Genomic DNA, 288,358 nt, shown 5'->3' with positions numbered 1-288,358 from the left:
TACAAATATCACGAAGATGCATATTGAATATTCTAAGGACGTTGAATTAAATCGTGGTCCTGTTGGAATGAAATACTTAGATAGTTGATGAGATGCATGATTTTCGAGCGTCAGTCTCTAAACAACTAAATGACGTTCATAGGAAATGCTCTCATTTAGAGATGACTGTAGACTCAATTAAGAAAAATATATGGAACAAAGCAAAAACATATGTACTCGGATGTTGATGCATTTTGGAAATGTTGAGTCAGAGGGACAACACAGTGTTTCACGGTGTTCCAGAACCAGAGAGTGAAACTCATGAAGAATGTGAAGGTACCCTACTTACTCTCCTCAACACACGTGTCGAACGAATTATGAAAAACCGGGATAAAGTTATGGCAGACCAAATAGGATCGAAAGGAACTGGGATTGGTAGCAAACTGCGCCCCCCAAATCGTTTGCATGTTTTGAAAACAAGATTTGGACACTCAGTCAACGCCGGTTTCGTAAAGGGAACATTGGCATCTCAGGCGATCTGACAATTAATCAGACTATTGCAGAAATGCGAAGTCATGTGGTTTTTTTTCCATGTACCAGAAGTATCAATGACGCTCATGAGGTTATGGCCCAAAGAACCCTCGTACACAAATCTTTAACAATTCCTTATTAGATGAGCATGAACTTACACATTATATTAAAGTTTTAACCTAGAATAGTAATGGTATTTTATCTAAATTCGATGACATTGGTTTTCTAAAATATCTCTCTGAGTTTGACACATGGTGTTTACTGTGAACATTTTGTCACTTCTGTCAGCTTTTTTCATATTCACTGTAAACGAGCAAAGCACCAAACACATATATTATACAATATGTATATTATGCATACAAAAGGGATATGATGTTGTAAACTCCATGTAATTTATTTCGCATTGTACTAGTGACATTGGATTTCTTATATATTGGACAAAGGCATTCATGCAAATAAACTATTATTTTTTTTATATTTTGACTTTGACAGGTTAAGGTTAAAGTACCCTTTACAATCTAAGTTGTAATTCCACTTCAGCTAGGCATTATTTCAAATGAGGAGATTGAGACTACCGTCTTTACTTTTTCGTTACCTAAGACGGAAATAATTGTCAGGTGTACACACAGTTTCAGCAAGATCTACCAGTGATTCAATTAAAACATACCCGAAAATATAAGTCAAAATGATACATATTCCAATGGTATGCTATTTCAGTTGTAGCTTTTACTATAACTTAAAGTGATACGTTATAACCATACGTGTGAAACAGTTTAACAAGTGAGACTTGCAACAAACGACAAGTGAGACATTTATGATATAATATGTACCATTCTCTGTAACCTTAAAGTACGTTTCAAGACGCCTATTGCAATAACCTGACAATGGTTACTGTAAATAACGATGATGTAGGCCCACTGTAGATACCCCTTATTTATATGTTTGAAATTAAAATAATAGGTATCTCCTCTACAGTGGGACTACATCAAATTTCAAAACATAGTATCTCTTTAATGAGCTGTCGTGGCCATCTCTTCTAATTTAAGTTGATGTAATTCAAACTATGAAATTAATAATTCACTCATGATATTATGGAACAAAACAGGTAGTATCACTATTAAATGATAAATCTTTGCAGATAAAGATAATGACCTCGACATTTAGAAAGATATCCTCTGTTATGATTAATTCATATATATTATTTGAATTCGAATAGTTTTCCAAGTTTTAGTCATGGATTAACCATTAAATATATAATGATAATCCGAAGTCCTTAAACAAACTGTATTTTAGAAGAATATATAATGTACTTGTTGATGAGTCCTGTGTATCAGATATTTGTATTTGTATTAGTTATAAAAGGCAGGTCTTACATTGTAGTTCTCACTATTTGTTGATAATTCCAAAAAATAGAAACACTTTTCTATCTTGATGCTTAAACAGAGTATACAATAATTACAATTGGTTAATGAGAGGTTTCAACTCAAAATAACATATAACCCAGAAAATAGACGAGTTGAATGCTGGTAATGCTTTAATCTCTGTATTGACAATTCCAAAAGATTATCCCTTCAACACGCCACTGTGCCCTTGTTCTGTTCTGCCAACAGTCCAAAGCCGAGACTCATCAACATATCTGATTGCACTGGCCCAGGCTGGCCGGGAAGTACCGTGTGAGTGTCGCATGGAAAAACTGACTTGCAATGAGAATCCTTTTGCATACAAAATGTATATTTTCCGACTATCCAAAGAGAATATTTGACTTGTAAAACTAAAGAGAGAAACATGAATCATAACTCATGTAACACAAGTACAGTATAACCTTACATGGAACCAATTCAATGATGGGTCCTCTTTCTCCTTGTTGAATTGCTTGTAAAAATCTGATATTTTACCTCCAGTGTGGTAAATATATACTTTCTGCTGCACACAGAGGAAGTGAGATGTTTCGCAGGACGTATTGAAGAGAATTGCAGTTGAATCTCAGCCTACTAAAGTGTGCGGAGACCTTGTATGACGTGTTTGAGTTCATCTAAAACATTTGAAATTATCTTGTATTTGTGAATATTCAAAAGTCGATTTTGTACCATGCAATGTGTATGACATGACACGTCAGATTTACCCTAATATCCACATTTGACCTCGAAATTAAGTTTGGTATTCTATCTAACGTTTGGATAATATAAGCTATTGAAATGGTTCATAATTAACCATGGCGCTGTGGTTAGCTGACTAAAAAATATGAAATTATACTCAGTTAAAATGTATCTTTCGGAGATATGATTATTGGAATCAGTTTGCACAATTTTAAATGGGTTCCTGATCCGAAACGCATCTCATCCTCAAAAACGTAAACTTTACACATTTTCTGTTCCCTTTGTTGTTTACCTCTTTATATTTGAAAATGTCAGGATATTTTAGATGACAATGTGTACCTTTCTATCAGGTATTAATATTGTTTCAAATGTCCCTAGTTTAATGAAGCACCGGTCGTTTGAAATCCCCCATCGTAATTACAGTCCTTGATCCTAAATCCAGCAGGTTGGGCTAAGAATGAGTGAGTTGGGTTTCACGCTGCTTTTCACAGTTTTCCAGTTATATCACGGCGCGTCAGCTTAATGTGGGAGAAAAGGCCGAAGTGATGGATGTTTTAGACGTGTACCACTTCGGTGAAACCTACGAGCACGGGTATGGTGCTGACAAACCTAGAAACAAAATCGGGGCTAACTAGGATTCGAGCCCACAGTCATAGGTTTCTGGAGTGCCCAAATGAATATGTTCAGTCAGTTCAGTATTTTCATCTACATTTTCTTGGGTTTTAGGCCCTCGAGCTAGTGCAACAAATTACCTTTTTGTGTCATGTTGGGTAATCTTGGATTTCTTCCTGGTTGTGTGAACATTTTGCCTTTCCTTTGTAAGTTGTCTTGTAGGTCTTGAAAGAAAATAAGAGTACAAACTAAAAACAACGCATGAAGGAGCTGGCTACCATTGTAAAAAGAAACCTTAACACTACGACTGTCGTTAGTCTTTGTTAAGGTATGGGAGTTACGATCACATAAGCGCCAAGATCGCATTGTCCAAGGGCACCCAGAACAAGTTTTATCATTGTTAAATAAAGCATTTGTGGCAAGTAAGGTTCGTTTTACTGTACATAAAAATATCCTCCTAATGTGCACCTTATCGTGATGTACTCATAAAGTTCCTTAAAAAAACGATGCTCATGATATTAATCACTGGATTGTCTGGTCCAGACTCGATTATTTAAAGATCTCCGTCATATAGCTGGAATATTGCTGAGTGCGGCGTTAAACAACAAAACAACTAAGCAACTTAAAAATCACACACCAAATAGCCTTGGCTTGCTGACCCCTTAGTATAGATTCTTAATATAATACATTCTCTGAGAGAAACTCCCGAACTGGCTACCAGTTTGTACGGCAGCTTGATATTTAGATTTTGTCAGCTTATATTAGGCCAGTGCTGACAGATTATTGTCAGGGCTGCTAACTTGTGTATTATTCGTGACCAACTCGTACTATTCCGGGACAAGCCAAATCTAGATGTCTTTTTTGGTGTGAAACAGTATATCTTCAGATGCATGGCATATGTAAAATCAAAAAGTTATTCTTCAGGGATTCTTTGACCGAAGTACTCCAGTTATACGCGCATTGATTGGTTTGACGTCTTTTCGCAAATAATATTCATCGATAGGGGACGAGTCTTCTTGTAGGTTACGGAAAGGGGCGAATGGTGACAGATGATGTATATTCGCCTGTTAGACATAATCACACTGTGAGTGTCCAGCTGTTAATTGTTAATGTTTTAGCTTAGTTATTGCTTAGTGTTAAAAGATCGCCAGTCTATTAGCTGGTTTATCATTGTTTGTCTTAATGCAATCGGTCTGTCTATTAATATTTTTTTCGTATTTACGTGCGTATTCACCCCCGCTTTGAAAAAACTTTTGACATTTACAAGTCCGATCAGCTGTGGGTGCACTGTTACTCTAACGTAGGAGGGGTAATCATCTCATCATCCAAGCACTGTGATAGATTGGAATACACACCATAATGGACACACTTCGTTTCACCACTTCGAGACTTAATGCAGGTGCTTCCTTGCTGACAATCGGAATAGGGAATCTGTGAAATGAAAGAAGTTTGCTATAACGTCCGCTCAAAGTAACATTGATATTGTCTCAACTGTTAGATATATGTGGATGGAATGCTCAAAGTGATGTAGGTCGGATATGTTCCCAACAATAGTGAAAGCGACGAGCACGGTATGGTGCAAGCAGACCAAGGATCAAACCCGCAACAACCTGATCCTTGCACCAAAGGGGACGCAATTCTGCGAAGCGAGTTGTGACCCGTAGTCCACGTGACCAGTGAAAATTGAACAACCCATCTCCGTGTCAATGGCACAAATAGCCGGACAGTTAGATATAAAGGGAAAGTTGACAAATGCATAATTGGATTTATAACAAGTAAGTCTTTTAGATTTTTTGTCACCATAATAACCACATACATATTTTCTGAGATCTTTAAATACTATTCCGAGGGATGTAGGGTACCAATTTTCCCCCTTTTCAAGTGGCTCAGATTACAATAATGAATCCATTTTAAGTTTATCTCAGGTTAAAACTAATAAATTTATGCCCTTACCAAACTTGTTTTCTTCCAACAAATCCACTCTTCGTCACTCAGTGAATTCTTGGGTTTACCAGGCGGCACATTCTTTGATGTCCTGCTGGGCCGGCAAATCAGCGCCTTGGAGTGGAATCTTACATGACTACAACTAGCAAGCTGTAGACATTTAGTTAAGCACATCAAAATCCCATATGGCTTCAATTCATCAAGAGGAGCGTCACGTGTACATTCCTGTTCTCGAGTATATTTTCCGAATACACTCATATCATTCATCTCATCTGCCTTGTACATTGACACCCATGTCAAGGTAAAACAGAGCCAATATACTTGAGGTATCATTGTTGAACAACAACGCATCAACAGCTTGAACGCTTTGATACTGACACTGTTAGTAGTAGACTGTAAAACGTTATTATTGCCTAATCTTCTCGGAAACTATATATCCTTGCACTGAATGTAATGCGCGACTTTTGTCAAGGGGTTAGCGTTAAATGAAACAACCATCTGATCTGACAAGTGAATACGCGGATCATCCGTGCAGTCGATAACAATAGCAGGGGTGGAAGGTTTGCTGGTTGATCAGTGATGTGAACAACTTAAGTAAACGTATGGCTCGTTTATCCATCATTATCGTTAAAACCTCCTCATCGTTGATGAAGGCAAATAGGGTGTAAATTTCATGTGCCCTGTCTCAATGTCTTTGTCATCACCATTGCTCCACACACCACCATAGTTACCATTTCAGTGAAAGTGGATTCAGTCAATGATCGCATCGACGATTTAAAAGGTTGAGTTTATTGAAAAGTAACTTTAATATGCACACTGAAAGCAAATTTACATTGAATGGTAAATGATCCCTTTTATTACTTATCAGAAAGCCAATTGTGTTCCAGTGAGAGATTGTGTGGTGTTGTCTACTCACCGTGATATTGATCATGACTGACATCAGTTGATGTCACAACAAGCACCATGTTCATCCATGTCTTAATTTATAGATTAAGCATATTAGGTAAATGAAACTAAACAGACAATTAACCATGACAAAGATAGCTTTAACTGAGTCTTTGACATATACATGTCTTAAGTAAGTGAGTGTTGAAATGATATTAATATGTGAAATAACAATTACGTTTGTCCCGCGTAATTGAATATTCACATTCACAATTACAATGCATAAATTAACGACAACAAGTGCGTTGGGGCGAGGGACAGTCCCTGTGTGTTAGATAAGCAGCATTTATGAGGGACACATGATATTTCACTCGACACATGAAACACCTCTATATCTGACATAAGACGAAACATTAGAATCAAACATTAATAACAGAGACAGTCTGATGCACGTGTAAGAAAAATGAACGCTAGGACCAAACATTAATATCGAGACATAGTGGTATATATGAGATAGACTTGAAAAATAAGACCAAACAGAGACGGGACACGGGTGGCTCAGTCGTCTAAGGCTTGCTGTGCAGAGTTGCGTTGGCAGCCCGTTTGCCGTGGGTTACGTCCTGTGTAGGCGGAGGACGGGAGTCTGGCAGTTGAGGGCACTGGTTCTTGGAACTGTGTTCCTTTGCAAAATACACTACTTTGACCCGTACTTCGCCTAGACGGGTGGTAGGAAGGGCCCGGTCTTATCAATCGGCTGGTCATGCCAAGCCCTGTGTGTAATATTCTGTATGAACACCTGTGTCATATTTTAATGTGTATTTTGGTCTTGGTCATGCATTACTTGTATGAATTCATAATTTTGGAATCAATAAATTGTCTAGAGTCTTATGCCAGAAGGCGGTGGCTCATGGGACAATCTGGTGATGTTGACCTCTGTATGTCTCCACTTTCTTGTCATGGACTGAGCCATCCTGACACTACATCTGGTAGACAAATATAGCTATTCACGTCATATTTGCTGGAGTATAACATCCCTGTATCCCTTGTGTTTGCATGCTTGGAATCCGATGCGCTACAACCCTGTCGTTGTTGACGATCCATGGTGGGTGGGGAGCAGGTATGCTGAAACTCTTTTCTTTCACCATGTCAACCCAACAACCTGGTTCAGTTCGCAAGGACAAAAAACGACGTCTTGAAGATCATGATTTTGGGAACATTCCTAACAAATATGATTCATGGACCCGATTCCTGGTAATCGAGGCTGCTGACAAACAACCTTTAAAATTGAATCCGTTTGCTATTTTAAAAGCTACTAACGGACATGTGGAGAAGTGAATAATGTCACTCGTCTCCGTAGTGGTTCTATTCTTGCGAAGTGGGTGAAAAAACAGCAATCTCTAAATCTCTTGTCGATCAGTCAGTTTGCCAAAGTCGAGGCATTGTTCGTGACAGAGCTCGATGACTTTCTGACATGTCCGAACAAGAAATTGTTTCAGAATTGAAGGATGAAGCAGCTGTGAAACGTTTCACCAAAAAGGTCGATTGTCTTATCACTCTCTCTTCACATTTGATCGACCAAATATTCCTCTTTCAATTAAAGCTGGTTATGTTAACACAGGACCAAGGAGCGTCCATTCCAATTTGGAATGAACGTTGGATGCTTTGGAAAGATCGCTCATTCCAAACTTTCCAAAGCTTGGAAGGATCGATCTTTCCAGAAAACCCAAAATTGGATTGGCAACATTTCCAAACATATTTCCAACACAGGAAATGTTTGGAATGACTTGGAATGGTTTGGAATTGTTTGGAAATATGGTTAGAAGGAACAAGTTAAAATATGTTTGATTAGTAATTTGAGCAATAAAAATATTATGAGTTATTTATTGAGTTTAAACTGTATATAATAAATATTAAATTTATCTCAAACATTCACTACTTGTCTGTCTAGCGAGGGGCTTTCACAGTCGCATTCTCCCTAAGGTGAAGGAGAGACCCGCACTTGACTCGAAAAGACAGTAATAGGTCTCAAGATTAAGTATTCGGCTGGATGGCAGCTGCCATTTAATTACAAAACAGGCAGTCGTCTAGACGGCTCACATGTAAGTGCGCCGACATGTGCCTAAGATCATAAAATGGACAATCTTTGGTAACATCTCATTTATTGTTGTCTCACGCCAGAGCTGTGAATAATTCTGTAATTGAACAATTGGAATTCAGGAAGTTATCAATAATTGTTTTACTTAACATAAGATAAGATTAGTTGTTTTCAACATAATATTATGATGTCAGGCCGTACTACAGTCAAAACCATATATTTTATAATCATTTTAATGACAGACTATGATTTCCAAGTCCCGATTATCAAATCAATGAGGTATCAGTTTCACCACATGTGCACAGACCGCTTTTACTTATACATGTATATATATTTTTCATAACTTTTCTCCAGTAAAAGTCCTATCCTCTTATCAAAACATCTGTGTAAGTGATCATCATTAACGAAACTCATTCTCTTCAAAGAATACAGAACAAATGAAGAATCAGTTGCATACATTTATTGCCATGCTTAATTCATTACGAAGAAGATTTACATACATTTGTGAATAGCACTTAAACTGTGATAATGAATTTTACCATTGTCCATATTATATTATAAATATTAACCATAATATGGATTTCCGAATATATAAATGACTCCAAAGGACAATCAAATCAAGCCAAAAACACGAAAAATACATATATATGGTTAGCGACTTTATTATACAGCGAGGGGGGAAATTCGTCTGCTATAACTGCCTTCACAAAAACATTTGAGCCCTTAAATACCGAGGCAGCTGTGACGTAGTAGCATTACATTCGCTGCGTTTGCAGCATATAAGATGTGTAATCTGTGGAGTGACTATATTACGGCTGAAATCTTACTTGCATGGTTGTTTCAATAGAAAACTTACGGTTTAAAAACACAATTGTTCTTATATAATGTTTTTAGGTTTGGTTTATAAATACTAGAGAAGATGTTTTATACATATAAAACTGGTCGAAAATTAAGCTGAACAATAGAAAAATCGAAATAGGAGTTTTTTTATAGTGACAAATTTTAATTACATCACTGTGTCAATAATTATTGATTGATTCCGTCAAACAACTGTCAAACCATTTATTGCCATGTACGTACATGTACACAGGAAGTCGGCGCTGTCGGAGGCTCCAGATAAATAAACATCGTGGTTTTATGACGGGAGATCAGACGACCCGTAACCAGGGGCTTGCGACGTAATAACACCTAAAGGTGGTAGAACCAGGGTATTGTATCTTGGACTGGCTAATTGACCGTACGTATAATTGGTAACCATATTGGTTTTGACACCCGTGTTTCATGCGCATCCTGGCTCATAAGCAGAATACAGACAAATGAGGCCCCGTGGTCAGCGGAGCGTGAACAGCATGGATGCCGCCTTTCGGCCGTACCGAACAGTCAAGCTGCGATCTCGGAACTGCTCACCCGATTGAATCCAATTGCAAGCGGATACAAGATTACTTCCCTCTCCCAAACATGATCGTTGCTCAGAAATGTTCAAATCTATCTTCAGTAAATCATGAAATTAATGCGAGCATGACATTTATGCGAAAAATGCGATCCTCAGTCCCTCTGATTATTTTAATATGTTTCATTTCATCATGATAAAAAAGTTAGTCACTTCTAAGGTTACCACGTTGAAAATGGAAACGATCGTTAACAAAAACAACAAAATGTATTCTGCAAATTAAACAATCAAGTATGCTAAAGTATTACACATGGTGGGTGAAGGACCAGGGGCACTTTGAGTTTGACAGGTGATTATAGACAAGGAAGATAAGAAATTAAATATAAAGAGTAGCCACTTTAAATAACAGAAATTCTTTTAGTTAAATTTGCTCATGATTTGGTCTTTTCGTGGTAAATAGTGCCAAAATACTCTTAATTATTTACCTTCATGTCATCACATAAGGTCAAAAGTTGTACAACGGTTAACAGATATGATTATGACATGTTGTATCCAAACATTTCCAAACAAATCAAAACAAATAAAAAAAACTCGAAACAAATCCAAGTTTTGAAATATGACCTTGACAAATTTTGGAATGGTCATATTTCCATTTGAAATGGTGGTATTTCCAAGTTTCGGACTGTTTGGAATGGATGATATTTTGTCCAGTGTAATATCGGAGTGGAGGTGTATGTAAGCAATCCACTCCAATGTTATACTTCCCAAAAGTTTGGCCATGGTTCCAAATCCTGTGATCGACCTAAGGTTTACCAGCATTGTGTAGGTAAACATGACAGCAATGAATGTAGGGAAGACGTCAAGTGTGCAAACTGTAATGGCCAACATGAAGCCTGATCAAAGCCATGTCCTCTATTGGAAACTGAATCCCAGATGTTAAATCTGAAACATCACAACAATATTTCATATCTGGAAGCCAAACATCAAGTAGCTAATCAGCTGCAGTGTCTTGTTCTGTTGTCACTTCATCAATAGTATGTCAGACTGAGTTGACATGGGTCCCTCTGTTCCACCAGTTGAAACAACATCTGTCATTCATCCAAACAAATCAGATTGTCAGCCCAGTACATCATCTTCTGAATCACAGACTGATTCAAAATCTTTACCAATTATTGAAAAACCAGGAAACGTTCACATGACAAAGACAGAAAGAAAAAACTAAATAGACAACACCTTAGAACATACCCTCCATCAGAGGTGCCTGTCCATAACTCCTTTGGACCTTGGGATATGGAGGTAACTCCGTCTTCACAGGCCAGTGCTTGGAGTTCATCTGCTTCACGCTCGAGTGTGAGGACACCTATTGAGCCACCATGACTCAAACGCCGCATATGATTCAGTGGAATTGCAGAGGACTCAGGAATTATTTTTAATGAGATACAATTGCTTGTTCAGGACTTTACACCATCAGCACTGTGTCCCCAAGAGCGATATCTTAAGCACAACGATGTATTTGATTTAAGGCAATACAATTGCTATCATTCGTTTAACACCTCCAGGTGATAATGCTACTGGAGGTTCTACTATATGGATCAGGCAAGGCATCATCCGTAGCACTGTTCTCCTCAATACAAATCTTCAAGCTGTAGCTGTCCGACTTACATTGCATAATGCACTTACTTTGTGCTCCTTGTATATTCCTACTTTGAATACTCTTCAGCAGGCTGATCTTCAGAATCTCCGTGATCAGTTACCAAAGCCCTGTATCATCATGAGCGATTTAAATGGGCATAACCCTCTATGGGGAAGTCCAAATACAAACTGTAAGGGGAAAGTGCTTGAAGATTTTATTTCTGACAACAATCTCTGCATATTTAATGACGATTCAACCATTTATTTACATCCTGCTACTGGAACATATTCAGCACTGGATCTGTCAATCACAGATTCAAACCTTTACCTTTACACTTTGATTGGTCAATTCATGATGACCCCTGTGGGAGTGACCATTTCCCAACCATTCTTAAATCTGTTAACCCTATTGACCAGCCACCAACAACACCATGGAATTTTACAAAGGCTGGTTGGTCATTATATGAATTATTATCCACTAGCATGTTCAAGATCCGATACAGTTGTTTTCAGACATGCTGAATAAAATTGCTGATGAAGAAATTCAAAAAAAAGTCTGCAAATCCACATTTTCGTAAACCATGGTTTAACAACGAATGCAAACAGGCACGAAAATATAAGAAGATAGTAGAAACATGGTTCCGCCGCCACCCTACAGTCCATAATCTAGATAAGGTTAAAATTGCAAATGCCAAGGCACGACGTGCTTTTAAACAAAATAAGCGTCAGTCTTGAAGGAACTATGTCTCCAAAATAAATTCCCGCACGTCGATATCCAAGGTGTGGAATATGATACAAAAATTTAAGGCAAAGGTTCAAAATCATCTTTTCACCATCTTAAGGAAGGTGACACGTTATTGACGGATAAAACTGATATTGCAAATAAACTTGTAGAAACGTTAGCAAAGCATTCTTCAACATCTAATTATGTCCCGGAGTTTCACAAATTTAAGAAACGGCAGGATAAGATAAAAGTAAATTTCACTTCTGATAATGGTGAAGACTATAATGAAGTCCTCTCATTACATGAGCTACATACTGCCCTTGGGCAAGCTCATGACACAGCAATGGGAGCTGATAACATACACTACCAGCTATTAAAACTTTTACCTGAATCATGTCTGGAGACACTTTTAGATATATTTGATCAAATATGGACATCATGGAATTTTCCTCCTTCATGGCATAATGCCATTGTAGTCACAATCGACCTATATCCTTAACAAGTTGCATATGTAAAACCATGGAACGAATGGTGAATAAAAGATTAATTTGGTATCTGGGAACCAACAATCATATTACAAATATCCAATGTATCTTCCGAAAAAATCGAAGTACTATCGACCATTGAGTACGATTAGATTATTTTGGGAAAAATGCTTTTGTAAATAAACAAAATGCAGTATTAATTTTCTTTGATCTTCAGAAAGCATACGATACCACCTGGAAGCATAGCATGTTAAAGGATTTACATGATTTTGGTTTGAGAGGTCGTTTACCTCACCTTATATCACAATTTTTAACAGACAGACAATTTCAAGTCCGAGTTCGTACCACCCTGTTTGACCATTATAACCAGGATCAGGGTGTCCCACAAGGCAGTATGTTGTCTGTAACATTATTTAGTATTAAGATAAATCGTTGGTCCAAGGTTTTAAGTGATTCAGTGGATGGATCACTGTTCGTGGATGATTTTAATACATCTTGTCGCGGTAAAAATATGGATGCAATAGAGAGGCAGTTACAAATCTGTCTAAATAAAATCACAAGTGGTCTCGCGAAAACAGGTTTAAATTTTCTAAATCTGAAACTAACTGTACACACTTCTGCAGAAAATATAAGCCACATAAAGACATTAACATCAAAGTTGTAAAGGAGGCCAAATTCTTCGGAATCATCTTAACCATTTAACTTCTTATGACACATTAAAACACTTCAAGCTAAATGTCTGAAGGCACTCGATTTGTTGAAAGTTGTATCTAATTCAAAGTGAGGAGGGGATCAGACAACCCTCTTACACTTATACAGATCACTGATCCGTTCAAAACTTGATTATGGCCCCATCGTCTATGGTGGAGCATCTAAAATTTATTTTAAAAAACTAGATACTATCCGTCACCAAGGACTGAGGCTTTGCCTTGGAGCATTTCGCACTTCTCCTATTCCAAGTCTGTCTGTTGAAGCGGATGAGCCTTCTATTAAACAACGGCGTCTGAAACTATCTTAACAATACATCACTAAATTATATTCTAATCAGTCAAATCCAGCTTTTAATTGCGTATTTAACCCTCTTTATGATGACATTTACAATAAGAAAACGTCACCAGGAATAAGAATCAAATCAGTAGTTTCTGCTGCGAGGATAAACTTTCAATATATAGCTTTCACACCATGTTTTCATAACCTCCTTGGCAAATGGTAAGGCCAAATGAAGACCTCACAATAAATAGACTTAAAAAATCTGATGCAAATCCACTAATTTATAAACAAGAATACAATCAATTACGAAGCAATTATGACAATTATAAATATACAGATGGAGCAAAGGATGGTGGTGCAGTTGCTAGTGCAACTGTAATTGGATCCAGAACAGTATCTTCATGATTACCCGATAATGGTTCCATATTAACAGCAGGAGCAAACGTAATTTAACAGCACTAAAATATAACAAGAACAAATCCAAAGATAAAGAATTCATTATTTTTTTTAGATTCACATTCTTGCCTTCAGGCTATTAAATATATGCCATGTAAACATCCAATTTTAGTTCAATTCTTGAGTTATTTCAAGATCTTGCTACTGACCAATACAACATCATCTTTTGTTGGTTACCAAGCCATGTTGGGATCGTTGGTAACACAATGGCTGATGCTGCTGCTAAGGCTGCACTCAACAAATCTGTGACACCATTTCTTATACCCTTTAGTGGTTATAAACCTATCATTAGATGTTTCATCAGAGATCTAATGCAGAAGAAGTGCACACCCAAGTGGGTATGAATAAATTACATGCAATAAAAGGAAATATTGGTTATACCTAATCGGGTTGTCAGTCCAGATTTGAAAAGGTCGTATTAAGACGAGGCCGTATTCGCCATTCTCGATATATGCATGCATATTTGTTGAAAGGTGATGATCCTCCATTCTCCATCCCTTGTGATGAAAGAATCACGGTCAAGCTGCATTGATTTTTCCATCACAAGGGATAAATATTTCAAAGTTCCAGGCATCAAGGATCTTTTTAATCAGGTAAGTTCTCGTTTAATTCTTGGTTTTATTAAAGGAAATTAAATGGATTCAAAAATTTTGATTACAACGTTTTGTAAATAAATATATTCATTTTTACAATTGGTTGAATAAATCCGTAACTTGGATTGTTAGTGGCTAATCTTTGGCTACATTTGTCAGCCATCGCCAACAACTGAAGGGATGATGTAAATCCGACTGAGGTCCATGCAGGTAGCAAAAGTGCTGTAAGTTCCCATGGAGCTCGAGATCAACCTTCAGTTGGTGGCGATCTGTATCTCGTATTTATAATGTGTTGTTGAATGATTAGTTGGTTATCTATTTTTCCATATTCTCAAACTAGTTTTACGTAAACCTGTGATATTCTAGTTATTATACTGCTCTTCGTTGGCAGAATGTTTTACAGTTTAATATATATTGTTGATGTTTAATTTTGTTTCGTCACGACATGGCTGAAATATTGCCGATGTGACGTTAAACTTAACTCACTCACTCACTCACTACAATACCCTATGACGTAATTTGTAGTATTTTGTTGCCAGTCACATCGGCGAAACAATGCCCTGTGACGTCAGGCGTCATTGAGTGTACATAAGCTCCTCCAGTGATCTATCATCTCTGCACACAATGTTATTGAATACGCCCAGCGGTGTTGAAAGCTTTGAAAATTTGTTTTGAAAATATAGCTTGCAGCCGCGCATTGTAAAGCAAGCGCTAGTTTGCGAAAGGATTTTTATATTTTAAATATTTTTCATTTCGTTTTTTCTCGAAATTTAAGTGGCTAAAATGTTTTTAAATGGGAACTGATATCCATATATTATTTTTTGGGTTCATTAATTTTCATTATCATGCACAAGAACGCAGTTTATCAGGGATATTATATTGGCCTTAACACATCCAAATGTCGCCAGTGTTACGGTAGGTTACCCCGAACTCTATCCTTAGCCCTTGGATCCCCTTCACGATCAATCATCCCTTTATGATCATTAGGATTAGATACCCGTTTAGTGGCTATTATAGATTCTATAGCGGCGATTAAAAGGGATGAAATGGTTTAGTGTCGAATATCTTTGCTACTTGAAACTGTCCTGGAACATTCACACATGCCACTTTCACCCACTACATTTTTTCAGCACTGATTCAAAAACGAACTCACCATTGTGTCGTCACTAGACTGGCTCATGCCTCTCTCGTACCTTAACTATTATCCACATGATCTTTACAGTGTTCCCTATCATACTTTTCTGTCACAAAAATCAGCCGACGAATTATCAAATATCACGTCTTTCACGTGCTGACGTCTGACGCCTGACGCCTGGAGCCGTTTTCAGTTCGCGCCATATCGTCTCATTTCTCCCCACTCGGTATCTTGTAGATTACAGAGTGGGACGAGTGTGCCATATGGCATCGGGATCATTCATAATTTTAGTGTCCCTTAACCTTAGTAAGTGTCCGTCACCTGTTTGACCCTTTTCGTTCAGTTTCGTAGCGTCGAATTATACCATGAATTTGGAAATTACTCGATTGTGATTGGTCAGCAGAGGCTCTTAAATCACAATAAACCCCCTCTGATTAAAACAGCTGGTTTGAAGGCCGCATCACCGCTGAAGCTAATATTCATAGAACAAAGTGTTTTTCAATCATTGTCGGTAGGCGTATTTAAATAATTATACCTACAATTATAGGTTACAATTCGCAATGTTACCGTAACTACAAAATGCAAAGGATGTGTGGCCATACATTTCGTGCCGAAAAAACGATAGAGATCAACAAAGAGAGTGTATTTTCAGTTTTGGGGACAACAGAGAGCTTGGAATTTGACGCTTTTCTATATACGACTGTGACGTCATATGTTTTGCGTCACAATGAGCGATATGGCGTCATAATTGGTGACGTTCGGTGTAGAACGAAAGCTTTGCAAAGTTTGCTCAGGTTTCTTTAGGGGTGCCCACCTCAATGTTACCTTTCCAAGCTGCCGTGCTTATATGCTGTCAATGCCTGTCATATGTTCGAGTGAAGTATGACGGTGTAAACAAACTGCCTGAGCATATAGAGCGCCATATTTTGTTTCAAGACCCACTCAAAACACAAGACTGAACCCATGCCGCTTCATTCAATATATTTGCTAGCACCAAAGAGTTCGCGTTTTATTTCAAGATTAAAGATTCAAGATTCAAGATCCTTTATTCAGTTTTTTGGGGCCATGTGGCCTCGAGTACAATTATAATTACAATAATTGCTACGTCACGTGGTGTTAGGAAAATAAATACAAGTAGTCTTATTTCACATTAAATACATGATTTAAGTATAAGGCCAAAGCCTTTACAATGTTGATGTTTTTGGAGTTGAGTAGATTACATAAACTGTGATTATCATGATGGACATTGGATAACCAAGGCAAATAGGGGTTTCTGACAGAATAATATTTTGAACATATCAACAAAACCTGATATTCATCCTCTAATTGCCTCCCTTTACAGTGAGTACATAGATATAGACTCAAATCTTCATTTGTATGTTTCAACTTTCGTAGCATGTTAATCTTAAAACCGTGTAGCGATATTCTGAATTTACAATATGCTCTCCTGAGTGATTTATTCGTGAGATTATTGATGTAACATTTTGGCAGTAAAAGTGATTTCAAATTTGCATAATATGACAGATATTTTGATGAAGAAATAGAGCCATGCCACTGGTGAGAATACATATCAATCAGCCTTTGTTTTATTTTTAGTTAAAATAGATTTTCATCGCCAATATGTTTAGAGATCCATACAAATGAAAAGCCTGAAGAAAACAAAATATATCTTACATCAGACAGCCAGGTGTGTTTATCATTATCATCTTACTATTTAAGTAGATTGTAACATTATTTTGGATATCGACATGGATTCATACGTAGCCATTTCAACCAGTATTTAAGTACCCTTATTTTGCTAAACACGAACATATTTAATTGCCCAGTTTCACCAAGAATACACTCGTTGATAAAAGTGGCAAAAATCCTCGGCAAGCCTCGGAATTTTTCCACTTTTATCAACTCGTGTTGATATATTTGATATCAAAAGACACTCGGGTGTGATTCTCTATATACATTCATAATACTTTGCCCCCCAGATTTCAGCCCAAAAGAGTAACATAGGAGCAATCTTACAATCAAACATTGTACAAGCTGTTCCGAGTGTTATATAGCTATTTCTTTTGAAAGCATGAGAAATGGCTCTAGTGGCTTTAGAAGCCTTTAGAAGGCTTTTACAGGCCATTGACCAAATTAGCCTTGAGGAGAAAATTATTCCAAGATACTTGTAGTAAGTGACAAGTTTTACATTTATAGAACCATAGAACTATTTTTCATTTTCTCGTATAATACCACCGTTTTGGAATACAGTTATTTTTTTTATCTAGATTCACACTTAGGCCCCAGGTAATGCAAAATTTGCTTAAGATATCTAATTGTCTTTGTAGACCAATAAATGTATATGAGAACATAGTCACATCGTCGGCACAAAGTAGTAGCATAATATCTTCAATACTTTCTGAAACAAACAAACCATGACAGCACGTTTTATAAATGTCAGTTACAAGCTCATTAATAAAGAAGATAAACAGAAGTGGGCTTAAGATACAGCCTTGTCTTACACCGGAGGTTGTTGTAAACAAATCTGTTCTACCTTTGTCTGTTTTTACACAAGCCTTAACATCAGAATGCATACTAGCTAAGACATTATACAATTTGCAATGGAAACCATTTTGTAAGAGCATACATAATATTTTTTTCCTATCCACAAAGTCAAAGGCTTTCTTGAAATCAATAAAAGCACAATAAAATCGCCCCCTCGCTATGTTAAATATTTAGTACAAAGGGCCTGGAGTGTGAAAATGTTGTCTCTTACTGAATAGTTGGATCTGAATCCAGATTGTGCTTCATGTATTAAATCGTTTATATCCATCCATATATGTCTGAGATATGCTTTCTAGTTCAGTAAAAGAGAACATTGTATTTTGAAAATGATACGAAGTGTATCCATTATACTACAACAACATTAGATCAACTTCAGCGGCGGGAAAACACCGACCGTCTATTGGCCTATTGGAATAAAATTGCAGATTGTAACGAAATAAAATAAAGTGTTCTCATTGCTGACATTTCAGATACCATATCGAATAAGAGTTGAAGACTTGCAATAGATTATCATTCGTTAATCACTGTACGAGAGTACAGTGTACATCAGTAATGTGTTAATCTGATATTTATATTAGATCTAATATCCATGGCAGAATGTTGGAAATACGAGCTGTCGTGTTGTGATAATATATTCCAATTTTTGAAGAGATTAGTAATGAGTATTTGATGATATATATACATACACAATTGGTTATCAACTATCTTGTACAATCACAACATGTACCATGTACATTAGACTCACGGAAAATACTATGTCAGAAAACCAATCACAGCGCCATTATCACAGTTTCAATGAAAGGAAAAACAAATCGAAATCAAACTTTACAGCACATCGTATCCATAAGCAGTTAACCCAAATACAAAAAGGTATTGCTGTCATCATTGTAGATATTATGTTTATGTTTTCAGTAGTTGTATTATGTTTGTATCGCGTCGACCATCAACAGAAACGGTGGCCGAGCTACCACATGTGGAACCGACCTTGACACAGCTTTACAATATGGCGTCGACTCACGTTTGATGTCGTGGCCACATTTTTTAAATCTCCTTTTGCGTCAATATGTGAAACAGTTAGGGCAAGTAACTCATACGGTCAGGTAGTTTGAGCAATCACACATGACTCTTAGGCGTTTCAGTTGAAAAAAAAGTAGCAGTTATTTATCTAAACGGGCGAGCATGTGGGACAACCGGTAGACAAAATATATAGATATGATGCGAACGTGCCCTGTCGGTCACTTCGAGTTTTACCGTTTAATGTTTAGCTTTTGACCATGGACTTCCTGCCCATAAATATACACTATACCACCTTGATATTATTATAATCATGTTAAAGCAACTGTAACATACGATTATGGCAAGAAAATTACTGAGTATTTTGATAGTTCATGTAGGCTACGACAAGGTTGTACTCTTAGTCCAGTGCTGTTTTCTTTGTTTATCAACGTATTAGTTATATGTTTGGAAAGTAATTTCCAGGATGGTTGTTTGATGACGATTAACTACTTGTTGCAGACAGTGTATTAAAATTACAAAAACGTCTTGATGAATTTTATTGATACTCTGATAAATGGGGTATGGATATAATTACTGAAAAGAGTAAAATTATTGGGTTTAAAATGGGAGGACCCTTGTCAATAAATGAGAAATTGTATTATAACAGTGAACGTATGACTACGGTTAACGTCTATCAATTTTTGGGACTTGTTTTCACTCCCAAATTAATTTGGACTAAGGCCTGTAAAATGTTATTATGTGAGCAAGCAAGCAAAGCACGTTGGTCAGTTAAATCGTTAATAAGACATTATGACATTTCGGTAACGGAAGCATTCTTTATATTTGGTAAAAAAATTGTTCCGATATTAATGTATGGTGCTTAGATTTGGGGATACCAAAAATGGAATACGATTGATATTGTTCACAGCAAATTTTGTAAATTTTTACTTCACACAGGAAACAAAACTGCAAATCCAGTAGCCTATGGTGAATGTGGCAGGTATCCACTTCATACTATTTATTATGTAAAATGCATTAAATATTGGTTTAAGATTTTGCAATGAGTCCAAACAGATACCCAAACCAGTGTTATAAAAATGTTATTATCCATTGCTGACAGAAAACTTCCTAACTGGGCATCGCATGTCAGACTTTTGCTAAGTCATTACGGTTTTGGGGATGTATAGGCTACACAAGGCGTTGGCGATGCAGAATTATTTGTACATATGCTCAGCGAAAGAGTTAAAGATTTATTTTTCAAATATTAAGCATCGTGAATATAGAAGGCTAATAACCAAATTTAGATGTGGACAGAATACATTCGGTTTACAACCTATACGTAGGGGTGTTGCTAATATTGAGGATGATACCGTCTCATGTAAACACTGTCATGCAATTGAGGATGAACTTCATGTTATATACAACTGTCCTCTATGCAAGTCGGCGGGAAATATATATCCCAAAGACAGTTTATCATAATTATTTTTGTTTAGAAAGACTCAACTATCCAACAACGATACAATGATAAATTTTGCAAAATTTCTAATGTACGTGTTCTCAACACACACACAAAAAAGTATCAATCGGGTAACACTTAGATAAATATCATGTAAATATATTTTGTACAAAGGGTCAAATGGCCTTATACAAATAAATCTGTCTGACTGTCTATCTGTCTATAGCCCTGAGCACCCGAATATGCCTTTCTTGTTTTCTTAAAGAATTAAATAAAAACCGATTATCAATAATACCAAAGACCAAAGAAAACAAAACCAAAAACAATAAATTAGTCCTATTTTTTCCATAGATATATCTGTATAAGATTTTGTAAGATAAACATGCTGTCAATTATCGAATATTCGGGTCTGAATCCTGCTTCTTCTTCACTTATCCTATTTTGAGAAAATGCCAAAGTGCTCCATCTACTATCAAAATAGTAGTATAAACATGTATTAATAATATTCCTCCATAATTTCCTGTGTCAAAATTTAGATCATTTATTATGGATGGGAGATATACTTAAAACCCGATTCTTTTGAGAAGCTCATCAGAGAAAAATGCATTATTTAATAAGATGGTAAGAAATCCTTGCAAATTTTCAAAAGTACAGTTCAACATTTATGCAACAATCATTTCCAGGTGATTTACCATTTGAAAGTTTTTTATACGGTTTACCTCTTTCTGCACAGATCTTTCTTTATCTTACATATAAATAAATTCTACTACTACTACTACTACTTCTACTATTATTATTATACAACAAGTATTATCATTGAAACATTTATTCTATTTTCGTCTAATGCGTCCTAAAATAATCAAACCATTGCTGGTCAAACAATGGATCATTAATATATTCAAGCTTATTATGATTACTAGATTTCATACATTAACAAAACTGTGTGGATTTATTCTGACAGGATATCAACTTGTCTTGTAGTTGCGTTTGATACCCAAAGCATTTCCGTTTACCTTTATTCTTAAACAATCACTTATGTGTATTATAAACAATTTTTTCCCATTATGTTTATAGACATTACTCCAATAACTTTGATTTCTCCCAAACTCACAGTCCCTTCAAAGAACATAACAAATATGTCTGGAATATGTTGTATTTCTTCTGGAATACAACCATATTCTTTTCTTGTTACCAGCAACTGACAGGATAATATCATTTAACAATTACTTTGCAAAAAAATTTTTTTTTTCAAATGTTGAGTGAATCATATAATCTACAGTGCCAGTTGGTCATCAACAAAACGACAACTGAAGATGTGTATACCAACTTTCCAACATAAATCAACAATAAGTCCGAATGTGTTGAATATTTCATTATTCTTATTCTTGTCTGTAACGATAAAAGATATCACTATCATATTTATAACTACATGTAAAAACTGAACATTGTCATAGGATATAAAATCTTAAAAGATTTCTCGTTCTGGCCTCAAACTATCTTGCCAAAAGTAGTATATGATTTGAAAACTCTACTTTTCATTTCTTGGAAATATTTCATGATAATACTTATACCAATTTTTCAAACAGATTATCGTCAGTTGGGTATCCATCCAGTGAAATATAAACAAAGCACATGGCAATATCTGGCATAATAGTTGGTGTGACAAGCACCACCTACAATGTTCTTAATGTGTTTATATATTTGTGAGATTAAATAATTCTGGACAAGTGTTTCTCTCACACACATAGATATTCCACGCCCAAAATTATTCTTTGATCACTTGGTAGAGAATACTTCATGTCAAAATAACCAACATTCATATACAACATTGCTTAACAATATATAACACTGTCACATGACAATATCGATGATAAAACTCGATTCATATGTGTATAACACATGTATACAGTAGCTCAGGACACTGAGAGGTAATCCAGTAATTAATATAGGCTTAATACGTCATTTGGTGTGTGAACAATGATTTGAACAATGAGACAATTCATCCCTTTGTTATCAATTTGTTGATATCACAATATGACTCGCGAAGAAATGTCAGCTACAGTCATTTTACCAAATTATGTAAACTTAAAAGATCTAAAGACCGCCAATCTACCCTCGTGTTGGGCGTCATAGACTACAATGGATGTGTTTGTCCAATAAACTGCAAACCATCCCATCCATTTATTTTTCACTTCAATGTCCACTTGTTCTTTATCATTGCAACACCTGATGATGATATAAAACGTTTTTTCACACAAAGCAATTGCAACTGTACCATCAATATTCCATTTTATGTTCTGAGGCATCTGCATCAGTCCTTTTACATCCATCCTCCCATCCTGTACAAGTGCACCTTCACCAACATCAATACGGTACTTCTGTACAGCTATACTGTCGCCTTGACGGAGATATACACCCATTCCGAACTTCCCGTTGCATGCAAATACACATGAGAGCAGTGTGGCAGGAATATTTCTGTAAAAACGAGCATATATAAAGCATATCAATTGTGGCATGATAGCTTCTGAAAACACATCGCGAGTTGCACTTTAATACAGTAAAAAGAGTAGAGCTCTAACTGTATCAATGATCGCCACGTTCAATGACCAATGCTTTATCGAACACAGAAGGATGTTTCCTTCTTCTGTTTTTGAATGTGGGATGACATGTTTTGACAGATATGAACTTGGTCTCTGCTTGATTGCATTTTGGAGTATGATGAATGTTTGAGACTTGGATTTGCTGGACCCTGGAAAGTACCCCTTTGTATGGATTAACAGTTGCTGCTTCCTTGGGTACTACAATTGTAATGGCCATTTCGGCTGTTTTCATTAACATTAATATGATGTACTGCTTTCCTGGGCCTGTAAATGAAGGTTTCATTGGCAGCAACTACATACACGAACAATTTAGTGGTATTTATCGGCTCATTTCTTCGGGATGACTTTTTCTCAGACTTCCTGTTATTTGATTGGCCCTAGAATATGACATGATTGTGAACCTCAGGTTGTCACTGCTTGGTTCTACACTTTGACTTCACCAGTGGAATAAACGTATATTACGTATGTCCACTTGGGAGAGGTTGGGGTCTAGGCCGGGGCTCATTGACAAGATATTTGGATCGTTTAAGCCCACTATGTTAATCTCAATCTGGCGGAGACCTCCGAGAAATTGACAATGATGAACTTGTTATTCATAAAAACAGGTGATTAATTACATCTCACACTAAAACCTTGGTCAGAATGTGTTATTTCCAGTAGTGTTGTCAGTGTATCAATAAGAGCTAAAATAAACATGAACGTTGTTAGACATACTTTGTTATTTCCTTTTCCCTTTCCAGCACAAGATGACGTGGATTCTTGACTTCCCGGTATGAACGCAGATATATCGTATTTGTGGAGCCAAGCTTTACCTTTCCGAATGTGTATATGCAGGGTAAATCAACATTTGTCATGCACATTCCTGTGTCAATTGTACTCCATTCAATCTTTAGCAGGGGAAGAGCGAGTATATGCCACGGGGCAGTATTCTTCAGTTTACTTCCTTTGAGCATGAGCATTTTCACCATATAATATGACCGTTGGGAAGTGAGAGCGTCTAACTCTTTAACAGATGAGGGGCTCCAAGTCAACGATAGTATCTTGTAAGTCTGTCGAATTACAGTTGTCTTCCAGCCGCCTTTCAAGGCTGTAATATAACATATTAAATGTTGTAATGTGCAAGGACACATGGTTCACCGTAAATTCTACTTTATATTGCGAGTGGGTAGCGGTAGGGGTGTGGATGTGGGTATAAGTGGCAGCCTTTGGAGATGTTGTTTATCACCTTTCATTTCCAAAATTGAAATAATATTATAGCCCAGAAATCAGTACCTAAAAGAACTGCATGTAACTGTGCGTGAACAACAGACAATCAACAAGTGGTACACAATCAACAAATTCATTACAAATTCACTAAGTAAGTTTATAAATCAGAGCAAATTCCTGCACAGAACGTATATGGCACTAAACAGTAGGTGTAGTACAATATCCAATGGCAATAAATAATATGATGGCAGTATCAAATACAAAAATAAAATGGTGATGGCAAAAGTCAGTGATAATAATGTGTATTCACCCATAGGCGACTGTTGTCAAACTTCCGAGAAGGACCAGGCATGGAATCAGTTATGATGAGCGATCTTCACATAAAAGCGATGAACATACGTGTGAGTGAGACCAAATGTGCCAGAGATACGTAAATATGCTCCCGTCTTCTTATGTACACCCTACCTAGTTACTGGAAATATCCAGAACCTTCGAGACAATGCCGCTAGGCTCCAGACAAAGCTGACGTCAACTAGGGTATCATAATACCATAATCAGCAGACCGGCGTGCAGAAACACGCAAACCAATGCTGAACACGATCTCCCACATTAAGGACGACCTCGCATGACATCAAGACATGGCCCTACTACGGCTTTGGTTTCGGTTTGGGGGCATCTCCTGTTCTGAAGCGCCGGTGGTTACCTAATAGACAGTTTTTTAATGGGTACAGTGAGAAATCGACTGAAATCGGCAGGAATGAAGTCCAGAAGGTTAATCGCCCGCCCCTTGCTGAACATCATCAGAGAATTGTGTTTGGCCCGGAGAGCTAAGGACTTTTCATCAGGAATGGCTGCAGTTGCCGATTCAGCAGATAAGACGACTTACTAAAGGGATGAGACGTAGGCTGGAAGCTATCATCCGGACACGTGGTGGGTTTACACCTATTGATGACTTGTGTCATGAATGTTATCTTTGGACTGTGTGAGATGTAAACATGAGATGACCCCTTTAAATATAGCGATACCCGTGGATCACGTGACACAGTAAGCCAATAAGCGCCGTGTATGTTGTAACGGATCGTCCGTGCACATCAGACTGGTCTTGTCTTTTGTAGCCTAGCAGATTAACCGACTGGCGACCCAGATTCTTATTCCTTACATTTGGCGGCTGCAGTTAAGAACATTTAAAGATACAACAGATGAAACTTGTGAGAGAAAAACAGACTTTGTATGTTATTATCGTCATGTTATTGAATGTGCATCTCCCAACGGGAGAGAGTTTGGGTGGCTCTGGGGGCGCCCAGAAGTCATGCACTTTCGGGTGAGGTTTAAAAATGACTGTTTAAGACCCAAAGCAAATGACAAATGAGAATATTTACGAGAACTTTCACGAAATCATGACATGAATGACAGACCTTGCTCACTCGTCTGAAATAACCACTAGGCGACTGTAGATGACAGGAGACCCTCAACATATAAACTTAGTGAGTCATATATATGAATCGAAATGTTCGAAGGGCAAACAACAGGTAGTTAGTTATTTGCTACTACAAATAGAATCTAACCTATAATTAATCAGTTCACGTGTTTTAAGCAAAAAGTGCCTGGAGGATCTCGACACACACACATAACCTTTCCAGTGTTACAAATAGCCTATCAAGTGTTGCAAAAGCAAGTCAAGAATATATAAACACGAACGTGATATAGGACTGATATGTTTAGCCAGCTGCTTGACTTACATATCTTCTCTGTATTAAAATTGATTCCTAAACAAGTTTACGACTGTTTCTATATCACAGTGTATGAATAAACACAGAAACGTTTCACGCATAAAAACCAACAAAGTGCCACAGTTATTTTGCCACAGTTTTATATGCAATGTGTTTTGTGTCTGTTAACATGAGAAAAATATACGCAACACGTCAAAGTTGATAGAGGAAAATGAATCGAAATTTGGAATTTCTCTATTGTTAAATATAGTGATTGGCTTGCAGGTTCAAATCATATCACGCCTCATTAGTCTGCAGGGTAGACTATTGTAGTCATCATGTCAAAGAAGCAACAACATTGCTGCGTTTTGAGTCAGTCCATAAGAACATAAATTTATTTTCCTCCTGCCAACAATTCTTGCTCTTTGAATGTTGCCATGATACTGACACAATCTCCAGTTTGTGGTATGGAAACTGGCAACATTAAGGTTGAATAGGACGAGTTGCTCGCCCCTGGTGTGTATATATATCTACCCACGTCGAGCACAAGGTCAACCAGCGACATTAGATTGGGTATGCATAAAGACTCTCTGATTTCTTTACGAAGAAGACTGTGAAAGTGACTACATACAGGGACAGAATTGGACGTTCCTCGCATCCACCCATGTCGACAGGTACATGTCCTTGTCACATGTGTCTGGGTTTGAGATCTCATACAAATATCACGAAGATGCATATTGAATATTCTAAGGACGTTGAATTAAATCGTGGTCCTGTTGGAAGTAAATACTTAGATAGTTGATGAGATGCATGATTTTCGAGCGTCAGTCTCTAAACAACTAAATGAGGTTCATAGGAAATGCTCTCATTTAGAGATGACTGTAGACTCAATTAAGAAAAATATATGGAACAAAGCAAAAACATATGTACTCGGATGTTGATGCATTTTGGAAATGTTGAGTCAGAGGGACAACACAGTGTTTCACGGTGTTCCAGAACCAGAGAGTGAAACTCATGAAGAATGTGAAGGTACCCTACTTACTCTCCTCAACACACGTGTCGAACGAATTATGAAAAACCGGGATAAAGTTATGGCAGACCAAATAGGATCGAAAGGAACTGGGATTGGTAGCAAACTGCGCCCTCCAAATCGTTTGCATGTTTTGAAAACAAGATTTGGACACTCAGTCAACGCCGGTTTCGTAAAGGGAACATTGGCATCTCAGGCGATCTGACAATTAATCAGACTATTGCAGAAATGCGAAGTCATGTGGGTTTTTTTCCATGTACCAGAAGTATCAATGACGCTCATGAGGTTATGGCCCAAAGAACCCTCGTACACAAATCTTTAACAATTCCTTATTAGATGAGCATGAACTTACACATTATATTAACGTTTTAACCTAGAATAGTAATGGTATATTATCTAAATTCGATGACATGGGTTTTCTAAATTATCTCTCATGAGTTTGACACATGGAGTTTACTGAAAACATTTTGTCACTTCTGTCAGCTTTTTTCATATTCACTGTAAACGAGCAAAGCACCAAACACATATATTATACAATATGTATATTATGCATACAAAAGGGATATGATGTTGTAAACTCCATGTAATTTATTTCGCATTGTACTAGTGACATTGGATTTCTTATATATTGGACAAAGGCATTCATGCAAATAAACTATTATTTTTTTATATTTTGACTTTGACAGGTTAAGGTTAAAGTACCCTTTACAATCTAAGTTGTAATTCCAGTTCAGCTGGGCATTATTTCAAATGAGGAGATTAAGACTACCGTGTTTACTTTTTCGTTACCTAAGACGGAAATAATAGTCAGGTGTACACACAGTTTAAGCGAAGATCTACCAGTGATTCAATTAAAACATACCCGAAAATATAAGTCAAAATGATACATATTCCAATGGTATGCTATTTCAGTTGTAGCTTTTACTATAACTTAAAGTGATACGTTATAACCATACGTGTGAAACAGTTTGTCCAGTCACCGTTGAGACTTGCAACAAACGACAAGTGAGACATTTATGATATAATATGTAACATTCTCTGTAACCTTAAAGTACGTTTAAAGACGCCTATTGCAATAACCTGACAATGGTTACTGTAAATAACGATGATGTAGGCCCACTGTAGATACCCTTTATTTATATGTTTGAAATTAAAATAATAGGTATCTCCTCTACAGTGGGACTACATCAAATTTCAAAACATAGTATCTCTTTAATGAGCTGTCGTGGCCATCTCTTCTAATTTAAGTTGATGTAATTCAAACTATGAAATTAATAATTCACTCATGATATTATGGAACAAAACAGGTAGTATCACTATTAAATTATAAATCTTTGCTGATAAAGATAATGACCTCGACATTTAGAAAGATATCCTCTGTTATGATTAATTCATATATATTATTTGAATTCGAATAGTTTTCCAAGTTTTAGTCATGGATTAACCATTAAATATATAATGATAATCCGAAGTCCTTAAACAAACTGTATTTTAGAAGAATATATAATGTACTTGTTGATGAGTCCTGTGTATCAGATATTTGTATTTGTATTAGTTATAAAAGGCAGGTCTTACATTGTAGTTCTCACTATTTGTTGATAATTCCAAAAAATAGAAACACTTTTCTATCTTGATGCTAAAACAGAGTATACAATAATTACAATTGGTTAATGAGAGGTTTCAACTCAAAATAACATATAACCCAGAAAATAGACGAGTTGAATGCTGGTAATGCTTTAATCTCTGTATTGACAATTCCAAAAGATTATCCCTTCAACACGCCACTGTGCCCTTGTTCTGTTCTGCCAACAGGCCAAAGCCGAGACTCATCAATATATCTGATTGCACTGGCCCAGGCTGGCCGGGAAGTACCGTGTGAGTGTCGCATGGAAAAACTGACTTGCAATGAGAATCCTTTTGCATACAAAATGTATATTTTCCGACTATCCAAAGAGAATATTTGACTTGTAAAACTAAAGAGAAAAACATGAATCATAACTCATTTGACACAAGTACAGTATAACCTTACATGGAACCAATTCAATGATGGGTCCTCTTTCTCCTTGTTGAATTGCTTGTAAAAATCTGATATTTCACCTCCAGTGTGGTAAATATATACTTTCTGCTGCACACAGAGGAAGTGAGATGTTTCGCAGGACGTATTGAAGAGAATTGCAGTTGAATATCAGCCTACTAAAGTGTGCGGAGACCGTGTATGACGTGTTTGAGTTCATCTAAAACATTTGAAATTATCTTGTATTTGTGAATATTCAAAAGTCGATTTTGTACCATGCAATGTGTATGACATGACACGTCAGATTTACCCTAATATCCACATTTGACCTCGAAATTAAGTTTGGTATTCTATCTAACGTTTGGATAATATAAGCTATTGAAATGGTTCATAATTAACCATGGCGCTGTGGTTAGCTGACTAAAAAATATGAAATTATACTCAGTTAAAATGTATCTTTCGGAGATATGATTATTGGAATCAGTTTGCACAATTTTAAATGGGTTCCTGATCCGAAACGCATCTCACCCTCAAAAACGTAAACTTTACACATTTTCTGTTCCCTTTGTTGTTTACCTCTTTATATTTGAAAATGTCAGGATATTTTAGATGACAATGTGTACCTTTCTATCAGGTATTAATATTGTTTCAAATGTCCCTTGTTTAATGAAGCACCGGTCGTTTGAAATCCCCCATCGTAATTACAGTCCTTGATCCTAAATCCAGCAGGTTGGGCTTAGAATGAGTGAGTTGGGTTTCACGCTGCTTTTCACAGTTTTCCAGTTATATCACGGCGCGTCAGCTTAATGTGGGAGGAAAGGCCGAAGTGATGGATGTTTTAGACGTCTACCACTTCGGTGAAACCTACGAGCACGGGTATGGTGCTGACAAACCTAGAAACAAAATCGGGGCTAACTAGGATTCGACCCCACAGTCATTGGTTTCTGGAGTGCCCAAATGAATATGTTCAGTCAGTTCAGTATTTTCATCTACATTTTCTTGGGTTTTAGGCCCTCGAGCTAGTGCGACAAATTACCTTTTTGTGTCATGTTGGGTAATCTTGGATTTCTTCCTGGTTGTGTGAACATTTTGCCTTTCCTTTGTAAGTTGTCTTGTAGGTCTTGAAAGAAAATAAGAGTACAAACTAAAATCAACGCATGAAGGAGCTGGCTACCATTGTAAAAAGAAACCTTAACGCTACGACTGTCGTTAGTCTTTGTTAAGGTATGGGAGTTACGATCACATAAGCGCCAAGATCGCATTGTCCAAGGGCACCCAGAACAAGTTTTATCATTGTTAAATAAAGCATTTGTGGCAAGTAAGGTTCGTTTTACTGTACATAAAAATATCCTCCTAATGTGCACCTTATCGTGATGTACTCATAAAGTTCCTTAAAAAAACGATGCTCATGATATTAATCACTGGATTGTCTGGTCCAGACTCGATTATTTAAAGACCTCCGTCATATAGCTGGAATATTGCTGAGTGCGGCGTTAAACAACAAAACAACTAAGCAACTTAAAAAACACACACCAAATAGCCTTGGCTTGCTGACCCCTCAGTATAGATTCTTAATATAATACATTCTCTGAGAGAAACTCCCGAACTGGCTACCAGTTTGTACGGCAGCTTGATATTTAGATTTGGTCAGCTTATATTAGGCCAGGGCTGACAGATTATTGTCAGGGCTGCTAACTTGTGTATTATTCGTGACCAACTCGTGCTATTCCGGGACAAGCCAAATCTAGATGCCTTTTTTGGTGTGAAACAGTATATCTTCAGATGCATGGCATATGTAAAATCAAAAAGTTATTCTTCAGGGATTCTTTGACCGAAGTACTCCAGTTATACGCGCATTGATTGGTTTGACGTCTTTTCGCAAATAATATTCATCGATAGGGGACGAGTCTTCTTGTAGGTTACGGAAAGGGGCGAGTGGTGACAGATGATGTATATTCGCCTGTTAGACATAATCACACTGTGAGTGTCCAGCTGTTAATTGTTAATGTTTTAGCTTAGTTATTGCTTAGTGTTAAAAAATCGCCAGTCTATTAGCTGGTTTATCATTGTTTGTCTTAATGCAATTGGTCTGTCTATTAATATTTTTTTCGTATTTACGTGCGTATTCACACCCGCTTTGAAAAAACTTTTGACATTTACAAGTCCGATCAGCTGTGGGTGCACTGTTACTCTAACGTAGGAGGGGTAATCATCTCATCATCCAAGCACTGTGATAGACTGGAATACACACCATAATGGACACACTTCGTTTCACCACTTCGAGACTTAATGCAGGTGCTTCCTTGCTGACAATCGGAATAGGGAATCTGTGAAATGAAAGAAGTTTGCTATAACGTCCGCTCAAAGTAACATTGATATTGTCTCAACTGTTAGATATATGTGGATTGAATGCTCAAAGTGATGTAGGTCGGATATGTTCCCAACAATAGTAAAAGCGACGAGCACGGTATGGTGCAAAGAGACCAAGGATCAAACCCGCAACAACCTGATCCTGGCACCAAAGGGGACGCAATTCTGCGAAGCGAGTTGTGACCCGTAGTCCACGTGACCAGTGAAAATTGAACAACCCATCTCCGTGTCAATGGCACAAATAGCCGGACAGTTAGATATAAAGGGAAAGTTGACAAATGCATAATTGGATTTATAACAAGTAAGTCTTTTAGATTTTTTGTCACCATAATAACTTGTGTTTTCAACAAACTGCAGATGGTTTACTCTGTGAACCACATACATATTTTTTATAACTCTGAGATCTTTAAATACTATTCCGAGGAATGTAGGGTACCAATGAACATTCCAGTCAATTGTCCCCCTTTTCAAGTGGCTCAGATTACAATAATGAATCCATTTTAAGTTTATCTCAGGTTAAAACTAATAGATTTATGCCCTTACCAAACTTGTTTTTTTCCAACAAATCCACTCTTCGTCACTCAGTGAATTCTTGGGTTTACCAGGCGGCACATTCTTTGATGTCCTGCTGGGCCGGCAAATCAGCGCCTTGGAGTGGAATCTTACATGACTACAACTAGCAAGCTGTAGACATTTAGTTAAGCACATCAAAATCCCATATGGCTTCAATTCATCAAGAGGAGCGTCACGTGTACATTCCTGTTCTCGAGTATATTTTCCGAATACACTCATATCATTCATCTCATCTGCCTTGTACATTGACACCCATGTCAAGGTAAAACAGAGCCAATATACTTGAGGTATCATTGTTGAACAACAACGTATCAACAGCTTGAACTCTTTGATACCGACACTGCTAGTAGTAGACTGTAAAACGTTATTATTGCCTAATCTTCTCGGAAACTATATATCCTTGTACTGAATGTAATGCGCGACTTTTGTCAAGGGGTTAGCGCTAAATGAAAGAAGCATCTGATCTGACAAGTGAATACGCGGATCATCCGTGCAGTCGATAACAATAGCAGGGGTGGAAGGTTTGCTGGTTGATCAGTGATGTGAACAACTAAAGTAAACGTATGGCTCGTTTATCCATCATTATCGTTAAAACCTCCTCATCGTTGACGAAGGCAAATAGGGTGTAAATTTCATGTGCCCTGTCTCAATGTCTTTGTCATCACCATTGCTCCACACACCACCATAGTTACCTGTTCAGTGAAAGTGGATTCAGTCAATGATCGCATCGACGATTTAAAAGGTTGAGTTTATTGAAAAGTAACTTTAATATGCACACTGATAACAAATTTACATTGAATGGTAAATGATCCATTTTATTACTTATCAGAAAGCCAATTGTGTTCCAGTGAGAGATTGTGTGGTGTTGTCTACTCACCGTGATATTGATCATGACTGATATCAGTTGATGTCAAAACAAGCACCATGTTCATCCATGTCTTAATTTATAGATTAAGCATATTAGGTAAATGAAACTAAACAGACAATTAACCATGACAAAGATAGCTTTAACTGAGTCTTTAACATAAACATGTCTTAAGTAAGTGAGTGTTGAAAAGATATTAATATGTGAAATAACAATTGCGTTTGTCCCGCGTAATTGAATATTCACTTTCACAATTACAATGCATAAATTAACGACAACAAGTGCGTTGGGGCGAGGGACAGTCCCTGTGTGTTAGATAAGCAGCATTTATGAGGGACACATGATATTTCACTCGACACATGAAATACCTCTATATCTGACATAAGACGAAACATTAGAATCAAACATTAATAATAGAGACAGTCTGATGCACGTGTAAAAAAATGAACGCTAGGACCAAACATTAATATCGAGACACCGTTTGCCGTGGGTTACGTCCTGTGTAGGCGGAGGACGGGAGTCTGGCAGTTGAGGGTACTGGTTCTTGGAACTGTGTTCCTTTGCAAAATACACTACTTTGACCCGTACTTCGCCTAGACGGGTGATAGGAAGGGCCCGGTCTTATCAATCGGCTGGTCATGCCAAGCCCTGTGTGTAATATTCTGTATGAACACCTGTGTCATATTTTAATGTGTATTTTGGTCTTGGTCATGCATTACTTGTATGAATTCATAATTTTGGAATCAATAAATTGTCTAGAGTCTTATGCCAGAAGGCGGTGGCTCATGGGACAATCTGGTGATGTTGACCTCTGTATGTCTCCACTTTCTTGTCATGGACTGAGCCATCCTGACACTACATCTGGTAGACAAATATAGCTATTCACGTCATATTTGCTGGAGTATAACATCCCTGTATCCCTTGTGTTTGCATGCTTGGAATCCGATGCGCTTCAACCCTGTCCTTGTTGACGATCCATGGTGGGTGGGGAGCAGGTATGCTGAAACTCTTTTCTTTCACCATGTCAACCCAACAACCTGGTTCAGTTCGCAAGGACAAAAAACGACGTCTTGAAGATCATGATTTTGGGAACATTCCTAACAAATATGATTCATGGACCCGATTCCTGGTAATCGAGGCTGCTGACAAACAACCTTTAAAATTGAATCCGTTTGCTATTTTAAAAGCTACTAACGGACATGTGGAGAAGTGAATAATGTCACTCGTCTCCGTAGTGGTTCTATTCTTGAGAAGTGGGTGAAAAAACAGCAATCTCTAAATCTCTTGTCGATCAGTCAGTTTGCCAAAGTCGAGGCATTGTTCGTGACAGAGCTCGATGACTTTCTGACATGTCCGAACAAGAAATTGTTTCAGAATTGAAGGATGAAGCAGCTGTGAAACGTTTCACCAAAAAGGTCGATTGTCTTATCACTCTCTCTTCACATTTGATCGACCAAATATTCCTCTTTCAATTAAAGCTGGTTATGTTAACACAGGACCAAGGAGCGTCCATTCCAATTTGGAATGAACGTTGGATGCTTTGGAAAGATCGCTCATTCCAAACTTTCCAAAGCTTGGAAGGATCGATCTTTCCAGAAAATCCAAAATTGGATTGGCAACATTTCCAAACATATTTCCAACACAGGAAATGTTTGGAATGACTTGGAATGGTTTGGAATTGTTTGGAAATATGGTTAGAAGGAACAAGTTAAAATATGTTTGATTAGTAATTTGAGCAATAAAAATATTATGAGTTATTTATTGAGTTTAAACTGTATATAATAAATATTAAATTTATCTCAAACATTCACTACTTGTCTGTCTAGCGAGGGGCTTTTACAGTCGCATTCTCCCTAAGGTGAAGGAGAGACCCGCACTTGACTCGAAAAGACACTAATAGGTCTCAAGATTAAGTATTCGGCTGGATGGCAGCTGCCATTTAATTACAAAACAGGCAGTCGTCTAGACGGCTCACATGTAAGTGCGCCGACATGTGCCTAAGATCATAAAATGGACAATCTTTGGTAACATCTAATTTATTGTTGTCTCACGCCAGAGCTGTGAATCATTCTGTAATTGAACAATTGGAATTCAGGAAGTTATCAATAATTGTTTTACTTAACATAAGATAAGATTAGTTGTTTACAACATAATATTATGATGTCAGGCCGTACTACAGTCAAAACCATATATTTTATAATCATTTTAATGACAGACTATGATTTCCAAGTCCCGATTATCAAATCAATGAAGTATCAGTTTCACCACGTGTGCACAGACCGCTTTTACTTAAACATGTATATATATTTTTCATAACTATTCTCCAGTAAAAGTCCTATCCTCTTATCAAAACATCTGTGTAAGTGATCATCATTAACGAAACTCATTCTCTTCAAAGAATACAGAACAAATGAAGAATCAGTTGCATACATTTATTGCCATGCTTAATTCATTACGAAGAAGATTTACATACATTTGTGAATAGCACTTAAACTGTGATAATGAATTTTACCATTGTCCATATTATATTATAAATATTAACCATAATATGGATTTCCGAATATATAAATGACTCCAAAGGACAATCAAATCAAGCCAAAAACACGAAAAATACATATATATGGTTAGCGACTTTATTATACAGCGAGGGGGGAAATTCGTCTGCTATAACTGCCTTCACAAAAACATTTGAGCCCTTAAATACCGAGGCAGCTGTGACGTAGTAGCATTACATTCGCTGCGTTTGCAGCATATAAGATGTGTAATCTGTGGAGTGACTATATTACGGCTGAAATCTTACTTGCATGGTTGTTTCAATAGAAAACTTACGGTTTAAAAACACAATTGTTCTTATATAATGTTTTTAGGTTTGGTTTATAAATACTAGAGAAGATGTTTTATACATATAAAACTGGTCGAAAATAAAGCTGAACAATTGAAAAATCGAAATAGGAGTTTTTTTATAGTGACAAATTTTAATTACATCACTGTGTCAATAATTATTGATTGATTCCGTCAAACAACTGTCAAACCATTTATTGCCATGTACGTATATGTACACAGGAAGTCGGCGCTGTCGGAGGCTCCAGGTAAATAAACATCGTGGTTTTATGACGGGAGATCAGACGACCCGTAACCAGGGGCTTGCGACGTAATAACACCTAAAGGTGGTAGAACCAGGGTATTGTATCTTGGACTGGCTAATTGACCGTACGTATAATTGGTAACCATATTGGTTTTGACACCCGTGTTTCATGCACATCCTGGCTCATAAGCAGAATACAGACAAATGAGGCCCCGTGGTCAGCGGAGCGTGAACAGCATGGATGCCGCCTTTCGGCCGTACCGAACAGTCAAGCTGCGATCTCGGAACTGCTCACCCGATTGAATCCAATTGCAAGCGGATACAAGACTACTTCCCTCTCCCAAACATGATCGTTGCTCAGAAATGTTCAAATCTATCTTCAGTAAATCATGAAATTAATGCGAGCATGACATTTATGCGAAAAATGCGATCGTCAGTCCCTCTGATTATTTTAATATGTTTCATTTCATCATGATAAAAAAGTTAGTCACTTCTAAGGTTACCACGTTGAAAATGGAAACGATCGTTAACAAAAACAACAAAATGTATTCTGCAAATTAAACAATCAAGTACGCTTAAGTATTACACATGGTGGGTGAAGGACCAGGGGCACTTTGAGTTTGACAGGTGATTATAGACAAGGAAGATAAGAAATTAAATATAAAGTGTAGCCACTTTAAATAACAGAAATTCTTTTAGTTAAATTTGCTCATGATTTGGTCTTTTCGTGGTAAATAGTGCCAAAATACTCTTAATTATTTACCTTCATGTCATCACATAAGGTCAAAAGTTGTACAACGGTTAACAGATATGATTATGACATGTTGTATCCAAACATTTCCAAACAAATCAAAACAAATAAAAAAAACTCGAAACAAATCCAAGTTTGGAAATATGACCTTGACAAATTTTGGAATGGTCATATTTCCATTTGAAATGGTGGTATTTCCAAGTTTCGGACTGTTTGGAATGGATGATATTTTGTCCAGTGTAATATCGGAGTGGAGGTGTATGTAAGCAATCCACTCCAATGTTATACTTGCCAAAAGTTTGGCCATGGTTCCAAATCCTGTGATCGACCTAAGGTTTACCAGCATTGTGTAGGTAAACATGACAGCAATGAATGTAGGGAAGACGTCAAGTGTGCAAACTGTAATGGCCAACATGAAGCCTGATCAAAGTCATGTCCTCTATTGGAAACTGAATCCCAGATATTAAATCTGAAACATCACAACAATATTTCATATCTGGAAGCCAAACATCAAGTAGCTAATCAGCTGCAGTGTCTTGTTCTGTTGTCACTTCATCAATAGTATGTCAGACTGAGTTGACATGGGTCCCTCTGTTCCACCAGTTGAAACAACATCTGTCATTCATCCAAACAAATCAGATTGTCAGCCCAGTACATCATCTTCTGAATCACAGACTGATTCACAATCTTTACCAATTATTGAAAAACCAGGAAATGTTCACATGACAAAGAGAGAAAGAAAAAACTAAATAGACAACACCTTAGAACATACCCTCCTTCAGAGGTGCCTGTCCATAACTCCTTTGGACCTTGGGATATGGAGGTAACTCCGTCTTCAAAGGCCAGTGCTAGGAGTTCATCTGCTTCACGCTCGAGTGTGAGGACACCTATTGAGCCACCATGACTCAAACGCCGCATATGATTCAGTGGAATTGCAGAGGACTCAGGAATTATTTTTAATGAGATACAATTGCTTGTTCAGGACTTTACACCATCAGCACTGTGTCTCCAAGAGCGATATCTTAAGCACAACGATGTATTTGATTTAAGGCAATACAATTGCTATCATTCGTTTAACACCTCCAGGTGATAATGCTACTGGAGGTTCTACTATATGGATCAGGCAAGGCATCATCCGTAGCACTGTTCTCCTCAATACAAATCTTCAAGCTGTAGCTGTCCGACTTACATTGCATAATGCACTTACTTTGTGCTCCTTGTATATTCCTACTTTGAATACTCTTCAGCAGGCTGATCTTCAGAATCTCCGTGATCAGTTACCAAAGCCCTGTATCATCATGAGCGATTTAAATGGGCATAACCCTCTATGGGGAAGTCCAAATACAAACTGTAAGGGGAAAGTGCTTGAAGATTTTATTTCTGACAACAATCTCTGCATATTTAATGACGATTCAACCATTTATTTACATCCTGCTACTGGAACATATTCAGCACTGGATCTGTCAATCACAGATTCAAACCTTTACCTTTACACTTTGATTGGTCAATTCATGATGACCCCTGTGGGAGTGACCATTTCCCAACCATTCTTAAATCTGTTAACCCTATTGACCAGCCACCAACAACACCATGGAATTTTACAAAGGCTGGTTGGTCATTATATGAATTATTATCCACTAGCATGTTCAAGATCCGATACAGTTGTTTTCAGACATGCTGAATAAAATTGCTGATGAAGAAATTCAAAAAAAAGTCTGCAAATCCACATTTTCGTAAACCATGGTTTAACAACGAATGCAAACAGGCACGAAAATATAAGAAGATAGTAGAAACATGGTTCCGCCGCCACCCTACAGTCCATAATCTAGATAAGGTTAAAATTGCAAATGCCAAGGCACGACGTGCTTTTAAACAAAATAAGCGTCAGTCTTGAAGGAACTATGTCTCCAAAATAAATTCCCGCACGTCGATATCCAAGGTGTGGAATATGATACAAAAATTTAAGGCAAAGGTTCAAAATCATCTTTTCACCATCTTAAGGAAGGTGACACGTTCTTGACGGATAAAACTGATATTGCAAATAAACTTGTAGAAACGTTAGCAAAGCATTCTTCAACATCTAATTATGTCCCGGAGTTTCACAAATTTAAGAAACGGCAGGATAAGATAAAAGTAAATTTCACTTCTGATAATGGTGAAGACTATAATGAAGTCCTCTCATTACATGAGCTACATACTGCCCTTGGGCAAGCTCATGACACAGCAATGGGAGCTGATAACATACACTACCAGCTATTAAAACTTTTACCTGAATCATGTCTGGAGACACTTTTAGATATATTTGATCAAATATGGACATCATGGAATTTTCCTCCTTCATGGCATAATGCCATTGTAGTCACAATCGACCTATATCCTTAACAAGTTGCATATGTAAAACCATGGAACGAATGGTGAATAAAAGATTAATTTGGTATCTGGGAACCAACAATCATATTACAAATATCCAATGTATCTTCCGAAAAAATCGAAGTACTATCGACCATTGAGTACGATTAGATTCTTTTGGGAAAAATGCTTTTGTAAATAAACAAAATGCAGTATTACTTTTCTTTGATCTTCAGAAAGCATACGATACCACCTGGAAGCATAGCATGTTAAAGGATTTACATGATTTTGGTTTGAGAGGTCGTTTACCTCACCTTATATCACAATTTTTAACAGACAGACAATTTCAAGTCCGAGTTCGTACCACCCTGTTTGACCATTATAACCAGGATCAGGGTGTCCCACAAGGCAGTATGTTGTCTGTAACATTATTTAGTATTAAGATAAATCGTTGGTCCAAGGTTTTAAGTGATTCAGTGGATGGATCACTGTTCGTGGATGATTTTAATACATCTTGTCGCGGTAAAAATATGCATGCAATAGAGAGGCAGTTACAAATCTGTCTAAATAAAATCACAAGTGGTCTCGCGAAAACAGGTTTAAATTTTCTAAATCTGAAACTAACTGTACACACTTCTGCAGAAAATATAAGCCACATAAAGACATTAACATCAAAGTTGTAAAGGAGGCCAAATTCTTCGGAATCATCTTAACCATTTAACTTCTTATGACACATTAAAACACTTCAAGCTAAATGTCTGAAGGCACTCGATTTGTTGAAAGTTGTATCTAATTCAAAGTGAGGAGGGGATCAGACAACCCTCTTACACTTATACAGATCACTGATCCGTTCAAAACTTGATTATGGCCCCATCGTCTATGGTGGAGCATCTAAAATTTATTTAAAAAAACTAGATACTATCCGTCACCAAGGACTGAGGCTTTGCCTTGGAGCATTTCGCACTTCTCCTATTCCAAGTCTGTCTGTTGAAGCGGATGAGCCTTCTATTAAACAACGGCGTCTGAAACTATCTTAACAATACATCACTAAATTATATTCTAATCAGTCAAATCCAGCTTTTAATTGCGTATTTAACCCTCTTTATGATGACATTTACAATAAGAAAACGTCACCAGGAATAAGAATCAAATCAGTAGTTTCTGCTGCGAGGATAAACTTTCAATATATAGCTTTCACACCATGTTTTCATAACCTCCTTGGCAAATGGTAAGGCCAAATGAAGACCTCACAATAAATAGACTTAAAAAATCTGATGCAAATCCACTAATTTATAAACAAGAATACAATCAATTACGAAGCAATTATGACAATTATAAATATACAGATGGAGCAAAGGATGGTGGTGCAGTTGCTAGTGCAACTGTAATTGGATCCAGAACAGTATCTTCATGATTACCCGATAATGGTTCCATATTAACAGCAGGAGCAAACGTAATTTAACAGCACTAAAATATAACAAGAACAAATCCAAAGATAAAGAATTCATTATTTTTTTTAGATTCACATTCGTGCCTTCAGGCTATTAAATATATGCCATGTAAACATCCAATTTTAGTTCAATTCTTGAGTTATTTCAAGATCTTGCTACTGACCAATACAACATCATCTTTTGTTGGTTACCAAGCCATGTTGGGATCGTTGGTAACACAATGGCTGATGCTGCTGCTAAGGCTGCACTCAACAAATCTGTGACACCATTTCTTATACCCTTTAGTGGTTATAAACCTATCATTAGATGTTTCATCAGGGATCTAATGCAGAAGAAGTGCACACCCAAGTGGGTATGAATAAATTACATGCAATAAAAGGAAATATTGGTTATACCTACTCGGGTTGTCAGTCCAGATTTGAAAAGGTCGTATTAAGACGAGGCCGTATTGGCCATTCTCGATATATGCATGCATATTTGTTGAAAGGTGATGATCCTCCATTCTCCATCCTTTGTGATGAAAGAATCACGGTCAAGCTGCATTGATTTTTCCATCACAAGGGATAAATATTTCAAAGTTCCAGGCATCAAGGATCTTTTTAATCAGGTAAGTTCTCGTTTAATTCTTGGTTTTATTAAAGGAAATTAAATGGATTCAAAAATTTTGATTACAACGTTTTGTAAATAAATATATTCATTTTTACAATTGGTTGAATAAATCCGTAACTTGGATTGTTAGTGGCTAATCTTTGGCTACATTTGTCAGCCATCGCCAACAACTGAAGGGATGATGTAAATCCGACTGAGGTCCATGCAGGTAGCAAAAGTGCTGTAAGTTCCCATGGAGCTCGAGATCAACCTTCAGTTGGTGGCGATCTGTATCTCGTATTTATAATGTGTTGTTGAATGATTAGTTGGTTATCTATTTTTCCATATTCTCAAACTAGTTTTACGTAAACCTGTGATATTCTAGTTATTATACTGCTCTTCGTTGGCAGAATGTTTTACAGTTTAATATATATTGTTGATGTTGAATTTTGTTTCGTCACGACATGGCTGAAATATTGCCGATGTGACGTTAAACTTAACTCACTCGTTCACTCACTACAATACCCTATGACGTAATTTGTAGTATTTTGTTGCCAGTCACATCGGCGAAACAATGCCCTGTGACGTCAGGCGTCATTGAGTGTACATAAGCTCCTCCGAGTGATCTATCATCTCTGCACACAATGTTATTGAATACGCCCAGCGGTGTTGAAAGCTTTGAAAATTTGTTTTGAAAATATAGCTTGCAGCCGCGCATTGTAAAGCAAGCGCTAGTTTGCGAAAGGATTTTTATATTTTAAATATTTTTTATTTCGTTTTTCTCGAAATTTAAGTGGCTAAAATGTTTTTAAATGGGAACTGATATCCATATATTATTTTTTGGGTTCATTAATTTTCATTATCATGCACAAGAACGCAGTTTATCAGGGATATTATATTGGCCTTAACACATCCAAATGTCGCCAGTGTTACGGTAGGTTACCCCGAACTCTATCCTTAGCCCTTGGATCCCCTTCACGATCAATCATCCCTTTATGATCATTAGGATTAGATACGCGTTTAGTGGCTATTATAGATTCTATAGCGGCTCCTAATATTCTCCACACAAAAACGTCGATTAAAAGGGATGAAATGGTTTAGTGTCGAATATTTTTGCTACTTGAAACTGTCCTGGAACATTCACACATTCCACTTTCACCCACTACATTTTTTCAGCACTGATTCAAAAACGAACTCACCATTGTGTCGTCACTAGACTGGCTCATGCCTCTCTCGTACCTTAACTATTATCCACATGATCCTTACAGTGTTCCCTATCATACTTTTCTGTCACAAAAATCAGCCGACGAATTATCAAATATCACGTCTTTCACGTGCTGACGTCTGACGCCTGACGCCTGGAGCCGTTTTCAGTTCGCGCCATATCGTCTCATTTCTCCCCACTCGGTATCTTGTAGATTACAGAGTGGGACGAGTGTGCCATATGGCATCGGGATTATTCATAATTTTAGTGTCCCTTAACCTTAGTAAGTGTCCGTCACCTGTTTGACCCTTTTCGTTCAGTTTCGTAGCGTCGAATTATACCATGAATTTGGAAATTACTCGATTGTGATTGGTCAGCAGAGGCTCTTAAATCACAATAAACCCCCTCTGATTAAAACAGCTGGTTTGACGGCCGCATCACCGCGGAAGCTAATATTCATAGAACAAAGTGTTTTTCAATCATTGTCGGTAGGCGTATTTAAATAATTATACCTACAATTGTAGGTTACAATTTGCAATGTTACCGTAACTACAAAAAGCAAAAGATGTGTGGCCATACTTTTCGTGCCGAAAAAACGATAGAGATCAACAAAGAGAGTGTATTTTAAGTTTTGGGGACAACAGAGAGCTTGGAATTTGGCGCTTTTCTATATACGACTGTGACGTCATATGTTTTACGTCACAATGAGCGATATGGCGTCATAATTGGTGACGTTCGGTGTAGAACGAAAGCTTTGCAAAGTTTGCTTAGGTTTCTTTAGGGGTGCCCACCTCAATGTTACCTTTCCAAGCTGCCGTGCTTATATGCTGTCAATGCCTGTCATATGTTCGAGTGAAGTATGACGGTGTAAACAAACTGCCTGAGCATATAGAGCGCCATATTTTGTTTCAAGACCCACTCAAAACACAAGACTGAACCCATGCCGCTTCATTCAATATATTTGCTAGCACCAAAGAGTTCGCGTTTTATTTCAAGATTCAAGATTCAAGATTCAAGATCCTTTATTCATTTTTGGGGGGCCATGTGGCCTCGAGTACAATTATAATTACAATAATTGCTACGTCACGTGGTGTTAGGAAAATAAATACAAGTAGTCTTATTTCACATTAAATACATGATTTAAGTATAAGGCCAAATCCTTTACAATGTTGATATTTTTGGAGTTGAGTAGATTACATAAACTGTGATTATCATGATGGACATTGGATAACCAAGGCAAATAGTGGTTTCTGACAGAATAATATTTTGAACATATCAACAAAACCTGATATTCATCCTCTAATTGCCTCCCTTTACAGTGAGTACATAGATATAGACTCAAATCTTTATTTGTATGTTTCAACTTTCGTAGCATGTTAATCTTAAAACCGTGTAGCGATATTCTGAATTTACAATATGCTCTCCTGAGTGATTTATTCGTGAGATTATTGATGTAACATTCTGGCAGTAAAAGTGATTTCAAATTTGCATAATATGACAGATATTTTGATGAAGAAATAGAGCCATGCCACTGGTGAGAATACATATCAATCAGCCTTTGTTTTATTTTTAGTTAAAATAGATTTTCATCGCCAATATGTTTAGAGATCCATACAAATGAAAAGCCTGAAGAAAACAAAATATATCTTACATCAGACAGCCAGGTGTGTTTATCATTATCATCTTACTATTTAAGTAGATTGTAACATTATTTTGAATATCGACATGGATTCATACGTAGCCATTTCAACCAGTATTTAAGTACCCTTATTTTGCTAAACACGAACATATTTAATTGCCCAGTTTCACCAAGAATACACTCGTTGATAAAAGTGGCAAAAATCCTCGGCAAGCCTCGGAATTTTTCCACTTTTATCAACTCGTGTTGATATATTTGATATCAAAAGACACTCGGGTGAGATTCTCTATATACATTCATAATACTTTGCCCCCCAGATTTCAGCCCAAAAGAGTAACATAGGAGCAATCTTACAATCAAACATTGTACAAGCTGTTCCGAGTGTTATATAGCTATTTCTTTTGAAAGCATGAGAAATGGCTCTAGTGGCTTTAGAAGCCTTTAGAAGGCTTTTACAGGCCATTGACCAAATTAGCCTTGAGGAGAAAATTATTCCAAGATACTTGTAGTAAGTGACAAGTTTTACATTTATAGAACCATAGAACTATTTTTCATTTTCTCGTATAATACCACCGTTTTGGAATACAGTTATTTTTTTTATCTAGATTCACACTTAGGCCCCAGGTAATGCAAAATTTGCTTAAGATATCTAATTGTCTTTGTAGACCAATAAATGTATATGAGAACATAGTCACATCGTCGGCACAAAGTAGTAGCATAATATCTTCAATACTTTCTGAAACAAACACACCATGACAGCACGTTTTATAAATGTCAGTTACAAGCTCATTAATAAAGAAGATAAACAGAAGTGGGCTTAAGATACAGCCTTGTCTCACACCGGAGGTTGTTGTAAACAAATCTGTTCTACCTTTGTCTGTTTTTACACAAGCCTTAACATCAGAATGCATACTAGCTAAGACATTATACAATTTGCAATGGAAACCATTTTGTAAGAGCATAATAATATTTTTTTCCTATCCACAAAGTCAAAGGCTTTCTTGAAATCAATGAAAGCACAATAAAATCGCCCCCTCGCTATGTTAAATATTTAGTACAAAGGGCCTGGAGTGTGAAAATGTTGTCTCTTACTGAATAGTTGGATCTGAATCCAGATTGTGCTTCATGTATTAAATCGTTTATATCCATCCATATATGTCTTAGATATGCTCTCTAGTTCAGTAAAAGAGAACATTGTATTTTGAAAATGATACGAAGTGTATCCATTATACTACAACAACATTAGATCAACTTCAGCGGCGGGAAAACACCGACCGTCTATTGGAATAAAATTGCAGATTGTAACGAAATAAAATAAAGTGTTCTCATTGCTGACATTTCAGATACCATATCGAATAAGAGTTGAAGACTTGCAATAGATTATCATTCGTTAATCACTGCACGAGAGTACAGTGTACATCAGTAATGTGTTAATCTGATATTTATATTAGATCTAATATCCATGGCAGAATGTTGGAAATACGAGCTGTCGTGTTGTGATAATATATTCCAATTTTTGAAGAGATTAGTAATGAGTATTTGTTGATATATATACATACACAATTGGTAATCAACTATCTTGTACAATCACAACATGTACCATGTACATTAGACTCACGGAAAATACTATGTCAGAAAACCAATCACAGCGCCATTATCACAGTTTCAATGAAAGGAAAAACAAATCGAAATCAAACTTTACTGCACATCGTATCCATAAGCAGTTAACCCAAATACAAAAAGGTATTGCTGTCATCATTGTAGATATTATGTTTATGTTTTCAGTAGTTGTATTATGTTTGTATCGCGTCGACCATCAACAGAAACGGTGGCCGAGCTACCACATGTGGAACCGACCTTGACACAGCTTTACAATATGGCGTCGACTCACGTTTGATGTCGTGGCCACATTTTTAAAATCTCCTTTTGCGTCAATATGTGAAACAGTTAGGGCAAGTAACTCATACGGTCAGGTAGTTTGAGCAATCACACATGACTCTTAGTCGTTTCAGTTGAAAAAAAAGTAGCAGTTATTTATCTAAACGGGCGAGCATGTGGGACAACCGGTAGACAAAATATATAGATATGATGCGAACGTGCCCTGTCGATCACTTCGAGTTTTACCGTTTAATGTTTAGCTTTTGACCATGGACTTCCTGCCCATAAATATACACCATACCACCTTGATATTATTATAATCATGTTAAAGCAACTGTAACATACGATTATGGCAAGAAAATTACTGAGTATTTTGATAGTTCATGTAGGCTACGACAAGGTTGTACTCTTAGTCCAGTGCTGTTTTCTTTGTTTATCAACGTATTAGTTATATGTTTGGAAAGTAATTTCCAGGATGGTGTTTTTATCTCAGAGGAAATGATAATTATAATTGCCCTGTTGTTTGACGACGATTAACTACTTGTTGCAGACAGTGTATTAAAATTACAAAAACGTCTTGATGAATTTTATTGATACTCTGATAAATGGGGTATGGATATAATTACTGAAAAGAGTAAAATTATTGGGTTTAAAATGGGAGGACCCTTGTCAATAAATGAGAAATTGTATTATAACAGTGAACGTATGACTATGGTTAACGTCTATCAATTTTTGGGACTTGTTTTCACTCCCAAATTAATTTGGACTAAGGCCTGTAAAATGTTATTATGTGAGCAAGCAAGCAAAGCACGTTGGTCAGTTAAATCGTTAATAAGACATTATGACATTTCGGTAACGGAAGCATTCTTTATATTTGGTAAAAAAATTGTTCCGATATTAATGTATGGTGCTTAGATTTGGGGATACCAAAAATGGAATACGATTGATATTGTTCACAGCAAATTTTGTAAATTTTTACTTCACACAGGAAACAAAACTGCAAATCCAGTAGCCTATGGTGAATGTGGCAGGTATCCACTTCATACTATTTATTATGTAAAATGCATTAAATATTGGTTTAAGATTTTGCAATGAGTCCAAACAGATACCCAAACCAGTGTTATAAAAATGTTATTATCCATTGCTGACAGAAAACTTCCTAACTGGGCATCGCATGTCAGACTTTTGCTAAGTCATTACGGTTTTGGGGATGTATAGGCTACACAAGGCGTTGGCGATGCAGAATTATTTGTACATATGCTCAGCGAAAGAGTTAAAGATTTATTTTTCAAATATTAAGCATCGTGAATATAGAAGGCTAATAACCAAATTTAGATGTGGACAGAATACATTCGGTTTACAACCTATACGTAGGGGTGTTGCTAATATTGAGGATGATACCGTCTCATGTAAACACTGTCATGCAATTGAGGATGAACTTCATGTTATATACAACTGTCCTCTATGCAAGTCGGCGGGAAATATATATCCCAAAGACAGTTTATCATAATTATTTTTGTTTAGAAAGACTCAACTATCCAACAACGATACAATGATAAATTTTGCAAAATTTCTAATGTACGTGTTCTCAACACACACACAAAAAAGTATCAATCGGGTAACACTTAGATAAATATCATGTAAATATATTTTGTACAAAGGGTCAAATGGCCTTATACAAATAAATCTGTCTGACTGTCTATCTGTCTATAGCCCTGAGCACCCGAATATGCATTTCTTGTTTTCTTAAAGAATTAAATAAAAACCGATTATCAATAATACCAAAGACCAAAGAAAACAAAACCAAAAACAATAAATTAGTCCTATTTTTTCCATAGATATATCTGTATAAGATTTTGTAAGATAAACATGCTGTCAATTATCGAATATTCGGGTCTGAATCCTGCTTCTTCTTCACTTATCCTATTTTGAGAAAATGCCAAAGTGCTCCATCTACTATCAAAATAGTAGTATAAACATGTATTAATAATATTCCTCCATAATTTCCTGTGTCAAAATTTAGATCATTTATTATGGATGGGAGATATACTTAAAACCCGATTCTTTTGAGAAGCTCATCAGAAAAAATGCATTATTTAATAAGATGGTAAGAAATCCTTGCAAATTTTCAAAAGTACAGTTCAACATTTATGCAACAATCATTTCCAGGTGATTTACCATTTGAAAGTTTTTTATACGGTTTACCTCTTTCTGCACAGATCTTTCTTTATCTTACATATAAATAAATTCTACTACTACTACTACTACTTCTACTATTATTATTATACAACAAGTATTATCATAGAAACATTTATTCTATTTTCGTCTAATGCGTCCTAAAATAATCAAACCATTGCTGGTCAAACAATGGATCATAAATATATTCAAGCTTATTATGATTACTAGATTTCATACATTAACAGAATTGTGTGGATTTATTCTGACAGGATATCAACTTGTCTTGCAGTTGCGTTTGATACCCAAAGCATTTCCGTTTACCTTTATTCTTAAACAATCACTTATGTGTATTATAAACAATTTTTTCCCATTATGTTTATAGACATTACTCCAATAACTTTGATTTCTCCCAAACTCACAGTCCCTTCAAAGAACATAACAAATATGTCTGGAATATGTTGTATTTCTTCTGGAATACAACCATATTCTTTTCTTGTTACCAGCAACTGACAGGATAATATGATTTAACAATTACTTTGCAAAAAAAAATTTTTTTTCAAATGTTGAGTGAATCATATAATCTACAGTGCCAGTTGGTCATCAACAAAACGACAATTGAAGATGTGTATACCAACTTTCCAACATAAATCAACAATAAGTCCGAATGTGTTGAATATTTCATTATTCTTATTCTTGTCTGTAACGATAAAAGATATCACTATCATATTTATAACTACATGTAAAAACTGAACATTGTCATAGGATATAAAATCTTAAAAGATTTCTCGTTCTGGCCTCAAACTATCTTGCCAAAAGTAGTATATGATTTGAAAACTCTACTTTTCATTTCTTGCAAATATTTCATCATAATACTTATACCAATTTTTCAAACAGATTATCGTCAGTTGGGTATCCATCCAGTGAAATATAAACAAAAATATGATTTGAAAACTCTACTTTTCATTTCTTGCAAATATTTCATCATAATACTTATACCAATTTTTCAAACAGATTATCGTCAGTTGGGTATCCATCCAGTGAAATATAAACAAAAATATGATTTGAAAACTCTACTTTTCATTTCTTGCAAATATTTCATCATAATACTTATACCAATTTTTCAAACAGATTATCGTCAGTTGGGTATCCATCCAGTGAAATATAAACAAAGCACATGGCAATATCTGGCATAATAGTTGGTGTGACAAGCACCACCTACAATGTTCTTAATGTGTTTATATATTTGTGAGATTAAATAATTCTGGACAAGTGTTTCTCTCACACACATAAATATTCCACGCCCAAAATTATTCTTTGATCACTTGGTAGAGAATTCTTCATGTCAAAATAACCAACATTCATATACAACATTGCTTAACAATATATAACACTGTCACATGACAATATTGATGATAAAACTCGATTCATATGTGTATAACACATGTATACAGTAGCTCAGGACACTGAGAGGTAATCCAGTAATTAATATAGGCTTAATACGTCATTTGGTGTGTGAACAATGATTTGAACAATGAGACAATTCATCCCTTTGTTATCAATTTGTTGATATCACAATATGACTCGCGAAGAAATGTCAGCTACTGTCATTTTACCAAATTATGTAAACTTAAAAGATCTAAAGACCGCCAATCTACCCTCGTGTTGGGCGTCATAGACTACAATGGATGTGTTTGTCCAATAAACTGCAAACCATCCAATCCATTTATTTTTCACTTCAATGTCCACTTGTTCTTTATCATTGCAACACCTGATGATGATATAAAACGTTTTTTCACACAAAGCAATTGCAACTGTACCATCAATATTCCATTTTATGTTCTGAGGCATCTGCATCAGTCCTTTTACATCCATCCTCCCATCCTGTACAAGTGCACCTTCACCAACATCAATACGGTACTTCTGTACAGCTATACTGTCGCCTTGACGGAGATATACACCCATTCCGAACTTCCCGTTGCATGCAAATACACATGAGAGCAGTGTGTCAGGAATATTTCTGTAAAAACGAGCATATATAAAGCATATCAATTGTGGCATGATAGCTTCTGAAAACACATCGCGAGTTGCACTTTAATACAGTAAAAAGTGTAGAGCTCTAACTGTATCAATGATCGCCACGTTCAATGACCAATGCTTTATCGAACACAGAAGGATGTTTCCTTCTTCTGTTTTTGAATGTGGGATGACATGTTTTGACAGATATGAACTTGGTCTCTGCTTGATTGCATTTTGGAGTATGATGAATGTTTGAGACTTGGATTTGCTGGACCCTGGAAAGTACCCCTTTGTATGGATTAACAGTTGCTGCTTCCTTGGGTACTACAATTGTAATGGCCATTTCGGCTGTTTTCATTAACATTAATATGATGTACTGCTTTCCTGGGCCTGTAAATGAAGGTTTCATTGGCAGCAACTACATACTCGAACAATTTAGTGGTATTTATCGGCTCATTTCTTTGGGATGACTTTTTCTCAGACTTCCTGTTATTTGATTGGCCCTAGAATATGACATGATTGTGAACCTCAGGTTGTCACTGCTTGGTTCTACACTTTGACTTCACCAGTGGAATAAACGTATATTACGTATGTCCACTTGGGAGAGGTTGGGGTCTAGGCCGGGGCTCATTGACAAGATATTTGGATCGTTTAAGCCCACTATGTTAATCTCAATCTGGCGGAGACCTCCGAGAAATTGACAATGATGAACTTGTTATTCATAAAAACAGGTGATTAATTACATCTCACACTAAAACCTTGGTCAGAATGTGTTATTTCCAGAAGTGTTGTCAGTGTATCAATAAGAGCTAAAATAAACATGAACGTTGTTAGACATACTTTGTTATTTCCTTTTCCCTTTCCAGCACAAGATGACGTGGATTCTTGACTTCCCGGTATGAACGCAGATATATCGTATTTGTGGAGCCAAGCTTTACCTTTCCGAATGTGTATATGCAGGGTAAATCAACATTTGTCATGCACATTCCTGTGTCAATTGTACTCCATTCAATCTGTGGGGGAAGAGCGATTATATGCCGAGGGTTAGCATTCTTCAGTTTACTTCCTTTGATCATGAGCATTTTCACCATATATTGTGACCATGTGGTATCGAGAGCGTAGAAATCATTAACAGATGAAGGGCTCCAAGTCAACGATAGTATCTTGTAAGTCTGTCGAATTACAGTTGTCTTCCAGCCGCCTTTCAAGGCTGTAATATAGCATATTAAATGTTGTAATGTGCAAGGACCCATGGTTCACCGTAAATTCTACTTTGTATTGCGTGTGGGAGGTGGTAGGGGTTAGGATATGGGTATAAGTGTCAGCATTTGGAGATGTTGTTTGTTACCTTTCATTTCCCAAATTGAAATAATATTTTAGCCCAGAAATCTGTACTTTAAAGAACTGACTGTGCGTGAACAACAGAGAATCAACAAGTGGTACACAATCAACTAATTCATTACAAATTCACTAAGTTTATAAATCAGAGCAAATTCCTGCACTGAACGTATATGGCAGTAAACAGTAGGTGTAGTACAATATTCAATAGCAATAAATAATATGATGGCAGTATCAAATACAAAAATACAGTGGTGATGGCAAAAGTCAGTGATAATAATGTTTATTCACCCATAGGCAACTGTTGTCAAACTTCCGAGAAGGACCAGGCAGGGAATCAGTTATGATGAGCGATCTTTACATAAAAGCGATGGACATACGTGTGAGTGAGACCAAATGTGCCAGAGATACGTAAATATGCTCCCGTCTTCTTATATACAGCCTACCTAGTTACTGGAAATATCCAGAACCTTCGAGACAATACCGCTAGTCTCCAGACAACGCTGACGTCAACTAGGGTATCATTATACCATAATCAGCAGACTGGCGTGCAGAAACACGCAAACCAATGCTGAACACGATCTCCCACATTAAGGACGACCTCGCATGGCATAAAGACATGGCCGTACTACGGCTTTGGTTTCGGTTTGGGGGCATCTCCTGTTCTGACGCGCCAGTGGTTACCCAATAGACAGTTTTTTAATGGGAACAGTGAGAAATCGACTGAAATTGGCGGGAATGAAGTCCAGAAGGTTAATCGACCGCCTCTTCCTTGCCGAACATCATCAGAGAATTGTGTTTGGCCCGGAGAGCTAAGGACTTGGCGGCAACTCTTCATCAGGAATGGCTGCAGTTGCCGATTCAGCAGATAAGACGACTTACTAAAGGGATGAGACGTAGGCTGGAAGCTATCATCCGGACACGTGGTGGGTTTACACGCTATTGATGACTTGTGTCATGAATGTTATCTTTGGACTGTGTGAGATGTAAACATGAGATGACCCCTTTAAATATAGCGATACCCGTGGATCACGTGACACAGTAAGCCAATAAGCGCTGTGTATGTTGTAACGGATCGTCCGTGCACATCAGACTGGTCTTGTCTTGTGTAGCCTAGCAGATTAACCGACTGGCGACCTAGATTCTTATTCCTTACATTTGGCGGCTGCAGTTAACATTAAAGATACAACAGATGAAACTTGTGAGAGAAAAACTGACTTTGTATGTTATTATAGTCATGTTATTGAATGTGCAACTCCCAACGGGAGAGAGTTTGGGTGGCTCTGGGGGCGCCAAGCAGTCATGCACTTTCGGGTGAGGTTTAAAAATGACAGTTTAAGACCCAAAGCAAATGACAAATGAGAATATTTACGAGAACTTTCACGAAATCATGGCATCAATGACAGACCTTGCTGACTCGTCTGAAATAACCACTACGCGACTGTAGATGACAGGAGACCCTCAACATATAAACTTAGTGAGTCATATATATGAATCGAAATGGTCGAAGGGCAAACAATAGGTAGTTAGTTATTTGCTACTACAAATAGAATCTAACCTATAATTAATCAGTTCACGTGTTTTAAGCAAAAAGTGCCTGGAGGATCTCGACACACACACATAACCTTTCCAGTGTTACACATAGCCTATCCAGTGTTGCAAAAGTAAGTCAAGAATATATGAACACGAACGTGAAATAGGACTGATATGTTTAGCCAGCTGCTTAACTTACATATCTTTCTTGTATTAAATTGATTCCTAAACAAGTTTACGACTGTTTGTATATCACAGTGTATGAATTAACACAGAAACGTTTCACGCATAAAAATCAACAAACTGCCACAATTATTTTGCCACAGTTTTATATGCAATGTGTTTTTTGTCTGTTAAGATCAGAAAAATATAAGAAACACGTCGAAATTTGGAATTTCTCTATTGTTAAAAATAGTGATTGGCTTGCAGGTTCAAATCATGTCACGCCTCATTAGTCTGCAGGGTAGACTATTGTAGTCATCATGTCAAAGAAGCAACAACATTGCTGCGTTTTGAGTCAGTCCAGTTGTCGTAGACTTTATTACAGAGAACATAAATTTATTTTCCTCCTGCCAACAATTCTTGCTCTTTGAATGTTGCCATGATACTTACACAATCTCCAGTTTGTGGTATGGAAACTGGCAACATTAAGGTTGAATAGGACGAGTTGCTCGCCCCTGGTGTGTATATATATCTACCCACGTCGAGCACAAGGTCAACCAGCGACATTAGATTGGGTATGCATAAAGTCTCAGTGATTTCTTTACGAAGAAGATTGTGAAAGTGACTACATACAGGGACAGAATTGGACGTTCCTCGCATCCACCCATGTCGACAGGTACATGTCCTTGTCACAAGTGTCTGGGTTTGAGATCTTATACAAATATCACGAAGATGCATATTGAATATTCTAAGGACGTTGAATTAAATCGTGGTCCTGTTGGAATGAAATACTTAGATAGTTGATGAGATGGATGATTTTCGAGCGTCAGTCTTTAAACAACTAAATGAGGTTCATAGGAAATGCTCTCATTTAGAGATGACTGTAGACTCAATTAAGAAAAATATATGGAACAAAGCAAAAACATATGTACTCGGATGTTGATTCATTTTGGAAATGTTGAGTCAGAGGGACAACACAGTGTTTCACGGTGTTCCAGAATCAGAGAGTGAAACTCATGAAGAATATGAAGGTACCCTACTTACTCTCCTCAACACACGTGTCGAACGAATTATGGAAAACCGGGATAAAGTTATGGCAGACCAAATAGGATCGAAAGGAACTGGGATTGGTAGCAAACTGCGCCCCACAAATCGTTTGCATGTTTTGAAAACAAGATTTGGACACTCAGTCAACGCTGGTTTCGTAAAGGGAACATTGGCATCTCAGGCGATCTGACAATTACTCAGACTATTACAGAAATGCGAAGTCATGATGTTGTAAACTCCATGTAATTTATTTCGCATTGTACTAGTGACATTGGATTTCTTATATATTGGACAAAGGCATTCATGCAAATAAACTATTATTTTTCTATATTTTGACTTTGACAGGTTAAGGTTAAAGTACCCTTTACAAAAAAAATCTAAGTTGTAATTCCTGTTCAGCTAGGCATTATTTCAAATGAGGAGATTAAGACTACCGTGTTTACTTTTTCGTTACCTAAGACGGAAATAATAGTCAGGTGTACACAAAGTTTAAGCGAAGATCTATCTACCAGTGATTCAATTAAAACATACCCGAAAATATAAGTCAAAATGATACATATTCCAATGGTATGCTATTTCAGTTGTAGCTTTTACTATAACTTAAAGTGATACATTATAACCATACGTGTGAAACAGTTTGTCCAGTCACCGTTGAGACTTCTCGCGGTCAAGCTATTATGTTGATGTATTACAGTGAAACTACTTGCAACAAACGAGAAGTGAGACATTTATGATATAATATGTACCATTCTCTGTAACCTTAAAGTACGTTTCAAGACGCCTATTGCAATAACCTGACAATGGTTACTGTAAATAACGATGATGTAGGCCCACTGTAGATACCCCTTATTTATATGTTTGAAATTAAAATAATAGGTATCTCCTCTACAGAGGGACTACATCAAATTTCAAAACATAGTAGGTTTATCTCTTCAATGAGTTGTCGTGGTCATCTCTTCTAATTTAAGATGATGTAATTCAAACTATGAAATTAATAATTCACTCATGATATTATGGAACAAAACAGTTAGTATCACTATTAAATGATAAATCTTTGCAGATAAAGATAATGACCTAGACATTTAGAAAGATATCCTCTGTTATGATTAATTCATATATATTATTTGAATTCGAATAGTTTTCCAAGTTTTAGTCATGGATTAACCATTGAATATATAATGATAATCCGAAGTCCTTAAACAAACTGTATTTTAGAAGAATATAATGTACTTGTTGATGAGTCCTGTGTATCAGATATTTGTATTTGTATTAGTTATAAAAGGCAGGTCTTACATTGTAGCTCTCACTATTTGTTGATAATTCCAAAAAAGAGAAACACTTTTCTATCTTGATGCTAAAACAGAGTATACGATAATTACAATTGGTCAATAAGTGGTTTCAAATCAAAATAACATATAACCAAGAAAATAGACGAGTTGAATGCTGGTAATGCTTTAATCTCTGTATTGACAATTTCCAAAAGATTACCCCTTCAACACGCAACTGTGCCCTTGTTCTGTTCTGCCAACAGGCCAAAGCCGAGACTCATCAATATATCTGATTTTGGGATTATCAATACAGAGAAATACATGAAACTAGCAACTGTTATATTTCAGGTAAGAATTGGCGTCTACTGTCAGATGTCAATGCATCTGCACATCAATACATTTAGAATTAAAGGCGACAAACCCATTTCTCTGCCAAAGTCGATTTTACGGTTCAGACTTTATCATCAGCATCTGCTTATGAATCACTATCAAATTGTGATGATACCACGTGTTTTTGAAGAGGCGAGCCTATCCCGCCCCACCGGTGGCACCCCTAACAAACACATGCAAAGGCATGTCAATTGATCACTTTGAGAACATATGGTACAAGTCGGGAATGTTATCAGACTCAATTTTGTCACTGATGATTCACAAATTGTGAAATGTAGACGCCAAGGGCTGTAGCTGCAGGAATATTGCTTGACATGAAGTAGAAGTTGACTATTTGTAAGTTGAAATCCTCCCTCTTGTCATACAGTTTTGTGGAGAGTGTTTGGTCACACTTAATCTAAATATGAAACAGATGAATCGGTCTAAATGGTCTCATAAATTTCTAGTTCAGGTGGGTTAATCAGTGGAATGGATTTAGCTGTTTGGCGATTATTGAAAGGTATCAGATCATCGATAAAGCTAAACTTCTTGGCCAACTTACTTTGCAAATCCGAGCCGAAAATTTGATTTATATGCATATGAGCCACTAAATTGTGTAGACCGAATATTTACATGTGCATGCAAAATGTATATTTTACGACTATCCAAAGAGAATATTTGACTTGTAAAAGTAAAGAGAAAAACATGAACCATAACTCATGTCACACAAGTACAGTATAACCTTACGTGGAACCAATTCAATGAGGGGTCCTCTTTCTCCTTTTTGAATTGCTTGTAAAAATTTGATATCCCCCCCCCCCCCCCCCCCCCCCCCCTCCCCTAAATCCAGCAGGTTGGGCTAAGAATGAGTGAGTTGGGTTTCACGCTGCTTTTCACAGTTTTCCAGTTATATCACGGCGCGTCAGCTTAATGTGGGAGGAAAGGCCGAAGTGATGGATGTTTTAGACGTGTACCACTTCGGTGAAACCTACGAGCACGGGTATGGTGCTGACAAACCTAGAAACAAAATCGGGGCTAACTAGGATTCAAGCCCACAGTCATAGGTTTCTGGAGTGCCCAAATGTATATGTTCAGTCAGTTCAGTATTTTCACCTACATTTTCTTGGGTTTTAGGCCCTCGAGCTGGTGCAACAAATTACCTTTTTGTGTCATTTTGGGTAATCTTGGATTTCTTCCTGGTTGTGTGAACATTTTGCCTTTCCTTTGTAAGTTTTCTTGTAGGTCTTGAAAGAAAATAAGAGTACAAACTTAAAACAACGCATAAAAGAGCTGGCTACCATTGTAAAATAAACCTTAGCGCTACGACTGTCGTAAGTCTATGTTAAGGTATGGGAGTTACGATCACATAAGCGCCAAGATCGCATTGTCCAAGGGCACCAAGAAGAAGTTTTATCATTGTAAAATAAAGCATTTGTGGCAAGTAAGTTTCGTTTTACTGTACATAAAAAATATCATCCTTAAGTGCACCTTATCGTGATGTACTCATAAAGTTACTTAAAAACACACCAAATAGCCTTGGCTTTCCGACCCCTTAGTATAGAATCTTAATATAATATATTCTCTCGAACTGGCTACCAGTTTGTACAGCAGCTGGATATTTAGTTTTGGTCAGCTGTATACTAGGACTGACAGATTACTTGTGTATTATTCGTGATTAGTGTGGTAAGTATACTTTCTGCTGTACACAGAGGAAGTGAGATGTTTCGCAGGACGTATTGAAGAGAATTGCAGTTGAATCTCAGCCTACTTATGTGTGCGGAGACCTTGTATGACGTGTTTGAGTTCGTCCAAAACACTTGAAATTATCTTGTATTTGTGAATATTCAAAAGTCGATTTTGTACCATGCAATGTGTATGACATGACACGTTAGATTTACCCTAATATCCACATTTGACCTCGAAATTTAGTTTGGTATTCTATCTAACGTTTGGATAATATAAGCTATTGAAATGGTTCATAATTAACCATGGCACTGTGGTTAGCTGACTAAAAAATATGAAATTATACTCAGTTAAAATGTATATTTCGGAGATATGATTATTGAAATCAGTTTGCACAATTTTAAATGGGTTCCTGATCCGAAACGCATCTCACCCTCAAAAACGTAAACTTTACACATTTTCTGTTCCCTTTGTTGTTTACCTCTTTATATTTGAAAATGTCAAGATAATTTAGATGACAATGTGTACCTTTCTTTCAGGTATTAATGTGCAAAATATTGTTTCAAATGTCCCTAGTTTATTGAAGCACCGGTCGTTTGAAATCCCCCATCGTAAAATCATTGATCCTAAATCCAGCAGGTTGGGCTAAGAATGAGTGAGTTGGGTTTCACGCTGCTTTTCACAGTTTTCCAGTTATATCACGGCGCGTCAGCTTAATGTGGGAGGAAAGGCCGAAGTAATGGATGTTTTAGACGTGTACCACTTCGGTGAAACCTACAAGCACGGGTATGGTGCTGACAAACCTAGAAACAAAATCGGTGCTAACTAGGATTCAAGCCCACAGTCATAGGTTTCTGGAGTGCCCAAATGTATATGTTCAGTCAGTTCAGTATTTTCACCTACATTTTCTTGGGTTTTAGGCCCTCGAGCTAGTGCAACAAATTACCTTTTTGTGTCATTTTGGGTAATCTTGGATTTCTTCCTGGTTGTGTGAACATTTTGCCTTTCCTTTGTAAGTTTTCTTGTAGGTCTTGAAAGAAAATAAGAGTACAAACTTAAAACAATGCATAAAAGAGCTGGCTACCATTGTAAAATAAACCTTAGCGCTACGACTGTCGTAAGTCTATGTTAAGGTATGGGAGTTACGATCACATAAGCGCCAAGATCGCATTGTCCAAAGGCACCAAGAAGAAGTTTTATCATTGTAAAATAAAGCATTTGTGGCAAGTAAGTTTCGTTTTACTGTACATAAAAAATATCATCCTAAAGTGCACCTTATCGTGATGTACTCATAAAGTTACTTAAAAACACACCAAATAGCCTTGGCTTTCCGACCCCTTAGTATAGAATCTTAATATAATATATTCTCTCGAACTGGCTACCAGTTTGTACAGCAGCTGGATATTTAGTTTTGGTCAGCTGTATAGGACTGACAGATTACTTGTGTATTATTCGTGACCAACTCGTGTTATTCCGGGACAAGCCAAATCTAGATGCTTTATGGTGTTATACAGACGTCTTTTCGACCGAAGTACTCAAGTCATACGCGCATTTATTGGTGTGACGTTTTTTCCGCACATAACATTCATCGATAGGGGACGAGTCTTCTTGGAGGTTACGGAAAGGGGCGAGTGGTGACAAATGACTTGTGTATATTCGCCTGTTAGACATAATCACGCTGTGTGTGACCAGCTGTTAATTGTCCTTAATGTTTTAGCTTAGTTATTGTTTAGTGTTGAAAAATCGCCAGTCTATTAGCTGGTTTATCATTGTTTGTTCGTCATAATGCATTCGGTCTGTCTATTCGTATTTTTTTCGTATTTAAGTGCGTATTCACCCCCGCTTGGAAAAACTTTTGACATTTACAAGTCCGATCAGCTGTGGGTGCACTGTTACTCTAACGTAGGAGGGGTAATCATCATTCAAGCACTGTGATAGATTGGAATATCCTTCAGAAAACATTAGCATGATACATCATATTTAGACAAACGTTATGTGCACAGAAATTCATATTATGCACACACCATTATGGACACACTTCGTTTCACCACTTCGAGACTTAATGCAGGTGCTTCCTTGCTGACAATCGGAATAGGGAACCTGTGAAATGTAAGAAGAAGTTTGCTATAACGTCCGCTTAAAGCAACATTGATATTGTCTCAACTGTTAGATATATGTGGATGGAATGCTCAAAGTGATGTAGGTCGGATATGTTCCCTACTATAGTAAAAGCGACGAGCACGGTATGGTGCAAGCAGACCAAGGATCAAACCCGCAACAACCTGATCCTTGCACCAAAGGGCAGGCGATTCTTCGAAGGGTGTTGTGACCCGTAGTCCACGTGACCAGTGAAAATTGCACAACCCATCTCCGTGTCAAAGGCACAAATAGCCGGACAGTTAGACATAAAGGGAAGTTGACAAATGCATAATTTGATTTATAACAAGTAAGTCTTTTAGATTTTTTGTCACCATAATAACTTGTGTTTTGAACTAACTGCAGATGGTTTACTCTGTGAACCAAATACATATTTTTTTTTTCCACTGAGTTCTTTAAATACTATTCCGAGGTAAAGTAGGGTACCAATGATCATCCCAGTCATTTTTTCCCCTTTTCAAGTGGTTGAGAATACAATAATGAATCCATTTTAAGTTTATCTCAGGTTAAAACTAATAGATTTATGCCCTTACCAAACTTGTTTTCTTCCAACAAATCCAATCCTCGTCATTCTTGGGTTTACCGGGCGGCTGTGTTTTGGATGTCCTGCTGAGACGGCAAATCAGCTCCTTGGAGTGGAATCTTACATGACTACAACTAGCAAGCTGTAGACATTTATTTAAGCACATCAAAATCCCGTATGGCTTCAATTCATCAAGAGGAGTGTCACTTGTACATTCCTGTTCTCGAGTATATTTTCCGAATACACTCATATCATTCATCTCATCTGCCTTGTACATTGACACCAACAGCAAGGTAAAACAGAGCCAATATACTTGAGGTATCATTGTTGAACAACAACGTATCAACAGCTTGAACGCTTTGATACCGACACTGTTAGTAGTAGACTGTAAAACGTTAACCTTGCCTAATCTTCTCGGAAACTATATCTCCTTGTACTGAATGTAATGCGCGACTTTTGTCAAGGGGTTAGCGTTAAATGAAACAACCATCTGATCTGACAAGTGAATACGCGGATCATCCGTGCAGTCGATAACAATAGCAGGGGTGGAAGGTTTGCTGGTTGGTCAGTGATGTGAACAACTAATGTGCACGTATGGCGCGTTTATTCATCATTATCGTTAAAACCTCCTCATCGCTGATGAATGCATGTAGGGTGTAAATTTCACGTGCCCTGCCTCATCATGTTTGTCATCAGCATTGCTTCACACGCCAACACAGTTACCTGTTCAGTGAAAGTGGATTCAGTCAATGATCTCATCGACGATTTTAAAAGTTGAGTTTATTGAAAAGTATGCATAAATATTCACACTGATAGCAAATTTAAATTGAATGTTAAATTATCCCTTTTATTACTTTTTAAAAAGCCAAATGTGTTCCAGTGAGAGATTGTGTGGTTTTGTCTACTCACCGTGATATTGACCATGACTGATATCAGTTAATGTCAAAATAAGCACCATGTTCAGTCATGTCATAATTTAAAGATTAAGCATATTAGGTAAATGAAACTAAACAGACAATTAACCATGACAAAGATAGCTTTAACTGAGTCTTTAACATATACATGTCTTAAGTAAGTGAGTGTTGAAAAGATATTAATATGTGAAATAACAATTACGTTTGTCCCGCGTAACTGAATATTCACAATCACAATTACAATTACAATGCATAGATTAACGGAAATACTTATCTACAACAAGTGCGTTGGGTCGAGGGACCTTCCCTGTGTGTTAGATAGGCAGCATTTATGAGGGACACATGATATTTCACTCGACACGTGAAATACCTCTATATCTGAGATAAGACTAAACAGTAGGACCAAACATTAATAATAGAGACATAGTGGTATATATGAGAAAGACTTGAAAGTAAAGACCAAATATTATTAACAGAGACGGGACACGGGTGGCTCAGTCGTTTAAGGCGCTGCGATTTGCTGTGCAGAGTTGCATCCCTTGGGCACGCCAGAAACCCACAAACGTTTCAAACACGTTACAATACCTTATGGGCACTCTTGAACAGCAACCTCCTCATGTTGAGTGCTGGATAACGCCAATAGCTCTTCCCCCGTGTGGACCCGGGGTAGAATGTGTCCTCAGCATCCAATTGCTGGTCGTAAAAGGCGACCAAATTGGGCAGCTCGTTTGCCGTGGGTTACGTCCCTGTGTCTGCGGAGGACGGGAGTCTAGTAGTTGAGGGCACTGGTTATTTGAACTGTGTTCAATTGACGAACACAGTACTTTGACCCTTACTTCGCCTAGACGGGTGATAGAAAGGGTCCGGTCTTATCAATCGGCTGGTCATGCCAAGCCCTGTGCGTTATATTCTGTATGCACACCTGTGTTATATTTTAATGTATATTTTGGTCTTGGTCATGCATTACTTGTATGAATTCATAATTTTGGATGCAATAAATTGTCTAGAGTCTTATGCCAGAAGGCGGTGGCTCATGGGACAATCTGGTGATGTTGACCTCTGTAGGTCTCCACTTTCTTGTCATCGACTGAGCCAGCCTGACACTACATCTGGTAGATAAATATAGCTATTCAAATCATATTTGCTGGAGTATAACATCCCTGTATCCCTGGTGTGTGCATGCTTGAAATCCGATGCGCTACAACACTGTCCTTGTTGACGATCCATGGTGGGTGGGGAGCAGGCATGCTGAAACACTTTTCTTTCACCATGTCAACCCAACAACCTGGACAATAAACGACGTCTTGAAGATGATGATTCTGGGAACATTCCTAACAAATATGATTCATGGACCAGATTCCTGGTAATCGAGGCTGCTGACAAACTACCTTTAAAATTGAATCCGTTTGCTATTTTAAAAGACGGACATGTTGAGAAGTGAATAATGTCACTTGTCTCCGTAGTGGTACTATACTTTAGGAGTGTGTGAAGAAACAGCAATCTCTAAATTTCTTGTCGATCAGTCAGTTTGCCAATGTTGAGGTTCTTGTTTCAGCACACAAGACTCTAAACTAAAGTCGAGGCATTTTTCGTGACAGAGCTCGATGCCTTTCTGACATGCCCAAACAAGAAGTTGTTTCAGAATTGAAGGATCAAGCAGTAACAGCTGTGAAACGTTTCACCAAAAAGGTCGATGGTGTTATCACTCCCCTGAACACCTGTCTCTTCACATTTGATCGACCAAATATTCCTCGTTCAAATAAAGCTGGTTATGTTAATATCGGAGTGGAGGTGTATGTCCCCAATCCACTCCAATGTTATACTTGCCAAAAGTTTGGCCATGGTTCCAAATCCTGTGATCGACCTAAGGTTTGCCAGCGTTGTGTAGGTAAACATGACAGCAATGAATGTAGGGAAGACGTCAAGTGTGCAAACTGTAATGGCCAACATGAAGCCTGGTCTAAGTCCTGTTCTCTATGGAAAACTGAATCCCAGATATTAAAACTGAAACATCACAACAATATTTCATATCTGAAAGCCAAACAGCAAGTAGCTAATCAGTTGGCATTAACTTTAACGTATTCGACTGCAGTGTCTTGTTCTGTTGTCACTTGATCAATAGAATGTCAGACTGAGTTGATATTGGTTCACTCTGTTCAACCATTTGAAACAACATCTGTCATTCAGCCAAACAAATCAGATTGTCAGCCCAGTACATCCTCTTCAGAATCACAGACTGATTCACAATCTTTACCGAATATTGAAAAACCAGGAAATGTTCACATGACAAAGACAGAAAGAAAAAAGCTAAATAGACAACATCTTAGGACATACCCTCCTTCAGAGGTGCCTGTCCATAACTCCTTTGGACCTTGGGATATGGAGGTAACTCCGTCTTCACAGGCCAGTGCTACGAGTTCATCGTCTTCACGCTCGAGTGTGAGGACACCTATTGAGCCACCATGACCCAAACGCCTCATATGATTCAGTGGAATTGCAGAGGACTCAGGAAAAGGTTTAATGAGATACAATTGCTTGTTAAGGACTTTACACCATCAGCACTGTGTCTCCAAGAGCGATATCTTAAGCACAACGATGTATTTGATTTAAGGCAATACAATTGCTATCATTCGTTTACACCTCCAGGTGATAATGCTACTGGAGGTTCTACTATATTTATCAGGCAAGGCATCTGTTCCCCTCAATACAAATCTTCAAGCTGTAGCTGTCCGACTTACATTGCATATTGCACTTACTTTGTGCTCCTTGTATATTCCTCCTTCGAATACTCTTCAGCAGGCTGATCTTCAGAATCTCTATGATCAATTACCAAAGCCCTGTATCATCATGGGCGATTTAAATGGGCATAACCCTCTATGGGGAAGTCCAAATGCAAACTGTAAGGGAAAAGTGCTTGAAGACTTTATTTCTGACAACAATCTCTGCATATTTAATGACGATTCAAACACTTATTTACATCCTGCTACTGGAACATATTCAGCACTGGATCTGTCAATCACAGTTTCAAACCTTTACAACGAATTTGAATTGTCAGTTCATGATGACCTCTTTGGGAGTGACCATTTCCCAACCATCCTTAAAACTGTTAACCCTATTGACCCCCCACCAACAACACGGTGGAATTTCACAAAGGCTGATTGGTCATTATATGAATTATTATCCACTGAAAAATCAACACCTGACATTTTTCAATATGTTCAAGATCCGATACAGTTGTTTTCGGACATGCTGAGTGAAATTGCTGATGAAGCAATTCCAAAGTCCTCTGCAATTCAACATATTTGTAAACCATGGTTTAAAACAACGATTGTAACATAAAAGTAGGTATGTTCCCTGATCTGATTGGTTAAAAAGTGTTGTCCAGTGAGCATAACATCACTGAATTTTTGGAGTCTCATCACCGTGTATGTATACATTAATTGATGGAACTATTTTTTAAATCATCAACATGGAGGAACAGATGGAAATTTACCTTGGCTTCCACATCGGAGATTTCGATGAAATATTGAGTGAATGGGACGACAAGGCATTTTCTGAGATAATTCAAGAATTTGAAGGTAAATGAAATTTACCTTTTTTCAATTAATTACACAATCATTATCATAATTGATGTAATTTACTTGGGCTTGGTCAAAGGGAAAAACAAAACAAAATCAATTTTTAACAGAGTAAAAAATAATATAATAGTTATGACTTTCATACATCCGCATAGTTTTGTTATTATTATTACTCAGAACAGCTGTTGAAGCTGAAAACCGTTCTGAGCTGGCCCCTGAACTTGGAAATACAGCCAGCATTTCCGTAGAGCCCAAAGTTCAAGCGTCCAGTGACCGCTTTGCGTCCCTTGATGGAAAAGCAGTACAGGACATCGTGGATGGGAACCTCTCCAAATCTTCTTGGCGTAATACCTCCTTAAAGTTAAAATATTTCGACGTAAGCCATTGAAACATAAAAGAATACATAAACACATATCTAAAATTCCTACGCAGATTCGATCAACATCAGCGAGGGTTACCTCCCTTACACCATTGCCATGATATCAATGTAAAGCGTGACCAATGTGTCATCGCAAAAATTGGCAATAATATAACGAGATTGACCAAAATCTTAACGTAAATTAAATATTTCGTTTTGTAAGATTTGAGATATGTTATGCCAAATGGATGTACGGAAATTTCATTTAAACACAACGCCGTAATAAAAAGAAATTACTCCTACTTACTGTCACATTTTACCCTGAACAAGGCAATCTTTTCACTTCCAGAATGGCTTGGTTTCCGAGGTTTTGAACCCAAGTTCGAAGAGCTTCCTGCTTCTCAACTGAATGAGAGACTGAGGTTCTTTTATGCCGAAGTCAGAAATGTTGAGGGAAATCTTTACTCAAAATAGAGTTTTGTTGGGTTGCGTGCTGCCATACACAGGCACATCGGGACCGGCATTTGAGCGCAGCATAAACATTATCCCAGACCGGGAATTCACACTGCAAACAATGTTTTTTCTGTCAATGATAAAATAACTTATGCGCATGTAAAAGTAATTTAAAAAAACTAGATACATTAATTACACGGTCCGGTTGTTCAATACAGACGTAGGTGAACATTCGACTGACGCACGAGCAACTTATGAATAACTTACACTCAGGAAAGTAGTCCGTCATCATCTGACCCCAGGTCATCACCATGGAGGAGCCAATCAAGTGCCTGGAATTCGATCTCACACATATGTTTGATACCAGTTATCTCAAATTGGTTTCTCACCCACAAGTGTATGTGAAAAATATATATACAACGTATAATATTCAATTCAGATCAATATGGTAACATGCCTTAATAAGTTATGTAGACACTTAAACGTAATACTCTCTTCAAATGTACAAAGATTTTGGACAGCTGTTTCAAAGTGGATATAAACTAGTGTCCAAAAGAAACGATACCACCTGTTTGCAACGACATAAAAGAAAAACTAAACAATGCAGAAGTTTAGGATTGGTGTTATGCTTTTGAGAAATCATTTCACAACATCTGTACAAAAATGTCATTTCAATAAAATCTGTACAACCAATATGACAAGACTCTAAAGATGGGTGGGGTCGAAAAATGAACATTTCGTTAGAGCACTGATCACAGAAACAACGGGAAATGTCACACCACACGTCTCAAAGTCAAGTCAGTAGCGGGTATGTCCACCGTGAGCATCAATACATGCCAGAACACGCCTACGGACTGATGACGTTGGGAGTGATGCGTTGCCATTCGTCGAGGAGACATCGTTCCAAGTCCTGGACGTTGACTGGAGGCACACGGCGACGTCGGATTTGCCGATCGAGGTGGTCCCATAAGTGCTCGATGGGATTCATGTCCGGTGAACATGCGGGCCATGGCAAAACCTGTACGTTGGCGTTGGCAAGGAAGTTCTGTGTCAATCTTGCTGTGTGTGGCCTTGCATTGTCATGTTGGAAAAGTAGTCCACGAGGCTGTTGCTGAATAAAGGGCACCACAACAGGCCGTAGGATGTCATCAAGATAACGCTGTGCATTCAGGCTTCCACGAATTACGACAAGCATCGTTTTGACGTCACCACATATGCCACCCCAAACCATTAACCCTCCACCTCCAAACGGCCGGACCTGTTGGATACAGTTAGGCGCCAAACGTTCACCAAATCGTCGGTATACAAGCTGCCGTCCATCGTTTCTGAAGATGAGGAATCTGCTCTCACCAGAGAACATAACACGTGCCCAGTCCCGCCGTTGCCAACGTCGAACTCGCCTGGCCCAGATCAGTCTGTTGTTCCGGTGTCGAGGCGTCAGGAGCGGTCCGCGGTAGGGATGACGTGGCCGGATACCATACTGCCGTAGTCTCCTGTAGACGGTCTGTCGACTGATCCTGTGTCCCAGTGCTGTAGCCGCCGTGGACGTCGCTGTTACCCTGCGGTTCCTCAGGTGTAATACCCGGATGTAACGATCTTCACGGGGCGTGGTTACTCGTTGTCTTCCACTCCTGGGCCTGTCTGACGTCTGACCTGTCTGACGTAACCGCTGCATCAACCTGGTGATAGTGATGCGTGCGCAGCCCAACCTTCTGGCGACGTCGACGTGTGACGCTCCTTGTTGGACCATTCCAACGGCTCTCTCTCTCTCTCGATGGCTGTCAAACGTGGCATATCTTGTGTTCTTTTTGTTGCTGTGATATCAACGTGTCTGATCAGCCGTTTTATACAGTTTTTCTGCACGTGCAGAACATGCTAGAGAGGGAAATGTCACTTTCACGAGATTTACGTTTTTTCCCGGAAGTGATCACGTGTTCCCGGTATTTTTTATCGACTATGCTGTGTTTGGGATGTGCAATACGAATTGGCATGTTTTCATACTTGACAATTCACTTAGTAAAAAACAATTTTGAAAATAAGTTGGTATCGTTTCTTTTGGACACTAGTTTAGTTTAGGTGATAACGTCTTATGCAGTTTACTCATAGTTGGTCAGATATAACAATTCTTTGGGATATAAAGAAGTCGTTGTTGGAGAAGAGTTTTACACCCAAAAAGATTGTGAAACTCGTCTCCAACCGCAGATGAATTTCACAGGGTACAGACACGGTCTTCTCTCAGTAACCCTCGTCATCGGCCGTTTTCAATGGTCAATTGATGAATCGATGTAAGAAATTGTAAAATTGGCAAGTACATAGTGTTGGGAAGTATTAGAAAATTTTCGAATTTTGGTAATTCCTCAGCCCAGTTGCTATTTTAAAAAAATAGATTGCATGCTCTCTCTCATTTTCAAAACTCCATATATCGGAAGAGTAAACAAGGATTGGCACTACCATCACGGCAAACGCCTTCAGTAAACAATCTTATGGTAGGTTATCATTTCGTGCTCTTTTTATTAAGCAGTACATTCCTTTTGGCGCGTTTGCAGTTAGTGAGTTCATAAAAAAAACACAAATTTTCTATTTCTGTGAAGATTTCTAGTGACTTTCCCCAAAACTAAAATATTGATTTAGTTGAGTTGGCTGGGCCCCCTCCAAAGATTAATATTTTTGTTTTCAGATATTTACATTTAGCTTCCATTTTAAGCAATATCGATTAAAGGAATCTCATGATTTGTGTAATCCAGATGGGGAATTGCTCAATAGGACTGTATCGTCTGCTTAGAGTAACACTTAAACTTGTAGCCACACTGTGGTGTCATTCCCTGATACACAATCAATTCGCATCCTTGTTTTGTTAAAAACGGTTCATGATCATTTAATAATATTGAAAACAGGAGTGGCAATAGACATTCGCCCTGTCTGACACCTGATTCACAAGGGAAATACTCCGATTCTGCATAGTTTGATTGTACCGTTGATTTAATATTACTGTACATATTTTCAACTTAAGTCTGAAATTGGCTCTCAATACCAATGTTTTGCATTTTAGACCACAGTCCTACTCTCCAGACAGCATCTAATGCTTTTGTAAAATCTATGCAAGCACATGTTTGTTTTGGGATAGTTTCCCGACTAGGATATCATCAGCATCTAGAAATTTGTTAATCGTTCGTTTAGGATAAAGGCAAAAAAGGTTTTCCGAAACAGTTTTATATCGTAATAGGTCTATAGGAGTTTGGATCAAATGGATCGCCTAAACGGGATCGGGTGGTCAGACTCGCTGACATGGTTGATGTATGTCATCGATCCAAAATGTGTGAATCCATGCTCATGATGTCAATCACCGGGTTGTCCGGTACTGACTCGATTATTTACAGACCGCCGTCACATAGCTGGAATATTGCTGAGTACGGTGTAAAACAACAAACAAAACATTTCAGGGATAACACAACATGAGAGGATAAGATTGAAAATTCCGAAGATAGCAAGTACCCCAATGATTTCTTTGAGTGGCATTTAGAAGTTGGAATGGTAACTAAGACAAAATTGTTATGGATGAGCAACTTCTTTATTACAATTGGGCGACGTTTTGGTGTAGATTCTAACACCGTTATCAAGCTTGAATCTACACCGAGTGAGTGGTGAGTGGTAAAGGTTTTGACGAAAAGTCCAGTTTAAACTGTCATATACGTATTTTCTTTCCCATACATGTCTTGTGAGCCTTTGTGTCTTGATAATATGTCAATATATTATTTTTTTAATAATATTTTTTAATATCTTACGAGATCGTCTGCATTCTATTCCGAACCAAGGTTTATCTTTTCAAGTTGTCTGTATTTAACATTGGTGTCTCTGACTCCGAATGTTGCTCGTGCAGCGTTAACAAGCACTCGACGGGGCTTTTGCCATCAAGGGCGGTGATACCTGCCCCGATCGGCAGAAAAGGCTAATCTAATGCTCAAGTATCTTTTACTCCGACATACATACATTGTTCATTCCACAGGTCTATTTGTACATGTAATAGTTTCGTAAAATGTATGTGGGACATGGGGGTTTAGGGGTAAATGTACAGGAAATTTATAATTTTGTCTACAAGGGTCTGGTTTTGGTAAATAAGTTTTACACATTCCCATGATGCTGTTTGTTGTTCAGTTGTTAAGTGTTTACTGCGCTTTACATGAGACGTTTTACATTTACATGTCACCACAGTGAGTGAGTGAGTGAGTTGGGTTTAACGCCGCTCTTAACGGCGTGTCAGTTTAATGTGGGAGGAAAGCCCGAAGTGATGCAGGTCTCGAACGTTTTCCACTTCGGCGAAACCCACGAGCGCGGGTATGGTGCTGACACAGATAGAGACATAATTGGGGCGACCCGGGTCAGCTGATATTGCTTTATGTCAACTCAGGGTTATTAACATAAAGGGCATTCTTGATCTGTGTTACCAATAACCGTCTATAAGTGACATTTCTTTACTGAAGAGGTCATGAATATTTGGAATTTATTCATGTGCTTGACTTCAGTGTGTACATTCAAACAAGTGGCATTTGTGACCGCCACATTGTCTACTTTCTCCCAGTGTTTACGCGTAACTTTATCAGTACATCTGCAATACACCGTGCAGAATACAATGCAGTATACTGTTACACTACCAAATGACCATACAGCATGCATGTGAAGTTAGCTTTTTCCAGCATATGCTTAGAAAGCATCCAATGCACATATACGTTCGAAAACAACGGTGCCGTGTTTGCAGTGTGAGTCAGGTTAATAGCAAATCAGCTTAGAACTGTATATCATTAGGTCCACGATGTGTTAGCTCAATCTTGAAGGAAACTTCAAAGTGATACAGGTCCAGGTATTTACCACTTTGGTAACCCAAGGACACAGGTGTGACAAACCTAGAAAACCTAAAAAAACTGATCAGGGCGAATCTGGGATGTTAATCAACAGCCATAGGTTTGCAACATCCCGTTCAGCAATTCCCTACCCTTACGTCTGGGATGTTAACAGTCATAGGTTTCAGGCATGCGTCAGGGACGCAACTCTGCATAGCGAAATGCGAATTTGCAACATCCCGTATAGCTATTTCCTACCCTTACGCCTAACACTACCCCACCCACACCCTCATATGCCCGTCTGTTCCAAGCAAGTTACATTACGTAATATGTTACATTTCAGATTTTACAGACAACTGGACTACAACTAAGATTCTAGGATCCGACGACATAATATCGTTGACTTATAGCCCCTCATTTGCTAATGAACTGTACAGTTTGAGAAAGAAGGGGTCTCACTTCATCATTGCGCTTTTCATGCTCAAAGGAAATTCACTGGAGAAACATGTACGATGGGATAATGTCCGTCTTCCCCGAAAACACAGACATGATGAATGGAAATCAATTGACACAGGACCTTGTCTGACAGGTGATAGTATGCCCTGCATATATGCATTCAGAACAAGGAGCTCGTTTAGTGCTCTTGTAATTCATTTACGTTCTTACCGGGAAGTCAAGAGTCCACGTCACCTTGAAGTGGAAAAGGAAGGGGACATAACACAGTATGTATAACTATGTTCTTGTTTATTGTAGCTGTGGTTGACTCAAGAACACAAGTATATACATCCGTTTCTGTTAATGTTCCTTTATCAGGTGATCGGGTCGGTGTTGAAGCCTGTGGTTAAAGCGTTCGCCCATCATGCTGAAGACCTGGGTTCGATTCCCCACGTGGGAATAATGTGTGAAGTCCAATTCCGGACTCCCGCCGTGATATTGCTGGAATATTGCTGAAAGCGGTGTAAAACCATGATCACTCACTCATCAGGTGATGCCACTTATTTCCCCGTCGTCAGGTGATGACACCCAGTCGCTCGATCACTCATATGCTTATATATGTTTATATATATACTTTTTCTTTACAGAAGTCTTCCCAGCTTTTCGGTTGTACATATGTTTGCCAGCTTTTCGGAAGTTTGGAATGGCGATATACTGCCATGACGTTATGAGTACAACAGTAGAAAAGTACCTCATTCAGGTCCGAGAAGGGGAATTTACGTTGAAGGAATCTTGAACTGTAAGCCAACTGTGGATGGCTCAGCACATTAAATGGAATAATGATGCTTCATTTGCCATTGCCACGGATAGGAATACAATCAATTTTATCAGGCGTTTTGATGATAAGGAGCAAGTAAAATTCTCAGTCACCCTGAGATGGTATGGGGAGCTTGCACCTGTATGGACCAAGACATCAATTTTGGTTCTTGAAACAGGCGGAGTCAAAGTGTTGCACATTCTTAAATTTTAATTAATTTGGTAGAACGACTGTAGCTGACATCCTTTTGCAATACTTTCTCTGAAATAAAGTAAGTGTGTGAGTGAAAACGTAACGTCTCATCGGCAATATTTCGGCAATATCGTGACGAGGACAATTTATACGTGAATAATAAATACATTCTGACAGTATAGAAACCTGTAAACAAAGGACATGAAAACAACTATAGTATCACAGATTATTATCTAACATATAACCATAAAAAATATACATGACTATACATAACCAAAACATACAACACTATGAACCATGGGGACTTACACTATCTCTGCTTCCTGCATGGTACCCAAGCAGGATTTACACCATCCCTTTAGTCACCAGTGATTATTAATAGATTTCAGCCAGAGATGTAAAGAAACATATATTCTCAGATCAAAACACTGGAAGACATAACACTACTTTGAATGACGTGCCTTTATATACTCCTTGGGTGACAATAATCTTACGCTACTTCAACCCAAATCAAGGGCATAGCCACTACCAATCTCAGTTAATAATCATGTACTACCATGTGATAAAATAAATAATTACCAACATCCAAATGTATCAATTGAAATCAATCTCTTTAAAAAATCTAAATCTAAAGGAGCACGTATTTGATTTAAAAGATCCTTTATGGATGAAACTTTGAAAATGTATCCCTTGTTATGGAAAATCAATACGTTCAAGCAATACATGCTTGGACATGATTCTTTCTTCAATAGGGATACAAAATGCGGATCCCCACCTTTAAAACAATACCCATGAGTATATCTGTTATAGCCAATACAAGATAGTCAGAAAATGACCTCTTCTAAGAAGATGTAGCAGGTATTTCGTTTAATTGTTTTATCCTAAAAGGATGTTACATGTCAAATCATAGGTTTGTAATCACTGTATGGGATAACAAGTGGTGTCACAGATTTGTGGAGAGCTGCTTTTGCTGCAGCACAAGTCATTGTGTTACCTCTTCTGCCCACGTGATTAGGCAACCCAACAAAACACAATGTTGGACTGACCAGTTAAAAGATTATGTAAAGTTCTAAACTATGTGAAATAATTAGATGAGACGAAGATACAATTTTCGGTGCCTGGAGACAAGATCGAGTATCAGAAATGATGAGAAAATGTTCAGATGCAGACTGTCGTTGAAGGTATACAAAGATTGTACAGATAGTATTAGCTATAATATTCCATTTATGTCAGATCTTTTTGACTTAGTGAGTGAAAGGTTTACTTAAGGCCTGACTAATTGCCAAAGAGTAGACAGAAGCCAGAATTGAGACATTACATCAAAGTTAATATCAGCATCGGCAACATGAGGCTTGATCCAAATCCCACGTGGGATGATACAAGCTTAGGCTTGTTTTGAAACAGGCTGATCAGCCTCCACCACATACAAAATATCAACAGAAGATGTTCTAAAAGTTCCAAGACAGAGCCTCAGTCCTTGATGGTGTATGCTATCTAATGTCTCTAAATTACTTGAAGAAGTCTTTGAAAGGCATTTAGGAGTAATGCACATAAGAAAGAGAATTTATGGATGTCAACAATTTATTATGAGGAACATTACGTTTCGGACTTTATGCTTACACCTTCATCAGGTGAATAAATGTTATAATTATAAGGCAGAGAACATGTACATGTACCTGAAAGAACAACAAAAGTAATAAGATAACAAGGGTGGAAACTTAACAAGGGGAGCAAACAGATAATAGACAGCTGATAAGTGATCAGGAATAGGCAAATGGAAGCCAACACTTAACAGTAAATTGTGCTAAAAGTTGAAACAGTTGGACAATTGGAAGGCAGGCCTAATTGGTAATAGACAATTGGCAAACGGGAGGCCGGGGATAATTAGCTATGATTGGTAATAGAGTGGAGACTGCGATTGGCAAATGGAAGCCAGCTAGATAATTGGCACCGATAATGAAAAAAGCAATCAATCCAAAATTGACATTTTAAAATTATCTTCTTTACTATAGGAGCTCTGCCATGTACAGTTGAACGATAGTCTATTTTTTGCGGTATCATCAACTGAGTAAGTCGGGTTTAATGCCGCTTTTAACAGTATTCTAGTTATATCACGGCGTGTCAGTTTAATGTGGGAGGAAAGCTCGAAGGGATGCAGGTCTCAGACGTTTACCAATTCGGTGAAACCAACGGGCACGGGTATGGTGCTGACAAACCTAGAAACATAATCGGGGCGAACTGGGATTCGAACCCACAATCATAGGTTTCTGGCGTGCCCACGGGACGGAACTCTGCACAGCGAATAGCGGCGCCTCAGACGACTGGGCCATTCGTGTCCCCTATCATCTTCAAAGAAACAATCATTCGTGCAGTGATTTGTTTTATCATAAAAGAACACTTTGTAATTTAACGCATTACATCAGTGTTTGGTAATAACTATGATCTTTTCCCATTTGTGTATTGAACAAATATGTTAATAAATTTTCCTTGCGATCCAATGGGCATTCAGTTGAACCTGGTCGTATATCAAGCTTTTCCTCCTTGTCATCTCCTCCTCTTCAACACTAACCTCCCATACCTCAACTGACATTATTTACCCACAGTCTCACTGTCATATTCACCTTGCCTTGTATATTGTATATATTCCTTCTTCACAGTATCCACACGCAATTAGACAACCCATGCATTGACGTACCATACACCACACCCGCACATCCACAATAAATTACCCCGTGTCAGTCCCCACGGTTGAAAGTGCATCATCACCTCAATCAGATTCTACGTATACAGCCAGCGTGATATGAAATACATGTCAACCAGTTGTAGTTTGGGCTTCAAAACACAGCCTCAGTCTTATCAAATGTATACCCAAAACATTTTCATTCAATCCAGATTAGCAATATTTGGATCACATCTGTTTTGAGGACTTGTAAGTATTGTATAAGTTATGTGAATGAGAACGAAAGAAAGTTATAGGAATGTTCACATGTATGTAAGATATGTTATCCGTATGTTTTGTAAAGGTTTCATCTCAAACATTCATGATATCGATATGGCCATGCTCTTTTACTATAATACTATAGGCCATACTATAATGGCATTGCGTGTAATGCATGCCAAAGATATGTATTGTATTTATGATGGCGATGGAAGTTATGATTGAACTATACTGATACAAGATATGTTTGAAGTATTTCAGAAGAGAAGTGTGTGTGTGTGTGTGGGGAGGGGGGGGGGGGGGGGGGGGGTGTAAGCTAGAAGAATGAAGTTTCGGAACAAAGGAGATACATTTAGCTGTTATCAAATTACACATTTTGTGTTTATATAATGTTTTCCTGATTGTGACACTGTTCCACATTGATCTTTTTGCTTAATCTAAATGTATGTCTAATGTGTTTGTAATATTTTAGATGCAACATGCACAACATGTTATATGTAACCACTAGTTATTGTGTGATTCCTTATTTCTAATTTTTGCGGTATAAAAATCTTAATTTCCCTTGTATTTTGAGTTACATTTTCTGCCGTAACAATAAAACCACTTGGGCCTTGGGTGCAAGTAACACTTCTTCTTAACGGATCAACAGTGTACATTATCATGAGGGTCATATTAATTACGTTCATTAATATACTAATCCGCTATATCAAATTAAAGAGTATTGAGAAATATGCTCGATAACCACCGAGGTAGGAGTCTCACTCGGGTATAAAAGCGGAATCTAACATACCCCCTGAGAGACACCCGACCGTACTGCACCGTCGGTGCCCCGAGTTAAACTTCAAAGACAAGAGTTGCTGTCCGGCTATGCCTACAAAGAGCAAGTAACACACCAGTTGGTTTGATCTGAAGTCTGTTTTAACTACATAGATTGGCGTCTTTGCAATTTATATCCCGGTAGAATATAATACCCTCTGTATTTAGATCTGGTGTATCTGTGTATAAGAACTGAGAATTGTTCTTTATTGCTGCTTGATTATTTATATTGACATGTTGGACTGACTCAGACTGTGTGAATCAAGCCGATGATTGCTTACACTAATCCTTAATACTTGTTATAGGATTTGTCTCTGGGTATTTTCAGTTGTATGATCTAAGTCACCTTAATTGTGTATTAACCAAATACAATCTGAGGACGTTATAACTAAACACGGTAACCTTCATATAAACAAATCGCATGGTATTTGAAACACTGTTAACATATATGTATGGTAGTCCTAATTTTGTGATTACTTATATGTTTGTATGTGAAGGTTATATATTTTCAAAATGATAAAACATTTACAATAATGTATCCGGGAAAAAAATCTACCAAATGCCATCTGAGATGATATTGAATCTTCTACAAAAAAATTACTTTTAGTTAGGTCATCACCATTATACGTCAAATATATGCAAGCCTGAAAGGCAGGAGTCAATTGTAGATGAACAAGTACAGAACAACCGTTACTGTCAGAGGCCAGTCGAATACCTAGCAGCTGGGTAGGTCTGTGACTATTGTCGCTCCACGCACTGCTGTACTGGGTAGGTCTGTGACTCATGTCGCTCCACGCACTGCTGTACTGGGTAGGTCTGTGACTATTGTCGCTCCACGCACTTCTGTACTGGGTAGGTCTTTGACTATTGTCGCTCCACGCACTGCTGTACTGGGTCGGTCTGTGTGACTATCGGATGGTCTGCAGTGATATTGAAATGTGTGTATTGGTCCCAAAGGCGGCAAATGGTGCTGTGGTGGACGTTGAAGTGGCGTGCAACAGAAGACTGCGCTCCCCCTCTTTGTATACGTCCTATGGCGATGTTCCGATCGGCAGCGTTGAGTTTCGACATTTTCGAACTTGACAAATGTTGACAATTGAATGACAAATTATTGGCTTATGCTTACCTTTTTATAGCCACTGCCACGAGATACGAATGCCACAATTTGCACGTGCATTTTAATTTACTTTTTCCTCAATGACATTTTTGAACAAGTGTGAAAACAATGCCGTTTAAGACATTGCAAATCGACAATGTCTGCGTTTGGACGCACCGTTTATCGCACCGTTTGTAGGATATCAGGCCACCAACATTTTCCAACAACATATATCCAATCTTTAAACTGGATTTTTTGTGTAGTCAGGTTCAATGAACTACATACTACCTGTGCGTTTCTTTTTTTGAAGAGTGTATGTTCACCTATCCAGCAATATTCTTGGTATCGATCTACTTCCAAAACATGGATTGAAAGTGTCAGGACTCAGGTGCAGTTTTTTTGTTTGTTTGTTGTTTAACACCGCCCTCGGCAAGATTCCAGCTGTGAGACAGTGGTTTGTAAATAATCGCGACTGGACGAGGCCATCCAAAACTTTAAAAAACTCAACCAAAACAACAACAAAAGAAACCATTATCTTAATAATAATATTAGTCAAGTGTTGTCTTACATTCCCAATTTCCGAACAGAAATTGTAAGGTTGTAATGAATTTACTTTCTGTCCATTTATTGTTTTATAACATACATGTACATCCAAACAGACAGGAACAAGCGTATTTAATAACAAGACGAATAAGAAATTAAGAACATCATTTGTAAAAAAACTGGTTTGCAGTGAGTGGATTAGTGTGAAATTGGGTGAAATGGGGTTTAACGTCAAGAAAGTGTTTCTACGAATCCACCTGTAAGTGGGCTTGTACTGTCGTCAGCCACATTACTAGATACTATAACTTCCAAAAGCAATTTAAATGTTGGTCCAAACACCAACGATTTCCAGGCGCATCAGATGCAACTGAAATCTACTTCTGACAGACAAAGTGTACCTCAAACGGATCTGTGCGACTCAAAGACTCATTTATGATGGTGAAACCAGCTTTAGCAACCATCTCTCTTGCCAAAGGTGCCCCCCACGTTGCCCCAAGTGCTGCAGAATCAGGCTTGCGGTAGCTTTCCGGAATACAGAAGAAAGTGCTTGCCGAGTAGAAGAACATCACTGAAGGATCAGCAATGTTGGCAGTTACGCCTCCCTCTATTCCAACATCAATCAAGCTGAAAATACCCCCTGGTTTCAGACACCGGTAAATCTCGTTTAAGGCATCCTGTGGATATGTCAAGTCGTGAATGACATCGCGGGTTAGTATCCAATCAAAACTCTCCGCATATCTTTTAGATATGGTCTCAATATTATCTGTGTCATAGGTGATATTCTGAAGGCCTTGCCTGGTTGCATCTTCTCTGGCTTCAACCAATGGCTCGCTTGCTATGTCCGAACCAAGGAACGTGCTGTTCTTGAATCTTGATGCCAATTGGTTTAAAATGTAACCTGTTGCGCATCCAAATTCGGCAACCTTGATTCCCGATTCTGTAAAATACAAATTAAAGCGAATGAATTAACTCTAGAGGCATATTTTTGGGGGATGGCATGCACGAGACGGGTGAAATAATGCCGACTATAAATTATAACTAACTAAATTTGGATCCATTGGGGAATTCTAACAAATCTGGTACTATTCTTGTAAGGAATATGACAGGTAATTTTAGGGGACATAAACTTGGCAAATAATATAACGATACATATTCATTTGGTTATCACAATTATCTTTGGGGGCGGTCGGGTAGCCTAGGGGTTAAAGCGTTCGCCCGTCACGCCGAAGACCCGGGTTCGATTCACGACATGGGTGCAATGTGTGAAGACCATTTTTGGTGTCCCCCGCCGTGATATTGCTGGAATATTGCTAAAAGCGGCATAAAACCATGCTCACTCACTCACTCAATTATCTTTATGTGATTTTTGTTTAACGCCGTACTTGGCAATAATCGAGCTATATACTAGGCCTGTAAATAATCGAGTCTGGACCAGACAATCCCGTGATTGCTTTAAGTGAACAACGATCAAGGCCTTCGGCCAACTGTGACACGCTATCACTAAAGTCACGTCATCAGCTCTTACATGCAGTATGGGTTGCTGGGAACCTTGTCTGACCCGGTTGGTTGGTTGGTCTGCAATATTGACCCGGTGTCTCCAGGGGGTTAGCATATTGACAAAAACGCACTTTTTTTACCGAGGAAGTAATACCCCACCTTATGACATGGAGCATGGTGGTATAGCCTCGTGGCGAAAGCGTTAACGCTCTATGTCATGATTCGCTGTCTTACACGAATACAATATGTGATATTACTAATGCCTCAGTCACATATACAACAGTCGCCGGACGATGTGGGGGCGTCGATGGGTTTCACCGATGCCCCGGCGTGCCACAGATTTTTGCACACATCTGTGACACTTCGGTGCAGTAGTCATGAAACCAATGGCTGGCTTGTACCGTCCAGTGACTGGCCGGTCATCTGGCGGGAATCGGCCCGTAATCGCCCGATACCCGGACGGTGCCCATCCGATGTAAACCAAATCGTCCCGTGCCCATGCGGGCACCGATCGATGCCCGGATGAACACCGTCCGTTTCCCGCTTGCTGTTAAAGGAGCCCGCTCAGTGCCCGGCCGTTCATAGTTCGTGTTCGCCATCAAACTTGCTGGAAGAACTGTATCACATTTCGGTTGATTTTGTAAATGTGTGGAGCTTCGGGCACTAGCGTACTGCATACGGAGCCAGGCCAGTCTCAGTGTGTGAAGACATTCTATGCATTCTCATCCCATTCAGCCCATTAAATACACTCCGGAACAGGCACGTCAACATTTCCGGTGTCCGATGAATGATACCCGCTGGGCGCCTGCTCGATGCTTGCCCGGACTCCGGTTGGACTTGGCTTAATCGTCCGGTCACCGGAGGGGAACATTCCGAGTATTGACTGATTCCGAGCAGATGATCTTTCGGCTAACCTCCGATGACCATACCACACCCGCGCACTGCAAAATTTGTCCGATTCCCTCGCGGTCTGGCAGGTGGTTTAAAATGGCATGCAGACTTTGAACGACATGGAACTTCTCTCGGGGGCAAACTGTGAAGTAACACGATTGATTCATCCACTCAATTATATGTTGTTTACAAACGTAGTCAACAATGGATACCTTGTAATTTAGGTTTTGTCATGAAACAAATTTGTATACATGATGCAAATTTCATAAAGCACTTAATATTCTAGGTGAAGATAAATGTAAACAAATGTAAATGTACATAGGTAAGCTGTGGTGTATTTCCTACAAAGAGAAACTGGAAGCAACTGGTTAATAAGACCATTTATTAATATGAAGCAAATATGTGGCGCAGAAAAGTTTCTGTCAGTACATGTACAGGTTTTTCACGCTTCATGTTAATACGCAAAGCTTACTCACAATATAGTATGGCAACTAGCATATCTGATCCCAGAACAGAGGTCAAGTTTAAAATTTTGTGTTAGAGTTTCATCACGAAACAAAACTTACAGGGACTGTTTATTGTGTAACAAGCATGCCTTTGATTATCATAATCACATCATTACATTGTGAAGCTACGCAGGAAAGAAATGAACTGTTTTCAACTTTTATTGATCTGCTTGATGTTGAAACCTATGTCCAGTTAGAATACAATATGAGTGAGAGAGTGAGTGAGCGAGTTGGGTTTAACGCCGCTTTTAACAGTATTCCAGTTATATTACGGCGTGTCAGCTTAATGTGGGAGGAAAGCCCGAAGTGATGCAGGTCTCAGACGTTTACCACTTCGGGGAAACCCACGAGCACGGTATGGTGCTGACAAACCTAGAAACATAAGAATACAATATGAAGAAGATATGTTATCATTTATCTTTGGTGCTGATACTCACTTCTAACAATGTATTGATATAGTTACATGGGAATCTGTTTCACTGATATTTTCTGCTATTGTTCTTACACTAAAGCCTTATCTTGATTATCTCAACTGATCTAACCTTTTGTACTGTGTGAATGGCATGACACTGGTGGTACTGTCTAGTATTGTATTTATGTACAGGTAATATGAGTTTGTGTGAATACGTTTGATTAAGTATGTATAATCTTCGGATTAACTTCTGGAGGAAACTCTCTCTCTCTCTCTCTCTCTCTCTCTCTCTCTCTCTCTCTCTCTCTCTCTCAATCGACAAAACAGCCGAACAAAGGGACTCAGTCAGGCCTTTCAAATTCCATGTGTACAAAATGAGTACAGACGAATACTGTCCACTGTACTTTAGGTAGAATAAGTGTTTGTTTATTCTTTAGTGCCGCATCATCAATATTCCAGCTATACACCGGTCTGTAAATAATCAAGTCAGGACCAGACAATTCAGAGGTTAACGTAATGATCATCGATCTACACAATGGGGATACGATGACATACATCAACCAAAACGGCAAGCCACGCCACCACTCTTACAGGTGGACTAGATGAGCAGATGTGAGGAGATTTAACTATGAGGATCGCTGATAGCAATATAGTGACTCTATATGGCGATGTTTTGTTGCCCCCAGAATATCCAAAACATTTGTAAAAATAAACTTACGCCTGTTGAGGTTGTGATACCAACGGAATTTTATATGGCCTATCATCAACATCTGTGGCAATATTTCTGACACTCGTGTGGTATCAATGCACCTAGAAATATTAAAGCAATAACACATGCGCCTGAGCCCGGGACACAAGTTTGATGTGAAATGCTAAGCCCGTTTAATATCTTATAATTGTACTGAGACATAATCACATATTTGAAGTGTTTTGACCTGCCCATTTTACTCACCTAATTTGGGCAGCAGGGGAGACACCGCAGGCAAGATATCTGTGTCGACCATATCTTTCTTGGTTACGACCAAAATCTCTTTCATCACCTCAAACACAGCATCAGACTGATTGTAAGCCATTCCTGTAATTAAAAGCAGAACATTACTCGAAGAAAAGACATAACTGAAACCCTGTGATACGATTTGTGTCCTCTCTCGGGACCAAACCAACGGTGATAATGAGGGAGACATGCGTTTGAGTCTTCTTTCAATGGCTGCCGTGACTAGCTCCACATATACAGATGACGTCATCACACATTACAGAACAGAACATTATTCACACCAGGATACATAGCATATAGCATAATGAGGTTTTATATATAGGTTGTCAATATATGGCGGCAGATTACATAATATTATAGTTAAGCTTACTGATTATTTCACAGGAAAACCTAGAAAGTTTCTTTACTATAATGATATTTTTACTATTTAATACATTTATCATATTGAACATAGAAGGGATCTTTAGACAGTATAATGGCAAGTGTGTCTTTCTCATATCTACAATATATTTGCAAACAAATAAATAGAGATATTTGTCTCCAATATCATTGGATTGGTGGTTTGAAAGTCTAAATTGAATTACAGTAAAAATACATTTATTGGCCACTCTGAGAGGCATTTATCAAACTACCACTTGCATGTGCATGTAAGTTCAAGACAGAATACATGTTGATCATATATTCAGTCAAATATTCATGCCGAGAAAAATACATTATTACAGGGACAATTCATAAATATATAGTGTATATTTATCAAACCAATTTTCACTGCAGCATAATAGTTTTAGATAATAATCTAATGGAATGAAACATTATAGCCATGGCTCGCCATGTGTTGACGGGTATAGTCTCATGAAACTCCTATTAAGGGCCACAGAACATAACATCTTTTTGGCAGGCGTTTTTAAATTAAATATACGCGATGTATCTGCGAATTGTTGGCAATGTATCCACTTATCCTTGCAAAACAAAACGTTTGCTTGTAGTGTGTACAGTCATGACTCGTTTTGCGGACACTTGCGTCATGTCCCAATTCGTCCGTATAAACGAATGTCCGTATAACTGAAACCAGCTTCTTACTGGAAGAGTTACTTCCCTACAATTATGCAACTCATGACAGATGACAGAGCAAACAGATACATCCACTCAATCTTTATTCAAGACATACACGTTTAAAAAATGCTGTCATGGAAGTTTGAACTTTACCACATTTTGAGGTATATCTGAAGTCCGTATAAGCGGGGCATGACTGTACATTGTTCCAGGTGAAAGAGAATTTGCGGTTGATTTAGAACCTTTGAAAGGTAAAGTACAGCTGTCTATGCACATGTGTGACTCGCTTAACTATGTGAATAGATCTTCAACATATCTGTCTTCCATACACAGCCGAAGTAGGTTAAATCAATACGTATGGAGACGTATGGAGCTATAGCGACCCACACCACAACCACGAGGGTTATTTTTAGAATATGGATTAAAATTTGAAGTCAAAGGTCATTGTGCTTTTTTTCTGTCACCAACTGTTGGACCAAACGTTTGATATAGGTATAACAGATAGGGATATCTGTACAATCATCCACATAATTTGTTGCTTTAAGCGGTCTGACTGATGGGAGGACACCGTTCTGCAGTCGTGATGGTAAAGTTGGTTGGTTGGTTTGGTGTGCACTCAGCATTATTCCAGCTATATGACGGCGGTCTGTAAATAAACCGTCGAGTCTGGACCGGACAATCCAGTGAGTAATATCATGAGTATCGATCCACGTAACTGGGATCGATGACATGCATCAAACAAGTCAGCGAGCCTGACCACTCGATCCCGTTAGTCGCCTCTTACAAGCACAGTTTGCTGAAGACCAAATCTAACCCGGATCCTTACGAGTTAGGTAGTAGAGTTGTGAATGTGTAGGCCCTGTCAATATATACTTTGTATTTCAGCGTTTGAAAAAAAACAATGACCGTATAGTCGCCTTTTACGGCAAGCAGGGGTTGCTGAAGATCTATTCTACCCCGGATCTTCACGGGTCTGATGGTAAAGTCTAACAAAACTTATCAATTAGTTAATTGACTGTCCTAATAGGTTTTCCGACACGAGACCAGATAAAATGGATACCAAAACAGGAAAATAAAAAAAGGTTTATTTTTAAGGAAATTATGCAAATACACATAAATAGTATTTTTCAGTTTATGATATACCTTTTCTGTGCTGTTGATCAGCGAGTGAGTGAGTTGGGATTTACACCGTCCTCAATATTAATTTTATTCGAATATCAAATTTCAAATGTTTGTAATATTTATCGTTGTCTCAGTATGGACAAGTTTATTTCATATCACAGGTGAAAGAATCACAGTCATATTCACTCGTGCATCACTTTCTGAGCATCAGACCATACAATTTCATGATTTGAATGGAGGCTACATGGAACTATAGGCACGTTAGGAAGACGTCGACCGATAGACAGCTGGTACGTAAGAAAACATAGTCAGTATCGAAGTTCTCAGATGTTTACAACTTTAGTGAAACCAGCGAGCACGAGTATGGTGCTGACAAAGCTAAAAACGTTGTCAAGGTGAACCAGGATTCGAACCCACGATCAAAGCATTCTGACATGACTAAGGGAAGCAACCTGAGCAGCTAATTATGGCGCCTTAGACGACTGGGCGACCCGTCGCCGCTGTAATTTGGAACTATTTTGTACTATTTTATCCTTCAAATTTAAGCCACAGTTCCACCTGTTCCGCCATTACTGCAGCGCGTGTTCGGAAGTTTTTGTTTCGATAGGTCAGTTTGACTAATTTTGGAAACTGGAGAGCTGTGTATAACTCAATGAATGTAGTGTCCTTACCGCCAGGGTTTTGTGGTTGAGCACATTTCTTGATATTCTCATATCTTGCACCCATCAGTGGAATAACTCTGGCAAACGCAGATATTTCATCCAATGTGCCCTTGTTGTCTTCTGGAACATGGAACTTGGTGGAGGAGTCGTCGACGCTGATGACTTTCCCGACAGCCAGTGCACCCAGGATCTCACGCACGTACCTGTGGACAAAAAGATATTTATAATGTGTCTATTTATTTAATACAAACATGATCAAAGCGCATGATCATATTACTGTTGCAGTGTGAACATGTTAGGGTGGGATTCACTGGGAATTACAAACTCCTGGAACTATTTACTATGGGTGTGGAATATTGTGCACAGTCCGGCGCAGTGGTGACTCAGCATAACACCACTGCCACAGGCTAATTTGTATATCACGTGACCGGACGTTTCCCTTGTTTGTTAACAAACGCGCTTTTTCAGAAATCTGTATAGAACCGACGAATGCAAGTATTTGGGGGCGCTGAACATATTGTTTTGCATAATTATATAGATTTGCTACTACAACTGCGACAGTGAATTTCATGACAATATATACATCAAAGTGGCCGTATTGCTAGCTCTCCGTTAGGCTTCGATGTAACCGTTCTTTGACATTTGTTGATGAAAATGTGAAGACTTGTCAAACATGAAACGAATGAAAAGCATATGCAATATCTTGAATGGACTGTGAAAAATGTGACGAATCGTCACATGGCGATGGCTGGTCCTGCACCATGACCATGGAATATATAAATTTTATGAAAAAATAATAATCTAGAAACGCACACAAAAGGAAGTCTAGCCAGCTCAAGCTAGCTCTATTCCACATCAGCATAGGGAATGTTTTTAATTTTTAGAGTCAAGAAGGCTATTGTGTAATATATGATTTCAGAGAATAAATGTTCCTTTAGGCGATGGCCTGTGGCAGAGGTACTATGCTGGCTGGCTGCCGGCCGCATGGCACTCTGGGTAGGAGAGTAGAGTATTGTGGTGATGAGTAGACGTTGTAAGAAGGGATTGAGTAGTGTTGTATCAGGACAAGCTGTGTCCCGGACGACTGGGGAAAAGGTGAAATGGGGTTTTAATTAAGTCGCGTTTAAGATTATTGCACTCATACAGGGGCGTGTGTGCGCGTGTGCGTGCGCGTGTGCGCGGCTGCTTGTGACGAGCGCCCGTTTTATTATGCAAACTCCTTAATATACCAAACTGTAGTTTATACTGACTCCGAGCCGACCAGTCCTTGTTTTATCCTCTTATACCGACCGCCAAGAACAATAATCTTTTAAAGTCTTTTAATATGACGCGACCAGGGATCGAAGTCCGAACAATCTACCCTCCGCTCCCTGGGCAACCCGGCCAAATAGTATAAGTCTGTATTTGGTTGTTTGTTTTTGTATTAAACTGCGCACTCAGCAATATACCAGCTCCGCCCTCAGCAATATCCAGCTCCGCACTCAGCAATATACCAGCTGACCCTTGAAGATCCGGGGTAGAATAGCTCTACAGCAACCCATGCTTGCCGTAAAACTAGGCTCGTCGTCAGAGGCGACTAACGGGATCGGGTGGTCAGGCTCGCTGACTCCGTTGATGCATGTCATCGATCCCAATTGCGTGGATCGATGCTAATGATAACAATCACTGGATTGTCTGGTGCAGACTCGATTACTTACTGACCGCCGTCATATAGCTGGGATATTGCTGAGTGTGGGCGTTAAACAACAAACAAACAAACAGACGTTAGCAGTTGGACAGGTTGTATTACAAATGTCGATGACGTTGCTAGTTTGACAATGCCTAATCGTTACATGGCTTACCTTTCTCTTAGGTTCAGCTTGTCAGCCATCTGCTGTGATGTGAGAGGGTCTTTGGCTTCCATCAACATCTTCACCAGGCCCAAATCCCGTGCCAGGGATAAGGTTGTCATGACACCAGTTGCGCCGAAAAAGTTCATCATCATCTTGCTGTAGTCCGACATCGTCTCAACTGTAGCAGTGCTTGCGTTGAACCTGGCATATATGTGTTACTGGTACAATTCACATATTGATCCTTTCACAAAATAGGCCAGTTTATTACATTGTTGAAGATGCATTTTGATTCAAACTCAATTAAATGAGCAAAACTATACATTTGTGGACATTTGAGATCATAGATATGCACGTTTCGTTTTATTATTCTGCAATCCATTTTTAGTATTGGTCGCTTTTCTTGGCAAGCACCCAGTTTCAGCTATGTGATCGTAGGTTTGCAAAGCATAATAAATGTCAAACTGTTTTTTGCTTTTATTGACTGTCGCTGGTCTTACAGTTAAAATATCGCAACATAATCTCCGCACACACACATTCTTTGCTTCACGCAACGTGCAACGTTTCAGCTGACGGCATTATATGACCTACTCCTCTTTGATATCAACAAAAAAACATAATAAAACTGATGTGTCTGTCAAGCCTCGTACACTTTATATCTAACACAGGCGTCACCAGCATGCAATGTTTTGCTAGACATCCTTCACAGACATTCAGAACTCTCACCTGAATTCCTGTCAAATGTAGGTCCACAATTTAATTCGCCACTAAATCGGCAGCAGCAGTCGTCTCTTGAGCAATAACGCAGTGCACAGGGCGCGCCTTCGCCCTCTACCAACTGATCCCTAACCGCGCTATAGCGTTACCGCTGTCTCGCTATACCGTTACCGTCACGAGCCAACGATGTCTTCCCCATGTGCTTCCAGTCTAGCCTGGCATACAGACCCTGAAACAAATATATTACAATACAGCCCATGTCTATAATGTTTGGCAAGTCTAGATCGTTGCAGTACCTGAAAATGAATAAAGTCTCTGGGCCCCTTTTTATTATATTTTATAACTATAGTTAACCAACTGTTTTTCTTCTGTAACATATGTTCATTTCAGAGACTAGATGTTAGCCTGCCTACAGCTATATTATGTCTACAGTATGTAATACACGGGTGAACATGACTGTGACCTGTTTCATTTGTGGTATAAGATGAAGTTGTGCATATTGAGACAACAAAACAGTGTCAGCACATTCAGTGATATATCCAAGGTCTGCAAACTAAGCTGAGCGAGCCTCAAAATGGTCCTCTTGTGTGTTTGTGACAGGAGTGAGTGAGTGTTGGTTTACGCCGCTTTTAGCAATATTCCAGCAATATCACAGCGGGGGACACCAGAAATGGGCTACACATATTGTACCCATGTCGAGAATTGAACCCGGGTCTTCGGCGTAGCCAGCGAACGCTTTAACCACAAGGCTACCAGACCGCCCCGTTTGTGACAGGACACTTGATAACATCGCCTCATGTAAACATTTGGATGCCTGTGCAGGTCATTTCGTTGGAGTATGTCCCTAGTGTAAAGATGGATATTTGATAGTTTACAGCTGATCAATGTAAAGAATATAGTTTAATTTTGACACTCAGACTTCGAAAGTAGCACTCGTGAGCATAAATGAGATACATTTGCTGTTTTGTTTTATATTAGAGCTATTGTTTTATTGTTACAATGCTTGTCGTAAGAGGCGAATAACGGGATCGGGTGGTCAAGCTCACTGACTAGGTTGATGCATGTCATCGATCCCAACTGCGTGGATCGATGCTCATCTTGTCAACCACTGGATTGTCTGGTCCAAACTCGATTACTTACAGACCGCCGTCATATAGCTGGTATATTGCAGAGTGCGGCGTTAGACGAGATATACTTATCATTAGGGTTTTTTAAAATAGAAATAAAACAATAGAAAGTGTAGATAAGATAAGTTAGATAATATTCATTGCAATAATTCCGTTGAAAGCAGGTGCAATGTAATCAAATGCATATGCATATGAATCAACTCAAATTTATGAAGAGAACATTGTATGAGCATTTACAAGAAAACAATCTCATAATTATTATGAGGCTAACACTTCAAACTAGTTGATCAATTCATCATTAATTGTATAAAATATGTAATTATGACACAAAAAGTTCAATACACATATGAACCATAGAAACTTTACAAGTTATTACAAAAACAATTAGTAAGTTACTGAGAATGGTTTTACGCCGCTTTTAGCAATATTCCAGCAATATCACGGCGGGGGACACCAGAAATGGGCTTCACACATTGTACCCAACAAAAGCAATTAACCACAAAACATTTCATCCTAAAAGCATGACTCTACTGTACAATATCTATATCTGATAAGGACCAGGTGATATAAGAAGTCATGAATCTTGAAATGTTTAGACTTTCAAATCCGACCAATTTATTTTCATTGGTATAGAAACTGTTACATGTCACTATAAACAAATATATATGAAATTCACATGAAATCATAAGTACATGAAGAAAATCCACAAAGTGTACTAAGTCAATTGCTTTCCCCTGAATAGGGTAGTCTTCACAAATGCATATCTCTAAGATGCTATGCTTAAAGATCAAGGACGCGGACTGTACGTTGTCCCGCGACATAAGATAGCTACGCGATGAATCGCAAACAACTATGAAGAACGAAGCATGGTTTATTTCCCGAGAAACATTGTTTTATCATGACGTCATTTCAGATGATTCGAACATGCGCTTGAAACTTGATGACGTGAATTGGACGACCTTATTTTTGTCGTTGTCGAATTCTATTCAGGAAATCATCATTATTAAAATCAGGGTAAATATTTTTACAGCTGGTACATTTTATCCACAACCTCATAGAGGCTGTACGCTTTTTTTCTTAATTTTTTAGTCATCAAATTTTACATTTCAATATCATACATGGAGTGTGTATGGATTTATAGTGACATTATTGGCATGTTTGTAGCATGGACAGATCAAATATCATAGTTATACAGAGTCTCTAAATAGTACATGAAGAGAAGACCAGAAGGCCTGGGAACTTGCATAATAACAATTTTGAATATACAATACATTTTGTAATTTCATAATATTGAAGTATTTCTTTTTGAAATAGTAAAAAGATTGGTCTGTACGTAATGTTGATGTTTCATGTGGAATATTTCTGAGTGCGGCGTTAAATAACAAACAAACAAATCATATAAACAAAATACTCGTGGTCGTTGTTTATTGTACCATAAAACACTTCGCCTCTCATGGTTTATTCTCTCTGCAGTGTGTAAGTTATACCTACAGAACTTGGGACATAATACTTCACATTATATGACACTTTTCAAGCATATGACACCCTTAATTATCACATTGTGAATCAACTCATGTCTATGGTAGACCAATGAAGATGTTCCTTGTCTTCCATCAGTGAGTGAATGAGTGAGTTGGGTTTAACGCCGCTGTTAACAGTATTCCAGATATATCACAGCGTGTCAGCTAAATGTGAGAGGAACGCCCACAATCATAGGTTTCTGGCGTGCCCAAGGGAAGCAATTCTGCACAGCGAATCGCGGCGCCTTAAGGGGCATTCACACGGTACGACTAGTGGTATACAACTTGTTGTATGCAATTAGTTGCACAAACTAAAGTTGTATACAACTCGGCATTCACACGGCGGCGAGTTGCATACAACTCGGGTCTCGCGAGATCTCTGACAAAAAGCTTGTGATTGACTTCACTATCGCTGGAATCTTGGTTGCCGAGTTTATGTTCAGACGCATTGCTTTGAAAAATCAACGCTGTGCGAGAATTGCGGTCGCGCGGTACTGGACCAACCTCTGACTTTGCAATTTAACGGACTTGTATAATATTGAATTTTTAACCCCATGATGGAAAATTAAATGTATAACGTGACACATTCGATACGAAAACGTACTTGTTTTGTGTCGAAAACAAATTTTCCGTTACATGACGTCAAAACACGAGGGCGATGCCCACATGTACAAAGACAAAAAAAACCACGCAATTCCTAGTCATTGCCAAACACAGTATCCGTCATGTCCGTGGTGAGCATCTGCTTTGGCTCAGGACAATATATTCTAGTATCTTTTTGTTTATGTGTATCTACAAAGTTCCCACACAGCTATCGATTTTAATAACCACATCGGTTCCTTTTCTGGGACATTGAATGATTGTCATCCAAAATGTCCTGAAGACATATTTCAGATTTTGTTATAATATAGAAGAATGAACTATAAAAATCCTGAAAGTGCCCTTTGGCCAGTTGAAATCAGATACCTTAGCTTATTTCCCAATTTATAAGAAACGTTGGAATCGGTAACACAAAAAAGTAACAGTATATTACCAATTATATTCGGGTATAGTATGGAAAATTTCGATTAAAAGAACAGAATGTTGGGCTTATCACTACAACAGCTCCACAACCCCTCCACCCCCCAGCAACGCACACCCAAACCCCAACAGACCATGACCCACCTCCACCCATGAATCTCAAATGGTCGGCCCCTATTTTGAAACGCGCACCTGATGCAATCTTTAGCTGTCAATGTTCCGCCAATTAAACGTTAAAATCCAAATGTAAGACAAGTAGTTGTCCACACTTGAGTTATACATTAATAAAAATATAACGTGGCGAATTTCCTTCAGGTATACATTTACTTTAACTTAAGAAATGAAGTGCCTGTTTTATTTAACCTATCTATATAAATTTGCCACAATTAATATTTAACAATTCTCCAAAGGAAATATGTATATGCTGCAGTGTGTTACATTTACAAAGCATCTGATGGGAAGGATAACACGATGAATGTCTATGACCAAACAAACAGCTGATTATTATGAGTTTTATAAATTCTATTGCATTTTAGATTATATTAATAACAGTACTGCATACAGTGCATTATTTTGCTGGGTGAAACGATATTGAAGAGATATTCAAATTTTAATTCAAGATTGAAACAGTAAACTACTTCATGAACTGAATGCGTTGTGTACTAGTTCACCCGCACCTCAAAGAAAATAACAAATATGTACAACGATGTTGATGCTGACGTATACTAATATGACATCACTACCGGTAACCTCCCGTCATAACTTAGCGAGTTCACTGATAGCAGTACGCGGAATGTTTGGAGTAGTTTTACCGTGTAACTGGGATCACAAACATACATAAATGAGTCATGTAAGTTAAATAATCAGAATCAATCTGAAATCAACAAGTTCTGCTTGTTGTTATGTTTCCATTCTCGCCTTGATACTACGTGGAAAGGCAGACCAATACCGTCGTCAGTGTGCGTGATTTTGCGTCAATCATGGCGGCACGTTGAACGATTTCTGTTGACTTTTTCCAAATAAGTATCTTGACTCTAATTATTAATTCCTCAATTCTTGCAACGATTATCGACCCATGCATATTCGTAATAAACTGAGCTAATATATGCAACAAATTGACGACCGAATCTCTCGGAATAGTAAAATGTCAAGTAAAACTAGAAGTTTGCTTTGTTTACATTTTTAAATGAGAAGGCCCACTGGTAGGTTTCAGAGCGCAGGGTTTGGTTTCACACTTGAATATTGCGGTTGATTTCATTTGGACCGTTTGTATTAGTGACTTAGACAAAATGTCAATTGATTGTTAATGGTATGATGAATTCAGAGATGTATGTATGGTAGCTGAGTGTGAAATACATGTGATGTGACAGGCATCTCGCCTGACGCGAAAAGAACCGTGATTTTGCAACGCTATCCAACATGGAGGTTCGGTCCAGAGTTTTTATATTTCGAAAACAAATATATAGGGTTATTGGAGTCTTTTCGGAATGCAGATTGGTGTTTTGACAAAGAGCAGACACCCAATGGTTTTGTAATGGAACTTCTCATGTAGCTATACGTTATTTGAATAAATAATCACATTTAGAACAGTGAATTGGTAAAATGCGAAAATGGCATTTTTTTCGTTGTACACTATTTTCAGATGTCGTTAGTGATACATATGCTTTGGCTAAAATAGTTGTTAATGGCATCATATTATAGATACTTTCCCACAGAATCTAAAACTGTGACGTGTATTTGTGTGTATGATGTATTTTAAGTTTTAGAAACGTATTATGGACCTTATTTCATCTTGGTCTACACTACAGCGAACAGTCACATAGCCATCGTCGTTTCAGATAACACCATGAACAGTTAACCAGGAGAATTAGATCGATGCAAATGTCAAAATATATAATTTGGTACAGTGGTATTCTACGTACCTACTTTTCATAGGTCCTTTATTGAGTGGTGACACTTAGGATACCGAAAACAGAGGTTACCGACGTGAATCGGAGTCGCCATTTTTGTTTACAAATTGACGTGTAAATGTCACATGATTTTCATACGCGTTTTGATTGGCTGCGTTCATACAACTTGTCGCATGAAAATAGAGCATGTCCTATTTGGTACAACTCGCGTCCAACAAGTTGCATACGTCAAAAGTTGGACCGACTTGCCCGTTCACACGATGCAATGTGTTGCATGCAACAAATTGTATACAACTAGTTGTACCGTGTGAATGCCCCTTTAGTCGACTGGGCCAAAAACTACATGACTTTGGTCATTTCATCTAGAAAGATTTCTTGAAGATCATCAGGTATCGAACTACAACAGAAAGCATGTGGTCGTGCAATATTATCTTTAATCGCAGATTGCAAACATCCCTGCTGTGATTTGCCGAGGTCAGTTGCTGATTCGCACCCAGTGTTTAAGGAATGAGTGTGTTTCTTTGTGGTTCGTTCCACCGATGACAGTGTTTCGCAATTTGTTATATATTTTGAGAAATGCAGTTAAAATGACTTTATTCTTTCCCAGTCTGCCCCTGTTAACTTGTACTTATAACAAACGTAGAGACCTGGAATTCTTTCATCTGGAAGTACCGAATCTAACAAGAAATCCTCCAAAGTTGCATCCCTTAATTTGGTACCTGCAACAGCGTCATGTATAACTGAAAGCGATACGTCATGGGGTTGTTTTCTTTAAACACATTATCAGGTCTGACTACTTTCCTGCTATATTAGGGGCGGTCGGGTAGCCTAGTGGTTAAAGCGTTCGCTCGTCACCCCGAAGACCAGGGTTCCATTCCAGACATGGGTAAAATGTGTGAAGCCCGTTTCTGGTGTCCCCCTCCGTGATATTGCTGGAATATTGCTAAAAGCGGCGTAAAACCATACTCACTCACTCCTGCTATCGTTTAGCAGTCCCCCCCCCCCCCCCCCCCGTTAGGAATGCCTGGGAGCATGCCATGCAGATACTTTCGATGTACAGTTTGTTCACTGTAGGAAATGTAATAGATAGTTTGTGTATGGAAGAGTTTCTATTTTGCTGTTTTGCCCAAATTATTCTTGAAAGTTAAGTTGAAGGTACTGTATTATATGAATCCGACGAATTATATATCAAGGAATCTTTCGTGCAAATGAACCACAGAACCTGAGTGAGTGAGTGAGTGAGTTTGGTTTTACGCCGCTTTTAGCAATATTCAAGCAATATCACGGCGGGGGACACCAGAAATGGGCTTCACACATTGTACCCATGTCGGGAATCGAACCCGGGTCTTCGGCGCGACGAGCGAACGCTTTAACCACTAGGCTACCCGACCGCCCCTCTACAAAACCTGAACTTTTACAGGTTTCTAAGAGCATCGGGCCTTTTGTCATAACCAGTGATATAGTTTTATTTCTTTAGGCTGGAGAAATACCTTTGTTTCAAACTGTGGCATGTAAATACATGTGAAAGGTTAATAAGTTTTGAACTTCCAAAATGAATGATATGTCTTATACAACACAATATTCCTGACAACTAAATGCGAGGTGAATGTTTGCATGGTATTATTGTTATATCTATAAGCACTTAACAATGTTCTGAACTTTGTCCGGGGACAAAAGCTATTTGAACTAAATGCATTCATATTCACAAAAGAAATATAATTATTGACAAACTAAGAACAATAGATATCAAGATCAATATGCTGAAAACTCATAAAATAGAATATGCTTTGTCCATTATAACTGTTATTCATTTATTATACATATAAAGAAGCATACAAAACGTACATGACTAAACAGTCCATTTGGTCAAACAAAACCCTCTCTCAGTGTAAAATTATGAACTGAGATTATTTATGGCTGTGCCCTTGACGGGGGCTGAAGTTTCAGTTCCTTTGTTGTTTAACGCGGCACTCAGCAATATTCCAGCTATATGACGGCGGTCTGTAAATAATCGAGTCCAGACCAGACAATCCAGTGATTGACATCAAACGCATATAATAGCGAGCAGGTGAAGGGATGGTGTAAATCCTGCTGGGGAACCGTGCAGGTAGCAGAAGTATCGTAAGTCCCCACGATCTCTAGGCACGATGGCCTAACCTTTTGGTTGCTGGCAATCTGTGGCCTTTTTTAATATTGTGTTGTTTACTGATAGTTTCTTCTCTTACATGTCCTTAAACGCTCACTCACTCAAGCTGGAAACATGTCAGCATAAACGGCATGGCTTTCAGCTGGACTGTGTAGAGTTGCGTCCCTTGGGCACGCCAGAAACCTATGATTGTGGGTTCGAATCCCGGTTCGCCCCGATTATCTGTCTAGGTTTGTCAGCACCATACCCGTGCTCGTGGGTTAACGTCTGAGACCTGCATCACTTCGGGCTTTCCTCCCACATTAAGCTGACACGCCGTGATATACCTGGAATACTGTTAAAAGCGGCGTTAAACCCATCTCACTCACTCACTCACTCACTCACTCACTCAGCTGGACTGCACTTCAGCTGCCAGCGTGCGCCACGGTAACGGTATAGCAAGACAGCAGTAGCGCTGTAGTGGGGTAATTGAGCGTTTGGACAAAGGGCAAAGCTGCGCCCGGTAAACTGCATGTTTTGGATCATCATTTAAGCCACATAGCGACGAGAACATAACATTGAATCATGAATACACAGTTATATTTGGAGCTGACCTCATTATTGGTTGGAGTGATTGACCTGTTTTTACCGCGCTAGCGGGGGTATCGACCGTTCCCGACATCACTACTGTGCTATATATTTAAATGATTGCCCTATTTTTTACCGCGGTAGCGAGCGTAACGACCGCTCCCGACATCACAACTGTGGTATATATTTAAACAAGAAAACATTGATGCAGAGCATCAAAGTTCCCCGCCATATGTGATGCCTCACAAACGCATAATTATGATGCTACTGAAAGGCATGATGGAGCATAATTATATTAACCACAAATAACACAACGCTGTTGTGGGATTTTTTTTAAAAAAATTTGAGTATTGGGCAATACAGTTGATACATGTGCATAAGGTAGGTCTATTGAAAAATAGTTTCTTGTTTAACGCCGCACTCAACAGTATTCAAGCCATATAACGGCGTGAGTCTGGACCAGATAATCCAGTGATTGACACCAGAGACCATTTAATAGATACATTATATGGTCTCTGTTGACACCAAGAGCATCGAACTACGCAATTGGAATACGATGGTATGCATCGACCAAATCGGCGAGCCTGACCACCCGATCCTGTTCGTCGCCTCTTAGGCAAGCATCCATGGGTTTATTTAAAAAGTAGATCGAAGGAAATGGAAGCAATTTCTGGCACAAATGTAAACATTTTGAAATAGTATCAAAACTGCCAACAACATTGGCAGATGCACATACTCAAATAATAGATCACATTCTTTTACACTTGGCATTTGGTTATAAAAATGTAAATGAAAATACTAAGGGCTCCATATGGCAAAAAAAAGGTCTTTTTATCACAACCACAGATGCACATACTCAAAATATTATCACGTAGTTGGAGAATATTCAATCCCGGGACTAATCAATAACGGAGATTCCTCGTCTCTTGTTTTACGTATTTTGGTCAATTTCTTTTTTGTATTTCTTTCTTTCAAAGAATAGCAATTGTGATCATGATGAGTTGAGTAACTTGGTTTTTTTCTATGTACTGTTTTTTATCCAGTGTCAGTAACTGTTGTGGAATGTGGTTTACTTGTAACAATTACCGGTTTGAGTTCATATGATGATGATTGATTGGTTTGTCGTTTAACGCCGCACTCAGCAATATTCCAGCTATATGACGGCGTTCTGTAAATAATCGAGTCTGGACCAGACAATCCAGTGATTAATATCATGAGCATCGATCCACGCGATTGGGATCGATGCCATGCATCAACGAAAGCCGTTTGTCGCCTCTTACGACAAGCATAGTCGCCTGATAAGATGTAACATAACAATTTATCCATACTACTAAACAGAAGTAAATCTGCTTGTCCATTCGGATAAGTCTGACCCAAACCATTCCGCTGATGAGAGTCAAATAATGCAAACGAATCAAAATCCGTAAAAATTGCAATAGAGACATCATTAAAAGTTACCAAAAGTGACTGGGATATCAGTATTCCTTGTTTAAATGATTCTATGAAATTTGTTTTCCCTGCTTCAATATTTGGAGCACCTGTGACGGGGCCATAAAACTGACCTAAATACCCCTCATAGCCTTCGCTGTAAACTATGTGACTGTAGAGAGCTGTGCCTTCAAACAGATTATCGAGGTCAGTGGAACACGGTACAGACGCAAACAGATTTGAGCCATGGGACACAAAATATATGATCGCGACCAGAGCTACGGCTGTACATTGAATTCCATTAAACGTTTGAAAAATACTACAGCCTTGATGCAAATTCGCCGACACACTACTCCGATTTTGCTTTGACTTAGCTACCAAACGTTTCACATGTGGCTATGTGCGGTGCAATTAATAGAAAAAACACGGGGGACTGGGTTAATTCAAAATACGGAATATAACTATTCCAAATATTTCCAGTGAACATGAGCATCCAAGCAATAAAAAATGTGGTATGTAGAATGTGGAATTGAGACATATTAGATTTAAATTGAGAAGTCGTCGTTGTTCATGAATAAGCATATTCAGAACATAGTTTATATTATGCTGTTATTTACGATTTCCGGAGTACAGTTCTTCTTTTGTATGCACCGTGAAAATCAGAAAATTCGTCCTTGAGGAACAAAGGACATCGGATTACACATGAATGGTTTAATAATGTCAGCTAATGACCAGAAACGGTCAGATGCATCAATTAACTACATAAAGACGATTTTGAAGTATTTCTTATTGCTGGAAAAGAATTGCATCAACATTCCACGCACATGATTGTATGTTTTGTTTCCGTAAATGCGTGGCTTGAAATTTCAAATAAACCAACATGTCGACATACATGCTACAAATTTAACGTTTCCCGTATACTTGGAAATGAAGTCCTATACTAAACTCTTTCAATTTCTTAAAGAAGGAGGACACATTTGATATTGGATTAGTTTCGTTTGTTTGTGGTTTAACGCCGCACTAAGCAATATTCCAGCTATATGACGACGGTCTGTAAATAATCGAGTCTGGACCAGAATCAATCATCAATCATCAATCCAGTTAATGATATCATGAGCATCAATCTACGCAATTGGGATACGATGTCATGCATCAACCAAGTCAGCGAGCTTGACCACCCTAGGCGCCTCTTACGACAAGCATTATTGATTCTGGCTGTTATAGTTTGTTTATTCATTCACCTGGAAACAAGACGAAAATAGATTTAAGTACCGAAATAATGTTGGTTCTATGTATTTAAAATATGTTTTCACCTCAATACACAATAATAATGAAAGTATGGTTGAAGAAGAGTACAAAATAACACTAAACTCTTCCTAAAAAAGTCCATAATCCACAACTGTTCGGGGCTCATGGCCGTCTGCTACACAAAAATATGATGTTTCTTGGCACTATTAATGAATGACTTATTCAATACACAGTGGCCCCAGAAGAATAGTATTTCGAGTTATATCCCATTACTTTCTTGACAACTTATTTCATAGCAGTTCATTCCTTATGCACCTATATAAACTATATATCACTCACCCCTGATTCCCTCTGTCCCCAACTCCCACCCCCTATAATAAATGGCTAGTCCTTTAGCTGCAACGGGGTCACATCTCGTACCCCAAGGTCAGATACCCCGATTAAGGGTCGTGCTAATCTACAGTGACATCCCTTTACTTCCAGGCCCCGTGTATTGTTTTAGTGATTGTACCCCGTCCCTCCACTGTAATCACGGGGGGATATCCCACACATCGCTAACATAGGGCGCAACCAATGACAGGAGAGACCTGTTTATACCCGTTCGCAGCCTCTGGTGTATTTGGTGTATTCCTCAATACATCCAACATTTCCGTGGAATGTTGTTGTCTCCCTTTTCCCTGGTTGCAGCGAAAACAACAATGTTCCACATTATAACAAAGTTATAACTTGAACTATATTCAATAAGCATTATACTGTTAATCCAAAGATGAAATATATTATATAGGTTCATGTCATTATTGGGGAAACATGTTAGTGCACATTTAACATCCACATAAATAACATCAGAAAATAATACATGTACATCAGCCTAGTAACGTATAAAGCAAGTACTATAATTAAGAAATAATCTAACATATTTTTTCCACATCACACTCCAAGCGGTCCCGTAAATAATGGAGCCTGGGCGAGGCAAACCAGTGTCTGACAGTGCGAACGTCCTATGAGCTCGAGGCACCATGACACACAATCAACCAAGCCATTTTGCCACCCATTACGATAAAAATGGATCAGGGCCTGGAGACATTCTAAACCGAAATCCAAACGGGAATCATGCCGTCATCGTGGAACAGTTAATATATAGCGAGAGAGCAGTTTCGTGGTAGCTGGTAACCAGATTCGTTCAGTCTTTGATATCTTTTTTCCTCTCATTGTCAAAAAGTATATGAACTTCATTTGTTTCAACATTTACTGAGGGAGCTAAATCAAGTTCAATATAATTCAACACGTCCCATTTTATTCTGGAAACCTATTTGTACAGAAACTATCCATGCTGTGGCCATTCTCGGTCAAAGGTATTTCAAATTCAACATGTTTTCATGGGTACAAACTAAGGAAGAAAAAATGAAAACAATATTGTTTCGATAACTCAAAATTTAATCTACACTCTTCAAAACAGGAAACGCACAGGTAGATTTATAGTAAATTTATGGTACCTAATAAAGTCGATATATTTAATTCAATATCAGAGATACAAATATGAAAGTTTGGAACTCGATAGTCACATGTTGTCGTTGTACAAAGACATTAAAAACTGTTCATTGTCATGTCACATAAGGCCACAAGGTTGCGCTGAACACAGAATCTCGTGTGTCCGCCCAGGGCAGCAATAATGGTTCTGCATCTGTTCGGCACTGACTGGGTGAGTGTACGAATACTGTCCTGCGGAATCCTGCGCCATTCTGCTTGTAACGCGTTGTTCTGCTTGTTGTTACGTGGACGTACACGTCGATCGAGTTCATCCTAGAGGTGTTCGATTGGGTTGAGACCAGGAGATCTCGACGGCCAGGGCAAGTCGTTGATGTTGGCATTATGAAGATAGTCTACAGTGACACGAGCTGTGGGCGGTGGATCGTTGTCCTGTTGAAACAGCTCCCGCTGGCGGTCAATGGTTGGAAGAAGGTTGAAGAATTCGATTCATGTAGCGATTTGCTGTCAAATTTCCTGAACCACAACCAAGTCAGATATCGTGGTATAGAATATGGCCCCCACACCATGACACTACCGCCACCGTATTTGTCGAATCCACGTACACAATGTGGGGCAAAACGTTCATTTCGACGACGATAAACACGTTGTCTTCCATATCGCCGTTGAAGAAGCAATCGTGATTCATAGCTGAACCACACTCGTCTCCAGTTTCACAAATTCCAAGGCTGTAAAGGTATCGCACAAACGCAAGCGTCGGTGCCGATGGATCTGAGGCGAAACAGGTCTTCTGGGTCGGATTCCAGCCTCGCGAAGATGGTTCCTGACAGTCTGGTCCGATATCCTCCTCAAACCAGAGATGCGTCCTGCAGTCTCTGTAGATGTGGCATTGCGATAAATTCGGTGGAACAGTCGAATGTAGCGATCATGTGCAGGAGTGATAACTCTTTGTCGGACTACTAAACGTCCTTTGTGAATGTCTGAAGGTCTTCATTGATATGATATGAATTTAATTACGAGTTACCGGTCGTTGTATGCTGATCACATTCTCTTCTTTATCAGTCTTTAGTTGTTCGCGTGTGGGTGACAGTATTCAAATATCAAGTGGTGCGCAAGTCCATGCGCAGCGCCATGTATTATCACAGTTGTTTACACCAGGGCCTTTATCCATTGTGAACTTCATTTCAATGCCACATTCAATAATGCGACTAGTAGATTGCAGCGACAGATCATGCTTGAATGTGACATCCAACACGCCTTGACATTAACATTACGAGGCCGTGAGAAACACCTGATGGTATTCGCCAACTTGAGTACTGCAGTGTCCCTCTGTATTTCTACACAATATGATATGCCACGAGGGGTTCCCTCCCATAACGTAGACCTCCAAAATGCAGACCTCCCAAGAAAAAGTTAAAATTAGCTCACTAATTAATTGGGCCATGCTGGTCATACGTAATTAATGAATGGACTGATCCACTCCTCTGCTATAGTGTTCTATATAGATATAGAGCGACTCCTTTTACGTTATCTTATACATAAACAGTTAAGGAAGGAGAACATGTATTAAGTAATGTTATGCCTAAAAGGTTAAAGAGTTAGAGAGTAATATTTGAAACCTGTATTTTAAACTATTTCCATGCAAAAAATCCGAGGCTCCCAGATGTGCCACTACGTTTTCAGGCTATTGCCATAGGGACGATTGCATGGAGAGCCCCCGTCTTAAAGAGGAGCTATATAGTTTTCCAAACGGGGTACAGAGCGTTTCCGTTTACGTTATGTTATGCCTAACTAGTTAAGGAAGGTGAAAATAGTTCTTCAAATCAGTTTATTAATGCACTTAATGCATGTGTATGGTGTTATACGCTTCAACGGCTATATCACGGCGTCGGGTGGCTGCAGGAATGGGCTTCATACGAAACATTACCCCGATGTAAGGAATCGAACTCGGCAGTTTCGGCGTGACGTGCCAAAACTTTATTGAGACACTGAGCTACCTTATCGCTAATATGGACATATTTTCTTCGCACATATTACATTTACAAATATTACCGCGCACATTGGAATCTGTCGAGACAGGACTTTAACAGCATTTGTAATACAAGGCGATATCAATTGTGCCGAATGTACTATGATTCATAATAATACTTCTTTGAACTTTGAACTTTGTTTCTATTTACATGTGTTATCATATTGTCAAAACAATGACGCACTGAAGTCCAAAGCAGATATTCCACAGTACATTGAACGTCAAAAGCCCCTTGCATGAATGCGCAATGCGGATGCGATAGGGTAATTCTCTCAAATGTTAGAGGCAAAAGGAATTTCAAAGCTTTGTACACACAGATTGTGGTGTTCTCAACATTCTAGAGAATTCTGCGCTCGTCCTCACTGTAGACTACTCCAAATGCATGGTGATACATGATGATTGGAGATCTACATTTGTTTGTTGTTTAACGTCACAATCAGCAGTATTCTAGCTATATGGACGTCTGTAAACAATCGAACCTGCACCAGACAATCCAGTGATTAATATCATGAGCATCGATCTACACAATTGGGATACGATGACATACATCAACTAAGTCAGCGAGCCTGACCACCCGATCCCGTTAGTCGCCTTTTACGACATGCATGGGTTGCTGACGACCTATTCTAACACGGAGCTTCACGGTTTAATATTGTTAGTGGCGGGTGACCACACCTCGATGAACACCACCAAGCCAATAGTCCTTCATTTCCCAATGAACGTCCGTATGCCGCGAGTTATCAATTCGAATTACGAATTCCCCGACGTCTAACAATAACATCAAAGAGGGTCGGAATTTGCTCACGTGAGAAGGCACTGTCTTCATCAGACAGCCTACCTACCCACATACATACAAATGTAGATTTAAAAGGCATAACTAAGAAATAATTTTTACGAAATAGGATTGTTAAAAATACTTAAACAACAATGGCACTAAAAAATTTCCACTAAAAGAACGATTTTGTAAATTCTGTAATTGTGATACTGTTGAAGATGAAGTTCATTTTCAATCGTTGATTTTGGGAAAGATGTAGCTTCCCTAGGTCTTATTTTATATACGCAGTAGTTGAAAAGCTTGTACATTAATGTAATGTCAAGTCCTACTTTTCTCAACCCCCTCGCCCCACTTCGATCTGAAATGCATACGTCTCACCGACCATGGGAGGTATTTACAGGTTGTTACAATTAGCATCGGCCAGATGTTGTATTTAGTAATGTATTGTGTATTGTTCGTCATACGTGATGTGACACACTAATGCAATATTTTCGCCTTCGTTAACGGTACCAAAAAAAACAGAGATGTAATGATGATTTCCCCCGATATTGTGCAGTCTGGATCAATTAGAATTGAACTATAGGGTTTTTGCAATGACACTATGGTCATATAATTTCGTCTACCGTAAACAAACCATTTAATCGACTTAGAATATTAAGTATGAAACTAACTCTTCTGACAAACACAAAATGTATTTTGGTATTAAGAAGTACAGAATATTGATCAATTCTCAAGAAGTTGGCGTGAGAGTTGTGGAGACAGATGGTGAGCTGGGGGCGTTCCGTATTTCCACAGTCCTGTAATACGGGGTCTGGCGAGGGAGACTTACCGCCAGTCTATGTAACCCAACTCTCCCCTGGGTTCACGCTTGCTGGCACCTCTTTTGGCTCCCGGCACACGGCACATAGGAGCCTTCCCCCACTCCCCGCTGTTAAAGTCAGCCGCCATTTTGGTTTTAGATCGAAGCGACGGGATTGCCTAAAAGTCGGGCCGGGCCGGGCCAGCGGGTAATACTAAAAATGGATTGCAGAATAATAAAACGAAACGCGCATATCTAGGCAGATCTCAAATGCCCAAAAAAGTATAGTTTTGCTCATTTAATTGAGTTTGAATAAAAATGCACCTTCAACTATGTAATTAACTGATGATTATGACTACATACCGTGAGTCTCGTAGAAAAGTCAGTGTCTTGACTGTGTATTCTTTGATTAGAATGCTTCTCACCGACCTTAGCGTGTAGGGGTGTGATGTCCTGGGCAGGAAACGACAGTGTTTTGACTACTCTTCTTTCATTAATTAACGCGTTAAGGTAATTAACCTTTACTAATTCGTGTTAAACCAACACAGGATGTTTTCTGGAAGTGGATATTCGCGAATGTCAAAGGACTGACACGACACGTGTTAATAACTGTCCAAGCACTTCTAAAGTTCCTAACATTATTTATATCTAAAGACTAGTATTATATCTAATTATTTACCACTTTATTGTCTCATATTTCAGTAGTTAAAGAAAACACAGAGCTCAAAGTGAAGCCTTTTTCACTCTACATTCTCAACATAGTCTCTATCAGAAGTGTTTGGCTTGTGTTGGGTCCGACTTGGCCCGGGTGGTCAAAATGCACTTTAAACACACGAATGTATCATCAAATGTCTTTAAATCTATAGACTAGCATTATATCTACCCATATACCACTTTATAGTGTCTCAGTTCACTGTATTTAAAGAAAACAAGGTGCTCAAAGTGAAGCCCTTTTCCCTCTACATTCTCAACATAGTCTCTATCAAAAGTGTTTTGCTTGTGTTGGGTCCGACTTGGCCCGGGCGGTCAAAATCAACTTTAAACACACAGATGTATCTTCATATGTGTTTACATCTATAGATTAGTGTTATATCTTAACTACTTACTTATATTGGAGATTTTACGTGCGCTTTCCGACTGCAGCGTATTTCGCACACGGGCCCGGTCAAGCCATTTAATGTGTTTCCGAAAAGGGGAAAACGTTGTTTGGCAATCCAGTAGGGGTGTTTAAGTGGTTGCTTATATAGAATTTTGGAAATTTGGAAATTTTGAAAAAATGCCAAGAGGGTTTGGGGGACGAACTAAGGGACCTGAGTATGGAAGTTTGTTAGTTTGATTATGTGGTCTGGTTTTGGTAGTTTATTGGGGTTTTAAATGCGATTTATTAGTCCTGTTTTGATTAAGTATACGCCTAAGGCTTTGAATTTTTCTATTTTATTTTGTGGGTTTAGGATTGCTTCTAGAGTAAGAGCCTTATTTAGATTTAGGGTGGTTTGTAGTGTAGTTCGGTGTGTTAGGTAGTGGGTGCAGTGTATGAGTGCGTGTTCTGGGGTTTCTTGTTGTTTGCAATGTGGGCAGGTTCCTGTTGCGTGTTTTCTTATTATTTTGAGATGGTTATTTAGGTTGGTATGTCCTGTTTGGAGTTTAGTAATTACTCTGTCGATTTTTTTGGACGGATGTAGAATTCTTGGTTTGGTTAGGGTTTTTTTGAGAACCTTTTTGATTTGGCTATTTGAGTTTTGATATAGGTTATGCCATTTTTTGGTGATTTTTTGTTTGTTAACACTTTTAATTTCTGATTTGGAGATTGGTAGGTTTAAGCTTATTTCTGGGATTTTAAGGGATAGTTTAGCTGCTTTATCGGCGTTTTCATTGCCGTATATTCCTACGTGGGCGGGGATCCAAATGAATACTATTCGTTTGCCTGCCTTAGTTAAATCGTTTGAGCTTTTTAGTATCTGATTTATTAGTTCAGGGCGTTTTTTGTTGTTTTTATTTTGGAGGGCTTGTAGTCCACTGAGCGAGTCGGTAAGTATTAGGATTTTTTGTTTTATTTTAGATTGTTGAATATGAAGGGCTGAGGCCATGCTCATTAGTTCGGCCGTGAATATTGATTGGTTGTTTGGGAGTCGGTAGGATTGTGTGGCTTTAGTTGGTTGTGTGATGTGGACTCCGAAACCTGTGTGTTTGGAGATCGGATCTGAGGATCCGTCTGTGTAAATGTGACACCAATTTGGCCAATTTTCATGTATGTATGCTAGTGTGGTGGTTTTAGCTATGTTTGGGTCGGTTTGTTTATTTATTGTGCTAGCTAGTGTTATGTCTATTTTGGGTGTTTTAAGTTTTGGGGTGAAGATATTTGATTTTTTACAGTTTTGTTTAAGATTGTTTATTTGGTGTTCATTTAAGTAATTGGTTATTCTTTGGGATATTGGAGTAAGTAGAGGGTGTTTTCGAGCTAGGGCTTGTTTTTTTTGGCTTATATTTTTGTTTATTAGGCTTTGAATTAGGGGGTTGGATGGAGACGCGGCCCAGAAATTTAGGGTTAATTGTTCCCTACGTAGACTTAGTGGCATTTCACCCGTTAAGGCCTGGAGTGAAGTGTAGGAGGTGCCATGTTGAGTGCGTGTTATTAGTTTTAGAGCCTGATATTGGATTGAGTCTAGTTTTTTGCTTAGGGATTGGTTTAGGGTGTCGTATATGGCACATCCGTAGTCTATTTTAGATCTAATTAGTGATATATAGAGTGAGAGGAGGGTGTCTTTAGAGGCCCCCCAGTTTGAGCCAGTGAGGCATCTTAGCGTATTTAGATCTTTGCTACATTTAGTTATTAGATTATTTATGTGAGCGTCCCAGAAGAGTTCATCGAAAATTAGTCCTAAGAATTTGGTTTGTTTTAGGAATTAGATTGGTTTGTTGTTTAGCTGGAGTTTTGGGGAGGCGGGTTTCATGTTTTTGTGTTTAAATACTATTGCTGTAGTTTTTTCCGAGTTAAGGGAGAAGCCCCATTTGTCAGCCCATTGCTGTATTTTGTTTAGAGATTTTTGAAGTAGGTTTGGGGCCATTTTAATGCTTTTTGTGCGGATCCAGAGGGCTCCATCATCCGCGAATTTAGATGTGTTTATTTTAGGGGATAGGCCCTCGAATAGATCATTTATCATTATATTAAAGAGTGTGGGGCTGAGGATACTGCCCTGGGGAGTGGCATTTTCTAGGGGACATTGGTCCGATAGCGTTTGGTCTATACCCACGGTTATTTTACGATTGTCTAGGAAGTCTTGGATGTAGTTTATTATTTGACCTTTGAGTCCTATTTTTTGTAGTTTTTGTATTAGCCCGTCGTGCCATACCATGTCGAAAGCTTTGGAGAAGTCTAAGAAGATGCCTGTAGTATATTGTTTGCTGAGTTGTCCTGTTTTAATGTCCTGCTCTAAACGGGCGAGGTTATCTAAGGTTGAGCGGCCAGGAGTGAAACCACTTTGATCTGGGTTTATGATGTTATTTTGAGTTAGGTAATGTTGTAGTCTGTTTTTAGCCATAGATTCCATTACTTTACATAAGTTTGAAGTTATGGAAATTGGTCTATAGGAGTTAGCCTGATTAGCTGGTTTATTAGGTTTAGGGATTGGTATGACTAAGGCCTGTTTCCAGGGAGTAGGTACTTGTCCGTTTTGATAGATGAGATTGTATAATTTGAGTAGTGCTTGGAGTAGTTTAGGGGGGAGTTTTTTAATTATTTGGTAGGAAGTTAGGTCCAATCCTGGGGCTGTGCCCTTTTTCCTGTTTTGGATGACGTAGAGTAGCTCCTCCATTGTGTAAGGGTGGTTTATTTCTAGGTTGTCATTATTTGGTTCTTTGGTGGATTTGTTTTCTGTTTTAAGTTTATCTTGAAATTTTTGGCTAAAGTTGTTGTTACTGCTTACGGCCGAAAAGTGGTTGGCGAGGTTATTTGCCTTTTCAGCGGGGTTTGTTGAATTATTAATGTTAGGTGTTTTTTTTATGACGTTTTAAGCCTCTAATGGCGTGGATTTTGCGATTTTTCTGGCGTCTGTACGGTTATTTATTCCTTCACAGAATATTTTCCAGTTTCTGGTTTTAGATATTTTGACTAGACTTTGAACTTGGTGGTTTAGTTCGTGAGCTATTTTTAGATGTTTATAGTCGCGTTTGGCTTTATTGAAGGCTGATTTACGTTTACGTCTAGTTTGTTCTATTTCCTCGTTCCACCATGGTACTGTTGGTTTGCCTGTTTTAGTTGTTTTAAAAGGGATGGAGGTTTTGGCTGTAATCTGTTAAGTTTTTACAGTAGATTTCTGGATCATTATTTTCTAATTCGTTTAAATTAGCCTGATTGCAGATCACTTGAAATTGGTCCCAGTTAGCTTGGTTATAACGGAATTTTGGTTCTTGATTTTCTGTTTGTATTGGTACGTTTGTATTTCCTATGGTTATGTTTATGGGGAAGTGATCACTACCTAGTGGGACATCGTGTACTTCCCATTGAGTACTTTGGGCTAGATCTGCGGTGCATATACATAGTTAGGTCGATAGCCGACATTTTTTGGTTAATCTTATCGTACCTCGTGGGTTGGTTGTTATTTAGGAGTACTAGGTCGTTTGTTTCTACTCATTCGGATATTAGTTTGCCATGATTATCTATTTTATCATTTATGCTCCAGGTAGGATGGTGAGCGTTAAAGTCTCCTAGGAATATAGTGGATTTGTTGCTTATTTGGAGTAGCTTATTTAGATCCTCAGGTTGGACTTTTTGTTCTACCCAGTGGTATATATGAATGATGTTTATCTTTTTGTTATTTAATGTGATTTGAATGCCGTTAGCTTCTAGGTTTGGCGTGTCTATCTTTATTTCTTCGTAGTTTATATCTTCCCTGATGTATATAATCAGTCCTCCTGCGGCTCTACCTGTTTTTGGTTTAGCTCTATCTGTTCTAACTGAGTTATAGTTCGGTAGTGTGAATTTGGATTTTTTGGAGAATTTAGTTTCTTGAATACAAGCAATATGTGGGCCTTTATCTCGTTTAAATTTAGCTTTTAGTTCATGGCCGTGGTAGGTGAGTCCGTTGGCGTTCCACTGAAAAATATTTAGTCCTTCCATTATTGGGGTCGGGTGTTTGGTAATTTTCGTTTTAGTTTTATTCTTCCCCGCCCTTAAGGCGGGGAAGTATACGGGAAACGTTAAATTTGTAGCATGTATGTCGACATATTGGTTTATTTGAAATTTCAAGCCACGCATTTACGGAAACAAAACATACATATCATGTGCGTGGAATGTTGATGCTATTCTTTTCCAGCAATAAGAGATACTTCAAAATCGTCTTTATGTAGTTAATTGATGCATCTGACCGTTTCTGGTCATTAGCTGACATTATTAAACCATTCATGTGTAATCCGATGTCCTTTTTTCCTCAAGGACTAATTTTCTGATGTTCATGGTGTATAGAAAAAGAAGAACTGTGCTCCGGAGATCGTAAATAACAGCATAATAAAAATTATGTTCTGAATATACTTATTCATGAACAACGACGACATCTCAATTTAAATGTAATATGGCTGAATTCCACATTCTTCATACCACACTTTTGATTGTTTGGATGCTCATGTTCACTGGAAATATTTGGAATAGTTATATTCCGTATTTTGAATTAACCCAGTCCCCCGTGTTATTTTTAATCAGTGCACCGCACATAGCCACATGTGAAACGTTTGGTAGCAAAGTCGGAGTAGTGTGTCGGCGAATTTGCATCAAGGCTGTAGTATTTTTCAACCGTTTAATGGAATTCAATGTACAGCCGTAGCTCTGGTCACTCATATATTTTGTGTCCCATGGCTCAAATCTATTTGCGTCTGCACCGTGTTCCACTGACCTCGATAATCTGTTGGATGAAGGCACAGCTCTCTACAGTCACATAGTTAACACCGAAGGCTAGGAGGGGTATTTAGGTCATAATCAGCACCCAGCAGCCACTGCCTAAAGCGATATTGTCTACATAACAGATCAGTTTTATGGCTCCGTCACAGGTGCTCCAAATATTGAAGCAGAGAAAACAAATTTCATAGAATCATTTCAACAAGCAATATTGATATAAGCAATATATACTTTTGGTAACTTTTAATGATGTCTCCATTGCAATTTTTACGGATTTTGATTCGTATGCATTATTTGACTCTCATCAGCGGAATGGTTTGGGTCAGATTGATCCGAATGGACAAGCGGTTTTACTTCTGTTTAGTAGTATGGATGAATTGTTTGTTACATCTTAACAGTATATCAGGCGACTATGCTTGTCGTAAGAGGCGACTAACGGGATCGGATGGTCAGGCTTTGGTTGATGCACGGCATCGATCCCAATTGCGTGGATCGGTGGGTGCGGTTTCTATGTCGTCGTCCCAGACAGAGCTTGCGGTTATGGGTGTGGTGTTTGTTTGAGGGATGGTGTTTGGGTGCGGTGTAGGGAGAAGCGGTTTTGATGCGGGTGATGCAAATTTTCGTGTTTGGATTTTGGCCGTTTCTATGTTAATGTGTTTGTTGGCCTGCTGGGTGAGGGTGTGTCTGTGACGGCATTGGTTTGAAAGTGAGGTGTGTTTGATGGATTTGCAGTAGATGCACCAGGGTGAGCATGTGCCTGTGCAGTCTGTTTGTGCGCATTTTTTACATTTAGTTTTTTTAAATGTGCATTGGGAGGCTGAGTGATTATATTTGAGGCAGTTGGAACATTGTTTGACCTGTTTTATATAGGGTTTGACTTCTAAACTAGTGTGGGCTCCGAAAGATATGTGTTTAGGGGCTTCGGGAAATCTAGCGGTCTTTTGGAAGTTGATGATAACAATTGAGGTTGGGACCGTTTTTCCATTTCTAGTTGAGGTGATTCTGCGGGTACTTGTGATTTGGAGTTGAGGGTTTAGGTCTTGGTTTATGTTTGCTTCTAGGGAGTAAAGTTCTAAATCTTCAGTTGTTTCTCTTGGATTGACTCTAATTACGCTTCGTGTGTATTGCTGCCAGTTTGGTTTTTGTTTGATTACGGTAACGTGGAATATTTGAGTTAATTTATTGGCTGCCAGAAGGATTCTTGGTTAGGGAAAATAATTTGGTATCCTTTGTTGGCTTTTTTAATGTTGCTGTAGTTTATCTTTTCTCGTTTGAACCAGAGTCCTATTTTGTCTATTGAAAGTTGGTGTGTGAGTGTGGTGCCTGAACCTGCGGAGAAGAAGTAGAGGGCGAAGGTGGTGAGGAAGGCGGCCGGGGAGGGTGTGGGCGATGGAGGTGGAGTGGATGTGTCGAGTTTGCGTTTTTTGGTGTTTTGAGGTGGCGAGTTGGCTGGTTTGGTGGGGGTGGTGTGTTTCGTATTTTCGCCATACTCGGTCGGGACGATGTTTTCGAGTGACCTCCCGGAAGTGTTGTGCGCTTCCGCAGGCGTGGGTGAGTAAGGAGATGGAACGTTGCGGGTGTCAGTCATGTTGTTTGGGTGTTGTGTTGGAGAGTTGGAGAGCGTGTGTTGTGGTGAGTGGTGGTGGAGTGGGAGTGGTGTTTTGGGGAGGTGAGTTGGTTTGTTGTTTTTACTGGGTGAGTTGTGTTTAGGAGGCGGAGGAGGTTGCGGTGGTTATTTGTTGTTGGTGGGGAAAAGGGCTTCACTTTGAGCACCTTGTTTTCTTTAAGTACAGCCATCTGTGACATTATATAGTGGTATTTAGGTAGATATAATACTAATCGAAAGATGTGGATCCATTTGATGATACATCTGTGAGGTTTAAGTTGATTTTGACAGCCCGGGCCAAGTCGGACCGAACACTTCTGACTTGGATTTTCTTAAGAAAATACAGTAAAAATGCTTCACTTTGAGCCCCTTGTTTTCTTTAAATACGATGTACCGTGACATTTTAAAGTGGTATATAGGTAGATATAACACTAATCTATAGATGTAAACACATTTGAAGATACATCTGTGTGTTTAAAGTTGAGTTTGACGGTCCGGGCCAAGTCGGACCCAACACAAGCAAAACACTTCTGATAGAGACTATGTTGAGAATGTAGAGGGAAAAGGTCTTCACTTTGAGCCCCTTGTTTTCTTTAAATACAGTGAACTGAGACACTATAAAGTGGTATATGGGTAGATATAATGCTAGTCTATAGATTTAAAGACATTTGATGATACATTTGTGTGTTTAAAGTGCATTTTGACCGCCCGGGCCAAATCGGTACAGCGATCTGAGACACTATAAAGTGGTATTCAGGTAGATATTATATTAGTTTATAGATGTGAATCCATTTGATGATACATATGTGAGTTTAAAGCTGATTTTGACAGCCCGGGCCATGTCACTTGTGTGACTGTTGAGAGTATAGGGAGAAGAGGTCTACTTTAACTTACTTACTTACTTACTTATACTAGGAGATTTTACGTGCGCTTTCCGACTGAAGCGTATTTCGCACACGGGCCCGGCCGGGCCATTTAGTGGTTTGAAATGGAAAACGAAAAGTTTTGCAACCAGAGAGGGGGGTTTTTAGTGGTTGCTTATATAAGATTTTGAAATTTTGAAATTTGGAATGAATGCCTGGGGGGTGTGGTGGGGACTAAGGGAGTTTGTTAAGGTGTGTTTGTTGGTATATGTGGTGTGTTGGGTGGTTGGATTATTTTAGATGCGATTGATTAGGTCTGTTTTAGTTAAGTATACGCCTAGGGCTTTAAATTTTTCTATGTTATTTTGTGGGTTTAGGATTGTTTCTAGGGTAAGAGCCTTATTTAGATTTAGGTTTCTTTGTAATGTTGCTCGGTGGGTGTGGTAGTGGGTGCACTGTTAGAGTGCGTGTTCTATGGTTTCTAGGTGTGTGCAGTGTGGGCACTTCCCGGTTGTGTGTTTTTTTCATTTTTAGGAGTTGGCTATTAAGTTTGGTGTGGCCTGTTTGGAGTTTGGTGATAATTCTATCGATTTTTTTAGAGGGGCGGAGGATTTTTGGTTTGGTAAGGTTTTTTTTTGAGGATTTTTATGATTTGGGAATTTGTTTTTAGATAGAGGTTATGCCATAGTGGAGTGATTTTACGTTTGTTGATACTTTTGATGTCTGATTTAGATATTGGTAGCTTTAGGCTTATTTCGGGTATTTTGAGGGATTGTTTAGCGGCTTGGTCGGCGTTTTCGTTTCCGTATATTCCTACGTGGGCTGGGATCCAGATGAATACTATTTGCTTGCCTGCCTCTGTTAGGTTATTTGCGCTTTTGAGTATTTGGTTTATGAGTTTAGGGCGATTTTTGGTGTTTTTATTTTGGAGGGCCCGAAGTCCACTCAGTGAGTCTGTGAGTATTAGGATTTTTTTATGGTTTTTAGTGTGCTGGTTATGGAGGGCTGTGGCCATGCCCATAAGCTCTGCAGTGAAGATTGATTGGTTGTTTGGGAGTCGAAAAGATTGCGTATTCCTATTTGGTTGTGCTATGTGGACTCCGAAACCTGTGCGGTTTGTGATCGGATCACTACTTTAACCAACGTGTCTGCTTTAAATACGACGATCAGTGACATTATAAAGTAGTATTTACTTATATATAGTACGTTCCTATAAATATAAACGCTATGCCGACAGATGGAAATTTGTATCACGATAGCTAGAAGTATTTGATACGTTTCAAATCTTATTTCGTTTAACGATTGCTCTTTTACATGTTACCAAGATCAGCGACGCTTACACACAGCTCCACTTTCTGGTTTTCAAGCGATTTACTCCGAATTACTTATTTATGGTGCACTTTTTTGTTTGGTGAGTGTTCATTAATGTCATGTGTGTATGTTTCATCAATTATATGTAGGTATGATCGCCGATAATGAAGTAATTAGCCAGTGACACTTTGGCCCGTCTTGGCCCGACCCGGCCCGGCCCGACTTTTAGGCAATCCCTGTTTTGACGCAGATGACTTATGGTCCCAGGGTCGCTTGTGAGACTGATGGCACATGCGCTCTCGCCGCAAGGTCTATGGTTGAAGTCTGGAAACGCTCGGCTGTATTGGTTGCGACGTTACGAACTTCTTGGTCTTTTTAGATACGGCCCTTGGACCAATCTGAAATAGGAGCTGTTGTCACTGTAGTCTCAGTAATTTTGAGGAAGTCCAGACTTGGGAGGCTAAGTTGGATTATAGTTGGAGCAGAGGCTAATTTCTAATGTAAACTTGTTTTAACGTCTCACAATTATTGGCCTTTGCAAGTTACAATGTAAATTTAATATCATTCATTTGACCAAGGTAAAAAAAAAAATAAGGTGCCGTTTCCGCTCGAGTCGAGGTGCCGTTTTCGCTTGAGTCGAGGTGCCGTTTTCGCCAATCGGTGCCGTTTTCGCCCGGTGACGTTTTGCTGAGGTGCCGTTTTCGCTATAACCCAGTAAATCTACTGCATCTTAACGACTGAGTCATGGAGGCTGTGAACTAGTCTGACTTGACTGTGAGTGAGTGAGTGAGTGAGTTAATATTTAACGTCACATCGGCAATATTGCAGCCATATCGTGACGAGAGAAAATGTGACTTTTATAACATATATGTAAACTGTATAAAAATCTGTCGACGAAGGACAGTAAAACAACTAGATTATCACAGATATATGTTTAAAACTAGTACAGAACCATAAAATATGACAATTCATAACATTACAATAGATAAAATTGGGCTATATATCACCAGCAACTAAAGTGAGGACACCATACTGAGGACCATGGGGACTTACAGTACCTTTGCTACCTGCATGGACCCCAGCAGGATTTTTACACCATCCCTTTAGTCACTGGCGACCGTTGATAGGGTTTAGCCGGAGATTTAAAACCAACAAATATGCTTCGATTAAAACACTGGCAGATATAAAATTACTTTGATGTGACGTCACAGACTACTTGGCGGCAACTAATTGTGTTGAATTCACAGTGAAGAGGATGTCTATTAAAAGCCTGAAAATTTCAGTTAGTGTGATTGAAGCCAAAATACAGTATTTATGGCAGATATGTAAAGAGGTAGAAGTTTCGTAAGAATTATATCATATAGTTATATGCCTGTTATTATGGCAATCTGATTACAATAATCTTAGGTTAATGTGATATCTACTACCAGGTGATAGATTGTCATTACTATTGTAGTAGGTGTTGACTACTACTGTAGTAGGTGTAGCACACACAGGAAAAAGTAGGTTGCCGCCATTATGATGTCATGGGTAGGGCAGTTACGAGACTACTTGGCGACAACTAGTTGAGGTAATTTACAGTGAAGAAGACATTTGCTCAAAATCTGAAAATTTTAGTAAGTGGGATTGAAGCCAAAAGACAGTGGCAAACTTAACGTGACCTACTACCAGGTGCTAGATTGTCATTACTACTAAAGTGGGTGTTAACTCTAGCACACACAAGACAAAAAAGTGAGGTTGTCGCCATTATGACATCATGGCTTGGGTAGTTACTAGACTACTTGGCGACAACTAGTTGTGTGTAATTGACAGTGAACAGGACGTCTGTTCAAAATATGAAAATATTAGTTAGTGTGATTGAAGCCAAATTACAGGATTTATGGCAGATATGTTTTAGAGGTAGAAGTTTCGTAATTATAGTATTTTCCTGTGATATATTGTGCAAAGCAGAAGAAATATTCAATATCCTTAATGTTCATGTCACTTTATGTGCTAACACATTGCCCTGAACCGCATGTAGCACCTTAATATTAGAACAAAGAAGGAGTTCATCATCAGTATTTTAATTGCATTGAGTGTATCCAACACAAAGTACATGTAAGGCCAGATTTCTTTCAAAAATATGTCAATGGACCTGACAAACCCATAAATGGAAATGTGGAAGAAAATGAATTTCTTTTGTGTACTTTGGATAATTTGTTCTGCATACAACTGTTAAACTATTTCATAAATACTGCACACATAGCAGTATATTCAAATGATGATTTCCAGAACTGAAAATATCCTAAAACCAACAAATTAAAAGAAACCTGGCCTAAACGACACATATATTGAGGTAAAACAGATATATGTAAATCACAATAAATGGTATAAATAATACTGGATGTGAAGGTAAAAAGCAACAGAATGAAACATCATTATCATGTCTATTGTCATAATCTTTGACAATGGATGTTTTTTGTGTGACTAATTGAAATTGGAAAAACATTCACAAATCTGTTATCACAGACAGACTATGGACGGATTATAATTCTGATACACACAGTAATTTCAACACAAGATAGTTAATTCAATATCAGAAAATGTGAATATCATCCAGTTCAGGAACAAACAGTATCACAGCTTATACAAAGATTCTCAACTCATCAACAAATGAGCAAAATTGTCTGTCATGAAATATTCACACATGGTGAAGCATGTTGTCACAAAATCAAAATTCTGAAACCATACAAGGATGCACGAGGATGAAGCAGTAATAATGAGATGAAAAATAACCTTTCATTTTAAGTACATAGCAAGAGAGGTTTGTCACTGGTCAATAAATATATTCAATGATGCTGTGCTTATACTGAAGGTACTGAAGGCAGAGATGGTGCAGGGGTTGAGACACAGACTGACATTCACGCCATCAATCTGAGCAGTGAATGAACATACACAAACACTGACCAACTTATTTGAGAGGAACACTGCTGCTATTGTGACAGACCCAGATTGTCTCTGTTGGACCATCAGCCCGTCATTCGAAGCAGTGAAAGAACATACCCAAACACTGACCAACTTGTTCAAGAGGAACACTGTCTGCGAGGTGACACAGCCAGATTGTGTCTGTCTCAGCATCTGGCGATCTAGCACAGCGCCATATCAGTTTATACAGATACTAGTACTGTGGCTTAGCCTCTCTCCTCCCTACCATATCAGCATCTTCAATCTCGGAGCCTCGAGCCAGGTCAGATTCATCATGTATTTCCTGCACCATCTGTGGCTGAGAATCTGTGGACTTCAGTGATGTTGATGATGCAACTCTCTCCACATCAACTTCCACTGCACTCCCATCATTCACTCCCACCCTGTCTTCATCATCTGCATTGTTGGTCTTATTTAGATTTCTACGTTGTGACCCTGTCTCAGAGATCCTTCTCCCCTGGGATGTCCTGGAGGTGTTAGAAGGTGGCCTGGTGCCATCGGTCCTTTGAGCAGATATCTGTGAAATGTTTGATGATCGTCTCTGCGTATTTCCATCCGCTCTCTGTCCTGATGTTCGAGACTGGTTGGATGGAGGTCTGTTCCCGCTTGTCTGACCCAGAGATGCAGGAGAGGCTTGTCTGGAGGCAATTGATCCAGTTGTCTGATTCAAACCAACAGACTTCTGTGATGTTTCAGAAACCTTTCTCCCACCACTGATAACTGACTTCTGAGATGGACGTCTCTCCTGACTTGCTCTGATAACATTGCCAGTAGACCCTGCCTTATCAGATCCTCTCTGGTCCTCAGACTGACGGTCAAGTTGTTCTTCTGTTGGCTCCTTGCCCCTTTTATCCAGCTCCCTGAGATGTGCACTGTCCTTTGCCTGGCCACCATCCATACCCTGCGACCTGCCGCTGCTTTTTCTTCCCTCAGTACCACGAGAACCAGCACTGATTCCTGATCCTCTGGAAACTGGTCTTCTGTTAAAGGACTTGTTACTGTTAGCACTGCTGGGCTTTGAGGGAGGGCGAGATGAAGGGTGTTTCGGAGCAGCATCTGGAGCAGCATCCCGGACCATGGGTCTTTCTCTTGTGAGACCAAGCCCTAGTGGAAGGGGGTCAGCTTTAGGGGACATTGGTCTGTAGGACAGCTGGGATTGGGAAGACTGCTGAGACTTGACCGACTGGTTTGACCGTGACTTGACAGAAGCAGCCTCTGTGTGAGCAGTATCTGGCTGTTGGGTTTGTTCCTCTAGGTCCTCCTCTTCCCCCATCTCCTCACCTTCTCGTTGACTCAGTGGGAGGCGTTGTAGCAGCAAGTAGGACCGGGATTTCTTTGTTCCATCCTCTGGCAATCCTGGAAAACAAACAATACTTATCTGACTAAGAGCATTAACAAATTGTAATCAATGTGTCTCAGGGCTGCATCCACTCAACCCAAGTCACTACTTACAGGGGGTATAGGCATCTTACTTTCTAGCCACTTACATCTAGTAGGACTAGTAAAATACTAGTCTGTGATAGAAGCTCTTGTGAACACACTAGCCTACTGGTACTAACCTTAAGTTGTCTTACAAAGTCTTTTCACTACATATCTGTTTAGTGCAGCGGAATGAATGAAATTTTACTGAACACTGGTTCAGGACTGGTCATTAAATTGGAAGACTGACAGACTCGAGGATCACAACTGGTAATATGTGAATGGGACTCACCAGGATCCAGGATGAGAGCAGTGCGAGAGAGTCCCCATCGCTCTACAGGTGAGGGACACTTGATAGGAAGATGGGTGACTAGCATCTGTCGGCTCTGCAACAGAAGGAATTGTATACACACCACATCAGTCAGGTTTTTCTTTATCAGTAACTGTTGGTTAATGTACTTGTTTTCTCAAAACCTGGGGTGGTCATTTAAAATATACAACGAAAAAAGTCCCTTCAAAAAGGGATGAGTAACACGAGAAAAAAGAGTAAAGTTTCAATTTTTCTATTTTTTATTTGGCTTATTTGGTGAAATGTGACAGGTAAGTTAAACATTTGATAGTGTTAACATGGGACTACACTGTTTGGAGTATTGGTGAAGCTATAAGTAGTATTTGTTGTGGCTACATTTCAACCTTGAAGCCTACAGGTCACGGAGCATGTGTTGGTCACTGGTCAGGCAATGTGTGTGATTATCAGGCTCAAAAGTAATAATACAGGACATGAGGTATTGTGGCACTTGTCAATATCACGACATGATGTATTGTGGCACTTGTCAATATCCGGACATGATGTATTGTGGCACTTGACAATATCCGGACATGATGTATTGTGGCACTTGACAATATCCGGACATGATGTATTGTGGCACTTGACAATATCCGGACATGATGTATTGTGGCACTTGTCAATATCCGGACATGATGTATTATGGCACTTGTCAATATCAGGACATGGTGTATTGTGACACTTCTCAATATCAGGATATGATTTATTGTGACACTTGACACGATCAGGATAGGATGTATTGTGTCAATTGTCAATATCAGGACATGATGTGTTGTGACACTTGTCAAGATCAATATCAGGACGCAAATACTCAGCTTATATGTAGCTCTGTGGGATGTATTGTGACAATTGTCAATATCAGGACATGAGGTCTTGTTAAACTTGACAATATCAGGATAGGATGTATTGTGACAATTGTCAATATTAGGGCATTAGGTGTTGTGCCACTTGTCAATATCAGGACATGATGAATTGTGACACTTTTCAATATCAGGATATGAGGTAAGGTGATATGAAATTGGGTTTAACGGCACGTCCAAGATTATTGCACTTACATAGCAACGTACATGCACATGTGTGTGTGGGGCTGCTTGTACTTGTCAGGGTGATGCCGATTTATACTGCTAGCTCACTGAGATACCATGCCGCATGAATACCCCACATGAATACCCCACTCAGATACAGTACACTGACTCCCATCCGACCAGTCCTTGTTTTAGGCCCTTAATGCCACACAGAGTACCACCTTTTAATGTCTTTTGGTATGACACAGCCGGGATCAAACCCCGGACCTTCCGCTCTCCGTATCAACGCTCTACCACTAGACCACGGAGGCGGTCTAGGGATATGATGCATTGTGACACTTGTCAAGATCAATATCAGGACATACATATTGTGACAATTGTCAATATGATGATATTATATCGTCACAATGGTTTTGTGCTACTGCTACTTATTGATGAACTGTTACATCAGAACTGATAGACCACAAAGAGCTCACTCTGTTCATGTAGACAGGGCAATGGTAGATGTTTTCATTGAATTCCTCCATGTCACCGTCTCCTTCCCTCTCAGCTGGCTGTGGAGTTGGTTTCTTCATCAGCTTCACGTACAAACATGGGACCTCAAACAACGCTCTCCTGGAAGAAAACAATTTAATCTCTGAAAATGCAGCAAGGGAATTAACTATATTGCACATATTTTATATGTTTTTGTATACTTCAAGACAAATTTCGGTGCTTAGACAACTGGGCCACACGTATGGTAGGGACTATGAAGATTGAGAAAGTGGAGTGTGCCATCTATCTCAACATGCTCTCCAGAAATTCTGTGAGTAGTGAGTGCTCACTTTGATTACCTCAACATGTCCTTGTGATCATTAGTCATGTGTAGTACCTGTCACAACTGTAACTGGGCCTGAACAAGTTAACTAGAATCATGCATGATGCGCCACCTTTCTCAACCATGTCCTTGTGATCATCACACATGTGTAGTACCTGTCACAACTGTAACTGGGCCTGAACAAGTTAACTAGAATCATGCATGATGTGCCACCTTTCTCAACCATGTCCTTGTGATCATCACACATGTGTAGTATCTGTCACAACTGTAACTGGGCCTGAACAAGTTAACTAGAATCATGCATGATGCGCCACCTTTCTCAACCATGTCCTTGTGATCATCACACATGTGTAGTGTCTGTCACAACTGTAACTGGGCCTGAACAAGTTAACTAGAATCATGCATGATGTGCCACCTTTCTCAACATGTCCTAGTGATCATTAGTCATGTGTAGTATCTGTCACAACTGTAACTGGGCCTGAACAAGTTAACTAGAATCGTGCACGGTGTGCCACCTTTTTCAACATGTCCTTGTGATCATCACACATGTGTAGTATCTGTCACAACTGTAACTTGCCCTGAACAAGTTAACTAGAATCGTGCACGGTGTGCCGCCTTTCTCAACATGTCCTTGTGATCATCATTCATGTGTAGTGTCTGTCACAACTGTAACTGGCCCTGAACAAGTTAACTAGAATTGTGTACAATGTGCCATCTATCTGAACATGCTCTAGCAGTAATTCTAATGAGTGCTCACTTTGATTCCCTCAACATGTCCTTGTCGAAGTTCCAGCCTGCTCCTTGTAGATGTGTGTTAATCAGGAATAAACCATCCTCCATCTCTATGTCCTCCGTGTCAGTCGTGTTGAGGACATCACACTCAAACACAATCTGAAACATACAAATCACATGTGAACACATTACAATCATATGCGAAAATATCATCAACCACATGTGAAAACATGATCAACCACATGTGAAAGCATGATCAATCGTATGTGAAAGCATAACAATCAAAATGTAAATACATGATCAATCATATGTGAAATTTGATCAATGACATGTGAAAACATGATCAATGACAAGCAAAGATCAATCACGTTTGAACATGTGATCAAGTATGTATGCGCACACATGACCAATAATGTGTGAAACTATGATAAATCACATATGGAAACATGATAAATCTCCTGTGAAAACATGATAAATCACTTGTGAAAACATGATCAATGATATGTATTTGTTGATTTGCTGTTTTTATGCTGCACTCAGCAATATTCAAGCTATATGAAGACGGTCTGCAAATGATGGAGTCAGAACCAAACAATCCTGTGATTGGCATCATGAGCATCGATCCACACAATTGGGATACGATGACATGCATCAACCAAGGAAGCGAACCTGACCTCCCGATCCTGTAAGTCGCTTCTTGTGACAAGCATAGTTGCCACTTAGGACAAGCATCAGTTGATGATGACCTATTCTTACCCGGATCTTCATGGGTCCAATCATATGTGAATACATATCAATCACATATGAACATGTGATCAATCATATCCAACATTAACACTATGGACACATTATTTCATATATTTTAGATAGTTACAGATTTGACAAATCAGAGCCCCAAAATAATCAGAAAAGATGATGAAAGTTACTTTAACCTTTTTTTTATTTGTTCTGAAGCTCTACTCAGAAAATAGAAGAAACAACGACTAAAATCAAACAAAGCTGTAACATTAGAAATATTTTTTTAAAATGTAAAACCTCTCAGCAGGTCTTACTTGAATGAAAGTATCACCTGTCACAAGGTCACTATGAGATAGCAAGATACAGAACTACAATACCATTCAGGCAAAAGTGGCTATAGGTTTATTATAGCAATAGGTGTATAATAAACCTTCAAAGACACACAGTATTCTAACTGGTACGTACCTGATCTATATCACACTTGCACACAATAGCCTTCTCCTGTCTGTAGGCTGACAACAGTGACATAGGGTTGACCAGGCCTCCCAGCCACACGGTTGACAGTTGACCACAAGCTATGGTTGGGTTGTCCTGTAACTGACCATTGTCTTTAAATGTTGGGACCATCCCTCGCCTGACCCAGGACTGCAGCTGCTGGTACCTCTTCTTCTTATCTGATCAACAGAGACAACCATATATTCACAATAAGGACATGAAAATAACACACCATCAAGATGAGGTGTATCTAGCACATGACTGACCTGCAAACCAGGACACTAGAGAGTGTGTACAGGGCTGACAGTTGGGGTGTATCTAGCACATGACTGACCTGCAAATCAGGACACTAGAGAGTGTTACAGGGCTGACAGTTGCGGTGTATCTAGCACATGACTGACCTGCAAACCAGGACACTAGAGAATGTGTGCAGGGCTGACAGTTGGGGTGTATCTAGCACATGACTGACCTGCAAACCAGGACACTAGAGAGTGTGTGCAGGGCCGACAGTTGGGGTGTATCTAGCACATGACTGACCTGAAAAACCAGGACACTAGATAGTGTTACAGGGCTGACAGTTGGGGTGTATCTAGCACATGACTGACCTGCAAACCACGACACTAGAGAGTGTTACAGGGCTGACAGTTAGGGTGTATCTAGCACATGACTGACCTGCAAACCAGGACACTAGAGAGTGTTACAGGGCTGACAGTTGGGGTGTATCTAGCACATGACTGACCTGCAAACCAGGACACTAGAGAGTGTTACAGGGCTGACAGTTGGGGTGTATCTAGCACATAACTGACCTGCAAACCAGGACACTAGAGAGTGTTACAGGGCTGACAGTTAGGGTGTATCTAGCACATGACTGACCTGCAAACCAGGACACTAGAGAGTGTGTGCAGGGCTGACAATTACGGTGTATCTAGCACATGACTGACCTGCAAACCAGGACACTAGAGAGTGTGTGCAGGGCTGACAATTACGGTGTATCTAGCACATGACTGACCTGCAAACCAGGACACTAGAGAGTGTGTACAGGGCTGACAGTTGGGGTGTATCTAGCACATGACTGACCTGCAAACCACGACACTAGAGAATGTGTGCAGGGCTGACAGTTTGGGTGTATCTAGCAAGTGACTGACCTGCAAACCAGGACACTAGAGAGTGTGTACAGGGCTGACAGTTGGGTGTATCTAGCACATGACTGACCTGCAAACCAGGACACTAGAGAGTGTGTGCAGGGCTGACAGTTGGGGTGTATCTAGCACATGACTGACCTGCAAACCAGGACACTAGAGAGTGTGTACAGGGCTGACAGTTGGGGTGTATCCACGACACTGGGACATGTTCTTCTTGCAGGCTGTAGACAGTACTAAGATGGGACTGTGGCAGAGCTTCAGGGCCACCAAGCAGACAGCTCTGTAGGTCACTGATCTGCTGTCTTATGTGACACAGGATAGAGTTGAGCCACAGACACTCCTGAAATACAGACACAGAGATCATTGAGAGGTAGGGACATAACAAGTGACAAGAATAATAAACTTTTCACATATCAGAACCATTCACAAGTATCTACATAAGGACAGATCTATGATTTTCTGGAATCAGGCAAACCAACAAGGAAGTATGATGACACAAATTCTGTCCAGTAAAAAGTTACTAGTAATGGTCATAAGTCCTTGTATTATTAATGTACATCAACCATCATGGCCACCCAATCCCCATCACAACAGACATAGTTTGCATGGGGCCTCTTCCACTCTCTAACCAACATTAAGAGAAACATGGACAGATATCTGTGTCTTGATGATCTTCTATAGCACTTACCTGCAGAAGCACATAGCCAATGCTTTCAGGCATCAGAGAGCTGGATATGCTTGACAGACTGATGATGCTTGGGCAGTGATAGGGGAAGTTGTAGTCCTGGGTCAAGGCCAAGGGCACTTGACCAAGCTCCAGCAAGGGGGGCAACTCTTCCAGGCAGATGTCAAGAGCTGAGCGTAGTTTGGCAATGTTGACAGTGTTGTTGGAAGAGGTGGAAATGTCTCCAGCTTCACTGTTCTGGGTTTCGAACATCAGGTCCAGGTGATTGATGAATGTACTGGCACTGAGGAAATAACACAGGCTGCAAGTTTTAACATCACGGACCATGGAGCATAAACTGTTGCTGAAGTTTCTCAGTTATTAACAGACTTTCATAAAATCTCCTCAGGGTATAAACATGTATTTGCATTGAGTAACCCCTCCTTAATGAGGTATAAGGCTGTGAGGTCTGTACATGTATGCAGCATGTGTATGATGAACAAATCTGTTGTGAAGAGTCTATGGTGTATTTGGGCAAACTGTATTGAGTAACCCCTCTTTAATGAGGTATAAGGCTGTGAGTTCTGTGCAGGTATGCAAATTATGAACAAATCTGTTGTGAAAAGTCTAAAGTTGGTCTTTGCCTTCCCATACTGAAAAGGGCATGGGTAGCCCATCCATCAAAAGCACCACAATTCACTGTGCAGAGTTGCATCCCTTGGACATGCCAGAGCCCTATGATCATGGGTTTGAATCCAAGTCTGCCCTGATTGTTTCTAGGTTTGTCATCACCATACCTTTGCTTGTGGATTTCACTGAATTGAAAAAGGTCTGAGACCTGCCTAATGTAACTGGAATACTTTTCAAACCAGAATTAAACTCAACTACACATTTACTCACTCTTATTCTGAAAGTAACCATGGTTACAGTGTCAAAAAGTGAGAAGGTATGGTCATTGAGGTTATCTGCTGTAGTATTTCATCTTGAGAGCCGAAACATCTTGAAAAACCCTTGAATTTCATCCCTACTTTTGAAAACTGAAATATATGGTCCCCATGTTAAATCCGAGAGCGATACCGCCCCCCACCCCCAAACCCCCCCTATCTGTTGTAGTACAAAGCTGGGTGTCCCACCTGGCTTCACATCGCTCCTTCTCCACCCCTGCCCCAAGCTGCAGGGCAGGCATGGTCATGGTGTCATCACCCACACGCTCAAACCAGTCGCCGTACTCCGTAGGATCTGTTGGCAATCACATGCAATGTGCTTTAATAACAAAACATTCATAACTGGAAGTGTTTCATCATAACACAGACCTACACTTGTTATGCACCAGTGTTGATTTTTTTTCTATGAGGGAATCTGTAACAAAATTATTTAAACTTCTGCAGATGATCTAAAATCTGAATATAATTCTTCAAGCATTTGGTATTTTTCCATTAAAAAAAAATAGAAATAAATAAATGTTTTGCTGCAAATAAATATCTGTTTTAATGTGAACAGGGCACAAATTCATTGAATAAAGCAAGTTTCTGTCTCAAGCATGACTGTATGTTTGATATCTGTGAAAAAGTGCCAAAAAAAAGTGCAAATTCTGCAAAACTAATGAAGTTGGTTGAAAGATGTCCTTGTCTAAAAAGCTCTAACAGGAATTCGGCAATTTTTTCTAAGATCCCTGAATCAGTCAGAGACTGTTATAAACAACAGATGCTCATGTGTAAATGGGAAAGATAATATTATTGAATCCACTTCTGGGACATATACTTTCTTAGTGTGACTAAATGTGCCTTCCAGCCTTTGCTGCTACTCACCAACGTTGGCTGGTGGGGTGGGGAGGAGGACCGTGCCCAGCAGGATTTCCCCTGCAGGCTCCCTGTACACTTGGCCCAGGACATGGCTGCACAGGTTGTCTATGTACATCTGGTCTGACTCGTCCAATACCATCATGCCGTACAGGAGCTACAAGAGATACTTTCAAACTTGTAATACACACAATTGCCACACATGAGCTACAAGCATTTGCCAAGAAGCTTTCAAACTTGTAATACACACAGATACCATACAGGAGGTACAAGAATATAACAAGAAGCTTACAGAGACATTTCCAAACTTGTGATACACACAAACACCACACAAGAGGAACAGGAATATGACAAGAAGCTTACAGAGACATTTCCAAACTTGTGATACACACAAACACCACACAAGAGGAACAGGAATATGACAAGGAACTTACAGAGACACTTTGTGATACACACACAAACACCAGACAGGAGGTACAAGAATATGACAAGGAGCTTACAGAGACATTTCCAAACTTGTAATACACACAAACACCACACAAGAGGAACAGGAATATGACAAGGAGCTTACAGAGACATTTCCAAACTTGTAATACACACAAACACCACACAAGAGGAACAGGAATATGACAAGAAGCTTACAGAGACATTTCCAAACTTGTGATACACACAAACACCACACAAGAGGAACAGGAATATGACAAGGAACTTACAGAGACACTTTGTGATACACACACAAACACCAGACAGGAGGTACAAGAATATGACAAGGAGCTTACAGAGACATTTCCAAACTTGTAATACACACAAACATCACACAAGAGGAACAGGAATATGACAAGGAGCTTACAGAGACATTTCCAAACTTGTAATACACACAAACACCGGACAGGAGGTACAAGAATTTGACAAGGAGCTTATAGAGACATTTCCAAACTTGTAATACACACAAACACCACACAAGAGGAACAGGAATATGACAAGGAGCTTACAGAGACATTTCCAAACTTGCAATACACACAAACACCGGACAGGAGGTACAAGAATTTGACAAGGAGCTTACAGAGACATTTCCAAACTTGTAATACACACAAACACCACACAAGAGGAACAGGAATATGACAAGGAGCTTACAGAGACATTTCCAAACTTGCAATACACACAAACACCGGACAGGAGGTACAAGAATTTGACAAGGAGCTTACAGAGACATTTCCAAACTTGTAATACACACAAACACCACACAAGAGGAACAGGAATATGACAAGGAGCTTACAGAGACATTTCCAAACTTGTAAAACACACAAACACCACACAAGAGGAACAGGAATATGACAAGGAGCTTACAGAGACATTTCCAAACTTGCAATACACACAAACACCGGACAGGAGGTACAAGAATTTGAAAAGGAGCATACAGAGACATTTCCAAACTTGTAATACACACAAACACCACACAAGAGGAACAGGAATATGACAAGGAACTTACAGAGACACTTTGTGATACACACACAAACACCAGACAGGAGGTACAAGAATATGACAAGGAGCTTACAGAGACATTTCCAAAATTGTAATACACACAAACACCACACAAGAGGAACAGGAATATGACAAGAAGCTTACAGAGACATTTCCAAACTTGTGATACACACAAACACCACACAAGAGGAACAGGAATATGACAAGGAACTTACAGAGACACTTTGTGATACACACACAAACACCAGACAGGAGGTACAAGAATATGACAAGGAGCTTACAGAGACATTTCCAAACTTGTAATACACACAAACATCACACAAGAGGAACAGGAATATGACAAGGAGCTTACAGAGACATTTCCAAACTTGTAATACACACAAACACCGGACAGGAGGTACAAGAATTTGACAAGGAGCTTACAGAGACATTTCCAAACTTGTAATACACACAAACACCACACAAGAGGAACAGGAATATGACAAGGAGCTTACAGAGACATTTCCAAACTTGCAATACACACAAACACCGGACAGGAGGTACAAGAATTTGACAAGGAGCTTACAGAGACATTTCCAAACTTGTAATACACACAAACACCACACAAGAGGAACAGGAATATGACAAGGAGCTTACAGAGACATTTCCAAACTTGTAATACACACAAACACCACACAAGAGGAACAGGAATATGACAAGGAGCTTACAGAGACATTTCCAAACTTGCAATACACACAAACACCGGACAGGAGGTACAAGAATTTGACAAGGAGCTTACAGAGACATTTCCAAACTTGTAATACACACAAACACCACACAAGAGGAACAGGAATATGACAAGGAGCTTACAGAGACATTTCCAAACTTGCAATACACACAAACACCGGACAGGAGGTACAAGAATTTGAAAAGGAGCATACAGAGACATTTCCAAACTTGTAATACACACAAACACCACACAAGAGGAACAGGAATATGACAAGGAACTTACAGAGACACTTTGTGATACACACACAAACACCAGACAGGAGGTACAAGAATATGACAAGGAGCTTACAGAGACATTTCCAAACTTGTAATACACACAAACACCACACAAGAGGAACAGGAATATGACAAGGAGCTTACAGAGACATTTCCAAACTTGTAATACACACAAACACCACACAAGAGGAACAGGAATATGACAAGGAGCTTACAGAGACATTTCCAAACTTGTAATACACACAAACACCACACAAGAGGAACAGGAATATGACAAGAAGCTTACAGAGACATTTCCAAACTTGTGATACACACAAACACCACACAAGAGGAACAGGAATATGACAAGGAACTTACAGAGACACTTTGTGATACACACACAAACACCAGACAGGAGGTACAAGAATATGACAAGGAGCTTACAGAGACATTTCCAAACTTGTAATACACACAAACATCACACAAGAGGAACAGGAATATGACAAGGAGCTTACAGAGACATTTCCAAACTTGTAATACACACAAACACCGGACAGGAGGTACAAGAATTTGACAAGGAGCTTATAGAGACATTTCCAAACTTGTAATACACACAAACACCACACAAGAGGAACAGGAATATGACAAGGAGCTTACAGAGACATTTCCAAACTTGCAATACACACAAACACCGGACAGGAGGTACAAGAATTTGACAAGGAGCTTACAGAGACATTTCCAAACTTGTAATACACACAAACACCACACAAGAGGAACAGGAATATGACAAGGAGCTTACAGAGACATTTCCAAACTTGCAATACACACAAACACCGGACAGGAGGTACAAGAATTTGACAAGGAGCTTACAGAGACATTTCCAAACTTGTAATACACACAAACACCACACAAGAGGAACAGGAATATGACAAGAAGCTTACAGAGACATTTCCAAACTTGTGATACACACAAACACCACACAAGAGGAACAGGAATATGACAAGGAACTTACAGAGACACTTTGTGATACACACACAAACACCAGACAGGAGGTACAAGAATATGACAAGGAGCTTACAGAGACATTTCCAAACTTGTAATACACACAAACACCACACAAGAGGAACAGGAATATGACAAGGAGCTTACAGAGACATTTCCAAACTTGTAATACACACAAACACCACACAAGAGGAACAGGAATATGACAAGAAGCTTACAGAGACATTTCCAAACTTGTGATACACACAAACACCACACAAGAGGAACAGGAATATGACAAGGAACTTACAGAGACACTTTGTGATACACACACAAACACCAGACAGGAGGTACAAGAATATGACAAGGAGCTTACAGAGACATTTCCAAACTTGTAATACACACAAACATCACACAAGAGGAACAGGAATATGACAAGGAGCTTACAGAGACATTTCCAAACTTGTAATACACACAAACACCGGACAGGAGGTACAAGAATTTGACAAGGAGCTTATAGAGACATTTCCAAACTTGTAATACACACAAACACCACACAAGAGGAACAGGAATATGACAAGGAGCTTACAGAGACATTTCCAAACTTGCAATACACACAAACACCGGACAGGAGGTACAAGAATTTGACAAGGAGCTTACAGAGACATTTCCAAACTTGTAATACACACAAACACCACACAAGAGGAACAGGAATATGACAAGGAGCTTACAGAGACATTTCCAAACTTGCAATACACACAAACACCGGACAGGAGGTACAAGAATTTGACAAGGAGCTTACAGAGACATTTCCAAACTTGTAATACACACAAACACCACACAAGAGGAACAGGAATATGACAAGGAGCTTACAGAGACATTTCCAAACTTGTAAAACACACAAACACCACACAAGAGGAACAGGAATATGACAAGGAGCTTACAGAGACATTTCCAAACTTGCAATACACACAAACACCGGACAGGAGGTACAAGAATTTGACAAGGAGCTTACAGAGACATTTCCAAACTTGTAATACACACAAACACCACACAAGAGGAACAGGAATATGACAAGGAGCTTACAGAGACATTTCCAAACTTGCAATACACACAAACACCGGACAGGAGGTACAAGAATTTGAAAAGGAGCATACAGAGACATTTCCAAACTTGTAATACACACAAACACCACACAAGAGGAACAGGAATATGACAAGGAACTTACAGAGACACTTTGTGATACACACACAAACACCAGACAGGAGGTACAAGAATATGACAAGGAGCTTACAGAGACATTTCCAAAATTGTAATACACACAAACACCACACAAGAGGAACAGGAATATGACAAGAAGCTTACAGAGACATTTCCAAACTTGTGATACACACAAACACCACACAAGAGGAACAGGAATATGACAAGGAACTTACAGAGACACTTTGTGATACACACACAAACACCAGACAGGAGGTACAAGAATATGACAAGGAGCTTACAGAGACATTTCCAAACTTGTAATACACACAAACATCACACAAGAGGAACAGGAATATGACAAGGAGCTTACAGAGACATTTCCAAACTTGTAATACACACAAACACCGGACAGGAGGTACAAGAATTTGACAAGGAGCTTACAGAGACATTTCCAAACTTGTAATACACACAAACACCACACAAGAGGAACAGGAATATGACAATGAGCTTACAGAGACATTTCCAAACTTGCAATACACACAAACACCGGACAGGAGGTACAAGAATTTGACAAGGAGCTTACAGAGACATTTCCAAACTTGTAATACACACAAACACCACACAAGAGGAACAGGAATATGACAAGGAGCTTACAGAGACATTTCCAAACTTGTAATACACACAAACACCACACAAGAGGAACAGGAATATGACAAGGAGCTTACAGAGACATTTCCAAACTTGCAATACACACAAACACCGGACAGGAGGTACAAGAATTTGACAAGGAGCTTACAGAGACATTTCCAAACTTGTAATACACACAAACACCACACAAGAGGAACAGGAATATGACAAGGAGCTTACAGAGACATTTCCAAACTTGCAATACACACAAACACCGGACAGGAGGTACAAGAATTTGAAAAGGAGCATACAGAGACATTTCCAAACTTGTAATACACACAAACACCACACAAGAGGAACAGGAATATGACAAGGAACTTACAGAGACACTTTGTGATACACACACAAACACCAGACAGGAGGTACAAGAATATGACAAGGAGCTTACAGAGACATTTCCAAACTTGTAATACACACAAACACCACACAAGAGGAACAGGAATATGACAAGGAGCTTACAGAGACATTTCCAAACTTGTAATACACACAAACACCACACAAGAGGAACAGGAATATGACAAGGAGCTTACAGAGACATTTCCAAACTTGTAATACACACAAACACCACACAAGAGGAACAGGAATATGACAAGAAGCTTACAGAGACATTTCCAAACTTGTGATACACACAAACACCACACAAGAGGAACAGGAATATGACAAGGAACTTACAGAGACACTTTGTGATACACACACAAACACCAGACAGGATGTCAAGAATATGACAAGGAGCTTACAGAGACATTTCCAAACTTGTAATACACACAAACATCACACAAGAGGAACAGGAATATGACAAGGAGCTTACAGAGACATTTCCAAACTTGTAATACACACAAACACCGGACAGGAGGTACAAGAATTTGACAAGGAGCTTATAGAGACATTTCCAAACTTGTAATACACACAAACACCACACAAGAGGAACAGGAATATGACAAGGAGCTTACAGAGACATTTCCAAACTTGCAATACACACAAACACCGGACAGGAGGTACAAGAATTTGACAAGGAGCTTACAGAGACATTTCCAAACTTGTAATACACACAAACACCACACAAGAGGAACAGGAATATGACAAGGAGCTTACAGAGACATTTCCAAACTTGCAATACACACAAACACCGGACAGGAGGTACAAGAATTTGACAAGGAGCTTACAGAGACATTTCCAAACTTGTAATACACACAAACACCACACAAGAGGAACAGGAATATGACAAGGAGCTTACAGAGACATTTCCAAACTTGTAATACACACAAACACCACACAAGAGGAACAGGAATATGACAAGGAGCTTACAGAGACATTTCCAAACTTGCAATACACACAAACACCGGACAGGAGGTACAAGAATTTGAAAAGGAGCATACAGAGACATTTCCAAACTTGTAATACACACAAACACCACACAAGAGGAACAGGAATATGACAAGGAACTTACAGAGACACTTTGTGATACACACACAAACACCAGACAGGAGGTACAAGAATATGACAAGGAGCTTACAGAGACATTTCCAAAATTGTAATACACACAAACACCACACAAGAGGAACAGGAATATGACAAGAAGCTTACAGAGACATTTCCAAACTTGTGATACACACAAACACCACACAAGAGGAACAGGAATATGACAAGGAACTTACAGAGACACTTTGTGATACACACACAAACACCAGACAGGAGGTACAAGAATATGACAAGGAGCTTACAGAGACATTTCCAAACTTGTAATACACACAAACATCACACAAGAGGAACAGGAATATGACAAGGAGCTTACAGAGACATTTCCAAACTTGTAATACACACAAACACCGGACAGGAGGTACAAGAATTTGACAAGGAGCTTACAGAGACATTTCCAAACTTGTAATACACACAAACACCACACAAGAGGAACAGGAATATGACAATGAGCTTACAGAGACATTTCCAAACTTGCAATACACACAAACACCGGACAGGAGGTACAAGAATTTGACAAGGAGCTTACAGAGACATTTCCAAACTTGTAATACACACAAACACCACACAAGAGGAACAGGAATATGACAAGGAGCTTACAGAGACATTTCCAAACTTGTAATACACACAAACACCACACAAGAGGAACAGGAATATGACAAGGAGCTTACAGAGACATTTCCAAACTTGCAATACACACAAACACCGGACAGGAGGTACAAGAATTTGACAAGGAGCTTACAGAGACATTTCCAAACTTGTAATACACACAAACACCACACAAGAGGAACAGGAATATGACAAGGAGCTTACAGAGACATTTCCAAACTTGCAATACACACAAACACCGGACAGGAGGTACAAGAATTTGAAAAGGAGCATACAGAGACATTTCCAAACTTGTAATACACACAAACACCACACAAGAGGAACAGGAATATGACAAGGAACTTACAGAGACACTTTGTGATACACACACAAACACCAGACAGGAGGTACAAGAATATGACAAGGAGCTTACAGAGACATTTCCAAACTTGTAATACACACAAACACCACACAAGAGGAACAGGAATATGACAAGGAGCTTACAGAGACATTTCCAAACTTGTAATACACACAAACACCACACAAGAGGAACAGGAATATGACAAGGAGCTTACAGAGACATTTCCAAACTTGTAATACACACAAACACCACACAAGAGGAACAGGAATATGACAAGAAGCTTACAGAGACATTTCCAAACTTGTGATACACACAAACACCACACAAGAGGAACAGGAATATGACAAGGAACTTACAGAGACACTTTGTGATACACACACAAACACCAGACAGGATGTCAAGAATATGACAAGGAGCTTACAGAGACATTTCCAAACTTGTAATACACACAAACATCACACAAGAGGAACAGGAATATGACAAGGAGCTTACAGAGACATTTCCAAACTTGTAATACACACAAACACCGGACAGGAGGTACAAGAATTTGACAAGGAGCTTATAGAGACATTTCCAAACTTGTAATACACACAAACACCACACAAGAGGAACAGGAATATGACAAGGAGCTTACAGAGACATTTCCAAACTTGCAATACACACAAACACCGGACAGGAGGTACAAGAATTTGACAAGGAGCTTACAGAGACATTTCCAAACTTGTAATACACACAAACACCACACAAGAGGAACAGGAATATGACAAGGAGCTTACAGAGACATTTCCAAACTTGCAATACACACAAACACCGGACAGGAGGTACAAGAATTTGACAAGGAGCTTACAGAGACATTTCCAAACTTGTAATACACACAAACACCACACAAGAGGAACAGGAATATGACAAGGAGCTTACAGAGACATTTCCAAACTTGTAATACACACAAACACCACACAAGAGGAACAGGAATATGACAAGGAGCTTACAGAGACATTTCCAAACTTGCAATACACACAAACACCGGACAGGAGGTACAAGAATTTGACAAGGAGCTTACAGAGACATTTCCAAACTTGTAATACACACAAACACCACACAAGAGGAACAGGAATATGACAAGGAGCTTACAGAGACATTTCCAAACTTGCAATACACACAAACACCGGACAGGAGGTACAAGAATTTGAAAAGGAGCATACAGAGACATTTCCAAACTTGTAATACACACAAACACCACACAAGAGGAACAGGAATATGACAAGGAACTTACAGAGACACTTTGTGATACACACACAAACACCAGACAGGAGGTACAAGAATATGACAAGGAGCTTACAGAGACATTTCCAAACTTGTAATACACACAAACACCACACAAGAGGAACAGGAATATGACAAGGAGCTTACAGAGACATTTCCAAACTTGTAATACACACAAACACCACACAAGAGGAACAGGAATATGACAAGGAGCTTACAGAGACATTTCCAAACTTGCAATACACACAAACACCGGACAGGAGGTACAAGAATTTGACAAGGAGCTTACAGAGACATTTCCAAACTTGTAATACACACAAACACCACACAAGAGGAACAGGAATATGACAAGGAGCTTACAGAGACATTTCCAAACTTGCAATACACACAAACACCGGACAGGAGGTACAAGAATTTGAAAAGGAGCATACAGAGACATTTCCAAACTTGTAATACACACAAACACCACACAAGAGGAACAGGAATATGACAAGGAACTTACAGAGACACTTTGTGATACACACACAAACACCAGACAGGAGGTACAAAAATATGACAAGGAGCTTACAGAGACATTTCCAAACTTGTAATACACACAAACACCACACAAGAGGAACAGGAATATGAAAAGGAGCTTACAGAGACATTTCCAAACTTGTAATACACACAAACACCACACAAGAGGAACAGGAATATGACAAGAAGCTTACAGAGACATTTCCAAAGTTATGATACACACAAACACCACACAAGAGGAACAGGAATATGACAAGAAGCTTACAGAGACATTTCCAAACTTGTGATACACACAAACACCACACAAGAGGAACAGGAATATGACAAGGAACTTACAGAGACACTTTGTGATACACACACAAACACCAGACAGGAGGTACAAGAATATGACAAGGAGCTTACAGAGACATTTCCAAACTTGTAATACACACAAACATCACACAAGAGGAACAGGAATATGACAAGGAGCTTACAGAGACATTTCCAAACTTGCAATACACACAAACACCGGACAGGAGGTACAAGAATTTGACAAGGAGCTTACAGAGACATTTCCAAACTTGTAATACACACAAACACCACACAAGAGGAACAGGAATATGACAAGAAGCTTACAGAGACATTTCCAAACTTGTAATACACACAAACACCACACAAGAGGAACAGGAATATGACAAGGAGCTTACAGAGACATTGCCAAACTTGCAATACACACAAACACCGGACAGGAGGTACAAGAATTTGACAAGGAGCTTACAGAGACATTTCCAAACTTGTAATACACACAAACACCACACAAGAGGAACAGGAATATGACAAGGAGCTTACAGAGACATTTCCAAACTTGTAATACACACAAACACCGGACAGGAGGTACAAGAATTTGACAAGGAGCTTATAGAGACATTTCCAAACTTGTAATACACACAAACACCACACAAGAGGAACAGGAATATGACAAGGAGCTTACAGAGACATTTCCAAACTTGCAATACACACAAACACCGGACAGGAGGTACAAGAATTTGACAAGGAGCTTACAGAGACATTTCCAAACTTGTAATACACACAAACACCACACAAGAGGAACAGGAATATGACAAGGAGCTTACAGAGACATTTCCAAACTTGCAATACACACAAACACCGGACAGGAGGTACAAGAATTTGACAAGGAGCTTACAGAGACATTTCCAAACTTGTAATACACACAAACACCACACAAGAGGAACAGGAATATGACAAGGAGCTTACAGAGACATTTCCAAACTTGTAATACACACAAACACCACACAAGAGGAACAGGAATATGACAAGGAGCTTACAGAGACATTTCCAAACTTGCAATACACACAAACACCGGACAGGAGGTACAAGAATTTGACAAGGAGCTTACAGAGACATTTCCAAACTTGTAATACACACAAACACCACACAAGAGGAACAGGAATATGACAAGGAGCTTACAGAGACATTTCCAAACTTGCAATACACACAAACACCGGACAGGAGGTACAAGAATTTGACAAGGAGCATACAGAGACATTTCCAAACTTGTAATACACACAAACACCACACAAGAGGAACAGGAATATGACAAGGAACTTACAGAGACACTTTGTGATACACACACAAACACCAGACAGGAGGTACAAGAATATGACAAGGAGCTTACAGAGACATTTCCAAACTTGTAATACACACAAACACCACACAAGAGGAACAGGAATATGACAAGGAGCTTACAGAGACATTTCCAAACTTGTAATACACACAAACACCACACAAGAGGAACAGAAATATGACAAGAAGCTTACAGAGACATTTCCAAACTTATGATACACACAAACACCACACAAGAGGAACAGGAATATGACAAGAAGCTTACAGAGACATTTCCAAACTTGTGATACACACAAACACCACACAAGAGGAACAGGAATATGACAAGGAACTTACAGAGACACTTTGTGATACACACACAAACACCAGACAGGAGGTACAAGAATATGACAAGGAGCTTACAGAGACATTTCCAAACTTGTAATACACACAAACATCACACAAGAGGAACAGGAATATGACAAGGAGCTTACAGAGACATTTCCAAACTTGCAATACACACAAACACCGGACTGGAGGTACAAGAATTTGACAAGGAGCTTACAGAGACATTTCCAAACTTGTAATACACACAAACACCACACAAGAGGAACAGGAATATGACAAGGAGCTTACAGAGACATTTCCAAACTTGTAATACACACAAACACCACACAAGAGGAACAGGAATATGACAAGGAGCCTACAGAGACATTTCCAAACTTGTAATACACACAAACACCACACAAGAGGAACAGGAATATGACAAGAAGCTTACAGAGACATTTCCAAACTTGCAATACACACAAACACCACACAAGAGGAACAGGAATTTGACAAGGAGCTTACAGAGACATTTCCAAACTTGCAATACACACAAACACCGGACAGGAGGTACAAGAATTTTGACAAGGAGCTTACAGAGACATTTCCAAACTTGTAATACACACAAACACCACACAAGAGGAACAGGAATATGACAAGGAGCTTACAGAGACATTTCCAAACTTGCAATACACACAAACACCAGACAGGAGGTACAAGAATTTGACAAGAAGCTTACAGAGACATTTCCAAACTTGTAATACACACAAACACCACACAAGAGGAACAGGAATATGACAAGGAGCTTACAGAGACATTTCCAAACTTGTAATACACACAAAAACCACACAAGAGGAAAAGGAATATGACAAGGAGCTTACAGAGACATTTCCAAACTTGCAATACACACAAACACCGGACAGGAGGTACAAGAATTTGACAAGGAGCTTACAGAGACATTTCCAAACTTGTAATACACACAAACACCACACAAGAGGAACAGGAATATGACAAGGAGCTTACAGAGACATTTCCAAACTTGCAATACACACAAACACCGGACAGGAGGTACAAGAATTTGACAAGGAGCTTACAGAGACATTTCCAAACTTGTAATACACACAAACACCACACAAGAGGAACAGGAATGTGACAAGGAGCTTACAGAGACATTTCCAAACTTGCAATACACACAAACACCAGACAGGAGGTACAAGAATTTGACAAGGAGCTTACAGAGACATTTCCAAACTTGTAATACATACAAACATCACACAAGAGGAACAGGAATATGACAAGGAGCTTACAGAGACATTTCCAAACTTGCAATACACACAAACACCGGACAGGAGGTACAAGAATTTGACAAGGAGCTTACAGAGACATTTCCAAACTTGTAATACACACAAACACCACACAAGAGGAACAGGAATATGACAAGGAGCTTACAGAGACATTTCCAAACTTGCAATACACACAAACACCGGACAGGAGGTACAAGAATTTGACAAGGAGCTTACAGAGACATTTCCAAACTTGTAATACACACAAACACCACACAAGAGGAACAGGAATATGACAAGGAGCTTACAGAGACATTTCCAAACTTGCAATACACACAAACACCGGACTGGAGGTACAAGAATTTGACAAGGAGCTTACAGAGACATTTCCAAACTTGTAATACACACAAACACCACACAAGAGGAACAGGAATGTGACAAGGAGCTTACAGAGACATTTCCAAACTTGCAATACACACAAACACCAGACAGGAGGTACAAGAATTTGACAAGGAGCTTACAGAGACATTTCCAAACTTGTAATACACACAAACACCACACAAGAGGAACAGGAATATGACAAGGAGCCTACAGAGACATTTCCAAACTTGCAATACACACAAACACCAGACAGGAGGTACAAGAATTTGACAAGGAGCTTATAGAGACATTTCCAAACTTGTAATACACACAAACACCACACAAGAGGAACAGGAATATGACAAGGAGCTTACAGAGACATTTCCAAACTTGCAATACACACAAACACCGGACAGGAGGTACAAGAATTTGACAAGGAGCTTACAGAGACATTTCCAAACTTGTAATACACACAAACACCACACAAGAGGAACAGGAATATGACAAGGAGCTTACAGAGACATTTCCAAACTTGTAATACACACAAACACCACACAAGAGGAACAGGAATATGACAAGGAGCTTACAGAGACATTTCCAAACTTGCAATACACACAAACACCGGACAGGAGGTACAAGAATTTGACAAGGAGCTTACAGAGACATTTCCAAACTTGTAATACACACAAACACCACACAAGAGGAACAGGAATATGACAAGGAGCTCACAGAGACATTTCCAAACTTGCAATACACACAAACACCACACAGGAGGAACAGTAATATGACAAGAAGCTTACAGAGACATTTCAAAACTCGCATTACACACAATTACTACATACAGGGATTTATCTATAAGATCTCAAAAACGTCGACAGCAAATCTTGCTAATAAGTCTGTAAATTGACATCACAACATTTTTCAGTTATCTTACTGTTATCATAACTGAAGTCTTTGTTTTGAAAGGTGACATGTATTTCACTGTCCAATAAAACCAAAAGGATTTTTATACTTTGTTTTAACATTGCGCATGGCAAGCATTGTACAAATATCTCAGAACTTAAGAATGCAAGTCATTTAGATAACTATCATGGACAGCTATTAGACTAATCTGGTGACCTACCTTAGACAAACCGAAACAAAGTTCCTCCAACCCAGGCTCAGTCTCATCCTTCTTCCTCAACAATGTTCCAGTTACCATGGAAACAGCACAACTAATCTCCACGGTATCAAAAGGGTACCACTGGCTGAGACCCAGACTGCCAAAGAGTTGCCTAGCAACCAAGACTCCCTGTATGACAGCAATGCCATATACCAGGGAGCGAACCATCTGGTTCTCCTGCCTAACCTTCTCCCACACATCTGCCGGGATCTTCTGTAGTGTGTTCACAATGGCTGTAAATCAGACAAACAACAACGTAATTGTATACTGGAGGCTTGTATATTAGTTAAATTTAACATAGGGTGTTTCATTAGCGTATAAGTACCATAACCCTTTGATAAAGGAGCACATGGGGACCACTGAGATTTGCATCATTTGAATAAATATAATTCTGTGTGCCATGTAAATGAGAGATTTAGGGACGTTGTGTTGACCATCCTTACTTGAAATATCCTTTACTTGACTTCTGACTTCATCTGAGATGTGATGGAGAGAGGATGTAGAGGTAAAGAGTTGAGATACACTGTGAGGTGTAATGGAATGAGTGAGTGAGTATGGTTTTACGCCGCTTTTAGCAATATTCCAGCAATAACACGGCGGGGGACACCAGAAATGGGCTTCACACATTGTACCCATGTCGGGAATCGAACCCGGGTCTTCGGCGTGACGAGCAAACGCTTTAACCACCAGGCTACCCGACCGCCCCCAGAGGTGTAATGGAGAGAGTTTGTAGAGCTACAGACATAGTTGAGATGTAGACCCACCTGACTTGAGATATCCTTCAGGTGAGATGTGATGGAGGGACGGAAGAATGTGGTCCCCTGTGTCATCCGCCCCAGGGCTGATCATATGGTTCCAGGCCACCTTGTGTAGGTTCTGCAGCAGGAAGTGAGGGATGTGTTCGCATGGTTCACTCGTCACCCACACACAGAACCGGGACTTGTCCTGCTGCTCTGCTGGGATGCTAGCTGCAAGGAGAGTGAACATAGCTCATGGAACAGTCACAGAATGATGTGAACAGACCCTAAGTTAAGAGGAATGAGTATTACAAAATATTTATATTTGAAGTCTTTAATAATTTCATATGTTCCACACGAACACTCCTCATCCTCCTCACCTCTACTCTTGTACAGTCTCAGCAGCCGTCTCTTAAGCTCCTTATAGAATGTGGTGGGAGCCAGATGGAGGTCTTCAATGATCACCCAGCCATCTTGTTTCTCTGCTGTGTCGATGGCCTCATCCACCTCTATCTCGCACCCATCACACATTTTCACCATCTCCACTGACACGCTGTGGCTCTGGCAACACACACGACAAAACTCAATCATGGGGTCCTTGTCATAACCCTAATGTTAAAAGTTAAAGATTCAGATACAAATATAATAAGAGCACCTCAGGGACCAAATGACTCCCATTTATTTTGAAAATTGAATTCATCAATTGGCAAGCAAAACATGTAACAATGCTGATCAAACTGGACTATGTGTGAGTTTACTGACTGAACAGCTGACTTACCTTGGCTAGATCTGTAAGCATTGGTGACTGGACTGTGTGTGAGTCTGAGCCTGCAGACTGAACAGCTGACTTACCTTGGCTAGATCTGTAAGCATGGTGACTGGACTGTGTGTGAGTCTGAGCCTGCTGACTGAACAGCTGACTTACCTTGGCTAGATCTGTAAGCATGGTGACTGGACTGTGTGTGAGTCTGAGCCTGCTGACTGAACAGCTGACTTACCTTGGCTAGATCTGTAAGCATGGTGACTGGACTGTGTGTGAGTCTGAGCCTGCTGACTGAACAGCTGACTTACCTTGGCTAGATCTGTAAGCATGGTGACTGGACTGTGTGTGAGTCTGAGCCTGCTGACTGAGCAGCTGTGAAGGTGGGAGGGGCTCGGAGGGAGAAGCAGCAGCACCCCCAGGTGACTACGAGCATCTAGGAGAACATCTCCCAGATTGAAGCCAGTCTCCTTGGGCAAGGTCAAGTTCAAGTTCTTCTCCACATATCTTGCCAGTGCAGCAGGAAGTCGGTCAGGTCGTAACATGCGCAGTATCAGCAGCTGATGGAACTCACTGAGTAGACCCAGGTCCGGGCTTCCAGCTGCTGCAGCTCTCTCACTGCCTCGGGACCCAGCTCGACCGCTCTCAGGAGCTGCAGCACACAGAAAACTATATGAGAGCATGATCAGTTACGAGCAGTAGGTTATCTCACATTTAACAAAAGGGAAACAAGGGCAAAGACAGTGTTCTTCAGTCAGTATTATAGCCACGTGTCAGAAACAGATAGGTTGTATAACCCTTTGGAGAAAAGGTTCTTCCAGGAATAAAATTACAGTTATAAATCCCTAGCAGCTTCGTCAAAAACATTCATAAGAGTTTTATGCAAATCCAAACATATTGCCAGTCATAGGATAACTTTTCAGCATAGAAGTTACAAGACACAAAGTGATCTTAGCACTCCCAGTACAAGGATTGCTTGTGAAAGTTTGCACTCATATCGGCATAGTTATGTCAAAACGGTTGATAGCCCTTATGATTAATTCATGAAATATCTACCTGTTTTAAACCGAATAGGGTCAGTGAGTGAATATGATTAAATATTAGAAATACTATAACCAAAAATGACAGGATACGGGGGTATATAAAAAGGTTGGTTTGGTTGGTTGGTTTATGCCACTCAGCAATATTGCAGCTATATGACGGCGGTCTGTAAATAATCGAGTCTGGACCAGACAATCCAGTTATTGACATCATGAACATTGATCCACGCATTTGGGATCGATGACATGCATCAACCAAGTCAGCGAGCCTGACCAACCGATCCTATTAGTCACCTTTTACGACAAGCGTAGTCACCTTTTACGGCAAGCATGGGTTGCTGAAGACCTATATAAAAAAAGAGCCACATGTAAGGTACCAAAGCCAGGTGCTTAACAACATATATAAATATAAGTGAACAGCCAACCGATGCTTCCCAATATCCCTCCAAAGCGTGAGAACAGACGATAGTGTACTACTCACGCATTTCTGTGTCTTGAGCTATGTTAGCACATGGCAGTGCCTCTCTCTCAGGGTAGGTTGATTTGTACCAGATCTTCCATGCTGCTGAGTTCTGTGCAAAGTCCACACACAGACTGTCCAGGGGACCGGGCAGCACGGACAGGGCCAGGATGTCCTCCCACTTCTCCCGGGGCATCCACTGAGGCGGCTCATCCGAGCAGTCAAAGTCGGACAGTGTCAGCTGCATGCCCAGACCAGGGTTGCCTTCAAGAATAGTCAGTGAATGAGTCAGTGAGTGAGTTGGGTTTAACGCCGCTTATAACAGTATTCCAGTTATATTGCGGCGTGTCAGCTTAATGTGGGAGGAAAGCCCGAAGTGATGCAGGTCTGAGACGTTTACCACGAGCATGGGTATGGTGCTGACAAACGTAGAAACATAATCAGGGCGAACCGGGATTCGAACCCACAATCATAGGTTTCTGATGTGCCCAAGGGACGCAACTCTGGACAGCGTTGCCTTAGACGACTCGGCCACCCGTGCCCCCAGTCAGTGAATGAGTCAGTGAGGGAGGTGGTACACCGTCTGTAACAATATCCCAGCATTACAACAGCAGAGGACACCAGAGGCAGACTTCACACATGGTACCCATGTTTGGAATCGAACCCAGGTCTTAGCCATGACAAGTCAACTTTTAATTAACACATGTTAAGAGTAAATTCTTGTTAAAAGGATGGTGAAAGATAAGTTCGGCTCAGTAGACCCAAATGTTTTTGGTGCAGGCTGGTAGTGATTTAAATGTGGTTTGGTTGCTGTCAGATTTTAAGTGCTTTGCAGAGTTAGAAATTGGCACTAGTCCTGTAGTCCTTGCTAAACTGCCCAATAGTTAAGGTATCATAAGGACTAGTAAAAAATTTTATGGGGTTTGCTATATGTTATCATTATCAGGACTATTGGCCTATAACTGTTAGTTTCTACCGCTAGTTTTGTTATTTTGTTTATTGCTACTTACATGAAGCATATTGAGCAGTAAAGTCTAAAATGTATGACTTTGATATTTTCATTCTTGATAAATTGTTGTGCAGAAATTTTAACCAGTCTCCAACACTGTTATGCAGAAATTTCACATTTCCTTTGCTTATTTGGAGGATTAAACTACTTTCCTGATATCAAACCTAGTAAGTATACATAAAAATCATGCCACTGCAGCATCAGAGGGAGCGAAAAAAGTGAAGATTCCTTCCTGGCACTCTCCCCAAGGAGCTGAGAATATTTTAAATATTCTATAATATAAACAGATCTACTGTTAACAGTTGTACACAATAGGCAATACACAACTGTTACGCTGCTAATGCTACTTGTGGTAAGTAGTAAGTACCTTGGAGAAGAAGTGACATCTCTTCATTGGAGAAGACCTCCCCTCCTTCATTCTGGATGTTGAGGCAGGCCAGGGTGGCGAACAGCAAACAGTCCTCCTCGTACAGGCTCCTGCATACACACTCACACATACAGGTCCAGCTAGGCACTTGTATAATGTTCATATACTTGCACAAATTAACATTAACCACTAACGTCAAGGACCTGAGTGAGTGGGTAGGCTTTAACGCCGCATTGAAGAGTATTCCAGTAATATCGCGATGTATCGACTATATTCATGTGGGTGGAAAGGCTCAAGTGATGCAGGTCTTAGACATTTACCACTAGGGTGAAACCCACGAGCATAGGTATGGTGTTAACAAACCTAGAAACACAGGTTTCTTGTGTGCCCAAGGGACGCAACTCTGCACAGCTAACTGTGGAGCATTAGCTCAGTGGGCCACCTGTGGCCAGGTCGGTGTGTGAGAAGCAGTAGTAATTAAGTGGGGTTCTAGGGTGCTTCAGTTTTTTTGCTACTGTATTCAAATCCCAGTAATAATTAACATTAGGGTTATGACAAGGCCTCATCCCTATTCCAGTTCTTTTGCTGCGGCCTGTAAATATTTGAGATTTGGGCAGGCAAACCAGTGATTGATAGCATGATGACACAGGGCGGTAACACATTATAACCACCAAGTTCTCAATGAAGTCATATTTTATGGGTGCTGAGGACCTGCCCAAGTGAGAAAATTCTAAATAAAATTACTTCTCCTTGAAACAATATATTGATTGATTCATTAAAATTAGAATGGGTTATCTCCCTGTTTGACACAAAGCATCACACTACAGTGGTAACTGTCTCTGTGCTGCAGCCTGTAAACTATTTTGATTTTGACTTGTCACTGTCTACTCTTCCACAGTGTTTTCCTAATACATGTACATCCGCAATCCAAATCTGTATCCGACTTCATATGCTTCAACAGAAGCATCATGATCTAAGACAAACGCAACATCAATCACTTCCTAAGACACTTACACTTATATTTTAGATCATGCAACAAAATATTTACTCATCAAGTTTGAAACTTGACCGGTAAAAAATTGTACCCACTCTAATTCCTACCCGACAAGCACAAAGAAAGTTCATGGTTGAACATGAAAGTACATATATTTGAATGCAAATGTTTTTGGAAGTGATTCGTGTTTCAATTTAGGGGGCATTACGATTCATGTACACTATGGCAGGGTGGTGTGCTCCAACTCAGGAATCTATTAGGAAAACACAAAAGGGCAGTCTGTAGCTGTGTAGCGACAAGTCAATAGCAAAATGCTTCCTAGGGAGCAGCACAGAGAGAAGCTTATTTCAGGTAATAAATTCAGATGTACTTCAGACATTCATTGTACATCTCTAAGTTACGACTCTAATTGCCAGCTTGTGTGGGAGTCACTAAAAACAGACCCGTGAAGATCCGGGGTAGAACAGGTCTTCAGCAACCCATGCTTGCCGTAAAAGGCGACTATGCTTGCCGTAAGAGGCGATTAATGGGATCAGGTGGTCAGGCTCGCTGACTTGGTTGATGCATGTCATCGATCCCAATAGTGGATCGATGCTCATGATGTCAATCACTGGATTGTCTGGTCCAGACACGATTATTGACAGGCCGCCGTCATATAGCTGAAATATTGCTAAGTGCGGCGTTGGACAACAAACAAACAAACAAACACTAAAATCCCTTTGTGGAATGTGAAAGCTACACTCACAACTTGACTCTGTGGTACACCAGACTGGTGAGTATGTCCATCAGTTGTTTGACTCTGTTCACGGACAGCGCTGTGTATTCCACGCCCTCAGACGGCAGGGGCACGGTGTCAGGCAGCTCCAGTGGAGGTAAGTCATCAGACTCACTTCCCTCAACAAACTTTTGAGCTGCACCAGTGCTCGCAGTGGACTCTAGAAAACCAAACAAATAAAATTATTTTTTATCAAAAAAAGAAGGTGCTTTCTGTCTTTGGTCATTGGGGTTGAAGTCTATGAAATTTTGTGTGTTTTCCCCTTTACTCTTAATGCTTCAGTTCATTTTACTGGTTTAAAACAGACAACAACCAAAGCCATATTTGCAGGTCCCATCCAGGCCTAGAACTATCCGTGCACTAGCACAAACAGTGTTGGGAAACCCTCTGATGATAAGACTACAGTAGGTATTACATCTATGAACCAGGTGAGCTATAGCTAGGGTACCTTCCGTGGTGCCCTCTGCATGTCCTGACTCCTGCTTGGCATCTTCTCCCTCCCCTGTTGTAGCTACAGTGTCCTCCTTGCCTGGAAACAAACACACAGCTGTACAGTGCCCCACAACTGGCAACCCATTACGCTGCATGCATGGCCACCTCTATAATATTTCTATTGGCTCAATACACGATGCACCTGAAAACTACCTGTACAATTGTATTGGTATTAGTTAGGCCTGAAAAAACTTGCTGACCAGTTGATAATTAGTTTAGAGCGACAACTGTCGCATCAAAACAGGCATTTGACCTTCTGATCAGAGGTTGAACGCCTTGTCCACATCACCAAAGAGGTTATGAATCCTAGCCCTGCTGCATACAACAGAAGGCACGTCCCGAGCCGCATAGTGGGGTTCTGAGACTTATTTGCTCAAATTTAATATGAGCGTGCTCAGCGCCACGTTGTGCACCAATTAGGGCTGGAACGGGTAACTCGAGTACCCGGGTCGGGTGGGTACTGGGTAGTACCCGGGTAGTCCTGTGGTTAGTCATGTGATATATTGTTTCAAAGTTCACTATATAACTACATGGTTACACAATAATTTTAAGTCTCTAATGTTCGCTTTTCTTCATGACTATGAACACGTTCCTTCTGACTTAAATATGTTTGAACAAAACTAAAACTTCAACTTTAGTGTACACATGACCACATTCTGCCAGGGCTACTGTCAAACTATACCAAATTGGACATGTTGTACCTATATCTTGACACCAACAGCGGGTACCCGGGTAGGGTCAGGTAATAGGGGTGTGGCTACCCGGGTAGTAAATTTGGACTCGTCCCAGCCCTAGCGCCAATGTAGCAGCCATAAAATTTCCGAGTCCCGTGATTGGGATTTGAACCACGGACCTTCTGATCAGTGGTCGGATGCCTTGTCCACAAGGATGTCATCTGTGGGACGACTCCTAGCCCTGCTACATTATCATCTGAAATATTTCCTGAAGTAATATTTGAACCTCCATTTTCAACAATGCCGTACCTGAGTCTGTGGGTTTGTCAGTGGCAGTCTTCTCTGTGTTGGACACCTGGGATGATGTGCTGCCAACGCGAGGCCGTTTGTCAACCTCCACACTGCTCTCACCATCCAGCTCATATCCCTGCACACAAAGTTCGCATTACTTATACTACCCAGCTCATATCCCTGCACACAAAGTTCTCATTACTTATACTACCCAGCTCATATCCCTGCACACAAAGTTCTCATCACTTATACTACCCAGCTCATATCCCTGCACACAAAGTTCTCATTACTTATACTACCCAGCTCATATCCCTGCACACAAAGTTCTCATCACTTATACTACCCAGCTCATATCCCTGTACACAAAGTTCTCATCACTTATACTACCCAGCTCATATCCCTGCACACAAAGTTCTCATCACTTATACTACCCAGCTCATATCCCTGCACACAAAGTTCTCATCACTTATACTACCCAGCTCATATCCCTGCACACAAAGTTCTCATCACTTATACTACCCAGCTCATATCCCTGCAATACAAAGTTCTCATTATTTATCATATAATGGGCAGGTTTCTCGGCAGGATAAAGCCAACGGATAAAAACGATATCCGTTGGGGTCACATGCGGATAGAGATGCAAATATCAAAGGTCAAGTAGGACTACTTTCACTGTTTATAAACAAACATGGCGTCGTCCTCGTCATTCGGCGATCGAGTCAAAATTAACCATCGGGAATCTGAATAAACAACAGGGATAATTGCTACCATTATCAAAGAACAGTCTAATATACTCAAAATCAGTGTCTAACTGTGACGTAGCTAAGGCATTTTATAAGTTTTGGCTACTTTGGAGGTATAAATTTCGAAACAATTTTGCGAGGGCGCGAGGCCTAGCCAAGCGGGATCAGTAGCAATATCTGTGCTTGTAGACCTCTGCGACTTGAAACCTTCTCCACAAATTAAAATAGTTGGATTTGGCCGAAATATGTTTGAATTGTTACCTTGTTTGGTTTTGTCGCTGTGTGTACATCTGACTACACTTCTTAACCTTATGACAGGACAGACCGACTGTCAACAACGTCTGACCGTGCCACGACGTCTCATAGACTAGGGTTAGATTAGCTTCCCTTTGACAAAGGGCAGTTACTCTAGCGGACAGACAGATGGATTGCCGCGAAAGGCAATTAAAAACAAATGTTGTTTTGCGTATATGTTGCTTCGCCACTGTATAAGAAAGAGATTTCAGTTGGAACTATATTGGCTACTGTCACTGTCGGACTGACACATCACTTACCCTGTGACGTAATAAATATTAAAGCGCGCATTCCAGGAAAACTCGCAATGTTTCAGTAATGTTTGTGAGAGAGGGATAGCGATTTTAAAGCACAGAATTAAAGCATGACATTATATGATAAAGAGGTTATCACGCTTGTGTGTTTGGGGATGGTAAATATCCTGTATTAGGAATAAACACTATGTATTTAGCTCGCCAAGGCTCGCTAAATACAATGTTTATTCCTAATGCAGGATATTTACCATACCCAAACACACTCGCGTGATAACCTCTATTTATACTACCCAGCTCATATCCCTGTACACAAAGTTCTCATTACTTATACTACCCAGCTCATATCCCTGTACACAAAGTTCTCATTACTTATACTACCCAGCCCATATCCCTGTACACAAAGTTCTCATCACTTATACTACCCAGCTCACATCCCTGCACACAAAGTTCTCATCACTTATACTACCCAGCTCATATCCCTGCACACAAAGTTCTCATCACTTATACTACCCAGCTCATATCCCTGCACACAAAGTTCTCATCACTTATACTACCCAGCTCTTATCCCTGTACACAAAGTTCTCATCACTTATACTACCCAGCTCATATCCCTGCACACAAAGTTCTCATCACTTATACTACCCAGCTCATATCCCTGCACACAAATGTCTCATTCCTTATACTACCCAGCTCATATCCCTGCACACAAAGTTCTCATTACTTATACTACCCAGCTCATATCCCTGCACACAAAGTTCTCATTACTTATACTACCCAGCTCATATCCCTGCACACAAAGTTCTCATTACTTATACTACCCAGCTCATATCCCTGCACACAAAGTTCTCATTACTTATACTACCCAGCTCATTGGACCTGCACACACAGAATTCCTAGTTTTGTTTGTTTGTTGTTTAGCGCCGCACTCAGCAATATTCCAGCTATATGACAGCGGTCTGTAAAATAATCGAGTCTGGACCAAACAATCCAGTGATTAACATCATGGGCATCGATCCACACAATTGGGATCGATGACATGCATCAACCAAGTCAGCGAGCCTGACCACCTGATCCCTTTAGTCGCCTTTTACGACAAGCATAGTCACCTTTTACGGCAAGTATGGGTTGCTGAAGACCTATTATACCCCGGAATCTTCACGGGTCTAGAATTCCTAGTGACAAGAGTTAGACATAAATCCTGGAATCCTCATGTTTTCCACTGTAGCATCTGAATCCCACCTTCACGTTTTAAATATAAGTGATATCACAACCCCTCGATTTGCTTATAATTTCAAACACTTAAAGTCAAACGCTGAATTCTAATTAATGGCTTCAGAATCTTACACACCTGAAAACAACACAGACATATATGTTTTACTTACAAGTGCTTATTATCTTTGGGCAGCACAGACTTAAAAGTCAAGCATGATGTAAACGGAGTCAAGTACAAACAGAATCACGGGTTCACTGACTAATTGCACTCACATCTTCAGCATCGGGGTCCTGTCCAAAGTCTTTGGGAAGCTCGCCTCCGACAGCCTCATCAAAGAGTTCAATGAAATACTGCAGGGTAAACTGGTACTCCTTATGGACACTGGGCAGACTCTGTAGGACCGAGAACATCATGGCTGCCCGCCGAGCAAGAGGGAATAGCTCATCCTTCAACAGCTCCAGGTCGTCCAGGAGACTCTGTGTGTCAGCCAGTTTCCTTGCAAGCTGAAACCCCATCAAGTATGTGAGTTGATTTTAATTCTGTTTGGAGCAATATTTTATTGATATCAGTAGTATCAGATTAAAGTTGGAGAAAATTAAGATGCTGAGAGAAGTAAAGCTTCGGTCAGATACATTTACCACTTGGTGAAGCCCAGAAGCAATGGTATGGTTCTGATAAACCAAGAATTATTATCATTATGCTCAAGAAAAAGAGGGTGGGGATCTTACCCTGTACATACCCCATCTGGAGACATATTGAACCACAAATACATACCATATTCGACGTAATAAGCCCCCATGCCAATATTTTTTAACATATTGGCTAGTGAACAATCCCAATTATCACCCCTTCCAATTGATCAGTGTACACAAGACTTATTTATTTATGCATAATACACACTCGTGTGTTATATGCACCATTAATTATGGGCATTGAAATTCTGGGCAATATATCTGTCATGTATACACAGACTTTTCTTTTGTATCATATTAAGGCTGTCAGTATAAATCACAATATCAATGATCTTTCAACTCCGCTTTTTTTTCTATCCAAAACTATATTCTAATAAGAGCCCCCTTGTTTTTATTTTGAGAGCGCCCTGGGCGCTTATTACGTCGTATACAGTAAATGTGCAGTATGCTCAAGAGTGAGTGTGTGAGTATGGTTTTACTCCGCTTTTAGCAATATTCCAGCTATATCACGGCGGGGGACACCAGAAATGTGCTTTACACATTGTACCCATGTCGGGAATCGAACCCGGGTCTTCGGCATGACGAGCGAACGCTTTAACCACTAGGCTACCCGACCGCCCCAATATGCTCAAGAAGCTCAAGGAAAAGGTAAAGGGGAGGGCACATCACCCTGTACATATACCCACTCCAGACTCCTATTAAACTGATGCCTACCTTCATCTTGGCTTCAGTGAGGTCGGTGATGAACTGCAGAGCCTTGGGACTGCTGATCATGGCCTCTTGCCCCCCAGCCAGCACCCGATCCTTCACCGTCTCCGACAGCCGGTACAGCGTGTCCTTCATCAACTGTAGGTTCCGCAAGGCAATCACTCGCTCCCTGTACAGCTCAGGCCGGATACGAGCGAAGGCTCTCATAAGTAGATCCTCGATTAGTGTGTCGTGGGAGACGCCAAAATTGAGGAGGCAGGTGGTGGAAGCGATGTCGGGGTCAAACTTGGGTTTGGGGAGAGGTGTGGACAGGTAGAAGCGGAAGTTCTGGTGGCACAATATGCGTCTCCCACAGAACATGATCATGCGAGGTTCTGCAATAAGCATACAAGATCTCATTTGAGTGCACTGGATTTCTTCACATTGCAGTCCACATATGTTTGAGTCTCTCGTCTGAATCTGTGTTAGGGCGTCATGTAAGTCAGTGTGCAAAATGGCTGTCTGTCGGCTAGCCCGTGGTTAGGAACATTTCAGTCGGGCAAAAGAATCTTAATTGACCCTAGCCCCACTGGCTACTGGAATTTTAAGTGTTTTTTAAAGCACCATTTCCCTTTTATGTAGAATTACGAATATTAAAAATCAAAATGATATCCGTAAACGGATCAAGGTTGCCTGGTTATGAGCTCATAGTTACCCCCAACTTTATAATTTTTGACTCATGATTTGCAAATTGCATTGACTTTATTGAAGCCTTTGCAGAACAAAATATCTGGAAAAAAGTAAGCTGTTGTATATTTAAGCTAATGGAATTTAACACTGGCTAGTAACTGTTAAGGGTAACTAGCCAAGCCGGCAAAATTTAAAGACAGACTGATTTAAGTAGAGTTTGGTTATATAGTGGAATAATATCAGCTGAGTTTATGACACTTAAACCAATTTTACTAGAATTGGAAATCAGACAAGTTGTCCCATGCATCATTATCAGCAACATTTCAAAAATATCCATTTTTTTCAAGGTTTCTGCTATGGAATGATAAAACATCGATAATGTTTAATAACATTGATCAATCCCTGTTACTGGTCTGTATATTTAGTGCAGTCTACGGTCACAGACTGCTGGGACATATTCTCCTTATCTGGTAGTTTCACATAATATCATATTTGACTCAAATCCATGATGGGATTGAATATATGTGCCATATTTCTTATCTATGATATTATTATCGCATTTTCACTTGAAGAATAAAGAAGAATTTTGGTACGGTATCAATATCACCAACTTAATACTTAATGCCTCGGGAATGCAGCTCCGTAGATCCACCCTGGTGTAAGCTGCTAAAATCTACCCCTATTCAGAGTATACCCAGGTAGATTCTGGGAGCTCCTAGAATCTACCCCGGGGAAGATCCTGGAAGGCCCCAGAATCTACCCAGGTATACTTTGAAGGGGGGGGTGGTATACTTTCAGACTTTACACCGGACCCTCTAGGAAGATAGGCTCTGGATATTTGAATGACCTTACATGAGTTCACCAGCTCTGTCCCTCCTGGAAGTAAGACTATGGGTACTTATTGAAGTGAGTTGAGCGATTCTGTCCCTGTACTACACACCTTCGTCGTTGTTGTTCTCCCTGGCAGTGTTCCGGTGGTGTACGAGAGGCGTGATGATGTTGTCTATGTGCTCCTCACAGTTCCTCAGAAGGACAGGCTTGCCCCGCGTGATGGCCTTCTCCAGGGTGAGGATAACCTGGGGATCTGTCCTATAGTCAAGCACAACTCTGTCAGTGGGTGCAAACATGTAGAAGAAGAAACAGCATATTTGTGTACAAATACATGGCTTTTAGGCTAAAAAAGAAAATCGTGGTTCTCAGGCACGCCTGCTTCATCACAAAGTCTGTCGCACGTTTTGTTTTTATTTCCTTTTTTTTTTAAAAAACTAAAAATTCTTAAATATTCCAAATCCAACAGTAGTCAAATACTGTATTCCACTATTTTGCTCATCAAGGAACACATTGATGTAGGGAGGCCCTGTCCCAGGTTGATTGTACACAACTTTTTATTTGGTCACACAACTGTTTATTTGGTTACATACTAGTTTGAACAACAACAACAACAAAAAAAGACACCCCCCCGCTCTATATTTTAAAAAAAACATTGCCTGAGAACCAATTCTTTTATTTTATTAAGCCTTACAGAATTACAGTTTCAACCTTTCAGGCCCTTTCAAGGCCCCTTCTAGAAAGTCAAGGTCATACAAATGAACCAGTGTAGGCTTTCTCAAGGCACATAATCTATTTCCAACGTCCTTTTCAAACCCTTAACCCTTTACAAGACAAACATAAACAAATCAAGTCAAGTTGAAATTTTTAGTAACATGTTAAATGAAAATGTTCAAATGTTCAAATGTCCAAATGTTCTTTGATAACACATATAAACAGACGAATCATATCATAAAAAAGAGGAAAAAGAAATCATTATTACAACACTGTTCTTTTATAGTACGAGGGGCGTTCAATAAGTTTTGCAACTTCAATATAAGACCAAGTCGTAGAATATCTTTGGCACTTTTATTTTTCAATATAATCTCCATTCATCTCAATACACTTATTCCATTTGTCCTTCAAGCTTTTAATACCACTTTTATAGAAATCTGTAGATTGGCCCTCTAACCACGCCTCTGTGGCAGCCTTTATGTCCTCGTCATCAGTTAAATCACCCACCCTACAGCCCAGACTTAGCCCCCAGTGACTATTTCCTGTTCCCGCAAATGAAGTCTGCCCTACGTGGAAGACGCTTCCAGGATGACGAGGACATAAAGGCTGCCACAGAGGCGTGGTTAGAGGGCCAATCTGGGGATTTCTTTTAAAGTGGTATTAAAAGCTTGAAGGACAAATGGAATAAGTGTATTGAGATGAATGGAGATTATATTGAAAAATAAAAGTGCAAAAGATATTCTGCGGTCTTATATTGAAGTTGCAAAACTTATTGAACGCCCCTCGTATCTATATTATAATAATATGAGTTTGCTCACATTCACAGAGCTGATCATGCAACGATACACCTGAAAACTGCTCACCACCACCTGGTTATCATGAGTGTGGGGAAACTACACGATTACACGATAAATGGTTCACGAGTAACAAGGGGCACCTGTCAAAGTTAGTGCCAGGATCAGCACAACATACATGTGAAGCTTGAAGAGAAAATCACAGTCATGAAAGTTTCAGTGGTTTAGTATACCCTTTGTGTTCAATAGTATTCACCTGTCCAAATCTCCTTGTATGACTCACTAAAATATATCTTTAGTTTAAGGCAAGAACATTTAAATGACTTCATCGTGTTATAAAAAAATTATCTAAAAATTACCTGAGGCAGAAAATATTTTTCTAAAACAATTACTAGTATATATCTAAAGAGTACTACACTTATTGATATTACTGCATTGTGCCTATAGCCCACCTTTTTCAAGTTAATGGTGTATTTTTTAAAAAAAACCATCAACTTTCCATTGCTGCAGAGAGTGGGAAAGGAGTAACCAAATTAGTCAAAGCTGTCAAAGTAACTATGTAACTCTGTACACTAAAACCAATCTAGACCCCCGCTGTCTTAACACATTTAACGTTGTGACAGTGATCTAAAAATAGACAGTGAAAATTTTGAGTTTCTATTTTATGCAAGTTAAATATTTATTTGGAAAAGTATATTGCAAATAGTCAGTCTGAATTTTGATTTCCTAAGCAAATTTATTGCATCACTTGGGACTTGTATGATATCTTTTGTAAGTACTTCACAAAATTATTGAGAAAAATACGCAGGAATTACGGGCCAGATAAAACCCTGAGTAAGGCTACTACTGAAAGGTTGGGGATACAATCATTCAGGAGGGATTGGGGTGAATAAACACTGATGGGGCAGGTCGATAAACAAATCATTAAATTGGTCTTGCCAGTGTATAAGTGCATTCATCCGTGTATCAGTATATCAAGGACGGTCTGAAAACCCTTGTTATATTGCTAGATAATTGTCACACAGACAACAGGTGAAACCAAGGTGGTGGTCAGCTAGTTTTGTGGTGTTTGTTTGTTTTGTGGTGTTTGTTTGTTGATTGACGCTGCACTCAGCAATATTCCAGCTATATGAAATAATCGAGTCAGAACCTGACAGTCCAGTGACTGACAACATGAGCATCGATCCACGCAATTGGAATACGATGACATGCATCAACCAAGTCATTCCCGTTAGTCGCCTCTTAGGACAAGCATATTCGCCTCTTACAGCAAGCATGGGTTGTTGAAGACCTATTCTACCCCGGATCTTCACGGGGTGTGGTGTGGTGTGGTGTGGTGTGGTGTGGTGTGGTGTGGTGTACCTACCATCTATACCCAGTGCAGGGGAGGCAGCAACACGGTGGTCGGGAGGAGATAAAGAAAACATGCTGTTAGTACACACACTGACACTCACCTACACCAGGTTAAACATTGGACTGATGATAAACACAGTGATGTGCACACAAGTATTTGTGAATGTATTTGTACAAGCTGGGGACAATCCCAACATTTTCAACATTTATTTCTCTGAACACCTTGTGGTATAGCTATAAACATTCTCAGAATTAGAATACAAAACGTCCAAGCCTGAGAATAACCAGTCTCTATTATCTGACCAAACAGATTTCACTGAGTGTGAAAGGCAATATTGCAGTGAAAATTGTATGAATGGGTCACTTAAAATCAGTGATGACACCAGGTGTTCGTCAAAAAGGTAAGTTATTCCTTAGTGTAGAAAATATTGAGATTTCTCTAAGAGTAATTCCTAAGTCTTGGAACATCTTAAGACCTAGTTATAAAGCCTCTTTAGACTTATATCCATTCATAGAGTGATCAAAAGACTGCTTAAGAATTTTCTTAACTCTACAAAATGGTTGCAGCTCGACAATGCAGCCATCACCTCAGACAGTTTAAGGATGGGGAAGATGTTCTAACTACCGTATTCAACGTAATAAGCGACCACTCTCAAAATTAGAAATAGGGGGCTCTTATTCGAATATTATTTTGGTCGAAAAAAGAGAGTTGAAAGATAAATTTCGTGGTTTATGCTGACAGCCTGAAATGTTTATATATATACAACAGACATATTGTTCAAGATTTTAATTGCCGATAATTAAGGGTCCATATAACACACAAGCGCATATTATACACGAATAAAAAAGTCTTGTGTACATGGATCAATCATTAGGGGTGCTAACTAGTATTGTTCACTAGCCAATATACCAGCAAATATCGTTGTGGGCGCTTATTAGAGCGAGGCGCTTATTACGTCAAATACGGTACATGAACTTGCTATTTTCTGTTAATGCAGCTTTCAATATTATCACCCGTGCACTTTGAAATCTTTGAAAATCTCTTTATGATTGAAATAAAGATTAAAAGCTGTGCGAAAACACTGACAACATTATCACCCGTGCACTTTGAAAACTTTGAAAATCTCTTAATGATTGAAATAAAGATTAAAAGCTGTGCGAAAACACCGACAAGGCACCAAACCCCCCCAACCATCATGCAGTGCTCAAGAATGTCAGACTTACCTTGTTTCCATGTCCAGCGAGATGAGTTTGTGTTTGTTCATCAGCTTGTTGAGTCTCCCCAGCCACAAGGAACCCTCCCCATTTGGGTCAATCATCATCGGTGGTCTCTGCCAGGAGGTGCTTAGCATTGCTGCATTCTCTACCTGCCGGGGCCCGAAGTCTGAACAAACAGAGTTGGTGCCATCAGTGGGATGTTTTTAACCGTTTTTTTAAATTTCATTTTCCCTTTTTTCAGATTCATGTCTTCATCTGGTACGGAGACGGTGTCAAATAAATAGACATAAATAGGGCAGAGAAGGAAACCCCAAACTCTATCCATACCATTGGCTATCCTTTTCCTATCATTCAGGTTAAGTACCCCTTTAGATCAACACCCTTTACCATTCTTAGGTTTGGGAATCCCCTTGCCAATGAAACAACCATTTAAAATCCTTAGGGTGAGTGAGTGAGTGAGTTGGATTTAACGCCGCTTTTAACAGTATTACAGTTATATCACGGCATGTCAGCTTAATGTGGGAGGAAAGCCCGAAGTGATGCAGGTCTCAGACGTTTACCACTTGGGTGAAACCCACGAGCACGGGTATGGTGCTGACAAACCAAGAAACATAATCGGGGCGAACCAGGATTTGAACCCACAATCATAGGTTTCTGGCATGCCCAAGGGACGCAACTCTGCACAGCGAATCGCGGCGCCTTAGACTGGGCCACCCGTGCCCCCTAAAAGCCTTAGGGTTAGTTGTGAGTTAGTGTATGGGTTAGCTATCTCATCTCCTTAATCAATCAATTAAGGTAATGTAATTATAGGAAAATTTGTACACTTTTTAACAAGTTTCGAGAAACAGGCTACCCCACATGAGCATGAAGGTAAACAATCAGATTGTAATCCCTTGGCAAACCAGCATTAATCATTTGTGGTAGCGCCTATGGTCCAATGGTAAAGTACTGGCTGAGTAGATTAATTCATTACCCAAGTTTAACTTCATGCTGACTATGCGTGTTTGATCCTCGCTAATTGAAATCAGAAAAACATAAACAGAAACGTAATCAGGGCGAACCGGGATTCGATCCCACAATCATAGGTTTCTGGCGTGCCCAAGAGACGCAACTCTGCACAGAGAATCGCTGCGCCTTAGAAGACTGGGCCACCTGTGCCCACTCAACTTTATAAGTAGTCACATACCAACTGAGAAATTTGTGGTAACGCCTATGGTCCAATGGTAAAGTACTGGCTGAGTAGATTAACTCATTACCCAAGTTTAACTTCATGCTGACTATACGTGTTTGATCCTTGCTAATTGAAATCAGAAAAAGTGTGCCCAGTAAAGTGCCAGTTCTCAGATTTCCTACCTTTCCTAATCCAGTCATTGAGAGTTGGTTCCCCGATCAGCAGTTTGATGAGGCTGCGCACATACTTGTTGTACTGCATCGTTGTGAGTACTGGGGCAGTACTGTCTGAGTACTGGCTGCCATACTCATCATCATCCTCTTCTGCTATTCTCTCCAGACCTCCAGCACCCAGCATGGGATCTCCTACATCAGCCAGGACATCACCTGGTGGCAGATACATAGCAGCATCTCATAGTCATCACTCCAGACATACCCACACAACTGAAATGAACTAACTAAAGAACGAGAGGTGAGGTGAGGTGAGGTGAGGTGAAACGTTCAAGATAACTACACTTATGCCAAGCACCAGGCAGGGTAACAACAAGTTCCATCTTTTAATATCTTTTTGAATAATTCTTGTTTGCTTGCTTGTTGTTTAACGCCGCACTCAGCGATATTCCAGCTATATGACGATGGTCTGTAAATAACCGAATCAGGACCAGACAAGCATAGTCGCCTTTTACGGCAAGCATGGGTTTCTGAAGACCAATTCTACCCCCGATCTTCACAGGTCTTGGAATAATTCATTTGAATGACATCGTTACATACTTGTTACATCTGCTGCTAAAAACAAGGTGTTTATGTTTATATTCAAGTTGGTATTTCCGCTATCCAACATGTGCAGTGAGGCAGTCTCATTGTTGATAGTCATTTTGGAGACATAAGTGTGAAGTTAATTAATGCAGGCAAACACCACTCTAATTCATGTTTGCGGTAATTTGAAGAGTTACAGAAATATGCCCCACAAGGCACAATGGCTTAAATCTACCAAGTCAACAAGTCTGACAACACTATCCAATTTAGTCACCATTTACAAGCAACAGAGTGCTGGGAATCTACTTTAACCAGGGACCCACTCTTAACCAGAGAACCTCTAAGCAGAGACCCACCCTAACCAGGGACCCACACTAACCAGGGACCCACTCTAACCAGAGAACCTCTAAGCAGAGACCCACTCTAACCAGAGACCCACTCTAACCAGGGACCCACTCTAACCGGGACCCACTCTAACCAGGGACCCACTCTAACCAGGGACCCACTCTAACCAGGGACCCACTCTAACCAGAGAACCTCTAAGCAGAGACCCACCCTAACCAGGGACCCACACTAACCAGGGACCCACTCTAACCAGAGAACCTCTAAGCAGAGACCCACCCTAACCAGGGACCCACACTAACCAGGGACCCACTCTAACCAGAGAACCTCTAAGCAGAGACCCACCCTAACCAGGGACCCACTCTAACCAGGGACCCACTCTTAACCAGAGAACCTCTAAGCAGAGACCCACCCTAACCAGGGACCCACTCTAACCAGGGACCCACTCTAACCAGAGAACCTCTAAGCAGAGACCCACCCTAACCAGGGACCCACTCTAACCAGGGACCCACTCTAACCAGAGAACCTCTAAGCAGAGACCCACTCTAACCAGAGACCCACCCTAACCAGGGACCCACTCTAACCAGGGACCCACTCTAACCAGAGAACCTCTAAGCAGAGACCCACCCTAACCAGGGACCCACACTAACCAGGGACCCACTCTAACCAGAGAACCTCTAAGCAGAGACCCACCCTAACCAGGGACCCACTCTAACCAGAGAACCTCTAAGCAGAGACCCACCCTAACCAGGGACCCACTCTAACCAGGGACTCAATCAATGGATCTGTTTCCACTGACAAAGAAATAGGACCAATGGGTTTTTTCCATATAATTTAGATAGAGACAACTTCAACAAACTTCGGAGAAGCCATATTTTAGACCATGACTGCAAATTTCAGGTTTCACTGCTCTTGTTACAAAGAAATATTTGAAAAGAAACATATCTCCATATTTGCAAGTGAGACAAGTCAATTTCCATTTGCACAAAATGCAAGGGTAATGCAAGATGGTAGTACCTGTGTCAGCCTCTCCACTTGTCTTGGTCCTCTCATCCAGTGTTCTGTCTTTCTGGTCTGATGGTTTTGCTGTTGATTTGGGGGTCCCTGGTGCCTTGGGTGTGGCAGGGGGGGATTCTCCGCCCTCTCCCAGCTCCTCGGCCTTGGATACCTCTTGTTCTCTTTCTTCCTTCTTCTTCCCTCCTGCATCTTCCTCTCCCTCCTCACAACATACATCACACATAACCATTTCATGCAAACCTTTCATAACTGCCAAATCTGTAGTCTGATTAATACACACAGCCATTTCTTTTGCAATAAACACACTGCCTAATAAAGTATGCAATCAGTGTGAGAACAGACCAACACAATCAGGGTCAGATGACACACCAACACAGCCAGCTTCTTGCTGGCTCCAACTTAGCACACCCAACAATCACATCCCCATATTAGTACAAGTATGTGTCCCTATGGAAGAACTAGGACAGCATGGTATTACTGGTATACTACAATACGCTTTTGAAACGATACATGTTGCAATTCTTTTCTGTGTTTCGGTAAGGTGTTTGGGTAAGAATATATATCAAATTTCGTCATTATTTGTACCATGGAACCTAATCATTCATGAATGATGTTTTCCTTTGAAACTGATCCAAATGGTGGAAACACAGGTGATTTTTTTTTCATTTTATCCTCATTAACATCCAGGGCCCGGTTCCTCAAAGCGATCTTAGCGCTGTGATGATCGTAAGCCTGTGCTAAAGTATGGGACTTACAATCACCTTAGCACTAAGATCGCTTTGAGGAACAGGACCCAGAGCTGTTGGGGTACGATGACATCCTTTAAACTAAGTCACAGAGCCTGACCACCAGACCCAGTTTAATCCCTTCTTACAACACATAACAGAGCTTGAGGGACCTATTCCAAGCCAGCTCCCCAGACACAAACCCTACCTTCTCCCTGTCGTCGATGTCGTCAGGAATGTCCTGCTCCCCTTGTATGACGGACATGTAGTCGGCCTCGTAGATGGAGCTGGCGCCAGAGGCTGTCTTCAGGAAGTTGATGGACCAATCTATGACCCGGCCTGAAGATCAGAGTGAAAGAGGTCTACAGCCTGCACTAGGTGGTCCTGCACATAAATCTCTACCTACGTCGTGCAGGGCTGCAAAGCACTGATACACACTCTAACAGTTCAAGAATCAATCTATGATAAATCCTTGAGTCTGGTAGCCTGAACATGGGTTTTAGGCATCAATGTCAGCAGATTGAATATGGGTAGGAATTAGATAAAAACATTTTGGGAGTCACAATGAAGATTTGTTGAACAGGGTTTCATAATGAATGACTGTATGTATTTTAGATTATTTTCAAACATAATAATGAAATAGAAGAAGAATGATACAGAAGAATGACCTGCAATGTGTTAAAATCAGTAAATATTCAAGAACGTCCTTATGCTGTTGGTTTCAGACAGGGGACTACCCACATAGAAGCAAATCAAGGCTGAGAATTGGGTCCTGTTGTAATTCTCTCAATGACCATAAGACAAGACCATAATCACTTTCAGCCCAGTACTGATTAATCATTCGATTTCCAAAATGGAGGAGGGCTATAGCTTATTCATTTCAAAAAACAACACATTTATTTTGGCACACAATTAGTCATAAGCGTGTGAGTCTGATATTCAAGTCACAGTTGAGATGAAGCTGAAGGTTTAGAAGGGGGTGTGATAATCTAACAATCATATTTTGGATTACCGGGTAGTCTTATGAAGTTAAGTACAGTTTCAAAGTAAGTTTTTACTTCTAATTAGAACAGAAAATTTATGTGTACTACTTATTACAGATAACAAATATTGGTATACTTTTGTATGTATCACTTGTCAAATCACTTGGCCATACCTCTGAGTCCATCAATGGAATCAATGACAAGAGGGACACCCCTCTCCCTCAGACAGTTGGGCCAGTGGACGGTCAGCATCACACGCCGAAAGTTGTGGTGGTAGGGACCGAGGTACGTGGCAAAGGCTGCCGACATCCCACAGCCACCCGGAATGGCCACCAGGCGGCGCTTGTGTGAGTCATAGATCTGCTGACCTCGCTGTCTCTCGCCTTTCAGGATCTATAAAACGCAGACAGCCAAATAAAATGTCTGTGGAAACTGAATACATAACGCATGTATGTAGAATAGTGATGGCAAAAGATTGGAAATTTGTTGGTTGTTGTTTAATGCCGCACTCAGCTATACTTCAGCTGTATGACGGCGGTCTGTACATAATCGAGGCTGGACCAGACAATCAAGTGATTGACATCAAGAGTATTGATCTACACAATTGGGATACGATGACATGCATCAACCAAATCAGCGAGCCTGACCACATGATCCCATCAGTCGCCTCTTACGACAAGCATAGTCACTTTTTACAACAAGCTGAAGACCTATTCCTCCCAGGATCTTCACGGGTCAGTGATTGAAAGAGAAAAGTTGTGTGCATTATCTCGTAGTAAGTCATATGATATATTGTTTTATAACAATTTAAAACTCCAAGTTTTCACTACAAGTCGCTAATGTCACTTTTCTTTCTGACTATGCACTCATTCCTTCTGACTTGTGAAGATAAAGCTTCAGTCAACTTCAGTGTACGCATGACCAGATTGTGTCGTATGTGTATCTAAGTAGTTTTTGCTAGGGAGCTGGTAAAACCCTTTCCAACTGGACATATTTCACCCACTCTTGAAAACCTACAGCGGGTTTTCAGTAGAATCGGGTAAAAGAGGGTCGGGACCCTGGGTAGTAAATTTGGACATATATACTGAACACTGACCTTCCTGAGCTGTGCAGCTGTGTCCAGCATCTTCTTCATCTTCACCGTCTTCTCCTCCTGCTCATTCTTGTCAATGGTGGCCTCCTCAAACCCTCGTGCCAGATCTGCCAGACGAATCTCTAGAGCCTGCAGCATCACATATCAGTTGTAAGGATATTTTATACAGATGATGAGAGTCTGCAGATGTCTAAGTTTAACTTGTTGTGTATCGGTGCTCTCTGATGATGGAGTCTATGTCTATATGAGTGAGTGAGTGAGTGAGTTGGGTTCAACGCCGCTTTTAACAGTATTCCAGTTATATCGCGGCGTGTCAGCTTAATGTGGGAGGAAAGCCCGAAGTGATGCAGGTCTCAGACGTTTACCACTTCGGTGAAACCCACGAGCACGGGTATGGTGCTGACAAACCTAGAAACATAATCGGGGCGAACCAGGATTTGAACCCACAATCATAGGTTTCTGGCGTACCCAAGGGACGCAACTCTGCACAGCGAATCGCTATGTCTATATGAAGTGATGCAACTGAAAGGACTTAGCTTATCAAGATACAAATGAGTTCATTCCAAGTTTTAAGACATTTAAGCTCTATGACGGCATCATGTAAATAAGAATCTGGACCGGACAATCCAGTTATTGATAATGTTAGCAACAATCCGTGCCGTTGAGTATAATGATACAAAATCAGGCAAATCACTGAGCGTGTGTGGTCAGCTTCTTTACACAAATTGAGGAAGCTGTAATGACTGTTGCCAACCGTGTGCGACAGCATCTTTCTTCTTGGTAACCTTATCAAATAATCTTATATTTACAAGCGAAACACTGTTCAAAGTACAGTAACAGCAGTCATGAATACATACTCTGCTCATTTCCATTCAAAGGATTGCAGTAACTTGTGCAACAACACTTTGAACGATAAATCTTTGTCATTGACGAGTGAGCTTTTAGCAATATTCCAGCAATATCAAGGCAGGGACACTAGAAATGGGCTTCACACATTGTACCCATGTTGGGAATCGAACCCGAGTCTTCGGCGTGACGAGCTAACGCTTTAACCACTGGGCTACCCTACCGCCCCTCATTGACGAAGACAGGGCTACATGCATTATCTTATTCAACGTAATAAGCTCCCAGGGCGTTCTCAAAATTAAAAAATGGGGGGCTCTTATTAGAATATAATTTTGGTGAAAGAGTTGAAAGATAATAAATTTTGTGGTTTATGCTGACAGGCTGAAGTGAAAAGTCTGTGCATGTTATACACGACAGAAATATTTTTCCAGAATTTAATTGCCAGTAATTAAGGGTGTATATAACACACAAGTCTGTATTATACACGAATAAATATGGCTTGTGTACTTTGATATATTGGAAGGGTGCTAATTAGAATTGTTCACTAGCCAATATATTAGCAAATATCGCCATGGGTGCTTATTACGTCGATTACGGTAATTTCATTACACATTTTAGGTCAGGGGTCGACACTCGCATCAAATTTCATGATTTACTGTATCAGGGAGGGCACCGTGTCAGGGACAGGTGTCTCATGAGAAACAAGATATTTATTTGAACAAGCTTGATGAACAGGACCCACCTTTCTCTTACTCTCCAGTGTATTCATCTTGTGTTCTGCACTGTCCACAGCCTGTGTGGTCTCATCAACCTTAGCATGGAGCGGCTTCACCTTGGACAGCATCATGCGGTGATATCTGGAGTCAAGATACACAAATACATATGTCAGTAACATCGCTCAGCTTTCAGGTATCTTGTTCACACCCTATTTCCACGAGATGTTTCACAATATCATTTTTAATGCTCGGTATATTGGGTGATTACAAATAGCGATTTTTATGTTTGCCAAATACCTTTGAAACAGTTCCGTAAATCCAAAATGCAAGTTGCATTCTGGAGTTTGTCTGGGGCAGTGATGTAATGCCAAGTCATCACATTGGCTCTCTCATGATAATGTCTCTCTTATGACAATGGCTCTCTCATGATAATGTCTCTCTTATGACAGTGGCTTTCTCATGATAATGTCTCTCTTATGACAGTGGCTCTCTCATGACAGTGGCTCTCTCATGATAATGTATCTCTTATGACAGTGGCTCTCTCATGATAATGTATCTCTTATGACAGTGGCTCTCTCATGATAATGTATCTCTTATGACAGTGGCTCTCTTATGACAGTGGCTCTCTCATGATAATGTATCTCTTATGACAGTGGCTCTCTCATGATAATGTATCTCTTATGACAGTGGCTCTCTTATGACAGTGGCTCTCTCATGATAATGTATCTCTTATGACAGTGGCTCTCTCATGATAATGTATCTCTTATGACAGTGGCTCTCTCATGATAATGTATCTCTTATGACAGTGGCTCTCTTATGACAGTGGCTCTCTCATGATAATGTATCTCTTATGACAGTGGCTCTCTCATGATAATGTATCTCTTATGACAGTGGCTCTCTCATGATAATGTATCTCTTATGACAGTGGTTCTCTTATGACAGTGGCTCTCTCATGATAATGTTTCTCTTATGACAGTGGCTCTCTTATGACAGTGGCTCTCTCATGATAATGTATCTCTTATGACAGTGGTTCTCTTATGACAGTGGCTCTCTCATGATAATGTATCTCTTATGACAGTGGCTCTCTCATGATAATGTCTCTCTCATGACAGTGGCTCTCTTATGACAGTGGCTCTCTCATGATAATGTATCTCTTATGACAGTGGTTCTCTTATGACAGTTGCTCTCTTATGACAGTGGCTCTCTTATGACAGTGGCTCTCTTATGAAAGTAGGTTTCTTATGATAATGTATCTCTTATGATAGTGGTTCTCTAATGACAGTACTTCTCTTATGAAAGTAGGTTTCTTATGATAGTGGCTCTCTCATGATAATGTATCTCTTATGACAGTGGTTCTCTTATGACAGTTGCTCTCTTATGACAGTGGCTCTCTTATGACAGTGGCTCTCTTATGAAAGTAGGTTTCTTATGATAATGTATCTCTTATGATAGTGGTTCTCTAATGACAGTACTTCTCTTATGAAAGTAGGTTTCTTATGATAGTGGCTCTCTCATGATAATGTATCTCTTATGACAGTGGCTCTCTTATGACAGTGGCTCTCTCATGATAATGTATCTCTTATGACAGTGGCTCTCTCATGATAATGTATCTCTTATGACAGTGGCTCTCTCATGATAATGTATCTCTTATGACAGTGGCTCTCTTATGACAGTGGCTCTCTCATGATAATGTATCTCTTATGACAGTGGCTCTCTCATGATAATGTATCTCTTATGACAGTGGCTCTCTCATGATAATGTATCTCTTATGACAGTGGTTCTCTTATGACAGTGGCTCTCTCATGATAATGTCTCTCTTATGACAGTGGCTCTCTTATGACAGTGGCTCTCTCATGATAATGTATCTCTTATGACAGTGGTTCTCTTATGACAGTGGCTCTCTCATGATAATGTATCTCTTATGACAGTGGCTCTCTCATGATAATGTCTCTCTCATGACAGTGGCTCTCTTATGACAGTGGCTCTCTCATGATAATGTATCTCTTATGACAGTGGTTCTCTTATGACAGTTGCTCTCTTATGACAGTGGCTCTCTTATGACAGTGGCTCTCTTATGAAAGTAGGTTTCTTATGATAATGTATCTCTTATGATAGTGGTTCTCTAATGACAGTACTTCTCTTATGAAAGTAGGTTTCTTATGATAGTGGCTCTCTCAAGATAATGTCTCTCTTATGATAGTGGCTCTCTTATGAAAGTAGGTTTCTTATGACTTTGGCTCTCTTATGAAAGTAGGTTTCTTATGATAGTGGCTCTCTCATGATAATGTCTCTCTTATGATGGTGGCTCTCTTATGATGGTGGCTCTCTTATGACTGTGACACAGTTATGGTAGTAGCCTTCCAATGACAGTGGTTCCCTTATAATAGTGGCTCTCTTGTGATAGTATCTCTCTTATGACAGCGGATCTCTGATGATAGTGTCTCTCTAATGACAGTAGCTCTCTTATGAAAGTGACCATCTTACAAAAGCAGACTTACTTGACAACTCCACGAACCCATTTACAGAGAGATCCACAGGCTGAGTTGGCTGCCTTCCTCTCCAGGTTGTCCGGGTCAAATGATGCTTTCTTCAGGTAGGGCTCCACAAGACACAGCGTCGCCTCTGGCAGCTGGGTGTCATCAAATGACATCAACTCCTCAATGAACCTGTCACCAGAAGAACGCCAGTCAATGTTTGGAAGGTGTAGTCGACAAGCCTACTAATCTCAGACTATTGGGCTTGTGTTAACATTGAACCTGCATTGAAGAGTGTCTATGTATGGAGGCCTGATGCTGCTGGCTCCTGGCACTACCTCTAGTTGCTGGGACCTACCTCTCTAAGTTGGCCATCTGCCTCTTTGCTCCTTTCTGCCAGGTCAAGTCAGCCGATGGGGACTTCACTGTACACACAAAGGAGAATTGTACAACAGACTGCACCATTTTATCAAGTACACTTTTAATTTTTCAAGTAACTTTTGTTTCTGACTGTAGAAATTATCAGGAACCATCCTATGAGTGTAACTGCACATTCTTCACAAATAATAATAACATACTCAAAAAAAAATTGGAGTAGTAATAACATTCAGTACAAAAGCTCTAACTTCAAAATTCAAGTACTATTGTCAGCCTGTATGACTAGTGTAAGATAACCTGGTGACAAGCTGGTAAAAATCTGGTAACAAGCTGGTGACAAACTGGTGACAAGCTGGTAACAAGCTGGTGACAAGATTGTAACAAGCTGGTATCATACTGGTGACAAGCTGGTGACAAACTGGTGACAAGCTGGTAACAAGCTGGTAACAAGCTGGTGACAAGATTGTAACAAGCTGGTATCATGCTGGTGACAAGCTGGTGACAAGCTGGTGACAAACTAGTAACAAGCTGGTGACCAGTACTTACAGATCATGATGATGGTAGCCATGAGGTCCTCGATGTCGATGATGGGTTTGGACATGGCTCGGAGTTCCGCCAGCTTTTCAATGTTCATGTTCTGCACTACCTTCTTGGTGTCAGCCACTATTGCTATAGCCTTGTATACAGCTCTCTCATGGGCCACTTGGTACTCGGGCAGCAGCTGAAACACAGGCACAAAAACACATCTACATGGGAGGAGTCCATCATTTCAACTAAATCATTGTAAAACAATTCATGCAAATTTTCAACCAAAGCACACTAATTAAGAACAGTTTGTTTTAAAAAGCAATGTTCCAACCAAAGCATGGTATCAAAGAACAGTCAGTGCTCATAAGCAATTTTCCAACCAAAGTACAGTATTGAAGAACAGTTCTTGTTTTATCCCTTTAATGCTGAAAACACAGCATCTTTCACGTCTTTGGGTATGAAACCTTTGACCTTTCGCTCTCTGGTTTGACACTATACCCACAACACGACGAAGGTGGTTTAATAATGTTGTCAGGTATAGCAATGCAAGCTGCAACAACCGTAACAGGTTTTTAATAACCACATTTCTTCTGCCTCTTTGGAGGATGAGATTAATTATTTGATACCCTCATGTTACAACATTTGAAACTTCAGGTTCACACAGACGTTTTAAATGAAATATCCAGGCATAAATTACTCAGTTTTTGGCAAATGTTGAAAACGTAATGTTTATCTCGTATATTGCTGTCTTTCTGGTACCCACTTTCTTCAGCTTGTGTATCTTCTCCAGCTGGTTCTTCACCACCTTGATCTGCTGCTCTGTAATGGCCGTGTCCTGTCCGATCTGGGACAAGATCTTGATGGTGCCCTGTAAACAGATGTGAATAGTCTTTTTGTTGAAAATGATCTTAAAATTTTCAAAACCTGGAAAATACTCAGTTTTGTCAATCCAATGGTTTATCTTTCCAACATATTTTTTTAATAAAATAGACTGGAAATAAATTAAAAAACACAACCAAGAAAGCTAATGTCCTATTGAAATGTCTTTGTTATCTGTCAACATTTTGTGCAAACAGATATTATTGACAGAACAGAGAAATTGATAAATTCTGCAATTCTTCAGCAAAAATAGCAAAATCACTGACAAGGAGGAATTCTTGAATCATCCCCAAGATCAATAAATCTGATAACACTTTGTACAAGTTTTCTTATGATGCCACAGCAGATTCATTGAGAGATATATTATGACACCAGTTAGACTCTCTCTGCCGTTATAAAAGTAGCATTGAAGCCAACTCACGCATTATCCCACAGTATTTGAAATTAAGCACATAAATCAAGACATCTCTGACCCAGCCCTACTGCTAATAGTTAAATATTCGGCGTGTCCTTACCAACAAATACCATAACAGCAAATCACAAGGACCCATACACCCCACTTGTTTTCAAACAGTGGACACTATTGTTTCAATGGTTAATCTGCTTTCTCTACCCCTGTGTCAACTCACAGCCTTGCGTTCAGTGAGCACCACCATCTCATGTTCTAGCTGCTTCTTCAACTTGATGGCCACTTCGTTCTCCCGCCGGATCTGCTGCAGCGTCTTGGTCACGGCCATCTGGACTTCATTCACATCACTGTGTCGGCTGCACGTCAGCGAGATGAACCTGCAGCACATCATGTGCAATGGAAGTAGTCTTCTAGAGTCTGCATCTTTATACAAAACGGCCCCAAGTCTGGGCGCACATGCATTATACCCACAACCTACAGGCCCATAGGAGCATTTCTTAGAGTGGGGGGCTGAAACATACACTTTCATAGCTTTTCGGGTGGGTGGGTGGGTTGATGGGATTGAGGTAAATTCCACTTGTAAAAGTTTGTTGATAAAAGAATTTGGTGGGAAAAAGTACCCCCAACCCCCCAACCCTGTTCCTATGGGTCTGACCTATCACATTCCCCAGCTTCACACACTCGGGTTAACTCAGTTCAATAGGACCTCAGCAGGAATCAATACAGGAAGAATCTGGTAGCAGCTGTAAACTATCAATGATTAAATGGTTTCTGTTTGCTTCTGTCTTCAAATCAAAGTGAAGCGAGGTTCTGACAGTGTTAAGAACAGATTAAGTGGTCACCGTAATATACAAACAAACCACATATGTCAGAATCTGGTGTTACAAGAACAACAGTATATTCATGCAAGCCCCTGCTTCATTGCTGCCCAAGGTATAAACTTCCATGCAAGATTCGTGAATCCAGTGTTGGAGTAAAGTAAAAGTTACCTTGAGTACATATCTGTAGTAGTGGATCCTATACAATACAACCTCTTCAGTGTTAGTAAGGAAAATCTCACACACATCTTTCTAGTACAAAACTAATTCATGAAAGAAATATCCACTGTGGAGGGTGCTTTGTTGAATAATGCTTGCACACAGAAAGGCTTGGACGCTAAAAATGTTTGTAGCTACACAATGCAGGGTTAGAACTAAACTCAATGGCTTTACTAGCCCAGGTAAATATAAAATGCCCGTGTAGTGTTGGGGAAATAGGGAAATTGATAGATTTTTACTAGCCTCAGGCTAGCAGGCTAGTGTCAAGTTCTGACTCTGCAATGTATCCTGTGACATACCTCTCCACAAACTTTTCATACGAGGTGTTGGTGATGTGTGAGTACTCCCCCGAGTCCCGCTCCTGTCCGTCCTGCTGCCGCAGCACCAGATGCATGGAAGCCAGCATGTGGGCGATGTTCTCACGCTGGACATCCGACATCCACGCAACACCTACACATACAAATTTGGCTGCTTACCAGCAAAACAACTGACATATTTTGTTGTTGGTTGGTTGGTTTGTTGTTCAATGCACTCAGCAATATTCCAGCTTTATGACTGCGGTCTGTAAATAATCGAGTCTGGACCAGACAATCCAGTGATTGATATCATGAGCATCGATCCACACAATTGAGATCGATGACATGCTTCAAACCAAGTCAGCGAGCCTGACCACTGATCCCGTTAGTCACCTCTTACGACAAGCATAGTTGCCTCTTATGGCAAGAATGGGTTGCTGAAGACCTATTCTACCCCGGATCTTCACGGGTCTGGCATATTTGATAAGACGAGGTAACTTTATTTTCTGGTTTTACTTATGAATCTCTACTTTCAATGTAGCAACAGAAAGCAAATATTATTGAATCAGTTTGGCAAAAACTACCTGCTAGGTGATAGAAGGCGTGTTCCACTAGCTGGGACTTGCTCCAGTGAGGGAACCAGATGAGGTTCATGTTCTTGGTGAACGCTGGGTACTCGCGACACCGGTGCTGGAACTTCTGCCCACCGCGACCCGCGATCAGGCACACACGGAAGTTGTTCCTCACAGTCCTGTCACACACATCACACAAGTCCTTTATATCATTACAAACTAGAAATTCACTGGGAAACAAATAAAGATGTTTTGGTTTACCAGTTAGAATTGTGTACTGACTGAGCAATATCACGGCAGGGAAACCGGAAAATGGTCTTCACACATTGTACCCATGTGGGGAATCGAAGCCGTGTATTTGGCGTGATGAGTCAATACTTTAACCATTAGTCAACTCCACCCCGCCCCGCCCTTTAGAAATGAAGTGAGCCATCTAGAAGAATAACTTTCATCACATGTCATTTCACCAAGGCAAGATAATATGTTTTAAGTTTGAAAGTTTGACCCCTTCCTTTCCATTGAGACTGATATTTCCTTTTCCCATTTTCATTTCTGAATACCCAACTGAGAGTCATACTGAGCATTAAGTGTGTTCATATAATCATTTTCAATGTGTATAATAGCCACATTTTCCAGTTGTGGGCTTGGCAATTGGAACTTATGTAACCATGCCATCATTTTATCCAAGCCTTTATGATTTTAACAGTGCCATTATGATTTTAACCATGCCATTATGATTTTAACCATGCCATTATGATTTTAACAGTGCCAATTTGATTTTAACAGTGCCATTATGATTTTAACCATGCCATTATGATTTTAACAGTGCCTTTATGATTTTAACCATGCCATTATGATTTTAACCATGCCATTATGATTTTAACCATGCCATTATGACTTTAACAGTGCCTTTATGATTTTAACCATGCCATTATGATTTTAACCATGCCATTATGACTTTAACAGTGCCATTATGATTTTAACCATGCCATTATGATTTTAACAGTGCCATTATGATTTTAACCATGCCATTATGATTTTATCCGTGCCATTATGATTTTAACAGGGCCACTATGATTTTTACCATGCCATTATGATTTTATCTGTGCCATTATGATTTTAACCGTGCCATTACAATTTTTATCCGTGCCATTATGATTTAGCCATGCCATAATGATTTAAATGGTGCCATTATGATTTAGCCATGCCATTATGATTTTAACAGTGCCAAAACAATTTTATCCGTGCCATTATGATTTTATCCGTGCCATTATGATTTTAACAGTGCCATTATGATTTTAACAGTGCCATAATGATTTCAATGGTGCCATTATGATTTAGCCATGCCATTATGATTTTAACAGTGCCAAAATGATTTTATCCAAGCCATCATGATCTTAACAGTGCCATTATGATTTTAATAGTGCCATTATGATTTTAACAGTGCCATTATGATTTAGCCATGCCATTATGATTTTAACCATGCCATCAGCAATAAAGTAAAAGGAATTCCAAATCCTCCACCAACTTTCTTCAAACATTATACATTCAAAATGCCTAAAATGCTCTGTGGATATCTGTGTGTATTACCTGAGGAAGAAGTTCCAGGCCACGTCTCTGGTGTATGTAAGTCCTGCCTGGGTCACCTCAGTCCTGATGGAGTTGATGATGGTGGTCTGTTCCTCATATGAGAAGAGGTGTGTGATGGAGCCAGACACAATGAACTCTATGAGGAACACAATGAAGTCTTCATCCAGCAGTTCCTCCTCATGGAGCAACAGGAGAATGTTCTCTCCCTGGGGGAGAAAGTTGAGTGAGTCAGGAGTGAGTTTTAGTGGGTGAGTGGGTAGGTTGTTTTATGCTGCATTTAGCAATACAGTCAAGTTTCGTTAATCAGACACTCGTTAAAATGACAATCGGCTTTATCCGACACTAATGATCGGAACCAATTAAATCAGCCCTATTTAGACCCGTTAATCCAACAGTCTGGCACTCCGACTCCGACACACCTAATTTGCAATGAATTACTGAAATCCCTCATTAATCAGTCTCATTAATCAGACACAGTGATCAGCATACGCCCGTACTCCAAGACTATTATTTTTTTAGCCTTAACCGGGCTAGTGAAATATCAATTGCTTGGTACATGTCTCTCAACCCAATCATAACATGTGCATCAACGATAAATAGGCAACATTCACTTCCTTCACACTGGGAGAAACTATTAACAGAGTTTGTTTTCTATCATGGAATGTCAGTTTCTTGTGGGAAGAAATCCCAAAGTGAAGCTTTTTTCAGAAGTTTTTGGCGAGCGCCTAATATTCTCCCTGGGAATTACCTTGGCTCCAGCCCTGGTGTAGCCGACGACCAGGTCCGCCTTGAATTGCTCCATCTTGTACTCCGAGGCCCCAGACAGAGGGCTTGGGTTGATCTGGTAGATGGTGTAGTTGCACAGGTTGGCTGCCAGCTTCACGATGATGGTACACCGGCCTGGGCAGCCCTCCGACACTAGCACAGTGTTGGCTCCTTCATGGGGGGAGGCGATGGTCCGCGCTAGGCGGCATACCTGCTCTATGACCGTCTGAATGAAAACACAGCTTGTTATGTTGAATCTCTACTGAAGTCCAATCTTGAATAAATCAAACTAAAGATTGGCAATGTCAGGAGTGAGTAAGTCGCCTACACTTACGGAATGAACCGAATTGAAATTGAATTGAAATTGAGTGTGTGAGTTACATTTTATACATTTTATACTTGTTAGCTTCATGTGGGAGGAAAGCCTAAAGCAGGGTAAGAAATTAAGTTTAAGTTATTTGTACTACTCTGCAAGAAAGATCTGCTCCACAACTTCCTCATCTACCTCATTGTAAAAGTGGTACTCCACAAGGCAATGCCACTAGTCTTAGAGCAGCAGGTTTATGTTCATTTCAAACCCTGTAAAGGGATGAAGGTCTGGCATGGGTATAGTTCTGCTAAACCAAGAATCAATATTAGGGTGAATATAAGATTTGAACAAACCATCAAAGCATTCTGGCACACCCTGAACCAACTGAGTAAAACTTGCCTGCTCCAACATAGCTCACCTTACACAGGCCAGCTTGATCCAAGAGTGTCAGACTTGCCCGATACAAGATAGCTCACCTTTCACAGGCCAGCTTGATCCAAGAGTGTCGGACTTGCCTGATACAACATAGCTCACCTTACACAGGCCAGCTTGATCCAAGAGTGTCGGACTTGCCTGATACAACATAGCTCACCTTACACAGGCCAGCTTGATCCAAGAGTGTCAGACTTGCCCGATACAAGATAGCTCACCTTACACAGGCCAGCTTGATCCAAGAGTGTCGGACTTGCCTGATACAAACATAGCTTACTTTACACAGGCCAGCTTGATCCGGAAGTGTCTAAATTGCCTTATAAATACAACATGGCTCACCATACACAGGCCAGCTTAATCTGGGAGTGTTTAATTTGCCAGGTACAACATAGCTCACCTTATACAGGGGCAGTTTGATCCAGGGGGTGACTAACTTGCCTGATACAACATAGCTCACCTTACACAGGCCAGCTTGATCCAAGAGTGTCGGACTTGCCTGATACAACATAGCTTACCTCACACAGGCCAGCTTGATCCGAAGTGTCTAATTTGCCTGATACAACATAGCTCACTATACCCAGGCCAGCTTGATTTGGGAGTGTTTAATTTGCCAGGTACAACATGGCTCACCTTATACAAGGCAAGCTTGATCCGGGGATGTATCTTATTATACTCTTCCACTCCTCTCTCCATCAGTTCCTTCACCTCCTGCAAGGAGGACATGGGTTTGTACAGGTCAGTCTTGGCATCCTTCTCTGACACGCTGGCACTGTGGCGCGAGTCTGTCCTGCCTGCCGTCACGATGCCGCTGTCCTGCTCGATGAGGTTGCTGAACATGGGCGGGTTGATGGAGGTGACGAGCTGGATCTGTTGGTGAAAACAGTTGGATCACATCTTGAACAATAGACTTACACGTAGTCCAAGAATATTACTTAAGAATAAATACCCATAACATAAAAAGTGAAATTCAAACGGAGCCCATAACAATGATTAATTTCAAAATTTATGGCAATGATGTAAAAGAGGTAGTGAGTGAGTGAGTTGAGTTTAACGCCGCTTTTAAAAGTATTCCAGTCAAATTGCGGCGTGTCAGCTTAATGTGGGAGGAAAGCCCGAAGTGATGCAGGTCTCAGACGTTTACCACTTTGGTGAAACCCACGAGCACGGGTATGGTGCTGACAAACCTAGAAACATAATTGGGGCGAACCGGGATTCTAACCCACAATCATAGGTTTCTGGCATGCCCAAGGGACGCAACTCTGCACGGCAAATCGCCTTAGATGACTGGGCCACCCGTGTCCCCTAATAGAGGTAGGATATTCGAAGGAATTATGTGTGTCACGCCATATCCACTCACAAATGCATGCTTATAGCTCTACATGAAAACACACATAGAGAGGGACATAAGCATAATAAGCCTGAACAGATCCGTTTTCAGAGCAGCTTTAAATGTTGTTAGAGATGGTGATTTCTTGATGACCAAAGGTAGAAAATTCCACAGATGGGTGCTTAGTGTGAAAGTGTTCTGTAGTCAAAGGATTTTAGCCTTCTTTTGTGAATTGTTAGCTCTCTCTATGCTCTCTTATTCTATCAATAATATGAGGAATATTGCATGTGCAATAGAACCAACATGGAGACGGTCATATCACAGGGGATGTATTTACACCCCTGCCAAGCTGATATAGCATGTCAAGGCCTTTTGAATGGGTGACCGATATCAGCCGGGATGGTAAGAAATTGGACTTATGTCTAGGTGACGATGTCTTCCAAGCAGGGAGCAAATGTATTGCATTCACCAATCTCATTCAAATCAGATCTTAGTTCTCTCTACCGCTAAACAAAGATCTGAGGACATCCCATTACAGGTCACGTTAGACCGACCTTGCGCAAACTTTGACCGACCAATGGAATGACTGACAAGAAGTCAACATTAGCCAATCAGAAGGCAGCTTTCTTATGCTTTACAGCACTAATTTCAAATTGGGGACTATGCTTCGAAACATATTTGGACAAATTCTTGATTAAAAAATTGAAACCTGAACAAAAGAACATTCATGAATGGCTAATTGATGGTCTAGATTGTATGGATTCAGTCATTAACCCGTAACTATCGTTCGGAATACCCTGTGTTAAAGTTTTCGAGGTTGCATGATTAGGAATCACATTCCGACTGTCACTTTCATGATCTGGTAAGCGACGCTCTGATTGGTCAGGTGAGAGGTCGTTCTGACTAGATGACTAGGATGTCCTCAGATCTTTGTTTAGCGGTAGTGAGAACTAGGATATGAATTTAATGATATTGTACATTCACTTGCAAAGAGATATATATTTTACAATTTGATGTTATGGTATATGATAAAATAGGTTATTATATGGCAGTTTTCATATCATACACCATATCCACCCAAGACCCCCATATCTTAACCTCTAAATATTAACACTAAAATCTACTGAAAATGCTGCCGAGAGACTATTTCGGACAAGTTGACTCCCACATTTTTGGCACAGCCTGCAGTTAGTTTATTACCTGTTCCTCGTTAGTGAACTGTTTCCTCACTGCTGTGGTGAAGGCTTGCTTGAAGCGGCGGAAGTCTACATCATTGACCATCCGTCGGCCATAGATCCAGAAGCACTCATGCTGCCATAGGTGGAGGATGTGCTTGCGTGAACTGTCAGGCTGCTGGGACAGACAGATGTTCCTGCAAACAAACACAGCTCGGGTGTCTACATGCTCAGATTTCATACAGATACATCTTTTCATTTTTCAGCAGATGTGAGGTGAGGTGAAATTGGGTTTAACGTCGCGTCCAAGGTTATTGCACTTATATAGCGACGTGCATGCACGTGTGTGTGTGTGGCTGCTTGTACTAGTCCGGACTGATGCCGATTTATAGTGCTAGCTCACTGAGATACCATGCCGCAGTTTAACATGAATATCCCACTCAGACACAGTATACTGACTCCGAGCCGACCAGTCCTTGTTTTAGTCCCTTTATGCCGAGCTCCAGACAGGGTAACAACAAGTACCATCGTTTAACGTCTTTTGGTATGACGCAGCCGGAGATCAAATACCAGACCTTCCGCTGTCCGGGCGGATGTTCTACCACTAGACCACGGAGACGGTCCTTTTTCAGAGATGCCAACCCAAATTGAAGCTTTGGAGTAGTCAGTGGTGTGAGAACTAGAATTTTAATGTGAAAACAGTGCCATTGAAAACATGGTTCATATCACTCGTGCATTAACAATTTGTTCTCTGTGAATATTTGGGGGAGGACAAACTTTACAGCATAATTCCAAGCAAAACAGAAATAGCTATTACGCCAGTGTTTGGTATCTCTGTAGACAGGCAATATTTTGGGAGGCAACTCAATTTCTCCAGGAGGCAAATTCCCAATGAAATAAACCAATGTAAATGATGCTTCTGATTCATGATTGACATCCACATTATTATCCAGTCATACAACAAAACATCTCATTTCTAAGAGGTATCAAGAAGATATAATTCAAAAGGCAGAGTCAGTGGGTGGGTTAGGCTTAACACTACTTTAAATTGTATTTCAGTTGTATCGCGGCATGTCAGATTGACGTGAGAGGCAATCCCAAAGTGAGGCAGGTCACTTCGGTGAAACCCACGAGCAGAGGTTGGCACTGACAAACCTAGAAACATTATCAGAGTGAATCTGGAATTCGGAGCCATGCCTATTGAACGCAACTCTGCAGAGCAAATTGCGGGGCCTCAGATGACTGGGCCACCAGTGGCACCCAAAGCATAGAAACTGCAGCTGGTATTTGAAAGCACTGACTTCACAAAGAGCAACTTGTCAACTTTATAATAAATAATGGGATCCAAATTTAAATTTTGCAGGTGGTCACACTTTATGATCAAAATATTTGCTGAAGGAGGAGGTTGTATAAGGACCCTTTTTGGAAAGGTCAAATTTTAAAGTAGTTGAAAACCTTCTGAAATATTTGTATGACAGATCTCAGACATCGTCAGACTGACAACTACCCTATTTCTTTCTTACACATGCAAGTTTTGAACTTCTGACTAGATCAAAATACCGTAGTCGACATAATGAGTGCCCAGGGCAATCTCAAAATTATAAATAGGGGGTTCTTATTAAAATATTTTATTGATGAAAAACAACAGAGTTGAAAGATCGTAAATTTCGTGGTTTACGCTGACAGCCTGAAATGTTTATATACGACAGATATATTTTTCCAGAATTTAATTTCCCATAAATAAGGATGCATATAACACACGTATTATACACGAATAAATAAGTCTTGTGTACATAGATCAGTCAGGAGGGGTGCTAATTGGGATTGTTCACTAGCCAATAATATATTAGCAAAATTTGCCGTGGGAGCTTATTATGTCGAATACCATAAGCATAGCTAAAATGAGTGAAAAAGCCTGAAGCAGCTTTAAATGGAAATCTAAGTATGAGTAAGTCTATGAGACAAGATGAATTTCCAACCATATGTTAGTACTGTTTTTATCTAAGTCTTCTATAAAATTCAGAATTTTTTTGAAAACTTCTAAAATCAGCCTCAACACAAATTGTCCTTATCTATTATTTTCGTGTTTTCGTAAGTCCAAAAAATGCAATTTTCATATCACTTTATAAAACCTTTGCTTAACTCTTAAATAATTCTAATCCTGTGGGCCAAAAAGGCCCAATAAAAGTTATCCCACCTCGTCAATTAGGGCTGACATCTGGAATTATACAATAGAGTTAACTGACAGTAACACATGGATGATGGGTTTGAATGGTCAACGTTACCTGAAGATGGTGGACAGATCCCTGGTTGTGAAGATGTAGTGACATCGAGGTGCTGTTGGAAGGAACATGGTCCTCAGCCTATCCTGCAGTTCCACAGTCACCTTGACGATGAGGCTGACACATGACTTGACTGTATCCTCCAGCCGGGTGCTCTAACAAACCAGAGATACATCAGTGAGAGAGTGAGTTGGGTTTAACACAGCTTTGAACAGTATTCCAGTCATATCACAGCATGTCAGCTTAATGTTGGATTGGTTGGTTGGTTTTTTGTTTAACGCTGCACTCAGCAATATTCCAGTTATAAATAATCGAGTCTGGACCCGACAATCCAGTGATTGATATCATGAGCATCGATCAATGCAATTGGGATTGATGACATGCATCAACCAAGTCAGTGAGTCTGACCACCCGATCCCGTTAGTCGCCTCTGACGACAAGCATAGTTGCCTTTTAGGGCAAGCATGGGTTGCTGAAGACCTATTCTACCCCGGATCTTCAAAGGTCGTTTAATGTAGGAGGAAAGCCCGAAGTGATGCTGGTCTCAGACATTTACCACTTTGGTGATACAAACCTAGAAACATAATTAGGGTGAACCTGGATTTGAACCCACAATCACAGGTTATTGACTTGCCAAAGGGACACATTTCTGCACACCAAATCGCACAGCCTTAGGCGACTGGGCTCGTGAACACCTGGTGTCATCAGTGATGTCCAGTGATCCATTTATATAATTTTCACAACCCCTTGACAGACATTGAAACGCTGGTCTCTGGTGTCACAAGTAACAGCTAAACCAACTGAGCTAACCACCATCCCTTTGACAGACACTCAGTTCCAAAGTTTCAAGATGGGTTTTCATAAAACAAGATGTTGCACAAGAGCTACCCAGGTACAATTCTGTAAGAGCTACCTAGGTACAATTCTGTAAGAGCTACCCAGGTACAACACTGTAAGAGCTACCCAGGTATGACACTGTAAGAGCTACCCAGGTACAACACAGTAAGAGCTATCCAGGTACAACACTGTAAGAGCTACCCAGGTACAACACAGTAAGAGCTACCCAGGTACAACACTGTAAGAGCTACCCAGGTACAACACTGTAAGAGCTATCCAGGTACAACATGTGAGAGCTATCCAGGTACAACACTGTAAGAGCTATTCAGGTACAACACTGTACGAGCTACCCAGGTATGACACTGTAAGAGCTACCAAGGTACAACACTGTAAGAGCTATTCAGGTACAACACTGTAAGAGCTACCTAGGTACAACACTGTAAGAGCTACCCAGGTACAACACTGTAAGAGCTATTCAGGTACAACAATGGAAGAGCTACCCAGGTACAACAGTGTAAGAGCTACCCAGGTACAGCAATGAAAGAGCTACAGAGCTACAACACTGTAAGAGCTACCCAGGTACAACACTGTATGATGAACCAAGGTACAACGCTGTAAGAGATACCTAGGTACATCACTGTAAGAGCTACCCAGGTACAACAATGGAAGAGCTACCAAGCTACAACACTGTAAGAGCTACCCAGGTACAACACTGTAAGAGCTACCCAGGTACAACACTGTAAGAGCTACCCAGGTACAACACTGTAGGAGCTACCCAGGTACAACACTGTAGGAGCTATTCAGGTACAACACTGTAAGAGCTATCCAGGTACAACACTGTAAGATGTACCAAGCTACAACACTGTAAGATGTACCAAGCTACAGCACTGTAAGAGCTACCAAGGTACAACACTGTAAGAGCTATCCAGGTACAACACTGTAGGAGCTATCCAGGTACAACACTGTAGGAGCTACCCAGGTACAACACTGTAGGAGCTATCTAGGTACAACACTGTAAGATGTACCAAGCTACAACACTGTAAGATGTACCAAGCTACAGCACTGTAAGAGCTACCAAGGTACAACACTGTAAGAGCTATTCAGGTACAACACTGTACGAGCTACCAAGGTACAACACTGTAGGAGCTATCCAGGTACAACACTGTAGGAGCTATCCAGGTACAACACTGTAGGAGCTACCCAGGTACAACACTGTAGGAGCTATTCAGGTACAACACTGTAAGAGCTATCCAGGTACAACACTGTAGGAGCTACCCAGGTACAACACTGTAGGAGCTATTCAGGTACAACACTGTAAGAGCTATCCAGGTACAACACTGTAAGATGTACCAAGCTACAACACTGTAAGATGTACCAAGCTACAGCACTGTAAGAGCTACCAAGGTACAACACTGTAAGAGCTATCCAGGTACAACACTGTAGGAGCTATCCAGGTACAACACTGTAGGAGCTACCCAGGTACAACACTGTAGGAGCTATCTAGGTACAACACTGTAAGATGTACCAAGCTACAACACTGTAAGATGTACCAAGCTACAGCACTGTAAGAGCTACCAAGGTACAACACTGTAAGAGCTATTCAGGTACAACACTGTACGAGCTACCAAGGTACAACACTGTAGGAGCTTTCCAGGTACAACACTGTAGGAGCTATCCAGGTACAACACTGTAGGAGCTACCCAGGTACAACACTGTAGGAGCTATTCAGGTACAACACTGTAAGAGCTATCCAGGTACAACACTGTAGGAGCTACCCAGGTACAACACTGTAGGAGCTATTCAGGTACAACACTGTAAGAGCTATCCAGGTACAACACTGTAAGATGTACCAAGCTACAACACTGTAAGATGTACCAAGCTACAGCACTGTAAGAGCTACCAAGGTACAACACTGTAAGAGCTATCCAGGTACAACACTGTAGGAGCTATCCAGGTACAACACTGTAGGAGCTACCCAGGTACAACACTGTAGGAGCTATCTAGGTACAACACTGTAAGATGTACCAAGCTACAACACTGTAAGATGTACCAAGCTACAGCACTGTAAGAGCTACCAAGGTACAACACTGTAAGAGCTATTCAGGTACAACACTGTACGAGCTACCAAGGTACAACACTGTAGGAGCTTTCCAGGTACAACACTGTAGGAGCTATCCAGGTACAACACTGTAGGAGCTACCCAGGTACAACACTGTAGGAGCTATCCAGGTACAACACTGTAAGATGTACCAAGCTTCAACACTGTAAGATGTACCAAGCTACAGCACTGTAAGAGCTACCAAGGTACAACACTGTAAGAGCTATCCAGGTACAACACTGTAGGAGCTATCCAGGTACAACACTGTAGGAGCTACCCAGGTACAACACTGTAGGAGCTATCCAGGTACAACACTGTAAGAGCTATCCAGGTACAACACTGTAAGAGCTATCCAGGTACAACACTGTAAGAGCTACCCAGGTACAACACTGTAGGAGCTATCCAGGTACGACACTGTAGGAGCTATCCAGGTACAACACTGTAAGAGCTACCCAGGTACAACACTGTAAGAGCTACCCAGGTACGACACTGTAGGAGCTATCCAGGTACAACACTGTAAGAGCTACCCAGGTACAACACTGTAAGAGCTACCCAGGTACAACACTGTAGGAGCTACCCAGGTACGACACTGTAGGAGCTATCCAGGTACAACACTGTAAGAGCTACCCAGGTACAACACTGTAAGAGCTACCCAGGTACAACACTGTAGGAGCTACCCAGGTACAACACTGTAGGAGCTATCCAGGTACGACACTGTAGGAGCTATCCAGGTACAACACTGTAAGAGCTACCCAGGTACAACACTGTAAGAGCTACCCAGGTACGACACTGTAGGAGCTATCCAGGTACAACACTGTAAGAGCTACCCAGGTACAACACTGTAAGAGCTACCCAGGTACAACACTGTAGGAGCTACCCAGGTACAACACTGTAGGAGCTATCCAGGTACGACACTGTAGGAGCTATCCAGGTACAACACTGTAAGAGCTACCCAGGTACAACACTGTAAGAGCTACCCAGGTACAACACTGTAGGAGCTAACCAGGTACAACACTGTAGGAGCTACCCAGGTACAACACTGTCGGAGCTATCCAGGTACGACACTGTAGGAGCTATCCAGGTACAACACTGTAAGAGCTATCCAGGTACAACACTGTAGGAGCTACCCAGGTACAACACTGTCGGAGCTATCCAGGTACAACACTGTAAGAGCTATCCAGGTACAACACTGTAAGAGCTATCAAGGTACAACACTGTAAGAGCTACCCAGGTACAACACTGTAAGAGCTACCCAGGTACAACACTGTAAGAGCTATCAAGGTACAACACTGTAAGAGCTACCCAGGTACAACACTGTAAGATGTACCAAGCTACAGCACTGTAAGAGCTACCAAGCTACAACACTGTAAGAGCTACCCAGGTACAACACTGTAAGATGTACCAAGTTACAACACTATATGTTCCATGCACCCACCTTGTCGTCGTGGATGCTGCTGCCGTGGTGTGAAGAGGACACGATGGAGTCGGGAGTGACGAAGTGCGTGTGTAGCAGAGTGGTGAATATAGTCTGTAGCTCAGTGCTCCTGTACAGACACACAACAGGCAAGTGCTTACACATAGAACACAGAACATAACACACTAGCAAGGCAAGAGAAATCATGCAGCTGCTGGCAGACAAGCAATAAGGGGAGGCAATGACTGAGTGGATTCTTGTACAGCTCCGTCCCTCGTGATGTACAGCTCTGAACAGCTGTGTTCTATATTGTCTCAACTAGAGTCAATTAAAATCAGCTTTGAATAATTCCTCGCAGCACATATCAACATTGTCAGACTCACAGCTTGCATCCCCTGGTAACCTTTTTTGTGGTCTTATTCTTAAGATGTGCTGAAACTTATCACCCCTACAACCCTTCATCACAAAACCTTTTGTTCAAATGTTCTGTAAAACATACATGGTATACATTCTTGTATGCAATAAATGTGTTTGCATGATCGTTCCTATTACGTGGTTATGAATAGCAGGGGAATCCCAGATGGTGGACATATTTTGGAAGTAAGAAACAAATTTCAAAAATCCTTTGGAGTTTGTTATAACTGTTTAAATGTAGATCTGGGGAGAAAACAACTTATCCCTCTTGACATTCACTAGCCCTGACAAACACAGCTTAGTAGATCAGAGGATATAAACATACAGTTTCTCATTTTGATCTAGGTTATCTGTATATCTAACTGCGCTAAATTGAACGTGGAGCTAAATATGCACAATGTCTTAGAAAGAAGTACCGAAGTAATATTATCTTCCGCTGTGACATGGTTGTCAAATCAGCTGTTTCAATCAGAGGTGGTTATTATAATTTGAAACCACTGATTGACCAATTAGAATTGAGTATTTCGAAAATTCATGGTAGAATGAGGATCAAACTATTTGAGACAACAATTTGCCCATTGTATCAACTGTGAAACCAAATAGAGAATGCAAATTAAAATCGGTGCTAATCTGTATGCAAATGAAACACAAATATTCAAACATCAAAACAAATAAGGCAACAATAAGTACTAAGGTAAAGACAATTAAAATAAAAAAAACCATTGAGAAAGACCAAGTCTAGGTCTTCACGTAGAACATAGCGCCCCTACCCTGGGTATGGACAGCCAAATATGGCAAAGTGTCTGAGGAGTCTCTGGCTGAGTTTGGGCACACTGGCTGTCGTCTGGGGGTTGATGGAAGTGACGTAGGTGACGTTCTTCACGTAGTGCCAGGCATGTGACGTGGGGCAGTAGAAGCCGCCGTCATCCAGGTGCTCCCGAACCAGCTCTGTGGCCGTCTGGAAGCCGTACTTGTCAACCTGAACACATACAATTCCAAGCTTGAATATCTTCACATATTTACAACTCCTATCGTGTGTAAGTTGGATTTAACACTACACTGAACAGAATTAAAGGCATACAGAGCGCAAAAGCTGATTTTTTTCAGCTGACTATAGTTAATCTGCCATGACCTGTAATATGAAAAAAATCGGGTGTCCTTTAACTTCTTTTGAGTAGTAAAGCCAAGTCTCGTTAATCCGACACTCGTTTATCTGACAATCGGCTTTATCCGACACTAATGATTGGAACAGATTAAATCAGTGCTATTTAGACCCGTTAATCTGAAAGTCTCACACCGACACACCTAATTTGCAAAAAATTACTGAAATCACTCATTAATCAGTCTCGTCAATCCGTCACAGTCATCAGCATATTGCATCTGCCCGCGAGTACACAGCCCATGTTTTGATGCGAGACAAGTCTTAAGCTTTGCGGTACCAGTTTCAAACTTGCGAGTTCCATTCCAGAATATGTTTTTAACGAACGTTGATACTAATTTCGTTTATCCAACATACTTGTGAATCCGACATAATCATATGCAACCAACAATGTCGGATTAACGGGACTTGACTGCATATCATAGCATGGCAGTTTGATGTGAAAGAAAATGTCACAGTTGACACAGGTCATAGCTGTAACAGTTTCGTAAAACAAACAAGCATGGGTAAGGCCAGGCGTTTTATATTTTTCGAATTACGGACCCGCCGACTCTAATTTTTGAGAAAATGTAAAAAAAATAAATCAGATTTCCATTTTTTTCCCACGCCGATAGCCTCGTAGTCAGTTATTTTATTTGTTATCATCACAATTTAATAAAAAAACATGAATTTACCTAATTTAAACTAGTAAAGAGATACATAATCGATCTTTGTTGATCTCGAAGCCGAACATGAATAGCCTCCCTTGACAATAGTCTGTGTTGTGAGTGGTAGAAATTTTGATTGCTAGAAGGGACTTTATCGTCACAAATGGCAGTCTTATGAGTACAGAATATGTTCATAAAGTATGCCAGAGGCATTCTGCATTTTAAAAAAATACATCTGGCTTCTTTTTTTCTTTCTATTTTTTCCCTCCTCCAACCCTTGACTTTGGGCTGAAAAATCTGTAATCCTAAAAATAAAAAAGCCTTGCCTAAGGTGCTGGCAGACAAAACATCACTGACAGAGAAACGAGGATTCAAACCCACTATCAGCAGATCCTGGCATGACTAAGGGATGCAACTCGGGAAAACAAAATGTTGCCTCTTAGGCTATGGTGCTTGTTGAAACATTGACTCCAGAATATTAAACAATATTATGAAATGATTGCCTGCATGTCAACATCTAAATATAAAAAAGGTTCTTAATGACCAGGCCCCGATTTCTCGAAACAAACTTAAGTTTTTACTCAAATCTCAAACTGAGTTTGCAAAAAAACTCAGCTGAGTTTTTTACTCAACTGCATTTCTCGAATCAAACTCAGCAAAAACTCAGCTGAGTTTTTAACTCAGCACTTAAGTTCGATCTCAGTTTGTTTTTTTATGCGATGTAAGCGGCCTTGGCGCGAGATTTGACTTCCGTTTCCAATGTAAATGAATATATTGCAAATTTTAAATAACATTATGTCAAGAATTTTGAGTTGGCTGTTATGGTAATTATCTTTGATTATATTTTATAAAATATTTCATTACAATTTGATTTTTTAAACGATTGAAGTCGTTTATTTTTATGCATTTTACAAAAGGTATTGGAAATTTAAAGTGTATATGTTAAAATAGGATAAACGTAATTTTTATTGGAAGTTTTCGTCAGAATTTCCAGATTTATGTCATGATGATAGCTGTTAGTTTTAGAAAGGGAAAGGTTTTTTATATAGAAATGACAAGAATTAGAGTAGCTCCCCCTTATTTGACCTAGTAATTAATAACACCACTGAAGAGGCGAGTTGAAGAGGAATCGCTTTCAAACACACTCACCTGCAATTTGGAAGAACATTTTCTTGATCTTGTCTGCATCTTGTCTAGTTGGCATACATACAAAATGCCGGAGATGTTCGATCAGACAAGTGCATACATCTCTGACTGACCGAAACACCGAAGAAGTTGAAATAATCGAATATGATTCCGCGATCAAAGAATAAAAAGATCCAGTGGCCAGGAAACGCAGGGCGACAAGTACCTGCGTTAAAACAGGTAATGGGCTGCTTCGGTTGGAGCACCGTTCAAGTTTCTCACAAACAAGGGAAACAATAAATAAAATGCTCTCCGCACGGAAACGGAACCTCATGAATAACTCCTCGGGTTCCATGAACTCAAGAGGATTTTGTCTATCGACTAATCCCCTTGACAATGTTGATATTTGTTTCTGCCTACGACGCCTACGTCTATTCAACACCGCCATTTTATGACCGACAAAAAAACTTAAGTAACCTTCCTACCTAACTCAAGTTGTAAACTCAGTTTGAGTCGAAAATTGAGTTTGGTTTGAGAAATGCATTTTGCTGAGTTTTCTCAAATTTGAGTAAAAACTCAGACTTAAGTGTGTTTTTGAACTTAAGTTTGTTTCGAGAAATCGGGGCCAGATGTCATAAAGCGATCTGCTATTAAACATTTCGTCTACAAAGACAATGCACCTGTTTGTAGATTCTCCCAAATTTTGTAAATGGTACGTTTATCACACTCCATACCTGAGATAAGTTGAGGTCGTCTACGAGACACAGGAGCCTCTTGTTGCCCTTAGGAACGTATGTTCTACCATGTTTCCACTCCAGCCTGTCATCCAGGCGTTCATACAGGAGACGTGCGTTCATGAACCTGTAATCAATTTAATCTTATACTACCATCATTTTGACTATCCTGAAGTTACATATTTTTTATGGAACAATGTAGTTTTAGGTGGTGCCTGTGAATTCATTGAGTGTCCAATCATTGGTTGGTTGGTTTGTTGTTTAACGCCGCACTCAGCAATATTCCAGCTATATGACGGCGGTCTGTAAATAATCGAGTCTGGACCCGACAATCCAGTGATTAATGTCATGAGCATCGATCCACTCAATTGGGATCGATGACATGCATCAGCCAAGTCAACGAGCCTGACCACGTGATCCCGTTAGTCGCCTTTTACGACAAGCAAAGTCACCTTTCACGGCAAGCATGGGTTGCTGAAGACCTATTCTACCCCGGAAACTTCACGGGTGAGTGTCCAGTCAGCTGGAGAACCAGCGTCCAGTGAAGCTGGTACTTCATACACTGGACCACTATGTTGGTGTTTTATACCCCTGAGTGTCGTTACCTGTTTGCATATACTGTGAGTGAGAGCACCTCTGCCACCTCCCCAGAACACACAGTCCGGATTCTCTCATTGATGATGGAGGTCTTACCACAGCCATTCTCCCCGACCAGCATAACTGGTTTACCCGCATCAGACAGCAGGCCCAGCAGATGCAGTAGTTGCTGGAGAGGGAAGAGTGATGCGTACATCATTATCATCATCATTAGAAATTGTTACCATTAGCAGCAGGAGCAACTACCAAACTCATCATCAACATAACTATTATCAACCATCTTAACATCAATACCATCACCATCAATAATAATAATAATCATTATCATCATCATCAAAAGTTGTTACTATCAGCAGCAGCACCTACCAAATTCATCATCAACATAACTATTATCAACCATCTTAACATCAACACCATCACCATCAATAATAATAACCATCGTCATCATCATCGTCATCATCATCATCATCATCAAAAGTTGTTACTATCAGCAGCAGCAAGTACCAAAACTCATCATCAACATAACTATATTATCAAACATCTTAACATCAATACCATCACCATCAATAATAACCATCATCATCATCTTCATCATCATTGCATGTATATCTCAAAACATAAAAGAGTTTGATGTTCCCCTACAGAATCATGTGAAACCTTGTGTGTCACGGTCTACAACATACCTCGATGTGGACTGTGTGGACAAAAGCATCCGCTGGGATACCTTCATGTGGTGTGCCTGTGTAGGAAGGCACAATGTCACTCCATCTACAGAACTCATGTGTCTCGCTGTCCACCAGGTAGTCAAACACCTACAATCAAGCATAGTCTCTGTGTTAGTCAGTGATGAAGAACCTGATAATCAACTCAGGAATAATTCACTTGTATCAATTTATTAAACTAGGGAAAGGATATCATGATCTGTATGTATTTCAGTCATTAGACTAAAGAAACAAGTGATAAAATTCCAAACAAGAGGCCATGCAGATTGTGACATCAGCCATTTGTCCAAAGCCAGAACCTAGTAATATTCTGTGTTGTAAGATCAGCAATTAATTGTACCTAGGGCCAAGTTTGGGCTAGAAGGCTAAAAGGCACAAGCTGCCATATACAATTCAACTATAAGCCATATGATTCATGTAAGTTTATCAAAATCCATATTGTAATAAAGCTATCATGATCCCGACAGAATTATTACACAAGAGTCATCAGAAGATGTCAAATCCCCCCCAGCCCCCACAAATTCGAAAGAACAAATCATCTGACTGTTACTTACACACCACTATGAACAGAGTCAAAATCAAACTTGTTGCCATGGACACAGAAAAAATATAAATGCTAAAAATCCCTCAATAGCAAAAGGTACAAGTTGACAACAAGGTCTTGGTGTGTGCACAGTTTCAAGAAAGAGTAACTATTAGTTTCAGAGATGTGGTCCGAACACACCACTATGAACAAAGTTAAAGTCAAACTTGTTGCCTTAGAAACATGAAAAACTTACTTTTTTTTTAAATTCCTAAATAGTAAAAGCCACCACTTAAGCCCTTGGTGAATACATGTACCAGGTTTGGATGAAAAGTCTTTCACAGTTTTCATATTGTGCTCCAGAAACGACACCTACCCCTACCTTTTGAGACAAGGTCCAAATTTTTTCCATGGACATTATAGAAAAATAAAAATGCCCAAAATTTGCAAACAGCAAAAGGCACCACTTCAGGATCGGCTTGATATATCTGCCAAGTTAAAAAATATTGAATGGTTTTATAGTTGTGCTCCGGAAACGCAATCCATCTCACATTTAGAGACTAGGTCCCAAATGTTTCCATGAAAATCAAGAAAAAGAAAAATGCCCCAAATCCGTAAATAGCAAAAGGCACCACTTCAGGATCTGTTAAATATATCTCACAATTTTTCTTGAAAAATATTGAATGGTTTTTGAGTTCTGATCCGCACACAAAATAATTACAGACAGACGGACGGACGGACGGATGGACAGACGGTAATAATAATAAATAACCCATCTAATGACACATCATCCGATCCTTATTCAGCTAGGGTCTACTCTACCCTGGGTTCACTAAAACTCAAAGTGATTTTAGTCCTGTAGCTTGTACTTACTGTGCCCTCCTCAGGGTAGTCGATGTAGGACTCAAACTGCTCCTTCCACCACTGGCTGAAAGACTCTCTGTGTTCTAGGGACAGCGTTCCTCCAAATGACCACACACATGCAAAGTTGAAGTAGCGTTCATACTCGACATCACTCAGGTCAGGGTAGGGGTTCACTAAAGACTGAAACCCACACACAACTCTTACTTCATTATCCAAATTCAAGGCGTAATTATCAATTTTCAAGGCATTCAAAAACAAATTCTAAACTTAAGGCCTTTCAAGCCACATTATCCATTTTCAAGAACTTTAAAAACAAAATCTAAACTTAAGGCCTTTCAAGCCACATTATCCATTTTCAAGAACTTTAAAAACAAAATCTAAACTTAAAGCCTTTCAAGTCACGTCATCCATGTTCAAGGACTTTAAAAGCAGAATAATGAGGCCTTTTCAAGCCACATTATTTATTTTCAAGGCCTTGAAACAAAGAATACGAATTTGAGGCCTTTCCAAATCACACTATCCATTTTCATGGCCTTTTAATAACGTTTCAAGCCTGTGTGAATTGACAATCCGTAAGTGAGTGACCTACCTCCAGCAGATTACAGAAAGTGTGCACCATATTCTCAGGGGTGTGTTGTACAACTCTCTTGTAGGTCAGTTGACCAGTGGTCTTCTTCTGGCCAAACATTGGGGGCTGTGTACACTCGGTCACAAACATCAGCACCTTCTCTATATAGCTGTTACACAGACTGGACAGCAGGTCGCGGTCAGCCTCTGACCGATGCTCCAGCCACTGCACCAGCATCAGCTTCCAGCCCACATCAGATGTGTTCATACACACCACTCCCACGTTGGCCAAAAGGGAGGGACTCAGATGTTCCAGGGACTCTTGCTGTAAGTAAACATTCATGGCATCCTTGAATAAACAACATCAGCATCAACCTTAGAGACTTATTATAAATTAGAGATCTCTGCTGGTATGTGTGTGGGTTAACTGCGTATGTCTAACTGTTGTGCACAGAGTGTTCAGTAATGACAAACTGTGAGACGGTCTATCGCCAATATGAGTGCAAGTCTAAAGTCATATGGGCAGTATTTCAGCCAAATTGTCACTAGAGTAAGTTATACATTAATACCACAGAAAATCCCATCGACGAAGGACAGTAGTATATCATATATATTGCAACTAGCATATCATAGTTCCATATTTAGATCTATTATGAGAGCATTAAAATGATATATCTATAAAATGAGCAGTGTTTACATTGGTCCATAAAAGAATGGAGTCCCGTTGGACGCTGGATCCTCTCATCGTTTAAACCTATCTCCAAGATGAATCTCAGTGTGTCTGGAATGACAATCCTCTCATTGTCAGAACCTACATCCGAGATGAACCTCAGTGTGTCTGGAATGCGGTCCTCTCATTGTCAGAACCTACCTCCCAGATGAAACTCAGTGTGTCTGGAATGACAATCCTCTCATTGTCAGAACCTACCTCCCAGATGAACCTCAGTGTGTCTGGAATGACAATCCTCTCATTGTCAGAACCTACATCCCAGATGAACCTCAGTGTGTCTGGAATGACAATCCTCTCATTGTCAAAATCTACCTCCCAGATGAACCTTAGTTAGTGTGTCTGGAATGACAATCCTCTCATTGTCGTAACTTACCTCCCAGATGAACCTCAGTGTGTCTGGAATGACAATCCTCTCATTGTCAGAACCTACATCCCAGATGAACCTTAGTTAGTGTGTCTGGAATGACAATCCTCTCATTGTCAGAACCTACATCCCAGATGAACCTCAGTGTGTCTGGAATGACAATCCTCACATTGTCAGAACCTACCTCCCAGATGAACCTCAGTGTGTCTGGAATGACAATCCTCTCATTGTCAGAACCTACCTCCCAGATGAACCTCAGTGTGTCTGGAATGACCATCCTCTCATTGTCAGAACCTACATCCCAGATGAACCTCAGTGTGTCTGGAATGACAATCCTCTCATTGTCAGAACCTACCTCCCAGATGAACCTCAGCGTGTCTGGAATGACAATCCTCTCATTGTCAGAACCTACATCCCAGATGAACCTCAGTGTGTCTGGAATGACAATCCTCTCATTGTCAGAACCTACCTCCCAGATGAACCTCAGTGTGTCTGGAATGACCATTCTCTCATTGTCAGAACCTACCTCCCAGATGAACCTCAGTGTGTCTGGAATGACCATCCTCTCATTGTCAGAACCTACATCCCAGATGAACCTCAGTGTGTCTGGAATGACCATCCTCTCATTGTCAGAACCTACCTCCCAGATGAACCTCAGTGTGTTTGGAATGATAATCCTCTCATTGTCAGAACCTACCTCCCAGATGAACCTCAGTGTGTCTGGAATGACCATCCTCTCATTGTTGGCCAGCACTACAGATCCATTGTGAATGAGGCAGTTCTGTAACATCTCCATCTGGGACGGATCCGTCTGGTGAAACACACAACACACAACACCATAACACATGAGACTGCTTAACCAGAGACTGTGATTGATCAGACACAGTAACATACCAGCTGTAAAAGTCTTCATATATCAGCAGATGAGCTAGGAAGCTATTGCACAGTTGATACAATTTTCAGGTAGGCTCATTTTCATGACATTTTTAGATTTCCCTAATTTCATAATCTAAATATTATCTGTAGAAAGCATTTTTCACGACATCAACACAAGTATATGTTTTGACTAACAAAGCAAACAAGACCTTGATTTTACCAAAAAGATTCTTTTCAGGCTTTACATACATGTAATTGTAAAATTCAAACATTTTCCCCGTTCTTTAAGGGCTACAAAATCTCTGAGCCCATGTAATGAGCAGTAGACCTGGCGGACTGCAGATAAATAAGGACTGTGACTTGAGCCACTAAAAGAATTCTCGTAGGTCTAGTAAGATCAGCTTATTAGTCTCTATAGTAACACTAAAATCTGCTGAAAATGATGCTAAGAGCCATGTTTAGGCTAGTAAACTCAAAAGCTTTTGACACAGACTAGTTCTAACACTGAGTGACCCAACGGCTAAAAGTTCATAGAACTGTTTTTGGTTCTTGCAGTCAGCTTTTATGATGTCAACCTAAACTTCAACTTAGGGCAGTACTAAACACTCAAATCTACAAGCAAGGTATCACTACTTCCTGCTGATGTGCAGATGTTTTCTTACAAGCTTGATTTAAGTCTGATCATCTAAATAACAGACCCCACACTGAAGCCTGTGTAGCACATGAGGTATCTACTTAGGAAAGTGACTTTGTTTGAAATATGTCTCTGTTCACCAAGGTGTGAAATGGGTACCCGGTAGGATGAGATGGTAATGTGAGTGTTAACCATCTAACACCTCACAGGCAGCTTGGGTTATATACTTCCTAGGGAGAGGAGGACGAAAGTTTTGTGCATACTGATCCATTGACCGGGGTAATAATGTAGGGCTTTGAGCATGCTTTAGGTATGGATTTGGCGCAATATAAATATGCAGATTATTTTCATTATTATTGTTATTATTACCTGTCCATCGAGCTGCATGATCTTCATGATTGGTTTGCAGTGGACGTCATAGTTCATTGATGCAGGTTGGATACAGAATTTCCGCAGCAAAGTTGTCAGTAGTCCTTCCTTCCATTCCCTGGGTAAATAACAGCTTGAAGTTCAACTTCTAACAATAAGTTTGTTTATACCCTAAAGGATTCTATGATTCCTTGAACATGAAGACAATTGGCACCAATATTACAGAATTAGCCTTTATGTTGTCATCACACATAAACAGCATATTGATGAACTTTGGATGGATTCAGAATAATCCTGTAGAAAGTACATAAAAAAACCTGCAAAACTCTTTTATCATAATGCTTGCAAAATATATGCAACATTTTTTTACCTAAAATAAAATAACACATGAGTGATTTCTCATCATTTTCATATCTGGCATGACTGAATTTCAAGTTTGATTCAAATCCATTATTACTACAAATATATCTATAAATTATTAAATTTTAATGGCATCTCTTACCATTTGAGCCTAATCTATGGAATATGGATGGTTGCAATGGGTAAAAAATGCCAAAAATAAACCTTGCACAATTTCTTGAAATAGTGTATAATGGAATTCAAAGACTCAGTCTGTGACTTGAGCTACTAGTCCAATGCCTAAGTCTAGAAATATTTGGTTCGGTCTAGAAGCTCAGTTAATACTAGTATAGATAGTACCACAAAAACCTACAGAAAGATGCAGTTGAAGAGCTATGCGCAAGCTCAGTAAGTACCGTATTCGACGTAATAACCGCCCCGTTCTAATAAGCGCCCAAGGCGATATTTGCTAATACATTGGCTAGTGAACAATCCCAATTAGCACCCTTTCCAATTGATCAATGTAGACAAGACTTATTTATTTGTGTATAATACACTCATTTGTTATATGCACCCTTAATTATGAGCAATTAAATTCTGGAAAAATACATCTATCATGTATAATACACACAGATTCTTCTTTCATATCATTTCAGGCTGTCAGCATAAACCACAAAATTTACAATTTTTCAACCTCGTTTTCAATCTCACCAAAATTATATTCTAATAAGAGCCCCCTATTTCTAATTTGGAGAGCGCCCATGGCGCTTATTACGTCGAATACGGTATATCCCAAAGACTTTGTTTGGCCTATCTGAGTGTCTCTGTGTGTGCTGCTGTGTGTACAGACCTGGTCTTGGGGTGGAGGTAGCCCATGAGTTCCTGGGATTCTACGGCCTTGGTGAACACTGTCTGTATGCTGATCATCTTGCCCAGCTCCCTCTCGGCCACCGCGAAGGTCTTGATACACTCGCTCTTGCCACACCCAGGGGGCCCAGCAACGATTATCTGAAATACACAGTTTGGGATTTCAGTGAGTAAAGTAGGTATAAAGCAGCAGAACTTGACCACCCATTCCATGTGGTCATTTTTGTTGACAAGTATTGGTTGCTGGAAACCAGGTGCTGAAACCTATTCTAACCCAGAATCCACATGGGAATGTAAACTAGCAGCAACAGGAACATTTTTTGAGTTGTTCAAACAGCAACAGGAACATTATTTGAGTTGTTCAAACAGCAACAGGAACATTATTTGAGTTGTTCAAAAAGCAACAGGAACATTATTTGAGTTGTTCAAACAGCAACCATCAATTATTTGAGTTGTTCAAGCAGCAACAGGAACATTATTTGAGTTGTTCAAACAGCAACAGGAACATTATTCGAGTTGTTCAAGCAGCAACAGGAACATTATTTTAGTTGTTCAAGCAGCAACAGAAACATTATTTGAGTTGTTCAAGCAGCAACAGGAACATTATTTGAGTTGTTCAAACAGCAACCATCAATTATTTGAGTTGTTCAAGCAGCAACAGGAACATTATTTGAGTTGTTCAAGCAGCAACAGAAACATTATTTGAGTTGTTCAAGCAGCAACAGGAACATTATTTGAGTTGTTCAAAAAGCAACAGGAACATTATTTGAGTTGTTCAAACAGCAACCATCAATTATTTGAGTTGTTCAAGCAGCAACAGGAACATTATTTGAGTTGTTCAAACAGCAACAGGAACATTATTCGAGTTGTTCAAGCAGCAACAGGAACATTCGAGTTGTTCAAGCAGCAACAGGAACATTATTTGAGTTGTTCTAGCAGCAAAAGGAACATTATTCGAGTTGTTCAAACAGCAACAGGAACATTATTTAAGTTGTTCTAGCAGCAAAAGGAACATTATTTGAGTTGTTCAAGCAGCACCAGGAACATTATTTGAGTTGTTCAAGCAGCAACAGGAACATTATTTGAGTTGTTCAAGCAGCAACAGGAACATTATTTGAGTTGTTCAAGCAGCAACAGGAACATTATTCGAGTTGTTCAAACAGCAACAGGAACATTATTCGAGTTGTTCAAACAGCAACAGGAACATTATTCTGTTTTTTCAAACAGTCCGTCCATATTTAGTGGAGGGCAAGTTCTTTTAATCTCCAGATGGTCCGGTTGGATTGTTTATTCTAAATATTCAGACAACTCAGTAAATCCATCCGGACACAGTTGAGAGTTTATCTTCTCACAGAGAGAAGACATGATCTACTGCGTCATAGGAAAACTGGGCAACTACTGACCGTCTGATGGGCATCGTTGAGTTGGGCCAACTGGACGACTCGGGCCTGGAACGCTGCACCAGGAAGTAGACCTAGGTCTTCTGTTGCCACGGCGATGGCATCCTGCATGTTGTCCATCACCTCTTTGGCATCTTGATCCAACAATGCACTGAACCTGTCAGCATGGGCTAGCGCCACCACAGGCGTGTTCAGGTTGAGGGAATCTGACAACACAAAACATGGCAAGTACTAATCAAATTGGAAGTGTTATTTCATGGTGCAATGACTTTTTAGTTGTGATGTTTTGTTCTTTAGGATATTAGATGCGGTGAAATGGGCTTTAACATTGTGGTCAAGATTATTGCACTTATATAGCTACATGCATACATGTGTGTGGCTGATTGTACTCGTCTGGACTAATGGCAGTTTAATTTGTTCTTTAGGATATTAGATGCGGTGAAATGGGCTTTAACATTGTGGTCAAGATTATTGCACTTATATAGCTACATGCATACATGTGTGTGACTGATTGTACTCGTCTGGACTAATGGCAGTTTTAGAGTGCTATCCCACTGAGATATCATGCCACAGTTTAATTGGATACCCCACTCAAACACAGTATCCTGACTCCCAGCCAACCAGTCCTTGTTTTATCCCCTTAAAGCAGAGTGCTAGGCAGGGAAACAAGTACCATATTTTAATGTCTTTTGGTATGACGTGGCCAGGGGATCCCACACCGACCTTCCCCACTCCAGGCAGACACTATCCATAATGCCATGATGCCATATCTTTAGGATATTAGTTTGTTTGTTTGTTTGTTTATTTGTTGTTTAACGCTGCACTCAGCAATATTCCAGCTAATAATCAAGTCTGGACCAGACAATCCAGTGACTGACGTCATGCACATCGATCCACGCAATTGGGACACGATGACATGCTCCAAACAAGTCAGTGAGCATGACCACCCGATCCCGTTAGTCGCCTCTTACGTCAAGCATAGTCGCCTTTTACAGCAAGGATGTTAGGGAGTGAGAAAGGTTTATTACTGATTTAAACAATATATCACAGTATGTCAGCTAATGTTGAAGGAAAGGAGAAAGTGACTCAGGTCATTCAAGTTTGAGAACATAATGCTGACAAACCAAGGTTCATGAAGAGCAGGAAGGTTTTAATTCATTCTCTCTCATCTGTACACATTGCTGACAGATATATGTGCTCACTCTGGCATACAGTATTGTACAGTAATTCTAGAAATTGTCTTCTTTTGCCCCCTATCCTAACCTATACCTACAAATGCACCTCTATATCTACGAATACACCACTATAGCTACAAATGCACCACATAATGTTTGTGAAATGGTAAAATTGAACCACGCTTCTTTTTATGAGTGTGTGAGTGAGACTGGTATATGCTACTTATACTATTCCAGCAATATCACAGCTGGGAGCACCAGGGCTTCACACATTGTTCACATGAGGGGAATCGAACCTGAGTCTCCAGCATGATGAATGAAACCTTTAACTACTCGACTACCCCACCGCCCCACCTTTTATATTAACAGTAAGTGTATAGAATGTAAAAAGAAATGTGTCAACATCTAACAACATCAAATCAGTATAAAAATAGGATAGATATACAAAAGACGTAATCAATGAATGCAAACATTGTGCAGAGTAAGAAAACACAAACATGTCGTGCAAACACAACATCTTTTTCATAGATATTTAACTTCATACCAACAGCTTCAACATGAATCGTGACGCTTTAGCAGTGACAACAGTGCTTCTGTTTCCTTAATCATGTTTGACATGTTCATTGACTTCTAACATATTTTAATTACATAAGTTGGATTTTGAAACTAAGATATTTAATAGTTTTTTTCCTGTTTCATTTTTATTTATAAAGTACTAATTAATCGTCTTTATTATTTTACATAATAAAACGGATATGAAACAAAGACGTTTGATTTTTTGTAGGGCTGTTTCATTTTTATGTCTAAAGTATTAAAACTGTTTTGATGATGAATATTTGCAAAACAGCATTATCATTGGTTCAGTCTGCTGTTAAGGGAGCTATAATACACAAACAACAAGGTAAATTGCTTAACTATACAGGCAATATTGCCAAGCTTACGCTCGCTCAAGTCCACACGGTGCAAGCTCCTCACAGCGATAGACCGTTCGCGGAGCTCTCTGTAATATCGCTGCCACCAGGCAAAACTCCCCACTGTGATATGTGGCCTCAACCATGCTTGGAGTTGAACTCGCAACCGAATGACTGTTATGTTTACAAACAAGTGACAATTGTCGTGACGCCGAATAAACATATCCCTGCTAAATTACTTTCTTTGTTTGTCCAGTTGAATTCTACTTCATTAAAACTATCTTGTAACTGATATAGTAAGAATGTAAGGAGAAGTTGGTTGATTTTCCGTTTGTCTGCAATGTCGAACCAATATGATCAAACAAACAACAAGTTACATTCATGTGGGAAATATGGTCAGCCGTAAACCTTTTATACAATTACTATGATGGCATTCACAAAGACATAAACAAAAGTATAAACATTACTACATTTGGGGTTAGAGGCCAAATTTCAAGATTCTAAATAAATCTGATTTTAACCAGTCAAATTACATACTATAGCTGTAATCTGCTTCTACTACCTTAGCACAAGCCATAGATTCATTATTTCCATATCAATCCCAGACCTAGGTTTTGGACATCATTATAAGTATTGTTTATGTGCCATTTATCCACACCTTGATATACATTTCCATCGAACAATGGACTCCACTTTGAGCAGAGATTTTTATAATTATGAATTTATTTTTATTTTTAAATATCTTAACAAAAATGTTTCCTTTACCATGTTTACGTATTTCTACCAGGGGCGCTGGAGGCCTTGTTGTCTTAGGTGCCCTAATTTGCTGTGCAGAGTTGCATCCCTTGGGCATGCCAGAAACCTATGAGTGTGGATTCGAATGCCGTTTTGTCTATGGTTCTAGGTTTGTCAGCACCATACCCATGCTCGTGGATTACATGAAAGTAGTAAACATCTTAGAGCTGCATCACTTCGATCTTTTCTCCCACATAAAGTCGACATGCCATGATATAACTAGCATATTGTGTTAAAAGCGGCGTTAAAACGAACACAGTTACCGTATGTCTACCAGGTAACAGTAACAATCAAATTGACAAGAATTCCAAATGCACCTTTAAAATGTGCAATACATGACTCAAAAAGGTAGGATAAGGGTCCTTTTTTGCACACAGGATCTGCATACTCCAAGAAAACTAACAATCTTTACAAAAGTCATTACTATATAAGATGTGTTCACATATTATATAGGAACTATAGACTTTGTTTCTTTCATCACTTGCATGTATCTGACTTAAATAAATAAAACCATATGTATGGCCGTGACAGATTGTATAGAGAAAAGGCAGATTTTAGAGTTCTTCAAGAAGTGTTTTTGTAATATTTGAACATGAGCAAATCTTTGACTCAAGCAGACTTTCTTGGAAATAATGACATTATTAAGTTCATTGTGGGTCAACGACTTGAAGGTAATACCAAATATCAGCCTCTTTCACCCTCTTTAGCCATGCCTAACTTGATAACACCAGATGTCTAACACTTGTAAGCATAGGAGACCGAATAAAGTTTGAAATTTTATAATCAATACTGCAAGGTTTTCTTCAACATTTCTAGAGGGACAAAATGGACTCCAATCCTGCTTTGTCATTTAGACATGGCATGCACATGAACTAGGAACCCTGGGACTCACCCTGATTGTGATCTGTCTCCCCAACACAGGTGTGGAGGTAAGCAGAACAGAACAAGGACTTGTGTACACATAGTTTGTTTGTTTGTTTGTTTGTTGTTTAGCTCACACCCACCAATATTCCAGCTATTTGATGGCATTCTATTAATAATCAAATCTGGACCAGACAATCCAGTGATTGACATCATGAGCATCGATCTACGCAGATGGGATGACAGGCATCAACCAAGTCAGTGAGCCTGACCACCTGATCCCTTTAGTTCCCTGTTATGACAGGCATTATTATTCACCTGATGAAGGAGTAAGCATATACTCTGAAACGTTGTGTTTCGTCATTATAAAGAAGTTGACATCCATAAATTCTCTTCCTTAGAAAAAATATTGCAATCCAGATTCTTTAAAAAATGTATTGCAGTGTACGGGTACTAAAGAGAGCAGTACAACAATCAAATAATCAAACACTACATTACCTTTGAGGGATTTCTGTGAGTCGTGACTGCGAGCAGTGCGTAGCCGGAGATCAGAGCGGATGGTAAGGAGGGAGTCATTGTGCTGGTGGAACACCTGCGAGTCTCCGCCGAACACCATGGGGATGGTGACATCTGGCCACAGGTCGGAGAGCAGGGTGGCGAGAACGCTGGCGTCGCGGGTCTGCATGCGGGGCATGAAGGTGTTGCGGAGAGCCATCACTAGTGCCTCCTCTTCCAGCTGCAGCTTCTCGTCCAGCTGGCTGCTGCAGCTGTTCAGGATCACCGGCTCCACACCTGTATAACAGTACAACCGTGTACAGAAACCTCATCCTCAATTATCCACTGGATCACATTTCTATTCTATTATGACAAATACTCTGGGCTGGGGACAAGTCCAAATTTATTATCCAACGTCCCACCCTCCTATTACCTGACTTTACCCGGATGCCCGCTGCAGGTCTCAAGAGATAGACCAAACTGTCCAAATCGGGAAAAAGTTTGACTGTAGCCCTGGCAAAATGTATTTAGATACACTATAAAATGATCTGACCATGCATACACTGAAGTTGACTGAAGGAATTATCTCAACAAGTTTCTATGTGTGCTCTTTTGATAAAGATTGTTTCATCGTTTAACTTATTGTAAATAGTTGTCTTGCAAAACCCATTCTATGCACAATTGGAGTAAAGAAAATAATTTAAAAAAAATTCAAATTGTTTTTGTGATTTTATTTATTTATTTTTTAAATTTTCATTATGAGAATCTGTAAACCTGAGTCTACAATAACAAAATCAGTCCTACCTTTCTCCTGGGTCTCATGCTCATGTTTCTCCAAGCCCTCTCTCCGGAAGGTGTCGCCAAACCCTGTTGAAATATATGCACTTGCAGTCATACTATATTTGTATTTTTCTATACCAATGAGACAAACATTCAAACAAATAGAGACATCTGATTGGCTCAGGTTCTGGCAATACCACAGCCCGGTTATACCCATTCTATTTTTAGCAACTCAAGTCAATAAGTAAATAGTAAATATTTTTTGTGAACGTTTTTGAGACGATAAAAAATATTCTGTATGAAGCAAGAAGATTTGAAGCTGTATTTCAGTGATTTCAGTGGTGTATCGTGTACCAGCGGTATTGTCAATCTGTGTCATGATACGTATCGTATCACAAGATATGAGACGATACTAACCTCTAGTGACGTGACTTACAAAATGAAGTTATGGTAGCAGATGGATCCTGGGTATGTACAGGAATAGAATGAGATAATACACAGGATAATCGTGGATGATTGTGAAGCAACTGGCATGAGAATAATGTGTGTCCCCACCTTGTGACCTGCTGTCTGTTTGCTGGGCAGTCTTCTCCAGGAATGCACCAGCCTCGGATGTCACGCCCTTCATCGTGTGGAGACTCCAGCCATGGAAACTAGCACTGCGGTCAGAACCTGAAACAACCAGACAAAATACATCTTCCATCATTTATTGTCTACTGTGCAGTTTGCCTACAGTGTAGTTAGTTATTAGTGCAGTTTGCCTAAATATGGTTTGTATTTAGTGCAGTTTGTCTACAGTGCAGTCAGTTTCTGGTGCAGTTTGCCTAGTGTAGTTGGTTTCCAGAGCAGTACACCTATAAAAAAGTTAGTTTCTAGTGCAGTTCACCTAGTGTAGTTAGTTTCTAGTGCAGTTAGCCTATAAAAGTTAGTTTCTAGTGCAGTTCACCTAGTGTAGTTAGTTTCTAGTGCAGTTCGCCTATAAAAGTTAGTTTCTAGTGCAGTTCGCCTAGTGTAGTTAGTTTCTAGTGCAGTTCGCCTAGTGTAGTTAGTTTCTAGTGCAGTTCGCCTAGAGTAGTTAGTAGTGCAGTTCGCCTAGTACAGTTACTTTCTAGTGCAGTTCGCTTAGTACAGTTAGTTTCCAGAGCAGTTCGCCTAGTGTAGTTAGTTTCTAGTGCAGTTCGCCTAGTGTAGTTAGTAGTGCAGTTCACCTAGTGTAGTTAGTTTCTAGTGCAGTTCACCTAGAGTAGTTAGTTTCTAGTGCAGTTTGCCTAGATTAGTTAGTAGTGCAGTTCACCTAGTACAGTTAGTTTCTAGTGGAGTTCACCTAGAGTAGTTAGTTTCTAGTGCAGTTCACCTAGTGTAGTTAGTTTCTAGTGCAGTTCACCTAGTGTAGTTAGTTTCTAGTGCAGTTCACCTAGTACAGTTAGTTTCTAGTGCAGTTCACCTAGAGTAGTTAGTTTCTAGTGCAGTTCGCCTAGATTAGTTTCTAGTGCAGTTCACCTAGAACAGTTAGTTTCTAGTGCAGTTCTCCTAGTGTAGTTAGTGTCTAGTGCAGTTTACCTAGTACAGTTAGTTTCTAGTGCAGTTCACCTAGTGTAGTTAGTTTCTAGTGCAGTTCGCCTAGTGTAGTTAGTTTCTAGTGCAGTTCGCCTAGTGTAGTTAGTTTCTAGTGCAGTTCGCCTAGTGTAGTTAGTTTCTAGTGCAGTTCACCTAGTACAGTTAGTTTCTAGTGCAGTTCACCTAGAGTAGTTAGTTTCTAGTGCAGTTCACCTAGAGTAGTTAGTTTCTAGTGCAGTTCACCTAGTGTAGTAAGTTTCTGGTGCAGTTCACCTAGTGTAGTAAGTTTCTGGTGCAGTTCACCTAGTACAGTTAGTTTCTAGTGCAGTTCACCTAGTGTAGTTAGTTTCTAGTGCAGTTCACCTTGTACAGTTAGTTTCTAGTGCAGTTCACCTAGAGTAGTTAGTTTCTAGTGCAGTTCACCTAGAGTAGTTAGTTTCTAGTGCAGTTCACCTAGTGTAGTTAGTTTCTAGTGCAGTTCACCTAGAGTAGTTAGTTTCTAGTGCAGTTCACCTAGTACAGTTAGTTTCTAGTGCAGTTCACCTAGTGTAGTTAGTTTCTAGTGCAGTTCACCTAGTACAGTTAGTTTCTAGTGCAGTTCACCTAGTGTAGTTAGTTTCTAGTGCAGTTTGCCTGGTGTAGACAGTGCAGATCTTTGAGGCTGCATGGTAGAAAGCAAACAAAAAAAGACAGTGAACACAACAACTGTGATGAACAACTCCAATATAGAACCAAATAAGCAGACGGAATGATGCAGACATGTTGAACCTACCCATGGTGACCTTGTCATTGATGAACGTGTTGGTTCCAAATATCTGACAGCACATGTGGTGAAGATGGGTTGTCTTACGAGCCAACTCCCTTCCATGGAGGAACCCTGCAATTAAAGAAGAGATCTTGAAAAGAAAATGCAAAAAATATGTTAACAGTAGCTAACACCAATGGCTGTCCAGTTAATGTCAATTGATAATACTGAACTATACTAGTTCTTAGATGCAAAAAAACAAAACAACACAGCTATTTAATATCTGTCAGAAATCTTAAGCAATATCTCTAAAAGCAAATACAATAAAAGAAAAAGTGTTAATAGTACACATTTGTGGCAATCAGCCATATCTCAATACTATAATCTCAAGTTAGTCGGCCATTTCAACTAGCTTTGGGTGTACTGGTAAAATATTATCCAAAATGGCAGAATGATTGTGTGTAAAAACAGAACTTCCCAATATTTGCACACCTGCATCTTTTGTAATTCTCAATACTGATTGGTCCATCGAGGCCATATGACATCACAGTGCTCCATTGTTAAGAAAAATATGATATGACATCATCCTGTGTTCATGACGACACACATAGTAGTGCTGTCATTTCATAGGTTTTTTCTTCACTTCATCCTTAAATTGTCAGTGAGTAATATTCAGGATAACCTACTCAAAACTCAAAATTAAGGAATATCTATACCTCATGAATGATTGCTGTAAGTCCCTCGTTAAAGGCTCGGGATTAACACCTGTCACTCAGGACAGGTAATCCATAACTCCTTGTAGCTCGTTGGTTATTCTCTAAATATTCTGCCCTGAGTCAAATGCCATGTACACTTGAGTGTATGGAAGAGCAATCTCATTCAAATCAGATCTTAGTTCTCGCTACCGTTAAACAAAGATCTGACGACATCCCATTACAGGTCACGTCAGAACGACCTTTCGCGAATTTTGACCGGCCAATGAAATGACTGACAAGAAATCGACATTGGCCAATCAGATGGCAGCTTTCACAAGCTTTACGACACTAGTTTCAAGCTGGCGACTACGCTTCCAAACATATTTTGACGTATTCTCGATTAAAAATTTAAAAACTGATAAGATCATTCTGGAATGGGTAAGAGATGGCCTAGATTGTATGGGCATAATCATAAAACCTGTAACTGTCATTCGGAATACCCCGTGTTAAATATATCGTGGTTGCATGATTAGAAAACACATTCCGACTGTCACTTTCATGATCTGGTAAGCGACGCTCTATTTGGCTGGATGAAAGGTCGTTCTGACGTGACCCGTAATGGGATGTCCTCAGATCTTTGTTTAGCGATAGCGAGAACTAAGATCTGATTTTAATGAGATTGATGGAAGAGGGTCCTAATTTGGGCTTTAGGCAGCTAGATGTTAGGCCATTTGTCAGAAAGAATAATGCTGACTCCATAACGGGTTTGAAATCATACTTAATTAGTAAATTTTGGTACCAAGAAACATCTGTTCCTTCTGCTTTTTATTCATTTTTTTCATGGAATTTGGCAATGTGTTTCAACTAATTCCAAACTATACCACATGAAATATCAAATCAGCTATTGATAACACATTGCAGCTTAAAAACCTAGGACCAACAATTACTAAATATTTTGGTCTATTTAAAGAATTTAATTTAAGAACTTATTTCATTGTTGACTTGCAGGGCGTGAGGGAGTGAGTATGGTCTTACACTAGTTTTAGCAATATTCCAATTTCCAGTGATATCATGGCAGGGGACACCAGGGCATCATACGTTGTATCCATGTGGGGAACGAACCCTGGCCTTCGGCGTGACAAGTGAACGCTTTAACCACGAGGCTACCCCACTTCCCCTGAATTACATGGAACATTTACAGAATAACTCAGACTGACCATTTCCTAACAACGGTGTTAATGAGTCTCTTGACATGGAAACATTGTCAAACCAACCTTGGCTGAACAGCATGACTTCAAGAGCTAGTCGCAGGTCTGGTTTAGCCACTGAGACAACTCTGAACTGTCGAAGGATGGTGTCTGGCAGCGTGGCAATGGCGGAGGTGTACAGCAACATCTTGTCTGGGTCGCGGGGCAGAACCGGCACTTCTGATGACATGAAGCCAAAGCAGGCTCCGTGTGGACTGAGCTGGATGTCCTCGGACTGGTTGTGGACGACGGCCTTGCTTGCCCTCAGAGCTCCCATCACCACCGACATGAGCTGGGAAAACACGCTCAGCGCAGCAGGCTGAATCTGGTTCATCTTGTTGAAACACACCCAGGCCCCTGTTGGATACAAAATTAGGAAAGATTTAATTGTGGAGGACAAGATATTAATCTAAATAAATGATTGCTTGTTCGTTTGTTGATTAATGATGCACTGAGCAATATTCAAGCAATATAATAGTGGCCTGTAAATAATTAGTTTGGATCAGACAATCCGATTACTGCCTCTAAGCTTTCACTAAATGTTCATCATATTAGTCTTAAGGAAAACCTTTTTATCTTTACATAACTATTCAATTTGCTCTGGCTCTAAAACATCAAAGCATTTGTCACCCTGTTACAATCACTGCTGTTAACTAATATTATGATGAACGATTCACGTGGTCAGGGCACGATAACAAGCCATTAACCAAGTCACTATGTCCGACCACCTCATCCATAAGTCCCCTCTTAGATCCAGCATAGGTTGCTTGAGAGCAATTCTATCTCGGAATTCCCATGGGTTTCCAATGGAAAAGGCATAAGCTACAAAATATTGAGGAGGTTAAGGTCCAACCATCCAATTAGTTGACCTCATCTGCATCCCTTGTTTCAGTGCCGCTACACCCACCCATTCATGCACATCTTTCTTCAGTAGCCATATTCCCTTTAAGTTACTTCTCTGTATGTACTACCCCAGTATTAGAAGCTACACAGAAACGGTTTGTATTAAAGTATTTGATCAGCCACACTATCTTGGACCATCATTCTTAAAGATCACTTTATGACAAAAGGTTTTTCGCAATGTTTTAACCCCAGACAAACCCTACCATTTTGATTTTCTTAATCTGTAAAACAAATAATAACACAAGGAACTTAATTACAAGACTGCATCCTCCCAAGTTTAGTACAGTGTCTTGTTTGTTTGTTTGTTTGTTATTTAATGTCACTCTCAGCAATATAAAAAAGGGAGTCTTGACCAGACAATCCAGTGATTGACATCCTGATCATCAATCAACACAATTGTGATATGATGAAATGCTCAAACAAGTCAGCGAGCAGCCTGACCACCCAATCCTGTTAGTCACCTCAACTAACCTGTAGAAGCCATTCCTCGGAAGATGTCCTGCAGCTGTGAGTAGTCCATGCTTGGGGTACAGTTGAACACATACATGACGTGGCCCAGACACCGACTCAGTTCACACACAATCTCAAACTAACCTGTAGAAGCCATTCCTCGGAAGATGTCCTGCAGCTGTGAGTAGTCCATGCTTGGGGTACAGTTGAACACATACATGACATGGCCCAGACACCGACTCAGTTCACACACAATCTCAAACTTCCCACTTTCCTGCAACACAAACAGAACAGGAATTTACGAACAATGGTCAAGGCTGAAACATTCTACGATGCTCAAAATATACTGAAATCAATCATCCTGACATCGATATAATTCCCATTGTAAATTATACATAGGTTTTGGAATTGCAACGCTGGTACTGTATATAACAAGAATTCTCCAGGGGACATATAAAACTTGTCTACATCTAACAGACACTGACACATTGCTGACAACTTACACTGCCTGTAGTTATCTGGGACCAGTTCCAGTGATCGTAATTGTTAAGACAACCTAACTCCCATACTTAAACTCTGGAGGACTGGGGTTTAGGGCATATGGGGACATTGACAGCTTATCATACATGTTCTAGATAGTCATAGCCAGATAATACACTAGTCCTCAGCTCGTCCAATGTCCAACGTTTAAAATTTCATTAGATTCGGATTGGGGGACTGGTGGCCATGTTAAGCCATGTCTCATCGCAATCCTATTCAATATTTTGTGTGAGATAACTTTCATATCTCAGGCTAATTAGTCATTTGTTTGTTTGTTGTTTACACCACATTCAGATTCTTCCAGCTATTATGACAGAGGTGTGTAAATAATTGAGCCTGGACAAGACAATCCAGAGATTGACATTAAGAGCATCAGTTGATGCAACTGGGATACGATGACATGCATCTACTAGGTCAGCCAGTCTGACCACACAATCCCATTGGTGGCCTCTTACAGCAAGCATGGATTGCGGAAGACCAATTCTAAACTGGATCTTCACAGCCCTAAATTGTTGTAGTTAGTTTCCGTATTTGACATAATAAGCGCCCAGCGTGCTCTCAAAATTAGAAATAAGGGGCTGTTAAAAGAATATACTATTTTTGTAAAAATCAATTGATTTAAAAGATCGTAAATTTTGTGGTTTATGCTGACAGCCTGAAATGTTTATACAACAGATATATTTTTCCAGAATTTCATTTCCCATAATTAAGGATGCATATAACACACATATTATACAAGAATAAATAAGTCTTGTGTACATTGATCAATCGGAAGGGGTGCTAATTGGGAATGTTCACTAGCAAATATATAAGCAAATATCGCCATGGATGCTTATTAGAGCGGGCGCTTATTGCGTCGGTATTCAACACAGCAGTACTTACAATAGGTCCCACACAGAGAGCTCCATGATGAGACTTGATTGCTTGAGTGAGAGACACAAACACTCGCTCTGTGAGGGGGGTAATCACCTCCCTGCTGCTGGCGCCGATGTACTCAAAGCCGTACTCAAACCCAGCATCCATACACTGCCAACAACATAGTTGTGGTTAGTACAAGCACACATACATAACATCCTGGGCAGAAGTATGAGAATACTACACATGACAACATCCTAAAAAAAACATCTGAGAACATGGCCAAGTTATAAAGGTGAATGACTAAATCATCTTTAGTTTTGTTTGTTTCTTGTTTAATGCAATATTCAGCAATATTTCAGCGACATTCAGTAATATTTCAGCTTTATGATGTCAGTCTGTAAATAATTGAGTCTGCACCAGACATTCAAGTGATTGACATCATGAGCATCAATTTGGATACAATGACATGCATCTACTAAGTCAGCTAGTCTGACCACCCAATCCTGTTGGTCACCTGCTATGACAAATATGGGTTACTGAAGACCAATTCTAACCCGGATCTTCAATGGGGATGAATCATTACAAGTGATTCACAAATGATAAAATCACATTCTCATGCCAGGGTCATATAAACATATGAAACAAAACTACCACTGTATGAAACAAATGGGACCTCTTTAAAGCAATGTTACTTTTTGCAAATGTTGATGAGATTCTACATCTCAGATGTTTTACATTAATTAGACAATTTGAATGACTACACAAGAAAAATACAAGATCTGAACTACAGTGTTCAAATGCAGTTGCTACTATTTGCCTAATATACATAACTTGTGCAACTTTAGTCCATCTTAGTGGTGGAAGTGAATCTGTTGGCCTGGTTCAACTGATCCATCATGACCTAGATTCTACAGTTACTAACACACTGGTTAAGCATACCTGTATTGTCACAGCCGTAGCCTGATTCAACTGAGCCACCATGACCTAGATTCTACAGTTACTAACACACTGGTTAAGCATACCTGTATTGTCACAGCTGTAGCCTGATTCAACTGAGCCACCATGACCTAGATTCTACAGTTACTAACACACTGGTTAAGCATACCTGTATTGTCACAGCCATAGCCTGATTCAACTGAGCCACCATGACCTAGATTCTGCAGTTACTAACACACTGGTTAAGCATACCTGTATTGTCACAGCCATAGCCTGATTCAACTGAGCCACCATGACCTAGATTCTGCAGTTACTAACACACTGGTTAAGCATACCTGTATTGTCACAGCCATAGCCTGATTCAACTGAGCCACCATGACCTAGATTCTGCAGTTACTAACACACTGGTTAAGCATACCTGTATTGTCACAGCCATAGCCTGATTCAACTGAGCCACCATGACCTAGATTCTACAGTTACTAACACACTGGTTAAGCATACCTGTATTGTCACAGCCATAGCCTGATTCAACTGAGCCACCATGACCTAGATTCTGCAGTTACTAACACACTGGTTAAGCATACCTGTATTGTCACAGCCATAGCCTGATTCAACTGAGCCACCATGACCTAGATTCTACAGTTACTAACACACTGGTTAAGCATACCTGTATTGTCACAGCCATAGCCTGATTCAACTGAGCAACCATGACCTAGATTCTACAGTTACTAACACACTGGTTAAGCATACCTGTATTGTCACAGTCGTAGCCTGATTCAACTGAGCCACCATGACCTAGATTCTACAGTTACTAACACACTGGTTAAGCATACCTGTATTGTCACAGCCATAGCCTGATTCAAATGAGCAACCATGACCTAGATTCTACAGTTAATAACACACTGGTTAAGCATACCTGTATTGTCACAGCCGTAGCCTGATTCAACTGAGCCACCATGACCTAGATTCTACAGTTAATAACACACTGGTTAAGCATACCTGTATTGTCACAGCCGTAGCCTGATTCAACTGAGCCATCATGACCTAGATTCTACAGTTACTAACACACTGGTTAAGCATACCTGTATTGTCACAGCCATAGCCTGATTCAACTGAGCCATCATGACCTAGATTCTACAGTTACTAACAAACTTGTTAAGCATACCTGTATTGTCACAGTCGTAGCCTGATTCAACTGAGCAACCATGACCTAGATTCTACAGTTAATAACACACTGGTTAAGCATACCTGTATTGTCACAGCCGTAGCCTGATTCAACTGAGCCATCATGACCTAGATTCTACAGTTACTAACACACTGGTTAAGCATACCTGTATTGTCACAGCCGTAGCCTGATTCAACTGAGCCACCATGACCTAGATTCTGCAGTTACTAACACACTGGTTAAGCATACCTGTATTGTCACAGCCATAGCCTGATTCAACTGAGCAACCATGACCTAGATTCTACAGTTAATAACACACTGGTTAAGCATACCTGTATTGTCACAGCCGTAGCCTGATTCAACTGAGCAACCATGACCTAGATTCTGCAGTTACTAACACACTGGTTAAGCATACCTGTATTGTCACAGCCGTAGCCTGATTCAACTGAGCAACCATGACCTAGATTCTACAGTTACTAACACACTGGTTAAGCATACCTGTATTGTCACAGCCATAGCCTGATTCAACTGAGCAACCATGACCTAGATTCTACAGTTAATAACACACTGGTTAAGCATACCTGTATTGTCACAGCCATAGCCTGATTCAACTGAGCCACCATGACCTAGATTCTACAGTTACTAACACACTGGTTAAGCATACCTGTATTGTCACAGCCATAGCCTGATTCAACTGAGCCACAATGACCTAGATTCTACAGTTACTAACACACTGGTTAAGCATACCTGTATTGTCACAGCCTTGGTGTCCTCCTTGAAGTTGTACATCATCTGACACTTCCAGTCGAAGGTGGTGGCTGGAGCTTGAGTAGCGGCCAGCTCCATCAGTCTGTGAATCAGGTCACGCAGATGGGCCAGCAGGGCCAGGAGACAGGTCAGCTTCTGTATCTGACTTGGGAACAGCATCAGCTTCACCTCTGTCTTATCATCTTCCTCCACTACTGTCTCCACGACAACCACAGATTCCTTCTTCTCCTCTGGCACAAGGATGTTCATTGTGTCCAGTGGCTGCATGGTGTTGGCCTCTTGAACAGCTGGTAGTAAGGAGAAAAGGGAAGTGATTAATAATTATCTTATCCTAATTTCCTTTCTGCTATTTGTTTTCTCAGGACAATGAAAACATGAGTATCATCCCTGTGCTGACCATCCGCTTGGAGTTGATAGAGAATGGTGTGGCATTCCGGCCACCTCTTGACCAGAACACATCAGTTATCAGTGTCCAGGAACTGGTTCAGCGCTGGCTGGAAGGTTTCCTGGCTCGGGGGAAACTTGTCAGCATGTTGGGGCCCAAGGTGGGTAGAACCACGTAGTTCATGCTCTGTTGAATCCCACATACTTCACAGATCTAGTTTTTTACATTAGGGACTGGTCACTTGTTATTGGGGGTGTTGGACCAGTGGGATTGTTCTTAGGACTTAGTTACCAAAAGATTGTACAGTACCAAGTTATAGGAATAATTTACATACTGAAACATTCCACTTCATACTAACTTTCCTTGTGTGGAGTGACCACATTTTCTGAACTTTCCTGGTGACATGAAGTGAAATGGGGTTTCAGATACCATGCCGCAGTTTAACATGACTATCCTACTCAGACACAGTATACTGACTCTGAGCTGACCAGTCCTTGTTTTAGCCCCTTAATGCTAAGTCCCAGTCAGGTTAACAACAAGTACCATATTTAAACATCTTTTGGGATTGAACCCACGACCTCCAGCTCTCCAGGCAGATGCTCTGAAGTTTCACTTCTTTATTACTCGTGATGATGTTTCATAGCTACTTCTTGCCCTTCATCGGGTGAATGAAAAGGGGAAGAAGAAGCCCTGAAAAAATGCTACAAATATTTCACCAGATTAAGAGGCAAAAATGGGCTTAGAAACGTCACTACACATATTTCTCCAGATGAGGGGGCAAGAGGAGACAAGAGGAATCCCTGAAACGTCGTTACAAATATTTCTCCAGATGAATGGGCAAAACAGAATCCCTGAAACGTCGTTACAAATATTTCTCCAGATGAAGGGGCAAAACAGAATCCCTGAAACGTTGTTACAAATATTTCTCCAGATTAAAGGCCAAAAAGGAGCTTGAAAACATCACTAGACATATTTCTCCAGATGAGGGGGGAAGAGGGAGCCCTGAAACGTCGTTACAAATATTTCACCAGATTAAGCGCCAAAAAGGAGCTTGGAAAGGACACTACAGATATTTCACCAGATGAGGAGGCAAGATTTATTTCACCAGGCTACAGGCCAAAAGGAGCAACTTTACAATAATGACATGAGCTACACGACCTACATCAATTCCCACCATGAGACAAACTACAATATCCTTATACATGAAAATAACTCACTAATCATTTATTCTTTCACAATAAATTAACTATTCTTTCACAATAAATTAACTAACTCAAACAACTTGATGAAAAATATTTTTAATTTAATCTGACCTTCTCAAATTTGTTCATAAAATTCAGTAAACCAGAGATAGTGTGAGGTCTTACATTCAGCATCCCCAGTGGTAAGCACATCCTCCTCCTCCTCCTCCTCCATGATGGGGGACTTGTCCCCTGCCACGTCCAGGGTGGAGCCCTTCTTGGAGGCCGGGGCAGCGCTACGCCGTCCCTGGGACTCCGACAACAGGTCCTGCTCCCTCTCCGTGATCATGTCCTTCATTGACTGCGCTGTACAAACAGAGGTGAGGGGTTTAACGTCGCATCCAAGATTATTGCACTTATATAGCGACGTGCATGCACGTGTGTGTGTTTGTGTAGCTGCTTGTACTAGTCCGGACTGATGCCGATTTATAGTGCTTGCACACTGAGATACCATGCCGCAGTTTAACATGAATACCCCACTCAGACACAGTATACTGACTCCGAGCCGACCAGTCCTTGTTTTAGTCCCTTTATGCCGAGCGCCAGACAGGGTAACAACAAGTACCATCAAACCCCGGACCTTCCGCTCTCCCGGCGGACGCTCTACCACTAGACCACGGAGGCAGTATGAACACACAGAGCAAGAGTCAGTGTTGTTTTACATGTCATAGTCAGCAATATTTCTACTGCATCAGGACAGCCAGGCAGGCAGTCCAGGGGTGGCAGCAAAAGTAACGATCACATATTGTAACCACAAGGCCCCTGTTCTATGAAGCGATTTTAGCACAACGACTATGGTATGTCTGTGTTAAAACACTGCAGTTACAATGTTCTTTCTTAAAGCATAGGAGTTACCATCATCTATGTTAACACATCAGACTTATAATTATCTATTTTAAAGCACGGGAGTTACAATCATCTAGAGTTAACACATGGGAGATACAATCTTCTATCTTAAAGCACGGGAGTTACAGTCAAACATGTTAAAGCACTGGACCTATGATCATCTATCATAAAATATGGGAGTTATAACATAATCTTAGAACTAAAATCGCTTTGTAGAATGACGCCCTTATCCAAAGCAGTTGGTCTTTACAAAACACATGAGGTATTCTGAATCTCTTCTGTCCTAGAATCCCCACGGGGGCACAAAAGTTGGTTTGAGTGAGCAAATGAATGTTATTTTACACAAAGGTTAGCAATAGTGTCAGAAATGTGTTGGGACTTAATCGTCAATCATTGTTCCCTATAAATCTGTTTCAATTCAATCAATAACAGTTCCTAATCTATCTGTATTCTCCTCGTCAGTTCATTTCTCTTGATACTTATTACTTAATTGAATGCATTTATTCTTCCTGTCACTCCCCACAGTATGAAACAATAGAAACATATGCTCCTGTCAGGATCAGAATAAGTAAATGTTTCTTAGCAACCACAAACATAATCAAATCACGTTGCAACACAATTTTCACACTTGAACAAATTGGGACCATGATGTGAAATCTGTCCATACATTTTTTTAAGGCCGAGTTAAACATGTTTCCGAAATTCAAGTCCTTTTCAAAATAGTTTCAAATTTGAGGTTGAAAAATTTGGAAGAAAGTTGTAGAGGTACCCGAGTGGATTGCATGTCCATTTCACCTACCATCACTGCTGGGTTTCTCCTTGTCACGCCGTTGACTTGCTTCCTTTTCCCCCTCCAGCCCCTTCAGCAACATGGTGGTAGCTGCGATGCTGGTGTCTATCTTGTCCAGGGCATCCTGATGTCAAACACACATAGGTCAGCTCGCATAAAACACAAGCAAAAGTGAGCATGTATGGTCCAAGGATAACCTGTCAATATTTACTTTGAGGGAGCATGAACTCACACAAAGCCTTCAATTGTAGGGGGGTACCAGAGAAATGTTAAAAACTGAATACAGTTCACGACTGTAAGTGATGTAAGATTGCCCATGCTTAGAGGCTGTTAGTTCAAAACAGATCTGCAGTTCCCCATCTGAAACAAGTGCTGTGCTAGAAGATCATGAAGCATTCAACTGTATGGCATGTTTTTCAAGAAATCAGGGTTAGAAACTAACAGTTTTTGTCCACTAGTCCTTATAATGATAACATATAGCAAAACCCTTAAAATTGGCCAATTTCTACTAGTCCTTAGGATACCTTTACCGTTGGGCAGTTTGGTAAGGACGACAGGACTAGTGCCAATTTCTATCAGTGTTTATGTTATGCTTTCCAGAGGACGAACTTTATATTTTGTATTTTTTCAATTCAATTCAATTCTTATGTGTATAGGATGCAGTATTTGGCATAAGGTACACCCCCGACGGTCTTACAACACGTTTAAGAAATGTGCCAACTGTATCACACCAGAGGCAGCAATTATTGGCCTCACATATTGTAATTTGAGCCAAAACCCAGTACTGGATGTGACTTTCATCTTATATCAGTCAGTACATGGTAGAAGTTTGTTCAAAGATCATAGATGTTTTTCAACCGACTGACTACAGGGAAGTACTGTAGTGAAAATGAAACCCCCTTCAATTTTTAAACAATTATGGCTATGACAAGGACCCGAATGCTTCATTTTAAAACAATGATCTTCTTCACAAGCATGACCACTGTGTTTCATTCTGTGATAAGCCATAGTACTGTATATGACCAAAGATAAGCCGTATTTAGAGGACCAGAAAAAAGATTCTGTAGAAAAGGGTCGCCTTTGTAAAAGTTACACTTCATCAAACTATCTTCCTGTTGATGATAAAACTACATCGTATCGCTTCAGGTGAACGAACAGATATACAATAAACACTTTTTTATGACCAGATATACTGTAACGACAGGATTAATTCGCGTAATTCAAAACAGACAGTTGATATTCTATTTCCGATGACGGAGACGAGACATAGTTTTAGGTTGGTGGTCTGGCTTTAGATCCACACATAACATTTTGATACGGAATTTCAAGGACAAAGTTAATACCTTGGCTTAACTATGAAATTGGCTTATCTACAGTCATTTACGATAGCTAACAGAAAGATGAATGGGAGTTTCTTGCTAGCTGAGCACAAATATAAAACATACCCTCAGAGCCTCTGCATTTCCAGCCTCTAGTCCGTCCACTGACTCCGCTATCTGTTTCGTCATCTGGATCTGTGTCGCTAGGTAGACGACCTCTGACACATGGTCCAGTGTCCATGACCTACTGCCCTCCTCTAATGGGTCAAGGTCAGCAAATAGTTCCCCGGTTGATAGTGTCTTCGTCACTCCGGCATCTTCCTTCTTGCCCTGCCGACTTGACTGCCGACTCCCAGGTGGGTCTGGAGGGGTAACAACAGTATATCACCCAAAGGTAATAGCCATATTCACGTCACTTCAGTACTGAATGGACCCGTGAAGATCCGGGTTAGAATAGGTCTCCAGCAACGTATACTTGTTGTAAGAGGCGACAATGCTTGTCATGACTAACGGGACTCGATCACTTGGTTGATGCATGTCATCGTATCCTAAATGCGTGGATTGATGCTCATGATATCAATCACTGTGTTGTCTGGTACAGACTTGATTATTTACTGACTGCAGTCATATAGTTTGTATATTGCTGAGTGTGGCGTTAAACAATTAACAAACAAATCAGTACTGAATACTGTATAATGTATTAAATTACTTATCGACCATTCATCAATTATCTGACATTAGGATAGACTAACAATTAATCCCAAAAATACAGTACCAGTAAGTGTAAGATTAAATACAATGATTATAGGAAGGAATTATTTAAGTCCCTAAAATTTCAGAGCTGAAATGGGGATGAGTTCAGGCTGACGGAGCTACAAAGGGGATGAAAGTGAAATGAGAGCACTTGTGCTATTAAATAAATGCTCTGGTGTGTGTGAAAGAAACCAACTGTACAGTAGAGCTAATCATAACAATCGTCCTTTTATGTGTAATTGGCAAATCCAGAATGCTGCTTTGCAACAAAGCTCCTAACAGCAGTACCTATTTCCCTGCATACAATTCAAGGTCCAATTCTACGTTTGTATGTTTGTTTGTTTGTTGTTTAAAGCCGCACACAGCAATATTCCAGCTATATAACGGCAGTCTGTACATAATCCAGTCTGGACCAGACAATCAAGTGATTGACATCATGAGCATCAATCCATGCAATTAGGATACGATGACATGGATCAACCAAGTCAGCGAGCCTGACCACCCGATCCCATTAGTCGCCTCTTACAACAAGCATAGTCGCCATTTACAGCAAGCATGGGTTGCTGAAGACCTAATCTACACCAAATCTTCACGGGTATCTCATTCTACAAAGCAACAATAGCGCTACAACTGTTGTGAGTCTATGTTAAAGTATAGGAGTTATAATCGTCTTAGTATTAAGAGTGCATTGTGAAAAGGGGAGGGAAATGTAGTCATAATGAAAAGGAACGAGCTTGCTTCGGAATATATCAACTGGTGTCTAATTCACTATTATACGTAATATTGATAGCAAAAGGATGTTCAGGTGAGTGAATGTTCTTTCTTGCCAACAAAATGTAGTATACCAGGTACATCATGTTCAGGTGTAATGGAACCTCGGACAGGAAGGCCAGTGGCTGACAGCACAAAACAATCCATTCCATATGGATGAGGGGACACACAATTCAACCAGGTCAAACCAGGTCAAACATTGTAAACATCAAACCCGACCAGGGCCCCGTTCCACAAGGCGTTCTTAGCGTTCTAAGTCGGTCGTAAGTCCTATTCTTTAACACTGACTTACGACAGTCGTAGCACTAAGATCGCTTTGTGGAACGGGTCCCAGTGCTCTAAAAATAGAAAAAACATTACCAGACTGCCATCAGGACCCACAGACTATAGAAGCTGCAGGCTCTGAGTAAACTCATCAGGCCCTGATTCAAAAACTTCAGCTTATTGTGACAAATCAATTTACTCAGACCACAAGGACCTATACAAATTTATAAACTACGAGCCTGACATGAGATCTACCTACTTCTATTGGGTCGGGTCAGAGACTGACCCGACCCAATAGAACTCCCATAATTCACAGAGCTTATAGTTATACAGACTCAAATCAAAACAAAGATTTATCAGCTTCAAGATTTCCTAAGAGGCTGTGATCAGAATTAAGGGTACTGGGATCCTCGAGATTTGCTGAAGTTATTTAAATCAAGGACGCCCTAAATCTTTATTCAATCTTTATAAATACCGTGTTCGACAGTAATAAGCGATATTTGCTAATATGTTGGCTAGTGAACAATCCTAATTAGCACCCCTTCCGATTGATCAATGTACACAAGACTTATTTATTCATGTATAATCTCGTGTGTTATATGCACCTTTAATCATGGGCAATTAAATTCTGGAAAATATATCTGTTGTATATAAGCATTTCAGGCTGTCAGCATGAATCACAAAAGTTGCGATCTTTCACCAAAATAATATTCTAATAAGAGCCCCCTATTCCTAATTTTGAGAGCGCCCTGGGCGCTTTTTAAGGCGGGTTATAGCGAGGATCCCCCCGTGCTCAGCTCGGGAGCCTGAAAGTATACAAGACTCACGAGCTGCTGGTGTCAGCTGACCTTTACTTGTCTTGGTGTTGGAGTTTGAGCTCTGTGTGGGTAGGGGCACCTTCCTGGCCCCTGCACTGCGGATCCTCTTGGTCTTCAGGGGTTTCTCTACCCCCAGGGATGTGGCCAGCTGGTACTGCAGGGTGGACTTGATGCCGCTGATGAGAGCTGTCAGCCATGTCTCAATCTGACCGTCACAGTTTACGGGCTGCAGAGAAGAAAGAATAGAAGTAACACTGAAACACTGGCTTGCTGGAATATTGCTAAAAGCAGCGTAAAACCATACTCACTCACTCCACATTCTGGCGACTAGGTTGGTTCAGTTAGAATTGTGGGTGTTATGAAATATTTGAAATATCTGAAATATTTTGATGTTATTTATCATAATGGAATAGCTCATGGAGGATGGGTTACCTGGATCAGCTCCATCCTCTCTCCGAGGGTACTCTCCACCCCGGTGATGGTGAAGCTGCATCTGTCGTTCTCCTCCTGTGTGTCGTACACCAGGCTCCCCACGTTCTCAAACAGCTTGCTGATGTACAGGTTCACCTGGCTCAGGTCATACCCTGTAACACATCACATATACATAAGGCAAGGAAAATCATTCAGAAATTTACAACAGCTTAAGGCTTTTATTTTTAAGTTGCCCTATGGATTCGTCAATCCAAAACACTGAGAATATATATTTTGTTTTTGTCATGTGAGAATGTTTTGACTTTGTTTCCCCCTGCTGAACTTATTTTTTGGGGGGGGAAAAATCTAAAAACTAACCACCCGCAATAAAAAAAGGAGGTCTATTTAATTTAGAAAGCTGTGAAGTTGTCCTGTACCATAGCCGATCTCATTAAAATCAGATCTAAGTCCTAGTTGCCGCTAAACTAAGATCTGAGGACATCCTATTACGGGTCATGTCAGAACGACCTTTCGCGAACTTTGACCGACCACTGAAACGATTAACAAGGAGTCGACATCAGCCAATTAGAGAGCAGCTTTCTCAAGCTTTACCGCACTGGTTTCAGCCCAGCGACTTCCATTTCAGACTACGCTTGAAAAACATGTTGACACAGCTTTCAATTAAAATTTTGAAAACTGAACAAACGAACATTCCGGGATGTCTAATATATGGTTGAGATTGTATGGCAGTGCTTCCCACGTACAGTGCATCGCCTCCTCCATTCAAAGGTTTGTCCCATGGAAGCAAGAGATAGGCGATAATTTTGAGGGAACCAGTCGTACCTGTCGTTCAGAATACCCCGTGTTAACTTTCAAAGTTGCATGATTAGATAACACAACTGTCACTTTCATGATCTGGTCAGCGACGCTTTCATTGGTCGGAAGAAAGGTCGTTTTGACGTGACCCGTAATAGGATGTCCTCAGATCTTTGTTTAGCGATAGCTAGAACTAAGAACTGATTTTAATGAGATTGGTACCATTGGCAGTTTTACTATAGAGATACGCATGGTGTAGTGACTCTGCCTGTCGTCTGCCAACTTCTATAATATTCCATTAAATCATCTTGTCATCTGCCATGTTTAGCTTCACTTTCTATCTGACAACAACTAATGATCAAATAAAAAATGACTTAAAAAAATATCAAATACACTTTAAACTTTTCCATTCCAAATCATTCCCATATCAAATAACATGTGCTCATGGTCTTCATACAAGTATCATTGTGTCGGGACAAATGACTCACAGGATGTTTGTTTGTTTGTTGTTTAACGCCGCACTCAGCAATATTACAGCTATATGACAGCAGTCTAAACAATCGAGTCTGGACCAGACAATCCAGTGATTGACAACATGAGCATCGATCCACGCAATTGGGATCGATTTCATGCATCAACCAAGTCAGCAAGACTGACCACCCGATCCCGTTAGTCTCCCCTTACGACAAGCATATTTGCCATTTACAGCAAGCATGGGTTGCTGAAGACTTATTCTACCCCGGAATCTTCACGGGTCCCTCACAGGATGATGTTGCCCAGAATGCAGAGTCTCTACAGTTCTAACCTTTGACCAATATCAGGGTTTTACCATGCACAAAATTCTGCCTTTGAATTTTATGAAAAAAAATGCATGTTGGAATTATTGCAGCTAATTAATCTGAAGCATAAATACTTAAGGTTTATCTAACATTTCATTCTAATAAGAAATACAATCAATGTACAGACAATCCATGTCAGAATTTTTGCACTTTGAAACCAGGAATGTGATGGAATCACTGACCGTTACACACGATGTGCAGGACGTCCTCCATGGAGAGGAAGTAGAATCGGGGGAAGATCTGACGCCGTCTCTCCAGATGGTTGAGCAGGGACTTGCGACACGTCTCCAGGCTGTGGTTCATGTGCTCCAGGATGTTCAAGATGTCTGCACAAGGTTCACAAACATTTAACCTTCACATGGTACTGTGTGACACTAATCACCTGTAGGCTACCGGTACATACACTATGAAGAAGAGTGAATGTTGTTTTATGTCACAGACAGCAATACCACAGCTTTATTATGATGGTCTGTATTACCCTGACTCATACTATTGCTTATCTCTCTCTTTTTCGAAGGTTGTGGAAACTTCCTGTGCTGTGTTCCCGGAAAACTCAGAAAACATCTCACCCAAACACACCCCTGATCCAAGACAGTGACCAGTCTTGGTCACAGGGATCTCGTGCGTCTGCACGGTTCAGGCTTGTGTTTGGGTGTGATGATTTCTCTGTTCAAACCCAAACACAACCCTGAACCGAGCAGGCGCACCAGATCCATGTGACCAAGACCGGTAACTCTCCAGGATCAGGGGTGCGTTTGGGTGAGATGTTTTCTCTGTTCTCCGGGAACACAGCACAGGAAGTTTCCATGACTGCAGGTTCAGTCCACACAGCTGGGGCATCATCTTATGTATACAAGCCGGGAGGGTTGTCCAGCATTGGTGTGAACCCTGTTGTGTCTGCTAAAGGATATGGTTTTGGGTAGTCGTATACTTACTCTTGCGTGAACAGCACTGAAGGACATTGGGGTTCTTCTCTGATGCCCTCATGAGGAGGCGGAAGTCCTTGTTGACCACAGAAAATCTGTTAGCATCGTGAGACAGTGACGTTCTCACATCCGTGCTGGAGAAAATCTGCAAATATACATTTTGACATTGAAACTATTGTAGTTCAAGTAATACCACACTTTGGGAGTTTGTTTGGTTTCTAACACTACTCAGCAATAATCCAGCTATGTGATGGCAGATAAATAATCAAGTCTGGACCAGACAAACTAGTGACTGAAACTGTGAGCAAAGATCCATGCCATTCAATCTCCTGTTGCCTCGTACAGTCAGCATTGGGTGCTGGGGACCAGTTTTAACTTGGTTAGGTGTAGGTAACGATACTAAAATTGTTTCATTGTGTGTAGTTGAGGCATTTATATTTCATAAATGATGTGAGGTGTAATGAGATTTATTGAGATTATTGAACTTATAAAGCGACGTGCATGTGCATGTGCATGTGTATGTGTGTCTGTGGTGGCTACTTTTACTAGTCCAGACTGATGTTGGTTGTATAGACTGGTTGTGTATAGACACGATGCCGCAGTATAGCATGCATGGATAGCCCACACAGACACAGCATACCGATTCCAATCCCACCAGTCCTCTTTTATCCCCTTAATGCCGAGCAAGCACAAGGTAGGGTAACAACAAGAATCATCTTTTAACATCTTTTGGCCTGAGCCTAGCCTCCCTATAAAGCTCGACCACATTTCAGCAAGTTTTTGATGTTGTACCTCCTCGAGCTCCACCCACTTCTCCTGTACTTCCAGCCAGGTGGTGAGAACAGCCTCGATGGTCTGGAGACGTTTCTGCCACTTGAGCACCTCGTCCAGGAAGGAGCCAGCAGCACTGTTGCTCTGCATGGCCTGCAGTGACACCTGGTGGCACTCCAGCTCGTCAAATATAGGCTCCGTTGTCGTCAACAGATAGAGTAATCCAGTGTCCTGGTATCAAACAACAATCAAAGATTAAAGTTCAAATGTTTTGGAAATCTTGCCTTTTCGACATTATTACTAAAAGCGGAATCATTAGGGGAGAAACAATAGCGAAGAACAGTGCAACTTACAGTGTGAACTTTTTCGTTATATTTTTATGCTACCCATTTAACCTAAATCAAGACAGTAAAGTGGAAAAAATGTAAAATTATCAATCCAACAAACACTTTAATAAGGGGGCCCCCAAAATAGGACTGTCATGTAAGCCAGTTCAGTGAACAAATTACAAAGACAGCAGATAGGATGAGGTTGGTTGGTTTGTTAGTTTAACGCCGCACTCAGCAATATTCCAGCTATATGCAGCTGTGTCAATAATCGAGTCTGGACCAGACGATCCAGTGATTGACATCATGCGCATCGATCCACGTTATTGGGATATGATGACATGTATCAACCAAGTCAGCAAGCCTGACCATCCGATTCTGTTAGTCGCCTCTTACGACAAACATAGTCGCTTTTTACGGCAAGCATGGGTTGCTGAAGACCTATTCTAGCCCGGCTCATGGTCAGATAGGATGAGGAAGTCGACTCACCTCGCCCATGTTGAGCAGGGAGGCTGGCAGGGAGCAGACACTGTTTCTCTTGCGGCTGTGGGAACTCTGGTTGGAGATGCGGCTAGTGGTGCGCGCCTGACTCCGACTGGGCTGAGAGTTGCCAGGCAGCAGCTGCTGGGTTTGACCCGCATCACTCTGGCCGTACTCGCTCTGGTTGTCCTGGACATATACACATGTGTTACCACTAATGAAAGTGAGCTGGGAAAGACATAAACTCCCCAAGGAGCTGGGAAAGACATAGGCTCCCCAAGGAGCTGGGAAAGACATAGGCTCCCCAAGGAGCTGGGAAAGACATAAACTCCCCAAAGAGCTGAGAAAGACATAAACTCCCCAAGGAGCTGGGAAAGACATAGGCTCCCCAAGGAGCTGGGAAAGACATAAACTCCCCAAGGAGCTGGGAAAGACATAGGATCCCCAAGGAGCTGGGAAAGACATAAACTCCCCAAGGAGCTGGGAAAGACATAGGATCCCCAAGGAGCTGGGAAAGACATAAACTCCCCAAGGAGCTGGGAAAGACATAGGATCCCCAAGGAGCTGAGAAAGACATAAACTCCCCAAGGAGCTGGGAAAGACATAGGATCGCCAAGGAGCAGAGAAAGACATAAACTCCCCAAGGAGCTGGAAAAGACATAGGCTCCTCAAGGAGCTGGGAAAGACATAGGATCCCCAAGGAGCTGGGAAAGACATAAACTCCCCAAGGAGCTGGTAAAGACATAGGCTCCCCAAGGAGCTGAGAAAGACATAGGATCCCCAAGGAGCTGGGAAAGGCATAAACTCCCCAAGGAGCTGGGAAAGACATAGGCTCCCCAAGGAGCTGGGAAAGACATAGGATCCCCAAGGAGCTGAGAAAGACATAAACTCCCCAAGGAGCTGGGAAAGACATAGGATCCCCAAGGAGCTGGGAAAGACATAAACTCCCCAAGGAGCTGGGAAAGACATAGGATCCCCAAGGAGCTGGGAAAGACATAAACTCCCCAAGGAGCTGGGAAAGACATAGGATCCCCAAGGAGCTGAGAAAGACATAAACTCCCCAAGGAGCTGGGAAAGACATAGGATCGCCAAGGAGCAGAGAAAGACATAAACTCCCCAAGGAGCTGGAAAAGACATAGGATCCCCAAGGAGCTGAGAAAGACATAGGCTCCTCAAGGAGCTGGGTAAGACATAGGATCCCCAAGGAGCTGAGAAAGACATAAACTCCCCAATGAGCTGGGAAAGACATAGGCTCCTCAAGGAGCTGGGAAAGACATAGGATCCCCAAGGAGCTGAGAAAGACATAAACTCCCCAATGAGCTGGGAAAGACATAAACTCCCCAAGGAGCTGGTAAAGACATAGGCTCCCCAAGGAGCTGAGAAAGACATAGGATCCCCAAGGAGCTGGGAAAGGCATAAACTCCCCAAGGAGCTGGGAAAGACATAGGCTCCCCAAGGAGCTGGGAAAGACATAGGATCCCCAAGGAGCTGAGAAAGACATAAACTCCCCAAGGAGCTGGGAAAGACATAGGATCCCCAAGGAGCTGGGAAAGACATAAACTCCCCAAGGAGCTGGGAAAGACATAGGATCCCCAAGGAGCTGGGAAAGACATAAACTCCCCAAGGAGCTGGGAAAGACATAGGATCCCCAAGGAGCTGAGAAAGACATAAACTCCCCAAGGAGCTGGGAAAGACATAGGATCGCCAAGGAGCAGAGAAAGACATAAACTCCCCAAGGAGCTGGAAAAGACATAGGATCCCCAAGGAGCTGAGAAAGACATAGGCTCCTCAAGGAGCTGGGTAAGACATAGGATCCCCAAGGAGCTGAGAAAGACATAAACTCCCCAATGAGCTGGGAAAGACATAGGCTCCTCAAGGAGCTGGGAAAGACATAGGATCCCCAAGGAGCTGGGAAAGACATAAACTCCCCAAGGAGCTGGTAAAGACATAGGCTCCCCAAGGAGCTGAGAAAGACATAGGATCCCCAAGGAGCTGGGAAAGACATAAACTCCCCAAGGAGCTGGGAAAGACATAGGCTCCCCAAGGAGCTGGGAAAGACATAGGATCCCCAAGGAGCTGAGAAAGACATAAACTCCCCAAGGAGCTGGGAAAGACATAGGATCCCCAAGGAGCTGGGAAAGACATAAACTCCCCAAGGAGCTGGGAAAGACATAGGATCCCCAAGGAGCTGAGAAAGACATAAACTCCCCAAGGAGCTGGGAAAGACATAGGATCCCCAAGGAGCTGAGAAAGACATAAACTCCCCAAGGAGCTGGGAAAGACATAGGCTCCCCAAGGAGCTGGGAAAGACAAAGGCTCCCCAAGGATCTGGGAAAGACATAGGCTCCCCAAGGAGCTGAGAAAGACATAGGCTCCCCAAGGAGCTGGGAAAGACATAGGCTCCCCGAGGAGCTGAGAAAGACACAGCGAGCTCACTGTTCCACTGACAAGGGTAATAAAATTGATAAATTTACACAATATGCAAACCATTTTAACTCCATAAACGCAAGAGACAGATTGAAGTCAATACTCAAATAAGCAAGATAACTTTGTGACTATAATATCTAGCAATTTGGGTCATTTAAGAAATTATGCAGAATTGTGTGCAAAAATGGGATCTAGTCATATATTATCCTTTACTTTTACTTATTATCCCTAGTAGGGTTAGAAATAACTGAGTTATCAAAATCATATAAGCACTAGTGCAAATATCACTTCTCACTTTTTCCGTCATCCAGACAGCATTGTTGACAGCATTCGAATCTTATTGTGACATAAGGTCGGAATGACGTCAGACTAGATTGTTCGCTGCACACTGCACTCAGCAATATTCCAGCTATATGACGGCAGTCTGTAAATAATCAAGTCTGGACCAGACAATCCAGTGATTGACATCATGAGCATCGATCCTTGCAACTGGGATGCATTAACCAAGTCAGCGGGCCTGACCACCCGATCCCATTAGTCGTTTCTTACGACAAGCATAGTCGCCTTTTACAGCAAGTATGGGTGGCTGAAGACCTTTCCTAACCCGGATCTTCACTGGTCAAGAATTCATGTATTACCCTCGATCTCACTCGGAAAATACAAGAATTCTGACATTCATTTCGTAAAATCATGTTGACGCACATGCTGATATATTGAATCACAAATCCAGGTTTGTGTTCTGTTCATCGACAAGGTTTTCAACCTGCTTACTTACTGGCACATCTGACGCAGAGGAGGTTGTTTTACTCCGGACGTGAGACCTGAGTTCGAATATCTTGCTGAGCCAGACCTCCTCGTATGTCTTGAGGGACTGCTCTATGGACAGATCCTTGACCGCTCTCTGTACAATAGCTCGCACATCATCAACATGCTCTGAAATACAGATGCCATACTGTCAGATTTGATAATGCAATCTGGGATTTATTTCAACTACCGTATTCGATGTAATAAGTGCCCAGCTCTAATAAGTGCCCACTGCGATATTTGCTAATATATTGGCTAGTCAACAATCCCAATTAGCACCCTATCCGATTGATCAATGTACACAAGACTTATTTTTTTTGTGTATAATATGCAGTCCTGTGTTATATGCACCCTTAATTATGGGCAATTAACTTCTTGAATAATATATATCTATCATGTATAATATGCATATATCATTTCAGGCTGTCAGCATAAACTACGAAATTTACGATGATTCAACTCTGTTGGGTTTTTTTTCACCAAAATAATATTCTAATAAGAAGCTCCTATTTCTAATTTTGAGAGCACCCTGGGTGCTTATTACGTCAAATACAGTAATTCATTTGACAAAGATGATGGACAAAAAAGAGCACTGCAAATAGGAATTCCTTTGCAGTCTTGAGAAATCAAACAATTGTTATGATTGTTACTATTTAAACGACAACCACCTCTATTACATCATAGTTGACACCAGCACACATAGGAAAGAAGTGAGATTTTTCCACCTTATGCATTCACATGAGGTACGGGTAGCAACATACTCTTATCGACACAAGTAATTGAGGTCTTGAAACTTGAGATGTGATTCAATTTTTTTCATGTTTATGGAGGGAGAAGCGTAAAACTGGTGCGCAAACTGTATATATATACCAGCGAAAGTGTGCACACCAGTTTATATGTTTATAACTCCATAAACTCACAAGGGGGGTCGGGTAGCCTAGTGGTTAAAGCCAGGTTCGATTCCCGACATGGTTATAATGTGTGAAGCCCGTTTCTGGTGTCCCCCGCCGTGATATTGCTGGAATATTGCTAAAAGCGGCGTAAAACCATACTCACTCACTCCATAAATGCACAAAATATTGAAGTCAGATCTCATAAATAAATAGGGTCAACAATAACTACTTCACAGACAGATCTGCCCAATCTTACTCTGTAGTCCCAAACTGAGGAGCTCGCCCAGCGTCATCCGCTTCAGGGTGTCATTGTCTATGGTGAGGGCACCGCCTGTCACTCTCACCAGCTGCTTCCAGTGTCGGGTCCTCATGGCAGAACTACTCAGGTCATCAATCAAAGGCAGGCAGGCCTAAACATAGAACAGGTCATGTTCATATTGTGCTTAAGATAACATCTTGGGTTCTCCAGCTCAGTTTTTCACAACAGTTACAACAAAACAGTTTGTTTCTGCTGAGAAAATCTTTCATGCCATGGTCACACTGAGTGACCTTACCGTCAATGTCATGTTGAAACTGCAGTGTCAGCATCTGCAGTGGTGATCAAGTTAATATATCAGGCTGCTACAACGTAATGGCAATGATGGAGTCTCGCCTGAATGATATTAATGGACTCTCAACTGGATGATAGTGAGATTCTTGCCTGCATGGTAATGATGGACTCTCGACTGGATGATAGTGATGGACTCTCGCCTAGACAATAGTAATGGACTCTTGCATGGATGATAGTAATGGACTCTCGCCTAGATGATAGAAATGGAATTTCGTCTGGATGATGTTAACAGACTCTCACCTGGATGGTAGTGATGGACTCTCACCTGGATGATATTAACATATTCTCACCTGGATGGTATAGTGATGGACTCTCACCTGGATGATATTAACAGACTCTCACCTGGATGGTAGTGATGGACTCTCACCTGGATGATATTAACAGACTCTCACTTGGATGGAAGTGATGGACGATCACCTGGATGATATTAACAGACTCTCACCTGGATGATATTAACAGACTCTCACCTGGATGGTAGTGATGGACTCTCACCTGGATGATGTTAACAGTCTCTCACCTGGATGGTAGTGATGGACTCTCACCTGGATGATATTAACAGACTCTCACTTGGATGGAAGTGATGGACTCTCACCTGGATGATATTAACAGACTCTCACCTGGATGGTAGTGATGGACTCTCACCTGGATGATATTAACAGACTCTCACTTGGATGGAAGTGATGGACTCTCACCTGGATGATGTTAACAGTCTCTCACCTGGATGGTAGTGATGGACTCTCACCTGGATGATATTAACAGACTCTCACTTGGATGGAAGTGATGGACTCTCACCTGGATGATATTAACAGACTCTCACCTGTATGGAAGTGATGGACGATCACCTGGATGATGTCAACAGACTCTCACCTGGATGGTAGTGATGGACGATCACCTGGATGATATTAACAGACTCTCACCTGGATGGTAGTGATGGACTCTTACCTGGATGATATTAACAGACTCTCACCTGGATGGTAGTGATGGACGATCACCTGGATGATATTAACAGGCTCTCACCTGGATGGTAGTGATGGACTCTCACCTGGATGATATTAACAGACTCTCACCTGTATGGTAGTGATGGACTCTCACCTGGATGATATTAACAGACTCTCACTTGGATGGTAGTGATGGACTCTCACCTGGATGATATTAACAGACTCTCACCTGTATGGTAGTGATGGACGATCACCTGGATGATATTAACAGACTCTCACCTGGATGGTAGTGATGGACTCTCACCTGAGTGATATAAACAGACTCTCACCTGTATGGTAGTGATGGACGATCACCTGGATGATATTAACAGGCTCTCACCTGGATGGTAGTGATGGACTCTCACCTGGATGATATTAACAGACTCTCACCTGTATGGTAGTGATGGACGATCACCTGGATGATATTAACAGACTCTCACCTGGATGGTAGTGATGGACTCTCACCTGAGTGATATAAACAGACTCTCACCTGTATGGTAGTGATGGACGATCACCTGGATGATATTAACAGGCTCTCACCTGGATGGTAGTGATGGACTCTCACCTGGATGATATTAACAGACTCTCACTTGGATGGTAGTGATGGACTCTCACCTGGATGATATTAACAGACTCTCACCTGTATGGTAGTGATGGACGATCACCTGGATGATATTAACAGACTCTCACCTGGATGGTAGTGATGGACTCTCACCTGAGTGATATAAACAGACTCTCACCTGTATGGTAGTGATGGACGATCACCTGGATGATATTAACAGACTCTCACTTGGATGGTAGTGATGGACTCTCACCTGGATGATGTTAACAGACTCTCACCTGTATGGTAGTGATGGACTCATGCAGCCCCATGTAGACATCCCAGGTGAAAACATCTTCTGGGAGGGCTCGAACAATGTCCAGCTGTTTGCTTGTCTCCTCCTTGAGAAACTTGGTGTTCATCTTCTGCCACCGATGCCTCTTCCACTCCGACTGCTGCTCATCTATAACCCTGCACATAAACCACAGTGCTAGACCTTCCAAACAATCGTGTGCATCCCTCTGAGGCAGAGCACAGTCTCATCTACTTACACACATCCCAGTTACAGACCTTCCAAACAATTGTGTGCATCCCTCTGAGGCAGAGCAGTCTCATCTACTTACACACATCCCAGTTACAGACCTTCCAAACAATTGTGTGCAGCCCTCTGAGGCAGAGCAGTCTCATCTACTTACACACATCCCAGTTATAGACCTTCCAAACAATTGTGTGCAGCCCTCTGAGGCAGAACACCTTCTCATCTACTTACACACATCCCAGTTATAGCCCTTCCAAACAATTGTGTGCAGCCCTCTGAGGCAGAGCACAGTCTCATCTACTTACACACATCCCAGTTATAGACCTTCCAAACACTAGCCTGCTATCCTGGAACTATTACACATTCCTGCAGGCTATTACAAATTTACAAATTTTCCAATTGTTTCAAAATTACAAGGGAATTTATTCTTCACTTAGCCTAGTAAAGTCTTTTAGATAGGTTTAAACATGCCAAACAATGGTTTGTGTGCATCCCTCATGAACTAACCTGACAGTCTCCCATACTTGCTTCAGGTTGTTGAGCTCATAGCGGCACCTGAAACATCACATGAAGCTCCAGCATAACACAAGCAAAACACACTGTTGTTGATGGCCGGAGTTACAGTACATCCCCAGTGTCTACAGTTGAGTTCACTGATATTATAAAAACACCATATGTAATTTAAAAAGATGGGTGTTGAAAGTCTGAAGCGTATCACAATATAATGCTATACACAAGGCTGTATTACAATGCATATCATATTATATTGCTTCCACTCTTCATTCTCAATAAATGAACAATGAACTCACCACATTTTTTATTTTGGCATTAAGGGAACATTTTGAATAAACTTGGCAAAGTCATAATTAAACACATTATCAAACTAGATATTTGAAATATAATACTCACTGTGGCAGGACAGAGAAGTTGACAACAGATGCCTCCAGGAGCTCCTGTAGCTCAATCAGATCCTGTATCAGACATAGGAGCATATCATAATATTTGAGACACATGCATAAGACAAATGGGACATGTACAAATGAGACACTAAAATAAGACAAGGGGGCCTCTTGACAAAGTTGTCTATCATAACCAAGGCACCCCCCCTTATGGACCCTACAAGGTGAGATGTGAGTGTACACACCTGAGCTTCATTCTCCAGCACTGTGAGCCTCTTGACAAAGTTGTCTATGACGAATAAGGCCTATCCCCCCCCACTCCTAGGGTCACCACACACACACACCAACACACCTATATGGACCCTACAAGGTGAGATGTGAGTGTACACACCTGAGCTTCATTCTCCAGCACTGTGAGCCTCTTGACAAAGTTGTCTATGACGACCCATGCATCCCCCAGGGAACACTCTCTGTTGTAGATGTCTGACTTGTCCAGGTCATTGCTGAGGTACATCACACGGTAAGCAAATGCCTCCAGGTCCTACACAACAAACAAAAGCATCAGCAGTGTTCCCGTTTACCGGTAATTACCAGTTTTTTACCGGTAAAATTAGGCTTGGACCGGTAATTCAGGTGACTGCCAGTCCCTCTGGACCGGCAAATAAAGTCATATAAATCCTTGTTGTTGAACAAAACATTGGCGATATTGGCGAAAGTAAATTTTTACGAACGAATTTAGCTTGTCTGTTACCATCAAGGTTTCCCCTTGTCTATTTTCATTGCAAGGAAATAACATTTTCCCTTTGTTTCAAGGTTAAATATCCATTTGTAGTAACTTTGTCACGAAATATTTAAAAAAAAGGAGAAAATTGTGACTGAAGTTAGTGTGAATGATGTATAGATCTAATTAAGTTACTTTAGAGATGACGTCTTTGCACTGAACAGGATGTTGAAAGAATTAAAACCAGGTAATTTTCATACATTTTTTAATTTGTTAAAAATTGGGACTGGCAAAAATTAGGGGGAGACTGGTAATTATTAGAGCTGCCAGTCAACTAGAACTGTCAGTTTCAAAAGCCAGCGGGAACACTGATCAGAAAGTAATGCTAGCCTGCTACCCATGGCAAGTCACTGCTCAAACCTAAATGAGTTTCATCTACTTTCTGAAAATAATATTTTGGTTGATCATTTGCAGTTATTTGTGATTCCCAAACAAGGGAAGAAACTGGACTTTTATAGTCACTTAACTTCCTTGCCTCGGGAAGATGTGCCAAAGACAGAGTGAGTCGTGCGACGACACCTTTGCCACAAAGAGCATTAACCACAATGCTAAGTCAGTGTATAACACCTGGATATATAGTCAACAAAGACAACCACAAGTCTTCTCCAACTGCAAGTGATCCTGCTGCTATGGCCATTACAATGCCTCCAGCAGGTATAAAATTACCTGTGTGATCCTGGCCGACTCCTCCTGGATGCGTGGCCCAAGTCTCTGTTTGGCCAGGGACACTTTAGTCTTGAGGTTGTTCCACCGGCCTGGAGCTGCGGAGAATAGGAACTGGGTCTTCTCCGGCAGCACCTGGCCATACTTCCTCAGCAGCAGGACAGTGCGATGCATCGCCGTGAACTTGCCGTCCATTTCCGACTGCTGGGCTGACACCTGTTAAACATTAAACTCAACCATTACTTGAGAAGGAAAGGGTGCAACAGTTTCACATTGTCTCCATCTGCAAACTCAAATGACTAGATGTGATCAGGATGTGCTAATCAAGCGGGAAATGAAAACGTCTGTATGACAGTACCAGCCTTGTCTGTATGTCAGTAACAGCCTTGTCTGTATGTCAGTAACAGCCTTGTCTGTATGTCAGTAACAGCCTTGTCTGTATGTCAGTAACAGCCTTGTCTGTATGTTAGTAACAGCCTTGTCTGTATGTCAGTAACAGCCTTGTCTGTATGTCAACAGCCTTGTATGTCAGTAACAGCCTTGTCTGTATGTTAGTAACAGCCTTGTCTGTATGTCAGTAACAGCCTTGTCTGTATGTCAGTAACAGCCTTGTCTGTATGTCAGTAACAGCCTTGTCTGTATGTCAATAACAACCTTGTCTGTATAGCAATAACAGTCTTGTCTGTATATCAGTAACAGCCTTGTCTGTATGTCAGTAACAGCCTTGTCTGTATGTCAGTAACAGCCTTGTCTGTATGTCAATAACAACCTTGTCTGTATAGCAATAACAGTCTTGTCTGTATATCAGTAACAACCTTGTCTGTATGTCAGTAACAACCTGGTCTGAAAGTCAGTAACAACCTTTCTGTATGTCAATAACAACCTTGTCTGTATAGCAATAACAGTCTTGTCTGTATATCAGTAACAACCTTGTCTGTATGTCAGTAACAACCTGGTCTGAAAGTCAGTAACAACCTTTCTGTATGTCAGTAACAACCTGGTCTGAAAGTCAGTAACAACCTTTTTGTATGTCAGTAACAGCCTTGTCTGTATGTCAACAACAACCTTGTCTGTACATCAGTAACCTTGTTTGTATAGCAAAAACAGCCTTTTCTGTATGTCAGTAACAGCCTTGTCTGTATTTTAGTAAATCTTGTCTGTATGTAAGTAACAACCTGGTCTGTATGTCAGTAGCAAAATTATCTATGTCAGTAACAGCATTGTCGGCAACTTCTCTGTATGTGTGTAAAATCACTATGAGTATCAATGACATCCTACCTCATTAAAGAGTCTCATCATCTTCATGAAGCTTGCCGTGTCTCTCTCCTCTCCAGTGATACTCTCGATCTCTGGCTCAATCCTCTTCAGGAACACGTCCAACTTCTCCAGCATCTGAGTCACCTGTAACACACTCCAGACTATCAACCATACAGCCTTCTGCAGAGGTCAGTATCCTGCTATAGTGGTCATGGATTTGTTTCACTGTTCTAAAGACGAGCAACGGAACAATGTCCCATTAAATTTGATCACTCAATCACTTCTGTAAAATCAGGCCACACGTTTTAAGTATTATGTTTCACAGACGTATTCCAGCTTTTCCAAACCAGGAGGGTCGAAATATAAATAAATGTAATTGTTTGGTTATGAAAGTCATTCAGCGGAGGAGTTAAAACTCTTGATTCACCGATAGTAATTTAGACATGGAATTAATAAATAACATTATATAAATGTATAAGAGGGTCTATATTACCAGAGGGAGACATAGTAAATAAAAAAAATATATATTTAATTTAATTCTAAGATCTGCTGCTTTCCAGTAGGGGTGGCTAGCCAGTGAAACGAAAACTACAAAATTTGTGGATTTGTTATCACAGCGTTACACAGAAGATATACAACACCAACTCCTTATCCCATACCTTCAGCCCCTGAATGAGTCAATATCTGATTACACTTGTGTTTTGTCCTGAACAGTTATAGATACAGTCATGTCTCGTTAATCCGACACTCGGCTTTATCCGACACAAATGATGGGGACCGATTGAATCAGTGCTATTTAGTCCCGTTAATCCGACATTCTCGCACTCCGACTCCGACACACCTAATTAGCAACGAATTACCGAAATCACTCATTAATCAGTCTCGTTAATCCGACACAGTGATCAGCGTACTCCGTGGTCATCTGCCCGCGAGTACACAGCCAGTGTTTTGACACGCACTGGCTGCAGTGATTAACTTAACAATTAACAGGAAAAGCTATTCAAACCTGTATGTACAAAGCTATACAAATGTAGTTTACAAATTGAAGCCAGATTAATGTGCATGAAGCCAGTTTTAAATACGACTCACCATGGTTAGAAACAGAAAACACTGACAGACTATTTTAAGTAGATGAAGCAAGTTGTTAAGACAGTAGCACTTGCATTTACACGAGGAAACGTGTGTCGTTGATGTGATAAATTCAGTGAGTAATGTCTCTATTGTTATGTATAAATGGGAAAATTATTATTATTTTTGCACTGTCATTAATTATAAATTAAGGAATGAATGAATAAACAACTTAACAATATTAATATTTCGTTTTTAATGATTTTATTACAAGGTACACACGGTTATTATCTATCGTGAAGACGTCCGATTTTCGATCACAAATCAATTAATTTCGTTAATCCGACATACTCGTTAATCCGACACAATCATGTGCAACCAACGATGTCAGATTAACGAGACTTGACTGTAATATGATACTAATTACCAGCTGAATGTTACTTGTCTTAGAAGCTACATGAAATTAATGTTAAACAGGGGGCTCTATTGCAGAATTTGTGCCCAGTCCTTGACACCTTGATGCAACCCCTAAAAACAAAAGCCATTCGCTTGCAGAATTTCAGCAAAAGAGATTATTTTAATTTTGCTTATCCTTAGCAGTAATTCTGGCATGGAAACTTTCAGTGAGGGAATGTCTGGCATGTTGTTTGTACCTGGTCTGAGAGGTACTTGGTGAACGTCCACATCCACTTGCTGGCATAGGTAGTGAGCACCTGCTTGATAGGCTGCAGGTCCACTCTCAGCCAACCTACATTGTGGTAGTTCTGCAGTGATTGCACCTCGTCACGCGCACTCTGGAAGTAATAATGATGACGATGACCATGATGAAGAAGAGTGAGTGAGTGAGTGAGTGAGTGAGTGAGTGAGTGAGTGAGTGAGTTGGGTTTAACGCCGCTTTTAACAGTATTCCAGTTATATCAAGGCGTGTCAGCTTAATGTGGGAGGAAAGCCCGAAGTGATGCAGGTCTCAGATGTTTACCACTTCGGTGAAGCCCACGTGCACGGGTATGGTGCTGACAAACCTAGAAACACAATCGGGGAGAACCGGATTCAACCCACAATCATAGGTTAATAGTGCCCAAGGGACACAACTCTGCACAGCGAATCGCAGCGCCTTAGACGACTGCGCCACCTGTGCCCCCAGAAGAAATAGAAGAGCGCCAGACAGGGTAACAACAAGTACCATCTTTTAACATCTGTTGGTATGACGCGGCCGGGGATCAAAACCTCAACCTTCCGCTCTCCCTGGGAGAACGCTCTACCACTAGACCATACAGGCGGTCTGGTGAACTGTGAGTGAGTTAGTATGGTTTAAAACCCCTTTTAGCAATATTCCAGCAATATCATGGCATCTACCCCTTTTAGCAATATTCCAGCAATATCATGGCAGGGGACACCAAAAATGTGCTTCACACGTTGTACCCACGTCGGGAATCAAACCCAAGTCTTCGGCGTGACAAGCAAAGGCTTTAACCACTAGGCTACCGGACCGTCCCTGGTGAACTGTGACATCCCCACCATTCATTATGATAATATGTCTATTCACACTCATCTGCCACTATAATCAAAGATATGTCTGAAATATGAACTTGTGCTGAGGCCTAATGCGACATTCTACCAAATTCTTAATCATTTCTATGAATCAATTTGACATTAACAAACACTGATTTGAGTTACCATGATCGATATTAAACTCCTTCACTTACCTTGTAGATGTCTATCTCATTGTCAAACTCATCCAGGGATGGGATGTTGTGACTATCCCCCTCCTTGTTGCCCTTGGGGGTGAGAAATGTCCTCTCAGCTGTACCCATCAGGCCAGCAGAGTCAATGCTGCTCTTGGCTGAAGAGGCTCTGAAGTAGGCCAGTGTCACATGAGTAAGATGTTTTGTTTGGTACTTAGTAACTTACCTCCACACAAACCAATATTCAAGCTATAATGCAGCAGACTGTAAAGAACTGAGTCTCGACCAGACAAACTAGTGATTGATATTATGAGCAGCAACATGCCACCAGGGTATGATGACACACAAACGACCAAGTCAACAACATCCATAGTGACTGATGGGATGAATATGATTTTGGCAGTATTTAGCAATAACATATGAATCATGATAAAAACTGCATTCATAATGTATATCAAAGGGAAATAACTCTAGAAGTGAATCGTGGTGCCTTTGACAACTGGACTGGCTGTCCATGCTCCAAATGCGAGTGAGTGAGTATTGTTTAACGCCGCTTTTAGCAATATTCCAGCAATATCACGGCGGGGGACACCAGAAATGGGCTTCACACATTGTACCGATGTCGGGAATTGAACCCGGGTCTTCGGCATGACGAGCGAACGCTTTAACCACTGGGCTACCCGACCGCCCTCCAAATGCGAACAGTATGATGTTCTAAATGTTTTACAAACACAAGCAGCGAAGAAACTGATAATAACTATTGAAAAGGTTCTAAATGTGTAAAATTCAGGGATGTCCAGCAACATGGATGTCTAGTTAGTGACTTTACTGTGATATACCTAGAATGAAGTGACGTCCGCTCCACAGCCTGCTGTCTGATCTCGGTTGTCATGGGCCTGTTAGCACTTCTCAGTGGGTTCGGTGACAGGTTCCCTCGAAGGAAATCTTCAAACGTCTGGTTGACATCTTGCAGCCACAAGAACGCATAGTCTCGGAAAACCTCTAGGAGCTTCTGTAACAGATGTAAATCCCACAATACAAAATGTTTCTGTGATTTTTTTCTTCCAATTTCAAGCTGAACTGAAGAAGGAACTTATCCTGTTTTGAATCTCCTTTAAGGCTACACTCAACAGATCTGTCATTTAGCAGAAATGGGGGCGGCAGGGATGAAACAAAAGACACATTTCAATTGTTCCAATTTTGTTGTAAATTTGAACATACATTAATAGGGACTGGTCACTTATTATAGGAAGAAGGGTCATAAAAAAATGTATCTTGTTTTTTGGTGGCCATGAAAAAAGTTGTTCAATATCAATGAAGGACTGTTTCGTTTTATGGAATCAGCTTACCAAACCGCTAAAATGCACACTATATCAGAAAGTTATTACACACAATCATTCTATCCTTATGAGTTACCGTATTTGACGTAATAAGCACCCAGGGCGCTCTCAAAACTAGAAATAGGGGTCTCTTATTAGAATATTATTTTGGTAAAAAAAACAGAGTTGAAAGATAAATATCATGAGTTATGCTGACAGCCTGAAATGTTTATATACTAGAGATATATATTTCCCAAATTTAATTGCCAATAATTAAGGGCATATAACCCACGACTGCATATTATACGCGAATAAATAAGTCTTGTGTACATTGATCAATTGGAAGGGCTGCTAATTGGGATTGTTCACAAGCCAATATATTAGCAAATATCGCCATGGGCGCTTACTAGAGCGGGGCGCTTATTACATCGAATACGGTATACTGTTGGCTAACAAGCAGCAACATAAAGTTTGCAGGAAACAAGGTTTTGACAGCTAGAGCCCTATCCACACTGTCACAAACACACAATCATTCAGGTCATGCACTGCGGCCACTTCACAATCAGAAAAACATACCACTTCATCAAAATATCTTCCTTCACACATATAATCTTTGACAGGCATGAAGAAGTAGTAAGTCCATAATGACATGAAACAACTATGTGGACAGATTAAAGAAGTTGTTCTCCAGAAAAGATTCATGTTTTCAAAGACACAAACACTTAATAAACAACCATGACATGAAATGAAATGTCAAACACAAATGAGAGACATAGCCTCAATGAAATACAGGTACACCAGTGTTGTGTTGTTTGACTGCTCTCCAACCATCATCAATACTTCACAGGTTCTATACACTACAAAATGTATGTACACTACATAATGAATGTACACTACAAAATGTACACTACATAATGCTGGTGACCTGGCATTCTCACCTTGCACTCCTCGCTGTTCTCCTCCACCATCTGGTTGATGTTCATCAGCAGCTGCTTCACCTCATCATCCGCAGTGATGTAGTCCTCGTAGCTGCCCTGGAGGTGCAACAGACAGTACATGATGTACTCCACAGCCCGGGGTAAGCTGCCAAAATCTACCCCCCTTCAGAGTCTACCCGGGTAGATTCTGGGAGCTCTACGATTCCAAACTAACTGGGAAATATTGTTATTTTGTTTTTTCCTAAACTCAGATTTTAACATTGAATTTTCCAATGCAACAATTAAACTATCTCAGCATTAAAACCTCTTCCTCTATATTGGTGCTGTTATGAGTGAAATACAAGCCATCTCATAGAGCCAGAACATTAGTATCCAGGGGTAGAAACTACCAGTCTAGTCCTCTAGCAAAACCCTTTAAAATGGCAAATTTCTGCTAGTCCATATGATACCCCTTAACTTTCGCTCAGTTTGATAAGGACTAATGCTGTTAGTGTTATAAATGTAACAGTTTGAATTGGGAAATGTTTGATAATAATTGGGGATTTTCACTGACATTTGCTGAAGACTTGTAACTGAATATTGGCCTCTAGTCAGGTTTAAATAAATCCATGACAATATCTCATCACTGTCAGCTTGTTCCACACAATCAATTATTGATCATAGCCATATTTCTGAATTTTTCAGATATTAAATCTCAAAGATTCTTCTTCATAAATCATGATTTTACCATGAATTTGGAAAAAACTCTATTTTGATTGGTCAATCCGAGGCATCAAATTACAATACACCCCCTCTGATTGAAACAGCTGAATTGACAGCCGCATCAGCGCGGAAGCTTATATTTTTAGAATAGTACGTGTGATCATAATAGTGACGTGAGGTGCAGAACAAAACCTTTGCAAGGCTTGCTAAAGTTTTCTTTAGGGGTGCCCACCTCATGTTAGCTTCAGAAGTTGCAGTGCTACATGCTTTCATTGCCTGTCATAGGTTCGAGTGAAGTATTACAGGTCAAACAAACTGCTTGAGCATATTGAGCGCCACATTTTGTTTTAAGGCTGTTGTCCATGACTTCAAAAACTGTCATTGACAACCCACGCAAAACACTGGACTCAACCCATGCCACTTCACTCAATGTATTTGCCAACACCGAAGGGTTCGCGTTTTATTTAATCATGGCAGAACTGAGATAAATATACTGTTTTCAATGCAGAGGAATGTTACCTGTAAATTTAACTGTGCTAAATTTAACATTTGAAACCTCATGCTACGCGTTCGGTTCCAAATTCTTTTTAGCACTGTTAACCTTGCCCTACACTGAAACACAGTTTATCTCCTAATTAATCATTTTGAAATTCCTTGCATGTGAAGATCCGGGGTAGAATAGGTCTTCAGCAACCAATGTTTGCGGTAAAAGGCGACTGTGCTTGTCGTAGAAGGGGGCTAACGGGATCAGGTGGCCAGGCTCGCTGACTTGGTTAATGCATGTCATCGATCCCAATAGCGTGGATCGATGCTCATGATATCAGACTCGATTATTTACAGACAGCCTTCATATAGCTGGAATATTGCTGAGTGCGGCGTAATACAACAAACAAACCAACCAACCTTACATGACTTGTCATGACTCTCCAGTCTTGCTTGGTTTACTGTTTTACGACAATCAGCAATATTCAGCTAAAAGACGACTGCATGAAAATAATGAAATCTGGACACACAAACCAGTTGTTGTTCATATGAGCAATGTACCATGCCGTACAATGACACACAATGACACACAATCCAACACGTCACCAAGCCTGACCACCTGCTCATTGCCTCTCACAACAAGCATAGTGGGGACCAACTCTAATCTTCAATCCCATCAGGGTGAGTAGTTACAATTTGAAGGAAACAAAGAAACAAACATTTGGGCAGCATGTTGCTGAGAACTAAGGGACTGGTCATTTGTTATAGGGGTGGTTGTCTGGTGGGGAACATGAATAAATGACCTAGAGAAAGGGGGGGTTGGCAAAATTTATCACAACTATATATTTTCAAAATATGTTTATTTTCATAAATTTGAATTAATGGGGAGGGGATGAAAAAATGTTACATAAATTAGGGGTGTGGGGGGTGCGGGTCATAAGAAAAATATGACAGATTCCTAAGAACAATCTCACTGGCCCAACCTCCTCTATAATATATGGCCAGTCCCTAATGTAAAAAACTAGATCTGTGAAGTATGTGGGATTCAACAGAGCATGAACTACGTGGTTCTACCCACCTTGGGCCCCAACATGCTGACAAGTTTCCCCCGAGACAGGAAACCTTCCAGCCAGCGCTGAACCAGTTCCTGGACACTGATAACTGATGTGTTCTGGTCAAGAGGTGGCCGGAATGCCACACCGTTCTCTATCAACTCCAAGCGGATGGTCAGCACAGGGATGATACTCATGTCTTCATTGTCCTGAGAAAACAAATAGCATAGGTGATTCCATTACATCTGTGGTTAGGGAGAAGGTGAGGTGAGATGGGATTTAAAATCGCGTCCAAGATTATTGCACTTATATAGCGATGTGAAATGTGTGTGTGTGGCTGCTTGTACTAGTCTCGACTGATGCCGATTTATAGTGCTAGCTCACTGAGATACCATGCCACAGTTTAACATGAATACCCCACTCAGACACAGTATACTGACTCCAAGCCGACCAGTCCTTGTTTTATCCACTTAATGCCGAGTGCCAGACAGGGTAACAACAAGTACCATCTTTTAACGTCTTTTGGTATGACACAGCCGGACCTTCCGCTCTCCAGGCGGACGCTCTACCACTAGACCACAGAGGCGGTCGGTTAGGGAGAAATTGTCAAGTGAGATGAGTGAGTGAGTTGGGTTTCACACATTGTACCCATGTGGAGAATCAAACCCGGGCCTTCGCCATGATGCATGAACGCTTTAATCACTAGGCTACCCTATCCCCGCATATGTATTAAAGGGTGATGCACAAACCCACTAAAAATTGTCAATGTTGAAATATGTTTAAGGATATCCTACACATTGGCATGACTTCATCAACACTTACCTCAGCGATGTTGGCTTGCACCAGTGTGTTGAGCATGGAGCGGAGGCTGCTGAGCGTGGCCTGCTTCAGCCCATCCAGGATGATGGCATCGATGTAGTCAATGTAGTCCTGCCATGCCGGGGAAGCCTGACTGATCTGTACTGCCTACACAACACATGCACCAAGGTTAACACTATTAGATGGGTATCATAGCACATGACTCCACATTGACCTACACAACTGGGAACCATAAAAACCCAATAATAAATTTCTAGTCTACTTACAGGAAATATGAGCGTCCTATTAAGTAATGAAATGGTGTAATGTACGGTAAGGGTTGATAATTATAATAATTATAGAAACCTTAATATTTTTTGTCAAGAATATGGACAATGAATATTATTGCGCATCCCTTTGGAAGCAGCATTTAATAATCTTTCAGAGGCGAGAGAGTTAACTGACTTTAAAAGTTCAGTTTCCAACCCTTGCCGAACTAGGCTGGACTCGATCGTAGCGCCACCAGCGTCTGTTACGAGTTAAGTCCCTTCTAAGCCTCTCCTATGGACCAATCAGATTTCACCTCTCGTATCATTTGCATTTGCTTCAAACAAAATGGTGGCGCCCAGTCAAGGCGATCTGATTGATAATCAAGATCTATATTGTGATAAAACGGATCTTACATTGCGAAGTGGATCAAATCAAGTGAGCACCTTGATTGAAAACATGAAAAGATTTTAAAATTACGTGTTGACAACGAGTTGGCGGTGCACATACTTTGCAAATCCTGCAATCAACCAAAATCTGCATCACAGTTTACGAACAGGTTTTTGATTTTGTTGCGTGATTTTGATTGGACTATGAATAGGCTCATTAGTCCAGCCAAAATGTAACTCCATTATACCAACCTAGTTCGGCAAGGGTGGAAACTGGACTTTTATAGTCAGTTAACTCACTTGCCCCTGGAAGATTTGGTCTGTGTCCATTCTATACATTTGTGCATCCTGGAGACCCTGCTAACACTAGGTGTTTCTAGTGTAACAGTTCATATCAGGACAAATAAGTCTTGCGTACATTGATCAATCAAAAGGGGTTAATTGGGATTGTTCACTAGCGTTTATTAGAGCTGGGCGCTTATTACGTATAATGCGGTAGCCTTTTTTCCTTATTTAAGGCTGGTGTGTTGGTTTAGATCATGTACAAATCAGATCCATTACAGATCAACACTTTCTAAAATGTCCTGATTCTTGTCCTTATTTATTGACAAACAATTACTCTTTCAGGATAAGGCACATGTCCTGATTTCTGTGCTTAGATCTTATTACTGCTATTTTCAGGACCAACCTGTTGGGCAATGTCTGTGTACAGGTGAGATGAAATGGGGTTTAACGATGCGTCCAAGATTATTGCACTTATATATTGACGTGCATGTACGTGTATGTGTGTGTGACTGATTGTACAAGTCCAGACTAATGCCGAGTTTATTGTGCTAGCCCTGAGATACGATGCCGCAGTTTAACATGAAGACCCCACTCAGACACGGTATACTAGCTCCAAGCCGACCAGTCTTGCTTTAGCCCTATAACAACAAGTGTCATCTTTTGAAGTCTTTTGGTATGATACAGTGGGAAATTGAACCCACTCTCCAGGAAACATTCTATCCACTTGCGGTGTCTGTGTACACATTTATAAACCTCCGGTGACGTCATCCTATTGTTCTCCAGTCGGGTTAAATCTCATAAACAGGGACGTTGTAATGTCCCTGGGATTTTATATAATATCCCCAGGATTTTATGGGATATTCAAGTCATATTTGCTATACAATGTGTTGTAATATCCCAGGGATTTTATATAATGTCCTGGGTTTTTTATTAATATAACTTCCGTTCAGATTGTAACATGTAATGAAATGTAAAATCAAATGACAAATGTTTTCTTAATATTCCCGAGGATCGAACTCGCAACCTTCATATCTGTAGCCCAGTGAGTGTACCACGAGGCTACAGAGGTGTTGAAAAGCTGCACTGCTTTTTAGAATGTCCTTTTCAAGATCCGTATGCCAGCAACAGATATTTTACGCCCGTTTCCTAAGGTTCGTGGAAAGTATGTTCAAAACATAAAATGTTGATAAATGTTGTTTAAGGTTCAAAATCGGTGTATAGGTAAGATGAAACACTGGGGGTTTTAAATATCATAACAACCCTTGGACGTGTTTACGTATACATAATGAGTTGATGAGGACATAAATCGGACATGTACGTCCATCTCACCTGGAAGGAGACCTGTACCAGCTGGTGTATCTTGTTACCAGAAGGAACCACCAGGCTCTCGTGGTCGTCAGTCAGATGTCTGCAAGTACAGTCACAGGTATGCGTTCACTAGATTTGGGTTTCGAGCTTGTGGCAAAAGTTGCCAGGTTTTTTTTAAATATTTGCAGAATAAACAAAAATTATCAACATGCAGTCATATTACAACAGCAAACAAAGGCCAATTTTGAATACATAAATGGCAAGTGATTGTGTGGCATTTGATTGGCTCACCAGGCACTTGTTTCTGTGTTAAGGTTTCCACAAACCAAACTAGAATTAGGCCACACCCACTAGCAAACTACTGTTTCCTGATTGACAATAGAAAGGGCGGGGCTTGTGTTGCATTATTGTACTGAACGATGCCACTAATTTCACAGTGACATGCACAGTTGAGTACGGTATGTGTGAATTAACAGGAAGACCTTCAACAAATTTACTCGTCAGAGTGTCTTGTTTTACTGATGATATTGAAACCATGACATTTATAAACTTGGGTTGTGACAAGAAGACTAGTTTCTGTAGCGGCAATCATAATCACGAAATATGATCTCTCACATCTACACTGTACAGTCACTTTTCGCTGCAATCATCATCATCATCATCATCATCATCATCATCAGAATTAGAAATTGGCACAAGTCCAGTAGTCCTTGTCAAACTGCCCAATGGTTAAGGTATCATAAGGACTAGTGGAAATTTGCCATTTTTAAGAGTTTTGCTATATGTTATCATTATAAGGACTAGTGGACGAAAAGTGTTTGCTTCTACCGCTGATTATCATCATCAACAATTATTTTTGATAGATCCTATAGTATAAGAAAAACCAGAATATTATCTTACCTCTGCATGTCCAAGAGGTCCTCCATGGAATAAGACAGACGGGCTTCCCGTGCCTTGAACACGTCCAGCGTGCTCGTCGACCAGGAGATGGTGATCTCAGCAATCTCGTGGCAGTTGGTCTGGACGACGTCCAGGTTCTGATGGACATCCATGCAGACAAGTGCCATGGCCGTCTCAATGAAGTCTGCCGACTCCTTCATCTTCCACGTGTACTGCTGCAACCCTTGCTCGAACAGCTGATACAACATGTCACAATGTAGTTGTGTACTGAGTGTTTGACTAGAGATCTCAGACCTGTGCATTTATTGATGGGACCAAGCAATTTATTCATACAATCTGTCTAATGGACCATTCACTTGTGTTACCAACAAAGTCTGGATTCTGTCTAACCATAGAAATCACAATTTAAAGAAGTTTACACATCTATTATTATTAACTAACACTAATAAAAAGCTGCTCTTGTTGGATACAGTTACCAAAATTGGCCATTGAGATATTAGGCCAGTGTCATAATTTGGCAGAGTCATTCAGATCATATCATTACTTACCATTCATAATTGTAAAATATGTGTACGATCATAAGCTAAAGGGTAAGAGTGAGTGAGTATGGTTTTACGCTGCTTTTAGCAATATTACAGCAATATCACGGTGAGAGACTCCAGAAATGAGCTTCACACAATGTACCAATGGGGAATCGAACCCAGGTCTTCGGCGTGACGAGTGAACGCTTTAACCACGACAAGGGTAAGAATTCAACCTTATTATTTGCATGTCTAAAATAGTTTCGAGATCCCAGATAGTATCCTAGATAAAGAATTTGGTAAAATTATGAAAGGAAAAGAAAGATATGAAATGATACCTTAACTATTGGACAGTTTGGGTAGGACTACAGGACAATTTCTATTGCTGCTTATGATACAGTGTGAACATATTGTGGGAAGGAACCGGAAAGTGATGCAGGTTGTCGAGTTTTAATCAAGAGGATGGAGTGTGATCACGGTGACAGAGAATATAACCAACAACCAGCAGATTATGGCAGAGCTAAGCATAGGTTTGTTGTGAATTTGTTGTTCAACACTGCACCAGAGCTCCAGATAAGCTGCGTATCTGCGTAAAATATGCATCAGAAATGCAGAAATACGCAGTAGTATAAAATTGAAGCGTATCAAATACGCAACGAACATTACAGATACGCTACAAAAATAAAACTTGTGCGTATCATCAAAATATTGTGAAGTAACCCTGCGTAGTCGATTAGGAAATCAGCAACTTATTTTGAAATTATAAACGGGCATTCTGTCAACCTTGCCAAACTCCACGATGACAGTTACATCATGATCATTTGCCATCACACTTTCTTGTGGAAGTATAGTGGTATTTTGGAGTCCTATAAAGCTCTCAAACCCACACGATACCAGTTTGCAGGGACTAGATGAATAGTGTTTTTAAATATTTAACTTAAATACCCACACGTGTAAAAACTATTGGGTAACAGAAATTTGAATACCAAGATAGAATTACTGATACCCAATGATTTTAAAATGCATGGGTAAAATACCCACAACACCAAAATCTTATCTGGAGCTCTGCTGCACTCAACAATATTCCAGCTTTATGATGGCATTCTGCAAATAATCGTGTCTGGACCAAACAATCCTGTGATTGACATCATGATACAATCATCTGGATACAATGACATGAATCAACAAAATCACCGAGCCTGACCTACCGATCCATTTAGTCACCTTTTACGACAAGCCTTGGTTGCTGGGGACCTATTTTCCTACCCGGAATCCAATATTAAAAGGACATAATATACTTGTTGATAATCATCTGTCCTAGACACACCAGTTCTTCACAACAAGCAATTGTACCCATAGGGACATGGATATAAAAGGATATATTTTCAGTAATTCTATTTTTTTTCTTAATGCTGATTGGATCTGTTTGTTCCAACTGCTCCATGATTTTTAAATTATTTTTTTTGCAAAGAGGGCCATGACGTCATTTGAATACACTGTCACTAGCAATTGAACATGACGTTATCCATTGTTCATGACGCCACAAAAGCCTTTATGTGACATGGTTCCCCAAAAAGCCAATTGAGGTAAAGTCATCCACATTTTTTTACATTTTCTCAGCAAAATAGACAATAGGTAAAATCAAAAATACCCTACTCACAACACAGAATTACAGATTATTAGTCCTTTGTGAATTAACATTAAAAGTTCCTCAACAAGGAACTTTCAAAATTTATACACTCAGGACAGACAAGCCATAATTTCTTGTAGCTCGTATGCTATTTCTACATCATCCACACGGCCCGTGAAGATCAGAGTAGGTCTTCAGCAACCAATGCTTGCCGAAAAGGCGACTATGCTTGTCGTAAAAGGCGACTAACGGGATCGGGTGGTCAGGCTCGCTGACTTGGTTGATACATGTCATCGGTCCCAATTGCGTGGATTGATGCTCATGATGTGACTCACTGGACTGTCTGGTCCAGACTCGATTATTTACAGCCCCTGTCATATAGCTGGAATATTGCTGAGTGCAGTGTTAAACAACAACCAAACAAACAAACAAACAAACAAACATGATCCACACCACACATACAGGTCACGCACTGTGATCACTTCATCCACATTGTCTTCAGCTCTTACAAACTGGGGAACACGGCACACACTGTGCAGAGACCTTTATCATGAATTCGATTCTAATTATGCTTGTAGGTTTGGCAGCACCAAACCCATGCATGTGGGTTTTCAAGAAAGTGGTAAACGTTTGAGACCTGCACCACTTTGGGCTTTCTTCCCACATCAAGCTGACACGCCATGACATAACCGGAATACTGTTCAAATCAGTTAAAACCAACTCCCTCACTACCATCTGAGGATCATTTCTGTCCCAGTCCCAAAACGTTGCTAACAATCGAACATACAAACAAATCACTTACTGAGTCAATCTTGTCTAGCTTCCTCTCAAACAGTGGTTTCTCAAACGTCCCTATTGTCCTCATGATTGTGTTATACTTGGACACAATGGTCTCCAGACGGGTGGCTGTCACACTCAGCTCAAAGGAGTTTGTGTTTCGGATGAGCTCCTTGGCGGCGCTGGGTAGGTGGATGTTGAAGGGCTCATTGGCCAGATAGTGTATCTCCCGCAGCAACAACAGAAGCTGGGGGTCAAGGTTGACGTGGACAATCTGAGGTCGTGTGTCTAAGTCCTCGTCATATTCCTCTGCGATCTGAACAAACAAATTGCAACAATACATTCAACAGATTCACAGTGGGAAGCTGATGGATAGAGACTATGACAAAATTCCCCATCAGCCTGGGAGAAGCTGAGATCTGTATCATCTGAAATTCAAAAATGTGTATGAAAGTGAAAGAGTTGATGCCATTGCAGGGATTTATCTGGACCTGCTCAGAGGCTGATATTCAGACACAAGTCTGCAGCAAATGTCTGTTTATTTTCTGTCTTATGTGGTGTCTCCTTAGGCAAGTGACTTTGTTTGAAATCTGCCTCTGTTTTATACTGCTGCAATCAGTTTTATACCAGCAGTATGACAGACGCTTATAACAATCGGGTCTGAACCAGACAAACTGATGATTGATGTAATGAATACCATTCAACACCTTCGACGTACAATGACACAGAATTCAAATTCCATTTCTGAAAATTGAACTCAGTTAGTTTCGAGAAATGCATTTGCTGAGTTTTCTCAAATTTGAGTAGAAACTCAGACCTACGTTTGTATCGAGAAATCATGTTTGTTGTTTGTTTGTTTGTTGTTTAACGCCGCACTCAGCAATATTACAGCTATATGACAGGGATCTGTAAATAATTGAGTCTGGACCAGACAATCCAGTGATTGACATCATGATCATCGATCCACGCAACTGGGATCGATGACATGCATCAACCAAGTCAGCGAGTCTGACCACCCGATCACGTTAGTCGCCTCTTACGACAAGCACAGTCGCCTTTTACGGCAAGCATGGGTAGCTGAAGACCTATTCTACCCCGGATCTTCATGGGTTCAACAAATCATAGCCTGACCTACCAGAAGTGGCTGCTTGAGTCTGAGAGTCAGCTCTGATGTGATGTTGTTCTGCCAGTCTGTCACCAGCTTCCCTTCATATCTGAAAAACAGTGGAGGGACTATTGTGGGCATTCCAAATGCAATAGAATACTATAACATCGTGGACTGCCTCCGTAGTGGTAGAGCATCCACCCGGAGAGCGGAAGGTCCAGTTGCCTCAGGATGTTCATGTCACTTGTTTGTCCAGATAATGTTTGTGAAAGAACATTATCACTTTCTTTATATAATATACATCATCACAAAGTATTTTGGAATACAATTCTAAGTATGCCCTTTAAGCACCTGGGCCCACTTGGACAAATCGATCTTAGCGCTACAACTATTGTAAGCCTATGTTAAAGTATGGGAGTTACGATCATCTTAGCGCTAAGATCGCTTTGTGCAAGTGGGCCCTGGAACCTATTTCAACTGTCTTTACAATTTAACACCACTTTGATACAAGGAATTTCAAACCATGGGGTACCAAAATTCAGTCCTCCAATCATCCAAGATTGTGCAGATCGTTATGGTGATGATGATGTTAGTGGTGATGATGTGATTTGGTGAGGTCATAACACAAAATCCAGTACCTCTAACCCAAAGCCTTTGGTGGTCAAGATCAAGACCAGTAGCCTCAGTCTGAACACACCATGTCAGGGTTTCTCAGGTCCTTGTTTTCTCATAATGTTTGTTTTGTTTGTTTGTTTGTTGTTTAACACATCAATATTCCAGCTATATGACGGCGGTCTGTAAATATTCGAATCTGGACCCAACAATCCAGTGATCTACATCTAAAGCATCGATCCACGCAATCGGGATGCGATGACATGCATCAACCAAGTCAGCAAGCCTGACCACCCGATCCCATTAGTTGCCTCTTACGACAAGCATAGTCGCCTTTTATAGCAAGCATGGGTTGCTGAAGACCTATTCTAACCTGGATCTTCACGGGTCTTTCTCCTAATGATCTCACCCTAAGTAATTATAGTGTCCTGGTGCAGCTGTACTCACGCTTCCAGTTCTTGAATGCAGTCGTTGTATGTTTCCCGCATCTGCATGTTACCGTTGCCCTCCACCGAATGGGGACTCACATGACGCAGTTTCTCCCAGGGTATCTGTCAACAACATCATCAACACAATAGCAATAATTTATAGCTAAAATACAGTCAAACAAAATAAGTAGTTTCCAATTTGTATACTTGTTAAAAGACATTTACCCTACTCGACGTAATAATCGCCCAGGGCGCTCTCAAAATTGGAAATAGGGGTATATTGGAATATTATTTTGGTGAAAAAAACGGAGTTGAAAGATCATAAATTTCTTGGTTTATCCTGACTGCCTGAAATGTTTATAAACAACATATATATTTTTCTAGAATTTAATTGACCATAATTAAGGGTGCATATAACACACGAGCACGTATTATATACAAATAAACAAGTCTTGTGAACATTGATCAATCCAAAGGGGTGCTAATTATGATTGTTCACTAGCCAATATATTAGTGAATATTGCCATGGGGGCTTATTAGAGCGGGGCGCTAACTACGTCGAATACGGTAATCACAGTACTTGCACGTGTGTTTTCCACTTTAAACAATTTTACAGCAGTATCATGGATGGGGAAAACAAACATTGGCTTCACATACTGTATCCTTGTGAGGAATCTAGCCCGGGTAGGCATGACAAGTGAATAAAGCAATGAAAAGCGACACATACCCTAATCCTCTCTCTGAGCGCCACCACCCACATGAGCCTGCTGACGACAGGGGGCATGTTGTAGTGTGAGGGAGGGGAGATGGCATTGTCGCTGAACATGGTCCTGACTTGCTGCAGCTCCGCAGTGAAGGCTCGCACCAGCTGTTCATCCTTATCTCTGAGGTGGGCCTACAACGAGAGGTTATTCTCATCAACCTGAAGCTGGAGACATATGTCCAGTGACACACAAGTCAGAGAGCCTGACAACCCGATCCCCATTTTCCTCAAATCATTGTGACTTGATCAAAATGAGATATACTGCAAATCAAGAGGCTTTCTCCGTTAATAAAGTGACACATTCTGATCTGGACATTAAGAGTATATATCGTGTCAGGCTCACTGCTTCTCACCAAGTTCCATATCCAGTGTGGTCAGTTTGCTTACACAAGTCAGGGATAGAAATTAGCACTAGCCCACTGCCCGAGCCATTTTCACCAATGTTAAATGTATCCTATGATAAAGGGCTGATAGAATTTTTACCATTTGGGGGTGTTCCTGTTATCCCTATTCAGGCTACTTGACTTTCTAGGTTAATTTCTATCCCTGCAAGTTCATCAAGCCGTTATGAAAGTCAATAACTGTGTATGACAGCGTTATGTTCTTGGTAACCTTGTCAAATACTCTAATAATTACAAGCAATACACTTCTTACTCATGTAGTGAATATGTCCAGTACAGGAACAGCAAGTTAAATTTCTGAAGATGGCCAAGGATATTATCCAATCAATACTATCACCCCATACTTTATCCTGGAATTCAAAGTCTGCAGTCTTGGTGTTAATGTTTGCTGATAGTTTTGTAGTTCAAAGGCAGGGCTACTCATGACACAGTTGGGTGAGGGGTGAACACTAACATTTCATGACACAGTTAGGTGAGGGGTGAACACTCACATTTCATGACATAGTCAGGTAGAGGGTGGATACTCACATTTCATGACACAGTTAGGTCAGGGTTGGACACTCACATTTCATGACACAGTTAGGTCAGGGGTGGACACTCACATTTCTTGACACAGTTAGGTCAAGGGTGGACACTCACATTACATGACATAGTTAGGTCAGGGGTGGACACTCACATTTCTTGACACAGTTAGGTCAGGGATGGACATTCACATTTCATGACACAGTTAGGTCAGGGGTGGACACTCACATTTCTTGACACAGTTAGGTCAAGGGTGGACACTCACATTACATGACATAGTTAGGTCAGGGGTGGACACTCACATTTCTTGACACAGTTAGGTCAGGGATGGACATTCACATTTCATGACACAGTTAGGTCAGGGGTGGACACTCACATTTCATGACACAGGTCAAGGGTGGACACTCACATTTCTTGACACAGTTAGGTCAGGGGTGGACACTCACATTTCTTGACACAGTTAGGTCAGGGCTACTCGCATTTCATGACACAGTTAGGTCAGGGGTGGACACTCACATTTCTTGACACAGTTAGGTCAGGGGTGGACACTCACATTTCTTGACACAGTTAGGTCAGGGCTACTCGCATTTCATGACACAGTTAGGTCAGGGGTGGACACTCACATTTCATGACACAGGTAGGTCAGGGGTGGACACTCACATTACATGAGACAGTCCTTACCAAACTGCCCAATAGTAAAGGTATCCTAAGGACTAGTAGAAATTGGCCCATTTTAAGGGTTTTTCTATATGTATCATTATAAGGACTAGTGGACAAAAGCTGTTAGTTTCTAACCCTGCAGTTAGGTCAGGGGTGGACACTCACATTTCTTGACACAGGTCAGGGGTGGACACTCACATATCATGACACAGTTAGGTCAGGGGTGGACACTCACATTTCTTGACACAGTTAGGTCAAGGGTGGACACTCACATTACATGACATAGTTAGGTCAGGGGTGGACACTCACATTTCATGACACAGGTCAAGGGTGGACACTCACATTTCTTGACACAGTTAGGTCAGGGGTGGACACTCCCATTTCTTGACACAGTTAGGTCAGGGGTGGACACTCACATTTCATGATATAGTCAGGTAGAGGGTGGACACTCACATTTCATGACACAGTAAGGTCAGGGTTGGACACTCACATTTCATGACACAGTTAGGTCAAGGGTGGACACTCACATTTCATGACACAGTTAGGTCAGGGGTGGACACTCACATTTCTTGACACAGTTAGGTCAAGGGTGGACACTCACATTACATGACATAGTTAGGTCAGGGGTGGACACTCACATTTCTTGACACAGTTAGGTCAGGGATGGACATTCACATTTCATGACACAGTTAGGTCAGGGGTGGACACTCACATTTCATGACACAGGTCAAGGGTGGACACTCACATTTCTTGACACAGTTAGGTCAGGGGTGGACACTCACATTTCTTGACACAGTTAGGTCAAGGGTGGACACTCACATTACATGACATAGTTAGGTCAGGGGTGGACACTTACATTTCATGACACAGGTAGGTCAGGGCTACTTGCATTTCATGACACAGTTAGGTCAGGGGTGGACACTCACATTTCATGACACAGGTAGGTCAGGGGTGGACACTCACATTACATGAGACAGTCCTTACCAAACTGCCCAATAGTAAAGGTATCCTAAGGACTAGTAGAAATTGGCCCATTTTAAGGGTTTTTCTATATGTATCATTATAAGGACTAGTGGACAAAAGCTGTTAGTTTCTAACCCTGCAGTTAGGTCAGGGGTGGACACTCACATTTCTTGACACAGGTCAGGGGTGGACACTCACATTTCATGACACAGTTAGGTCAGGGGTGGACACTCACATTTCTTGACACAGTTAGGTCAGGGCTAGTCGCATTTCTTGACACAGTTAGGTCAGGGGTGGACACTCACATTTCTTGACACAGGTCAGGGGTGGACACTCGCATTTCATGACACAGTTAGATAAGGGCTGGACACTCACATTAATTTAGTGAAGTATTAATTTCATAATTTACAGTACATGAAAAGAAACACAAAATGCCATGACTTGCATGTATTGGTCACTATTTTATACAACAAAAACCAAAATAAATTTAATCAGTGTACAAAATTCAGCAGCCCTGATGTTGAAAGTTAAAGATTTAGTGGGTTCCTAAATTAATATACTACATGAAGTCAAGGACCCCTGGGCATCTTAATTTTAAACACTGTAATAACGTCCTTCAGTCTGTGTTGGCAGGTTCTCTGCATGGATATATTGTCCACAACACAAACACCAGGTGAGGTAAAATGGGGTTTAGCGTTGCGTTCAAGATTATTGCACTAATGAAGCAGCATACATGTATATATGCGTGTGTGGCAGCTTGCCGGTTTTATAGTGCTAGCCAAATGAGATACCATACCATAATTTAACATGGAAACCCAACTCAGACACAGAATACTGACTCTGAGGTGACCAGTCTTTGTTTTATTCTCCTAAAGACGAGCACAAGGCTGCCTAAAAAGTATGTCTTTTGGCAGGGGATCACCCAGACCTTCAACTCTTAGAGTAGATGCTCTATCCACTAGACCACGGAATAAGTCACACAAACAGAAGCATGATGAAAACACAAGTGAAACATACCTGGACAAGCTCCCTACTACTGACTCCCTCAAACACCTCGAGGAGACGAAGCTGTGCCTCTACTGTAGGACACTGACAGAATGCCTGCCGTAGGATCCCAGCCAGACGTTTCTCTAGGGACTGCCAACATAAACATAACATACCTATTTATACTATTCACCAAAGGATCAAAGGATCAACTTACACACAGGTAAAATACACACTGTCGAAAATTTCGTTTCAATTTACAAAAGGTTTGTTTGATGTTTACGCCACACTCAGCAATATTCCAGCTATATGACATCCGTCTTTAAGGAATCGAGCCTAGGCCAAACAATCCAGTGACTGATATTGCAAACAACAATCCCCGCCATCTGAGTATGATGAAATGCCATCAACCAAGTCACCAGATCCATTTTGAGGTTGCTTCGAACCTATTCTAACCTATTCCTTTGTGGGAAGTCAAACCCGGGTCTTTGACGTGACGAGCCAACGCTTGAACCACAAGGCTACCCCACCATCCCTTGGGATGAGAAAGGGATGTGAGTCTGCACATCAATACCAAACTGCAGTACTCTAGAAGAGTTGACATTGCTCAAATAACTTTGTGCTAATAAACATCCTACATCAGACCAGTGTGCACAGTTTTGAATATGAGTACATAGTACGTTTGAAAGAACAGGGATTTGTCCAGGATTCTTTATCCAGGATTCGAAAAACAAAGTGCAAGCAAATTGGGAAAAAAATCATTATTTTGATCAAAATTGGGAAGTTCATATTTTCTTTAACTCAGACTCAGAGATATTTTAACATTGTATTTTGAGACTGAACTTTATGTAATAATATAAAAACAAGCACAAAAACCTCTTCCTCGTTATTGGTCCTGCTATCAGAGGTCTAGATAAATCCCTGAAGAACAGTGAAGACTTCAAGACCATAACTTGTTTACAGACTGATGTTGTTTTGTCTATATAGTGTTAAAACCCCATCACAAAATCATATTAACAGAAGTTTCAAAACAAATTAAAGCATATTTTGAGACCATCTGAAGTGATGTGTTACCTTGACAACTGTCCTGAACTTGAAGAATGACCTCTCAAACAGCTGTGACCCATCTATGTTGAGGACATTGTCAACGACTGAGAAGAACTCCTGCATGGCGTGTGTGTACTTCTGGTGTATCTCCTTCACCATGGCATCCAGACTCATGCTCCCGGCCCCGCCCACCTCTGCTGCCCCCGCCAGCAGCCGGAAGTGCCTCGTCGTTTCCACCAACTCCAGCACATCGTTGCACCTGCACCCAGGATATAAGTGTGGAATAAAACACATGCAGGGTTTTTATAAGTTTAAACCCAAACCTATAGGAAAAAAATATATTCTTAAAACCATTTTGATTTATCAGTGCCTTTTTTGCCTAGTGGTTCACCCACAAGGCTACAAAAATATAAAAGTTGCAAGTTCAATCTGCTAAAACATACAGAAAACATTAAAATAAATCTCTAGCAAAGGGCATTAAAATATATACAATACTGTAAACTGTATGTTTAAAATGCCTTGGGATATTATGACACAACTGTTTATGAGTGAGTGAGTGAGTGAGTTGGGTTTAACGCTGCTTTTAACAGTATTCCAGTTATATCACAGCGTGTCAGCTAAATGTGGGAGGCAAGCCCGAAGTGATGCAGGTCTCTGACGTTTACCACTTCGGTGAAACCCACGAGCACGGGTATGGTGCTGACAAACCTAGAAACATTATCGGGGCGAACCAGGATTCAAACCCACAATCATAGGTTTCTGGCATGCTTAAGGGACGCAAATCTGCACAGCGAATCGCGGCGCCTTAGACGACTGGGCCACCCGTGCCCCTAACTGTTTATGAGACTTAACCCAATTAGAGAACAATAGGCTGATGTCACTGGAGGTTAATAATTTTTTTTAAAATACAGCAACTTCTCTTGTATTGTTTTCGTGCAATTTGTACAAAGATATTTTGATATAGCAATTCAGAAATGATAATCAACCTGTTTAACATAGTGATTAAGTTTAAACTTTGATTGTTTAAACTTATAAATTCCATAATGAATAAAGAAAACCAAAAACATTGTAATTCTATAAATCGATTTTACTTTGTATAGTTACTTCAAACATGGTTGAAAGTTTAATGATGTATTTCTCTGATTAAGATTGTCTCAAAATCTGAAGACATTTCAAGAAAATTCCACATGTTCTAAGAATTAGCTCTGAAAGAGATCATACCAAAATGAATAATTCCGCAACTTATCTGATGACAAGTTAATTCAGATTTTTTCAGGGACTGAGGTACATAACAATACATTCTGTCATGTTTGTTTGTTTGTTTTCCCGTTTTTCATTATGCCACACTCAGCAATATTCCAGCCATATGACATCAATTTGTAAATAATCAAATCTGGACCAGACAATCGAGTGATAGATATTATAAGCAGCAATCCATGTCTTTCAGGATATGATTACACACAATCAACCAAGTCACCAATCCATTTGGCTGCCTCTTGTGACCAGTATAGGGGGCACCGTCGTCTAAGGCGCCTCGATTCGCTGTCCAGAGTTGCGTCCCTTGGGCACACCAGAATCCACTGATTGTGGGTTCGAATCCCGGTTCGCCCAAATTATGTTTCTAGGTTTGTCAGCACCATACCGTGCTCGTGGGTTTCACCGAAGTGGTAAACGTCTGAGACCTGCATCACTTTGGGCTTTCCTCCCACATTAAGCTGACACGCCATGATATAACTGGAATACTGTTAAAAGCAGTGTTAAACCCAACTCACTCACTATGACCAGCATAGGTTGTTTGGGACCTAAAGCAGAATCTCTACATGGCTTGTGCAATGATAGAAGAGGTTACCTTTCCATGAAGCTGTTGAGAAGATCAAAGCATGGAGCATTACGAGGTGGCCAGGGACTGTCATTCCACAGGTCCTCCTCGTCCAGGGATGTTGTGCTGGAGTGACTGTCCGAGTTCCGCAGCCCGTATCGTGGAGTGTATGCATGTGGGCCGTACATTTTAGTAGTGAACAGAGCTCCCTGCGGTCTCGCAGCACTGCAACAAGAGGAAAAGTGAGTCACAATCACCCATTAAATAACAGCGATAGAAACAGTTTAGTCCACTAGTTCTTATAATGATAACATAGCAAAAATAACGTAAAAAAGGGCAAATGTCTACTCGTCCTTATGATACCAATTGGGCAGTTGGTCAAGGGCTACAGGATAAGTGCCAATTTCTGACACTGAATAACAGCGGTAGAAACTAACAGAATTCGTCCACTGGTCCTTATAATGATAACATATAGCAAAACCCTTAAAAAGGACAAATTTCTACTTGTCCTTATGATACCTTAACTATTGGGCAGTTTGGGAAGGACTATAGGACTAGTGCCAATTTATAACACTGAATGTTTGAAAAGCAATAGGAATAACGGATTATGTGTCCCTTGTAAATGAATGGGATTAACACCATTCACTCGTGATAATCCATAATTCCTTGTATTACATTGGGTATTCTCTAATTATTTTACAAAAACAATTAATGTATACTAAAACTGATCTTACAGTCTTTCTGCATTTTCAGCTATGTTCTGTGCATTCTGGTCATCAGCGGTGTCCTTGAAGTCCAGGTACGTTCCCCTGAACGCTGCACACACTCTCAGCGCCTCCTTCAGTTTTGTGTATGACTGAAAAGCAGCAGTTGGTCATTCTCTTCAAAGTGTTTCCATAATTTGGATATAAGAGCAGAGGAGGGGAGCTTCAGTGAGGGTAAAACATTACTTAAAGATTAAATTGCTGCTTAAATAGTTTGATCAGGTCAGTCTGTGCTAAAAACGTTTGTGTCTACCAGCTGATGAGTACCTTGACATCATTTTTAGGATATCTTTGTGTTATATCTGCCCCACCATGTCTATAGCCACCTCACTGCCCCACCTACTCATCTCAAGTGGCTCTCTCAGTATATCCTGTCCCACCATGTCTATAACCACCTCACAGCCCCACCATGGCTATAACAACATCACTGCCCCACCATGGCTATAACCACCTCATAGCCCCACCATGGCTATAACACCTCATAGCCCCACCATGGCTATAACCACCTCACTGCCCCACCATGGCTATAACCACCTCACTGCCCCACCATGGCTATAACACCTCATAGCCCCACCATGGCTATAACCACCTCAATGCCCCACCATGGCCATAACACCTCATAGCCCCACCATGGCTATAACCACCTCCATGCCCCACCATGGCTATAACACCTCATAGCCCCACCCTGGCTGTAACCACCTCACTGCTCCACCATGGCTATAACCACCTCACTGCCCCACCATGGCTATAACCACCTCACTGTCCCACCATGGCTATAACCACCTCACTGCCCCACCCTGGCTATAACACCTCATAGCCCCACCATGGCTATAACCACCTCACAGCCCCACCATGGCTATAACACCTCATAGCCCCACCCTGGCTATAACCACCTCACTGCCCCACCATGGCTATAACCACCTCATTGCCCCACCATGGCTATAACACCTCATAGCCCCACCCTGGCTATAACCACCTCACTGTCCCACCATGGCTATAACCACCTCACTGCCCCACCATGGCTATAACCACCTCACTGCCCCACCATGGCTATAACCACCTCACTGCCCCACCATGGCTATAACCACCTCACTGCCCCACCATGGCTATAACCACCTCAATGCCCCACCCTGGCTATAACCACCTCACTGCCCCACCCTGGCTATAACCACCTCACTGTCCCACCATGACTATAACCACCTCACTGCCCCACCATGGCTATAACAACATCACTGCCCAACCATGGCTATAACCACCTCAATGCCCCACCATGGCCATAACACCTCATAGCCCCACCCTGGCTATAACCACATCACTGCCCCACCATGGTTATAACCACCTCACTGCCCCACCATGGCTATAACCACCTCACTGCCCCACCATGGCTATAACCACCTCACTGCCCCATCATGGCTATAACACCTCATAGCCCCACTCTTGCTTTAACCACCTCACAGCCCCACCATGGCTATAACCACCTCACTGCCCCAACATGGCTATAACACCTCATAGCCCCACCCTGGCTATAACAACATCACTGCCCCACCTATTCACTCTAGTGGCTCTCTCAGTATGTCCTCCCCCTCCCTGGCTATACCCACCTCACTGCCCCACCAAGGCTATAACCACCTCACTGCCCCACCATGGCTATAACCACCTCACTGCCCCACCATGGCTATAACCACCTCACTGCCCCACCATGGCTATAACCACCTCACTGCCCCACCATGGCTATAACCACCTCACTGCCCAACCATGACTATAACCACCTCACAGCCCTACCATGACTATAACCACCTCACAGCCCCACCATGGCTATAACCACCTCACTGCCCCACCTACACACCTCTAGTGGCTCTCTCAGTATGTCCTCCCCGACCATGGCTATAACCACCTCACTGCCCCACCATGACTATAACCACCTCTCTGCCCTACCATGGCTGTAACCACCTCACTGCCCCACCATGGCTATAACCACCTCATTGCCCCACCATGGCTATAACCACCTCACTGCCCCACCATGACTATAACCACCTCTCTGCCCTACAATGGCTGTAACCACCTCACTGCCCCACCATGGCTATAACCACCTCATTGCCCCACCATGACTATAACCACCTCACTGCCCCACCATGGCTATAACCACCTCACTGCCCCACCATGGCTATAACCACCTCATTGCCCCACCATGACTATAACCACCTCACTGCCCCACCATGGCTATAACCACCTCACTTCCCCACCATGGCTATTACCACCTCACTGCCCCACCATGGCTATAACCACCTCACTGCCCCACCATGGCTATAACCACCTCACTGCCCCACCATGGCTATAACCACCTCACTGCCCCACCATGGCTATAACCACCTCACTGCCCCACCATGGCTATAACCACCTCACTTCCCCACCATGGCTATAACCACCTCACTGCCCCACCATGGCTATAACCACCTCACTGCCCCACCATGGCTATAACCACCTCACTGCCCCACCAACTCACCTCTAGTGGCTCTCTCAGTATGTCCTCCCCCACCATGGCTATGGCTCTGTGTACCACTTCATTGGATAGTAATCTGAGCAGGTTATGGAACTTGTCTATCTGGTGATAGTACCTACAACAAAGAAAGGTCATGGAAGACACAATTCTTAACAACATGATAAGCCATGTATGACAAGCATGGGTCACGTGGACATGACAACGCACACAATGATATCACGACTAACACTCAATCAACAAAGATTATCTGACCATTTAGTCTCCTTGTATGACAAGCATGGGTCACGTGGACATGACAACGCACACAATGATATCATGACTAACACTCAATCAACAAAGATTATCTGACCATTAAGTCTCCTTGTATGACAAGCATGGGTCACGTGGACATGACAACGCATACAATGATATCATGACTAACACTCAATCAACAAAGATTATCTGACCATTTAGTCTCCTTGTATGACAAGCATGGGTCACCTGGACAAGACAACACACACAATGATATCATGACTAACACTCAATCAACAAAGATTATCTGACCATTTAGTCTCCTTGTATGACAAGCATGGGTCACCTGGACAAGACAACACACACAATGATATCATGACTAACACTCAATCAACAAAGATTATCTGACCATTTAGTCTCCTTGTATGACAAGCATGGGTCACCTGGACAAGACAACACACACAATGATATCATGACTAACACTCAATCAACAAAGATTATCTGACCATTTAGTCTCCTTGTATGACAAGGATAGGTTACCTGGACAAGACAACGCACACAATGATATCATGACCAACACTCAATCAACAATGTCGCCAGACTAACCGACCATTTAATCCTCTTGAATAACAAGGATAGGTTACCTGGACAAGACAAAGCACAGAATATTATGACCAACACTCAATCGACAATGTCGCCAGACTAACCGACCATTTAGTCTGGGGAACTATCCTGACCCGGAATTCCCTCAGGTGTTTAAAGATTTTAGTTAAGTTGACAGAAGTGCCAAATAAGATCCAGGAACTTCAACCAATCACCAGCTAACAACACACAAGGCAACCAAACAAAATGTAGAAAAAAACGCATGCCAAAACATTCAACAACGAAAAGCAGTTTTGGATATGGGTGTAACAAATCTGGTGCATCTGTGATTGGATACTCAAAGAGTGTGGCAATGTATTCATACAAGGAGGTCGGGTAGCCTAGTGGTTAAAGTGTTCGCTCGTCGTGCCGAAGACCCGGGTTCGATTCCCGACATGGGTACAATGTTTGAAGCCCATTTCTGGTGTCCCCCGCTGTGATATTGCTAGAATATTGCTAAAAGCGGCGTAAAGCCATACTCCCAAAATATGCAAATTTCTTAAGCTTAAGGAGAAATTTTATTCTCTGATACATGATATCGCTTGATCTCACCCAAGCTACATCTCCTGTGGAAGCCAGTTTTGGATGATAAATTTGTTTGGTCTTGTAAGCTGATAATACTGTAGTCCATATATTTTGATATAATAACACCAAAACCTACTTGCTCAAGTAGACTCAAATGCTTGAGGCCAAGTCTGGTTATCACTGAATAATTGAAACAATTGAAGATTGATTGGAAGGTCCAAAAAAGCGAGCAAAAGAATGCAATTTCCTGTACTGGTAAAAAAACACATGATCAAAGAGGTTAACCCCGTCAGCAAGCTGACAAGGTAAGGATATCATCTTTTGGACGACTCCACGCGCTGCTACATACTCCCCAATCAACAGAAGGCACGTCCCGGGCCACATAGTAGGGTACTGAGGTTTATTTTGCTCAAATTTAATATGAACGTGCTCAGCCCCACGTTGGGCGCCAATGTAGCGGCCATAAAATTTTCGAGTCCTGTGATGGGATTCGAACCACGGATCTTCTGATCCGAGGTCGGACGCCTTGTCCACATGACCAAAGAGGTTAACCCCGTCAGCAAGCTGACAAGGTAAGGATGTCATCTGTGGGATGACTCCACGCCCTGCTACACTAACACTAGTTAACACTGATCTCTACTTACGTGGAGCTGGTCCAAACTAGCTTGAGTACTGTCATTAGTGGTTTGAACAGCACCAGCATCTGCCGTGGCTCTGTGGCGATGTGTAGTCTGTCAAACCAAGGCCTCATTGTACCCAGGAACTTCAGGATCTTGTTAGTCTCTGCTACAGCCTGAAACAGGATCAACCAAGTGACTTGCATCACTTTCTAGGATATCAAAGAGTGGGTGGGGGACACGGTGGGGTAGGGGAGCACAGGGGGAACAGTGGAGTGAGCAGCTGTACTTATAACTTGTATCACTTTCTAGGATATCAAAGAGTGGGTGGGGGACATGGTGGGGTAGTGGAGCACAGAGGGAACAGTGGAGTGAGCAGCTGTACTTATAACTTGTATCACTTTCTAGGATATCAAAGAGTGGGTGGGGGACACGGTGGGGTAGGGGAGCACAGGGGGAACAGTGGAGTGAGCAGCTGTACTTATAACTTGTATCACTTTCTAGGATATCAAAGAGTGGGTGGGGGACATGGTGGGGTAGTGGAGCACAGAGGGAACAGTGGAGTGAGCAGCTGTACTTATAACTTGTATCACTTTCTAGGATATCAAAGAGTGGGTGGGGGACATGGTGGGGTAGTGGAGCACAGAGGGAACAGTGGAGTGAGCAGCTGTACTTATAACTTGTATCACTTTCTAGGATATCAAAGAGTGGGTGGGGGACACGGTGGGGTAGTGGAGCACAGAGGGAACAGTGGAGTGAGCAGCTGTACTTATAACTTGTATCACTTTCTAGGATATCAAAGAGTGGGTGGGGGACATGGTGGGGTAGTGGAGCACAGAGGGGTAGGGGAGCACGGGGAACAGTGGAGTTAGCAGCTGTTCCTATAACTTGTATCACTTCCCAAGATATCCATGAAAACAAGATGGTGTCTGGTACGAACATTTTACGGTTATCAGCAAAGGCGCTGTCACGTAACAGAGGGCAGTTTAAAGACTTCATAATCTTTTGAGTGGATTTTGATGTAACAAAACGACTGATTACACTGGACGAGGTAAATATCCGAAAACAAGGACCCTCGGACCCCTTCGGTGGTCCAGTCACACCACCTCAGGGTTCAGGTCCTCAGGTCCTCAGGTCCTCGTTTTGGCATATTGACCTCATCAAGAATAATTATTTGTATAATGTGGAGAATAGTTAGAGGTCAACAGCTTGACTCCTGAGAGTTTCTAGGGCTGTGGTTCTGCCCCCAATGAAAATAAATTTGTTGGAAATATGCCTCTGTTTAGTCAGAAGAAAATGGGTACCCGTTACGACTAGATGCTGATGTGACTGTTAACCATCAAGTGCCTCATAGGGAGCTGAGAATGACATCCAAGAGCACAGATCCACTGACCATGCTAATAATTGTGTAGCGCTTTGAGCATACACTAGTGTGTGGATGTATCGTATGTTGTGGTGTCATTCTTTGGATTGTTAAGTATTGATATATCAACTCAAAAATGTGATACATCACTTCAACAATATTCATACATTCAATATTCGTATCCCAATCGCGTGGATTGATGCTCATGATGTCAATCACTGGATTGTCTGATCCAGACTCGATTATTAACAGACCGCCGTCATATAGCTGGAATATGGCTGAATGCGGCGTTAAACAACAAACAAACAAACAAACATACATTTGTAATGATACAGTATTGACACTCAAAATCTATCAATATCTTGATTTACAATGACATCCCTGATAAAAAAAATATATACCAACTGTTTTAATATTATTCAATGATTTTTACCTTATTGATCTCCTTCCTGACACTGCTGAAGGAGTGGGCGTACTGGCTATTGGCCTGCTCCAGGTTATGCAGGATGTCTAGGGACATGTCGGAGTCCAGCTGGGTGTTGACGGAGTGGAGTCGGTCAAGGTGGTTCTCCCACATCTTCATCTCCTCCAAGGGGCCTGGCTCAGTACCAAACTGATTCTGTAAGTCTGCTGTGGGATCATGCTTCAACACCACCTGGTTGCAGATAACACTGGTTTACGGTAATATTCAACATAGTCAGTAGGCCTGCACGGTATTATCGGTATGCCGCAATAAGCTTTCAAACAAAACATATTGCAATATTTTTTTCTGCTTTCCTGTATGTTGGTTAAACAATATATTACAATTTTATTACTATTTGTATTGTTTAACCTAAAATTTACACAGAAATTCATTCATTAATAATTTTTCCCTTCGAAATTCATTTTCCAAAATGGCATTATATCACATTGTTATCTCCCCTGTATCCATGACTACTATAAATAATTACTTTCGCATGTAGAAAAAGGCCTACATGTACAATCAGTGTCTATCACTTTAGCTCCCAATATATCACAAAATGTATCACAATACAGATAACTGTATTGTGATGTATTGCAATACATTTCTGATACACAGCCTGAACAGTCAAGCCAGTCCTGTCCTTTCCACAGCAACTAATCTCACTCCAATTCGAGAAACGATATTCAACATTTATCGAATTTCCTTCTTGGATGTAAGTCGCTACCCTTTCTACTAGTAGAAACTAACATTTTTAGTCCACTAGTCCTTATAATGATAATATATAACAAACCCCTTTAAAATGGCAAATTTCTGCTAGTCTTCCTGATACCTTTACTATTGGGCAGTTTGGCATGGACTACAGGACTAGTGCCAATTTCTAACACTGCTTTCCCAATTTCAGGTTAAAGCTTTTCTAGAGTTTTTTGACAGGTATTTATCTCCATGAAGACAAAAATAGAACAAAAACTGATTGAATACACAATGATATAAGGATGTGAAAACTAAGAAATCTTTTAAAACTGACGATGAGTATTTGTCTGTGCAATTGCCTTTGGGATGATAGACTTTCCCAGAAGCAAACAGATTTTCCTGGAGACAAGTCATGAAATGATTTCACCAATTTTTTATTGTATAATCCTAACAATTACCAATTGCTTTGAATTTGTTTTGAATTTTAAAAACATTATCTGTCAAAGTACAAAACTTCATACAGAGTCCAGCCTCCAAAGATGACCTGTCTGATGATCTACATTCTGCAGTAGAAATTGGCACTAGTCCTGTAGTCCTTGTTAAACTGCCCAGTAGTTAAGGTATCATAAAGAGCAGTAGAAACTGGCACTAGTCCTGTAGTCCTTGCTAAACTGCCCAATAGTTAAGGTATCATAAAGACTAGTCGACATTTGCTATTTCTAAGGGTTTTACTATATGTTGTCATTATAAGGACTAGTGGACTTAAACTGTTAGTTTCTACCACTGCTCTGTGTGAGCATATGTACCGGAGCTATCACACCACATGCCAGGAGGTTTGGGGTTTATGATAATTATAACCTTACTGACATTCATTCACACAGGTCCGGAATATAGATCAGCAGTTTTACCGACGTAGTCAAACTCGTAGCAGATGACGCAAACAAACCAAGATACTTCCCTTTATCCAATTCATTTCAGTAACTCAAAAGATAATTATGTGAGATAAGTAGGTTTCCAAGGACGTCTTCTGATTGATTTCTCAACGGGGTGCATGAAATTTGTATCATGCCTGTGAGAGGGCTACAAGGAAAATAATAACCCACTCCTTGACCAAACAGAAGCAAGTATTTTGATTTCAGGTAAAATAATGATGCTTACCCTAATCTGTTTGATCCAGTTAATGACTGTTGACTCCAGCACGTGCAGCACTGCTCCTCGTCTGTTTGGGGATGCTGCTGCCTCAGCCAGGACTTCTATAGAGGGCAGGTTCAGCACAATCTGGCCCTGCACAAACACATTAAATGACGTTTCACAGTGTTTGTTTGTTTGTTTGTTTGTATGTTTGTTTGTTTGTCGTTTAACGCTGCACTCAGCAATATTCCAGCTATATGACAGCGGTCTGTAAATAATTGAGTCTGGACCAGCCAATCCAGTGATTAATATCATGAGCATTGATCCACGCAATTGGGATTGATGACATGCATCAACCAAGTCAGCGAGTCTGACCACCCGATCCCGTTAGTCGCCTTTTACGACAAGCATAGTCACCTTTTACAGCAAGCATGGGTTGCTGAAGACCTATTCTACCCCGGGTCTTCACAGGTCCCACGCAATTGGAATACGATGACATGTATCAACCGAGTCAGCGAGCCTGACCACCCAATTCCGTTAGTTGCCTTTTACGACAAGCATAGTTGCCTTTTACAGCAAGCATGGGTTGCTGAAGACCTATTCTACCCTGGATCTTCACGGGTCCGTTTCACACTGACATAGGTGAGGTGAAATGGGCTTTTAATGTCATGTTCAATATTATTGCTCTTAGCAACATACATGCACGTGTGTGAGGCTTCTTGTACTAGCCCAGATTAATGTCAGGTTAATAGTGCTAACCCACCAAGATACCGTGCAAGATATCCTTACAAAGCTTTAATAAAGATTGTAATCAATTCTTTTTAAATTGTGTTTTGTGAAAAATATAATTATCCCAGTATCTTATCATTAACTAGTTATAAAAACACTCAGCCATGTCTGTGAGCTGATTATTTACAATAAATCATCGGGAAGAGATACGGTTGAAAGAAATATTATTCTTAGTTCAGTTCTTAAAATAATCATTCATTTTTTGATAATAATATTTGATAAGAAATGAAAGTAAATAAGACAAGTTTGATACATTATAATTGAATAAAGGCATTTACATAATTTCGCAAACAAAACTTCTCCCGCTTGACACGCGACACTTCCATGAAATCATTGGCTGAAGATGCCAAGTAAGCCACATTCTATTGAAAAATGTCAGGTTAAACTGCAAAACTTTGTAAAGGTTCGAAGTATTGTGACACGAGTTAGTACAGTGCTCTTTTAGCAATACTCCATATTGGCCATAATATACATGGCTCCTTATTGATGGGAACAGCTGACCAAATGTGTGAGTGGGATGTGTGAAAAGTTGAGATGAGTGAGTGAGTATAGTTTTACGCCGTTTATTGCTCAATATTCCAGCAATATAACGGCAGGGCTTCACACATTGTACCCATGTCGGGAATCGAACCCGGGTCTTCGGCATGAGAATCGAACGCTTTAACCACTAGGCTACCCGACCGCCCCGATCTAGATGAGAGAGTGCTAAGAACATGATAACGACTATACATGATGGCTATATACAGCAAGACCAAGTGGACAATAAAGGTATCATTCTTTCCGTCTCATGATGCTGGAGGCACTGGTGGCCCAGTCGTCTAAGATGCTGCAAATTGCTCTGCAGAGTTGCATCCCTTGGGCATGCAGGAAACCACTGACTGTGGGTTCGAATCCAAAATCGCCTAGATTATGTGTCTAGGTTTGTCAGCACCACACCCATGCTTGTCGGTTTCATCAAAGTGATAGAACCTGCATCACTTCAGGCTTTCCTCCAACATCAAGCTAGCACGCCTTGATATAACTGAAATACTGTTCAAAACGGATGTTAACACCGACTAACTCACTTACCATCATGATACATACTATCGTATCATGACATTGTGTACTGTCATAGCCCAGGGTACCAGTTAGGTGTGCGGTCCTAACTCCAATTGGGGGCACGGGTGGCCTAGTCGTCTGAGGCGCCGCGATTCACTGTGCAGAGTTGCGTCCCTTGAGCATGCTAGACACCTATGATTGTGGGTTCAAATCCTGGTTCGCCTCGATTATGTTTCTAGGTTTGTCAGCACCATATCGTGCTCGTGGGTTTCACCGAAGTGGTAAACGTCTGAGACCTGCATCACTTCTGGCTTTCCTCCCACATTAAGCTGACAAGCCATGATAGATATAACTGTAATACTGTTAAAAGTGGCGTTACACCCAACTCACTCCAGTGAGTACTTACCCTGACATGTCCCTGTGTGACCTCCACTGCTGCCATGAGTCTGTGCAAGATATCCATGATTTTGTCCCCATTAATGCCAGCCTCCATGACACTGGGCTGGTTGGTGCCCAGTAGAGGTAGATACACCTCTCTGATAGTCAGTTCCAGGTGCTCCAGGGGCACATTAGTACAGTCCATATAAAATACTTCTTGGTCTGCAAACAAAAATGGATTTTAATGGAGCTGAAACACTGTGGAAAGGTAGTCCTGATTTAAAATGATATCTAAAGAATTCACTTTATTTTTTTTAATTTTTATAAAGTCTTTGCTGATTCTAGACCAGTACTGGAGACCTTGGCCCACCAACACTGTGATGACTGTACAGAGAACAAATCAAAAGAAACAAACCAGGGAAAGCAACATCATCAATACTTCCCGGATGTGTACACAAAATGTTCATCTATCACCCATGAATAGAGTGTTGTCACAATTCACAGGTACACCGATGCATCGTGGGTAAACTTTGCACGATACAATACCCGATAACATGGCGTCAATTCACATTTAATCAATTGTCCATGTTCATCTTGCATCGAGTACAAACTAGTTTTTTAATTCCTCGTAACTTTCATGGTCGTCTCTCTGATGCAAAACCAAAATACAGAAGGTAAACATTTTTGTTTCTTATCATTTTCTCATACATATTAATTGATTGACTCAGTGTCATGTTGATGGGTATTAGTCAGTCTATGGACTCTATTCTCAGTCTAATGACTGGGTTTTCCGGACAAAATGTCATATATGCAGTATCAAGATATGTATCATATTGTGGCTTCTGTATCGAGATATGTATCGTATTATGTGGCAACTGTATCGTGGCATCCCTAATGAATACTTATGGCACTACACAGCAATGAAAATCAGGGTACAATTTGAAACATCATTTTGTACCCACAGTACATTTCAATGGTAAACCGATTGGGAGTGACCCTATCAGTATTACTTGGGATTGCTGTTTCAGTATCACACTTTCCTGCTCTATTTGGAAATACTGTCGAGCTCGACACATTATCGACCTCACATACTCACCCATGTTATCTTTTGTGAGTTTGGTTCCAGGATTGCACTTGAGGAAGAATATTGATTTGGATTTGAGGTCATTTGGAGGCTGCAGCGCGGCTGTAAACTGCCGCATCGGGCGCACGTAAACAAACAGCTTCTTGATGTCTTCATTGTTAATAAACTCATAGAAAGCAAGCCTGAAATAAGATCATTATTGTGATATTCATTTACAGGAAAAATAGGACAAGATTCATGTTTTTTTCATTCCATTTTCATTTTATTTCTATCATTGTCATCATAGGATTCACCAGGATTCACTGCACTGATTCCTGTTTGTTTGTATTTTAATGCCACATTCAGCAATATTTCACTCACAGGATAGTGGTTTGTGTGGTTTGGTCCCGACAATCCTGTGATTGACAACATGAGAATCAATCTACACAATTGGAATACAATGACATGCATCAACCAAGTCATGCAAGACCACTCAATCTCATGTCTTTTCTTACGACCAGCATGGGTTGCTGAAAAATAATTCTAACCTGGAACTTCATGGGGGGGGGGGGTCATGGGCATAGTTTAGAGTTGTGCATGAATTTTACTTTTAGGGTTTGGTCTACAAGTTGTTGATGAAATACAGAACAATCCTAACATTACAGTCTGTGACTTTAGCTACTAGTCCAAAGTCTGAGTCAAGTAAAATTCTGTTCTGTCTTGTAAGATCAGAAAAAAAATAATTCCCATTTAATAACACTAAAATGATGATAAGAGCCATGTGTGTTTTTGACACAGAGTGACATTACGTTTATTACAACATGCTATAATCATAACACATAGGAACACTCTATCAAATTCTATAAGATATAACGACACCTTGGGCTAGTGCTAAGTTGCATCCTTGACCATGTTGAATTCGATATTGCGATACATCACCAAATTCAAATGTCTAAATACCATTATACAGTGAAACAGCAATGACTACAAGAGATACTGTCAGATATTGTGCATCCCTGCAGATGCAAATGAAAATCATTCTGCATCCATTCTATACATTTGTGAGTACTGGACTCACATTTCTGCTTCATGTAAAACCCTGGCCAGGAAACCAATGATTGGCCCAAGTAAAGGCTGCATCATTCAAGTGACCTGACTTTACTCAAGTAAAGTAATTACCAGTAACAGCAACAACAAGGGATGCAGTGATGACAGTGTAAACATTTGAGACAGTGATCAATACCTGCATCCAACGGTAACTGGTTGGGCTGTAACGATTCACCGATACCTTTAATATCGTCGATACTTAGATTCAGACAATACTTTAATCGTCAGTTTGTGAGATCGTGATATATTATAAATAGAACAGGAACTGATAGAGTTACTTCCCGTAAAGGCATAAGTATCATAGCGCAACTTGTTAGCATTGCGTTACATGAGGCCATTGGTGGTAGAGGATGCTCCCACTAACTATTACATTCAATAACCATCCCTTCATTTAAAAATGTTTTGTTCTTGTGTTTTTGTTGATAACAGGTTTTTGCACCTGAGACAACAACAAAACATTGTATGAAACAATAGGTCTTAGAGTTGCATTTCAGTGATTTAATCATTTCTTATAATTTTTGTATCATCTGTCAGTATCGTGATACACATCATATCGCAGAAACACAGTTCAAGTTAGCTGTCAGATCATCTTTTTTCATGTGCATGATTTATCATCACAGGACTGCCACGTGAAGAATAAGAAATATGTTTGCTAATTTCAATAATTTGTTTTCTAACTATGATATTTAATAGTATTGTTAACGGGTATTTATCCATACAGGTAGAAACATGCCTAAGCACTATATTAAAGAAACTTGCTTCAGCTGGGGAATAACATAACATACACAATGTGGCATTTTTGCTGTCTGTTGTCTGAGGTCTAGGTCAGAGGGTAATAAGGTTGAGTTGGATGAGACACACCAACTTTAAGTCAAACTATTCTTATTATTTGACATATAAGTTTGTTTGTTTTCAACGCCGCACTCAGCAATATTCCAGCTATATGATGGCGGTCTGTAAATAATCGAGTCTGGACCAGACAATCTTGATTGATATCATGAGCATCAATCCACACAATGGGGATAGGATGACATGCATCAATCAAGTCAGTGAGCCTGACCACGAGATCCCGTTACTCGCCTCTTACGACAAGCACAGACATATAACTACAGTAAATGTATAGTGTTATACTAACCTGTTGTCATCGTTAAGGAAGAGGTTTTTCAATTCCTCATTCCTGGGCCTGAGAGATGAACTGATACGAGTCTCAAGCCAGCGTAGCCTTTCATCCATCTTGGAACTGACTTATGGTAGCTTATCTTGTTTATATAAATCTGCAACAGAAAAGAAAACATAAACCAACTTCACATCTCAACGTTAAACAGGTCACTGGCTAAGATTTCAACAAATCTACATTTGAAGAAAGCAGTTCAAAACAAATGATATACGGGGCCTACATTTTGTTCACTGCCATTGCAACAAAAACACTCTTTGTTTGCATACATGAGTGTGCTTCAAACTTTTTAAGTGCGATGTTAAATAGTGATTTTTTCTATATTTTCTAGTTCACTAGACTTCTCACGTTGTGATAGTGTTGATGCTTCATTTCTTCTTAAATAAATATTCTTATTGTAATTAATAAAATGTCTCCCTGTATAGAAAAAAACCCAAAGTATATTGCAGTTCAATTGATATACTCTACAAGGGTACTGTACTTCCATTCATATGAAATTATTTCATAATTTAGATAGACAGCCTTTCGGAGTATCCTGATTTCATGCTAGTCAAACATACACAACTTCATACTACGTGACGCATCCTCACTCCATCACGTTGAGTCAATGAACAACTGCATATAATAACTTAAGAAAAGAGAGAATAAAACCCTCTACACCATATCATACATTCAATTATGTATGCGATTAAATTAATAGTAGATGAAACACTCATGCCAACTACCTGTGCTGGGCCTGTCAGTGTCAGGCCTATTTGTAGAAAGTGGCAAGCAACATTTCTGCAAATAGAGGCATGTCTTGAGGAAACTGCTGTTTCTGGCATTAAATATATGTAACTATTTCATCAGATAAAGTAAATTGACAATACCGTATCTAGTTGTCAGTCTTTTGCGTTCTCCCAAGGTCTACACTAACTAAATTCCTCAACGCACATTTGTGTTGTCTGCTACCGCGTTAACAGGCCGCCATATTGTTTGTGTGTTGCTAGAGATATTCGAGTGTTTCCGGTAACTACCGTGTTCACGTAAAATTTGAAATATTAATGGAAACTTTCCAACTGCAAAATCAGTTCATATCATATGAATATAATATGTAATATGTATGAGAAGTACAAAACTGATGTACTCAATCAGATTTGTTTTTCCGTACACACACAATCGGAATAAACCGAACGCACCTGCCGAAAAGATTCAAAACGGACCATTCGGAAAACGACTGACAGGTGAATTGACAAAAACGGCTGATTTTCTTATCAGATGCTAAGGTTTTCTTGGGCTAATTCCACTGGTTGACTAAAAGTAGAAGGTTTCATATTATTCTGCTACACATATGGACATAAAAATTGCTCGTTGGTAATTTACGAAAGGGGTTAAATTATGTAGACGGATACCAGTCAAAACGAATCAGGCAAAGTTGTCAAAACGCCCGATTTTCCGCGTCAGAACAGGTTCGTGAAATATGACGTTAATACACAACGCAAGCTGACACGAACATCGAGTGCCATAATATGTATTTGGCTGTAATAGGCTTCAATCCATTTGTATATAGACCTGAAGTGGCTACAGATTCATACAAAGACAGGTTTCTTAGTTATAAAATCGTTATTATTAAAATCCACACCTTTAATATTGTGTATAGGATAGCGACTCTGAAAACTACGTTTTTTTCATATTTTGTTTGCCACCCAGCGATCAGTGTAGGCTAACATGGTCAAATTTGTTAAAATTTTGACTGATAACAGCTAGCATGCTTGAAAATGTGTCCTTGCTTATATTATGCAGTACAGGGGCGGTCGGGTAGCCTAGTGGTTAAAGCGTTCGCACGCTACGCCGAAGACCCGGGTTCGATTCCCGACATGGGTACAATGTGTGAAGCCCATTTCTGGTGTCCCCCGTTTATGTTTATTAAATGTATATCTGTCCAGTAATTTAGACTGACCATGTGTTTCAATATTTAGTGCTGTCTTTTAACATGATGACCTATGCTGGATGTGACCAAATATTTTTTTAAGCAGGTGACATTTCGTCGCCTGAGAACCACATTTGACCTTTTTGCATTTTCTTTTCAAATGGCTGTTTTTCTGACATTGTTGTAAATTTCATGAAGTCCCTGTTGCTGGAAAGTAGTTTTTCAGTGATCATATGTCCAAAAACTCATAAGTATCTTAAAACCAGAATGTCCATGTCGATGTCCAATCAATTTCTTCATACAGATCACGTGACAAGGAGATACGCCCCCACAGTCCAGGAGGCTATATAATATGCATTTTTTACTTTGGTTGTAGAACCATTGAAGAAAACAAAAGACCACTGGAGTTTGAAAAGGCGTATAGCCATTTCTGCACAAGCGTAGTTTTATTCACTTAAAAGGGCGACAATGCGACATTATCAATATGTCACATTGTCGCGCTGACTTGCATTTTAACGCCTGTTTGACACATTTTTGACGGGGCGACAACGCGACATCTTTTAACCATGGAAAATGTCGCGTTGTCGAAACTGTCGCCCTTTGGTAAAATATGAAATATTCTTCAAATCGCGACAATGCGAAAAATGGCCAAAATGTCTCGTTGTCACGTTGTCGCGCTTTTGTTAATTTTGACACAATTTGCTTGTTTTCGTAAGGGCGACAATGTCCCTTCTGAGATTACATAGATTTCATACATGCATATGTTTCCTCGCAAAATACAAAGTGCAGAGATGTGTATGAATCTGTAGCCACTTCAGGTCTATATACAAATGGATTGAAGCCTATTACATCCAAATACATATTATGGCACACGATGTTCGTGTCAGCTTGCGTTGTGTATTAACCCCTTATCTAGCCTATTAACCCTGAATGATTGTTTGTTGCTTAATATTCCGGCTTTTTGACGGCGATCTGTAAATAATCGAATCTGGACCAGACAATCCAATGATTGACATCATGAGCATTTGGCATTATCTATAAACAACTTTTTTTTTTTTTTTTTTGCTCGGGGTAATTCGCCTTTAAAAATGTTTGGTTAAACTAAACCTTGGCTAATATTCATATTGTGAATCTTTCGTGCACCTATCCCTAAATAATATAAAATAGTGGAATTCTAAAATTTCATTTTTATCAATTTAGTTTTTTTGCTTTTTTAAATGTTTTAACGCTTGCCGGTCTGAAGCTGAGCACCGAATATACACACATACTATGGAGGATCCTCCAAGCCACGTACGCGTTTAGCAGGCTGGAACATCGCAGAAGCTCCAGCGTTCAAGGACGTTGGTCATGTAACACCAAGGGGCACCTTTGCCGTCGGGGTCCCTGCAGTAGTCGTGGGAGTTGTATACGGTCCCCTTCCCGGTGCCTCTGGTGTAGTAGTAGTCGCTGTCACTTGTGTATGAATGTTCTTGTGGTCATTGCGCGTCCCATCTCTGACAGCTGTAGCCGTCTTCAGTCGAGGTTTGAAACCCGCTGAAAGAAGCAGTCTGAGACTTGTAAACAGGACGTGACGCCTTATCACACACCACTCGTCTCACATCGCCCTGTCTGTAACATTCGTCACCACTCCCCCCTTTCCGTAACCTGCAAGAAGACTCGTCCCCCTATCGGTGAATGTTATGTGCGAAAAAACGACAAACCGATCAGAATGTGCGTATGATTTCAGGTTCTTCGTCAAAGAATCCCTCAATTTTTGTTTTTACAGATGTCTTGCATGAAGAAATATAACCAAGACACAGTTAAATGTGTTCAATCATGATGTATAATAGTGCATGTCTGTCGCTTTTCGGCTTGTCTCGGAATAACACGAGTTGCATTCGTGACCAACTCGTGTTATTCCGGGACAAGCCGAAAAGCGACTCGTGCCCATCTCATGGCCATTTTTGCAACCGGGTTCCGTCTTAGCGCAAACGGGCATACCTAAAACAATTGTCAACTCGTTGCGTAATGGTTCACATATATTTCCCCATATTTCAGATGCAATTTAAAGCACATCGGGACATGCGGAATTATACAGTATGATTTAACACATTTAACTGTGTCTTGGGTATATTTTTAGATGCAAGACATATAAAATCAAAATTTTTTTCTGAGGGATTCTTTGACGAAGAACTTGAAATCTTACGCGCATTCTGATTGGTTTGTCGTATTATCGCACATAACATTCATCGATAGGGGGACGAGTCTTCTTGCAGGTTGCGGAAAGGGGCGAGTGGTGACGAATGACACGAGTTGGTCACGAATGTGTCCGTAAAAGCAGTTCGGCCTCATTCGTGACCTCTCGTGTTATTCCGAAGCAAGCTTCGTGCAGATTACGAGAGCGGCGATTTTTTGACGACTGATTTCGCATGATGTCTCAATAAACGTTTTTAACTTTAAGGTTTGGTTGTGTGGTGCACTCTCGATTATCCAGTATATTATACCTTCATTATAGGTTTACCAGAGCTATTCGCTACGCACTGCAAACACGAAAACGTCGTTTTTTTCCGTATATGGTCATTGGACGGAAAAACGACGTTATTTGGACGTTTTCAAACCATCGTTTTTCCGTCCAAATAACGTCGTTATTTGACATCGGAATTTACTGGGAGAGAACGATAGCGTTAAGCTCCTCCCTTTCTTGATTGACATTGTCAATCAAGCAACAGCGTCTACCGGTATTTCTACTTCTCAGATTTCATTGGTCTGTCCCCGCGTGTTAGATTACAGGCCCGCGTTTGACGCTGCACTCGAAGCGCTTAGCGGAAGTACTGAAATCAATCGTTCTGCGCATGCGGATTACTTAATGCCTTGACCAAATTTCCGTTCTGTGCATGCGCGATTTCGCGTATTGTTTCCTAGATTTAATGTCACCACTATTTGACAATGGTTCATAAACACAGTCACGTGAAGGTTCGGAATCGTAACGAGTAACTCCATTTAAATTGAAGAGGATCCCCAGTGATATGGGAGATTCCAAGATGAAACTATTCTATGGCTATCTAGGCTGCCACCCAAACCGATCTAAACGGGACCCGATAGCTTATTGTATGCTATATAGTCATATGGAAGTGGACAAGAACTATACATTGTATTCCGGCCGATTGTTCTTGCATTTACTTATAAGTCAGGAAAATGGACTTAAAAGGGGAATTGTTGAATGTAATTATTTTAATTATTAAATGTTGCCTATACACTAATCTGAACGAACTTCTCATTGTTCTGTTTATGTCATCCTATATACTATAAGAATGTTACCGTTCTAAAGGCAACCTCTCACATAACATTATATTGTTCATAGTATCAAAGTTTAATCAACAATATCAAGAGCAGCGATTTAAACCACTGAAACACCCAAACACAAGGCTGTTATCAAGCGCTAGTGCAGACGTGATGCATCGTTAAAACTGTATCGTGATGTCTTCAGAAATTCAATTATACTACGAGATAGTACGGCTAACGCTGACTCACCGGTGGAACAAAGACAATATCGCTAATACAGATATAACGTATTTGAATGTTAAAACTAAAGACAAACAATCATTATTTTTGCAGTGACGATATAACACGTATACACGTTTATTGTTAACTTTAATCAGTTTTGCTCTTCATTTTAATAACTTTGTTTTCACATATATATGTAGCAATACCCGAAAAGCATGTCATACATAATTATGGGGCAGTTTTCAATCTTGTACTGACTTACTCTGGTGTTAATGAGCTAAGTTTATTGGCTTGTGTGTAAAACCCCGTTTTTCTGGTAATCCTATTATTACTTAGTTTATTTCTATCTAATGACACCCTGTTCTCTGGATCATGGCTCCGTGACTATCCATAACAATTAAGATGAACATTCAGTTCAAGTAAATGAATGAGTTTGTTTTGACGCTACAGTCAGTCAAAAAACCAATGCTGTGAGGTTTGATAACACACTTCTACCAGGTCGAACATCGTGGATCCTCATTTTCTGCCTAAAGAGAATGGTAGTTCATATGCTAATCCATCTGCGAATACCCTCCCACTCAAGATGACCTTACTTGTTGCTAAATCTATCATCTATCCCCCCAATCTCACCCCCCCCCCCCCCCCCCCCACACACACACACACACGCACGCACGCACGCACGCAAACACGCACACACGCTAACACGCACGCACACGCACGCACACACACACACACACACACACACACACACACACACACACACACACACAACAACTGACCTAAACAACCTGGACAGGAAATACTGCTGATAGCCTCTGGTCAACTCAGCCGCGCCACCGCAGAATGTTCGTCCAACTCTGCAGGGGGCACTCTCAGTGGCTTCAAACGCGCTGAAATGTTTTCGCCTTGCATCCAAGATGGTGGACAAGTGAAATCGTATGAAATTTGGCTATTTTAGGTCCTATCTCTTTTTTGATTACCCAATAAAGTCAATTCATAGTTACACGGTTGTGAAGAAGCTTACAACTTTATAAGACTTGTTCATCTCATTCCAAAAAAGCTACTCGCGCTCACATAAAGTTGTAGTTATTATGTCACTGTTTTAGTTCTTTAAAAATATATTACATGTTCAACAATAACAATTAAGATGAACATTCAATTTCCGATATAAGTAAATGAATAAGTGTGTTTTACGCCACAATCAGTCAAAGACCAACGTTGTCCGGTCTGATGACACACACTCTACCAGGTAGCACATTGTGTACACCCTATCCCCATTGAAGTCTTCACTGTGGGTATTCCTGGGGACGAAAAGGTCCCATGTACCTAGGAATTTCATCAATACATTCATGCGCGGCATTCTCTGCCTAAAGAAGATCATATAGTTAACATGCTAATCCAACTCGAACTACCATCCCGCTCAAGATGAATGTTTTATGTAACATCCAACAGGCCCATATTTACGCACGCACGCACGCACGCGCACACACATATTTGGATTTACCAATCCCTGAATTGAGAAGACGTGCGTTACGAAGCTCCTCCAAGTCATCATCAATATCCGTATATGTCTGTGATATCATTACCCATCCAAAGCCGAATATACATTTATTGTGTTTTCTTGACAACAAATGTTATAATTGGGATAACACTTTCTGAGTAAAGTACAGATTCTCGTACTTTCTTGGGTTGAGTCCCGTCCGGGATTTGAACCCACACTGTGAGTGAGGCACCCAATCGCCAGAACACAAAGTTGGCGATCTAACCCAGCCACCGAACCAAAAATGTTAGTCCAGATGACGTATACTTTGTGTACTCCTCTGACAAGAGAAAAATGGCACGGCTTCTATGACCGAAAGCTTTGAACCAACAATGCCTTTAAGAAAGTGGTCAACAGTAACACACATTATATTTGGATACCACTTTCTCAGTAAACTACATATTTTTAGGGTGAAGATAATAGACGTTGATTATCAATGGACAAATTAAAGCCAAAACTTAACTTATGAATGATTGGTAATGGGAAATGGACAATGGGCAAACGGGAGGCGGGGTAATCAGCGCCATGTCAGTTATCTGTTGGCTTCTCTTGTTGCGTTCCCTTCTTTGCTATCTTTTTACTTTTGTTGTTCTTACAGGTACAAATATATGTTCTCTGCCTCACAGCATTTAATAATATGCACCTGATGAAGGAGAAAGTATGTATTCCGAAACGCAGTGTTCCTCCGTTGACATCCATAAATATTTTTCCTTGTGTGTATCAGTTCTTAATACCCTTCAACGACTCAATCTAGCTTTGTTTTTAAATGTGGTGATATTTGCGTAGAATATAATATGGTCATGCCTATATACATTTGGGTCTTTGTCTACATAAGCATTTAGACATACAATTTAGAGCTAAGGACATTGCTAATTCTGCAGGCATGAAGTACACGTCATAGCAAGCTGTGATCTTTATTCATACTTTAGATATTTGTAATGGAGATCTGTAACTGAAGTTTACCGTAATCTTCCGCAACTCTCACCTCCTGACCAGTTGAACGTCTTAGTGCATTCAGATGACATTGTAAAATTCCAGGCTGCCCCTCTTTCTGTGATGTTTTGACGGATGAAATCTATTGCGTTATAATAATCTCTGTTTGCTGATATATAATATGTACATGTTGTAAAATATTTACGATATTTTAAACGTGTAATTCGATGCATATGCAATACAATGTGAACATAAGTGCGGATGCACGAAGGCGGTTATAGTCATAGTTATACTGCGATGGATGTAGGGGAATGGTAGGGGGGTGTATGTATGTATGAAAGCACGAATACCGATACATGAGGGCGGATATAGTTATAGTTCGATGGATGTTTGGGAATGGTGGGAGGATGGATTATGTATGAAAGCATGCGCATGGATCCATGATGGCTGACGTAGACATTATGGTGGGGAAAGAAGAATGTGATGTGTGTGTGTGTGTGTGTGTGTGTGTGCGTGCGTGCATGCGTGCATGCATTGTGATACGAGGGTTGGCGAACTTGTTGTCAGATGATTGTGTGAGTAAGTTAAGTGGTTGAGGATGTGGCAGGTATGAGTATTGATACATGCAGACTTGGGGTTGGGGGACTGGGTGTGCCTGTACTGAGGTCTTTTGTTTCACTCACTTATAGTGTTTTCTTTCACTCAAATACTGTTTTACGCATTTTAATGACTGAAACTGTAGTGACTCAAAGGTCATTTTTATGGTGTACAATTCTTCTTCTACCTCACACACACACACACACACACACACACACACACACACACACACACACACACACACACACACACACGCATTAATTGTTTTATTAAATGTATCTTCGAGAGTCAGTAAAACACTAGAAATAACTGCCTTTGTTCTGTAAACCTCACCAGTTTCAGCTTTCGCCTCTTCCTTTGTGGACTGAGGTTTCACATTTGTAAAATGATCTCTCTTATCTGTCTGTACCATCAACTTAACTGCCCTCACCCCCTGCAGGTTTCCCGTCCCATATTGCCAAGCAGGTGACCCACAAGGAGGAATACCGCCCTCCCTCAGTCCAGTGATACTGTGCCTAGCACAATATGTTGGGGATACGTAGCCTTGCAGTGGGCAAACATTTTGTAACAATTTGGCAAACTTTGATATGTAAACAGCAAATATTATTCAGTTTTATTTCAACAAAAACGGAAAAAATCGGATCCTACTTATTTTGTGGATACCATAACAATAAATCAAGCCAATAGATCGTTTGAGCTGGCATGAATATAAAAAATAATTAGCAAGTCGATAGTCATAATTCCCTCTGTTGGTCCCACGTGAAATGTTCTTCATGAATAGAATAGATGGCTGATAGACGTTCGACCGAATAATATCATTTGCTAACTTCAACTGTTCATCTAATTTCCATGAATGTATGTTACATAGTTCATATGTTCATGGGCTTCTTCACTGAATGTATAGTGTGGAGGACTACTTCACTTGAGGATAAGTAACATAAATAATGATGATAATTATGATAGTATTGTCATTATTATTCCTTCAGATTATTAAAAAAAATGTTACTATGTTTTCATAGAGAGAAAGAGGTATGGAGATTGTGAGATTATTTTTAGCATCGGAATTGTTAACATAATTCTTAAAGATATTATGTTTTGTTTGTTTGTTGTTAAATGCTGCACTCAGCAACGTAAGGATATTAAACATTACATTTAGGTTCAGTTGTATTTTTATATTTGTATCATTTTGCAAATGTTTCAGAGACCTGATAAGGGATATATAATAATGTATAGTCGCTATTCTTAAAGTAAGAATATGTTAGATTTATCAACCAGAAATATTGCACACAAGAGGATAATCATATTTCTTGACACTATTCAACGTCGAAGTCAACGATATTTGTGTATGTTATTGCTACATGACACGGATACGTCATGATAAAGCAATTAGAAATTGGCATTTGATGATATAAGATAGCTTCGCGATAAATCACAAAGAACAAAGAAGGAAGCGATATTTATTTCACGATAAAACATTGTTCTATCATGACGTCATTTATTGAGATTCGAACATGCACTCGCAAGTTGAAAAGTAAAATTTGTAAATTTGACCTTATTTTTGAGAGGTATGTGTCTAGTGAGTTGTTCCCAATAAATGTTGCTGGAGAATCCGAAAGTGAGAGTGATATGACAATCGGTATTGGGGAAAAGGTACAGATGATTGACGAGAAAATTGTGAGAATATGCGGGACCGAACTCAAATCCTAAAAAGGATTATCTAGCATGGCCGCTGTCGGATTCTATTCAAGGAATCATCATTATTTAAGTACGGGTAAATATTGTAAAGCGTGTATTTTTTCCTAATTTAACACCCTAAAAGAGGCTGTACGTAATGTTGATATCTCATATAGAAATAAACGAGTCTCGGTCGTTCTTTATCGTACAATAAACAACTCCCACTCGTCGTTTGTTTCTTAATTACATGACCATATACACTAACATCATATCTTTTCATGTTTATCGGTCAACAAAAGCGACATAAGCATTTCCATTATCATGAGAAACCCTTGCCAAAAGTAGCGCCAACTGCACCATTGCGACAACATCAGGGGCATGTTTCATCATTCATCATAATAAATGATGACATTGGATGCTCGCAAAAACGCGAGCTCATTCCGATCCACTAGTGGCACCCGCCACAAACACATCCAAAGGCAAGCCAATCGTTCACCCGAAAAGGCAGAGAATTGCATCTGACATCATTTTTGTCATTGATACGTCAAACTGTGTGATAAGTCACGCACCAAACCTATACTCTCGATATACATGCTGCTCTTACTTAAAAAAGAATATTGGGATAACAAGATACGTATATTAAAGTACCATGCTTTCCTGATGTGCTCTCATTCTAATTTGAAATAATGGCATAAATAGTTACCACTCATCTTTCAATATTTTTCAAGGTTGGGTTAATCACGAACATATTTGAATATGTACAACATCTATACTTACTTATATTTATACTTAAAGGCATCAGGTTTGTCTGTCACAACACAGCCCAATATTTGGCTCTTGGCTCCTTGTTCTTATATTTTATAAGTATTGTTTAAACAACTTTTTTTTCTGTAAAATATGTTCATTTCAGAAATTAGATGTTATTCTAGCATTAGGTCTGTGGTATGTTCGTAGATGACTGTAGAAAATGGAATAATTATGTGAGTAATCGGGTAAATACCACGTTCAGCAATATTTAGCCATATTGCGATATTGGTTTCCAACATACATGACGGACCATGAAATTATGACTTGAATTTGGACCTGGCTTTCTGGTGTGATGTAACACCCCAGAATCTCCTGTAGAAAAAGGGCTCAAAGCACGAATTAAGATATCACGAGATGATACTGATGTATACATCTGGACATATATTTGCGTAGTATTACTACCTTAATTCGTCAGTATATATGTATTTTGCATAAAAGGATATTATAGGATCGACGCTGACATGCGCATGTAACCTATTCACCGGTGCTGTAATATTTCATTTCTTCTGACACATATCGACACGAGAAATTATATTTAAATTTAAAAGGAGCCCAAGTGTGATAGAAATTTGAGTCTGAACCTGTTGAACAAGGCTTGTTTCATTTTGGGCTATAGCATTGCGGCAAGGCCTGGGCGGAAGGGAACACCTGTTTGCACCCGTCAAATACCAATCACATCTTCTCTCTCCAAACGAAAACAAAATACGAAAAATGTCGGAAGTGTATCCTCCTAATTTTCTATTTAGATACATGTTTTAACTTTAAAGTAATTATATGTATCTCATGTATTATTGGTATCTGTGATGCTGGTACCGTTTTGTTGCCATTGTGTAGCTTTTGTGGAGTTATTATGAATATCAAATACATGCCTTGAAATATGGACTTGTGAAAGAACTCATCATTGAATCATTTGCATTTAAATTAATGCATATACCATTTACTTGGCGTGTATGGACATATTATCCATCTACTTATACACACTTATTATGGACATATACAGAGTTTCATTGTACCTTATTATTTAAAAAAATACCTGTGAAGATCCGGGTTAGAATAGGCATTCAGCAACCCATGCTTGTACGAAGGCGACTTGGCTCGCTGACTTGGTTGATGCATGTCATCGTATCCCAAATGCGTAGATCGGTGCTCTTGATGATAATGACTAAATTGTTTGGTCCAGACTGGAATATTTACGAACCACCGTCATATAGCTGGTATATTGCTGAGTGCGGCGTTAAACAACAAACAATCAAACAAAATCTATATAATTATTAACCACATTCCAACAATGAGAAATTAAACTTATATTTTCAAAATATTCTGTTATATTTATAACATAATTTGATTCATAATTTAATTATTGCGTTGCTTTCTTCCCTGTCATTCAATGTGCATGTTCAAACCCCTAAACTTTTAATATTTCATTTTTCATAAATGGCTACGTTAGTGCGCTGTCTAGATCTCTCGTTACCTACTCACAAGAACAGATTAAAATAATTTGTTTTACTATCATATTTCTGTTTATCTAATTCATAATACGAAATTGATAATTCATTTATAATAGTATTGATCATATTCGTGTATATCACTATCTGATGCTAAGGTTTTATTTCAGAAAATATAATTAATTCAAAATGTAGAAAGATACACAATTTGCCATTATTTGACTTTTAAACTGTACAAAGTATGATATAATGATCAGAATGCCTGTAACGGGTAGTATTTAAGAAAGATATATTTGTCGAGAAGTCCCGTTTTTCAGATATGCCCGTCAGTAGTATTATTGCATATCTCCAGAGAGAAGTTTACATTGTAGTTCTCATTATTTGTGGATAATTCAAAAAGCAACATAGAAAATATATATGCTACCATGACGAAAGAATACAGAGTATACATAACTCGCAATTCTATATATTCAGCAAACAGCCCAAAACCGAAACTCCACAACATATCCGATTACACTGATTAAGGCTGTCCCAGTTCTCCATGCGATACTGACGCCCGTTCGTCTCCCAGACCATACAGAATAAATTTAAAAGGAATCCATCTCAAGTCTAGAACGATTTTGCAAGCCTAGATTGCCTTAATTCTATCCATGAAAGTATGCATTAGTAAAAAAATATTGTTCTTGTCTGCTTCAGATTATATTTTGTAGATACTTATTTTAACTAGGAAAATTATACTGACACCGGCGCTGTCCCTATTGAAGCTATCCATAAAAATTTCGAATTGCCGTCCATCGTTCGATGTCAATACATCGATGACAAGTGAGGATATCATAAAGTCATCGTTGATGCCGCGCTACACTTTGATAAAAAAATATAATCAAGTTGACTGGTGTGTACATTACTACAGTGAACATGTACATGATCATGCCCTAATAATCAAATGCCGAAATGTCAAATACTAATTTATTATTGTGTGATGAATTTAACTGGATCAGTGGTAACATGTGATATTAATATTCCATCAATTTCTTTCCTGGTTGGTCCATCCATGTCTACAAAATGAAAATAATACAATTAAAATGGAGCATAGAACAATTCTTAATTTCAGGCTAGAGCTGTTGAAATCTAGACTTTCCCAATCATTATAGACTTGAGTTGGTCTCATGTTTTACATTATTCTCTTGGGTCAACGTCACAGCTCATACCATACACTAACAAGATCAGCTTGCCCCCCGCCGGAGCTCCCGGATTTTGGTTATATCATCTAACATGGCCAACTCTGCTCTTAAGTAAACAAGAACCTAATCAGCGAGGGGTCCTTTATCATCCCTATGTGGCTGCTTATAAAAATCTGATATCTTTTCCCAAAGACCTGGTTAATAATATATTTTCTGCTGAATATTCGAAACAAATAGAGTGAGTTGGTACTACATGTACATATGTATACGGTTCTATTTTAAATGACTGCAGCGCTCCATATATCAACTGCAATATACTGTATACATCAGTATACAGTGTGTCGCGAGCTCTGCGCTGGGCTGGAGCACACATTTCCTACACCTCTCCCTTCGGCAAACACATCACGAGGGTTGCAACGAGGTCACAGGTAAGGCGTGCACTCGTCAGTTGTCTAATACGGTCAAGAGTAAGATCTTCCGGAAGACCACTCCACTGGAGGTATGTGGATTATTGAGGAGGTACTACGTGTTTGGAACTGGGAGTTGAACACTAAGCACTTTTAGAGAAGAGCTCACAATAAAACGTTATGGACTCGCGGACGGACTTGTGTTTTCATTTCAAGACGTACATTTATCAGGTTGAACTTCCTAACTGTAACAATAACTGAACTTTACGCCTTTTATACACATTTGTGATGGGGCGACAATGCGACAACGAGACATATTTTGACCTTGAAAATGTCGCGTTACGGCATCGTCGCCCTTTTGTAAAATAAAGAAAAGGATTATCAAAGAGCGACAATGCGAACACGCGACAATGCGACAAATGGCCAATTGTGGCGCTTTTGTTAATTTTGACACGTTTTGCTTGTTTTTGTAAAGGCGTCAATGCGACAATGCGACAACGAGACAATGTCCCTTCCATAGTAATCCGTGCAAATAAAACTGAGTAATGAAATAGAAGTCTGACATGCCAGTTAAAAGATAGAGTGTTGCAGCTTCTGATTTCATAGATCTTCAAGAAGGGTTATCAATAATGGGATGGGTGATGAGTTCAACTGCATACGCTGTGATTAACAATAATGCTCCGAGTCAATACATTTTGTCAAATGTATGACATGTATTACGTGAATGAACATATTGTTTATACTCGTCCATGTTTTTGACGGACAAAATAATTTACATGCTCGGTAAAACTGAGGACGGGCATCATTGTGTGTTTCCGTGCTTTGTTCAGGTGAACAATTGACTTGTCCTTGCATGTGTTTGTGACGGGTGCCACTTGTGTGGCAGGATACGCTCACCTTTTCCCGAACACCAATTGGATGACCTGAACCACTTCGGATTTTTATCCCACATCAGCCTGATACACCATGATATAACTGAAATACTGAAATACTGTACAGTTGAAAATGATGTTTAATGCGATTACCGTAGTGTGTTACTGCAACTGTTCATATTTTGTGCAGTGATGTAATATGTAAAAGAAAGCATATTCAATTATCCAATTGATTTGAATAGAATATACTTGCGTCAGTGTATTTTATTAAAGCCCCATATCGTAATTTAAACACATAAAATAACAGATCACGCATGGTGCCTTGACTTACCACTAGATTTAATAGTAGTACATACATTTACATCAAGTACAATACGTCAAAATGGCCGACACGATAAACGTGACGGGAGATATTTTCGAAGTTGTTAATTAACCTGTGGCTATTTCAAGCCTTTGGTATCACTGATCAATTGGCAGATCATTGAAAGGTGATTGTGAAGATGTGTCAAATAGATACTAAGGTAAATTCATAGATTTCTGTAAATTGTCACTGCGACAGTTTGGATTCTTTTTCGTGTTTTTTCTCTCTGGGATGGGTTGTAGTGAGGGTATCCTTAAATGGGCTTGCAACCACACTTCTGTATGAATTCGTACCAGGGAATTCCAAGGGTTTTCCCCAGGAATGTGGAAGTAGTCAGTGTTTACGCCTTTTCAAGAATACAGTCACGTGAAGAACGTCATGTGACCGACCTCGCGTCCAAGTCGTATATCTTGTAAACTTCACATTAAAAAATTAGTTATTGTTATAACCAAATGAAACACAACCCATTATCCGACCAATTAATCAATTTTAATGAATTTTTAGTCGTTTTTCCGTCCAATGACCATATACGGAAAAAAACGACGTTTTCGTGTTTGCAGTGACGATAGCTTCGTTTCGGAAACACCGTGTCAATGTCATTCTCTCGTATCGCTACCTAAACACATCATTTCTCCTGCTTAGAAGCTTGAAGTCAACGAGATTTCTTCTTTGGTCGTATAAAGATTACTTACCCGTTAAGATCCGGGGTAGAATACGTCTTATAATTAAGCAGTCCATGCTTGCCATAAAAGGCGACAATGTTTGTCGTAAGAGGCGACTAACGGGATCGCGTGGTCAGGCTGGATAACTTGGTTGATGCATGTCATCGTATCCCAATTCCGTGGATCGATGCTCATGATGTCAATCAGTGGACTGTCTGGTCCAGACTCGATGAGTACAGCTGACGCATCTCACCCAGAAAGATACAAATTGTATGTGTAACTTTGAATCAATAACGCCGCGGCCAAAACAAGAGCTTAACCACTAATGAATTTAGGTACCCCTTACGACCAACAATGGGATTAAAAACCCGGGTCCTGGCTCTACATACATTTTGTCCCATTGGTTGTTAAACCCTTGTTTGTTTGTTGTTTAACGCCGCACTCAGCAATATCCCAGCTATATGATGGCGGCCTGTGCGTAATCGAGTCCGTTGATTCTATTTAGAAGCAACGATTAACACATGAACGCCGTCGGGGTACGATGCCACGTATGCAGTCAAGTCACCGAGCTTGACGACCCGATCTGATTACGCGTCTCCCATGTCTGTCTCTCTGTCTCTCTCGCGCGCTCTCTCCTTCTCTCTCTCTCTCTCCCTGTCTCTCTCTCACCCTCTCTCTCTCACTCTCTCTGTCTCTCTCTCTCTCTCTGAAACGTTCTGACTCAGTCTGTGCACTTCATGCTGAAGTGGGGCCACGGGTGGCCAAGTCGTCTAAGGCGCCGCGTTTCGCTGTGCAGAGTTGCGTCCATTGGGCACGCCAAAAACCTATGATTGTGGGTTCGAATCCCGGTTCGCCCCGATTATGTTTCTAGGTTTGTCAGCACCATACCCGTGCTCGTGGGTTTCACCGAAGTGGTAAACGTCTTAGACCTACATCACTTCGGGCTTCCCTCCCACACTGACACGCCGTGATATAACTGGAATACTGTTAAAAGCGGCGCTAAACCCAACTCACTCACTCACTCACTCATGCTGACGCCTGACCAGGCCCAGGAGTCCTCGCATGTGGTGACCCCGCTACCGCCGATGCTGGTTTAGCCGTCACGGCAGGAGTAGGTAACCCTAATCCCGCCGTCCTCCTCATACGACCTAGTTATGTTTGAATGGGCCACTACAGGAGCATACGGACACACGCTGTAGGTCTTGTGGTCAACTGTTTGGGTGGAACAAATATCGCACCGCAGTGTTTATCACCGATATAGTTTAAGAGGACCATATTACTAGTGCTTCAAACATGAAATAATATCGAAATAAGAAAAACGTTATTTGGTTAAGAGTGCAAATGATACGTTCCCGGTTATTTGAAATATCAATAAATTGCAAGTGGTTCCGAAGCATTTGATTAGCTTACCAAGCATATCTTTTTTTGACAAAACCAATGTTTTAAACCACGCCCACTAAGGGCTAGTGGTTTCCTGAATGGCTGATACTAGAATGGGCGGGGCTTGTGTTACGCTGCTGTTGTGTACAATTTCTAATAAGCCTTCTTTGAAGTTATTATTGTTGGCATACATATTTATAAAAAAATACTTTAATATGTGTTAGCGATGATGGAGTTAGAAACTTAGAAACCGTTGTGCACACTTCGCGTAAATCTGCTAATCAGTTAAAAAAGTACTTTCTTTGCTTGTTTGGGAGTAGGTGAGTGAGTGAGTGAGTGAGTGAGCGAGTGAGTGTTTAACGTCTAATCAGCAATATTTCAGCCATGTCGTGACGAAGAACCTGGAAGATATGCCACAACGCACTACACTGTATTTCAGGTATCTCCCTATAACTCTTAAGACAAGCCTCCCTTACTGGTGTATACTGTTAAGAAAAGATTTCCGAGTGAGTGGGAGGGTGAGTGAGTGAGTGGGTGGGTGGGAGGGTTGGTGAGTCAGTGAGTGAGTGAGTTTTTTTAATGAGTTACCCGTTCCAGCCCTAATTGGATGTACTCGTAATGCAAGGGTGTTGAGAGCTGGGACGGGTAACTCGGGTACTCGGGTCCGGTGTGTCCTGAGTTAAGCTGATCCCCGTCTCTAATATCAAGCTGACGACGCGCATAGGGAGCCGGGAACAAGCTTAGGTCCTGACATGACTACCCGGACTCGTTGGTAGTCACGTGATATACTGAAATGACAATAAAACTCAATGGTTACA

The 288,358-nt window shown here is 40.3% G+C and overlaps 2 protein-coding genes across 3 annotated transcripts; both read right to left on the bottom strand.

Moving 5' to 3' along the window:
* Positions 1-77,169: 77,169 nt before the first annotated feature.
* On the bottom strand, positions 77,170-102,971 carry LOC124114789 (uncharacterized S-adenosylmethionine-dependent methyltransferase Rv2258c-like). Of its 2 annotated transcripts, none has more exons than XM_046475545.2 (6): positions 102,872-102,971; positions 86,797-87,016; positions 86,083-86,274; positions 84,251-84,444; positions 81,363-81,485; positions 77,170-78,041 (listed from the first exon to the last, which is right to left on the bottom strand). In XM_046475545.2, exons 3-6 carry the CDS (start codon positions 86,241-86,243, stop codon positions 77,479-77,481), a joined length of 1,041 nt encoding a protein of 346 aa, XP_046331501.2. In that variant the 5' UTR covers positions 86,244-86,274; positions 86,797-87,016; positions 102,872-102,971; the 3' UTR covers positions 77,170-77,478. The 2 variants fall into 2 exon arrangements, with proteins under 2 accessions (XP_046331501.2, XP_046331500.2); XM_046475544.2 differs by lacking the exon at positions 102,872-102,971 and adding an exon at positions 92,381-92,681.
* An 11,584-nt stretch (positions 102,972-114,555) lies between these two features.
* LOC124114791 (dynein beta chain, flagellar outer arm-like) lies at positions 114,556-271,266 on the bottom strand. Its single transcript, XM_048398229.1, has 101 exons — positions 271,159-271,266; positions 270,251-270,389; positions 268,042-268,211; positions 266,974-267,167; positions 264,768-264,893; positions 262,890-263,111; positions 261,121-261,269; positions 259,082-259,193; positions 256,549-256,670; positions 255,845-256,039; positions 254,023-254,254; positions 252,982-253,101; positions 249,383-249,550; positions 248,675-248,778; positions 247,646-247,724; positions 246,536-246,826; positions 243,583-243,818; positions 242,704-242,782; positions 240,458-240,601; positions 239,662-239,844; positions 237,399-237,494; positions 235,981-236,153; positions 235,163-235,310; positions 234,110-234,250; positions 232,410-232,532; positions 231,135-231,347; positions 230,079-230,228; positions 229,698-229,759; positions 229,296-229,343; positions 228,550-228,721; positions 226,379-226,532; positions 225,201-225,358; positions 222,008-222,187; positions 221,214-221,423; positions 220,431-220,566; positions 219,678-219,821; positions 217,862-218,013; positions 217,460-217,655; positions 214,950-215,185; positions 213,514-213,628; positions 211,995-212,174; positions 210,222-210,529; positions 207,398-207,541; positions 206,120-206,249; positions 204,650-204,979; positions 202,708-202,812; positions 200,934-201,050; positions 200,403-200,465; positions 199,602-199,895; positions 195,365-195,567; positions 193,945-194,102; positions 192,756-192,873; positions 191,574-191,687; positions 189,805-190,107; positions 189,225-189,395; positions 187,790-187,918; positions 187,115-187,275; positions 186,510-186,636; positions 183,615-183,823; positions 182,452-182,560; positions 178,085-178,236; positions 175,825-175,996; positions 173,928-174,164; positions 172,539-172,781; positions 171,791-171,996; positions 170,213-170,379; positions 169,632-169,782; positions 168,516-168,672; positions 167,771-167,875; positions 167,026-167,200; positions 166,460-166,526; positions 166,126-166,293; positions 163,654-163,768; positions 162,069-162,194; positions 161,146-161,365; positions 160,198-160,328; positions 159,265-159,466; positions 157,333-157,536; positions 155,986-156,145; positions 154,775-154,777; positions 152,013-152,161; positions 150,410-150,777; positions 149,276-149,506; positions 146,518-146,635; positions 145,491-145,571; positions 145,013-145,202; positions 143,274-143,383; positions 141,919-142,161; positions 140,709-141,049; positions 140,018-140,198; positions 139,665-139,868; positions 138,862-139,133; positions 124,659-124,806; positions 123,984-124,089; positions 122,875-123,154; positions 122,325-122,526; positions 121,015-121,223; positions 119,837-119,970; positions 118,739-118,877; positions 117,184-117,277; positions 114,556-116,828 (listed from the first exon to the last, which is right to left on the bottom strand). Exons 2-101 carry the CDS (start codon positions 270,346-270,348, stop codon positions 115,666-115,668), a joined length of 17,628 nt encoding a protein of 5,875 aa, XP_048254186.1. The 5' UTR covers positions 270,349-270,389; positions 271,159-271,266; the 3' UTR covers positions 114,556-115,665.
* Positions 271,267-288,358: the final 17,092 nt, after the last annotated feature.

The sequence above is a fragment of the Haliotis rufescens genome, unplaced genomic scaffold, assembly GCF_023055435.1.
Source record: "Haliotis rufescens isolate VD_foot unplaced genomic scaffold, xgHalRufe1.0.p SCAF_18, whole genome shotgun sequence".
NCBI lineage: Eukaryota > Metazoa > Mollusca > Gastropoda > Lepetellida > Haliotidae > Haliotis > Haliotis rufescens.
The sequence above is the reverse complement of the archived record's forward strand: the minus strand, read 5'-3'. Positions and strand labels throughout refer to the sequence as shown.

Bases quoted from the DNA above. Each gene is read 5' to 3' on its own strand.
- LOC124114791 (XM_048398229.1), bottom strand. From the start codon at position 270,348: ATGGATGAAAGGCTACGCTGGCTTGAGACTCGTATCAGTTCATCTCTC. The intron at 263,112-264,767 runs GTAAGCATCATT...ATCTGCAACCAG, and splicing joins ACTGGATCAAACAGATTAGG to GTGGTGTTGAAGCATGATCC. The intron at 236,154-237,398 runs GTGAGAATGCCA...CATCTGTTACAG, and splicing joins AGAACAGCGAGGAGTGCAAG to AAGCTCCTAGAGGTTTTCCG.
- LOC124114789 (XM_046475545.2), bottom strand. From the start codon at position 86,243: ATGTCGGACTACAGCAAGATGATGATGAACTTTTTCGGCGCAACTGGT. The intron at 84,445-86,082 runs GTAAGCCATGTA...TTTTGTCCACAG, and splicing joins AAGCTGAACCTAAGAGAAAG to GTACGTGCGTGAGATCCTGG. The intron at 78,042-81,362 runs GTGAGTAAAATG...TGTATTTTACAG, and splicing joins TCCCCTGCTGCCCAAATTAG to AATCGGGAATCAAGGTTGCC.